At 38.1% G+C, this 288,358-nt stretch overlaps 1 pseudogene; it reads right to left on the reverse strand.

The window, feature by feature from the left end:
* Nucleotides 1-7,173: 7,173 nt before the first annotated feature.
* LOC136713030 (uncharacterized) lies at nucleotides 7,174-8,341 on the reverse strand (annotated as a pseudogene).
* Between the last annotated feature and the right edge of the window lie 280,017 nt (nucleotides 8,342-288,358).

A 288,358-nucleotide genomic window follows, 5' to 3' on the forward strand; every position in this document is an offset into this window, starting at 1 on the left:
TTGTGAAAGAAAAGGCACAGATCGAGCAATTCTTTGAGGATCTGGGTCCTTTACAACATGACAAAGAGGGACCCCAAAAACACAATTTTGATTTTGTGGTAAATGTTGAGTGCCTCTTTTATTCTGCATCTGGTTGGTTGGTATTTGTGGATTTGCATTAGATAATTACATGAAATTAGTGCTTGATACAGCATGGGATTTGAAAGTTGCCATTAAGATAGAAGAACTTAACATGAAAAATAGGCAATAAATTGAAGTCAAATTTTGGTGCTTAATTTTGAAACCTCAGAGCAAACAGCTGAGCAACACTCCCGGTCTGATCAGGAGAGAACTCACCCTTGAGCTTTAATAATTTAAATGTATTATTAATTAACAGGAGATAAATAGCACTGTATTAATAATGGAAAACACAAAAAGACGAATACTTAGTGATACAAATGTGTTATGCATCCTTATTCGTTGTATTCATTGCAGTGCATCGAAACACTCAATTTAGCAATTATTTACAATGAAGATGATCATCTTTCAGTTTAAAATCCCCTCAGATCTCAAAGTGTTCCGGTGAACATGAAGCATATGGTCACCTTAGTAATACATTTAAAACACAGTCATATATAAAATAACTATAATACATTTGTGTACAGTATGTGTGTGTATTTATGTATAGATTTGTTAAAGAACAGTAGCTATGGATGGGAACCACAGGGAGCATGTATCAGAAGATGTTCACTTGCTTTACCTGCATATTTATAATGTTTATTTGCAAAGCAATCAGGAAACAATACACACAGTAGGAACTTGCGTGATTTCATAAAAGTAGAATAGTAATAGGGGAACAAGGCGGACACCGAGGTACTGCATGAACTAAAATACATATTTCTTCAATGCTTCATACATTTTATAGCTTAAAATATTATTGGTCAATAAGGCAAGGCTAAAGATCACCATACAACAATTTAGTTTTTTGTCGGTGAAAAACCTATTGTGTGTAATTTTTAAGTGTGTAAGTGTGTTACTGTGTGTACATTTTATTATGGTTATTGTATGTAGATATATTTTTGAAGTGTAAATCGCAGTTGATAGTCAAAAGATCGCCAATGGGCCATTAGTAGAAGCTTATACTAAATACGCTTGTTCAAATGATTCAGTGATTGATTTTACTGAAGTACAATATTATTTAAGCGCATGATATATATATATATATATATATATATATATATATATATATATATATATATATATATATATATATATTATTATATAACTATATAATACCAAAGCCTATGACAGGAAGTCAAACTGTTCAATTGTTTAAACATGGACTAGCAATTCCTAGTCCCAAATGTTAGTTATATTGTTTGTCACCTATATTGAATTGTCTTCTTATGTGCAAACCATGTGCATCTTTTATCCTCATCTCAAATATCTGATATCAATAACTGTACCCAAAACATTTCATTCTTCTTCTCAACTAAGCAGGGAGAGGTGTAATGATAATCTTTTAAAAACAACATAGTTATTATTTGATTCAGTATGCTTTATTTATTGGTTGTCCTTCAAATATATGATATAAATGCAAAATGTTTAATATTTTTTATTAAGTCATAAAACCAATATTTAAAAATATACATTGTTTTTGTATGTGTTACCTTTCTTCAACACCTTCTGACAATCAGGAGTCCATACGTGGTTTAACAAATCCAGGCTATGTTGACATATCCTGGAATATGCTTAACATGCAAACTAACATGTTCTTCCAACACTCGGATATCTCGGATTTAATTAGTTCGTTAGCTAAAGTCAGACTTCGCTCATCGAGGATAAGTGTACTTTCCCATTTGGATACGAAAGGACGCTCAGTGGCTCGTAATTTACCACAGGATTATGTAGATATTATGTATGTATTTCTATACAGTATACTGTATAGAAATATATATTCATAGCCGTCTATATTATTTCTAGGCTGTTGGAACATGTACTGGGTTTGATCTTGCTTACAGCCTATTTGAATTATGGTTCTTTAAAGATGAGGAAGGTGGAAAAGGAAAATAAATTGTTGGGTGAGAAGCTGGCTGTGAGTGTGAACTTGGATATTTACTTGTCATGTCTAGACTTGAATATCAAGGTTTCAAGCATATAGCGCTAAACTGGATCTGATCATCTTTCTATTCACAGACTGATCCCAGATGCATTTGGTGCAATAAACTTATTTTTGAAAGGAAAATATCCCCCTGACAGTGTTTTAACAATAACACTCTAAAATGACACCCTATTCCCACAACAACACTTATCGTCAAAGACTAAAAGGGGATATAATAGAGTTGCACACTGCAAATTTGCTCAGATATTCCATGTTGCCTACAGTGTAGAGGATCATACCTCTGGCTAAGAAGTGCAGTCCTACACAGAGGATCTGCGGCATTGTGTCAATGCATGACTGCGTAGGGTGGCATTAGTGATGTTCGATCCCAATAAATCAATTAGATAAATTGACCCTTTCCGACCAAATCTGTAATGCTCAAATAAATAATCATCTGAATGATTTAAAGCATCTAGGCAATATCTAAAAATAATTTCTCACCAAAAAGCTTGCCTTATTTAGATCGCTCCTACATCTACTGGATCTGCTAGGAACACGCATCATTGTTGGGGGTGTGTCCGCTGTCATTTTATTGGGCAGGATTAAATACATTCAGATTCTTAGCCAGCTCATTTTAAGTTAACCTGCCAGGGAGCAGGTTTGAGATGCTGGACATGTTGCTCTGGTAACACAGCTGGCTGAACTTCAAATTCGATTTGGAGTACAGAAAATACAGAGTATATGACAAATTATCCTGAAACTTAGCTGGCTAACCTGGTTATCCAAGTACAAAGAACAGGCCCCAGGAAAATGAATATTTATTTATTAATTTCTCTGCCTCATAATTGTAAAAATAGATCTAAACAGTAAAACTAAACTTTACTCCGTGTTTGACACCAGTAACACTTTTCTTAAAGTTACATAGTTAGAGCTGCATGTTTACCAAGATATATAACTTTTTGAAGAATGTCATTCATCGATTTATTTTCTCTTAAATGTTAAATTTAACAGTTTACTATGTTCATGGTGGCATTTCAGATATTCCGCTAATTACATAGTAGTTTTAACATTAGTAAATCAAGGAAATAACTTAGAGGTAGTATTGCTCTTTGATGCATTTTAAAATCTATTATGTGAAACGACGTCCTATTCTTTATTGGGGACATTCATTGGACAGAAATGAGTCAGTGAATAAATAAGCTGAATATCACACAATTTCAGTAAAATATGACATCATATGAAATCAAAAAAAGAATCATGCATATTTAACAATTGGATAATAACTATCTGAACTATTGACATAAAGTTGTATTTTAATATACAATTGTTCAGAGATGTGCATTTGGATTTGAAGATGTACACCAGAGAATATGGATTATAAGATCTTCCTTTTTGTGAATCCAGTGGAATCCATACCTCAACATCTTCCTCATTCATCTTTATTAATTTCGAGTTTTGGTGAAAACAGATTAGTGGGAGATACTAAATAAAGTAGATCTAAGCAAAAACCAAAATACAGAAGTTTTAACATTTCATTTAGAACCCTACCCTAATGTTGTAGTCAAACTGCCTGTAATTACTGTTCTCAGTGTCACAAGTGAAAAGGGCAGACATGCATAATGGGTTTAGTGCCATAGTTCTTATAATGATCTGTTTGATGTTAGAATATGCTGGACTGCTGCTGAGATGAAAAAGACGTAGGAATCAATGGGGAGCAGATTATGTGAAAAATGTATGAGGAGCTTATTCCAAATCACCTTAACTCACCAAAAGGGAAATTCAAAAAACCTAACACGATTTCTAAATATTCATTTGGAAATCATGTTAACCGTGTGTACAATGAATCTGAAACAGGCCTGAGAAAAATTGCATTACTCCACGTAGAAAGAGATAAAGTAATGGAAATCTACGATACTTAATATTGTTAATATTGTATATATATATATATATATATAATTCTGATGGAAATGGTTCAAAAGTAGCATTCATAGCTAATAGTTTGAAAAAATAATTACAAGGGACTGTTGGTTATTTGCATATCTTTACTGCTGTTAAAAGTATAATGTTTTGGGATTATATGTCTTTATCAGATACATTCATCCTAGAGCTTATATGTTCCACAAATCGGTAACACTTTACATTAAGTGTCTTTAATTACTTAGTATTTACACTCTAATTACTTGTTACTGTGCAAATATAGGTATAATTATACTTGTAGTTACCAAGTAAATACACAGTAATTAGGAACACTAAATGTAAAGTGTTACCCAAAAATCAATCTGTAATATCTAGTTTTTTGTGAGGTTATAATTGTGTTGATGAATGACAGCTAAATTTAGTAAGTTAAAGCATGCAATACAAAACTTAACTTTTCTCACAGGGTATTCTTAAACATTATACTGGAGGTAACTGCTACTCTGCACTATTAAAGGGAAAAAAGTTTTTATTGTGAAAAAAATGAAATTAAAACTAAAAAACTGAAATATCATTATTGAAAAGGTCTACACCCTGCTGAGTTGGAAGCAGCTATGGCAGCTATTATAGCTGTGAGTCTATTAGGATTGGTCTCTACCAACTTTGCACACCAAGATTTGGCAATATTTGATCGTTCTTCTTCATAAGACTCTTCAAGCTCTTTCAAGTTCCTTGGGGAGCATTGATGGACAGTAAACTCATGCCACAAATTTTGATTAGATTTAGGTTGCAGTTTTGCCTGGGCCACTCGAGGACATTTACCTTTTTGTTCCTTAGCCACTGTAGTGCTGGCTGTGTGCTTCGGGTCATTGTCATGTTGAAAGGTGAACTTCCGTCCCAGTTTCAGCTTTCTTACAGAGGGCAGAAGTTTTTTCTCAAGAACCTTTCTGTATTTTGCAACATTTTCCCTTCCCTTTCCCTAACAAGTGCCCCAGTTCATGCCAATGAGAAATATCCCAATAGCATGATGCTGCCATCACCATGCTTCACAGTAGGGATGGTCTTCTTTGGGTGATGCAATGTGTTGGGTTATCACCAAACATAACGGTTTGCATTTAAGCCATAAAGTTCCATTTTAGTTTCATCAGACCACAAAACAGTTTACTACATGGTGTTCCAGGTGGCTTTCTTTAGTAATGGTTTAATTCTTGCCACCCTACCAGACAGACCAGATTTGCTGAGTGCTTGAGATATTGTTGTCACATGCACACTTTGACCAGTCTTAGTCATAAAAACCTGTAGCTCTTGAAAAATTGCCAATGGCCTCTTTTAGTGCTTTTCCACTGACATGGAGCCCTTGCTGGAGCCGGAGCCGGTGCTCGGCCTGGGAACCAGCTAATCTTTTTGGGAACCGGCCCGCTTTTCCACCGGATTGGGAACCGAACGCTGATGTCACTGGATGTGGGCGTTCCCATGGTGGACTACGTACTTTGTTGGCAAGCTTTACTACTGGCTTTGAAAACACATCTTACCATGCAAGAAAGCTAAGTTTAAAATATTTTTCTGCTCCATGTTTGCTAAAAAGACACACTAGAGCGGTATAGTTAAGACAAAGTGTATTTACAGAAAGAGTACTTGTGATGGAGAATAAACAAAGAAAGAAGCGTGTTTTTAATAAAACCCATTGTCTTTAACCAGTCTGCATCCAGCCAAATAATTATTATAACTTTAAAGAAGGATACTTTCAGCACCTCCGGGTCCCAACATTACATTGGCATTAGAAGAACGTATTTCTCTCATTACAGATAACTACTATTTATAAAATGACCAATACACTGAATTTCTCTCTTTTCAGATACTCTTCAGGCCCCTTAGAAGACGGAAGACTCCTGTTGTGTGGGCACATCCACGGGCCTACCACTGGTGGGATACGATTGTTCCTGAATTCAACTCGGAGCAGTTTCTTCAAAATTTTAGAGTCTCGTGGGAGTCTTTTGATTACATCTGTCGTCGTCTCAGACATGTACTGGAAAGAAACACCAATTACCGTTTATGTGTATCTGTACAAAAATGTATCGCCACTGCCCTTTGGAAGCTGGCCACCAACAGTGAATACAGGAGCATCAGTCACCTTTTTGGGGTAGGCTTAAGCACGGTATTCAACTGTGTGCAGGAGTTTGCAACGCAGTAATTAAAGTGCTTCTCCCTGTACACATAATTTTCCCTGATTGTAGAGGGAGGAAATGGCACAGTTTTTAACAATCGCTGGAGAGTACCACAATGTGTTGGTGCAATAGATGGAAGCCACATACCAATAATAGCACCAGAAGAGTATGCCCGTGACTATTTTAACCAAAAAGGATGGCATTCAATTGTATTGCAAGCAGCTGTGGATGGAAAAGGTCTTTTCTGGGATGTGTGTGTTGGCTATCCTGAGAGTGTACATGATGCAAGGTTACTTAGACAGTCGTATTTGTGGGAAATGTTATGTGATGGACAGTTGTTAATCCAAAACAAAGTAAACCTCTCTGGCCATGAGGTTGGACAATACCTGATCGGAGACCCAGCTTACCTGCTGCAAAACTGGCTCATGAAACAATTTGCAGATACTGGCAGACTGACCCCACAGCAACAAACATACAACTTCAGGTTAAGTAGTGTGAGGGCAATTGTGGAGACAACCTTTGGGAGGCTAAACAGAAGATGGAGGTGTCTCTTAAAAAGGAATGACTGCAATCTAGAGCTGACAAAGAGGATGGTGATGACCTGCTGTGTGCTGCACAACATCTGTGAGGAGCATGGAGATCACTTTGGGGACCCTCCAGTCATACATATGAACATGCAACCCCCTGTACAGGTGTTGCCTGAGCATGGGCAGCTGGAAGGAGCTGATGTAAGAGCTGCGTTAATGGACTACTTCAATGGGGAGGAAGACTAATAAACTTTGTTAAAAACCTGTACATTGTTTCCTAGTTCGTGACTTTTCATTTTCTGTACCTAAACTTGGTTTGTAGTCTTTTTAACAGTTATGTTTCATGTTGTTGTGGTTTCTATATAAAATGACTGATCAAAATGTTAGACAATGTTTTATTGACAATAAATACAAAGTGACAATAAGTGTAAAATGAACATAAGTGCAAACTGCAAAAACTGCAATAAATAAACTGAAAACAAAGTGTTCAAGACTTGTTTCCCTGTTGCTGTCCCTCCATAACAGCCACCAAGCACCCCAAAAGACCCAACAGAGCGTTTGAGGACTCTTCCATTTTATTAATAATTGTAGTGTTCAGCTCTCTGCTGTTCTAGAAATCGCTCATCTGCTCTCTCCAGATAATCCAGCATGTCCTGGTGATGGTGTAGCTTCCCTTTTCCTGTATAAAAGGATAATAGTATTTATTACAATGCAAAATCTTCTTTTGAATTGAGTCAATTGCAAACTAGTTGAGTGGCTGCAAGACACAAAAGGTGTGGGAAGACAATGCTTGTATATTCAGGTCATACACTGTTAGAACAAATATATTCCATGACTTTTCCAAAACTATTATAAACAATTACACGGTTTTAAATTTCATTAGAAAGGTCAGAACAGAAATTACAAGACAAAGTTGTTGTTGTAGGCATCTTTGTCTTGCTCTGGAATTTCTAATCAAATCACTCTATGAATGCTCCACATATATACACATTTCCTCAACTTTGTAGTTATACTGCCTCATGCACCACGTTTACTTGCCCCTTCTGATCCCGCATGGTTGTCCTTGAGAGGCCGATGGTGCTGGAGAGACAGGACTGCTGCAGGATGGTCTCGTTTCCTCTACTTCTTCGCCAACGTCGGCAGATGAATCTGAAGCCGAAGGTTAACAAACATCTTTAGATAACAACACCTATGTAAACATGTAAGAAAATTATCACAAAAGCATTTCAGCAAATAACAACAAACTTAGACAAAGGCAACAACTTACCAACATCAGCTGTGGTGGTTGCCGGCGATTCGCACATCGCCTCAAACATCGCACTCGCCGAGTTTAATGCCCTGGTGATTTGATTTGAGGGTCTATGTCCCAGCACCGAATCCAGCAGGTCGAAATTCACGGCATTTTTAATTTTGCCACGTCCAGTGCCACTTTTTGAAAGATCTTTTTTGTTGTCTCTGTAGTCCTTTTTCAACTTGTTAATAATCTGATCGCTTGTTCTGTTGAACCCGGATTTCTGCATCTCCTCCCATATGTCGACATACACCTTTGCTTTCCTTTGTGAACTTTCAAGTTTGTCTTGGACTTCCCTTGAGCACCATATTGCTAACAAAAATTTGCACTCGTCGTCGGACCACTGCTGTTTGGTTTCACTCATTTTCCTCACTGCTCGCGTCTTCTGCTTTTTAAAAAATGGCGGCTGCACTCCAGCAAATAACTTTTGGTGGAGATGACTTTACCCCACCCCCTGGCTCTTGACGTCACTGGTTCTTAGGTTCCAGACCAGCAAGTTTTTGGTGACAGAAAAAGTGGCTTCGTGCCAGCATGGAGCCAGTTCTTTTGTGGTGGAAAAGCAAAAAATGGTTCCAAATTAGGCACCGTCTCCGAACTAGCACTGGCTCCTTGTCAGTGTAAAAGCGATATTGGTAGCCTCTCTCCTTCTCACCTGGTCATCATGTAGGGATGGTGTGATCTAGGCAAGGTCTTGGTGGTGCCATACACCTTCCACTTCTTAATAATTGTTTTGACTATGTTCCAAGGGGTATTCAAGGCCTTTGATATTTTTTATATCCTTCCCTTCCCTGATCTTTGCCTTTCAACAACTTTGTCCCGGAGTTCTTTTGACGGCTACTTGGTGCTCATGCTTTGAAATGCACTACCCAGCAGATGGAACCTACAGGAACTGTTGAATTTATCCTGAAAGTGAATCATTACACTAAAACATGTGGAGGCCACTTAACTTGGTGTGTGAATGCAATGGGTTACACCTGAGCTATTTTAAGATTGTTTTTACAATGGGGGTGGGCTCTTATCCAACCAAGTTACTTCAGTTTTTATCTATAATAAAAAAAAAAAAATCCACTTGTAATTCGTGGGGTAGGATGTGTAGATAAATGAAAACATTTTTAATATTTGAAAAGGCAAGAAAAGGTTTTAAAAAATGAGTATAGACTTTCTACATTGATTGGAATGTGTGCCTACATATAAATACACTGACTACCTGCTTCCTCTCAGAGGACGTGTAGAATGTCCGATTTACAGGCAGCAGCATGTGAGTGTGTATTTCCCAAGCTCAACAAGGAATATTTTTAATCTTACTACTGGCACCTGTAGTGTAAGGTACACTTATAAATTTCTGTTAAAGAAGTGAATTTAAGTATCACCTTATCAAGAATCCTAGAATCTTGTAGAACTCAATTTCTGTAATAATTGGACGCAGACACCAATTTCAAAGATATACATTCAAAAACAAAGATAAAATGTAGCACTACACTAGTTATACAAAAAGGGAAAAACACTCATTTATATTTAAGAAAATACTAAATGATATTACACATTCTAAAGTTTATGACTCACAGAATAACACTTCTAATTGATTTCTCAAATGTCATGAATAATAAACTCCAAACTGTTAAACTTATCTGAACTTTGTCGCAGAGAGGCCTCTCTGCCTTCGGGATCAGATAAAAACACACGGCAGGAGGTCCGTGTGGTTTGGAACAAAGGCAATCTGGTTCGGCTTTGTCCAATAACTTCCACTTCAGTCGATGCTCCTGGAAGTTGGGGTATCGCGAAAATAGAGTCAAACAGAGTCTGTTTTCCAAACAGATTTTCCACTTTTTTTAAGGCTCCAAGGTTGTGCACAGGATTCTTCTTTGCAAGCAGGGTTTTCCACCATAGTTACATGAAGTCTTTGAGGAAAGCAGGGCCCTGTTCGTTTCCAAGGGTCAAGTTTCTTAAGACTCAATAGCTATTTAAATGACTGAACACTTCTGTATTACAGTTGACTTAGTCAATTGTCCAGCTGCATACACTCCACTGATCAGGTGGGTACAGGCGGGCAGTCGCAGGTTATAAAGTTCTTTACTTAATAAAGTTATTTAAAAGAATTCTTCGTACAGCTCAATCTCCTTCTCCCAGTTAAACTCTTCTGTTGCAGGCAAAGACTTAGTTGGTTTCCGGTTCCAGTTCTGGCAACAGAGCTACAAGTTGAGTTGTGGCAGCGAGTTACTGGTTCAGGTGAGAGAGAGAGAGAAAGTGCTGTGCGTTACCTTTTTATGCCTGATAGATCATAGGTGATTGGTTCTGGAGTTTGCAAGATTGGATTTTGGTGCCAGCCCCTCAGTCTCCTATTGGAGGAGGCTCGATTCATGCCTGATGTCAATCCATGCCATCTTTTGGAAATGCCGGTTGGCCTGGGTTCGTAGCTCTGTTTCGGGATTTCGGCTCTCGCCCGCTTCAAAGGGTTTTATTACCTCCAGGCCCTATTCCCCAGACATTTTCACAGCAGGGATTCCAAGCCATTTGGACCATTCTATGTGAGCCATACTCCCAAAACTGTCACTTTGACGTAGAACAGTTCATGGGCCGATGAGTTCAGGAATTCTGGTAACTTTGCGGGAGAAGTCTTCTTTAGATCAGAGCTTCAGCTCATGGCTAGAATGCTCTTATCACAATACACCCCCCCTCTTAACGCTACACACCTAACACACAGTGTCATCTCACTACTGATATAGCCTCATGATATTGCAGCACCTTACCACCCCAAGAAGAAAGGAATTCAAACAAAATCTGTTGTGCAGGTCAGGGGTGTTCTTTACCTTTGTGATATAGATTGTAATAAAAAGCCTGATCGACAGAAAGATGTTATATACTGTATTAAGACCCTGTCTAGCAACCTGCTATCAAGGGACTCCCTCAGTCATAGAGGGACATTTGTAGACTTGAAACATAACTAACTGGAAAGCAGGTTTTGAGATTCGATCCCCAGCCCAACATTGCTAATTCGCTATTGTGAATTTATGTCAAGGAAGGCTGAGAGTTCAAACGTTATTGGAAGGATTAACGTATTACAGCGTATGTGTAATATGCTGTAGAATTTCTAGTTGAATAAAACATTTTCGATAGAGCAAAGTCCTCAGCAACTATGTATACAGTGTAATTCTGCTGCTGTAAGATACTTCTTTAGAAGATGTTACATTGCCCAGTTATACATGCTTATCCTAACAAACACTAAAAATACATATGAAACTGTGACAGCTACATTTGAAACGGGTTACTTAAGGCATACATCTACATGGAAACATCCTTAATTGTATCTGAAAGAAAAATGGAAATAAAATATATAATATAGTAAGAGCTATTTTCTGTTATATAATATGTTTATTACTAGTTTACTACTACTGAGTAAACTAGTAATCGTATCACATAATAGAAAACAAATAAAGCAGTATTAAGCATTAATAACAGTATTCTGTTAGTTAAGAGGTTTGTTTGTTATTTGTTCTAGACCAGACACATACATCCACAACTTACAATGTGTTAAATTAACTTTTACCTATTTAAACTAATTTTTAATAGAATAGGAATGCATGTATTAATATGCTTACCAAGACTTTGTCTAAAAAATATGTGATCCTTAAAAAAGTGTGAATGAACATTGTTTTGTGGTCTTGTGAATAGGGGTTATATTATTATTAATTTATTTTTGTAATCAACACACCCACTAATAGAAAACTACATATCTCTATATCATAACAGTTACATTTATGAGTAGAAGAAAGTAGTATCTTATGAACAATTAAGGTTTGTTTATTATATTAGTGTGTGGATCAAAGTTTCAATTTAATCACAGTTGAGATCTGTCAATTACAAATACTTTATTTCTCTATTAGTCTCAATTATGTCAAGATATTATCTGTAATGATATGACCATGTTTTATAGCAAACTGAAAGAAAACACAAAATGCACCACACAAAAATAGACAAATAAATAAACATGTTTTATTAGTGAGTGCAAATTAATACTACATATAGTTAATTATATGGGCTTTAACAGATTATAATTTAGAAAATTAATTGTTAAATAAAATGTATTGTCTAGAAATTAAAAATACATACCCCTACACTGCGATGTGAATAAGGGCATATTGTTTTGATGAGTTTCTCTAAAAATGCAGTTGATTTGTTTTGAGGGGAATAAAGCTAGATGATATATATATATATATATATATATATATATATATATATATATACTGGTAAATAGATTTTTAGGTATGTAACTGCAGTGAATAAGTTAAAATAAATAAGACACTAAAATATATGTCTTCAGCTGACCTTATCTGTGCAGAGAGAGACTGTGTTCTTCACCTTTAACCAAGGCTTTTAGTTCTTCCAAGCTCAGTCAACTGTAAAAAGGATGCACATTCAGTGTTCAAAACAGTAACAGGCTACACATTCAGAAGGACCGGCATTTATAAATGTAGAATTCTCTTAAAATCTCAATGGAATAGAAATATAGAACAACTTATTGTTGCAGTTGTTGAAATGAACTGTATGAACTGTATGAACATATATAAGTCTACGGGATATCAATGCTTTCTTGAATCAACACAAAAAGGTATATTGAGGTACACAGGATATTAGATCAATTAATTGCTTTTCTGTATTCATCCTGCTTTAAATGGGACAACTCTTGCTGTTAAAAAGCAGCATGCTCAACTCAAAGTAAAACATTCAACCTAGGGTTACAATATATTCCATGCAGAGTTACTCTTAAGAATTATTTATTTTTGTTGATTTAAACTTTTAAAAATGTATTAGGCTTTACATGAATATATCCTTTGCTGAATAATATGCTGATTTTGATTATGTAGGCTAGAGATGTAAATGTAGAATAAGAGGTGTATGATGCTTTTGTCGGTCCAGCTAAATAGAACCATTCATTTTGATTTTTAAAGCTGACTTTCTTCCAGTTTCAAACCCAGAACACTCTAAGAGCTCTTCACGTTATAAGAACTTGCAATTGAATTCAATCCATTTCAAGGGCATAGAGTTAGAAAAGAAAACACAACAAAAACCAAACCAAAAACAGGTGCTTATATTGCTTAAGTTTACTCTTTGGATGTGCACAACATCCTTTTTGGGGGGGATTTATGTCCTCTCTACATGGCAAGCTCTTCGCAATTTAAACATGACTCGTGCCAATTAAAAATATATAGGTTTTCAGATTCCTCAAATAATACAATGGTCTGTCATTGAAGACTTCAATTGATTGGCCTGTGCAACACAATCTCCAGCAGATTATTTATTTCTTTAGGGATACTGGTTGCTATCAACAACAGAGCCTCAGTAGCTAAATGACATTTAGCTGTAGTGATGTTTTAAAATAAGAAGGGACTACTTTATGGTAATATATTAATAGAATAGAATTAATAGTATGCTCCAAAAATGGATCCCAATGGAGTTGGTGAAAAGATGCCAACTCCCTTTTAACAAATTAAAGCATTTAACTTAAGTTTAAACTGGATACTACACAAAAATTACTTTTTGCATCCAGAGAAGCCCTAGATAATGAGAGATACTTAAGATAATATGGTGTATAACAGAAAATAAAGATGCTGCAACACAAATTATGTGTAGCTGCTAAGTGTAATATGCTTTGAAATGTTGCAAGTCATGTCAGGGCACTGTGTATTTGACTTAGGCTGTGCTTAAATCAAAACTTTGACCCATCTGCTAATAGAAAACTACAGTACAAACCTTCTCAGTGGCTGCTTTATTTATTCTCAGTTGCTTGTTTATTCTATTTGTAAATGTAACCGCAGGTTTAAGCACAGGTTTGAATTTTGCTGTTAGCAGGAGGGTCACAATTTCGATTTAATCTGGCCCTGTGAGAGTCACAGCTTTGAATAACGCAGCACCGTTTCTGGCTGTATTAAATCTAACATATCAGGGAGGAATCTGCAAGAGGGCTTCAAGAGAGGCTACACAAAACATAAATACAAATAATTTACTAACCCGCTAAGAGCAAACTACAAACCTGAATTTGAAAGCAGTTATATTTATAAGTAGAAGAAAGTAGCGTCTATCAATAAATAAAGCCGCCTGAGTACAGGTTTGGAGTTTTATATTTGTGGGTGGATTAATCCCAGCCGGGATCTCCTTTTTGCATGTGTTTTTTTGTGTGTGTATTTTTATGTTAGGGTGGAATCTTTTGTTTACAGTGAACATGTGAATGCATATCATGGTCTAGCTTTTGTTTTAATGAGGTAGCAAATAATAAAATACACAATAATACAAACAATAATAAAAAGTCATGTTATTAAAGGAAGAGTAAAGCATATCTATATAATGCAAATACAGGTTGTTATGGCTTAGAAGAGAACATTACATTGTTTGCACTGGTATAAGTTTGGGGGGCATGATAAGATGGCTGCCACCCCAGATCAGAAAAATATATGAATGCAAGTATTAATTAATATTATAATTTCTTCATCCCCCCTGGAGGAAAGGCCATCATGTTTCCACAGAAAGAGCAATTGGCCTATTTAGTTTTTCTTCACTCCACAGGGCATTGCACATACAATTCATCCAGTGTATTACAAAACAATTAAACTCCTTAATTCACTCAGAGTGCTAAAATTACAACAGAGTCTCAAACTCAGTCTAATTAATACAAACTACATCCCAAATACCCAAACAAAAGATAAATGGAAAATTATGCAAAATAAATTATACCCATTGGTGTACAGAACAACAGGTGGATATTGTTGGGTGTGTTCGCTCAATTAAACGCTTTTTGATTGTGATGTATTTTATTCCCTAGGACCAGGATTAAGAACCACTGCTCTAAGGCAGGCATATATTAGGCAGTTTCCAATAACTTTTGAATCCTCAGCAACCCACGGACCTGCCCAGTGGTGCTGATTACTGTACTTGTGTTGTCTTAAGTGAACCTGCCTCCATACCAGTTAAGCAATGTGTGCTGGAAAGCCTAAGAGTGCGGTGGTGGCCTTACTTTCTTGGGATTGTCAGTTCTCGCATCCACTTAAAAAAATTGTTTAGCATATATATATATATATATATATATATATATATATATATATATAAAATATGGTGTTGTGCTAAAGAGAAAGAAAGAACTTGCAGGGTTTGCCATTTACAATGTATGAAATTTCTTAATAGAATGGATTAAATATCATCACGTAGTCACTCTACTTTAGCTATTTGCCATGTCAACAGAAGTTTGAAGAATATTCAATACAAAAAAATCTTCTCAAGCATAGGATCAAGCCCCTGTACTGCCGAAACCCAGAAACACACACACACATATATGTGGAAACGCCGTGACATGTATTTATTGTCAACAAAAACAAACAAACAAAAACCTAACCCGTCTCTGGGTCCTCAAATACACACAAAATGAAATAAACTGATCAGGGACAGCTACATCTGTTTACCCTGAAAAAACCCTTAGTTTTCTCCACAAATCCACAGTGTTTTTCTTTTCCCTCAGATTCTCCTTTGTTCTCCGTTCTCTTTTTTCCCTTTGTTTCCTATGTGCTTTAACATAATTCTAACCAATTGCATTCAATTATCCCATTAAACCCATCAGACAACAACCAATTACATCCTAAAGAGGCTCTGTCAAGATGGCCACCTTGGCTTCAGCCTCCTTTCCCAAGATGGAGTGCACCTTCCTCAACACCCCCGGGTCCCAGAGCCTCCCAATTCACCTTTGGGAATGTACACTCAATCAAAATATATATATTTGCACCCACACATTGCCATTTCCCCTCATCTAACCAAACCACAATATTCATATGACTCCACATCCCATTACTATCCTTCAGCCCCAACACCATATATGCCCCCCGTTTTCCATACTACAACCCCCACCTCCTTTTCCTTTGTTACTGTCCTAAAGCACCCACAGCCCCTTCCAGCTGTCATATAGGTGCACACCTGTCCACAATAGTCACCTAAAGTCTTTCAACTACCCCCTTCCCATCTCACAAGCCCAATATCCACATTCCCCACTGTCTCCCATCATCAGTATGTCACACAGTCACAAGAAAATAAGCTACTTGTTCTAGTCACTCACCTCACTGTCCAGGATTGGCAGCGACCACCTGAGGTCATCTCAAGACCTCTCTCCACTCCCCCAGCCAGTAACATCAGGACAGCAAGAGGTAGCGGCAGGGGCTACAGGGCATGAAAGGGGGGCTGTATATAAGGATGTTGTTGGGGCCCACTCTGCTGATTCAGAGAATGTCAGTGGGACATTTTCAGGGAACATCACTGTGAATCAATTTCAAATAAATGCACATACCTATGTGAAATATTGTTGAATTATGTGTCATCTTTTTTTTCCTGGCTAAGCCGGAACATTTGCAGTCTTGCATTCTCCCCAGACAAATCAAGTCACTTTCAGACCCCTCGCCTTCATCTCCCTCAACACTGGCATCCCAATCCTCATCACCAGCCTGTTCTTTTAATGCAATAAACAATTATCAACAATTTCTCTTCATATTAACTATCGTGTCCATAGTATGTAACTTTTAATGCATTAAACTGACCATAGTATTTAAAATTCCACTACAACATAATCTGAATTTACATACTTTCAGCTAATTCTGTGTTAAAATATAATTATTTGAGAAGAGATTATGAAAAAATGCAAATAGCATCGTTCCCCATGTGATATATTATCCCAAAGTCAATATCCAATTGCAAAACTTCACTTGGAAAAAACACAAACTAATACAATATTTCTCAAACATAAAAATACATTCTAATGTGTTTTTGAAGACAGAAAATTATTTTAAGCTCAAGAGCTCCAACAACAAAATGTAATGTTTCGCCTTTGTCCAATGAAGTCTGCATGGAATGAAAACCTGTTGAATTTTGAATCTGTCCTTGGAGGCAAACCACATTTTGTTAAGCCTGAACTAGTTTCCATGGAAACTAGGTACCACATAGGTAAGGGGGATCTTGTTTGCATTGGGACATATTGTTCTCCCCTGAACATTTCTGCACAGCTTTGAAATATGCACAGAATTAATAGCAATTGCATTTTTCTAGGATACACAACAAAAATATGCAATTATGTTAATGTAAAGCATAAAGACTGAAGAATATATTATAATTATTTCACAACCCTGGGGACCCATTCTGCAATTTACTTGAAGTAAGAAAGCTAAAAACATAGTTTTCAATAAAATAACTTTGACAGTTTTGATTATAACTACTTGTATGCTGGAGATTAGATCACATAGGGGTACTAAAGCGTTTAACAGAACATAGCTTAAATGCATTTTCCATCTCATAAGTGGATTAGAAAATGAGAGACTTTCTTTCAAATAAACTTTCTTTGTTTAAGCTCACATACTTGTGCTCTTTTATTGAAGACAATTCTTATTTTGTATATTTTCATTTGCTATAGTGTTCTTTACCTTCAGAAATTGAGTGATAGTACACAGCTTAATATTTTAAATTTATTTTAAGTATAGATTCTAGTCTGCCAGCAATAGAAAAGGCATAAGGAATAAACAAAGGATATTAATTGTAGCATGGCTTAATCCAAGGACAACAGGGCTAGTATCATGCACAATGCACTAAAGTGCTGTGGAAAAACAAGTATTTTTCAGTCATATTTGCTTTACTTTGGTGTGATTTATGAGTAGAATTATTTGTGTATTTAAAGTTTATTGAAGTGCATTATATACACTTTACTAAGCAGCACCTTTTTAACAATCCAAACAGATCTCAAAAGTTGAGGGCTGGCAAAAGAACCATAATTATGCTTTCTCTTTAATTGTTACACATTAACATTAGACAGGTGTGTAATTGATGCACCTGGTTTTTCAGAGAATGCTATATTCTCTTATCTTCAAATTGACCACTTTTTGGTCAATTACAATTCTCCTGTTATATGCTGCAGTTGAAAGTCTCAGAGTATTGTCATTTTGTATTTATTGATGTGGTGTCATGTTTTTTGTATTGTTATGTGAGAAGTCCTCTGGATTTTATTGGGGATAACTAGTTTGATTTGTGGATTTTTTTGTGTGGCTTCTGAAATAAAAACATGTTTTATGCCAACAACTTTAAAAGGGAGCTATGTCATATATGCAGTATATACACTCACCTAAAGGATTATTAGGAACACCATACTAATACTGTGTTTGACCCCCTTTCGCCTTCAGAACTGCCTTAATTCTACGTGGCATTGATTCAACAAGGTGCTGAAAGCATTCTTTAGAAATGTTGGCCCATATTGATAGGATAGCATCTTGCAGTTGATGGAGATTTGTGGGATGCACATCCAGGGCACGAAGCTCCCGTTCAACCACATCCCAAAGATGCTCTATTGGGTTGAGATCTGGTGACTGTGGGGGCCAGTTTAGTACAGTGAACTCATTGTCATGTTCAAGAAACCAATTTGAAATGATTCGACCTTTGTGACATGGTGCATTATCCTGCTGGAAGTAGCCATCAGAGGATGGGTACATGGTGGTCATAAAGGGATGGACATGGTCAGAAACAATGCTCAGGTAGGCCGTGGCATTTAAACGATGCCCAATTGGCACTAAGGGGCCTAAAGTGTGCCAAGAAAACATCCCCCACACCATTACACCACCACCACCAGCCTGCACAGTGGTAACAAGGCATGATGGATCCATGTTCTCATTCTGTTTACGCCAAATTCTGACTCTACCATCTGAATGTCTCAACAGAAATCGAGACTCATCAGACCAGGCAACATTTTTCCAGTCTTCAACTGTCCAATTTTGGTGAGCTTGTGCAAATTGTAGCCTCTTTTTCCTATTTGTAGTGGAGATGAGTGGTACCCGGTGGGGTCTTCTGCTGTTGTAGCCCATCCGCCTCAAGGTTGTACGTGTTGTGGCTTCACAAATGCTTTCCTGCATACCTCGGTTGTAACGAGTGGTTATTTCAGTCAAAGTTGCTCTTCTATTAGCTTGAATCAGTCGGCCCATTCTCCTCTGACCTCTAGCATCAACAAGGCATTTTCGCCCACAGGACTGCCGCATACTGGATGTTTTTCCCTTTTCACACCATTCTTTGTAAACCCTAGAAATGGTTGTGCGTGAAAATCCCAGTAACTGAGCAGTGAAATACTCAGACCGGCCCGTCTGGCACCAACAACCATGCCACGCTCAAAATTGCTTAAATCACCTTTCTTTCCCATTCAGACATTTAGTTTGGAGTTCAGGAGATTGTCTTGACCAGGACCACACCCCTAAATACATTGAAGCAACTGCCATGTGATTGGTTGGTTAGATAATTGCATTAATGAGAAATTGAACAGGTGTTCCTAATAATCCTTTAGGTGAGTGTATACATGACATTACTTTTTCAGAAAAATGAATCACGAAAATTCATTTTATGACAAGGACATTTTCCTCTGCTTACATTACCAGCAAGTTTAATTTGTAATGGAGCTCATTTTAAAAAATGTGGGGCACTCACACAGACATCTTAACAACTATAATAAGCCTGCTAGTATATATCTGAAGCAATATTAGGCCTCTTAACTAAAATTGGTATTTTGAATTAAATGAAAACATAGCATGTGAAACATACTGGGTCAATTGCAATGGATTGAATCCAGCATTCTAACTGGGGATGCTGCTGTGGTTAGTACAGAACTCTGTACTAAACTAAATTCAAAATAAACTTACTAGTTTATTTGAAGACAACGAATTTGGTATAGTATAATATTGTCAATGTGCCACCGTATACAGTTTGTTTGGCATACATGTATGCTTAATCCTTAGTACTGTACTGAGAATGGGATTATTTAGTCTCCATCTTAATTCCATGTGTTTTTTCATTGCAGTTATGCATGCAACCAAAGATAATCTTGAGATAGTACAGTATTTTGACGATCATTTCAAAAACAATTGATCATCATTTCCTTATCTACTGGTCAGCTTTAAGGGAAGTGAATGGATTTTTCAATGCTTTACCAAATCAAACCAAAACAAACTTCAGTGATACATCTTTTGCAAAGTCCACCTTTTAAAGAAACCAACTTTGAAGCTTCATAACTTCAAAAACATAGCAATAACCAAATGGTGATGTTTGCAATCCATATCTATTGCTAGAACAGAAAGCATATTCTGTGGTCAAGGATATGAAAACAGGAGTCGGAACACGCTAAGTAAACAAGGAATAATGCTCAGAAATGTTTCTAGAGAGAATACAAGGGTTTATATACTGTGTTAAAATGGAATGACTGGTTAAAGGGTGAAAGACCAATGGGGAGAGGGGAAAGACATAACAAGTGCACGTGAAATGAAAGGAACGTAATGTGACTGATTGATCCGGGAACTGAAAGAGAGAAGCACAGGGATTAATACTCGGGAGAGAGAGACCTCTGGTGATGAGCTGAAGCAATAGCAGGTGAGACCGTGACAGTACCCACCTCCCTAGAATCGGCCCAGGCCAGACTAGAGTGACGAAGACGGCGGCGGGGATGGCCATGGTGCCGAGGAGCAGGAGCAGAAGGATGAGTTCTGTGGAAGTTGTCAATCAAGGATGGATCCAAGATATCAGGAGCAGCAACCCAAGAGTGTTCTTCCGGACCGTAACCCTCCCAATCAACAAAGTACTGTAAGCATCCCCTATGACGATGAGAACTTATCAGGGACCAGACTGCAAACGCAGGACCATTTTTGAGATCCAAAGGAGGAGGAGGAGGAGCATCAGCCCTGGATGGAGCAGAATCATAGGCAGGAGCTGGATGCACGGGTTTCAATAAATAGACGTGGAAAGAAGAGGTAATTCTGTAATGAGGGGTAACTGGAGGCGATAAGTAACAAGATTAATCTGGCGGAGTATGGGAAAAGGTCCAATGAAATGCGGACTTAACTTTCTAGATGGGAGTTTCAGCTTGACATCTCATGTTGATAACCAAACCATCTGTCCAGGATGATATTGTGGAGTGGGACGTCTGTGACGGTCAGCCAAGATCTTTTGTCGATGAACCACTCTGTGGAGACGGACATGGGCTGCATTCCAGACAGTATCACTGCGGCGGAACCAATCGTCGACGGCTGGAACATTAGTGGTTTCTTCGTCCCATGGAAACAGGGGTGGCTGGTATCCTAGCACACGCTGAAAGGGAGTAAGACCTGAAGAATAACTGGTTAAGGAATTTTGTGCATACTCTGCCCAAGGTAAGAATCGGCTCCATTCAGTTTGGTTGGTACTGCAATATGATCTAAGGAAGCAAGTAATTTCTTGATTCAAACGTTCAGTTTGTCCATTAAACTGAGGGTGATAACCAGAGGTTAAACTGACATTTACATTTAATGCTAAAGAGAATGCAGACCATACACGGGAGGTGAATTAAGGACCCCGATCTGAAACTATGTCTTCGGGTAAACCATAGATGCGAAAAACATATTGAAATAGAACCTCAGCAGTCTCGAGTGCAGTAGGAAGTCCTTTCAGAGGTATAAGCTGGCATGTTTTGGAAAACCGATCGATTGCCACTAAGACAGTGGTAAAGCCTTGGGAACTGAGAAGATCAGTTACAAAGTCAATGGCGATGTGAGACCAGGGGTGCTGAGGTATAGGCAGGGGTTCCAGGAAACCTGTTGGGAGGTGCCGGGAAGATTTGGATTGGGCACAAGTGGAGCAGTACTTACAGATTTCTCTAGGGAAGCCGAGGAGGATCCAGCATGTTTAGGACAGGAATCACGATAATGTCCCGACTGTCCTCAGTAAAGACAGAGACGTTGTTGAAATCTTCTTAGTTTTTCTTCAGCAGAAAGTCGAGTTCTTCCTAGCTGCATAGGTTCAGATTCAGGGACATGGCTGGCCTGGAGAAATGTGTCTGGTAACTGATTTAGGTGTGGAGGACATGGTACGTTTCCCTCTTTTTTTAATAAGGATATCTAAACGAATGGCAAGCTGGATCAGGGGTTCCAAGGTGAGTGCTTCGCCCTTACAGGCTAATTCGGATTGTAGATCATCATTCAAACCGAGACGGAAAACAGTATTTATCTGGTGTTTCCATCTGAATAGAACCATCTGAAACAGCGGGAGTGGATGGAACTGGAGCGGCTTCTGTGGTTACATCTGCGGAGAGATTGGAAGATCAATTACTTAGCTTCTTAAGGACTTGATCCAAGGTTGCTTCTATTTGTTTCAGCATTTGATCGTGTTGACCCAATAAGGTTCCTTGAGCTGACAGAGCTGCAGCTACGTCTGATAGAGCCGCTGGATCCGTTGTAATGGCTAAGTCTTCTGTAACAAACTCGAAGGCAAGGTGGATAGATCCAAGTGCAGGCTCTTTAGTAGCAACGCAGAAAGGCAAACAATCCAAGAGGGGAAATCCAGAAGGGTAAACAGGAACAGTTCAGGGTCGATCGATCAGGCAAACGGGTTAAACTGGGAGATCCAAAAGAGGTGGTCAAGGATAGGAAAACAGGAGTCGGAACACGGTAAGTAAACAAGGGATAATGCTTAGAAATGTTTCTAGAGAGAATACAAGACTTAGACATTAGACTATGGAACAAAAGGGTTTATATACTGTTAAAATGGAATGACTGGTTAAAGGGTGAAAGACCAATGGGGAGAGGGGAAAGACATAACAAGTGCACGTGAAATGAAAGGAATGTAATGTGACTGATTGATCCGGGAACTGAAAGAGAGAAGCACAGGGATTAATACTCGGGAGAGAGAGACCTCTGGTGATGAGCTGAAGCAATAGCAGGTGAGACCGTGACAATATACAGTTAGGTCCATACATATTTGGACAGTGACACAATTGTTATCTTTTTGGCTCTGTATGCCACCACAATGGATTTTAAAGGAGACAATCAAGATGTGCTCTAAGTGTAGACTTTCATCTTTAATTTAATTTGAGGGTAATTACATCCAAATTGGGTGAACAGTTTAGGAATTACATCAAATTTAATTTGTGGTCCCCCCAATTTTAGTGGCTCAAAAGTATTTGGACAAACTAACATAATCATGAATTCAATTGTGAGTTTCAATACTTGGTTGCAAATCCATTGCAGTCAATGACTGTCTGAAGTCTGGAACCCATAGACATCACCAGATGCTGGGTTTCTTCCCTGGTGACACTCTGCCAGGCCTGCACTGCAGCTGTCTTTAGTTCCTGCTTGTTCTTGGGGCGTTTTGCCTTCAGTTTTGCCTTAGAAATCAAAACAAATCAATCAGAGAGATAGCAAACACATTAGGTGTAGCCAAATCAACTATTTGGTACATTCATAAAAAGAAAGAATGGTGAGCTCATGAACAACTAAAAGGCCCAGAAGATCATGGAAAACAACTGTGGTGCATGACAGAAGAAGACCTTCCTCCTTCCTCTTCCTCCTGCTCCCACAGCACCGCACAGCAGCATAAACATCATAACATTAAGATAGCATTCGTGCAGCGCAGATTTCCGCAGTTCTGTGCAGATCTGAGCTGCTCCACCAATGGAATTGGTAAGACTCTGCAGATCTGCACAGAACTGTGGAAATCTGCACAGCAAGATATCGACCTTAAACACGAATATTCAGAAAATAACATGAGCGCTGCTCAATTATTTGGGGGGCGCTGCCGTTGTTGGCAAATATATTGACTGTTTTTCTAAAGTGCCAATCAGTTCAAACAATTGAGGGGCAGGCTGGCAACATTTTTTAATAATAATAATAATAATAATTTAAAAAAAAAAAGCAGATGGCGCACTGTGCCAACCTATACAGCTCTGCGTGCCTCTCTACCTGAATAGTTTGTTAAACCTACTGCATGTTTGCCGGATTGGAGAAACATACTTTTTTCTGTAGTCCCACCAACAACAGTGATACCTGAACATATTTTATGTAATAATACTCAGGCTACATGTGAGCCTGTACTGTACCTCTTGATGATCACTATTCAAAATTAATGTTGAAAATGTATATGAAAACCACAATGGAAATGCAATAAACATGGCTTTTATACTATGCAAAATGTAAAATATATATTTTACTTATATTTCATGGTTTCACGATTAAGATCTTACAGCTGATCTTCTGCTTGTATAATGTTTCCAGTAACTGCATGTTTACTTCCTCCTGGTTGTCAGTCTGCTTAGTCCCGCCTTCAAGCGGAAGTAAATGACCCAATCAGTGAAGCAAGGTTTTTGGAAACCAACCCTGTTACGACAGAACTGCTCTGGGGGCCAAACGTATCTGATATATCTGATTTGTTAGGAGGCAGGACATACATGACAAGTTTTGAAAGGTTTGTACACATCGAGACCCCACATCTTACTGTCCTGTGTGGTTGCACACATTTCCTCAATGGGCAAGCCGCTCCTGGGTCTGGAAGAAATGGATCTGCCAGTTGGGAACCCCTGCCCTAGTACAACAGAGGGGAGCTTAGGGGAAAAAATAAAACTAATGTCTGGAGTCCCTGGAAGAGCAATCACCCCAGTGTTTAAGTAGAAGTACAAAGAAAAAGAGCAGCAAGAAAACACTAAATCTTCACTGGGTGTTGAAAAGCATCCTCTACTGCTGGAGTTACTGCATAAATCAAAGCTACAGGTAAAGAAATATGTTTGACTGTAAAATGACAGATATATATTGAGAGAGAGGTAACTTTCTAATTGTTTGAATATTTTGTAACTGTATTTACATGTTTTGTATGATTATTGTGCTCAATAAAATGTTTAATTTTATAAATCAATAATATATTTTTATCTGTTTATTAACCCTGTGAGACCCCATGTAGCACATCTGCAAGCATGCTTTTTACCCAACCCCAAGCCCACCCTTATCACATGTGCGGCACATTTGTTGTGTCCTAAGGCCTGTTGTTGTTGACTGGCCACATTTGGTTAAGCCACTTATTGGTGAAGTGAGGTATATCCCATCATATGGTAACTAATTTCCTCTGAAGGTTTGGCTTCAAATTGTGCAATTTCAGGTAAGCAAATATACCAAAAATAAAATACAGCTGTCTTGAGTATGGTCTGTAGAGGTTCTGTGCTTAGGACAAATCTAACATTTTAAGATATCTGGGCAGCATTTTGTGTTTGTTGTAAAATTACATCAGGCCATAAGGACATAAACTCTGAGCATGATGGCTGCGGTATTTTGATTTGGTTTCTAATAATATAGTTGTTGACAGGTGCTATATAGTTGTTGATAGGTGAGATATAGTTATTAACATGTGCTATATTTTTTAGGATGTCAGAATGGAGAAAAAAGGCAGTGTACTGTTTATGATGTGCTTAAAACAATTACTGGCGAGGACGGTGATTTAGATGTGGATGAGGAAACTGATGATGAAGATGAGTATGGTCCAAGGCCTTCAGATGATGATGCTGATTAGAATGAGGAGGTAGTGCATGTATCTGAAGAAGATGCTAATGTAGAGGTAGAATGTGATACAGTAGATGGTTGAGGAACAGGCCATTGCAGATAAAAGCTTAAGGAAAAGCATATATCGATGGCAAAACAGGAATTACATCACACCTGAAGTGATTTTTACTGTTGCACCTCTTGATGGTTATACAGACACTCTTCTTCAGTATTTTCAGAGGTTTATATCTTGAGAAATGTTGGATCTTTTGGCACAGAATTCCAATTAATACAGTTTTTTTAAATGTGGCACTGTTGTCAATACACCAGTGAAAGAAAATGAGCAAATCATTGGAATGTATCTGATGATGGGCATAGTCCACATGCCAGGAAACCGTGCATACTGGAAACAGATACTCGATATGCTCAAGTGGCCGACATCATGAGTCAAAATCATTTTCAGCAGCTACTAACTGCTTGCATTTTGTGAACAACCTCACTGTTTCTGAAAATGATAATAAAGACAAACCTATAAAATCCAGCCTTGGCTTAAAAGCTTTTGAGCAAATTTCCTGACATTTGTTCCTGAAGAATACAATTGTGTAGATGAAATGATGGAACCTTTCAAAGGTTAATTCAGCAGCATCAGGCAGTACATGCATGTCAAGCTCCACCTGTTGGGTTTCAAATTTGGGTTTCGAATTTCAGGAATTTTGTGTGCCTTTGATGTTTATCAAGGAATTGTTGACTGCAAGATCTGAATTAGGACTGTGTGCAGATGGTGTGATGAAACTCACCTCCAGGAAATAAAAACTACAAGTTTCCCACTAATTGAAAAACTTTCAGAGAGAGGGATTCAGTTTGTTGGGACTGTTCGCTCCTCACATCTTCCAAACTGCAATCTTGCAGATGAAAAGGAATTGAGGGAAAGAGGACGTGGAAGTTTGGATTTGAAAGTGGAGCAGGATCACAATTTTGATGCAGTCAGATAGTTTCATAACAGAACAGTCACATTTCTGTCATATATCATTGGAGCAAAACCAGCTGATACTGGAAATTCAGTGAACCATGATTGTAAGCCAGCATAACCAATTCATGCGGTCATTGCTTTGTTAAACTCATTTGCTACCAAGTACATGTACAAGATTAATCAAACTGCTGGTATATTTACATCTTCTGACACACCATTATCCTTGCCATTGCAAATGCATGGCTGCTGTACCGTTGTGATTGCGAGTCACTGATTACTCTAAAGTGGGAAATTTTAAAAGGCACCAGTTTCATAGTTTGTGATGATTAACACTGCAAAAAACTGTGGCAGACCCTCTACTGAAAACACATAGCCATCCCCATCACAACCATGCAAGAAGACTAGAAAACGCCCACTGGGCCTGGCCTATCAAGGTGGAAAAACAAGGATATTGCAGAAACGGTACTGGAGGATTCACAGCTACTTTCTGTGAAAAGTGTAATGTCTGTCTTAATTTTACTGATAAAAACAATGACTTGGGTCTCAGTAAACAAACAAACAAACAAAAAAAGAAAACAATATTACACTCTGCTTTCCTGTGTAGTTTTTTGGTATTCCACATAAATTACATTGCCTTACTATTACTATTATTTTGTAAGTGGATACCTGTTTAACAAAAATGGTCTCTTATCAGTTTCATCCATCCATCCATCCATCCATTTTCGAAACCGCTAGGCTTGGCGGGAGGAAACCGGAGTTCCCGAAGAACACCCACACGGACACGGGGAGAACATGCAAACTCCACACAGACAGGCACCTCAAACCGGGACTCGAACCCGGGACCCTGGAGCTTATCAGTTTCAATTCTAAATAAACCTTGTAATTTTGCTTTAAAATGATAAATTACAACGGCATTTGAATGTTACAAGATTAAGTGCCTTAATGTCGGAATTTCCATGCATGGTTTGAATTTACTCAAGACATTTATTTCAAAGATAAATAAAAAATTACTCTTAATATTGGGTTTACATTGTATCACTTGCCATCCCTGGAGAGGCATTTTTTTTCACCTGAGGGTACATTAAAACTGGGAATGGTGATGTTTAATAAGCAAATTAGCCAAGCATGTTGGTCCCAAGCTGTTTTTCCAAAAATGTTTGGGATCTTAGGTTTCCATGCACAACCATGGCTGCACACCTAGACATAATTGATTAATAGGTTACATCCTTGATTTAACTGTGTGTGTCCTGGTAATTTAATTATTTATTGATTAACATTTAGTTTTGGTAATTTGTCTTCATTATGGTTTGTACTACTATATATATACACTCACCTAAAGGATTATTAGGAACACCTGTTCAATTTCTCATTAATGCAATTATCTAAACAACCAATTACATGGCAGTTGCTTCAATGCATTTAGGGGTGTGGTCCTGGTCAAGACAATCTCCTGAACTCCAAACTGAATGTCTGAATGGGAAAGAAAGGTGAATTAAGCAATTTTGAGCGTGGCATGGTTGTTGGTGCCACACGGGCCGGTCTGAGTATTTCACAATCTGCTCAGTTACTGGGATTTTCACGCACAACCATTTCTAGGGTTTACAAAGAATGGTGTGAAAAGGGAAAAACATCCAGTATGCGGCAGTCCTGTGGGCGAAAATGCCTTGTCGATGCTAGAGGTCAGAGGAGAATGGGCCGACTGATTCAAGCTGATAGAAGAGCAACTTTGACTGAAATAACCACTCGTTACAACCGAGGTATGCAGCAAAGCATTTGTGAAGCCACAACACGTACAACCTTGAGGCGGATGGGCTACAACAGCAGAAGACCCCACCGGGTACCACTCATCTCCACTACAAATAGGAAAAAGAGGCTACAATTTGCACAAGCTCACCAAAATTAAACAGTTGAAGACTGGAAAAATGTTGCCTGGTCTGATGAGTCTCGATTTCTGTTGAGACATTCAGATGGTAGAGTCAAAATTTGGCGTAAACAGAATGAGAACATGGATCCATCATGCCTTGTTACCACTGTGCAGGCTGGTGGTGGTGGTGTGGGGGATGTTTTCTTGGTACACTTTAGGCCCCTTAGTGCCAATTGGGCATCGTTTAAACGCCACGGCCTACCTGAGCATTGTTTCTGACCATGTCCATCCCTTTATGACCACCATGTACCCATCCTCTGATGGCTACTTCCAGCAGGATAATGCACTATGTCACAAAGGTCGAATCATTTCAATTTGTTTTCTTGAACATGACAATGAGTTCACTGTACTAAACTGGCCCCCACAGTCACCAGATCTCAACCCAATAGAGCATCTTTGGGATGTGGTGGAACGGGAGCTTTGTGCCCTGGATGTGCATCCCACAAATCTCCATCAACTGCAAGATGCTATCCTATCAATATGGGCCAACATTTCTAAAGAATGCTTTCAGCACCTTGTTGAATCAATGCCACGTAGAATTAAGGCAGTTCTGAAGGCGAAAGGGGGTCAAACACAGTATTAGTATGGTGTTCCTAATAATCCTTTAGGTGAGTGTATATATATATATTAGTTTTTAACAGTATAGCTTTTCAATCTCATCTGTAATGTATGGTAGGCCTGGAGGTCCACAAAGAGAATGCATTTCACCTTGTGTTAACACAATAGCAGTCCTTAGAAGATTTGATATTTTACCTTTTTCATCCCACTCTTCTTTTCACGAATAGGATGAGTTGTATTTTACAACTCAATTTTCTTGTCTTATATTCTAGTGAATATGGTACTTGATATTGACCCTATCCATTTCTCTGGCCCTTTTTTTTCAGCCAGAAACTATTTTTTTGTCAAGCTGCTTTCCTAAATGTGAACACATCAGTACTTCTCAAGCAGAAAACTGGGGAAACGTGGTCCTCTTGGGAGGTGATCAGACTTTTATGTCTAATAAAGTGATTTTTCTATTTAAAGCTCAAAGTGAATATTGAGAGTGATAAATTAAGACAAGGCTTACAAGGTTCTCTCGAGTTGTGTTCTCCCCTCTACAATATTCAAAACACATTGAAAACATATCAACACTAGTTCCAGTATTTTACTCAAGTAATGTGAGTAATTTGAGTGAAATACTGCTGGTATGCTTCTCAGACTCATACTCTCTCACCTCGAGTTCAAAGCAATTCCCCCACCAGTATTACAGCTGCAGGGTACAGACCCATCGGAAGGAGTCAAGGTTCAGGTTTGGATGCTTGACATGGAATTTTACAGCTTGCACATTTAATAAAATATGGTTTTCCCCTCAGCCATTGATCCTCTGAGTTTACAAATGTAAAATTGCTCTCTTCTGATTGTGTATTAAAATAAAATGCATATGCTTCTTAATGTAATGTCCCACAGCTGGAGGTAAAATAAATGTTTATAGATTTACTTAATTGAAATGTGATTTTGGTATAAAATTCCAGACAATAATGTAATAATGTAATATGTAAAAATAATGTAAATAACACATTTTTAAAGAAAAACATGCCTCACTCCAGCCATGCATTAACATATTTATGTTAAAAAATAAATTAGGTTAAAATAAACCTCATGGCTTAAAGTATTTTGTGATTTATATGTATCTAAACATATGGTTTGTAATTTTAATACACCACTGAAGCACAATTTTACCTACAAATCTGTACATAGTAGCAGTTATTTTTTTCCGTAAAGAAAGTGGCATCTTAATAACAATGAAGCCACAACTGAGTACAGTTTTGTAGTTTTCTATTAGCAGGTGGGTCAAAGTTCTGATTTAATCTGGCCCAGTATCTTATTCTTTGCCCTACAGACTTTAATCTCAATATACAAAATATAATATAATTGTTTCTGAATGTTTCATTTTATAATTTTAATGATTTTATTATTGTTATTAAGCACTTATGCAATAATAACTAATAAAAATGTCATCAATTCCAAAAGATAATGAGATAATTCTTATTAATTTAAATTGGTTTTCAGAGTAATAATAAACAAAAACCTTTTACAGATTTATGTTATTGGGAGTAGCATTCATCAGTATTTTACTGTGACATTTAAAAAAAAATTGCATTTTGAATTACAAGAGAAACAAATAAAAAGTGTCATTTTAAATAACTGGACAACTCTTTCTAGCCTATTTTGATTAACATTTAATTTTGCCTGTATTTTTCTACTTGACAGTTTGTTAGTGTGAGTGTCATATCAACCATGACCCTTATATATAAAATTACTGAGCATTAAAGTTTAACAGACCTTCTGCGTCATAGATTTGGACAATGATAGATGGGCTCTAAAATGAGCAATGCCTTATAGCCTGTCTTTTGCTTCAGGATTCAAAATCCAACTCTTATTATTAAACCACTTTTAATACAACATGTATGCACCAAACAGGAAATGTTATTTTGTCAAAATAAAAAATGTAAATGCTGATATCTAAAACAATGGAAAAATATGGTAATTATAGTTGAATTCTACATAGTTTTCTCATTTAAATAAAGAAAATGAATTGGTGGCTATAATTAATTACTTCATAGTTACACCCTGAAATTTCCCATGTTTTGTAAAGTGTTACTGAAAAGCAAGTATTTTTATCTCTCTGGAACAAGTTAAAAGGTAGATTTAATAGTTTTTCATAGTGCTGATAAGATAGGATTTATTTTTTCAATAGTATGTTTTAAAGTGATTATACATTGGATATAATGATACTTTGCATTAGTATCTACTGCCTTTTACTGTTTTTCTACAGATTTAGACATACTAATCACTGCGAAACACTCCAATTGCAGTCCAGGGCCCTGGGCACTAGGGGGTTCCGGGGAGCACAGGTGACAATGTAAAATATGTTAATGTGATAGAATGTGTGTGTGTGTGTGTGGCCTCTCCTTTATGCTTTTCCATAGTAATGTAACGCGTTGGGGGGCCCGTCACAAGAAAGGGCTTGTATGTAGGCGGGGTCTGGTCTTGAAACACACAGTAGGGAGGCAGGCAGAGGGTACAGAACAGGCTCGCCGTTTTATTTGCTCCCCTCAATGGCAAAACTAACAAAACAAAACCTAGCTCTGTTTGAGCACTAACTAAACATAAATGATCCCTAACTACAAACCAAAAACTCCTAACAATAATAACAGTAAATGCCCAGGTCGGCAGAGCCGAACACCGGGCAGACAGAAGTACGACAGGGGCAAGGCAGGTTCCTAATCAAAGTCTGTAATCAAAGTTCGTTACCGGTGGGAGGTTGTAAGACAGTCCGGGGTTTAAGAGGGAGAATGGCCCAGGTCCAGAAAAAGGGTCGCAAGCCAGTGAATCCATCAACTGTGAACTTCTCCCTTCTTTCTCCTGCTCTTCCACTCTCTCGCCTCTCGCCTCTCGCCTCTCGCCTCTCGCCTCTCGCCTCTCGCCTCTCGCCTCTCGCCTCTCGCCTCTCGCCTCTCGCCTCTCGCCCTCCTGTGTACCTTGCTACCCCAGCCAAGCATGCCCACACTGGTTCGCTTCCTGCTTCCTTTTATAGTGGAAGTGGTGGGCGGGGCTATGGCCATCGGGAGCCCTGCTGACTTCTGGGATTTGGAGTCTTGGAAGGAGAGGTTTTGTAGTCTCCTCCACTGAAAGACCCACCCTGACCCCAGCCTTGCCTCTCACACTGCCACAGTAGTCATTATGCATTTTGAACTTTGTCTCGGGTTCACCTCGCCACTAGAAAATCCAAATGGATGGGCTTGCCCTGTATGAGAACAAATGTATAGAGACGTTGAAAGGACTGTCAGACACAAAATGGTCAGCACATGCACAGGCCACAAAGGCGCTCATATTAACTATGCAAATATTGTTAAAGCTCTAATGGATATAGCAGAGGATGACACTCTTGCACGTGAGTCAAAACACTCTTGCACGTGATGAAGCATACTCACTGTTCAATAAAATAAATTGATTGGAATCGGCATTCCTATGTGTCTTCTCGAATGCAAAGATACTGCCAAGATTTCAGTCTATGATCATATTCCTCCAGAAAGTAGATTTGGACCTGGTTACAGCTGTGAACTTGATTCATAGCATTATAGACTTTGTATCGGATTTGAGTCACCAGTTTGAGAGCGTGAATGTTGAGCAAAGGAGCTTTCCATGGCACAAGAGTATAGAACTGCAACAACTCACCAGGTTAAGAGAAAGCCCAGAAAGGATGACTCAAAGGTACCTGAGAACATTCTTTCTGGAGACATTAAGTTTCGTTGGGAAGTAATTAATGTCATCATAGACAGACTGATCAGTGCATTGCAACAGAGACATGAGGCCTACAAAGAGACAATGCACATATTTTGACTTTCTTACCCAACTTGGGACTCTCTACAACAATGAAATACGCGAGAACTGATTTACAGGATGATTTCCCAGAAGAACTCATTCAATTTGACTTTTTCGGCTAGTGTAGTAAGTGAACCATCACCACACAATCTTCTACTGCTGTTAAGAGAAACAGCTCCAACATGTTTTCCCCATTCAGGACATACTTCACTTTGCTTGTCAGCAATGCCAGTGGGCAAAGATCCTTTTCAAAGTTGGGAATTATTAAACATAGACTGAGGACCTCAATGGTAGAGGACAGATTGAATAATTTGACACTGATGTCAATTGAATATTACCTGCTGTGTCTGATGGATTTCATTAGCCTTATTAATGATTTTGCCTGCAAGAAAAGCAGGAGAAAGCCTCTCTAACATGATACATCATCGGTGAGTCAGATATTGTTATTCATGCTTATGAATTGTCATTGTGTATTTGACAATTATCTGTGGTCAAATAGGTCATTTTGTTGTTTAATGTAAGATTATGCCTTAGTAGAGCTGACTACTACTGGAACAGCAACTAAACAGTGAGGGAAAAAAGTATTTGATCCCCTGCTGATTTTGTACATTTGCCCACTGACAAAGAAATGATCAGTCTATAATTTTAATGGTAGGTGTATTTTAACAGTGAGAGACAGAATAACAACAAAAAAATCCAGAAAAACGCATTTCAAAAAAGTTATAAATTGATTTGCATGTTAAAGAGGGAAATACGTATTTGATCCCCTATCAACCAGCAAGATTTCTGGCTCCCAGGTGTCTTTTATACAGGTAACGAGCTGAGATTAGGAGCACTCTCTTAAAGGGAGTGCTCCTAATCTCAGCTCGTTACCTGTATAAAAGACACCTGTCCACAGAAGGAATCAAACAATCAGATTCCAAACTCTCCACCATGGCCAAGACCAAAGAGCTGTCCAGGGATGTCAGGGACAAGATTGTAGACCTACACAAGGCTGGAATGGGCTACAAGACCATTGCCAATCAGCTTGGTGAGAAGGTGACAACAGTTGGTGCGATTATTCGCAAATGGAAGAAATACAAAATAACTGTCAGTCTCCCTCGGTCTGGGTTTCCATGCAAGATCTCACCTCGTGGAGTTTCAATGATCATGAGAACGGTGAGGAATCAGCCTAGAACTACACGGGAGGATCTTGTTAATGATCTCAAGGCAGCTGGGACCATAGTCACCAAGAAAACAATTGGTAACACACTATGCCGTGAAGGACTGAAATCCTGCAGCGCCCGCAAGGTCCCCCTGCTCAAGAAAGCACATGTACAGGCCCGTCTGAAGTTCGCCAATGAACATCTGAATGATTCAGAGGAGAACTGGGTGAAAGTGTTGTGGTCAGATGAGACCAAAATCGAGCTCTTTGGCATCAACTCAACTCGCAGTGTTTGGAGGAGGAGGAATGACCCCAAGAACACCATCCCCACCGTCAAACATGGAGGTGGAAACATTATGCTTTGGGGGTGTTTTTCTGCTAAGGGGACAGGACAACTGCACTGCATCAAAGGGACGATGAATGGGGCCATGTACCGTCAAATCTTGGGTGAGAACCTCCTTCCCTCAGCCAGGGCATTGAAAATGGGTCGTGGATGGGTATTCCAGCATGACAATGACCCAAAACACACAGCCAAGGCAACAAAGGAGTGGCTCAAGAAGAAGCACATTAAGGTCCTGGAGTGGCCTAGCCAGTCTCCAGACCTTAATCCCATAGAAAATCTGTGGAGGGAGCTGAAGGTTCGAGTTGCCAAACGTCAGCCTCGAAACCTTAATGACTTGGAGAGGATCTGCAAAGAGGAGTGGGACAAAATCCCTCCTGAGATGTGTGCATGCCTGGTGGCCAACTACAAGAAACGTCTGACCTCTGTGATTGCCAACAAGGGTTGCCAACCAAGTACTAAGTCCAAGGGGTCAAATACTTATTTCCCTCATTAACATGCAAATCAATTTATAACTTTTTTAAATGTGTTTTTCTGTTTGTTTTTTTGTTATTCTGTCTCTCACTGTTAAAATACACCTACCATTAAAATTATAGACTGATCATTTCTTTGTCAGTGGGCAAACGTACAAAATCAGCAGGGGATCAAATACTTTTTTCCCACTCTGTAGGTCTAGCCGCCTAGGCAATGTGTTGCATAATGTCTCACTGTTATTAGCGCTGACTACTATAAGAGCAATGAAACTGATGTTGCCTATATCTCTGGAATTGTGTCATGTGTGAGATCTGTGTTGTTATGGAATAGGATGTGACTGGACCTCTAGCAACTCCCATTTTTCTGTTGTGAGGTGGGTGCAGAGATGTGTATATACAGTACATACTATATTTTGGTGTGTCCTGCTAAAAAGGCACCATGTTTGATATTTTGATCTTTTTTTTATTAAATCCGCCATCTTGGATTTTCTTTAAAAATATGTTTTGGAACTTAATAAAAGTAAACATATACACATATACACACATATAAACTACCACATTTATCATAGTACAAGACCCTTGTCTAACAATTGGATGGGATAGTTGATACGTTTTTATAGATTTGTATGAACTACACCCCAAAACATTGTCAGTGTTCAGACTGGAATGTAGAGGCAGAGCGGAGACACTGATCCTCCTGCATTCCACTGCCAGAGCCGCCCGCCACTTCACTGTTTACTTCGCTATATACAAATCCAGGTGATAAGATTTGTAATACTAAGAAAAATATATACTGCAATTTAGAAACACCAGGGATCATTTTATGTGAAGCTCATGTAAGAAAATAATATATCAGACTATGTATATCCATACTATTTAGATTATAATTGCATGAAAGGAATAGAGGAGCAGAGTTGTAACCTGATCGGGTGTTTTTTCAGCTTCTGTGTCCCTGTGCCAATTTGGAAAACACTTGTTTTAGTTTTTTCGTATGCAAATGCAAAAACAGGATTGCTTATACGATTTCTACTATCATATTACCTAAAATAAAATGTTTAATTCATGATATATCCAGGATTCTTGATTAATGCATATACAATGTATGTAAAGTGGTATATTGCATTAGAAACCCCCTCCCCTGTCAGATCGACAATAAATGGGAACTTTTCTTATTTTGAATTATAGGCTTATTTAGATGTTTTAATGGAGTACAGTCTGGTATTATTTACCATTTGTAATTGTTGATGCATAAGTTATTCCTTTTTGTGTAGGCATTGTCACACTTACTTAAATAATCAATTTTGAAGTAAATCAACCCACTACAGTCAAACTCGTTTGCAGTTATTATTATGGTGAGCGTTAAACAAGTGTCTCTCTCACTCAAAGATAAACTACATTATCAGTGAAATCAAAAAGATATGAAAGCAGCCACAATTATGTAGTGAACTGGGGTTTCCTGTAAGCAAAGAGCTTGGTGTTATAACATGTTTTGTGATTAGCAAACCAAGTGCAGATCAATTCATGGTAAAACCTGAAGAACTAAAGTTTAAACAGCAGGAGTCCTGCAGTGGACATCCATGAACGATGTCCTAAACAAGTAACGTAGAACATGTATTTTGTATGTTAAAGTGATTAAATAACTTAAATAGTTTTAAACTTGATTACTCGTAAAAGCCTCGCCTGTTTGTAATGTCTAGAGAACTTGAGCTGATTATTTTTTTAAATAAATAAATGTAATGGTAATTTGTGATGATTTTGCACTCTCTTTTGCATGCAGTGTGCAGACAGGATCTATCCTCATAATTAAATTACCTTTTAACACACCTTTCCTAGCACATATTTTGTAAAGTATTATTTATATTACAAATATGACATTTCTAAATGCATTCCTTGTTGTAATATACAGCGACATAAGTAATAATATTAACTGAAGAGCAGAACAATAACAGTGGTTTACCCCATTATAAATAACTGCAGTCATTGACCTTGTAAATGGAATTCTGGGCTTCGCGCGCCTTCCACTGCTGAGGGGAAATGGCGGTTCGTATTCAAAAACATACTTTTCCAGGAATATACTGCGTATGTTGTATTTCAAAGCTTGTGAAAAAAGAGAGACAAAGTTTGGCTTAGGTCTATATAAAAATTGAAAGTAGAGAGGTACGGTCACCTCTCATATCAGTGGCAACACAGGTCTTTTTATGTTCAGACTAGCAGCGCTCGTGTTAAAGTAAACAAACCTATTTTTTTGTAACTTCCTGACTTCAGGTACAAAACACCTATTAACCTGCTATTGGTGGGGAAGTAACCTATCAAATGACACCTTCATTAGAGGTGTGCGTGAAATCACTATTTGGGCTTGAGCTTTTAGAGAATGGGAGGGACCAAAAATCGCTGTGAGGCCCTGAGAGGCGCTGCTCCCTGTCACTCAATAAGAAAAGATGGGTTTTCACACTGGTGTGCAAAGAAAAAGCCTTTAGTTTAGACACACGGGTTTATGTTCATTGTATGCAATGTGTTTTTTATTACTATTCTATGTAGTATTTGGATCAGATGTTTCTTTTAATTTTTCTTAATAGTAATAGTAATTTGAAAACAGTGCACGTAAATGCTTGTAACCTCTTCACGGAGAGCTTCTACACTCTGTGATGAATGCTGTTAGGGAACGTTCGACCTCCCTACCTCTATTAAAAAATGTCTGAACCTGCAGTTAGCAGTCAGCCTACAAAACAAAACTCGGGAGAAAACATCAAATGTGTGGGAGTATTTTAATGAGAAACATAATGATAAAAGTCTACCCATGCTTCCCAACACTCCATGTGAAGTCTTGATTACGTAATTGTGTCATTTCTGAGCCTTGTATCTTTGTTTTGCCCTAATAGTGTTTTGACCAGTGCCTGTTTCTCCAACCCTCAATATCTGGTCGATCGAAGGACCTCATACCTGTTCTCCTGACTACGATCTTCCTTTTAACTACTTCGCCAGCTCCCTGTTCCTGCTCCTATATTCCCTTCCTTCCTTATTAGTCCTGCACCTGGATCTGCACTACTGTTCCTCTCCACCATGACGGACGTGACATTAGCACTTTATCAGGTTCTGTGAAAAATCTATGAAATTCATTTGCAATTGTCTAAATTGCTTTTTGCAATCAGTTGAACAACAACTGGACAATAGAATATGATCTGTTATGCATGCTTTTCATATGAGCAATAGCTTCATTCTTCCTCTTTCTTTTCTTTATCCTAGCAAAAAGCAAAGCCAAATGGAGGATTTCATGCAAAGGAGGGGTACCACATGCACACCCCAGTTTGTAGCTGTCCTCTCCGGGAGTGTTTTGCAAATGTCGGTTAAAGATATGAGCTCAATGCCCATGGTTGAAGATGAAGGGTTCCATGCCATGATCCAAACAATTCATCCTGGATACTAGTTACCTTCCAGAACCTACTTCACAAATCAAATGTAGAGGAAATATGAGGAAACATTCCAGAAGGAATGTATCAGGATATGATAAATGACAACAGGAGCAAGATTACACTCACTACAGATGCTTGGACAAGCATTGCAACTGAGGCCTACCTGGGAGGTCTACCACCAGGCGCCAGGTACAATCTTTTCTTTATTTCATCAGGTACTACCGACACTTTATCCCTAACTTTTCCAGCATTGCTGCCCTGCTCCATGGTCTGCTGGTGGATGCAGCTCCCACCAAGAAGAATGCCTCAGTTTCCATTTGTGAAAAGAGGGCTCTGTGTACCAAATAGGGCCAGAGGGGTGCTTTTACTTTCACTTGTTTTGTGTTGTATTAATCACAATGTTGAGCTATTCACTAAACAGACACACCTGACCAGAATAAAGGAATCGTTGTACCCTGATTACAGACCCCCTTACACCTGTGCTCCTGACTCCAGTTAGGTGGTGCTTTTTCGCTCTAAAAGCCAGCTACGGACTGCAACAGTGGGAACACACAAGAACAATGAACAGGGAGCACAGCAGGAGGGGAATTCCCGGCAGAGACTGGCAATTCTTCTTTACAGATGCAAAGCCATTGAACTGGAGATTTTCTGTCCTCGAAGACTGTGAGAGTGAACCGGAGTGTGGGACAGACAGCCGGTGGAGACAGATTGAGACCAGGAACGAGCAGAAGCAGAGGACTCATTCTGAGATGCAGTATACCAAAGCTAAGTATAAATTGTGATTTATTTAGCTGGTTTTATTTCCCTTAATAATTAAGTCATTTTAGTTATCTTCCCTTATTTTGTACTCTTAGAGCACACAGACTTCTTGCCCTGTGTGAGAGAAATTCAATAAATGAAAACTTACTGAACTCTCCCTGTGTCCGAGGTGTGTGTCCTGAGGTCCGGGCAGTGCCTGTGTGGGAGATGTATGGGTGGTGTTGATGTTCCCCTCCTCGGAACCATTTGGGTGGCGTAGTTGAGTATAAGTGTCACACGACCACCTGTGAAATAGATTTTTTTCTTCAGGGAAAGAATCAGGGGCTTGCTGACTGTTTCAAATGTGGTTTATTTGGGTGACATCTTCAAGCACCTGAATGAGCTTATTGTGGATATGCAGGGACGGAATCAAACAATGGTCAACATCATGGAAAAGTCACGTTGCCTTGATAAAAAACTTGCCCTTTTCCCTAGACCCAAGCACTTTTCTAGACAATTCCAAGGATTGAAGGATTCCAAGAAGAACTTTTGGATCTCCAGGAAAGTCAACAGCAACAACAATATTTTGATAGCCTTCCACATACAAAAGTTTGGGCTCAGCTCAAGGACATGCCAGTTATTCCAACAACTTAGTGAATACTGTTTTTTAGGTCTTGTGGCAAATAATACCAAAGCACAGAATCATTTGGATCTGTGTGCAACATTGACTTGCATTGTGCTCTGTCAATCAACATAATGCCCTAATTTGATGAGCTGATAAAAAAAAATTGTAGGGTAGTAAAAACTTACATTATACATTATAATTTGTATGAGTGAGGTTTAACAACTGACAATTCTGCTAGAACCACCTACCACCTCACAAAAGAACAACTTAAGTAAATGTAGATAAAATAAAGCACAAAAACCATACAATGATTAGAATAAAGCAAAAGTGTAAAATATGCAAATTAATCTGTAAGATTAACAAATACATAAATCCAGATTAAAAATAAGTAAAATTAAAAAGTAAACAAATTAATGCTCTGCAATATCACAATGAGACATCTACCTACCCATTTATCTAGGATATCTTAAAAAGGATTTTTAAAAAGGCAGAAAGACCATTAGCTGCTTGTTTCTGGCAGGTTTACAAACAGTGACAGTGTGACCACTCCCACAGCATTGTTGCGTGAAATGAACTGCGAGAAGCTCATTCCACACTTAAATGTTTTGTTTGTTTTAATGCCATAAAAGTTTAGCAGCGTGGGAACGATTTGATTTAAAACTACTAATGCTTCTGTGAAAGATTCACAGCATGAACCTTTTTTAAATTGTATCCAGCTCCTAGCCTGCCTAGTAGAAATAATATTTCTCTATGTAGAACTGGTTGTGTTAGCTTATTATTGTGATATCACTCCCCTAGACTTTGAAGAACCACATGTTCCTGGGCACTAGTCTTATTAGTGGTTTTGTTGTTTGTTTGGGTAGTGTGATTTGAATGCTCAAGCTGTGCCTGTGAAGGCAGTTCTGATAATGTATTATCTGAATGTAACATTTAACTGCCAATTTAATAGTCAGATTAGGGCTCCTTAGAAATCATTTTACATTTTCATATACATTTTATAAATATGTATAATCTTTAATATAACTTCAGGTTAATTAATTCATTAATTCAGGTCAGTTTAATCATAATTAAAATAGATACTGCATCAGTCTGGTACATGGTAATTTTAAACTTGAGGCCTGTTAGTGTCCTTATATAGTTTCTGTGTCACAAATTCTAGATGTGTATTAACTGTATTTCTACCTAATGTGTATGTACATCATATACTTAGTAAAAGCAGAGTTTGAGGGATGTCAAACCTTTGTAAAAGTGAAAACATCCTCATTAGAAATGTCATACTGTGATTGAACTTAATATTATGTCTGTGTGTCTACATATTTAAAAACAAACAAACAAGGCTATAGTTGCAATTTCAACATACAATTTTGAACACTATTTTCAAGCATGCAGCAATATTTACCTACACTCAAAGACAAGATTTTGATTAAAGGATATTTCTGGTAAATTACCTCACAATACCTCATAATAGATAATGATTAACTGGGTGCTGGTCAATAATAATTTACCCTGATAAAAGGTGATTAACTTCACTCACAAACTAACGACAATACATTTCTTTCTAACAAAGCAATATAGACTTATGGACAATATTCCTGCAATGAGAAGCCACCAGCATGGGTAGTTTGGTAGCTTGTTTACTTGAAGTTTCATTAAAATTTGATATGGATCAAAAGAGTAGATTCATTTAACACCTCCTTGGAGGGACAATCATTTCAAAAGCATAAACAGACTGATCCATTTCACTGATTGCAGCTTTACAGATAATTTGAAACTAACTCCCTCAACAAAGATTTACAGTCCTAGCTCAATAATTTACTGCCGAAATGGATAATATGCAAAGCTCTTGACATTTTATTGTATGTTTCTTATTAAAACTCTCAAAAGCACAAGAAAATGAACAATAAAAAAAAAGTTATGTAATATTGATAATCTTTTCAAGAACAGAGAAAAGAGTAGGCTGTAGCTGTAGGAATAAGGTCAGATCATAATTGAAGGGTGGAAGTATACATTGTCAGGAGGTAATGAATTACAAGTAATGACAATAATTAACAAACCTTTTAGACTAAAGAATGGTGTTTTCTCTAATCACAATTTTTAAAGGTAACTAGGGAAGGGAGAAAGTACAGAGGCTGGTGTGAAGGTCAAAGTTGAGATTCAGTATTGAGCAATACAAATATGGGGACTGTGGTTAATACACGAGTCTTCTGTTTGGAGACTGCATTTTTCTTTGCTAATATTCTGTAACTCACTGGAAAAATGCATCTGCTAAATAACTTAATAATATTCATATAAATATTTGTTTAACTATGTTATACTAACAGTATAGGAATTGCAATTATTAGTTCCTGTATATGAATTTTGTTTTTGCCTTTTTTGTTTTACCAATTTGTCTATTTTACTGATTTGTTTGAATATATAACTTATTTGTTTAATCATGCTTTTGCTAAGTTCACTCTGTTTTCCTTTGTTCATTGTTTTTTTCCCTACATTTCTCCCTACATTCCTTCTTTATAAATAAAATATTCAATACAGTATTGAGTAAAATACACTAAAATACAAGCACACAAAAAACAGATCACTTCTGTGTTGTTCTGGTTTTCTTGCTGCCTCCCCATTTTGTAAGCTACACCAGCTAACCGTGAAGCCTCCCTTTTCACAGCTTGATATATTTTTGATTTAATACAGCAACCATGCAAACATTTTTGTTTTATAAAACAACCCAAAATAAGTATGAAACAGCACTTAGCACAGAGGTAGTATATTTGTTATGGTAGGCATGTCTGTACTCCCTGTAGACATTGTTAGTTCCTGTATTTTTTGTGGGGATATTTTGTTGTTAATACAAAAAAAGTCTGATGAAACTCTGATGTGATGTTATATAGTTCTGTTTTTCAAGTCATTGTAAAATGCAAAATATGCAGCAAAATAAAGGAAGAAGAGGAGGAGATTTGTATATTACTTTGAAAATGTATTTGCATTACTGTATTACATTTAAGTTATTTTTCACAGTTCTATACACATCTTTGTGCAGGAAAGATTAATTCTGGCGTTTTTTGTATCCGTCTTTTCCCGTTTCACAATTTGATTCAGACTATGTACTCACAATCACAGCAGCAGATATGATCAAGTTTAATTAAGTCCACTAGTATAATACAAATGTTTGACAATAGTATTGACGATGTGGTTCACATTCAACTTCTAATGTGCTACAGATGGTTTCATTGGACATTTGGAGATTTCATTCCGGTTTGTATACGTTTTGGGGTATTTGTATATATTCAACACCGAGTCTGGGTTGCCACAAATACTCCCTATATAGTATTGCTCCCATTGTCACCCTATACAATTGTTATTTTTAATAACATAACACATCATTTGGTTATCTTATACTTGCTGAAATGAATACGGACTTGCATAGACAGAGAGGACCGATGGCAACAGATAAATCAATGAGTGCACATACAGACGTCTTTAGTATGTCTTGTTGTTTCCTGTTCCCCTCATTTTAACCTATAATGTATGCTTATTTTGCATATTATTATGCTTATAATATTTTATGCTTTTAATTACATCTCATTTATAGTTTACACTTTAAGCAGATATTTTAGGTCAATAGAAATGGAAATGATGATTTATTGGAGCATTTGGGGTGCAAAACTGATTCATTAAAACATTCCTTATTTAATGGAATTGAGAAAAGATTCACTGCATCTTTTGCATGTTTTTTTATTAGAACAACACTGCAGAGTCATTTTTGCATTTTGGTTATTATGTCAACAATCACTTGTTTCAGTTGGGACAAAATAAATCGAGGCTGTTTAGGGTACTGCATTTTGTGATATCAGTATTACAGTTTTATGCATCTTTATGTAACTGCCAGACTGGGTTTAACTGTATGTCTGGGTCAGAGTTTACCACAGTGCCAAATATTAAATGTCCCACTTTGCAGTCCTTACAAAACAAATAATATTTTGGAGATTCCTGGTGTTCTCCTGAGACTTGTTTGCAAGAGAAGGTAGCGTGTAATGAAAGCTGTGTAAGAATTTGTTGCAGGTCAAGGCACAATGAGATTGCCTCAACCTTTAAACAAGAGCCTTGAATCCTATCTACAGCTGCGTGTCCTTCCAGTCCTTCAGATCGGTTACAGCAGGTGTGCAAAAGTCCAAGGTAAGTCAATAAATATCAGAGATGAAAATTCTTTGGGGGTGGCATGCATTTGGTAAGGGTCAGAAAACATAATCTAGATTAATTATCAAGTCCAGACAATGTATCTCCTCTTGGATAAAGCCAATCAATCTCTCTCTCATAAGCCATCAGCTGCAGACAAACAGAATGGGAAGTACAGACTGTAAGGGCATATTAATTATTTAGACCTCAACAGCATTCTTCACAAACACCCTAACTCATCTCTATATACTCACTAGGCAGTAATAAAAAGGTCACTCTACAACACTCTATTCACGGTAACCTGGGATCTACTTAAGAAAGCTTATAATTGCTTTTGCTGTACAAAGACATTATCTCCATTGACAACAAAACAAGAAGCATGTGTATACATCTTCTAAAGCACCTCTAAGTGGTTCGAATCAAAGGTTTTGTTAGCATTAATTATGATTTACTATGTATATATTTATATACTATTATATGTTTAATATAGATATGATAGTTTGTTTGACTATTAATAGTAAGCAAACACTACTTTAAAATAATGTTATGGTAGTTTTTAGTCAACTGTAACAATTTTAAAAAATGATACCATTTATCTTTTTGAAACTGATTCAATTTATCAATGCAGAAGATGTTAATATAAACTGAATGAAGCTACATGTGTAGATAGTTTGATATTAACTTCTAGTTTACCATTGTCGTTTCTAAAAGTGATATTTATGTCTTGCATTGTACAATATTTAAATAGGATAACAATCTATGAAGTACACAACTTAGTATAATCCAGTTCTTACCTTGAGGCTATTAGTCACAATTCTAAAACCACCAGGCTTTTTGTAAGATTACACACAATTTGTCAGGACACTGAGGGTTTAAACAATCACATAATCTATTTAATGTAATTATTAACATTTAGACCAATTTGTACAAGTGTCCATGTTGTCTAAATTAACAGATACATACCTGTACATTGACAAAGTAGTCTGACTGGTTAAGGTCAATATTCCACATGAAAGTATACTTACATTTTAATTGTATTTTTTAATTACTTTCATGATTAGACAATTCACACCTTTTTAATCTTTAAGACAACAACATTCAGTATTACTTTGAAAATCAAACCTTTGAAAAACTACTCTAGACACCTATCAGACTGGTTTCTTCCCTGATGTTTCATATCCATTACTCAGTAGTATAACCTTTGAACAAACACAGTTGTCTCTAGCTGTGAGCAACAGAACAAAAGTATCCCTTTACCATTAGGCTAGATCCCAGCTGTTTGATTTGTAAAAAACACATATTTATAGAAACAAATCCTAACAGTAACATTTTCAATAAAGCAAAGTTTCAGTCCTCATCATTGATAGAAAACCGGAAAAACCTATAATTAGTTATAAAAGGTATATATATATATATATATATATATATATATATATATATATATATACACTCACCTAAAGGATTATTAGGAACGCCATACTAATACTGTGTTTGACCCCCTTTCGCCTTCAGAACTGCCTTAATTCTACGTGGCATTGATTCAACAAGGTGCTGCAAGCATTCTTTAGAAATGTTGGCCCATATTGATAGGATAGCATCTTGCAGTTGATGGAGATTTGTGGGATGCACATCCAGGGCATGAAGCTCCCGTTCCACCACATCCCAAAGATGCTCTATTGGGTTGAGATCTGGTGACTGTGGGGGCCAGTTTAGTACAGTGAACTCATTGTCATGTTCAAGAAACCAATTTGAAATGATTCGACCTTTGTGACATGGTGCATTATCCTGCTGGAAGTAGCCATCAGAGGATGGGTACATGGTGGTCATAAAGGGATGGACATGGTCAGAAACAATGCTCAGGTAGGCCGTGGCATTTAAACGATGCCCAATTGGCACTAAGGGGCCTAAAGTGTGCCAAGAAAACATCCCCCACACCATTACACCACCACCACCAGCCTGCACAGTGGTAACAAGGCATGATGGATCCATGTTCTCATTCTGTTTACGCCAAATTCTGACTCTACCATCTGAATGTCTCAACAGAAATCGAGACTCATCAGACCAGGCAACATTTTTCCAGTCTTCAACTGTCCAATTTTGGTGAGCTTGTGCAAATTGTAGCCTCTTTTTCCTATTTGTAGTGGAGATGAGTGGTACCCGGTGGGGTCTTCTGCTGTTGTAGCCCATCCGCCTCAAGGTTGTATGTGTTGTGGCTTCACAAATGCTTTGCTGCATACCTCGGTTGTAACGAGTGGTTATTTCAGTCAAAGTTGCTCTTCTATCAGCTTGAATCAGTCGGCCCATTCTCCTCTGACCTCTAGAATCAACAAGGCATTTTCGCCCACAGGACTGCCGCATACTGGATGTTTTTCCCTTTTCACACCATTCTTTGTAAACCCTAGAAATGGTTGTGCGTGAAAATCCCAGTAACTGAGCAGATTGTGAAATACTCAGACCGGCCCGTCTGGCACCAACAACCATGCCACGCTCAAAATTGCTTAAATCACCTTTCTTTCCCATTCAGACATTCAGTTTGGAGTTCAGGAGATTGTCTTGACCAGGACCACACCCCTAAATGCATTGAAGCAACTGCCATGTGATTGGTTGATTAGATAATTGCATTAATGAGAAATTGAACAGGTGTTCCTAATAATCCTTTAGGTGAGTGTATATCTGCAACAATAACAACAGAACAAACATTCTAATAAAGCAATACAACTTCCTATACTACTGCTTGTAGCATCATCAATAATGAAGGCATACACCGATCAGCCATAACATTATGACCACCTGCCTAATATTGTGTAGGTCCCCCTTTTGCCACCAAAACAGCCCTGACCCGTCGAGGCATGGACTCCACTAGACCTCTGAAGGTGTGCTGTGGTATCTGGCACCAAGACGTTAGCAGCAGATCCTTTAAGTCCTGTAAGTTGCGAGGTGGGGCCTCCATGGATTGGACTTGTTTGGCCAGCACATCCCACAGATGCTCGATTGGATTGAGATCTGGGGAATTTGGAGGCCAAGTCAACACCTTGAACTCATGACTCATCAGACCAGGCCACCTTCTTCCATTGCTCCGTGGTCCAGTTCTGATGCTCACGTGCCCATTGTAGGTGCTTTCGGCAGTGGACAGGGGTAAGCATGGGCACCCTGACTGGTCTGCGGCTGCGCAGCCCCATACGCAACAAACTGCGATGCACTGTGTGTTCTGACACCTTTCTATCAGAACCAGCATTCACTTCTTCAGCAATTTGAGCTACAGTAGCTCGTCTGTTGGATCGGACCACACGGGCCAGCCTTCGCTCCCCACGTGCATCAGTGAGCCTTGGCCGCCCATGACCCTGTCGCCGGTTCACTGCTTTTCCTTCCTTGGATTACAAGAGCTGCAGTTTTGGAGATGCTCTTACCCCGTCATCTAGCCATCACAATTTGGCCCTTGTCAAAGTCGCTCAGATCCTTACGCTTGCCCATTTGTCCTCTGCTTCTAACACATCAACTTTGAGGACAAAATGTTCACTTGCTGCCTAATATATCCCACCCACTTACAGGTGCCATGATAATGAGATTATCAGTGTTATTCACTTCACCTGTCAGTGGTCATAATGTTATGGCTGATCGGTGTATATAGGCTTAGATCTGTATTATCTTAATGTTTTTGGCATGGAGATAAACATGTGAAACTAAATACCTCACCAGTCAATGCTTATTCGTATGCTGACCTAAATTTAAATCTGGCTCAAAATTTTGAAATGTATTTAACCAGCAAAGATATTGTTTGGCAGTGCCTTAGAAAATCATTTATCAAGGACACAACTCAGCATTTGTGCAGCATAAGAAAGGGTGCAATAACCCAAAAAAAAAAGCTGACGATTAGGAGTGAAGTTACACATGGGTGTGTAGCAGGTCACAGGACATGTAAACATATGTGCATATAATTTGTAACCATAGTACACTGTGTAACTACTAGCATATTACAAGTGTAATACCACTACTGTTATGAAATGAGATAAAGTCTGGGAGGGAATTTAAGCCGAATTCCTCTCTCTGTCTTTGTCTTTGTTTACTGAATGAAGCCACCCATTCTGCCAGGCTAGGGGATAAAAAAAACAAAAACCTGCAATCAAACAGCATGAAGTCATAAAGTACATACAGCATGTATAATATTAGTTTATCTAAATTATTACACTTGTAGTACTAGTTTTAGTTGTTGTTATTTTGTTATTGTTATTGTTTTGTTAATGTTATTTTGTATTTATTTGAACTTGTGTCTGTGTCCCCACAGAAATCTGCAAACATTTTGCTTAAATTCTGCGATTTAAAAAAAGTGTTTCCTGCAGAATTCTGTAGCAGTAATTAAGATTTAAAAAGTGTTTCATGTAATGAAATGAACAATTAAAAGGCATAAACTGAACAATGATAGCTGCTTAAACTTGTATACAATTTGCATGTCTCAAAATTAACATGCAACACTATGAATGACAATTTGACAAATCAATATGAAAATCACATCTGATCTGATTTAAAAAATCATACAATTACATGAACTATAAATGCATAAACATACATTACTTTTAGATGGCATTACTATAAATGAAAATATTTAAATATAATTGTCTATTAAAAAAAGTTTTTTTATATTAAATGTCTATTATGAAATATACTATTGTGACTGCATAATAAAACAAACAAAAAACATAAGCTACAGTTTTAATCTTTCTCTGATACTTGTATTGTGAACATTATGAGGCAAGTTTTATACATGTACACAGCGATGCTTAGAATCCGAAATACATAGCATCAACTGTAACATGTAACACACTGATATTGATTTAGCTAAGTTAAGCAATTGGTTTGCATTTGTTAACATACTTAATGTTAGGTAACTGTGTGTGTGCACGTACACACGGCTCATTATCTACCATTGTCTTCAGAAGCCACTGTTTTATGTATAGTTGTCACCAAGGACAGCATTTTAAAATTAGTTCAGGTTGGGGGGAACATCACTAGAGGACTTTTGCTTTGTGTGCTGATTTAATTTGAGATGATCATCAATTGTTGATTTCCTTGTGTGGTCAAGGACTTTGTTACACATTGTACAATATAACTTACTGCCATCCTTGTTAAGATCTGTGTACTCCTGTGCCCCCTGTCCCCCTGTGCCCTCTGTTTAGCTGATTACATTTCCAACTTTACTTTTTGATCTAACTCTATTTGGTCTAAAATAATCTCTAAATTTTAAACCTGCCTCTATGGGTAACTGATCGTGTTGGCAAAATTAAGCGATTTCGTTTTATCCCTCCTATGACAGTAATAAGAGATCAAACAATACAAAATTACATGATGGAGATTACAAGTTACAAGTGAATGAAATGCAAAATAGGTGCTACTTACTTAATGTAACGAGTGGTTATATATGGTACCATTGTTTTTTTTTTGGAAATTACATTTTCTCTGGCTATCGCTCAAGAAGTGGCTTATTCTGAAGAATTCTGTGGAAGAAGGTAAATTCTGCAATCGTGGAATCCCGGATTTCTGAACGGACTAATATTATTCCAATGAACTATGCTCTACTGACCAAATAATACCCTGTTTGTATAATTTGTAATATATAGATAATATTTAATACACTTCCATAAAGACTAACTACAATATAAAATTAAATAAATTGTAGGGCTGTGTCAAGTTCAAAGGATCAATCACTACCCAGGCTTTCAAAGACTGCCACTGCAAAAACAACAAATTAAAACTTCAAGTTCAAGTTCAAACGAAAGTACTTAAGTTCCTTTCATTGTTAACAGATATTGCATTAATCTAATGGATGAGAACTGGTTAAGCTGAACTATAACAAAAACATACATGTAACTTTCATCTAAAGTGGAGATATCAAACCCATAGGGCTAGTTACAAAAAACTACACATTTCCCCAGCATAAAGAAATCAAACCCATTACTCAAGTTACATGAAAATATTGGAGTAAACTGTGCCAGCATGAAAATATCAAAGCTATTAGTCAAGTTACTTGACAAAATTCATATAATGTTAAAAGAATTATAGTTCAATAACATTTTTTTATTTTGAACTATATTACAAAAATATTGGATGAACATTAGGGCTCGTAGGTACCTATATAAATTTGATATCACAAGCTCTTATCCATTTCTGGGCATGTATGGTTTACAGTAAATAGGAGGATGCCATTAGAGAACCAGTAATACTTCATGACCAATGTCTCCATTAAGTGAGAAATTTTTTTCCAATTACACTATTTTCTGGTTATTTTATAGTGGCTGCATTGCGGACAAGCAGACATCCCCGAATCTGCAGACTCTGTAGTAAACCTGTCCAAGTTCAAAGTCTGTGTGAACTTGCTACTGACACCTAGTCTAGGGGTGTAAATTACACCATCACCTTCAAGTCTTATAATTTTTCCTGTTAACGTAATAAACTGAAAATATTTGTATATTTTATTTGACATTGTTAAGGGAGGATTTTATATTAATACACAAAGCAATGCAATACATTTCTATGCATGTTGCTTTGATGTTTTTTAAGTGTTTTTGAGGGTAGCCATTGGAATTTCTCTCAACGATGTCTCCATATTTGATTAGCTGTCCACGGCATCTGCAGACCTTGACGTTGGGCACAAAATCCTGTCTGCCATCTAGCCGGTAAAAGTGTGTCATGAATGCAGTAGAATTTAATGAAATTCCCACCCATAGATGCTTACACTATCCATGTGATTTTACATGCTGTTTGAAGTATGAGAGGTAGTGCTATTATCTAAAAGGATTAACATTCAATGAATCAATCAATTTTTATTTGAATAGCGCCCTTCGCAAGGTAGCCACAGAGTGCTTTACAGACTGGTAAACATACAACAAACGTACAGCAAAATAAAATAATACATAAATACAATAAAATAAAATATAGACCTGTAAACATTTTACATGATCTAGAATAAAGTGAGTGTACATTTAAGTAAATAAACCATTTAAGCAAGGAGGAGAGAAAAACAAAAAAACTCCTATGGATGGGAAAAAATTAATCTCTGGGGGTCCACGGCTTAGGGCTTAGGCCTAATGGTTGCCTCCCCTCCAGGCAGTATAGTTATTACAGGATCAAGGAGATCAGAAAGTTCTTTATCGGTGCTGCTGGCTGTGGTCTTCCCTCTGGAGGAGGCCTCACGCTGGCCATCGGGGGTGGGGGGGTTGGACCATCAACAGACTTTGGGTTGCGTGGTTCGTCAGACCTTGGGTGTGGATGCCCCGTTGACCCTCCATGGTGAGGTGCCTCTGGGGTGGGTTGTGCCTCATCAGACTTCCATGGTGGGGGACGAGGTGCCTCGTTGGACCCTCAGAGGGGGCTGTTGCTGGAAGACAAGAAGGCAGTCGTGCTCAGATACTGGTCATGCAGTGCAGGACATTTCCAAAGACAGTTGTGCAATTGCATGTCCATGGCACACCAGCGGCACTATGGGCTAGAAAAACAGAGACTGAACAGATGAGTCTTCAGATGTGATTAATTGGCGAAGACAGAGGGGGCATCTCTTACATTGGCTGGAAGATCATTCCACAGCTTCGGGGCCCTATAACTGAATGCGCTACCACCTGCGGTTTTCTTGTGTATTTTAGGGAGCACTACAGTGCATGCAGAAAGTATTCACAACGCTTCACTTTTTCCACATTTTGTTATGTTACAGCCTTATTCCAAAATTGATTAAATTAATTATTTTCCTCAAAATTCTACAAACAATACCCCATAATGACAACGTGAAAGAAGTTTGTTTGAAATCTTTTCAAATGTATTAAAAATAAAAAACAAAAAAAGCACGTACATAAGTATTCACAGCCTTTGCCGTGACACTCAAAATTGATCTCAGGTGCATCCTGTTTCCACTGATCATCCTTGAGATGTTTCTACAACTTGATTGGAGTCCACCTGTGGTAAATTCAGTTGATTGGACATGATTTGGAAAGGCACACACCTGTCTATATAAGGTCCCACAGTTAACAGTGCATGTCAGAGCACAAACCAAGCCATGCAGTCCAAGGAATTGTCTGTAGATCTCCGAGACAGGATTGAATCGAGGCACAGATCTGGGGAAGGGTACAGAAAAAATTCTGCAGCATTGAAGGTCCCAATGAGCACAGTGGCCTCCATCATCCGTAAATGGAAGAAGTTTGGAATCACCAGGACTCTTCCTAGAGCTGGCCGCCCGGCCAAACTGAGTGATCGGGGAGAAGGGCCTTAGTCAGGGAGGTGACCAAGAACCCGATGGTCACTCTGACAGAGCTCCAGCGTGTCTCTGTTGAGAGAGGAGAACCTTCCAGAAGAACAACCATCTCTGCAGCACTCCACCAATCAGGCCTGTATGGTAGAGTGGCCAGACGGAAGCCACTCCTCAGTAAAAGGCACATGACAGCCCGCCTGGAGTTTGTCAAAAGGCACCTGAAGGACTCTCAGACCATGAGAAACAAAATTCTCTGGTCTGATGAAACAGAGATTGAACTCATGTTTGGTGGAAACCAGGCACCACTCATCACCTGGCCAATACCATCCCTACAGTGAAGCATGGTGGTGGCAGCATCATGCTGTGGGCATGTTTTTCAGCGGCAGGAACTGGGAGACTAGTCAGGATCAAGGGAAAGATGAATGCAGCAATGTACAGAGACGTCCTTGATGAAAACCTGCTCCAGAGCGCTCTGGACCTCAGACTGGGGCGAAGGTTCATCTTCCAACAGGACAACGACCCTAAGCACACAGCCAAGATAACAAAGGAGTGGCTACAGGACAACTCTGTGAATGTCTTTGAGTGGCCCAGCCAGAGCCCAGACTTGAACCCGATTGAACATCTCTGGAGAGATCTGAAACTGGCTGTGCACCGACACTCCCCATCCAAACTGATGGAGCTTGAGAGGTCCTGCAAAGAAGAATTTGAGAAACTGGCCAAAAATAGGTGTGCCAAGCTTGTAGCATCATACTCAAAAAGACTTCAGGCTGTAATTGGTGCCAAAGGTGCTTCAACAAAGTATTGAGCAAAGGCTGTGAATACTTATGTACATGTGCTTTTTTTGTTTTTTATTTTTAATAAATTTGCGAAGATTTCAAACAAACTTCTTTCACGTTGTCATTATGGGGTATTGTTTGTAGAATTTTAAAGGAAAGAATGAATTTAGGCTGGAACATAAGAAAATGTGGAAAAAGTGAAGCTCTGTGAATACTTTCCGGATGTACTGTATGTAACCGGCTTCCTGTGATCTCAATGGCCGACCTGGAGTGTATTCGATAAGGAGATCTTTTAGGTAGGGAGGTGCCAGTTCCTTAAGTGCTTTAAATCTTAATTAGAGAATTTTAAAGTCTATCCTTTAGCGCACGGGCAGCCAGTGAAGAGAAGCCAATACTGGAGTGATGTGTTCATGTTTTTTTGTTTTAGTTAGAATTCTTGCAGCAGCATTTTGGACTAACTGAAGTGCAGAAATAGCTCTGTTTGTTCTGCCTGACAGAATGGCATTACAGTAATCCAATCTAGATGTAACAAATGTGTGTATCAATTTCTCAGTGTCCTGTAACGAGAGGAATTGTCTTAGTCTAGCAATGTTTCTAAGCTGGAGGAAGGAAGATCTCGACACATTCTGAATGTGTGATTCAAAGGATAGATTATGATCACAGATGACACCCAGGTTTCATGCCATCTCCTTAGGGGAGAAGTTACCATTACTCAGTTTTGTTAGTGCATGATGAACAGTTTGATTTTTGTCTCCTAAAATTAGGACTTCTGTTTTGTCAGAATTAAGCATAAGACATTTTTTTGTCATCCATGACAGACAGCAAATTCGTTTTTCTAGGTCTATGGTATTGTTAGGATTTACTGACAGATATGATTGTGTGTCGTCTACGTAACTGTGAAAGTTAATATGATGTCGTCGAATGATATCACCTAAAGGGAGCATGTACAATGAAAAAAGTATAGGTCCAAGGACTGAACCCTGTGGGACTCTGTACTTAACCTCAGTTAAATTTGAGTGGTTCTCATTAATCTGTACATATTGGAGTCTGTTTGACAGATATGATTTAAACCATGACAGCACATTGTGAGACAGGCCAATATGGTTTTCTAAGCGGTATATCAAGATTTTGTGGTCGATTGTGTCAAAAGCCGCACTTAAATCTAATAAAATAATAACACTGGCGTGCTCTAAGTCGGAGGACTGAAACACATCATTCAATACTTTTAACAGGGCCGTTTCTGTACTATGGCCGGAACGGAAGCCTGATTGGAATTTTTCATAAAGATAATTATCGGTTAAAAAAGCTTGCAACTGGTTTGCGACTACTTTCTCTAGAACCTTAGAAAGGAAGGGCAGGTTTGAATTGTCAATAGACCAGTTGCTGAGAACAATGCTAATCATTAACTCCTTAACTGGACTTGAAAAGGAAATCAGCTGACTAGAATTTCTTCTCTGAAGAACAATTCACATGAAGATGAAACTGATATCTATTTTTTGTTATACAGACCTACAATTTATATGTGATAATTGATGCTGATTGAAGTGATGAAAGTACCAATCTAAACATCAATTACCTCTAATTTAAGAGGTTAAATAATTGTTCTATTCAGTACACTTAATTTTGTAATAAAGATGTTTTGTACGTTCTTCAAAACTTTACAAGCTCTTGCTCACTAGAAACGTGTGGAACAAATCTTTGAAAGAGAATAATCTAATACATTAATAGATTAATAGGGCCCTGCCCAATTCATGTGGAAAACATGATTGGTTTTCAGATGGAAATGTGAATATATTAATCAAACTACATGAATGGTACTGATATAAAGGATAAAGATCTCAACATGTCGGCTTGTTATAATGTTCGGTAATAAGAAGGTGCAATTGTGATCATTATACATTTGTTGTGATATAAAGATGAAGCTTAACCACAAGATCAACTCTACTCAAACAAAACATTTGCATTAGGGGTGTGCAGAAATTCCATAACTACTGTTCATAATCATACTTGGTGATATTTGCAACATACTTGGCAGAGGCAAAACAGGAATTGGGAGGACCAAAACCAGACCAACCATCAAAATTGATGATGATTTTCAATGATAAGTCTGTTATGTAATAGCCTATTTTGGGGCAGTATATAATTTATTGTTTCCTCTAGTAAATATCATCCAGACCTCTCCATAATGCTTTTTGTAAATTACATGTATAGCACTGCCCCTTAATGACACAATTTAATTTTAAACGACACCACCTCTTTTTTTTTCTATAAGAGAAGAGGACTTCTGAATACACCTTTTGTCTTCCCACTACAGCATTCCAAAGACACCTGTCAGTAACCTTAAACCATGTATTTCCTTTCCACAGGATATACACAAGCAACGACAAATATCTATAAGACAGGGCAAAGTAACTAATAATAAAAATCCTTAAGTCTATAGCCCTAGAAAGCTGATTACATTTCCTTTAATTGGCAAGGCAATATAAAAGGCACTTAGTTAAAAGAGAAACAAAACAAATAAAAAGAGAACGAACATAAAAACATGAATTAAAAATATATAAAAGCAAAATGCAACGGTATAAAATCATCTCAATTATAATAAAAGACATAGACATAGTGCAGCAGCTGGGGAAAAAGCAGGAAAACCTATTGATGCAGAGATTTGTAATCCAATCACAGTCCTAGTTGTCTGATTCACTGAATCCTGGTGGACCATGTACTGGCTCCTGGTATCTTGTCTTCATCAGGGATGGATTAGCATTATCTGCAGCTCCAATCACCAGCTCCCCATCACCAGGCTCAGCTCACTTAATGCTCTGTTAAGTTTAATTACTTTAACAGGGTACCTCCTTTAATGCAGTCTTGTACTCATGGTTAACCTCCACAGGTTCTCCCAGGATCATGGGACTCAGGAGCAGCAGGCTCTGGCTGAAAGATATAAATCTTGGGCACAAGCACAGCTTGTTTTAGCAACAGGTTACACTTGAGAGCAAACACACTCATGCTAGAATTTATGTAACTCAGATGTACATTCCTCTCATGCAATATGTCTTTGCTTTTCTTTCTAATGATGTGACTGGACCGGACCAGACTCTGCCACTGCCCAGGGATTCTCTCTACCGAACAGCATATTTGTTTTCTTGTTTACAGGTTTAAGTGGTTAGTCAGGTGCAGCTAACAAGTCGAGAGAATGACAAAAGCTAAATAAAAACGGTAACAGCAACAATAAAAAATGAAGGAAGGAATGCTCTCTATACGTTTCTTCTACTATATCAATAAAGAATATTTTCCTAACAGTATATCTATGTAATTTCTCTACTTGAACTTCAGGGAGCAGCAAATAAATGGGAGTTATTTCCATAAAAGATGTCAACAAGAAAGCAAAATCACAAATTACTATTCTTGTTTTGTAACCTCTGCAATCCTTTCAGTTTTTAATTTTTCCAACCTAGGCAAAGTCTCTGTCTTGCACCAATCACAGCAGTCCTCTGCTGCTATGCTCTGCTCTGCTCCCTAAGATTCTTGCACCTATTCTTGCTACTTGCTGTTTCCCAGGGCTTTCAAAGGTCCTTAACCAATGAGAGGGTAGGAAACTCAAGTGAGGGTAGTCGGGATAGGTGTTCCTTTTTTTTGTGGAGGTAATGCATCAACTATGCATCAAATAAAACAATTAAAGGGAAACTAGCACTGCTCCTAAAATTAAAAGGCTATGGTTATATACTGATAGGTTTTATGTGTATATAAGTAACATATATGTGATTTTTTTGATTGAACCGTATAAGCAAATTTTTGTTTTAACATGTATGTATCGCCAAATGGTGGACTGCCAAATGCTAGTGTTCTGTTTCAGGGTTTCAGGTTGTGTTGTGTCATAACTTCCTGTATAGCAGAAACACAGCAGAAAAAACTACAGAATCTGTCTGCCAGATCTGTCTTCCTCATGGCAACTCAAGTAATTACAATCTGTGGTGTTTTGGGGTTAATGTCTCACCCATCAATAGTAATAATAATAAGGTGATTTTTCATTTTCCTTCAAAATGTAGTCACCTAAACTCAGCACTATTTGAAAAGAACATTTTGATTAAAAGCAAAAAGAAAGCTAATAATGTCACAAAAACTAATTAGTTTATTATATAGTAAACTATCATAATCCATAACGGATGTAATTGTCGTGACTCAGATTTCTTATTAATTATACCATTTACCCAACACATAATTTGAATCAGATTAATCGTTGCCATGTCTGTGACTGATTTACATACAGAAAGCAAATAATTAGGAATGTTTCCACACATAATGTTTGGCAAAAAGGGGAGAGCTGTTGTACAGTGGGTTGCATAAATACTTAACTTAAAGTTACACTAACTTAACTTTTTGGCCTAAATGCAAATGGCTATGTGTGGCACAAAGCCAACACTGATCATCTCCCTGGGAACACCATCCCCACGGTAAAGCATGGTGGTGCAGCATCATGTTATGGTGATGCTTTTCATCAGCAGGGACTTGGAAACTTGTCAGGATTGAGGGCAAGATGGATCCAAATATAGGAAAATGTTAGATGAATACCTGCTTCAGTCAACAAGAGATCTTGGGCAGTCCACAGAAGCCCTGAGATAGCAATGCTCTTTGCTCTTGTCCTTTTCTTTCTGACAGGAGCTTTTTCCCATTATCTGAGCCGTCGCCACCACCCATACCCCCAATCTTTTCTTCTCTTGCCCCAACCTGCTCAGGTACAGTGAGGGAAAAAAGTATTTGATCCCCTGCTGATTTTGTACATTTGCCCACTGACAAAGAAATGATCAGTCTATAATTTTAATGGTAGGTGTATTTTAACAGTGAGAGACAGAATAACAACAAAAAAAATTCAAAAAAGTTATAAATTGATTGTCATGTTAATGAGGGAAATAAGTATTTGACCCCTTCGACTTAGTACTTGGTGGCAAAACCCTTGTTGGCAATCACAGAGGTCAGACGTTTCTTGTAGTTGGCCACCAGGTTTGCACACATCTCAGGAGGGATTTTGTCCCACTCCTCTTTGCAGATCCTCTCCAAGTCATTAAGGTTTCGAGGCTGACGTTTGACAACTCGAACCTTCAGCTCCCTCCACAGATTTTCTATGGGATTAAGGTCTGGAGACTGGCTAGGCCACTCCAGGACCTTAATGTGCTTCTTCTTGAGCCACTCCTTTGTTGCCTTGGCTGTGTGTTTTGGGTCATTGTCATGCTGGAATACACATCCATGACCCATTTTCAATGCCCTGGCTGAGGGAAGGAGGTTCTCACCCAAGATTTGATGGTACATGGCCCCGTCCATCGTCCCTTTAATGCGGTGCAGTTGTCCTGTCCCCTTAGCAGAAAAACACCCCCAAAGCATAATGTTTCCACCTCCATGTTTGACGGTGGGGATGGTGTTCTTGGGGTCATTCCTCCTCCTCCAAACACTGCGAGTTGAGTTGATGCCAAAGAGCTCGATTTTGGTCTCATCTGACCACAACACTTTCACCCAGTTCTCCTCTGAATAATTCAGATGTTCATTGGCAAACTTCAGACGGGCCTGTACATGTGCTTTCTTGAGCAGGGGGGCCTTGCGGGCGCTGCAGGATTTCAGTCCTTCACGGCGTAGTGTGTTACCAATTGTTTTCTTTGTGACTATGGTCCCAGCTGCCTAGAGATCATTAACAAGATCCTCCTGTGTAGTTCTGGGCTGATTCCTCACCATTCTCATGATCATTGAAACTCCACGAGGTGAGATCTTGCATGGAGCCCCAAACCGAGGGAGCTCGTTACCTGTATAAAAGACACCTGGGAACCAGAAATCTTGCTGATTGATAGGGGATCAAATACGTATTTCCCTCATTAACATGCAAATCAATTTATAACTTTTTTGAAATGCGTTTTTCTGGATTTTTTATGTTGTTATTCTGTCTCTCACTGTTAAAATACACCTACCATTAAAATTATAGACTGATCATTTCTTTGTCAGTGGGCAAATGTACAAAATCAGCAGGGGATCAAATACTTTTTTCCCTCACTGTAGCTATTTAGGCTGAATAGAACCAATGGGATCACATGGGTAATCAGGTAATATTCCATGATGCTTCTATCCCAAACCTCTAGGATAGAACCTAAAAACACAATTTAGGATCCTTTATGATAATAGATATATACCAGGCAAATCTAATGAAAGTGTAGTCCTGACATTTCCATTTATACTCAAGATTCCTGATGCTAAATTTTTAGGATTGTATCACTGTGATAGGAACCAAATTAGGATCATATTCATGGCAGGGTTGTGGCCATAATCGTGTTGCTGTATGGGATATTGATCAGGATCCTGTTTCTAGACAGTCCTTTAAATAAGATCCTTTTCTATTAGCACACAATTTGATCTTAATTATAATCAACAACTCTCAGAGCTAGGTACTACAAATTACTTACACATTACTATAAATATATCTTTACAAAGTAAAATCAAATGGATGCTATAAATACTTTTGGGTATGACATGTAAAACACTAATAAATTCCTTTCGCAGAATTAATTTACCAGATTGGGGGATCATTTCACAGACCCAGATTCGCACTTATTTATGGGCTACCCAATTTTTTATTTTTTTTTGGCAGTGAAAATCAATATCTGTGAAACCAGCTGTGGGATTAGTTATTATTATTCTGAGATTCTGGAAACATTTAAATAAACTTTATTTCTTACATGTGTATGTTCAATTACCAAAGTAGACTATTAGCTTTTAAACGCAAAGTAAAAGTTACATTTACAAAGAAAATAAGTACTTTTGGTCAAGTACATTTTGAAACACTTTCATATTATTATTTTATCTAATTGTATTCTTCATTCATTTGTTCCATTTTATGTTGTATAGCTGCAAGTGTAGAAGTGAATTAGTTTACTAAATATAAATACATAAATAAATATAATAATAATAATAATAATAATAATAATAATAATAATAATAATAATAATAATAATTGTTTTCCTTTTCTTAGTTTAAGAATGTGAACATCCATGTCTTTCTGATAAGTCCGGCTTTTGTCTCAAATTGGGGTTTGATTCATTTTTGCAAGATGTTTTTCTTTATCTAATAACTGTTTCTTTGTCTGTACATGTGTATTGAATCCCTGCACAGAGGAACTGAGTCAGAGAGGAATGTCACACTGGTAGGGTACTGTTTCTCTCTCCATACTGCATGAATAAAGAATTCATTTGATAAACACAACCTGAATGAAGAGTTCACAGTCAACTTTAAAAAACATTTAGCTCCACAGTAAACTTTACTCAGTTTTTTCTAAGTCTTAATAAATCATAGCAAACATTCATGAAAATTGTTTATGTTAAATAACAACAATACAAATCATAGTACGACATTCTAGGTTAACATTGTCTCTCGCTTGATCTGAAGCCATAAAGCTGTAATTGTTTTGGGAAGCAAACTTGGCTTTAGAGGAATAAGCTTTTTCTTGTGTGTTTGTGGAAGTAAGAGGTTCTGAAAGATGTAGTCACAGTTAAGAAACAAAAAGTGTTTCAATGGGTTTTTACTTTATACCAGATTTCTCTAACTTGCACTTAACAGATTTCTCCTGGCACACAAGTCCTCTGATGTATTTAAAGAATATTATGCTCTTCTTTCAAGTATTTTTCTATTGTATGGGGATTCAATTAAACAGCTCCTGTGAGCAATGCTTTGAGATTTGAATACCTCATCATAAGATAAAGGGCAAACTGTATTCTCCATGTCAGACTGAATCTCACTTTATCTCATCTTTGGTGTGTGAAACACCCTGTTCTTGCAGAAGCCTACTGTGAGGTAAAAGGGGGAGCATTAAATCAAGGTCTAATACCTAAGTATTTGTCACTTTTCACATTTCTCAGAGACAGAAACATTTGAACTAATTTTAGAAATAGGTATCTTTTGTAAATGTGGAGCAAAAGAGAGAAACACCCAATGCAGAGAGCTTATTTTTGCTTATTTTCACAAACATGAAAAAGAACAGGAGTATTATCTTTGCACTTATTTTAATCAATAAAATCTTAGAACATATTGCTAATAAAATACATATTTACTAATACAATGTCTCAATAGGTTGCTGTACAATCATTTTAAGGTCTTTTACCTTTTCATAGTTTGTAAATCTCATTATCAGCATTATTTTCAAAAGGGTCAATATAAGAAGTCAGTCAAAATGATTATCAAGCCTGGTTTATTTACATAGGCTGCAGGCAGTAGATACATGATAGATTTTTATAAACCCCTTGAAAGCAGTTATTATCTGACAAGAATGAGGTTTTGGTATTTTTTGTATGCTACTTCTCATGTTGAATACATCTCTGTTTCAGTATTTACAGTGAGGGAAAAAAGTATTTGATCCCCTGCTGATTTTGTACGTTTGCCCACAGAAAAATAAATGATCAGTCTATAATTTTAATGGTAGGTGTATTTTAACAGTGAGAGACAGAATAACAACAAAAAAATCCAGAAAAACGCATTTGAAAAAAGTTATAAATTGATTGTCATGTTAATGAGTGAAATAAGTATTTGACCCCTTCGACTTAGTACTTGGTACAAATTGGTACAAGTACATATTTCCCTCATTAACATGCAAATCAATTTATAACTTTTTTGAAATGCGTTTTTCTGGATTTTTTTTGGTTGTTATTCTGTCTCTCACTGTTAAAATACACCTACCATTAAAATTATAGACTGATCATTTCTTTGTCAGTGGGCAAACGTACAAAATCAGCAGGGGATCAAATACTTTTTTCCCTCACTGTATATATAAATAACATATTATACATTCTTCTGGACGTTATGTTTTTTTTTTTCTGCCCAAATCAGCCACATCTTAAAATGGAAGCATAACTGCCAATAAACTTGAATAAGATCAAATACAATAAAAAGAAAGAAAGAATACATTTCAGAATAAGGTATTATTTGTATGACACAGTGTAACACCATATACAGTAATTATGCCTTCAGTAATTCTGCAGACTCCATGTCACCCCATGTGTATGTATCTACAGCTAACGTACAGTGTATCTAAAGGTTTAGAGTATATAGAAATAAAACCATCAGCCAGTATCAGTCCACTGCTGGATGAAGGTCTCCCCAAGATGTTTCCACTTGCTTCAATCCACAGCTTTTCTTTTCCATGTCATGCCTGCAAAGTTTATTATTTCATCTTCCCATCTTTTATGTATACTTTGAATCTTGATATTTATACAATGAAAGTCAATATATAGGGATCAAAGTTTGATATTTATACACTGAAGTTTGATATTTACACAATGAAACTCCATATATTTAGGCTCAGGCACATTCTTAGACAGCCTAATTTGGCTTTTGCCATGTACTACAGAAAAAAAAAAAATAATATATATATATATATATATATATATATATATATATATATATATATATATATAATTTATATATATAATTTATTTTTTCTCAAGGATCTTGGCTAATTTAGATGAGCTCAAATGTAAAATATTACATTAAAATAAATGTAAAATATTATTTTGAAAAAATATTGTATTACTTAACATTATATAATAGAGTGATTAAATAAATATATATTTATATATATATTTTATATATTTATATATATATATAAAATCAGATTATAGATTAAAGATTATATATTTAATCACACTTTTTTCTGTTGTAAATTGCAACAGCCATAATTCATTAAGACCCATTAGCCTATCTATGAATGTACCTAAAGCCCAGTCAATGCTCTTATTCAAACTTTGACCTATATATATCAGGTTTCATTTGTAGAAAATTAAAACTACTATATATATATATATATATATATATATATATATATATCTTTGATCAATATATATATTGATCAAATATCAATATAAATAAAATTACAACTACAATATATATATATATATATATATATATATATATATATATATATATATATATATATATAGTAGTTTTAATTTTCTACAAATGAAACCTGATATATATAGGTCAAAGTTTGAATAAGAGCATTGACTGGGCTTTAGGTACATTCATAGATAGCCTAATGGGTCTTAATGAATTATGGCTGTTGCAATTTACAACAGAAAAAAGTGTGATTAAATATATAATCTTTAATCTATAATCAATCTTTGATCAATATATATATTGAGTTTCTTTGTATCAATATCAATGTGCACCTGCTCTTTCCACATAATAGACTGACAAGGTGAATCCAGGTGAAAGCTATGATTCCTTATTGATGTAACTTGTTAAATCCACTTCAATCAGTGTAGATGATGGGGAGGAGACATGGGGAGGATTTTTAAACTTTGACACAATTGAGACATGGATTGTGTAGACCAATCAGCCATAACATTATGACCACCTGCCTAATATTGTGTAGGTCCCAAAACAGCCCTGACCCGTCGAGGCATGGACTCCACTAGACCTCTGAAGGTGTGCTGTGGTATCTGGCACCAAGACATTAGCAGCAGATCCTTTAAGTCCTGTAAGTTGCGAGGTGGGGCCTCCATGGATTGGACTTGTTTGGCCAGCACATCCCACAGATGCTCGATTGGATTGAGATCTGGGGAATTTGGAGGCCAAGTCAACACCTTGAATTCGTGATTCATCAGACCAGGCCACCTTCTTCCATTGCTCCGTGGTCCAGTTCTGATGCTCACGTGCCCATTGTAGGTGCTTTCGGCAGTGGACAGGGGTCAGCATGGGCACCCTGACTGGTCTGCGGCTGCGCAGCCCCATACGTAACAAACTGCGATGCACTGTGTGTTCTGACACCTTTCTATCAGAACCAGCATTCACTTCTTCAGCAATTTGAGCTACAGTAGCTCGTCTGTTGGCCCACACGGGCCAGCCTTCGCTCCCCACGTGCATCAGTGAGCCTTGGCCGCCCATGACCCTGTCGCCGGTTCACTGCTTTTCCTTCCTTGGACCACTTTTGATAGGTACTGACCACTGCAGACCGCGAACATCCCACAAGAGCTGCAGTTTTGGAGATACTCTGACCCAGTCGTCTAGCCATCACAATTTGGCCCTTGTCAAAGTCACTCAGATCCTTACGCATGCCCATTTTTCCTGCTTCTAACACATCGACTTTGAGGACAAAATGTTCACTTGCTGCCTAATATATCCCACCCACTGACAGATGCCATGTTAACGAGATTATCAGTGTTATTCACTTCACCTTCAGTGGTCATAATGTTATGGCTGATCGGTGTATATGTGACATTCAGAGGGTAAATGGGTAAGACAAAAGATTTTAGTGTCTTTGAATGGGATATGGTAGTAGGTGCCAGACGCGCTGGTTTAAGTGTGTCAGGAACTGCAACGCTGCTGGGTTTTTCACACTTAACAGTTTCCCATGTGTATCATGAGTGCATGCATCCATCATGCTGCGTGTCAACATTGCAGGCTGATGGTGGCTGTGTGATGGTGTGGGGTGTGTCTTCATGGCACACATTGGGGCCCCTTGATAAAAGTGGAGCAACAATTGAATGCCACAGGATATCTGAACATCATTGCCAATCAGGTATATCTTTTCATGGCTGCAGTGTATCCATCTGTTAATGGATGCTTTCAGTAGGATAATGCTCAGGAATGGTTCCACGAACATGACAATGAATTTAGCTTACTGCAGTGGCCTGCCCAATCACCAGTGACTTAACATCTTGTCTGCACTGATCAGCTTTTACAATTTAGGATGTAAGACCATATATATTGTTTACTGTATATCTGGTATATACTTGTGTAAATTGGAATTTGTAAAATGTATTATGCCTTGAACTGCACTGTATTATTACACTTTGTATTTCTCTTATATTTTGTAAGTCGCCCTGGACAAGGGCATCTGCTAATAAATAAATAAATAAATAATAATAATAATAATAATAATAATAATAATAATAATAATAATAATAATGATCTGGGATGATCTATTCAGAGTAGAGATCCATTACCAGCTAACTTGGCACAACTGTGGGAGGCACTGGAGTCAACATGGGCAGAATCCCTGTGAAACGCTTTCAACACCTTGTAGAGCCCATGCCCCAATGAATTGAGGCTGTCTTGAGCGCAAAAGGCAATAGGAAGTTATTACCAATGTTTTGTATACTCAGTGTATATATATTGTGACGCCACTCCGGGTGGATGGTGTGGATCCGCCCTGAACTGCACTGTACCTCTGGGGATTTACCAGCAGAACAACTAACCTGCTGTTCCCAACGTGACTGAATCCCCAGCTCAATAAAATGGGGAAGTGCCGGTTTCCCGTGGTGGAGACGCAAGGAGGAGAGCCTGAGAGTGGAGCAGAGAGTGTATAGTGTGGGAGAAAAGAATTGACTGCAAAAACGTGACTTTGTTTATGAACTGGATTATGATCACGGATTATGTATTTGGATTGTTTGCTGTTTGTTGTGTTCATTTACTTATTAGTTTTATTTGTAGAGAGGGACTCACCAGTTTCGTAAGGTTTGAGAGGAGCTAGGGTTTTGTTTGGTTTTCTGCTTGTCTTTTTGGGTTGAGCACTGTTAAATAAAAACACACTTATTTCCCTGTATCCTGACTTGTTTCCTAAGAGCGCCTGCAGTGCTGGACTTACCTGTCACACTGTCACAATGTACACACATACAATAGCCATCTTTTGTAGATGTCAACATATGCATTGTCAAGATTAAAATACGTTTTTCTATTATAAATTCTTTATTTTGGTTCATCCCTTTAAACATACTAATATAGAATACCACTTACTTCTGAATCCATCGGCCTCAATACACTGAAGCCTGTCTTCAGTGACAGCAAGGAGCATCAAGAGACTCTGAGAACCTGTAGGCTGAAATAATACAGGGGACAAGAAGACAGATTATAGCTTAAAGCTGACAATCAAAATGTGTGGATTTCAAGTATGGTTAGCCTACAGGGGACGGGATAGTTATGGTTCCTGAACCAGTTACTGTGTTCAACCTCTTGAACAGGAAACCCAAGGGACCACTATTTTTAAGGGTACCACTATGACTGTTTCCCATTTTGGTTTTCCTTTTCCAAATTGGAAGTACTCTTGGTAAATTCTCGCATGTAAAACTAGTTTAACAAAAATGTAAATAGCCACATTAAGCAGACTAGAATATATTTTGAAAGCTAAATTGAACAAGGCAGCTTGTAACATTTCTAATCTGGAAACTATGATCAAAATCAAAAACACATAACTATATTAATATAATTGTTTTTGTTACTGTTATTATGATTATGAGTTTCTGTTTATGTTAAAGGGGTACCTTTTGAATTTCTGCAGGAGGGTTTTGAGCAATTCAACAAGTTCCTCTTGGTTACTTTTCATCTCCTTTTTCAGTGATTTTTGATGCCACATTGTCTTTCTGTTGCTCCTTCATTTCCTTTTCCACCATTGCCCCCTGGGTGAAGAACACTTCACCTGATGCACTTAATAGTATATGCAATTGATAGTGGAACAGTTCTGTCCATGCAGTCCTTGTCCTGGTTTGTGTGGTCCAGAACTTTCAACTGGTTCAGCTTCTTAGCTACAAAAGCTAGGTTTCCATGCAGCTTACACATGTATGTTTCCCATTTGGGGATGGGTGGATGCACAACCCAGAAAGAATGCAGGTGGCAAAACAAGTAGGAGAGTCTGGGTTTTCTGAAATAAACTTTCTGTGCAGGGTTATTGTGGTGTTCACCAAGAACCTCTTCTGCATTATTATTTTTGTATTGATTGTGATCTGTTGTAGCTCATTACAAATAGAGGACAATTTTTGTCCCTTGCATATTGTCTCCATTGGAGCTATAGCAAATTGCAGTCAACTATGTTGTTATACTTGACACTTAGTCTAACAGTTGTATTATTATTTAGAGTTCAGATCACAAACCAATAATTTAGATTTGAATATCATTAGGGCCCTGTGTTTTCTGGAGACTTGTTTATATTAATTGATACTAATATGCCCTAGATGTCCCTACAGCCACTCCAGTTATAGTAATTGAATTCATAATTGAAAAATTGGAAAGTTGGAAAAATAAAAACTGATAATGATGAGTACAAATCACATTGAGAGATCTAAACATGGAGTCAAAGGCATCGCAACCAAGAAGCATTTCATTAAGCAAATGTATTCAAAAATATACAACTGTTGTTCTGTACACCAATAGGTATAATTCATTTTGCAAGACTTACCATTTATCTTTGGACCACACTCAAAAGTTAACAGTAGATCAACATTCATCATCAGGAAAACACAGAAAACAAAAGGCTTAGATTGACAGCTGTAACGCAGCATCCTCCAGTAAAGCCAAAACTTAGAAAATTATGAATGCAGAAGAGATGTTATTTTAAAAGGCATGACAGAGGCATTTGTTTATTACTGCCAAATTCAGTACATTTGACTTGTAATGCCCACATAAAATCCCTTGCCAGCAATATCTATTTTCTTTACAAAAACAGTCAGGCTTGTTGAAACCATGAATAAATATGTCTCAACATTGCCCAAACAGAAATCTACATTTTAAAGACCACCTGACAGAAGCAATTCAACAAGAAGGCTGTATTGTACCCATAAAGTTGCCACCTGAGCCATGCATAATACAACAGGGCACTTGGTATTCTGCTGCTGAATGTTATTCCAAATACATCCCTTTACATGCAGTCTTTGTGGAAAAGAAATTGTACATTTCACCAAACACTGTAATGTTAAACAACCTCCAGCAATTGCTTACATATATTCAAAGTTTAAAATCTCAATTCTCCCTGATAGTGACACATGGCAAGGGACTGTTGGATCCAATTAATTGGTTTGAAAGCCGTGAAGTGAGAGTCCATCAATACAGATAATAAAGTTGCAGAATTAAATACATACTGAGCAATGGCACAAGAGGTACAGAGCACAAACACCTTCCATATGCTAAAGAAGGACGGCCTTGTTTTCAAGGTCAGGGGTTATAAACTTGGGTGTGCCTCATTCATTTCTCCATTTTGACCTGTAGATTTAAATGGTAAGCTGTCTACCTTGTAGAAAAATGAGTTGCAGAGCTTTTACCATGTGACTGAAAAGTAAAATGCTACAGCTGTGTATGTAAGCTGTTATATATTGTGTATGCTTTTATATAGTGTGATGTTTGCTGGGTTTTCCAAGGAGTAGCTGTCACAGTTCCCTAGCCCTGACCCTCTTTCCCCACTAGAGGCCGCCACTGTTCCCCTGCCTTTTCTTTCTCCCTTCACTGCTTTCATCAGTCACTCTTTCAATTTACATTCCTCCACACCCTTGTGCACTTCTGTTCCTTTCCTCTGCTCTCATTGGCCCTGCACCTGCCTTCCCAGTTTCTGCTTCCCTTCATAAACCCCTCACTGCCCTCACTCAGGGTGAAGTGTCGTCAGTGCAACCTGCGTCACCAAGCCTAGCTCCTTGTGCTCCTAGCTCCTTGTGCTCCTAGCTCCTTGTGCTCCTAGCTCCTTGTGCTCCTAGCTCCTTGTGCTCCTAGCTCCTTGTGCTCTCTCTCTCTCTCTCTCGCTCGCTCCCAGTCCTGTCTCTCTCTCTCGCTCTCTCGCGCTCCCAGTCCTGTCTCTCTCTCTCTCACTCACTCCCAGTCCTGTCTCTCTCACTCTCTCGCGCTCCGAGTCCTGTCTCTCTCTCTATCTCTCGCACTCCCAGTCCTGTCTCTCTCTCTCTCGCTCGCTCCCAGTCCTGTCTCTCTCTCTCTCGCTCGCTCGCTCCCAGTCCTGTCTCTCTCTCTCTCGCTCGCTCGCTCCCAGTCCTGTCTCTCTCTCTTGCTCGCTCCCAGTCCTGTCTCTCTCGCTCTCTCGCGCTCCCAGTCCTGTCTCTCTGTCTTACTCTCTCTCGCTCACTCCCAGTCCTGTCTCTCGCTCTCTCGTGCTCCCAGTCCTGTCTCTCTCTATCTCTCTCGTGCTCCCAGTCCTGTCTCTTGCTCAGCCTTCTTGATCTTGACCATTGCCAGTGACCTCGACTACATCCTTGTCTAGTCCTTTTGTCTTGTCTGCCAGCTTTTCGAGCATTGCACCTGGGTCCTTAACTCCCGTGTCCTGCGGTCCTCCCTAAGAGACCGTGACAGTAGCACCAGCTCATGGGTAACTAGAACTCAAACAAATTTACTAGTTATTATGCATACACACTGAGTCTAGAGAGACAGACTGGACAGACTTCCCCTTCCCCTTCCCTTCCTCCTAATATTTATACCCTCATTGTGCTCATTGTGCACCATCTTTCCCCTTTTAACCCTTCCCTAAGCCACCTTAGGTGCAGTGGCATGTTACAATTATATAGGAAGTTACGACAAGTTGTCATGTTTTTCAAGCACCGACATGAAGCAGTGTGCTACCATAATGTTTGGTAAGAATTATGCTTATCTATTAGTCGGTAACTGTAAAGTTTGTTTTATAATTGGTTTTAGCTGCTAACTCAAGCAATTACATTTTATTCATCATCTTTTTTTATTGTAATTTAATGCTAGCATAAATTATTGGTACATGCTGGAGACACACATTTCATTGTCTAAATGTAGACATAATACCATAAATAATGTGTTTAAATGACACATTGTACCACATTATACTTATTTCATTTGTACCGTATCACCCACATTGTATTAAGAGGACTGAAAATGAGTCTTCCAAATGTTTTAGTCTTCTACCTAATCCAAGAGGAATGTGTTTCAGCTGAAAAAGTTATCTAAAGCAGCGGGTCTTAACCTTTTTGCAGGCTCACACCCCTTACAGCAATCCAGCAACCCCATCAGGTGAAGGTGTCAACCCGCGGGGGGTTGCTGCTGAGTTGTCTACCGGGGGGGTGTTGCTGAGTTGTTGACCCGGGGGGGTGGTGCTGCTGCCGAACAGGTTGGGTACCCCAATTTCAAAAGCACTGTTCTTACAAAAATCCAGGGCACCACTGGTTAAGAACCCCTGCTTTAAAGCTTCTTTGGTGGAGTTTCAAAGTCTGGGTATTTTATATATGAAGTGATAATGCAAGTATTTGTTTGGGAGAAAAGCTTGAGAGAATAGTTTTTCTCGCCAAAACAAAGAATAGGGTACATTTTATTTACAAATGGGAATGATGCTAAAAACAGGAAAAACAAACTCACTTTCACATAGAAACTAGCATCTCATGGAAATGTTAATGAGACAATACATCTGACCTTGACTAGACAGTTTAATTAAATACACAACTGAGATCAATAGAGTGATGGTCAAAGGTTAATCATTTTCTTTTGTCTGAATCAGTATTCAACAAGTTCTGAAAAGATGTAATTAATAAATAAATATATTTTAACGATCAATATTCATTATGAACCTAATGAGCAGGGCCAGACAGAATTCACAAGCACAGATATGTGATGAAAATTATTTATAACTTAGAATTCCCGCAGAATTCAATTCATTCAAATGATACACAAAATGGAAGTATTACCATGTCTCACACAGCAACAATATCAAAAGTAATATCATAAACACACAATAAAATAAAATAAATATAATCACAATCAATTAATCTAATAAAAAAATGTATCCATAAAACAGTACAGATTCTACCTAGTTTTCACTTTTTTTGTGTACACCAATACATCTAGGTTCATAGAGGTTGTTGGTTTGACAGTTATATTTTGTTCCTATGACAATTGCATTTAATTTTTTTTTATTTGAGGTTTAGCAGTCATGTATCAGACAATCTCAGGCTGAGGCTTAAAATAAAAGAACCTTCTGACACAAAACTACCAAGTCAAATCGATTTGAAAAGAGTAAAGACGATGCCAGCAAAAAACACATATCTATCAAAATGCAAGCAATCACGCTCAATAATGTGCTTTCAATAAAGATGGGGATTGCGTGTTTGTACCTTCTGTCAGCACACCTTTGACCACTGTTGGAAGCAGATGCCGTATGAATACTTGACATCTCACTAGCAATCTCTATTGTATAGAAGAATATTAAATCCAATATATTCCTTTATGCATTGTTTTTCCTCAGATTTTAAGTAAAACTAAATGAGTATTTCACAGAGGTTTTTACAAAAGAAAAGACAGATAACATGCCACAGGTTAACATTCAGTCCAGGCAAATCCTAAGAGAGATCAGGATAAATGTGGAGGAGGTACTAAAGGGACCAGCAGAATTAAAAACAATCAAATCACCTGGGCCAGATGGTATATTCCAACAGTACTTAAAGAAATGACACCTAGAACAGGGGATGTGCCAACTGACTGGAAGACAGCAAATGTCATATCAATCCACAAGAAAGGGGACAAAACTGAACCAGGAAATTACAGACCAATCAGTCTCACCTGCATCACTTGTGAAATGTTGGAAAAAAATGATTAGACAAATAAAAGAAAGTAGAGGAGCATCTTAATTAAAACCATATTCTTGGAGATAGTCAACATGGGTTTAGATGAGGCAGATCATGTCTTACTAATTTATTGGAGTTTTTTTAACATGCAACTGCAGCTGTAGATCGTGTGAAAGCATATGATATGATATACTTAGATTTTCAGAAAGCTTTTGATAAGGTTCCACACCAAAGACTGATCCTAAAATTGGAAGCTGTAGGCATTCAGGGTAATGTAAGTAGATGGATTATGAACTGGTTGATGTATAGGAAACAGAGGGTGTCGATTAGAGGAGTTGCTTCTAACTGGAGTGAGGTTGTTAGTGGAGTTCCACAGGGATCAGTACTAGGGCCTTTGCTTTTTCTCATCTATATTAATGATCTGGACTTTGGGATAGTTAGCAAACTTGTCAAATTTGCCGATGACACTTATTTAGGTGGCTCAGCAGATACAATCTCGGCAGCACAGGCTATTCAAAGGGACTTAGATAATATTCAGTTGTGGGCCGACACCTGGCAGATGAAATTCAATGTGGACAAGTGCAAGGTATTACATGCAGGTAACAAAAATGTCCACTATAATTACACTATGGAAGGAACAGAACTAGATGAAGTATCGCATGAGAAAGACCTAGGAGTCTACGTGGACTCCTCACTTTTTCCATCCAAACAATGTGGGGAAGCAATAAAAAAGGCAAACAGAATGTTAGGTTATATTGTCAAAAGTGTAGAATTGAGAACAAGGGCAGTGATGTTCAGACTGTACAATGCGCTAGTTAGAGCTCATCTGGATACTGTGGACAGTTCTGGTCTCCACACTTGAAGAAAGATATCACTGCTCTAGAGGCAGTTCAGAGGAGAGCAACCAGACTTATTCCAGGTCTGAAGGGAATGTCCTACTGAGAGACTGAGGGAACTGAACCTGTTCACCCTGGAACAGAGGAGACTATGTAGGGACTTGACCCAAGTCTTCAAAATCATGTAGGGCATCGACCACTTCAAACCAGAGGAGCTTTTCCAGATCAGCAGGGACACACGCACCTGGGGACACAAATGGAAATTGTGCTACAAGGCTTTCAAAATGGAAAACAGGAGACACTTCTTTACACAGAGAGTCGTCACAATCTGGAACTAATTCCCCCGCGATGTGGTAGATGCTGAAAATGTGTAAACTTTCTTATGTTCTTATGTTCTTAAAACATTTAAAAAAAATTCCCATAGATTCAGTCTGGCCCAACAAATGAGTCAAAAAAAAGCATTGTTTGAAATGTAGTATGTGAAAAATGTTGCCTACATCATTACTTGCTATAGTAGTTGTTCAAACACTGACATATCACTTTGCTAAAAGGTGCATTCAGCATGCAAGGTGTAATCTGGGGCTACAGGGGCTGCTTGGACCCACTTCTAAACGCCATTCAAATTATAACCTATCTATCTATTGATCTATCTATCTATCTGGTAGATAGAGAGATCGGTAGATAGGTTGTAATGTGCATGGCTTTAGAATATATCTAAGTAGATATAGATAGAATTATATAAACTGTATTTATGTATTTAACTAAAACCTCAAACATCTCATATAGAAGCTTATACTGCAAGTATGAAATTCAACAACAGGAAAATACAGATGACATTAACATTATCATTCAAATTCAGTCCTCAAGGGTTCAATAATTCTGCAGCATCCGCTAATTAGGTTTGCCAGATGAAAATAACAGGATGTGGCTAGGCAGTAGAAAGGAATGACAGTCCTTAGCTTACATTTCTGCTTTGCTTTTGTTTGAAGGGCTGCATGGAGCTAACAATTTGGTTTGGGCATTCCAAATCAGAGAGGACATTAGGTAAGAATGGGTTAGAAAACAAAATGTTTAATACAGGTGAAGCACCGATATCATATTTTTAAAAATATAATGTTTCTCTAATGCTGCTTCTCCTGAGATTATAATTAAGCATGGCAAAAAAGTATATTTCCTTGAAACTGTAATATATTTTGAAAAGGATTGCATAACCAGTTACAGCCACAAAATGCTTTGAAACTGACTGATGGAATCATGAGCTTTTTTATCATCTTTAGCTAGTCAGTCAGTGATTGTGGTCATAGCCCCCTTTCAGATTTGAGCTAGTTGCATGCCCTTACATACGTACGTGCATGTAGGTGTACTTGCGTTGTGTTCTGTTATTGTACGCAGGTGTCTGGCTGCGATTGGCTCACATCCCCGTCACTGAAACTCAGCTGTCCCGTGTTCCTGTCCAATCTGACATCTTTGACTATTGTTTAAATGCCAACAGAGCAATGCCATTTTGTGTTGCTATACCCTGTTTGTTTGTGCTAAATGAGCTTTGTTATTGATTGTTTCCTTGTGTAAATTGCCTACTGTTTTCTTCTCTGTTTTGTTCATCACATTGCAAAACTGTTCAGGGGGAAACAAGTAATAGGTGAGATACCCATGAGTTTACTCATTTGCACGTAGGGTTATATATTTGTCTAGCACATTAGGTATTTAGGTAGGGGCGGTGATGTCCCCTTTGTATTAGTTGCCAGGGTTAGACAGTTTAGTTATTTTAGATAGTTAGGGTCTGCCAAGAACTACAAGTTAGGTAGAGGATCCCGTTCTAAACTAGCTTAGATCAGTTTTGTTTTGTTTCAGTGTTAGCTAACACTGTCCAAGTAGTTTCCCCCTGTGTGTGTTTGTTTAATATTATTATTGTCATGTCCGACTTGACTGTTGTACATAGTTGTATATACTCCCCTGCCATTTATAAATAAACCCTTTTTCTTTATTGTGGACTCTTAGTGTTGATTTGTCAGGCACGCCGATGATCGCCCCACTCTGCATAGCGTCAAATCATGTACGCCAAGAATCGGTCCCATAGCACAGGGGATTTGTACACTCTACTACATTCAGATAGGGATTACATTATTATAAACAGCACATGTGACCAATGTGATCCAGTGCATATTCCACAATTAGTCTGCACACAATATGGATCTTCTGGGAAGAATCAAAGTTTAAATGGTGTTGCCGGAATATTCTGTGCTGCATGCAACACAAATAGTGAGACTGATAAACTTTGCCTAGTTGGTACTATTGTCCAAAAGGTTTCAGGCAGTAAGGGAAGAAGGCAAGAAGTTAATAAATAACACCAGTAATGAGCTATATTTTATGGGGAAACTATATTATTTTATACTAATACAATTCCTCATATAAGAACATGTTGCTATCAAATTCTACTGTGATACAATGTATTAACTGATGTCTATAACGTGATTAGCCTGGCCTACAAATCTTTCACTCAAGTTGCCACCTCAACTTTGAAGTTCATCAAGAACTGATTGAGAAGCACTTCATCTCAGGAGCACTTGGAGTCTATCATGCTGATGGCAACAGAAAAAGACTTGACTTGAAATTAATGGATGGGGTAATCAACCGAGTTGCGGAAAGTGGAGTGAACTCCAGCAATGCCTGCTCATTCTGTAAGGTAAGATATAATTATTGTTTTATTAGAGTGTGGTTTGCTTTCCGGGATGAATGTTCTGTACATAGCTGTCATGGTCTCTCTGGGGAGGACCGCAGGGCACAGGAGTAAGGACCCAGGTGCAGCACTCATAGAGTTGGCAGACAGGACACAAGGACGTGGTCGAGGTCACAGGCTGTGGTCTAGATCATGGAGGCCGAGAGAGAGACAGGACAAGGACAGGGAGCGAGAGAGAGGGAGCGAGAGAGAGAGTGCGAGACAGGACTGGGAGCGAGCAAGAGAGAGAAAACGCAAGGAGCAAGGAGCAAGGAGCACTGGAAACAAGGCTTGGTGACACAGATGTTGTTTAAAGTACATTAGGCCTACTTAATTCTAGTAATGCGTAAAGGTTGAGCCCTGTTAAATTAAATGCTTTCATTTAGTTAAAAAAAATGTAAAAACATATACATGAAAAGTTACTATTAGACATAGACCTCAGTACTATAAAATAACTAAACTATGCGAATACAAATAAAGGTTTTTTTATTAAACTATTACATTAAGCACAGATAAATAATTTGACTCAGAGCCCACTGCTTGAACTTGGGCTGGTGTTCTTTAAATGCCAGGGCAGTAAAAAGGGTCAAGGAGTGACCTAATTTCTGATTTTAAATTTCACATTTAAATTATGCATTGCTTGGTTTACAATAAATGATTAAGGTCATTGAAGTCATACATCTCCCACTCCTTATGGTTAAAAAGTGTTATATATCATCCACAGTAAAAGTTTGTTCATACCTTCAGTCAAGCATCACAATACATACAAATTCTCTCACTTAACTGTCTACGCATCTTAATGAATGCAACTGAATAGCATTATTTGTCTTTTAGCCTTTCCCTTCAAGGTACCCTTGACCTCACTATTAACTATTGATGAGAGCTCTCCTGATCGGCAGCCATCTCTGGGCAGTGGGGCAGTGTAGCTGCCATTCCCCCATAAATTAAATCATATAGCATGTGGAGGCTGATCAATTTAAACACACACAAATGTGTAATATAAATGTAATGTTGTGATTTATTTTTATATTCAAATGGTGACAGGAGGTAAAACTAGGTAGTCCTGCATTTTGCTAAGTATCATAAACTAATTTGCTTGTTGTTTCTAGTATTTGTTGTGTGCTTGATTCTATGTCTGAATACTTGATTTCAAGATGAAGAAAATAAGGGTTTATTTTATCATCTCCCTGCCCTTATAATTACCTGTTGGTGTACAATCTCTTGACTACCACGCTGGATGGACAGGTAAGTGCAATGTTTAGTTTCCACAGGTTATCAAACAGAACAACAAATGAGTCTACAGTGGACCCCCCACCCCCCAACAAAATGGAATCCCTAAATGTCTGAGCTACAGGTTATATCAAAATAAAAAATGGAAAACCACCTATTAAAATTTGGCGAAAAAAAATAGAATACAAGTTACAAAAAAACACAAAAAGTGTCCCAGTTTAGAGTAAGCTCACAAGCACCACATGCACTCTGCAAAGTAAATCTCTATATCAAATGTATCCCCCTTTGGGGCAGTTCTTGCAGATGAGCCTCCAGACCCCTGGACCGCTGGACAATCAGTGTCCAATGAGGATTGCCCATGTGAGTCAACCCTCTGGAGCATCTACGCTGGCTCAGCGCTGCCCACCAGTGAACAAGTGAGTTTGTGTATTATATGTCCTTCACTGTGTTCCACCAACTTCTTTCTGTTTCACTTTCCCTCAGGTCTCCAGCAGAGCAGCATTAACACCAGGAAACACAGCAAAGAGACAGGAGAGATAGGGAGGGAAAAATAGTGCAGCAGTCTATTGATCTTTTTATGTACAAATCAATAGACCAATTCCTTTTCTAAAAAAAAAACTTCAATATTCTCCTTCTTACAGGCTCTTATACACGATGTCCAGTAGACACACAAAGTAGCAATTTGCAATCTCCCCAAAAAATATAAACACAAAAGGCACCACACAGCGAAAGGGGCGAGCAGAACCAGCCAAAAAGATATACATGGAAAAAGTCCCATAATAACAACTCATAAGTTCAATACTGTTAACTTCCGAGTGCTGTCCTTCCTCAATCTCAATATCTTATTTTTACTTTTGAAAGCTTGCAATGACTCCTATTTGGCTGGTTGCTCTCGATTCACCTTGCTCTGCTCATAATGAAAAGGCTGTGCTTTTTCAGTCTAGACCACAGTTGAGGGATTTGCAGACAGGTGTGGGTCTGAGGTGAACTGCCCCCCCTTCAATAAGTGCAGCAGGTACAATCAGTCAGTGCCAATCAGTGTGAAAGAAATTGTGCTCCAAACAATAAAGGCAATAATAATAATACAAAAATACCAAACTCCCATGGTGGAATTGTTGGAAACATGTTTAATTTAGGTCTGATTTATTCACATACACTGCTATATGAAAGACGAAAATAATAATAGACTAATAGGTGTAGGCTTTTGCTAGCCAAGAAAAATGAAAATGCATGTTATATAATTTAGAGTAAATGTTGGAAAGGGCACTGAATCCAATTTTGGCATCTGGCTCTGACATTATTCTGATTGCTTGGCCTGTCTTAATGTGATGTTCCCACAGACTGCCGATCAAAATTGTACCCAGACTGCTTTGAAATTTTACGAGTACCCAGTAAATAAATAAATAAATACAAATCATTGCTAAGCTCTAGGTTTCCTTGTATAGATGAAGATCCCTTGACAGTTTGCTTGACTTTTTATAGTCTTTAGCTAAATATTTAATGGTAGAAAAATGTGGAAATAACTACCATCTCGCAGTGCTGCTTTTAATGATGTCTGAACTGAGGCTAAGTAATTCACTCAGATTGCATTGATTTGACGAAGGACACATGGACTTTAAAAACAACCCCAGGCAAACAAACCATATTCAAAGTGGTTCTCTTGTAAAATGATGCACAATTTCTCATTTATGTTATTTTAGGGTGTCATTCTGAATTACACTAAATAAATACATTTCACTTTGTAGCTCTAAATGTTATGTTACTCAGTAACAAGTTTTGAGACATTTTGATTCTATAAAGATTATCATATTTCCTCACTGCCTTTCTCTCTCGACTATTTTATCTATGTTAATCTATGTGTCATGTAAGGTATTCATTCTCTCTCAATAAAAAATCCAATTGGTGACTATGCCACCTCAATTTAGGAGGATTGGGGACCTCAAAGAAGTCTCTAACTCTAAACACCACTCTGAGAGTCTTTCCTTTACCACACAGGTTCGGCAGATTTGTGGGCCACTCAATACAGACAGGCAGGTGAGACAACTTATCTTTATTCTTTTAAATATTGGGCAACCATTTTTCAGCTGGACAGTGGTGTAGGGCATGAAGTGCACACAGTGTAAAGTCTAAGACTAGCTATATGTAAAACAGTTGAAACAAAATTGCCTATAATTTCCTGGGTGAATAAAATACAGAATACAATATAACAATAAAAAAAAAATTAAAATTGATTGATCTGCAACTACCTACACAACACCTGTTACCATATCTGAAATTAACTAGCTCCAAAGGAGAATGTCAATATAAAAGTCACAATAAAAAAGATGAAAGCAAGTGTCCTTTTATCATGATCTTTCTTTGTCTAGTGTCCTGCAGTTCAAATATGCATCACCAGGAGCTCCAGCAATAGCCTATGAGTTCTTAAGGTTCAATATCACTCATGAACAGTCATCTGTCGAGACCTGTTCTCCTAATACCCAGGAGAGCCGTGCTGTGTGTCGCAGAAGATGGATGACCCATTGTTCAAAGCTGAAGGGAAGTACCTTTATTTTTCTCTCTTTAAATGTTTTTTTCTTTCCACATTCACATGGTTGAACTCAAATCACTATATGTACATCCCTTTCTCACTATATGGCAATGTGTTTCTCTCTAACCATGACTGTGGCGCTCCAGCAGGGAGAGAGAAGGCGTTCAATGTAAGGCTGCAAGTAAGTGGATCACTTCTTCAGCTATTCACCTGTGTTCTCTCTTAGACCAAGAAAGCAAGCCATGCAACAACCAACGACTTGTCAAAACTCCCCGAAAAATTACAAAAGGAAGGGAAAATGGTTCTTCGTTGCTTTTCCTAAGCACGCTCAACAGGGGCAGACAGGGATAGAAAAGCCAGGAGCCAGGAGTGTGTCCCAACCACTGGGAACGGTGGGAATGTGTAGAGGAGACAGCGCGGCCACATATGGGCTAGCGTGTTGATCCCCAGGGTCCCTGACTGATTCCGAATGGAGAACCATAGGAGACGATGTGTGGACTCCGCTAAAACAAAGAGATCCTCCTCGGCCCTGCCATAGTGGATCCAAAGCTGTTGAATCATTAACGGGTGGAATCGCCATTTCGACACCGGGGAGCCTCCCCAAGAGAGGAGGTCCGCCGCCGTGTTGGAGATGCCCGGGAGGTGGGCTGCTCTGATGGAGCGCAGCTACGTCCATAGAAGCAGACAGCGCACTAGTAGTAGTGTGTGCGAACAGAGACCTCCCTGCCTGTGTTGTCTGTCGGCAATAGAACATGACTGCAAGAAGACCAGAAGACCCAACTTGGAGAGGTGGTGGAGGATCAGGCATGTGTGGCTCTGAACCTGCTCAATACTGCATCCATGCACTTGGAGAAAGTGTGAGGGGCTAGAGACGGGCCGAATGGGTGAACAGCAAACTTGTACGCTCGGCCTTCGAAGGTGAAGCGGAGCAACTTCCTGTGCACCTGCGCAATGGGGATGTGAAAGTACATATCTTTCAAATCCACCAAGGCTTAGGCCGGGTGGCCGGCCTCGACTATTACAGCTGCTGTGCGCTCTCTTGCTGTGGAGGAAAAAGTCCTGTGGACAAAAAACCAACACAGCGAACCAGAATAATAAAAATAATATTAAACGACTAGTAGTCGTTTGTGAAAAGCTGAAATGAACTGAGGCGCCGACAGACTTCAGAGCCACAGAGGGAACAAACCAGCATGGCTAATTTAAATAAAATAGAAATGGCACACAACAAACACAGAGGCTCTCACCTGTCTTGACAAACCAAGGCGAAGGGCAAAAAGAGGAAGTCTTTGTGCAGACGTCACCTTTTATACAAACAGGAGGGAAGTGTCTTCGATATGTTCCAGCGAATGCGCACTGAAAACCCCTCCCTCTTGGGCAGTGCTTCTAACTAGAAAGAGATAAATATGATTTGAGAATGAGTGACTACGGTTGTGTAACAGTGTTTATATTGCATGGACAGGACAGTAAAATGGCGGTGTCAATTCATCCATCCCTGCATTTTGAAACCTGTTTATCCTGGTGAGATGTAGTTACTGAGTTCCTACTATGTAAATACAGCCATAACATTATGACCACTGACAGGTGAAGTGAATAACACTGATAATCTCGTTATCATGGGACCTGTCAATGGGTGTGTTATGGTGTCCATGCTGACCCCTGTCAGTGCCTACAATGGGCACGTGAGCATCAGAACTGGACCACGGAGCAATGGAAGAAGGTGGCCTGGTCTGATGAATCACGAGTTCAAGGTGTTGACTTGGCCTCCAAATTCTCAATCCAATCGAGCATCTGTGGGATGTGCTGGACAAACAAGTCCGATCCATAGAGGCCCCACCTCACAACTTACAGGACTTAAAGGATCTGCTGCTAACGTCTTGGTGCCAGATACCACAGCACACCTTCAGAGGTCTAGTGGAGTCCATGCCTCGACGGGTCAGGGTTGTTTTGGCGGCAAAAGGGGGACCTACACAATATTAGGCAGGTGGTCATAATGTTATGGCTGATCAGTGTACACTGTAACTGGGAGACACTGTAAAGTGTTATCAGACCATTTCTGGGATCTTTCATTTCAGCTCTTGGAACCAAACTTTACATTTTGCATTTATGTTTTTGTACAGTACAATTTTGGGGAGCGGAGGAAAATAATACAGATTTCCCAGAACAGTCACCTCAAAAAAGAACAATCCCACCAAAACCGGGACAGGTGGCAACCCTAGCTGGGAGCTGCATTCATCCACATTTTGATTGTTTATATATTTTTGTATTATTTTATTTTATTTATCTCAATTACAGATTATAGCATTATTATGAAACATAGAGTCCTAAGAATCTACAGGGGCTGCATACAGTAATATATTTAGAAAATTACTCTAGCATTTTATTGCAGAATTAGTCATTGATAGTTTAAAAATGTCATTCATTTTTCCCAGCAGTTAGCTGAGGCCTTTTTTCCTCATAAATGAAGATTCACTTTTCTAAAGCTGTCCCAGGTATGTCTGTTTCATGATGTGTACAATAAAAATTACCTTGATCACTTACATACATTAATCTTGTTCAATATGTACTGCTCTGTGACAGGATATATTGTGACAAATGTCTGTTAATATGCAAATTGAGTTTCTGTTGCCCAGGGCACAGTCCTGTAATAGTCCAGATGTTTCTTACGTGTGATTTATTGGCTTAGCAGTTTATGAAGACAGAGTGCAGCAGACTAATTCACCCATGTAGATTCATTAATGCTTGAGAGCTGGAAATATGCTTGCTGTCTATTTCAGGGTGGCAATCTAACCCAACAACAGGATATGCCTCATTTAATTTATCTGTATAAAGTCTATTGCAAAATTGTCCCATAAAGAGGCATTAGACAATCAAGTCAATAAATGTTTTACTGGCAAATGCACTGATGGGGAAAAGCAAGTAATAATTTAAAATAAAATGCACACAAATGTATTGTTTTATGATGAGTTACTCTGTGAAGTAAACCATGTATGCAAATAAATAAAGAATTTAAATGATTTACGGTGTTCTAAGCACTTATAATCCTGCGTTCCGATGCTTCATAAAGAATGCGACGTGGCTGACAGTTAATTAGCGGTGCATGAAGAAAGGGTGGTGCTGTGACATCTACATTGATGTTTAAGCAGCAGGACATCTAACAGACCTATTAGCAAAACTCCTTGGATGAACGGTGCCCATCTGATAAACCTGCAAAATCATTTCCAGGGTTTTTGAGGTCAGCATTTGAAAAGGGGAAGAAAGCAGTAGGCGACCATATGTATCCTTCTGATGTGCTGTGATACAGATGGCGCTGCGTGGGCCGGTTAAAAGAGAACCAGTGATAACACTTAAATATTCACCTTTCGACCCAAAGAGATCGAAAGAAGCAAGACATTACCGGGAAGACTGTGAAATGCTTGTTGATTGGCGTTATATTAAATTATATTTAGTACATCAAATAATGTAAATGCACATCCCACCCCCATATACAGAGTAAGTGTCTGTTTTATTTTTATCCTCTGGTCAGTGCCATGCTATCCATACTGTAATTGTGTTGGTGTTTCTTTTATTCAGAGTTCCACTAACTTCTCTTTTCAGTTGCCCTATTCACCTTTTTAATTACTGAAAATAAAAATTAAACACACATAGCTATCCAAGGCAGGGAGAAGGCTGGCTTTTAACAAGACATAATAGTACTGTTAGAAAGGCTGATGCTAAGGAATGAAAAAGATAACGATTAAATGTAAAAACAATAAAACAAAATCTCCATTTTAAAGTTGGCCTGAAGTAGTCAAATTGTGTATGTTTAATTGAGCAATTGGATAACCCAAAGCAGGAATTGTCCAATCACATGTGTTAATAGCTAGTCAAAAGATAAAATTAAGTGACTCGTTTATTGAATGGTATTGTTACTTTTCAAAGCAGAAGACCAGCTTTTTTCTGCCGGATGCTCTGGATGTCATCACACACGATTATAAAAAGTAATCACAGCAGCCAAGTAATGGACCACAAAAATAAATAATATATGAAAATCAAGCAATGAAAGTTTTAATCGGGGAAAGTCTGAGCAGCAGCTATAACTGGATGGTGAAAAAGCAGAGGGCACCGAATATACAATATAAAGTTCAAGTTTGACGAGGCAGGAGACCAAAAATAACAGAAAAATAGTCTCCTGATGAGATCTCTGTGAAATAGAATGATTTACAGTAGAGATCCTCACACTGACCTGTAACCACAGTTCCTATATGTCACAGCTACAGCAGTGCTTAACGAGGGCGGTTCATGGTGGATTTAAAGAATGTGTAGCAGTTATTAAATCAGTCCTGCTGAGAAGCCAGATTGCACAAGTGGTCACCTAAGAGTGATACATCTTATCATCCAGGAGATTCGCTGTATTTTGCTTTGTGACTTTGCAATTTTTTTGATGGAATGAGCCAGTGCACTGCTATGGGAAAAATAAGTTGAAGTCAATCAGTATTTACTGCTGTGACCACAAAGCTTGCCCAGGTTTAATATTATTTTGGTCCAAAAAACAAAGGAAAGACCACAAAGATTTATTTTCCCAATTCAAATTTAAATATCAGGAAACTCACCACATTTCCTCTCACAATAATTAATTTGCAATTAATTACAGGTTCCTACCTTAGACCGCAGTTTACATTCAGAGACAGAAAATACTTTCTTTATAAGGTTAATATAACAATTTTTTTTTCCAAGCTAAACAAACTATTCTGCCTTCCCTTTTTGGCGATTTATTCACTCTGTCAAGTATTGATCAGTGTAGAATTAAAACTTACCCTATAATATCATTGATTGGGCAACTTAATATTATATCAACAATAGGACTGCTTTTCCCCAAATAAAAACATATGGTAGGGAGTACTGATCACTCTCTTGGACCGTGAGAGCATCTGTACTTCATGCCACAGAAGGTGAAAAAGTGCTTTATTATCACTGTGTTTACTTATTATGTTATAAATCATTGTGTGCATGCATATTATGTATTATTATTTTTGTATTTTATCTATTTTGTTTATTTCACTTTTTTGTTGGATATTTTCACATGTTTTCCTCTACAGGATTAATTGCATATTTATTATAACTTTGTGCTGGTCAATGACTGACCACACCTGCACAAATCTGCACTATGATTCACGTCACAAAAAGTCTGGTGTCATTGCTTTGTTCCCTAGCATATACCAGTATGTGTTAAGAGTTTGCAAGTTAGAATGACAGGCAATTCCTCAATATACAATTAGTGAACAATAAAGAGTACACCTCAGAGATATAGGCCATTAGAAAACAATCCTTAATATGTTTTACTTCGGTATTGTATTCATGTTGTTATCAAAAATCCAAACTTTGTTTTTGATATTTTTTAGCCAGGCAGCTATAAATCCAGAGGACCTGTAGTTGTCTGTGTGTTTGTGTAGTGACAGGGAAGTATTCTCCTGATGCTATTTAAGAACAGAAAATTGCCTGAACTTGAAAAAGTTACATAGGGCATAGGTAGCGAGGGGGCGAGGGGGTTACTGTGCAAGAAAGAGAAAATACAAAGTAAGCATAAGCCTTTCAAGCATTTCTATATAACAAACTTCACTTACTTTAAATATTGTTTGGGATATTTTAAGTACATCAATTGCATTTGTAGACCCAACTTCAGATACATGAATTGATTATATGCAATTTAAAGTGTGATTTCTTTTCAGCCATTATTTCAACAAGGTTATGAACTGCAGGATGTAAAATGTGAGAATTTGACTTGAGGTATGATGTGTTTGCTCAAATGAAGGAGTGAAAAATTGGTATAAAGTAAAGTACCAACTCTGACAAGCACTTTTACTGTTTTATTTTTATATAAAAAATGGTCAACAAAGTATATAAAGTGGACAGCCAGACAAGCCAGCAGAGCAGTCGCCTAGCTCAGCTCAGCTAAGTATCGTTTTTTCACATGTTTAGTATTGTTTAGTTAAGAGATATTTTGGTTGTTAACATGTTAGTTAATTAGCGACTTACTTAGTGCACTTTGTCCATAGATCGATGCAGTTTCTATAAATCAGAAGCAGTTACATTGTAGGCTTTTATTATTTAGCATTGTTGCGAGCTTTTGATCAGTGTAACTGTGTGTGTCTGTATTCAGATCTAAAGGGGCCATCAATTGTGCTATTAGCAGTCCTCCCTGGAAGGGATTGCGCCATACTGACAGCCTTTTGTAATTCAATGCAATGCAGGTGGAGTATTTAACAGCCCCCAGTACCTCTGCGTCAGCAGCCTTCACTGCCTCCCTTCCCAAGGGCCCCATCTCCAAGGGGCAGGGACTCTAGCTGTGGGACTCACAAGGGCCCCATCTCCAAAGGGCAGGGACTCTAGCGAGGAGAAGACTGCGAGGAGACGCCGCACATCAACAGCAGGCAGTCATGACTATCTCTCTGATTCCAGTCCTGCTCTCTCCTTCCTCTCTGTGTGCACCTGCCTGCTATTGCCTCCCTAATCCCTCTAACCTCATTTCCCTGCCTATCCCCTCCTCCTCTCTCCCCTCTATTCCCCTCTCTGGAGGCCTGTGGAACTCCCACTCAGCTTCCAACAAGGCCCACTTCATCTCCACCTTCACCTCCCACCACTCTCTGGATTTCCTCGCTCTCACCGAGACATGGATCTCTCCTGAGAACTCAACCACCCCTGCCACCCTATCCTCTCTGTTTGTCCTGTCCCACTCCCCCCGTCTTACTAGGCGGGTAGGAGGAACAGGGCTCCTGCTCTCCCCCTCTCTCCTGTTCTCTGTTTCATGCTTTCCCTGTCATGACTAACAGCTTTGAATTCCAAGCAGTAGAACTCATGTCTCCCTCTCACCTCTTCCTTCTAGTTCTCTACCACCCTCCTGGTCCACTCACAGACATCTGCAAGATACACTTTCATGTCAGCTGTAGTGTCATCTTTGGAAATGTAAAATTGTTTTATAAAAAAAAAAAAAAGTTAAATACATATATACATTTGATTGTTGATATTGTATTTGCTTCACCAATTCCTTAATGAATATTGTGTGTGAATTGGAATTGATTGACACAAATCATCCAACCAATTGCATAATACTGTACATCAGTGAGAAAAGCAAGAGTCATTATCTTCTGTGTTATTATTCATTATGAAATATATAGTAAATAAAAGCATTAATGGTGAAAATACTGGAAAAATAACAGCCAAATATTGCAGGGCCATGAGAAAGAGGAAATCAGTGTTTTCGGTCTGTGGCATCTGGGAAAACATTTGTTTACAGTCAGAAATTATACAAACAAGCTAAGATGCAGTTAATATGATACTAACTGTCATGGAAAAAAACATATTTGTATGAAAAATAGAGTAAAATTATGATCGTGAGAGGGATTAAAAGAAATAGCCATGATTACTTCATCCACTGATGACATAATATAGAACTCATAATCCAATTACTTTGTCCTTAAGGAATTGGTGCCAACCATTTTTCATGAATATTGTATAGCCTTTTTTCTGGTAAATAATGTAATGTCTTGAGAGTGTTTGTGCTGCCTATTTGTTTAGGTTTAAAAGGTAAAATGTGATGTACATTGAAGTATATTGTATGTACTGCCATCTGCTGGCTAAAACGTTTCCTGCATTAATGTATTTTGTCACTGTAGTCTTGCCGTAGTTCAGGAAGTATTTGTAAGTGGCAGGAGTAAGCAAACTGCGGACGAGCAAGATGGAGTTTATATATATCAATATACACTCACCTAAAGGATTATTAGGAACACCATACTAATACTGTGTTTGACCCCCTTTCGCCTTCAGAACTGCCTTAATTCTACGTGGCATTGATTCAACAAGGTGCTGAAAGCATTCTTTAGAAATGTTGGCCCATATAGGATAGCATCTTGCAGTTGATGGAGATTTGTGGGATGCACATCCAGGGCACGAAGCTCCCGTTCCACCACATCCCAAAGATGCTCTATTGGGTTGAGATCTGGTGACTGTGGGGGCCAGTTTAGTACAGTGAACTCATTGTCATGTTCAAGAAACCAATTTGAAATGATTCGACCTTTGTGACATAGTGCATTATCCTGCTGGAAGTAGCCATCAGAGGATGGGTACATGGTGGTCATAAAGGGATGGACATGGTCAGAAACAATGCTCAGGTAGGCCGTGGCATTTAAACGATGCCCAATTGGCACTAAGGGGCCTAAAGTGTGCCAAGAAAACATCCCCCACACCATTACACCACCACCACCAGCCTGCACAGTGGTAACAAGGCATGATGGATTCATGTTCTCATTCTGTTTACGCCAAATTCTGACTCTACCATCTGAATGTCTCAACAGAAATCGAGACTCATCAGACCAGGCAACATTTTTCCAGTCTTCAACTGTCCAATTTTGGTGAGCTTGTGCAAATTGTAGCCTCTTTTTCCTATTTGTAGTGGAGATGAGTGGTACCCGGTGGGGTCTTCTGCTGTTGTAGCCCATCCGCCTCAAGGTTGTACGTGTTGTGGCTTCACAAATGCTTTGCTGCATACCTCGGTTGTAACGAGTGGTTATTTCAGTCAAAGTTGCTCTTCTATCAGCTTGAATCAGTCGGCCCATTCTCCTCTGACCTCTAGCATCAACAAGGCATTTTCGCCCACAGGACTGCCGCATACTGGACGTTTTTCCCTTTTCACACCATTCTTTGTAAACCCTAGAAATGGTTGTGCGTGAAAATCCCAGTAACTGAGCAGATTGTGAAATACTCAGACCGGCCCGTCTGGCACCAACAACCATGCCACGCTCAAAATTGCTTAAATCACCTTTCTTTCCCATTCAGACATTCAGTTTAGAGTTCAGGAGATTGTCTTGACCAGGACCACACCCCTAAATGCATTGAAGCAACTGCCATGTGATTGGTTGATTAGATAATTGCATTAATGAGAAATTGAACAGGTGTTCCTAATAATCCTTTAGGTGAGTGTATATCTACTTCTCTTTCTTCATTGATGCCGTGACAATTATATGTCTGTAAGTATGTTGCTAATTATTCATATTTGAAATGTATGTTTAGCGAGCTTCTTGACAGCTAATTAGTTAGTAAGGCTAGTTCAATCCATCACATTGTGTTAAGTTTATTAGTTAATAGCTGTACATGTTAACTATGTATGTGTTAATTAATAATATGTATAATTCATTCGCATTGTATCTGATTGCATTTTTATTTCTTTAATTGCAATTTTACAGTGATGTTTGTTGTGCATTTGCATACATTCAGTAAAGACCATTAACCCAGGATTTTTGGAATTTATTGAGTGGTTCCGTTCAGCTGTCTGCCTAGCTTGGCACTTCACCTTGTGAGGGCAGAATAGTGTTATTAAGACTATTTCAGCATTACATTACATTTTTTTATTAAGATTATGGATGAATTAAAGTTTTAATCACAGGGATCAGTCTCACAAACTGAAGGATTGCAGCTACAGTTTTGTACATTTTTGTTTCGTTTTTTTAAACATTTCTGTTATCACCCTTTGATCTTTTCATTTATTAATTCTACAACAATAGTATCTAACATTGACTGAATGTCTTTAGTGCCACAAACACTTTGTAACTGTTAACAAAACCACAATCCAACCATGTAACACTTGTCACTTAATTGTTTCACAAAAGTAATACTATTAAAGTTTTAAGAGTAAAATATGAATTTACTTGTAAAATAACAGTACACATTTGTGTGCATGTTTTTTTTGTGTGTGAAGTTTACTAAATCACGGGCACAAATTAGAAAACTGCACATAAACTACCTTATGAGTATCACTTAAGTATACATTTGCATGTTTAAAAAACACTAACAACGCACCCGATCCTTGTGATTCTACATGTATCGAAGTGCCTTGTAGAAGAAAATGTTATGCAATCAAGACAAGTCGAGGCCACTCCTGTAGCTCCCGGAAACAAAGGCATATGCATTGAGCCTTCATGATATAGCCCCCATTGTAGTCTATGGAACAACTACCGCAAATCCCCGTTGTGGCATGAGAACCCTGCTTTATCCTATGCATTCCCGGCCCCCCAGAAGCTGGCTTTCACTTGTTTCAGCCTTACATCTTACAGCTTCCAGGTGCTGCACAAGGCATGTGTTAACCCGCCTGCTCTGCATCTCCAGAAGATGATATGCCCTTGTTTAAAACTTTTCAAATCCAATTACAGGTAATATTGTATGATTTTTGTATTTTAATGGCATTCTTGGTTTTTGCAGAACAATCACAATAATGTTTGTTTTATACACACACACACACACACATGTCCACGTGGGTTTTCTCTGGGCACTCCGGTTTCCTCCCACTGTCCAAAGACATACAGGTTAGGTTAATTGGCCTATGTAAAAATTGCCCTGTGTGTGTGTGTGCGTGCATGCGTGTGTGTGTGTATGTGTGTGTTTTGCCCAGCGATGGACTGGCATCCCATCCTGGGTGTATTCCTGCCTTGCGCCCTATGCCTGCCGGGATCGGCTCCGGCATGCCCACAACCCTCACCAGGATAAGCAGTTTCGAAGATGGATGGATATATATATTCTTTGTTTGAAAACTGAAGCTGAATGAAAGACTACAACCCCCATAATGCCTCTATATCTCTCCTCTATAGGTTTCACTGAGCTGTGTCGCTCCAATGATCTATGGGAGCTGTAGTTCTTGAACCAAATTCAGACAGAAACATACAAACACACACAGTACAATGATTAATATCACCATCATCATAATTATCATAATAATAATAACAAAATATGTGCTGATCGTTCTACAAGCTATGTATAGATAGCTATGTATGTATAGATAGGCTATGTAGCAATTTAAATGGTAGCCCATATTTCAGACCATTTCACAAAGAAAGTCATTTTAAAAATTACACGAATGCATCATTAAAACATTAAAATCAGCCAATAATTACATTCATGAATAACTTTAACTAAGTAGTTCTCCCCTATTGTTAGAATAGCCCCTTACACCGTAGTAGAGGTACTATATATCTATATATCTATATAGCTATGTATTAATCTATATTATGTAGACTCAAACACCAGTTCGGGAGACACGCTCTTGGTGCCGCCCATAGGTTATCAACAGGAAATATTTCAGTTTATGATTGGACACAATTGCATTAAATAAAAGCTAGATATCAATCCACTGTACTTGTATGATAATATTGAATTTGGTCTCAAATAGCTAATGGTCAGGTTCCTCTGGTCTTTCAAATGTAGATCTGAAAGATGATTGCACAAATATGGATGCTTAGATATTCCACTGAAGCAATGGGGTTGTATATGGTCTCTGGCTGGAATCCAGATTCTCTGGGAAAGACTATTGTTCTGCTGGTGTAGCAAAGACAAACAGTCTTTAAGAGCAGAGTGAGTAGCGACTGGACTGAATTTTGATTTAGCTAGCCGGACAAAAATGTTTAAACTAGGCAGTATCCTGGTGATCAGGCAAGGATTCTAGCCTGAGGAGGAATACATTATACACAAAGATGTTCTCGCTCTCTGACTATAAACAGGGTGTGACATCAAATCTCTGACAGACACGGCCCAATCGAAACGTAAGGCTGTTCTGCGGTTCTGACCCAAAACCAGGCCGCTGTCCTGGCGCACATGGACAACGCAACTTGTTGTTGTCATGGAAACAATGTTTGATGCATCAGTTAGTGCAGAATATTCGACTTGCATAATTATAGTATTATTGATATACTCTTGAAAGACACAATAGGCCATCACTGGTAGAATTTGGATGGAAAACAGGGACATGCGGAGGGGGTGGGGGAGGGCAGGGGCCATTACTAGCCACTGTTGACTCGCCTGACAGGTCATCCACAGCCCCACACTATAGACTAACCCCCCCCTCCCCAGTTTGAAACTCATTACAGGGCAGTATTATTGCATGGTACTGGTTATTAAAATAAATATATACACATATAGGCTACTTAAAGGCACCTTCAAAACACAACACGTTTAAAATGTAGCCTATCAATTTTTCCCCTCAGAGGATCACATCAAATGCAAGAAATGGAGGCTGTAAGAGACAGAACTGAGACTAGTAAGGCTGAAGCAATATGGGCTTTCAGGATGTTAAAAACAACCCTGGGAGTTGAGTGAAATAAAACTGCAGCAGGTGTATTGCGGCTTCTGGAGGCGGCGTCTAGCTTCCATACAGAGTGCAATACAGACTGCATCAACCTGTCCTCATTCTATTACATTGTCTTAAATACACTACATATACATTAATAAATAAATAACCAAATGTATAAATAAAGGCTCCTTCAAGACATCACGTTTAAAATGTAGACTATCCATTTGCCTCTCCATGGGATTGAATGAAAAGCGACAAATGCAGAGCTGTATACGGAACTGAGAGAATAAGGCTAAAGCAAGTAAATAGCGGCTTCTGGAAACGCAGAGCCTGTGGGCTAAAACATGCCTTGTGCAGCACCTGGAAGCTGCGAGATGTAAGGCTGAAACAAGTGAAAGCCAGCTTCTGAGGGGCCGGTAATGCATAGGAAAAGGCATCGTTTTCATGCCACTATCGGGGATTTGCAGTAGTTGTTCCATAGACTACAATGGGGGCTATATCATGAAGGTTCAATGCAAATGCCTTTGTTTCCGGGAGCTACAGGGGCGGCCCCCACTTGCCTCAATTGCATAATATTTTCTTCTACTAGGCACTTCGATGCATGTAGAATCGCGAGAATCGGGAGAACAACTAAGCGTTATAATATCATAAGTATACGTACAAGCGGGTTATAAAACAATTTACATTTTTTTTTTTTTTATATTTACGCTTCTATTTTATTTTCATGGTTTGGACAGCCCCCAATAGAATTAAGTGGAAGATAGTAATAGCTGATGCAACTAAAGTTTTTGGCCTTAACCTGCTTGGCTGAGGGAACAGCCAGGCTATGAGGATGAGGCGATTGGAACCCCCTCCCCCCACTCAGGGTGGATGGATTCAAGGAGCTGCTGCAATGGTGGAGGCTGGGGTTGTGTACAGATGCTATTTATCAGTGCTGTTTTGCAAGATGGGGAGCATGGTTGTGTGATAAAATGTAAAGTTATGCTACTGACGCAGGGGAAGGAAAGCTTGTTACGTGATTTTTATGATTGTGTGTGTGTGTGTGTACGTGAGGGAGTACCTGATTGGATGTGCTTAGGAGCAAGACAGATGTGAGAGCGGGGATCGTCCTCCTCCAAAACTTTACTTTTAAACTCCATTAAAGTAGCAATGAGACATTCAATGTGGCTGTGTCTTTTTTCCAATACATTTTTTTATTTACAAATCCCCTTTAACTAGATACTTTGAAAGGAAGAAGTATTCCGCTTTGCTTGACATGTAAGAGTGAATTACATGAAGAAACCAAAATACTAAACACAGCAATGACTACACACCATATCTTGTGTATGAAAAAACAGAATCTATCTTTAAAATGTCTTTGTTTCATTAATAATTAAATCTGTAGCAGTCCATGACTTATATATCACAACAGATGGATTTGCTTTTGCATTTCAAATGAAATAGGGCAGGTAATTCTAAAATCTTTTCACCATTTAAGTGTAATAGTGTAAATGCACAGAAATGGAAATATGTTTAACATTATGTTGTGTTTTATGCAAACTGATAAAATAACAATAGCCAGTTCACTAGATTGATTTAGCTTATGTTTTTGTTGTCATGCTTAGTTATTCTTTTTCTTGTTTCTGCCATTAACAGATACAGTACTGCTCATCCTACCTTTCACCTTAAGTGGATAGTTTCTGCAAAATATAAGTGAGTACATACAACAACTAAATTTATCAATGTGAATTATGTGATAATAGCTTTTACATTATTTAAAAAGCCATTTAGGTCACCCATAGCATATTGAACAGCTATTCATAGTCAGAGGTGTATAAATAGCATGTCTTGTCTTGGCACTCCTCTGCACGAATCTCAGTACCTGACGCATGGAACAAATTGTGGCAGACAAGAAGGAATGTGCTTGTAATTACTGCACTATTAGTTTTACCTCACTGAGTTAATTTGAGGATGCAAATATTTTTAAATGAACACATTCCTCATATTGTCATGTGTAAATATACCAATACACTTATATTAAGTTCATTTTTCATTGTTTTACACATTTTTAAACAAGTTGCAGAGTTGCAGATTTATGTAAAATCCCTTAATCATAGGAAGGTGTTTCTTTAACAAAAAGTTATATAAACACTAGAAGTGTAACTATTGTTGCTTGTGAATTTGGCTATATGTACAGATGTAAAAACACACTGTATTTGCAGGTGTAGTGCTTTTTATAAACGAGTTTGTATTCCCAATTAAGAATCTCTTGTAAGATGTTTACAGCAAGAATAATTAGAATTGATCAGACAAAAACACAAGTTTGAAAGGTACAAACAACTCTTTATTAGGTTACACTTAATATCCAATATTGTTACTCCAACCCTAATCTCATATGTTAGTATTGGTTAGTTATTTCAAAGTTTGTTTTATCGGACTCAAACACCAGTTCGGGAGACACGCTCTTGGTGCCGCCCATAGGTTATCAACAGGAAACATTTCAGTTTATGATTGGACACAATTGCATTAAATAAAAGCTAGATATCAATCCACTGTACTTGTATGCTAATATTGAATTTGGTCTCAAATAGCTAATGGTCAGGTTCCTCTGGACTTTCAAATATAGATCTGAAAGATGATTGCACAAATATGGATGCTTAGATATTCAACTGAAGCAATGGGGTTGTATATGGTCTCTGGCTGGAATCCGGATTCTCTGGGAAAGACTATTGTTCTGCTGGTGTAGCGACTGGACTGAATTTCGATTTAGCTAGCTGGACAAAAATGTTTAAACTAGGCAGTATCCTGGTGATCAGGCAAGGATTCTAGCCTGAGGAGGAATACATTATACACAAAGATTACTTTGAGAAGAATTCTTAATACAGTCTCCATGGCTGAGGCTGAGCTTCTGGGTTCAGAGTTTGTTCTGAAATTCAAGCAGCATGAAACATAGACTTGAGTTGAATCTCAAAGGGAGCTGAGTACCTGGCATGATATTTCTAAATCTCAGGTGTTTGTGTAGAGCACTCAGAGTTCTTGTTTAAAACTGGGCACTGCATTTTTGAAGAGCATGCACTGATTGGCTTACTTCTAGTATTGGGATGTGGTCCAGCCCCTCATGGTATTTTCCCCATTGGTGGGCCCCCTGTGGCATAGATACATAGTCTGCTGATTGTCTATCTTCAGGTAGCATCACATCGGTGCCGAGGTGTCAGAGTTCCCATCTGCTGAATGATGGCTTTCTATCAGGATGTCTGTACTTCCCTAAACTGTGGGTTTTTAGAAACAACACAGAAAATCCTAATGCATTTTATTGCCTGCAAGCAGTGACCAGAGTCTGAAGGTTCAGAGATCAGGAGAGGGGGAAACAGTAAAATAATTCACAACTTTATATATATTCTTGTTAATTAAACAAACACAGTATGGTGGTTGCTACAGAGAAAATGTAATTCGATTGCTTGGAAGTCATACAATTAAAAATGTACATTGTATGTTCCACATTCAAACAAAACAATATTTTCCAACTCAGTGTGCTACCTATTTGAATGAACAGTGTATGTAATTAACTGTCACCAAAGTCAAAAAACAAAGGGGTGAATAGCAAACAGTATAGCAGCTGTAAAAGACAACTACTTAAACCTTAATCAACATTGGACAGATACTTGGGAAATTACATTTAAAGTACAGCATGCATGCAGCAGGAATTTTCATATCAAATGTCTTTTAATTCACTTGACAAATCAATTTATTAAAAAGATTAAGGTGTTTATATTGATTCCTCAGATTCATGTGGAAAAGTGATTATAATCCTAAAAGAATACTTAGGTAAATGTTGAATAGCAAAGTAACTGATGTTATATACACCGATCAGCCATAACATTATGACCACCTGCCTAATATTGTGTAGGTCCCCCTTTTGCCGCCAAAACAGCCCTGACCCGTCGAGGCATGGACTCCACTAGACCTCTGAAGGTGTGTTGTGGTATCTGGCACCAAGATGTTAGCAGCAGATCCTTTAAGTCCTGTGAGTTGCGAGGTGGAGCCTCCATGGATCGGACTTGTTTGGCCAGCACATCCCACAGATGTTTGATTGGATTGAGATCTGGGGAATTTGGAGGCCAAGTCAACACCTTGAACTCGTGATTCATCAGACCAGGCCACCTTCTTCCATTGCTCTGTGGTCCAGTTCTGATGCTCACGTGCCCATTGTAGGCGCTTTGGGCAGTGGACAGGGGTCAGCATGGGCTACGCAGCCCCATACGCAACAAACTGCGATGCACTGTGTGTTCTGACACCTTTCTATCAGAACCAGCATGAACTTTTTCAGCAATTTGAGCTACAGTAGCTCGTCTGTTGGATCGGACCACACGGGCCAGCCTTCGCTCCCCACGTGCTTCAATGAGCCTTGGCCGCCCATGACCCTGTCGCTGGTTCACCGCTTTTCCTTCCTTGGACCACTTTTGACTGACCACTGACCACTGAAGACCGGGAACACCCCACAAGAGCTGCAGTTTTGGAGATGCTCTGACCCAGTCGTCTAGCCATCACAATTTGGCCCTTATCAAAATCGCTCAGATCCTTACGCTTGCCCATTTTTCCTGCTTCTAACACATCGACTTTGAGGACAAAATGTTCACCTAATATATCCCACCCACTGACAGGTGCCATGATAACGAGATTATCAGTGTTTTTCACTTCACCTGTCAATGGTCATAATCTTATGGCTGAACGGTGTGTGTATATATATATATATATATATATATATATATATATATATATATATATATATAGGGGTTAAATTGGGCCGGGGCCGCCCGGGGCTGAGCCCCGGCACATAGGCTTATGACTTTCCTCATACATTTTCAACAATATATATATATATATATATATATATATATATATATAAATTATTTCTTTTATTTTATTTTTTTCACACCTTTCTCGTTCTTACTAATTCAAGCAATGATTCAAAAGCGTTGCCTTTATAGCACATAATAAATGAAGTCCGCCCCTAAAGTTTAAAAGATTACATCAGAGCTTCAAAAAATCTTGGACAGCATAATTCACAGGGCAATCAGACTGATGGTTTATGCTCCAGCCACTTTGGCATGAAGTGTACGTAAGCTTTCATTTAATTTATCTTTTTTTTCACTCGTATTATACAAGACTGTAAGTCGCAAGTTCGTTTTCTACCGATGATCCAATGTCAAAGTTTCAGAGGTAAAAGATATGAGTGAGGCAAAGAGGAGGAAGCTTACAGACTACTTCAAAAGGTAGGCTAGGTCTGCATTAGTCACTACTGAGTCACTACTTAACATGTACAGTAGGCTACCTGTTTGTTGCCACAGGGTGAGATTTGTGAAGCAAAAGCCTATGCTTTTGAAACGTTTTTATTCGTGAAAATAAATCACGAAATTTGGAACTAGACCCCTAGGTCTTCTGAACACTTAATTTGTTCTCAGGTACTCTAGCTTCTCGAGTCCATTTCATATAATATGGTGTAGGGGCGGGCTGTTTGGTGTGTTGCGGACCGGGTACCGTGGGCCGCTCTGTGCTAGAAAGTCCATGACCACTTTTCAGTCCCAGTCCTCCCCTGTATGGTGTATTCAAATGATTTAATCAATTCCAGTTTAATTTTCCCAATAAAAAGACTGTTCTACTCTTAATATTTTGTATTTATATTCTCTCCTTTAATGGTTACATCATTCCTATATTTGATACTGACACAAAGGAGAGAGCACAGGCCTACAGAAAGATCTTATTGTCATCAGATGTGTCAATTTGTTATATTTTACAGTTTGTCAATTGATAAGATTTTGTAGGCTTTGTATACACATGTGCACCCCTCAAAAGCCTGAAAACCACAGAGCCCCCCCACATAACAAATCCCAATTTAACCCCTGTATATATATATAACTAGTGAAACCTAATTAAAAAATTGCCCAATTATATGCAACACATTGCATAAAGGGTGATTATCATTATTCCTATACAGACAGGTTAAATGATCTAATCTAAATCCTAAACACCCAACTCAAAAATTGAATTCAAGTTCAGCAATGCAACTAGGACACACAGACAGTTAGAGCGGGTGCATATAAAAGTGGAAACTGGGAATCACAATCGAGCACACAACTGGGCCATGTAGTTGTTGCTGACTCATAAGACTCCTTCAAGAAAGAAGAGATTCTGGGATTGATTATCTACTGAACAACCAAATGAGCAAGACCAGCTGAGTGGTTTACTCTAATTTGTCACCTCTATGATGTGAGGATTATGAGAGGATTTAAAACCTGGTGAAGAGATACATAGATAAATAGAGATAAACTAGTGTTGTGGAAATGTGTTCAGAACAGGAAAACCAAACAAACAAACCCCCCAAAATGCAAAAACATTTTGAGGGCAAACGACTTAAATAAATCATATGCTTTTACTACAGAGAGAGGGCTCTGGGTAGAAGATAAGGTACCAACTGAGTGTAGAGAGAAAGCAAATAACAAAAAAAGTACTAAGACACACAGAGAAGAGGGTGCAAAGTGTGATTTATATAAAGCACAAGAGTACAGGTGGCTGATGGTTTGTATTAGCGAAGAAGGCATTATGACCAAAGCAGATAATGCTATTTACAAGCCTAGGAGTCATTTGTTCATGACTTCGCTTCTAATATCCTTTCCCACAATAAAGCATATGGTATGTCAACCACTTAGAGGAAGACCAATAAATACCTCTTAAAGATTTGTCAGGTCAGATTTTCGGAAAGATTATTCACTGCGTTAAAAGTGCTTTCTGTAAAAGCGTGACAGTGAAGGAGAAACTTGCATAGCTTAAAAAATCTGCTTTTGGCAATTACAAGATTCCCTTTACCATCTTGGAAATATGTTTGTGAAAATTAGTATAACAATTAAAAGGGATTTGCAAATCCCTTACATTGCTATGGGTTGTATACTTTGCATCAAACAAATGAATTCTGAAAACGCTTGGGGAAGTATGTCATATTTCCTCTGATCACAGTGCCATGACGACTGTCAGTGGATTTAATATCTCAAAATCTGTTAATGATGTACACTCAGGTTATGTGATGAAATAATGCTTCATTGATGCACAAACTGCCACATAGGATAGCAATGTTTAAAAATGCAGTTTTCATATGTGTGACTATACAATTTAAACAATAGTAAAAAGAAAAGAAGAAAGAACATACATTTTAACTTGTTCAACATCCAATATATGTAAATATAAAATGTTACCATTTTTAAGATTTAAACCTTGATTATGCCTTATAAAATTGAGGTGGGAAACCATCATTTGGGACATACTCTTAAATTGCAATCATTGCAAGATACACATTATGAATGTGTACTGTAGAAAAATGTATTAAAGTAAAAATGTATTAGAAAGACAGATACAAATACATACTTAGTCACATGCTGCATTCTTATTACGAAGTAATTTAATATACTTTGGGTTTTGTGTGTATATATATATATATATATATATATATATATATATATATATATAATGTAATATGCCTTAATGTTCATTAAACAAAAAACACAAAAGTGTTTAAGTCCTGCATTCAGAAAAAAAAAACAGAGCAGAGCATTCTAAAAGTCCCCATCTTCCAGGGATTGAATTTACAGAATTCATCAATAGTTTGTAACAAATGAAATATCACCTTGCTCATCTCTGCTGGCTTGAAATAAAATTGTCACTTGAAAGCTAAAAAGATCTAGCATTGCTGGCTTCTTCAAAATGTCCCTATTTCAAAAATTAGCATATTTATAGATCATTCTGGATTTTATCACCAGAAGGTGGAAAAGTACCCAAGCAGAACAGAAAAAGAAATGTACAGAGATAGCTGAGACATACATATTGATGTTTATTTTTTATTTGGTTTTGGTTAGTACTTAATCAATTTTTAATAAAGAGCAATTATTTCCTCTATAGTGCCTTGCGAAAGTATTCACCCCTCTTGGCGTTTTTTCCTATTTTGTTGCATTACAACCTGTAATTTAAATTGATTTTTACTTGGATTTCATGTAATGGACATACACAAAATACTCCAAATTGGTGAAGTGAAATGAAAAAACAAACTTGTTTTTAAAAATTCTAAAAAATAAAAAACAGAAAAGTGGTGCGTGCATATGTATTCATCCCTTTGCTATGAAACCCCTAAATAAGATCTGGTGCAACCAATTACCTTCAGAAGTCACATCATTAGTTAAATAAAGTCCACCTGTGTGCAATCTAAGTGTCACATGATCTCAGTATATATACACCTGTTCTGAAAGGCCCCAGAGTCTGCAACACCACTGAGCAAGGGGCACCACCAAGCAAGCGACACCATGAAGACCAAGGAGCTCTCCAAACAGGTCAGGGATAAAGTTGTGGCGAAGTACAGATCAGGGTTGGGTTATAAAAAAATATCCGAAACTTTGAACATTCCACGGAGCACCTGGAGTATCTGTCCTAGGGCCACTTTAAGCCGTACACTCCACAGAGCTGGGCTTTATGGAAGAATTGCCAGAAAAAAGCCATTGCTTAAAGAAAAAAATAAGCAAACACATTTGCTGTTCGCCAAAAGGTATGTGGGAGACTCCCCAAACATATGGAAGAAGGTACTCTGGTCAGATGAGACTAAAATTGAGCTTTTTGGCCATCAAGGAAAACGCTATCTCTGTCGCAAACCCAACACCTCTCATCATCCGAGAACACCATCTCCACAGTGAAGCATGGTGGTGGCAGCATCATGCTGTGGGGATGTTTTTCATCGGCAGGGACTGGGAAACTGGTCAAAATTGAAGGAATGATGGATGGTGCTAAATACAGGGAAATTCTTAAGCGAGACCTGTTTCAGTCTTCCAGAGTTTTGAGACTGGAATGGAGGTTTACCTTCCAGCAGGACAATGACCCTAAGCATCCTGCTAAAGCAACACTCAAGTGGTTTAAGGGGAAACATTTAAATGTCTTGGAATGGCCTAGTCAAAGCCCAGACCTCAATCCAATTGAGAATCTGTGGTATGGCTTAAAGATTGCTGTACATCAGCAGAACCCATCCAACTTGAAGGAGCTGGAGCAGTTTTGCCTTGAAGAATGGACAAAAATCCCAGTGGCCAGATGTGCCAAGCTTATTGAGACGTACCCCAAGAGACTTGCAGCTGTAATTACTGCAAAAGGTGGCTCTACAAAGTATTGACTTTGGGTGGGTGGTGAATACTTTCGTAAAGGCACTGTATTTGGAACAATGGCAAATATCCTTAGCAAAAACAAACACAGAGTCAAAGAGAATCACAGAAAACACAACAACATGATATGAAGTTAGACATCACATAACAGAACAAAGCAGGATACACATTTTCTGTGAATGGGACCATGGCCCGAGGAAATAGGGTATTATGATTCTCAGTCTTTAAAATGAATGTATATACACCTAATATCAGAGCAAGGGAATCCAGTGGGATACTACACTTTTTTTTTTATAGTGTAGCAGAATATTGTCAAAGCTGGAACAGCATGCCAGCACCTTTAACATTGATGTTCTCCTGACACAAGTGCTTGTGGGATTACTTATAAATAATAATATTCCTTCAGGCACCAACCATGGACTCTGGCAACAGATCTGACTGCTTTACTGCAAGATCAGAGACTGTTGTTGAGCAAGATGCCATGCAACTAAAATTTTAACTGTCAGTTCCTTCAAGGGTCATTGGATATACTGTTTATATGGCTGTCTTTAGTTTGTCACTTCTAAACATTCATCCTAGGAAAAAGAGTATTATATTATACAAAGCCAAGAGCTAGCAGCACCACTATTTCAATTATATCTACCTAATATTTTTAGTAACACAATGCTCCTTTGGGTGATTTTCTGTATAATTGTTGTTTTGTGGTCAGGATGGCCAAGAATAAATACCACCGAGTGTATCTGAACAGATAATTCTGTTATGCAGTCATAGGAGAAGTTACATTGTTGAAATGTCAAATCAACTGTGGTAAAACTTTTTTGTTGTTTATCTCTTCCATGTCTTCTTCTGTGGTTCTCCTAATTCTGAGTCATTCCCTCTAAAACCCAGAAGCTGCACAACAATTAATCAGCAGTGTTTCTTGATGCGGCAAAAGTGCAGTGCTATGCTTCCATAGTAGCTATATTTAGGCAGAATGAGTCACAAATCATTAGCATTTCAAATTCCAATACATTACTTATGCTGTTCTTTTCTCTGGTTTTCTATTCTTACTTCATGAATTGAAAAATAGCTTTTACTGTGGCCTGTCTTAATTTACCCCTTTACTTTTAGTTTACCTTTTTCATTAGTTTCTCCTTTTGTCTCTAGTTAATCTCAGGGCTTTCAACAGATGATTACAAAAAAAAGGAAAAACACTTTTAACTGCACATAATTTTAAATTGGGGTGCCTATAACTATAATGCCAAATAATACATTTTCCTTTGTTGCAGACAGGGTGTGATATAACAATTATAATAGTATTACACTGAGCCTAATAACAGCCACTGAATTAAAATTAAATGGATGCTGACATTATATTTTACATAACAAGGCACAAAACATGATTTTAAAGTTATATATAATATGAGTTACAAAAAACAACCTAAAACTAAAACATTACTCATTATAAGAAACCATGTGAATGTCTTCAATAATAATATCATTAGGACTTTGTGTTATGTGTGTTCTTAACCAATTTCAGTTCTCCAGCCCCAAGAGGCTGGTATAGCTCCTCATTAAGCAGCCTATTGACCAGTCATTAACAATCATTAACGATCAACCCATTGTGTTACTTTAATATTCTCAATTGGTAAGCACATTAGCACATTCAATAATAGCACAGTGTATATGGCTTACATTAATTGTTTCATGTTTTTTCCCACTACACCTGCGATTGTGACAACATGCGCCAGGTCCCAGTTAAACATTAGCTCTGCTCTGCTCATGTTAAATAAATCAATAAATCATATTCTGTATTATATTTACATTTCTTGGATGTTGAACAGGTTGAAATGTTATTTCTTCTCTTTCTTTTCACTATTGTATAATGTTATAGTCACATTAATAAATAATGTCATGTCTGTTGAAATTTTGATATTTCTCTTAAATGCCGTCACCCACAGCTGATTATATATATATATATATATATATATATATATGAGGGAGAGAGAGATGCAATCGTTATTTACATTATTGAAAATCTGTCCTTACATGTCTGAACATTGATTACAAAACTGCATCAAATTAGAATAAACATTACATTTTTGAGTGTGGCGAGTGCTTTACTTTACATGAATTGCAAGAATGTATGCTTACACAAATTCCTCTGTGGTACCTGGATGTAATACAACAGTCAAAATAACTCAAAATGTTATGTTGATATTTTTTACAAGAATATGTAGGCTGTCTAACATAAATGGATACACAGTGGCCTGTATTAAAATTGTCCTTCTGTTGGATATACCCCGTCTAGAATAAAATGAGTTTGTTCTGCATTTTTTCCTTTTAAAATTCTAAAACAATTTAAAAAACAAATAAGTAAAATGAAGAGACATAAGTAAAATCAGAAGCAACATAATACATTAATAATTTAAATTGGAAAAACATAATTTATATAAAATGCCATGCAATATCAACATTATTTTCTCTCTGCAGGAATGATAGATTACAATTGAATGGATGTTGGTCACAACATCTCATGTGTTACGCACAGTGTACACCTGTACTGCAGTCACTGTAAGCAATCTATATTGCCAATATACTCACAAGGAGCCAATGAGCTATGGATAAATGCAACACTTATGTTTATTTTATATTTGTCGAACGTGCTTTGTTTACATGTTGGCATAACTTTGAAATAGTCTAAAACAAGAGGAGCTGTGAGAGCATTTGTAAGAAATATTTTCTTGACTTAATACCACTATAATGTTACCACTCCCATGGCATTGTTGTGGGAAACAAGATCTGTGGTCATTTGGCACCGCAAATGATTTTAGATTTGATACCACGGAAGTTTAGGAGAGCAAAATCCATTTGCAATAATGCTTCTGTGAGTGATTTGCAGCCTAAACATTTTTTATTAAATCGGGCCTCTAGTCTGAAAAACTGAAAAAGATAGTGAAGTCTGAATGCCCTGTGTTGCCAGCAGACACCCATGATGGCGGAAAAAATAAACAATTACAAAGGTGACTAAAGCCTACGTGACTAAAGCCACTGCTTAAAAGGTTATTTTAACACATTCAGTGTCGGAAATATATTGGTGACCATGGTGAATCATAACACTGATTCATCACAATTATTATTATGATCATATAATTATCATACCTTATAAACTGTATTATTATATTATTTTCTGTTATTGAAATAGTTGTGGGTAAAATGTAAAAACGTTTAAGAAACCATCTAAAAAAATCTTGCTTTATTTGCTATATAACATTTTATTTTATACTTACATATGAAGTGTGTAAAAAAAAAATATATATAGTGCTTAAAGTTGCTTTTCTGATACATATGCAGGGACAGCAGTAGCTCTCATAATACTAGATGGGCCAATGATCAGCCAAAGACCATTTGCTCTAAAGAAGTTCTTATTGGTCTGTTTTACATAACAACAAACTGTGCTGACCAATAGCAGAGAGTTTTAGTGTTAATATCATCCAGTAAAATTGTTGTAAAACTAACAGATTTATTTAATGCTTTAAATAATATATAATGTATGGTGAACTGATAAAGCCTGGCCTTGAAAGGGTGAACAAATACACAGCAGTTAGTAGTCTGAGATTTATTCCACGCCACAGATTCCAACCTGTTGATTTCTTTAAGCTGTTGTTTTCATCAATGTATCAAATTATCAAATGGCCACAATCACTAATCATAAATATGTTCTCTTTTTCTAATTAGTCTGACCTTAATGTGGTCAGACTTGGTTTCCTTACTTTCCTTATTATTATGTTTTTGTTTTAGTTGAAATGGAGTGGCTACAGAGACACCTGGAGGATAACAAATTAATTACCATTGAAGAAATTAAGTTGTGCAAAATGTAGGGCCTTATATATAATCTTTGGGAGAGGTAAAGATCACAGATATAGCAGTTTCAATTCGATTCATTCTGATGTATTCTAACTTCTAAGTTAAATTCTATCTAATTCATCCAAACTTAATCTGAATTCACTGATGTGACTTAAAAATGGAGAACAGTACACAACTGCTAATCCTGAGCTGAAAAGGATCAAACACATTAAATATTTAATTCACTGGGAAAAAAACAAACAAAAAAAACTAAATAAATGTACATTTATCTCTCTCAAATTCCATGCAGCATACCTCCCAACATTCAGCAGCCTACATTAGAATTAAATTCTCATTATTTGAATCATTGACAAATAGGTCATAATAGGTTATATAGTAATTTAAGACTTTTGTTTTTAAAATGACCAGTCCAGCCAATCAGCACCTGATACTGAAATGCTGCCAATATTTATGGATGCCTCCTATACTTTTCAATTTGTCTTATGTCCCTGTGCTCTAATTATTTTCTCTGAAGGAGGGTCGTGTCTAGTGAGCTTCCTGTCCCTCCTTATTCATTCAGCACTGTGCTTCCTAAAGACTGAATCTATTTCTGCAATTTTCTCTGCATTTTTAATAGCATTCACATTCACATCCTGACTGCATGTCTGTGTATATTTTTTTAAACAGATTAAAGCTACGTCACAGAGCCAGACTGACATTCAATTGTTAAAATTGAATTTTAGATTTTGACTTAATTTATATGAAAAGTAAATTTAGTAACAAAACATGTATTTATTTATATTTTTTTAGCACAGTGCACATTGTGCTTCAGTGGCTAGTTTATGGAATTTACCTTGGTAGTTGCATATCATTTACCACTTCTTAACCACGGAAAGACAGATATGCCAAGAAGATAGGCCCTGTCCACTTCAGTCATTTAAACCATCTGAGTTATTAAAACTAAGATAAACAGCAGACATAAAAATGCTTTAAATTACCTTGATCTTTAAATGATAGGAGTCCAAATCATGCATTTTGTGTATGTCAAAACATCTCCAACATGGTAATATCAATATTACAAAATACAGTACTTCAATACAGTAGATAATTCAAAACTCAGTGTTCTTCAGGCTATAATGTCCCGATAGGAAAAATATATATATTGTTGTTATTGTAGTGTGAATGACATATGCAAGTTTTCAGATGAAATCATATGTATTAATTTGTAAGCTAGCGATCACCTTGTAAGAAGTAAAGGTGTAAATAATATTATATAGGGTACGTAATATATTGTATTATAATCTGTAAACTGCATATCACAAATTGCAGTCCCCCATCTATGATCCCTATCCCTCATTTTCTCTATTCCCATCTTTGACCACACCCCTCTCTTTCACCCCACTTTCCTTCTCCATGATCTGTGATCTGTCTCTCCATCTCCACATATCCGATTGCATCCATGATCCTTCCACAATCTTTACCAGTCTCAGTACAACTTCCCCTCTCTCTACACCCCACAAGTCCTACCATCACTTTCTAACAGAATCTCAGCTCTCGCTTCCCCTCCACCCTGGTCTCCACTGCTCTCACTCTCCTACCTCCTATTGACTTGTTTTCTCATCTCTCTGTCAACTTCCATAGTTTTCTCCTCGTCCCTTGATTCTTTGCCCTCTCACATCTTGTAAAGCCTGTCCCTCCCTCCTCAGCCCAGGATCACCTCTGTATCTCTGCTCAGCTAGATCCAATCTGCGTTCTGCTGAAAAGAAATAGAAGAGGACCAAACTCCCTGCCTCATTTGACTTCTACCATTGTCTTGTCTTGATTCTCCTCTTCACTCACTTCAGCTAAGAAGTGTTGCTTTAAATCGCTCTTTGAATCTGCTCTCAGGCCACAAACCTACTATGTGTGCTCTAGATTCCTTCCCCACTAGTTTCCTCCAGGCAACTGCTCCTGCTCTACTCCCCTTCAACACCTCCCTCCGCACCTCATAATCATTTGTCCTCTTCTTTCAAACAAGCTTCAATGATTCCACTTGTTACTGATTCACTTAACTCTGCTTGTGCTGCCTCCCTCTCTTTCTGCCCTGATCCTCCTTGATCTCTATACAGCCTTTGACACTGTCAATCACTCCATTCTCCTCTCATCTCTTGTTGACCTCTAGAATGTCCAGCACTGCGCTTGCGTGGTTCTCCACCAACCTCAATGGCCACCTCCTATCAGGTAACTCGGTGCAGATCATCAGCCACACCGCAATCTCTCTTAAAATATGTGGCCCAGGGATCTGTCCTGGGACCCCTCCTGTTCTCTGGACACTCTCATCGTGTCCCATTCAGTAGCATGTGCAGAACATTTTAAATGGGGTGGCCAGACAGGTCCAGTAGTTATTTTGGGGTGTTCCATTCCAAGTTCCATTCCCCCCAGCCATTTTAAACATCTCATCTAAATCTGCACCCCAATGTGTCACCTAATTACTATTCCCTACACCCTCAGTTCATCATCAGAACAGGTAAACAATTGGTGGCAAATGGCTGATGGAACTAGATGGATGTTTAGTAGAAAACATAACCTCTACTGCTCACAGGTCACTTAACACTCAGTTGTAGCATAACCTCCTCCTCTTATCCCATCTTAAAAAGATAATAAGTGATAATAAGTAGAGGGCACTTTCATCAGGAAGTCAACCAGAATTTCAAATGTATGAAATTAGTCAATCTCACATCTCAAAGTAGATAAAACATTGTAAAGTTGACCATAGTATCCCTTATAAAGATCTACTGCAGAGACAAACAAATGTGCACATTACATTCAAATTTGAATGTTGTATTTTGGGATATTAAAGTGCAAAAATACCTAACAATAGTAACACAATGTATCCCTTAAATTAAAATATTACCAACAAAACTCTTGAGCACAATAATCGCAGCAGGTAGATTAACACATTGTTTCATGAGAGATGTATCCAGTGAGTGGGCAGTCAAAGAATGCAAGACAGTAATTTTACATCAGCTGTATTTTATAATTGTTATGTTTTGTAGAAAAAATATTCACAAATTCATCCAAATTCAAGGCATTTGACCTTCTAGACTCTACACTCGCTAAGCTTACACATTCAAATAACATTAGACAAACTTGTTTTGAGACTTTACTCACCTGTAACAGTTTGGTTGTTTAAAAAAAAAAAGTACTGTAGCTCCCCATCCCCCCCAAACCCCCCCCAAAATTGCAAGAAGAAGCAAGCCATTTAGTGATGATGAGTTCATTAAATACTGTATAGTTAAGGTGGCTGAGACTGTATGTCCAGAGCAAAAGACTGCATTTCAAGATATGACAAAACCACACACCGTATTGAAGACACTGGCAGCAATCTAAAAAGGCAATTGATTGAGCAATTTGAGAAGCTGGGTGCCTTTTCCATAGCACTGGACCACAGCACAGACATTGGCGACACAGCACAATTACAAATTTTCATTTGGCGAGTCACAGAAAACTTTGAAATATCAGAAGACCTACTCAGTCTTGAGTGCCTCAAGGATCAAACAAGAGGGGGTTGACATATGTGATGCTGTGTGTCGCACTCTCAATTCATACAACTAAAAGTTGTCATCCCTGGTTGGTGTCACAACAGATGGAGCAATGATTGCGGGTAAGGCGAGTGCTGTGGTGCTGATAAGCAAGAAGGTTATGGAAGATGGGGGTGTACACATCAATCACTATCATTGTATAATTCACCAAAAAGCTCTTGCTGCACACATACTCGGATGGGGCATGTAATGGATATTGTTATCAAGAGAGTTAATTAAATTAAATCCAGAGGTCTGATTCATTGCCAATTTAAAGCATTTTTGGAACATTCAGAGGCTGAATTTGGCCACATGGTCCACAGCTGTCAGGTGGCTAAGCACTGGGGCCACTCTGAAGCGATTGTTTCTGCTGAGAACAAAAAAAGCAGATTTCATGTAACAGAAACGGCAAGATTTGCCACAACTACGTGACATTTAATGGATTTGTGACCTTGCTTTCCTAGCAGATCTACCTCTTTACACAATGATCTGAACCCGAAGCTGCAAGGGCATGGGAAGCTAATTTCTGATCTACATTATCTGACAGCATCAAGCATTCAACTCCAACTGCTGAAGGTGCATTTGAAGGAATGAAATTTAGCCCATATCCCAGCTTGCAAAATGGAAGAGGAAGGAAAAGTTTTGAATCCCCTGTGCTCAGACAAAAACCATCAGATCATGGAAGGAAAAATGACCGAATTCCACCGCTGCTTCTCAGACTTCAGGAGACATCTGATATCCTTTCAGATGTGCCCCTGAAGAAGCTCCATCAGACATGCAACTCAAACTAATTGATTTGCAGGAGAGGTCAGTGGCAAAAACAGTATTTTGGGAGCAAAACCTGATACAGTTATACCAAAATCTCTTGCCAATGAGTTACACTGCACTTCGCTAACATGCCTTACAAATGGCTTCTCAATTTAGAAGCACGTACACTTGTGAGAAAACATTCTCAACCATGAACATCAACAAATCCAAATTGAGACCCAGACTGACCGATGACCACCTACATTCAGTCCTTTGCATTGTGATAACAGGAATCAAGCCCAGGCTGAGTATGTCAACATAATTGTATGTAATTAGGAAAGGCCTTTTTTGTTACAATACCGGAAATGGAATTAGTTGTGTATCAGAAACGATCCAATCAACACAAGGATACTAGGTTGTTGGAATACTTGTGTGTTTGCTTTTTAATAAATACAGTATTTAATTGATACAATAGATTTAATAGATACAGTTACTATAATATAAAATGATTTATTAATGACATGAGCTATACAAATGATATTTCTTAAATGTTGTCATATGTTGTTTATAGAATATAGTTCTCAACATAGAGACCAAAAATGTAATGTATTAAAATATTCTGTCCTTAAAATGTACCACTGAAATTAACACATTTAATTATAGTTTGTATAGCACCTAGAACTCAGAAGTGTTGGTAATGCATGCCCTAACATCATAAGAAATAAGGAATTTAAGCCTTACTGCAGTTTGGTATGAAGCAAAAGTTTAAAAGGAGGATATGATGCAATGCACCATCAGGAAACTAGGGTTATGCAGGTGTTATTCTGGAGTCATTAAGTATTTTTCTCTTAGTTCTCACTAATTTACATACCAGTATCTTTATAACTTTCTTAGAAACACATTATGAGATCAGATATGCTTATGTTTTGTCAACACTTAAAGATAGAGGCACCAGATCATTTGGACATTAGTGCAACTGATCTGTAAGGATTAGCTGCTATTTTACTACTCTTAGAATTGATTACAAGTGCTCTTCAAATTCCGGCAGTAGAGCTGCCCTTCTGTGCTTCCTTGCATACAAATCAATAACAGTGGTTTAAGTATGAAAGAAAACACATCCTTCAAAAATGGAGAAGCAATGTATTGCAATGCTGTGCTATATACCCATTTTAGGTGGTATGCACATTGGTTTCTTACACAGGATAGGTGTATATAGAAACCAAAAAACTTGTATTATACTTCCTGACTAAAATGAAGGTGCTGCTATCATTCTAGCTGCTTCTAGATGGTTTTGTTGATTCAGAATACCATGACACATCCTCTTCGGTGTTACAGAATGGGTTGTTACCGATAAAACATTCACATCCTTGTTACACTCATCACCTTCACTGTACCTCCAAAAGCACTACACTGCTCAGTGGTATAGAAACTATTAGTACTTACTGTATAGTAGCAGCCCTTTGTTTTCACCCCAGTACTAATAGTCCATATTACAGAAATGTCACTGATAAGGTTATCAAAATAAGGTTCACAACAGCATTTTGTATGTGACTGGCCAGTTGGTCTGCAGATAACCTTATAATTTCCCATTTCTACTGGCATAATTTGTTTAAAGATCTACAGGGTAATTGTCGTACATGTCCTCATGAGACAGGAGGCAGATTACCATCCTCAACCAGAATAATTCTAGTATAGTGGCAAGGATCTTACAAAGTACTGTGGGATATTGGAACCTATTTCACAAAAGGTTCAATTCGAGATATTTGATTGTGGATAATCGGTGCCAAGAAGTCCATCAGTAGTGTTAGCCTGTAACTTATAGTTAATTTGACGAGGCACACCCCTACCAATCAACAGGTGACTGACTCAATAAAAGTTGCTTCGCTTTGATTGCAGACAGACAGACAGACAGACATACATCTCTACTGTGCAGGAACATCCTTTTCTTACTGTCTACCCGCATTCATTCAGCTCTCATTTAGCGATTGAAGAAGAATGCAGCTCTGACGTCTTGCTGATGATTACCTCTTCAGCAGAAAACCGTCGAATCATCCTCTGGTTCTTCCTTACCAGTGTACCCAAAATAATATGTTACTTCTCTTCTGAACTCGAACTGACCCTCTGAAAATAGCACAAATCTGAAAAGTACACTTTCTTTCTGTAACAGTTCCACCTTGGCGCACAATGTTTGACCTGGAACTGAGTGGAACTGTTACAAGCCATAGATGTGTATCTTTCAGGAATCTGTGAGGAAGAAGAGAAGAGCATCAAATGGGTGACTTATCTGCTGAGCATCTGCAAACAGAACCTCCCTTCTAATATGTGGAACTCTATGTTTTCGGGCCATGGGAAGTCACTGCAAGACATACAAGAGGTGGTCAAGCAAATAGCAAAAGGTGGGCAGTACTTTTCACCAGCATGTGCCCCAGGGCTATCCACAGTAAACACATTACAAAGATTCTTCTCCATCAGAGGTCCCGCTAAACAGCTACGATCAGACTGCAGAACCAATTTCGTCGGTGCATGTAAAGAGATGAAGTTGGATTTTCCAGGCCCTGGCCAGACAAGTGTGGGGGAGTATCTCTGCGATGAGAGATGTACGTGGGTGTTCAATCCCCCACATTAATCGCATATAGGTTACACATGGGAACGGATGATAGGGATGGCATGGTGCATCCTGGATTCCACGCTCCTTCAGGTTGGACGTCCACAGCTAACACACAAGGTACTTATCATGTTTATGGCCACTGCCATCGTAAATGCAAGACCATTAGTTCCTGTGTCATCAGACCCAGAGGCACCTCTCATCTTCACTCCATCTATGCTTCTGTCACAGAAGATTGGTGTACCACCTCCTTTTCAGGTTCACTTTGTTAAAGTAGAGTCGTTCAAGAATCAATGGAAATCGGTACAATACCTGGTCAATAACTATTGGGATAGATGGCAGAGGGAATACCTAAGGACACTGCAAGGCTGCAGGAAATGGCAGTTTAAAAGACCCAACCTTAAGGAAGGTGATGTTTTCCTGATGAAGGAAAGTCAGGTGAGGAATGAATGGCCAATGGGAAAGGAAAGGAAAGATCAAGGTTGTCAGGCAAGGGACAATGAAGACCTTCTCAAGACCCATCTCCAAAGTAGTTCTTCTCTTGTCTCCAGAAGATAACTGAGATATGTATGTTTTAGTATTGTGGAATAGTGGACAATTCCAGATGGGGAGTGTTCTGGACCTGCTTTAACTTTCTAGTGTCGCCTAATGGTAAATCACATTATTTTAAAGTAAAGCAACTTCCTGTGTTATGTTAGCTTATAGGAAATGGGAAATGATCATACATTTACAGTTTATGCATGAGGCTAGTGTTGTGTTATGCCTGGCAGCAATACTGTGTCATCCTCACTGTATAGTTCTTAAGAGGTCAATATCTGTAGTATGTTTACTTTTTAAATCCAGACAGCACTGATATTAACATATTATTACTTAATTAAGTCATTGTGTCAACATGTGTTTATCATTGATGTTATCTAACGTGTAAGCTGCATCTGTTAAGCAGGTAGTAGTAGCTATTCATAGTTACCACAATACTTACCTTACACTCACCTGTTGTATGAGTAGTTTCATGCTGTTATTTTACTGCATTTAGGAAGCTTCACGTGAATATTACTTTAATTGTTGTGACTATAAATACTTATGTGAATATGCATTTGTGATTTGTATTTGCTGTATTCCCACTTTTATCCAAGTAAAGCCTCTAAAGATACACCCTGTCTCTTGGAGAATCTTCAGGATGAGTGTTTAACCAACTGGATAGTTGCATAAGTGTTACATTCAATGAGGCCAGTACAATAGCAATTCAAACACTAATCTGCTGTCTATCTGAGAATAAAACTTTAATGACAAGTAATTTCCTTATACTTAACTCTGATAAAACAGAATTAGTAATTTTAGAGGCCCAAAATCTAAATGTTCATAATGCACCGACCGCTTATCTGTGGGTGGGCCTGGGTGGATCCAGGACCACCCACTTGCCACTCAGGTCCACCCAATCACACTGCTTTATTTTACAAATAATGAAACATAAATCAGGTGTCAACATGGGGTCAAAAGCTTGCCACCCAATGAGATTCACGTGCTGATATATTACGCTAAAAATGTGACCAATAAAAAACAAATTAACATTTTCTGAGTCCCCTTCTCCCACTCAAGTCGGGTATCCACATCACATTATACAGCAGCAGCTCAGCATCTGCCGTCAGTTAACCCCATCGTATTCAGGCCACTAGATGAGGCTGCTCCAGCCTCTCCTCCCGGCACCAGCATGCGCCAGCTATCGAGCAAACAGCAGTCAAGCATGCTAATCCTTCTCCAGGCTCAGCTCCCCTCCTGCACCTGCAGGGCCAAGTTCTAATACATCTACCCCAAACTAAACCCATTCCCGGCAACAAAAACTGTAACAGGTAAAATCAGGAATTGTACTGCATAGTGATACAGTAAGTTTAATTGGCTCAAGTACAACATAATAATGCAGAATGCAGTGTTTTCCAAGGCCTGTTGCCATTTCCCCATAGCAGGCAGGGAGGATAGATTCACTGTACTGGAAACATATTTCTCAGTTTTGTTCCAAATATGAGGCTAGTAAACAACATGTCGCAGCACTGTGCCGAGCTGAAACATTCAAGGAGAGCCACAAGCCAGGGGGAAATATTATTAATCAGTTAAACATGGATGTTCCCATCAGTCTTTCCTTAAAAGGAACCAAGAGCACATTAAAGTAGTTATAGACCTTGTTTTATTTTACGTCTAAGTGGGCATAGAAAAAAGAGGAAGCATTGAATAGAGGACATTTTTTGGAACAGTTTGCATTGATTTGTAACTATGACCCCGACATAAAAAGACATTTGGAACAACTACCAAATAATGGGAAACTCATGAGCCCTGCCATTCAAATTTAATTATTATAGATAGCTGCATCTTTACTCATCCGCTAAATAATAGCATAATTTCATGATCAGCCTGACACATACTATGCTGTACTAGCAGATTAATGCAAAGACTTGTCCAAGAGAGAACTAGTGGCTGTCTGCATACAATACCTACTCAAAGGTGTTTTGAAGGAGAGGGCTGCGGGTTTTGTAGAGACTGGGGACCTGACTGCAAAAGTTATACACGTTATCTACAAAGATTTTACATGTACTGGAGCCACTGGAGCTTGACCCCGCATTATGAGTTGGAATTAGTTTTGATGGAGCATCGCTCTGAACAAAGGTGGAATTCAAGTCACTTTGAAGCAAACATTTCCCAACACAGTATATGTGCATTACAATTCGCATCGCCTAAACCTTGTGCTATGCAGTGCATCTAGGTGTCTGCTACTGTGTCAACCTTTTTTAATAATTTAAATAGTTTGCATGGTTTAATGAGTGGGGCACACATACATGCATGATTTCTTGAAGTGCAGAAACGGCTATATCCGGACAAGCCAACATTGGAATTGGAGTGATCCTATGATGTCCGATGGAGCTCCAAGTCAGAGATAGTAAATCAAGTTTTGACTCTCTTTGGTCCTTTATTGGAGATTCTGGCTGAATTATCAAAAGGCACTGTCCAGACAAAACTTGAGGCCAACTCTTTCCTTCAGCAATGGCAAACAAAAAAGTTTGTGTTTCTTCATGTCACACTCAACAAGTTATTTCAAACTAGTGACTTCATAATGCCAAAGAATGACATACAAGGATGGGACATAACTGTAAAGGACATCTTCTGGTATTATTAAATGAAATCCTAGATAATTGAACTCAATACATGTTTTCAGAAGGACTCATATGGGCTGATGCTTGCCAATATGGGTTTGGCACACGGCTGCCTGACTTTGTCATATTCATATGTTTGAATGCAAGCTATAGCCTATTGATGCCATGGGGCACTGTGCCAGCTATGCTTAATGTTATGTTGACTTGCTTGCTGCTAAATGATAGGCCTGAGAATTACCCGCCATGGTACATAGGCTCTACTGTAGTTAGATCTATTTTCTGTGAGCATGTACTTACGGTATTGGTAGCATACAATGCGTGACATAAGATAGGCTTGTTTATTGTTTCTAGGTGCCTCGGATGCTGTCCACAGTCCTGAAGTCTCCTGATTGCTGCTGGATGGACTTTTTTAAGTTGCCTGCTTGATTAAGCTATCAGAAGCAAAGCTTTTTCATTGCAATTGCCAGAAGTTATACTGGTGTGGTGTGGTGTCTTGTGGTCAAAGCCTGTGTAGCCTATATTGCAAAAATGATCACAGAACTAGAAACTAGAAGTATGCTATTTTCTGCTGCATTGGAATGTGATATGAAGCTAATAGAAAGGACATTATTAGCCAAAAAAACATTTAATTTGTGACTTTTGATTGTCTATGTCAGAGTAGCCTGTCTGTATGTATTACAATAATAATTACGTTACATTTACGTAGGCTAATCAATTTATTTGATAATAACTTTAATTTTAGCTTCTCTTTACTGACTCTCAGTGTGCTACTGGATCGATTTCAAAGTTATCCTATTAGCATTTAAAGCAATAAAGGGACTGGCACCTCCCTATTTAAAATATCTTCTTAGCAAATACACCCCAGGTCAACCATTGTGATCCCAGTTATTTAGTGGTCCCAAAAGATAAACAAAAGAGGGTGCCAGGGGTTCTGTGTAACTCCCTTTTTTTCATGTGCACTTATATTATTCTTTATTGTTTCTTTGATTTATGTCAAGTATTCACTAATTACTTTATTATCACTAATTGATTGATTGATTGGTTTCACTTACTTTCACTTCTGTTTGAACACACGGGACACTGACAGCTGATGCGGTGCACCTGTTTCACTAAACAGCGCCCCACCCTTCACTCACAGCTACCTCACCTGTTAGCACTCAGCGTGGATAAAAGCTGCCCTGACCTGAGGAAGGGAGAGCAGCGGGGAGGCAGCAAGAGAAGGTAGCTTGGAGTATCAGCAGCAACAGTGACCGCAGGGCCGCAACAAAGACAGCACGATTGGCTGTGGAGTAGCATATACCGGCTGTGAGGGTGGCAGCCAGTGGGAACTGAGCCTCCGTGGGTTGAAGTGGGTCCTTGCGGCGAATGGCTGGTTGGAGAAACATCGGCTGCTGAACTCTGTGCGCCTAGTGTGTTAAAGGGAAACAAGTCGAATGCATGATTGGACTTACCTTGCAGGTGTGGCTATCAAGTTCTGCAGTGGTAGACCGCACCTCAGGCTGTGGCTCAAGCAGCACAGAGGGAGAGAAGCAAAGTAAAGGGTGAGAGGACGTATTCAATACCATCTGCAAGTGTGATTGCAGCACTTACCTGCGAGCATGTCCTTTCTCTGAGCCTGTCCATTCCTTCTCTCTCCCTCTTTCTTTGGTCGGCGCTGGCTGCGCGGACGAGCGGGTCTGCTCAGGGAGGAGTGCTGTCGAGGGGGAAGATCTTCATCCTCAGCCTGGGACAGGAGCTGCGTTCTGGGCTGACTTGGAACTTGTGATCATCATATATTGGACTGTGCAATGGGACTATCTATTCTCTTTTCCTTTTCCTTTCAAATATTGCTTCTGATTGAACTTGGTTATTGGGGTATATGGTTTTTGGGCTTAGATTTAGTTAGGGTTAGTATAGTTATTTTAGTTTTTAGCTTTTGAATTGATTTTAGTATTGTATTGTCCAGACCATTAAAGGCAATTAACTGTTTAATTAGTATTGTAGCATTATGTTGGGTGTATTTGGATAAGAGCATTTTAGCTCTGAGCTGAAGCACTGATCTAAAGAAGACCTCCCCCCCCAAAGTTATCAGATTTCCTTAACTCATCAGCTGGGAACTAGCTTACATCAAAAGTGACAGTCTTGGGTGGATGGCACCGAGAATAGGCCAAATAGTTTGGAATCCTGCTGTGAGATGTCTGGGGAAGGGGGCCTGTAGGTAATAAAAAAAAAAAAAAAAAAAAAACTTCCAGGTGCATCGACTGAGTGGACGTTCTTGGACAAAGCCGAACCGGACTGCCTTTGTTCCAAACCACACGGACCTCGTGCCTCTCTGTGACGAAGTTCAGATAAGTTTAACAGTTTGGAGTTCATGATTCATGACATTTGAGAAATCAATTAGAAATGTTAATCTGTGATTCATAACTCTAGAATGTGTAATATTTAGTTTTCTTAAAAATAATTGTGTGTTGCATTAAACTGTTTTGTTGATCATTTTAGAAATAAAATCTGTCAACGCCGAGAAATATCTTCTCATTCCTGTTTAACTGTTTAGTCTGAAATTGACACAAGTTAATAGACACCAGATTATAGGTGGCCCTGCCTATCCTTAATCATTGAATAATAATCAGTTAAGGTAAATTGTGGTAACAAATAATGATAGGATCTTTCTCGGCACCTAAACGTAAATGAGACATTGTATATATATACAATCAATCAATCAAACGAGAAGTTACCTGACATAAATACTAACCTGCGTAGTTATTTAATGTCTGACTAACAATACTAATGAGACTCGTCTTCGTCTTCCTAACCGGTATTGTAGTCAATGTGTTTATAACCTTTTTTTGTTTAACGATTTGTGTTATCCTATGCGATCCCATGGTCTTTGATTTGGTCATGGAAGTGATTTGTCTTTGATTTGTTGATCTAGAGTTGAATTTTAATTAGTTTTTCCCTTTTGTATAATTAGTGTAGTGCTACATTTTTAGTCTTTTGTCAAATTTATTCAAAAACAAATTATATCTTTGGAATTAGTGTCTGCGTCCAATTATTACAGAAATTAAGTTCTACAAGATTCCAGGATTTGTGATAAGGTGATACTTTGTTGCTTGAGACGCTCATTTTCAACTTCAGTTGATTTGAGTTCTCCCCTAAGCACCTGATTTACTCTCCTCATTTCTTCACTGTCCCTTTTTAAATGTATGACCTCGCCTTCGAGTATCTCCATTTTTACAGTGCCCAAATCTTTCTCCCTGACTGTTTTGCAAAGACGCATTTCCAAAACCTCCCAGTCCTTCAAAACTATCCTTTCATTTTCAACCACTTTACATGTGTCATTTTGCAGACCTTTTACTTGGATCAGAGTTGTTTCCAATTAGTCTTGACATTGTCTTAAATTTCCTAATTGCTCTCTCTGTTCAATTAAGTCTTCTTTTTCAGCATTCAACACAATGACTTGTTTTTCACAAGTATCTAGCTTTCCTTCAAATTCTAAAACCATTCCATGCCGTTTGGCTCTTTCTTCTTTCGCTTTCACATACGTTTCTCCTAGCTTTTTCAGTTTTTCAAACTTGCTTATGCTCCAGTTCACTAACCTTGAGCTCGCAAGTGCTAAGCTAGCCATAACTTTCACCACCTCTATCGACTTCTCTTTTGCGAGTTGCGTCATAGTGTCGTTTGACACAACTCTACTTCAAAGTCCAAACTGCCTAGGCGTCCAAGGAATTCAGGAATCTCTGTTCCTGATACCTTTACAATCAATGCTTCACATGGGGACATTGGGGTAATCATTGTTTTGGCTATTCAGTAACAACCCAACATAATGCTACAGTATTAACCTTTGGAACTAACAGACTTTGTGTCATGCTAGTTGCCCCTGCTGTTATTGTTTGTATTTTGGATAACATTTTATTTAATAGACAAAAATATATTTTCTATTGACCTTCTTGTGCCTGAGGTGTATGTCCTGAGATTTTGCTGAACCTGCACAGGCAAATATTTGGGTGGGAGCAAGTCCTCATCTCGTGTAACTAAACTGGGGTGGCGTAGTGGGACTAGGTTGGGGTTCAGTGGTCACTGCCACCCGTGACACTAGCCCCCTCTGAGGGGCTGAGGAGGCACTATGTGTCCCACCCTGGAAGGCTGACAAAGGCACTTCCCACCTCAGAGGGCTGATGAGTCATTGCTACCCAAGGGCTGTTGATGTTCCATCCCCCACCTCCATAGGGCCAGCAAGGTCCCCTTCAGAGGGAAGCCCACAGCCAGCAGCACTGTTTAAAAATGTTCTGAAATTCTTGCTGATGTAACATAGAGCTATATTGCCTGGAGGGGAGGCAACCATTAGGCCTAGGCCCTAAGCCATGGTACCCCAGAGATTCAATTTCTCCTTTAACAATCTGCAAATTGCTAGTGGAATTTTTGTGTTAATCTCCTCGATGCCTAATGGTTTATTTTTATGTATTTGTTTATTTTGTATTTATGTATTTTGTTTATCACGGTGTAAAGCGTACTGTGGCTACCCTGTGATGGCTGCTATACAACATAAAATTGAAATACTACCTTATTCATAACAGTCCATTCCAATACATTATCCACTTCTATTCAGGGTTCTTGCACCATTTGTAAAGTCAAATTTAATGGTTTTTAAGACCTCAACAAATATAATTTAAGACCCAAAAAATGTCTAAACAACGAAAAGATGACACGCAGCCAGATGTTAACGTCTGTAGCTAGCTACCATAATGTAAACGTAAAACTTATATTAATGGCGGAGTCTCTCATTGTCTAGTTAAGCAAATTTTTCCCGTTTTTACCACTTTTACATTTTAGCTGATAAACAATATGCATTTGCTTATAAACCACAAAGTGTTTTATATCTATTTTTTCAGAACAACCTCTGCTTAATGCATTTTCCATGTATAATGTACTTATAAGACAGTATTTGAGTGAACAATGTGCAATAAAAAAAATCACATAACTCTTTGATTATTATTATTGATTTGACACCCCACACAGTAATAGTGAACAGTTTTGACACTTAGAACATACTCTTCAAAGCCTTAGGTATTGAAATATGCATTGTATTTCAATAAACTATATACATAACACTGAAATAATGCACCTTTTTTGCAAAACTGACCCAGGAGAACATTGAGATTCTATTTTCCCCGAGTTATTCAGGTCTCTCAGACATGCCACTGAGCAAAGCTGGGCCTCTCCAGGAAGTGGCAGAGGGGCACCTGGCATGCCAGGGAGTCTTGTTATATATTCTGCTGACCTCACAATCTTGATCAGCTTCTGTTTTACATTAAAAAACATGTTTTACTTTATTGCACATTGTCCACATATATATAATATATACTGTATTATAAGTACATAATACATGCATACATACATAGCTGAAGCTGTTCTGAATCCACAGATACCACATCAGTAGCATCTATAATAGCTGAGATATTAACTGAATTGTATAGGCCCCTCTCTCGCTCTCACTCTGCCGGCTTTCCCCCTCCTCCCCCCTCTCTGCTCGGTCTGTAACCCGACACTTATCAGCTGCCTGAGACAGGTTTTTTTTTTTGATTGGTTAGTAAAAGCAGATCTCCATGGCACATGACACACACAGTGACATCCTCTCCATTGGGCAACTCCAGCCCCATGTGCTGCATTGCGCATTGCATTTCTAAAACGAGGATGTAAACAAACCACACATGGCTCTTTTCAGCAGAATGTCAGCTACGAAGCTAAAAACCCGCATGTCTTTAACTCAAATCATTTCTCAGACAATTAATACTTTGTAATCGATGCCCGAATTTTGGGCGGATCTGCCTAAGTCGTCCTTTAATCAAACAAATACACGTTAATTAGATGTTTTACCTACCGTGCCACTGTGCGTGACAATTTTCCCATCAGCCTTAAACGCACCATCTGCAAATTTACGGTAAATTTAAGACAATGTATGACCTTAATTTCACAGATTTTATTTTAAGACCTTTTAAGACTTTTTAAGGAGCCGCAGGAACCCTGATATTGTAATATTGAGGGCAAAATTGCTATTAGGCCAGGAACAAGACAATTTTTCTGGCCATGTGGTGAGTCAGAATCCTATTTTTTATTGGAAATCAGAATACTTATGTAACCTGAGTAACCATAACATAATACAGATACAATTTTTGTAATTTGGATATGTAATGGGAATACTTGTATTTCTCCACTACCCAATACTGTGAATTATATTTTGAAATGAAGCTGTGCAAAACAATTGAGCCCTATAAATAATATATGAAATCACATATTTCAGTGTTCAATTTCAATATTGTTTAACACCAAATACAGACCAGAGTAAAATAAATAAACTGTGTGGTATTGCAGAATAAACAGTTACAAGAAGCCCAATACTCACCAAAGCTCTCATTACCTTCCATGGTAAGCAGTTTGCTGAGTGTTGGTCCTGTAACGCAGTACTAAATAAACAGCACAAAGTGTCAAAAAAGTAGGCTACCCAGTGAGCTGATGCAATTATTCTTGAATGAGGCTGGCATTACAATGTAAATACATGGACTAATTGTTGTGACTAATGGCTGCTGGGTTCTCAGCAGGACATTTGTGTAAATGAAGAGTACTACTGAGAAGAAGTTACAAATGAATACCTTTAAGCACATGCATTGACAGCTACAAGAGTATTATTGCAAACCCACTTCTGTAATTCCACTCAGGTCCACTAAAGGCAATATTATTAAAGTGAAAGTAAGCAATTTGGCATTTGATTGAATGTATCCCTGGTGTAGTCCTCTGTTTGACACCACTGATTTTTTTTTTAACATCAACAAAAATATTAAACAGAAAGCCGGTTGTGACTTTCACTTATAACGATAGGTTGTGAATGCAACCCCAGTTATCTGAAAAAGGAAGCACTGCCCAAGGGGGAGGGGTTTCTGTGCAATTCCATAGGAACCCGATTGAAACTCTATCACTCTATCAAAGAGTTGGCCATTGGCTCCTGCGCTCGTCACTCAAAACAGGTCCCTTCCCACTTCCTGTTCTATAAAACATGACGTCAGCGCAGGTTTGTCGTCTTTTGCCGGGAGCTAGGACTAGGACTTCCTTTTTCAGATAACCAGGGATGCATTCACAACCTATCGTTATCTTTCGAGTCGGATGCACTGCCCAAGGGGGAGGGGTTACTGTATAACAAAATTGTCGCATGGGAGTAGGCAGCGAGCTGATAATGGAGCCTGCCCCAAGGCCATCAGCTGGGAACAGCGGCAGTGAGCTCCATTCTGCACCAGTCAGAACGGAGCCACAGTCCTGCTGTTTAACACATATTATCCAGAGTGGGGTACAGACCAGACGCCTGCAACACACAATGCAATAATGAACGAACTACATACAGGGTGGCCTCATAAGGCAACTTACCTGGAGGTCGCATGACAGACATGGGAAAGACATGGTTCAAATAGCTCCATCAGGATGCGCTTAACAGGGGCAGACTGGGAGAGGAATTCAGGAGCCAGAGCCTGTGGGCTACTGGAGCTCAACTGCAGCCAACACCGGATTCCCAATGGAAGGGACCGGTCCCGTCACGTCCAACCTGTAGAACCAGACAAATGTAAGCGGTGAAGCCCAAACTGCAGCTGCACAAATGTCTGCTAAGGGGGCGCCTTGAAAAAGAGCCCAAGATGTGGCAACGCCTCAAGTCAAGTAGCCCACCAGGTGTTCAGGCACCGGGGTCCCAGTGGATTCGTAGGCCATGGTAATAGTGTCCACAATCCAATGTGAGAGGCACTGCTTTGAAAGCGCCTGGCCCTTTGTCCACGCTCCATAAGACACAGTTGGTCTGAGCACCTAATGTCCTTAGTGCGTTCCAAATAGCACCTGAGGGCCTGCACAAGGCAGTACAGTGTCCATTTTAGGACATCCTCACGCATCAGTCGTCCTCGAGTCAAGTATCAAGCATCACCCTCTCAAGTCTCCGGTATCAGGATCGTTACTCACCCCTCCCTCAGTCAATCGTCATTGCTCCTTCTCACACCTCAGTGCTCCGACGTCAAGTCTCCTGCTCAGGTATCAGGTGTCAGGTATCAGGTACCACGTATCACGTATCGGGCATCAGGTTTCAAGTATCATGCATCAGGTATCAGGTGTCAGGTGTCAGGTGTTAGGTGTTAGGTGTTATGTATCAGGAATCAGGTATCGGTCTGCTCCTCACGCCTCACTGCTGTTATTATTATTATTTTTTTTAATGTTACGAAATCACAGTTCCCTGCTGATCTAGTCAATCTTCACTTAAAAAAGGTGTGGGTCTTAGACGTGTGGTTGGGTCACTGCACTGTGGTGTGAGAGACCCGGGTTCGAATCATTGATATAATACTTTGATTTTTATCTTTCTTAATTAATAGAAACACATATTTATGCAATGAAATGTACCTATTTAATATTAAATGCATGGTTAAATTAGGCTTTCTGTTTATCATGTATAAGATTTCAGTTTTTTAAATAACTGTGTGTATTGGATAATACTAATTTTAGAAACACTCTGTTAACTCGACCAGGCAGAGAGAAAACAAAGCATTGAAAAGTGTGATCGTAGTTCCTTGTCTGCAATATATTTTTACAACATCAAGACCGGGCTCTGAAAACACTGAGGCTGCAGGATGAGGACAGCGAAGCAATGAGCAACACTGGATACAGAAGACAATGAAGGGGGATACACGTATACATATATACGTATGGCATATAATGTTATTTCTGTTAAATGAGCAATTACTATTTGTCTTTAAAGAATAGTCTTGGATTTCCATCCCATATTCTTATTTAAAGGCATGATTAATAGAGTAATTTAAATGGATCACAAGGTTGTTACATAAACACAGCACATTTCATTGCGTAAAGATGCGTTTCTATTAATTAAGAAAGGTAAAAATCTAAGTATTGTATCAATGATTCCCAGCACAGGATTCGAACCCGAGTCTCTAACACCGAAGTGCAGTGACCCAACCGCACATCTAAGAGCCATGCCTTATTTAAGTGAAGATTGACTGGATCAGCAGGGAGCTGTGATTTCGTAACATAAAAAAAAAACAGCAGTGAGGCGTGAGGAGCAGACCTGACACCTGATACCTGATACCTGATGCCTGATGCCTGACACCTGACGCCTGACACTTGATACCTGATGCTCGATACCTGACACCTGATGCCCGATACGTGATACGTGATACGTGATACCTGACACCTGATGCGTGATACGTGATTCCTGACACCTTAGCAGGAGACTTGATGTGGGAGCACTGAGGCTGAGGCAGAGGAGGTGTGAGGAGGAGCAATGACGATACTTGATACTTGACTCGAGGATGACTGTAGCGTGAGGATATCCTAAAATGGACACTGTAGGGCAGAGCAGATGAAGCCAACTGTCTTGCTCCAAAGAGAAGGGAGGAGGATGAAAAGCCATCAACTTAATAGGTCGGCGGTGGAGACTCAAGATGTGGGCCTGGGCTGCTGTTTGCGCTGCCTGCGCAAACAGGAGGGCACAGATGTGGTCCATCCTGCTATTCGAGGCAAGGATGGCCTCATCTTGCTTGCTCACACCAGGGGGCACACAACAACTGAAACACTGCCACAACAAGTGGAGCGCCTAGTGGGACTCGCCGCTGTAAGCTGGAGCTCCAGTGTGCGGATGGACAGGATCGAAATTAGCTATAAACATAACTAATAAGACACAGAGACAGAGATGTAGCGGAACTGTGGTGAACAACACTATTAGTGAAGCCAGCCAGCCGATGTAGTTTCTTGCAGTTTTTTTGTCTAATGCAACACAGACACAGAGGGCTCACGTTCTCGGGTCCAGCGAAATGGTAAAAGAGGATGAACCTGTGCAGACGTCACATTTTATAGAACAGGAAGTTGGAAGGGACCTATTTTGAGTGACATGCGCAGGGGCCAATGGCAGCTTTGATAGAGTGACGTTTTCAATTGGGTTCCTACGGAAGTGTGCAGAAACCCCTCCCCCTGGGCAGTGCTTCCGACTTGAAAGATAATATATTATGCCAATGGAGAATATTTAGGAATAAAAACATTATGTGTTTCTTATTATAAACAGCAATTGCACAATGTTTACATGGTTGGTAGATTACATTTAAAAAATATGTCACAGTTTGTCACTCTAGCAATCAGGTAACCCTATTGAGATGTGGAAGTCGAAGAAAGCCATAAAACAAGAAGGTGATGCTATGCATATTGCTGAAATAATATCAGTGCTTAATTAAAGACATTTAAAACAAATTATATGAAATGTAATTAATGAAAGCAAATTTAAAATTATGTTATATTATTCTGTTTTTTCTGCAATTTGATTTATATTATCCCTCGATCATCACACAAAATAGAACAGTAAAACTGATTAGGTAGTAATATGGTGTTTAATCAGAAATTTGCTAAAATTTGTATTAAATAATATAGAGTGATTAAATATTAAGATACTGTAACCATTCCAAATGTTTGAATTATGTTCAATGTCTTAATCTAACATGAATTGGTGAACTGGTACTCATTTTGCACAATATATGATTCATTATTAAACAGTAATAAAAGTATTAATTAAATAAGTTATGATTAGCGTTCCGACATCAAAGTAGGTTTCTGAGATACCAGCCATATACCTGCACATTTGAAGTGATGAATTATGACATTAGTGATAACAGCAGAAGTTGTATTAATAGTAGAATAGTAGTTGGCCCATAGAAAACATCGATACAACAACCATTAATATGGTTAGGGGAAATACAGACTAAACTGTAAAATTGAAGGTGACAGAGATACCAGTGTGTTCTACAGGAAAACAATGACAAGATACATATCTGTACCTGCAGGAGATCAGTCTGACATTAGCACTGAGGCAGATAAGGACAGGGAAAAGACAAATCCAGATTACGAAAGATGGAGTGAATGTTCATTTCAGCATATTGGTCTTAAAGGTGAAAGTGTGTGAAAGGGAAGAGATTGATATTGAGGGTGCTGAGTATATATTTCAGCCAGACGTCTACAGTGCAGTTCTGCTGAAGAACAGTTAATCGACACTGCAATTGATAGGGTAGTCCAAAGCCAGAAAATAAATGTGAAGAGAAGCAGAGACCTACCGTGGAGAATGTTTGAATTAGAGACTCAACCAGCTGGTGAAGAAATGGCTCTTGACCAGTTCAAAATAATGTTTTTGATCAACTGTTTAATGATGAAGCGATCACAAGAGGACCACCACCTTTCCCCTATATCAAATTGCTTAGCAACTATGTCACCTACTGTTTCATGAAGGCAGGTCCTCATTAGTCTAACAACAAGCAATTTTAAGTGATTATATATCATCTGTAGGGGACCAGATTAGTGACAGTGTGCACTATTGTGATAGGTAGATGACAGGACATGAAGAGAGCAAATCAGACTATATTATATATGAGGGAACTGAACCTTTTCACCCTGGAACAGAGAAGACTATGTGGGGACTTGATTCAAGTTTTCAAAATCATGAAAGGCATCGACCACATCAAACCAGAGGAGCTTTTCCAGATCAGCAGGGACACATGCACCCGGGGACACAAATGGAAATTGGGCTTCAAGGCATTGAAGACGGAAAACAGGACACACTTCTTCACACAGAGAGTCGTCATAATCTGGAACAAACTCCCCAGTTATGTGGTTGAAGCCGAAAATTTGGGAACATTTTAAAATACACTGACTTGGATCATGTTGTTATTAATTAACATTAGTTATCTTATGTTAGAATGCTGGCGGCCATCTTGCTTGGGCAGCCTGGAGATACAGTGTTCCAAAGCAGTTGGGCTGTGAAGGAGTTAAGGGTTGGTGCAGAGATCCAGGGTCTCCTACAGAACAGTGGATGTCATAAGACTCGTTGGATTTGATCAATGGCTTCAACACTTGGAGGAAAAGCACAGATGTAAATTCTATAAAATCCTACTCCCGCATCCCATGTGACTTATATGTCTAATTCAATGATCACACACACTCGTATAAAGTTTGCAAGACAGGGCACATCCCATCCTACCATCTTTTGTTTTGCCTCCCTAACTCCACAGGAATGCCATTGCTGGGCCCAGGACTTGGGACTGTGTCTGCTTTGGATTCTTTATAATTAGTTGGGTTGCATCATTTGTCTTACTTTTTAATTAACTTCTGCTCCTAAAGTGTGATTCCTTGAGGATCTTGCAATCTGTGCTGGGGAAATAGGGGGCGATAGAATTTGGCAGCCAGTAGCCCACTCAAGCCACAAGGGCAGTACAGTTACATTTGCCTTTAGCATGTAACATCATGAAACAAGGTAATTTATAATTATAGAATAATTTTATGTCTCTTTCCTAGGTCACTGAAAAAGGCATGGTAGTGTTTTGTAAGATTTACAAAATATTGTGGCAGTGTCTGATTTGTTATTGCTATATGTACTCTTTTACCTATTTTCAATTGCATTACCCGAGTTAATGCATTCAATGTAATTACAAGTCTTCAGATTGTCTATTCATTGCTGTATTTATTTACTTCTTTTAAAGTGTGTCTTACGCGGTATTATAACAGTTGATTAATATCAAACTGGAGCTGAAGCACAAGTTGATGAATGTAATCAAACACTTAATTACATAATTGAAGTGATGTTTAATCTTTCTCAGATTGCTGCATAGCTGTTTTTACTAAATACTGCATTGTGGAACCAGTAATAATATTATCAAAGGAACTGTTAGAACACACACACACTTATTATATATACACCAATCAGCCATAACATTATGACCACCTGCCTAATATTGTGTAGGTCCCCCTTTTGCTGCCAAAACAGCCCTGACCCGTCGAGGCATGGACTCCACTAGACCTCTGAAGGTGTGCTGTGGTATCTGGCACCAAGATGTCAGCAGCAGATCCTTTAAGTCCTGTAAGTTGCGAGGTGGAGCCTCCATGGATCAGACTTGTTTGTCCAGCACATCCAACAGATGCTCGATTGGATTGAGATCTGGGGAATTTAGATACCAAGTCAACACCTTGAACTCGTGATTCATCAAACCAGGCAACCTTCTTCCACTGCTCCGTGGTCCAGTTCTGATGCTCACGTGCCCATTGTAGGCGCTTTCGGCAGTGGACAGGGGTCAGCATGGGCACCCTGACTGGTCTGTGGCTGCGCAGCCCCATACGCAACAAACTGCGATGCACTGTGTGTTCTGACACCTTTCTATCAGAACCAGCATTAACTTTTTCAGCAATTTGAGTTACAGTAGCTTGTCTGTTGGATCAGACCACACGGGCCAGCCTTCGCTCCCCACGTGCATCAATGAGCCTTGGGCGCCTATGACCCTGTTGCCTGTACTGACCACTGCAGACCGGGAACACCCCCCAGAACTGCAGTTTTGGAGATACTCTGACCCTGTCGTCTAGCCATCACAATTTGGCCCTTGTCAAAGTCGCTCAGATCCTTACGCTTGCCATTTTTCCTGCTTCTAACACATCGACTTTGAGGACAAAATGTTCACTTGCTGCCTAATATATCCCACCCACTGACAGATGCCATGTTAACGAGATTATCAGTGTTATTCACTTCACCTTCAGTGGTCAAAATGTTATGGCTGATCAGTGTATGTATATTAGATAAGTGGAAAAAGTATCCAAACAAAACAAAATGTCAACAAAATTTGAACTTTTTCAAATTTTGCTGTGTCAGTGCTTCAGAGTTTCATGCATTTAAATTAAGATATTTTTTTCCACTTATCTACACACCATACTCCACACTGTTAAGGGGGAAAATGTATTACATGTACATATATATTACAAATACAAAACTGAAATATCATTATTGTATAAGTCTCCACGCGCCTGAGTTAATATGTGTTGAATCAAACAACTTTGGCACACCTAGATTTGGCAATATTTGACCATTCTTCTTTACAAAACTGTTCAAACTCTGTCAAGTTCCTTGGGTAGGGTTGATTGATAGCAATCTTCAAGTCATGCCACACATTTTCAATTGGATTTAGTTTGGGCCCTGACTGGGACATCCAGTCATCATTGTCATCCTAAAACGTGAACTTCTGTCCCATTTTCAGCTTTCTTGCAGGTTTTCCTAAAGGACTTTGCTGTTCTTTGCTCCATTCATTTAAATATGTCATTTGCAGCCTCTGATCTAATGTGTTAACTATATATTTAAAATAAACGTGGAATGAATAGATTCTTGAATTGCTTTTGGGATGATGGAAAATATTGTGTCAGATTAGAAAGTGTTGTACATTTACCATAGAAGGACATGTAAAAGCAGCTTAATTCTGCATTTTTTATGGATGTTTAGAATACATATCTCAACTTAGGCTATACATTAACTTAAGTGTTTTATAAAGCTTATTTAGTAGTTTATATCTATTACAAATATGAATAATACAGTTAATTATAGTGGATTGTAAGCAATACCTTACTCATTAAATAAAAGTGCAGGGAGATCCTTTCATACATCAGAAAGAAATCCTCAATCAACTACACTGTAACACCACCCTGTAAGCTGCCCTGAAAGACACTATAAGCAGTCTTGTAACATCCTACTAATAAGGTTTGCTCCTCAAACACAAAGCAGCATGTATACGAATGCTTACATTTAGTCTGGCCAACCTGTATTCCCACACCCTGATTCTGTGGGTTTCCACACAACCAACCTCCTGCATTTGTAATTTTACCCTCCCTGACCTCAGATGTAGTTCAAGCTATGTTCTAGCTGCACATGTAGAGGAACCAGGCAGTGAGGGTGTTAATTTGTACAGGTATCAATTAATGGTTTACAGTTCATCTTGATCAAAACCAGACATACAAAGTTGCCAGACAGTTCTTAAGTGCCTCTTTTGTCACAATACTGGGGTGCTGATTGTGTGCTATAACACAGCAAAGTGTGCCCCCTGCTGAATCTAGGCTCCACATAATATCAGCTACTGTCTCCCCAGGGTTTTGTTCTGTTATATCTATGTTTACACCAATCCCAGCCTATCTTCTATGAAGACAGGCCCTTTGATTTTCATTCATACAAATCATTCATATTTAAATATCCAGTTTAGACCAGCAGGCAATTATAGGTAAGGAAAGTAAGGAAAAGGCAGCGAGTTCCCAGTTAATTTCCCATTCATTCAGCTAAAGTATCCACAGATCACCTGGGTCCTAGTGTTATGCTGAATTTCTTTCTTCTTACTATGCCTGATGGACAGAAAAATGTGTTTGGATCAGCTGACTGTTCCCGACCAGGAATAATAAATCAAAGGTCCACAAGGCATATTTTGAAACTGAAAGAAGAAAAATAAAGTAATTTACAATAGAATATAGTCGACATGGTCATTATGAAGAAGGATTCTCCTCTGAGAAATACTCAAATTAACCAAAAGAATTATGACACAATTAGCAATGCACTCAGCTGCAGATTTCCCATTTGTACCAGGAAATCATAAAAGTAGAAGAGGTTGAAAAAGTTAATCTTACATTCTGTGGCTTATACCATATTCAAAAACACATCTAGCACAGAAGCTTCACTCAGCTTCTCCACAGAAATCTAAAAACCATAACAAGCAATGTTGATGTAGAGTGCCAATAGTCCCAGTCTCCTGTACATTTATGTTAACATACATGCATACATGCATGTACTTTTATGTTGATGTCACAGGTTTACATGTATTTATTATCTCTATTATGCACTTATTTGTATGTTGGATACACTTTATTTGTTATTCCATGTATGTATGTATTTATTTATACATATTGGTTTATTCACTGTATTGTTAGATTTTTTAATTGCCTGTTTAATTTGTATGCACTGTCACCTGCCACAGGCTGAAGCAAACTTGCTGCCAATCGGAGAATCACTCCACCTTCCCGCATACCACCATCTAATTTCCCCTCCTCCTATTGGTTATGCTAGAGTGAAGGAACTTCTGATAAGATATTTCTCATGGGTGAACAATGACACTGTTCCAATGACTGACTACGCCACCCCTGATTATATTATAGAGCTTAGGGAACCCCTCAAACACTCCACTCTCTGCATAGAAAGAAATGCGCAAACACAGGGCAAGAAGTCTGTGTGATAATGAAAAAAGGTGTACTCTACTACTGAAACAAATCTAAAAAGCCTTTAATAAAACACTAGGCACAAATATAAAACCTAAAATTCCCTATTCTAATAAATAATAACAAAATAAATCAAACAAATGTAAAAACCCTACTCTACCTAAAAATATTCTTAAACCCCCAGAAAATACAAAAAGATATTCAGCAGCACATGACTATAGTAGCAGCACATCCATAACAAAAGAAAAGGTTCAAAGTCCTTAATTCAGAGTCCAAGATCTCACAACTTTTTTTTCCAGAGTTCATGTCCCGGTGGACTGGGTTTCTCCCTTTATTACCCTTTTCTGGCAGCAGCTCTTTACTCCCCCTCTCTCTTTCTGCTCTGCACTTGGTAACAGATGTCCAATTTCACAAAGCCCGGACTTATCCACACCAGGAACCATCAGAGGGAGTCTTCATCACCGCCAGCATAATCCTTCTCTTAACTATAGCAAACACAAAGATCATAAGCGTGTTTTTCTAAAAAGTGCGGTGCTTCCATTCTGTCTCTATCCTGTCAGAATTGCAGATGCTGTTTCAAGTATGGGGAGTACGGGAGCAAGCATAACACTAGCCAAGGACATACAGCACCAGTCTTCCTGCCCACAGCCTGTCCAGATGCCAGTTACTTACAGGAATATCCCTGCCAGTTGACTGTCCCTCTCACGGAGCTTCTGTATTCAATCTCCTGATCCAAGTGACCTTGTTGCCAACTATCCCAGACAGTCCAGACATCCACGCCATCCAAGTGCCTATTTACGCTGTGGGCCTGGGCTACTTCTCCCCTTCTACTGGGAGTCAGGTGCAGGTATAAAGCATTGAAACCTAGCAGCATGGGCAACACCCCAGTCAGTGCTGGTGTGCGTCTGCAGGTGTTTTCAGCTTGAGTGAAAGAATAAGTTAAACAATATATCAAGAAACCCACACCTAGAAATAAATCTTTACTCATAAAAATAAACAAGAATTAACTTAAGTAATTCAAAATAAACTGCACAAACAAGGGGAAAAAATATAATAGTGATAAAAAGTAAAGAGCGTGTCACGTGAAACCAGAAATATCTGTTAAAATACTGTGTTTAGTTATAATGCTCAATTTCAATATATTGAATGTTAAATGTGAAAGATAAGTTAACCATTGAAAATATAACATTACAGGATTACTGACAGTTCTGAAATGAACTATTTTGGTAAATTGTTCAGACTAGGAGTCAAACTGGAATTAAATATAAAGGTCACAACCATGAAAATGACTACAGGGTTGCCTGGCAACCACAGTCTCAAGGACCTTTGCCATAAAAGGCTCATGGAATATTTACATGAAAGCCTTGAGTGCAAACGAGTGTATGTGAGGAATGCGTATTTATAAAGGTTTCCTCAATGTTTTGAATTCTTAGAGCTCCGATCACTGAGTTTGTATATATTGAATCAAATGCTTTCTCGTAGTCAACAAAGCCCAGGCACAGAGGAAGCTCATATTCTCTGCATCTTTCAAATACTTCTTGGACAACTTGTAGATGATCCATCGTGTTATATCCACTTCTGAATCCTCCTTGTTCTCTTGGTTGGGCGAAGTCCAGTGTGTCTTGAAGGTGATGTGTCAGTATCTTTGTAAATACTAATGGGCCTATATATCATCTTTGTCTCCTTTCTTGTGAAGGAAAATGACAGTTGTATTATTCAATTTATCTGGTATGTGTTTATTTCTGAGACACATTTAACCAGCATCTTCTCCATTTCTTCTCCAGCTTCTTTTCGGATCTCCACTGTGATTACATCACATCTAGGTGCTTTTCTATTTTTCATCTTCTATATGGGATAACCTAGTTCTTCTGGTATTTCACTTGTGTTCATTGAGACCTTTTCTTTTTCTTCTTTACTCCTATCATCTCTACTATATAGGTATTTTTCACTCTTCTGATAATTGCATCTCTGTTTTTGATTGTTGTGCCATCATTATTTTTCAGGGCAATTAGTTGATTCTTTAGTATTAGGAGGCATTGTTTTGCACTGATGATGTTTCCATTATTTTCAAAGGTTTCGTTAATTAGGTTGTTGTTAAACTTCATTACATCTTATCAAATATATCTAAAACAATGCTACATCAACAATCCAACTCCACCAAGACACTGACAATTTCAAGATTTGTAAATGCACAATCTCTCCAAAACTCTTCACAGCAATTCTTGAAGAAGTGTTCAAAACTTTGGACTGGGAAGAAAAAGGAATCAAGTTAAACAGCTAATTTGAACAACTTAAGGTTGTCATATTGGCAGAAACACTGGCAGACTCTCAGATGCAATGTGAAAAAAAATGTCACGTTTAACAGCTTTGTTAAATTAAGAAAGTTGGAGTCAATGGATACTCAATGAAGTCAAAAGTTATGTCAAACTTGGACAAGAAATCAGCACAGACAGATATTATGGAAGAAATCAAAAGAAGAGTAAAAGTTGGATGGAGTTCATTTGGAAGAAACAGCACACTATTAAAAGGCATTCTACCCACTTGCCAGAAGAGACAAGTATTTGATCAAACTACCAGTGCTTAATCATGGCTGTTGAAACCTGGTCACTTAATGCAAAAATTATACAGAAACTGCAGGTGACACAAGGGAGCATGGAAAGATGTATCCTTGGAATAACAAGAAGAGATACAAAAATAAATTACTGGATCAGAGAACAATCCAAAATATGTGATATCACTGAAAGAGTGAAAATGTTATTGTAGTTATTGGAGAGAACAGCACCCCAAACTGGAGTGGAGTGCCCCCAGTGTGTTTGGACTTGATTCCCTGTGCCACTGTGTATAGTATTGTCATGGTTCCCTAGCCCTAACCCTCTATCCCCACTAGAGGCCGCCATTGTTCCCCTGCCTTTCCTTTCTCTTCTCACTGCTTTCATCTGTCACTCTTCCAATTAACATTCCACCACAACCATGTGCACTCTTGTTCCTTTCCTCTGCTCCCATTGGCCCTGCACCTTCCATCCTGGTTTCTGGTTTCCTTCTTAAACCCCTCACTGCCCTCACTTGGCCTGACGCCTGACGCCTGACGCCTGACGCCTGACGCCTGACGCCTGACGCCTGACGCCTGACGCCTGACGCCTGACGCCTGACGCCTGACGCCTGACGCCTGACGCCTGACGCCTGACGCCTGACGCCTGACGCCTGACGCCTGACGCCTGACGCCTGACGCCTGACGCCTGACGCCTGACGCCTGACGCCTGACGCCTGACGCCTGACGCCTGACGCCTGACGCCTGACGCCTGACGCCTTGTCTAGCCCTTTTGTCCTGTCAGCCGCCTCTACGAGCACTGCACCTGGGTCCTTAACTCCCGTGCCCTGCAGTCCTCCTTGAGAGACCGTGACAAGTATTTACATTTACCTGTGGCTTAATAAGACTGTGTCCGAGAGCCTTGATTTGTCTGACTTCTTACTAGATATAGTGCTATCTGTGCAGCATGGTTTGAATCTCCAGTGGAGAGCTCTGACCGCATCTGCTACACACACAAATATATACAACATATTTATGTATGGAATTGCCTGTGTAATAGATAGTGACATTAGTTGACAACCCTTTTAATTTATTTATTAAAACCAAAACATTAATTATATAAAAAATATGATTGTTTATAATTTTATTATCAAATACATAATTTAACATTTTTGCATATGATGTAGTGTAATGGTTGTGATTTGATATATATAGCTTTAGAAAATTTTAGATCACTCCAAACATTTTATAAAAACGTAAAAATATAATGTCTGTCATTTATTAAAACGTCCTTGAAAAAAAAAAAAGTTAAAACACAGAGTAGATGAGACAAAGGCATTCTCTTCAGAAATATTTGTTTAGTGGCTAATCCATTTTACACAGACTAAAAGAGGTTTGAATAATCGATAGTGCAAAAGCAGATGCACGGATTTGTGAGACATTTACATTGAGGTGTACATTTACACATGTAATGGTAAAGCAACTTGATTGTACCACATCACTTTCTTCAATTAAGGCAAACCAGTCTGGGCTACCACTTTATGGGTTAAATGAGTCTGATAACTTGTTTTTCTATTTCCTTCTGCACACAGAGTAGTCATTTTCAGGGACTGAATTGCCATAGTGAACCCCTCTCCCCCTGCCCAGTCTATAGAGACAGGCTGTGCTGGAGTCAAAGAAGGACAGGCGAGTGATTAATTTGCTGGAGTTCAGACGGGGCATGGGGGAATACATGACAGCTGATCTGGACGTTATGTGTGCTTTAGTCATTCAAGTGTTCAAATTAAGAGATAGAAGGGCTGTACTATATGAGATATTGAATATTTATTTCTCAAATTGGATGAAGAATCAAATATTATATAGAAACTATACTTTGTTCCTCCTTTCAAATAAATACAATATATGATCACAAAATATTTATCTGAATGTATTACAATAACTGAGTAATTAAATATGTGAAAAACAGTTGGGATTTTAAATTGTTACCGTTTAATGCAAAAATAATTAGTGCACATTTTACTCTGAAACCTCTTGTTAAAGATCATTATATTTAGCAGACTTGATTGTAATACATTACTGGTAACTTCTGAATTTGGTTTGTGGTCTTTTCCATTCGCTTTTCAGAGTTGGAAAAATGTAATATATTCTGTGTTTTCATTAACAACCATTGCTCCTGAGTAGAAGTAAGTATTATTTGGCATTATTTGTCATCACACAGACCTATTTGAAGTATGACTTGTCAGAAGGTGGAGGGTCTCCTGAATATAAAAAAGCTTTTTTCAAGATACAAGTACTGGGAGTATGAATAAAATATCCAGGCCCTTGAGTTATCTGACATGTGTCCATTTAAGTCCATTCATTCAGAGGGGTTTATGAATGGAAAATGACAAGACTTTGGAATACACAAAATAAGCTGCAGTATACTAATGATGCATATTTTTCAATTTGATTGTCACAGAAAAATAAGTGTACCTCAATCAAATATATTGGAGATATTCAAAGAGGAGCAAAATAATAGGTCTGAATCTTTTTTAACTCCAATGGGAAAATGGAAGGCAACCAGCTCCATTGACTGATTCAAGTTGAAAGTGTAAATCAGGAAGGCCGTGTTAGGCCTCAAGGAGACTCTAGAGCTATCCTTAGCAAAATTAATACAAGAGTGTTGCACTGCTCCTAACCAACAGAAAGGCCATCTTCATTGATAAAATCTTTAGCACAACAATATTGACAGGCTGAAAATTGTATTTTTGTGAGTGCTTCCAAGAACACTGCAAGATCCCATTAAGGGAGGCTCAGTGCTTTAGACTGACAGAGAGTCTCGTGACCTGAAGAAGCTGTGAAACCAGGAATTTTCACAGCACTGCGCAATAGCTAGGTACTAGGTTTTGATAGCAAGGGATTGAAAAGAAAGGTGCTGGACAGGCAACAACACAGTCTTAAGCTATACACTCACCTAAAGGATTATTAGGAACACCATACTAATACTGTGTTTGACCCCCTTTCGCCTTCAGAACTGCCTTAATTCTACGTGGCATTGATTCAACAAGGTGCTGAAAGCATTCTTTAGAAATGTTGGCCCATATTGATAGGATAGCATCTTGCAGTTGATGGAGATTTGTGGGATGCACATCCAGGGCACGAAGCTCCCGTTCCACCACATCCCAAAGATGCTCTATTGGGTTGAGATCTGGTGACTGTGGGGGCCAGTTTAGTACAGTGAACTCATTGTCATGTTCAAGAAACCAATTTGAAATGATTGGACCTTTGTGACATGGTGCATTATCCTGCTGGAAGTAGCCATCAGAGGATGGGTACATGGTGGTCATAAAGGGATGGACATGGTCAGAAACAATGCTCAGGTAGGCCGTGGCATTTAAACGATGCCCAATTGGCACTAAGGGGCCTAAAGTGTGCCAAGAAAACATCCCCCACACCATTACACCACCACCAGCAGCCTGCACAGTGGTAACAAGGCATGATGGATCCATGTTCTCATTCTGTTTACGCCAAATTCTGACTCTACCATCTGAATGTCTCAACAGAAATCGAGACTCATCAGACCAGGCAACATTTTTCCAGTCTTCAACTGTCCAATTTTGGTGAGCTTGTGCAAATTGTAGCCTCTTTTTCCTATTTGTAGTGGAGATGAGTGGTACCCGGTGGGGTCTTCTGCTGTTGTAGCCCATCCGCCTCAAGGTTGTACGTGTTGTGGCTTCACAAATGCTTTGCTGCATACCTCGGTTGTAACGAGTGGTTATTTCAGTCAAAGTTGCTCTTCTATCAGCTTGAATCAGTCGGCCCATTCTCCTCTGACCTCTAGCATCAACAAGGCATTTTCGCCCACAGGACTGCCGCATACTGGATGTTTTTCCCTTTTCACACCATTCTTTGTAAACCCTAGAAATGGTTGTGCGTGAAAATCCCAGTAACTGAGCAGATTGTGAAATACTCAGACCGGCCCGTCTGGCACCAACAACCATGCCACGGTCAAAATTGCTTAAATCACCTTTCTTTCCCATTCAGACATTCAGTTTGGAGTTCAGGAGATTGTCTTGACCAGGACCACACCCCTAAATGCATTGAAGCAACTGCCATGTGATTGGTTGGTTAGATAATTGCATTCATGAGAAATTGAACAGGTGTTCCTAATAATCCTTTAGGTGAGTGTATCTTGTAAGTGCTGTACACCATTGAGTCCACACTCAATATTGATTGAACTGATTAATTATATAAAGTATTCTGTTCAACGATTGTTATTTTTCTTTTCAAACATCTTTATTATAGCCTATAAAAGCCTCAATAACACACAGACTTTTAGACCAGCAGTTGTAGTTGTTTTTTGAAAGTGCATATTCAATTCAGTAAATAAATATGGAGGGTAATTTGTGCCAAAATAAAATACATAGTCCTACATGAATACATTATTTTGATTTATTTCCTTTTTTAATAATCTATTTATTTATTTGTTTGTTTTGTATTTTATGTATTTATTTTAAAATGTTGGCACAACAATGTTGTATATAACAGAAATAGAGTATTTAACAAATACTGAAACCAGCCCACACAGCTCCCCTTCATTTAAAGGAAGAATATTGATGCCCCAAAGAACAGTTTATTCACACAATATAATACAATTAATAGGTCAGATAAAAGGAGCAGACAACATTAAAAACAGTTTAACACTAGACTTGCCATAACGGCTTTTTGTGCGTCTTTTGCAATTTGTAAGTAAATATCTCTGCATATCTGAATTTCTCCCGCATATCTGTTCTTATATGTTACTAAATAGTTTAATAAAATACTTATATGATGTTTCAGCTGTAAACTCCTGAAAATTACTAAGTTTACTTTCTCCTCCAACCATTTATGCGGTAACCTATACTGAATATAATATAGCTGACAATCTGGGCTTTGTAATAACATTAGTCATTGTGAAAGAGTTATAATCATGTTGATTCCTGAAATACACATCATCCACATACACATACACATGATCTCCTACACATCTTTCATATATTATTATTATTATTATTATTATTATTATTATTATTATTATTATTATTATTATTATCATAATTTATTGTATTATCAGATTTGCACCTGATACAGCTCTAGTCTGCCTGTCTTGAAATTGAGCATTATATTATTATTATTATTATTATTATTATTATTATTATTATTTCTTGGCAGATGCCCTTATCCAGGGCGATTTACAACATAAGTGCAAAAAAGTGCAGTAATACAGTGAAGTACAAGGCATCAATCATTACCAATTCAATTTAGATTATAACTAAACACAGTATTTTAACAAACAAAAAAATTCTGCATTGATGTATGCAGCTGTAATAGACAGACTCAGCCATTTCAAAGTGCTTTCACATTGTATAAAATAAAAAAAATAAAAGATGTATTTTACATTTAGAGTTGAATAAAATAAAATGTATGAACTATTTTACATTGTAAACTATAATGTGTCAATAATTATGCTATAGCCATATTTTAAACACCCCCCTTCCTCCCCGTCTCTCTCACAAATAGTTATATTATTTTCCCCCCTCCTCCCTGTCTCTCACGACTAGTTTTTATTATGAATTAATGTATGTATTAATGTATTAGCAGATGCCCTTTTCCAGAGTGACTTACAAAATTAGATTAAGAAGTTAAAATAAATGCTACACATACAACAACAACAAAAAAAAGTTAAAAACAAACAAATCACCTGGGCCAGATGGTATATTCCCAACGGTACTTAAAGAAATTAGGGAAATTATTTTTTAGGCCGCTAACTCAAATATTCCAAATGACACTTAGAACAGGGGATGTGCCAACTGACTGGAAGACAGCAAATGTCATACCAATCCACAAGAAAGGGGACAAAACTGAGCCAGGAAATTACAGACCAATCAGTCTCATCTGCATCACCTGTAAAATGTTGGAAAAAATGATTAGACCATATTCTTGGAAATAGTCAACATGGGTTTAGATGAGGCAGATCATGGGCAGGATTAAATCAAAAATGTTCGCAAAGTGCGAGCGCGAAAAGTCGCGGAAGAGTCGCAGGAGGGGACCTCAGCTCAGCTCCGAGAATGAAATCTACACTGCGCGCAGCTGCGAGGGGGAGGAGCCTGAGAGAAGCCGCGAGCCAATCACAGAGTCTGACATGTGAGTGACAGCGGAGCGCGAGAGCAGGACGCGCCGCGAGAAGAGCGTCAATAAAGCAGAGAAACCGGAACTGCGACGCCGCGCATTCAAACTGCGCAACTGCACTCAGCTGCGCTGCATCCTCAGTACGATGACACTTTCTTCTGATCACAGCTCTAAGCGCTGTGATGGACAGGTGTGTAGTTTGCTATTAGCGGGTGGGTCAGTTTTGATTTAACCGGCCCCACGATGGCGCATGAAGGAACAGAAATCTTACCTCCGCTGTAAATCGACACAATTACACACCTGTACTGTGTAGCGGCTACAAATATGAGTAGCAGAAAAAATAATACAATAAAATCAAAAGCCGCCATTGATAACAGCTGTGTATTTTCATTTTTGTATGTCTTCGCAGACAACCTTATCCAGGCGTTTTCTATTATCCGGGGCATCAATGCTGGTATCTTCAGGTAGATGTGAACCAGAACAACGCAAGTCTCTTATTCAGGGCCGCTTTACATCAGCGTTTTGTATTGCTCTGTTTTGTAAGACTGCCAATAAATAAATAAACAAATATAATAATAATAATAATAATAATAATAATAATAATAATAATAATATGTGTAGCGCGGTGCATTCAATAAAAAACTGACCCACTGGCTAATACAAAACTACTAAATGAACATCATAGTGGTTACATTAATTATTAGAATAAACGATAGTGGTTTGGCGCTCCCACAACGTCCCCTACTGATTGACTGATGCTACATTATTACAGGTTTCGTTATGCTGTTGCGTAAATGTTCTATATTATATATATATATATATATATATATATATATATATATATATATATTGTGTGTGTGGGGGGGGGTTGCACCCAATGTGCAGTGCACAAACATCATACACTTGTATGTGTACTGGCTTGCAAGTTATACAACCATATGTGCCTGTAATAATATTCTATAAATGTCATCCAGAGTCTCCAGATGCTTTACCTTTTTGTGTACATATTCATAATAGCAATTATACAGCTACTGACAGCAGTGCAATTCGATTTAGTGTTCGTGTCTTAAAAGCCGCCTTCACTCTCAAAGCCCACAGGACCTTATTCAGTGGGGCTTCAGCCCCCCTACATTTTCTGTCAGCCCCTCTAAAAATATTACGATCATAGACGTACGAAGCGACGGAAACAGCGTCCAAACCCCCCATTGCGCGTCTGCAGAAACACCGTGTCCAAGGTATGCAGCAAAGCATTTGTGAAGCCACAACACGTACAACCTTGAGGCGGATGGGCTACAACAGCAGAAGACCCCACCGGGTACCACTCATCTCCACTACAAATAGGAAAAAGAGGCTACAATTTGCACAAGCTCACCAAAATTGGACAGTTGAAGACTGGAAAAATGTTGCCTGGTCTGATGAGTCTCGATTTCTGTTGAGACATTCAGATGGTAGAGTCAGAATTTGGCGTAAACAGAATGAGAACATGGATCCATCATGCCTTGTTACCACTGTGCAGGCTGGTGGTGGTGGTGTAATGGTGTGGGGGATGATTTCTTGGCAAACTTTAGGCCCCTTAGTGCCAATTGGGCATCGTTTAAATGCCACGGCCTACCTGAGCATTGTTTCTGACCATGTCCATCCCTTTATGACCACCATGTACCCATCCTCTGATGGCTACTTCCAGCAAGATAATGCACCATGTCACAAAGGTCGAATCATTTCAAATTGGTTTCTTGAACATGACAATGAGTTCACTGTACTAAACTGGCCCCCACAGTCAACAGATCTCAACCCAATAGAGCATCTTTGGGATGTGGTGGAACGGGAGCTTCGTGCCCTGGATGTGCATCCCACAAATCTCCATCAACTGCAAGATGCTATCCTATCAATATGGGCCAACATTTCTAAAGAATGCTTTCAGCACCTTGTTGAATCAATGCCACGTAGAATTAAGGCAGTTCTGAAGGCGAAAGGGGGTCAAACACAGTATTAGTATGGTGTTCCTAATAATCCTTTAGGTGAGTGTATGTCAGTGTAGTGACACGAGTGACGTGCAATAATATACACTCGATAGTAGCACTTTTCCCACGAAAGATCTCGTAAGGATTCAATTGTTAAGACATGAAAGGAAGAAAGCAAGAGCAGAATAAACTAGTTAAACAAGTCATGAAACCAAAACGAAACGAACACTGACACATTGCTGAACAAAACACAATATAAAATGACATTCAATATCAACATATTTTCTCTCTGTGCACGAATAATAATCGTTTATGTGGATGTTGGCCGCAACATCTAATGTATTATTAGCGCACTGTACACAGTTATTTCACTGACACATTGTAACCACTCCCACTGTATTGTTGGGCGGGATTAACTACAACTTTAACCAGCCGCTAATAGCAAACTACACAACTGTACATCATGGGATTTACTTTAAAAATTAGTAGAGAGTAGCATCTAACTAAAAATTAGTACTGAGTACAGTGGTGTAGTGTTGTAGTAGCGGCTGTGAAAGCTGTGTTTTTTTCTCGCACGTTGTGACAGAAAGGATCAGCAAGAAGGTCGTTTTCGGCGCAAATCAGGTGATTTAATACCGCGATAGTTTAGCAGCGTGATTTCCATTCGCAGACATGCGCTAATGCTTCTGCGTGCGACTCGCAGTGCCAACATTTTTTATTTAATCCTGCCCCATGTTTTACTAATCTATTAAGAGTTCTTTGAACATGCAACTGCAGCTGTGGATCATGTGAAAGCATATGATATGATATACTTCAAAAAGATTTTCAAAAAGGTTTTTATGAGTCCACACCAAAGACTGATCCTCAAATTGGAAGCTGTAGGCATTCAGGGTAATGTAAGTAGATGGATTATGAACTGGATGATGTATAGGAAACAGAGGGTGTCGATTAGAGGAGTCGCTTCTAACTGGAGTGAGGTTGTTAGTGGCGTTCCACAGGGATCAGTACTAGGGCCTGTGCTTTTTATAATCTATATTAATGATCTGGACTCTGGGATAGTTTGCAAACTTGTCAAAATTGCAGATGATACTAAAATAGGTGGCTCAGCAGATACAATCTCGGCAGCACAGGTTTTTCAAAGGGACTTGGATAATATTCAGTTGTGGGCCGACACCTGACAGATGAAATTCAATGTGGACAAGTGCAAGGTATTACATGCAGGTAACAAAAATGTCCACTATAATTACACTATGGGAGGAATAGAACTAGATGAAGTAACGCATGAGAAAGACCTAGGAGTCTATGTGGACTCCTCACTTTCTCCATCCAAACAATGTGGGGAAGCAATATAAATGCAAACAGAATGTTAGGGTATATTGTAAAAAGTGTAGAATTGAGAACAAGGGCAGTGATGTTCAGACTGTACAATGCACTAGTTAGAGCTCATCTGGATACTGTGGACAGTTCTGGGCTCCACACTTGAAGAAAGATATCGCTGCTCTAGAGGCAGTTCAGAGGAGAGCAACCAGACTTATTCCGGGTCTGAAGGGAATGTCCTACTGAGAGACTGAGGAACTGAACCTGTTCACCCTGGAACAGAGGAGACTACGTGGGGACTTGACCCAAGTCTTCAAAATCATGGAAGGCATTGACCACATCAAACCAGAGGAGCTTTTCCAGATCAGCAGGGACACACGCACCCGGGGACACAAACAGAAATTGGGCTTCAAGGCATTCAAGACAGATAACAGGAGACACTTTTTCACACAGAGTTGTCACAATCTGGAACAAACTCCCCAGTGATGTGGTTGAAGCTGACAATTTGGGAACATTTAAAAATAGACTGGATAGGATCCTTGGATCACTTAGTTATTAATGGACACCAAACGAGCACAATGGGTCTAATGGCCACCTCTCGTTTGTAAACTATCTTATGTTCTTATGTTCTTATGAGTGACCACAAACAACAAATATTCTCCTGGTGTACTGCATATTGTTCATATCTAAGTATTTCTCCAAATGTATTACTGGAATATTGGATCATGTAAATAGTTTTCCTTCACACTTACTGTGGAAAGTCTGAGCCTTCATGGAATAAATGGTCATATTCTGTGATTCATCAATAAAAAGAGGAAAATGGAGAGTTTAAAAAACAGACTAAAACTGCCAAGGGTATCTAGGATTTGATAAAAGTCTATTTTGGAATTGTAGGACATTAAGGAATATTTGATCTAAAGCAAATTGGTAATGAACTGACTCTGGTGATGAAATGTACCCCGTGATGAAAAGTCGTAGACCCGAAATTAGCGAGGTTCTTTAAATTTAGGATGAGCAGGTTGAAACCATACAGATAAGATTTTGTATATATATGAAACTATTACAAATTGCAAATTGCATGTATTGTTAGGTGGAAGCTTCAGTCTCCACTGGGACAGATGTGTGAAAAACAGATGAAATAGCAAGAGAATGCTCTGGTAAAAACAACAAGAGGAACTTTTATTAACTAATTAAGTAAAAGTTCAAATTTCCCATTGATGTATAATGCAGTTTCATTTTAACATGTAACATGTTTGTGTACATTTACAAATCCTCCATTTTGTTTGTTTTCAATCTGTAAAGCGATCTGTGACAACCCTGCAAATGATTTATACATTGTGTATAAAAATAGACAGATTATTGGATATAATTTCACACTTTTAGGCATATCCTTCTTAATAAAATATCTCAGAAAATCTCAAGGTGTACTCTTCAATAATCTGAGTTAGAGATTCCCAGTTTTGCACGGCAAAAACCTATAGACCACTTTTTATTAGTCAGCAACTGAACTTTGGTAGCCATAGAAACAGGTATTTCAGATTTACCTTGATGTACTCTGCATAATCTCAGAGGATTGCAGCTTCTGGAATGGCTTTGTCTTTTATTCAGGCTATGTTCCTATGAAGTCTAAGTCTAAAACTTGATCCACACATTATCATATCTATAGTAGTAAAAGGGCATCAACCAAAGCTTTTGGCTTTTCACTGCTCTTATATGACAATACAATTATGTGTATAATTAAAATTAATGCATTTTGCTGGGATAAGGCACACCAAATATATAATGTACCCAGGCCATGGAACAAGGATGTACATAATTTTACTCCTCAGATATTAAGTACTAATACCAAAGTGTTAACATGGTATATGCATTTGTTATGTACAATGAAACCATTCCCAATTAAAACTCACCCATAAATGCTGTATTTGTTGAAACATTGCATACTGAGCTATAAATAGTTTAAGCTAGAAGATTATACCTAGTTGAATCTGGTCCTAATGGCTTCTGTAGTCAATGCTATTTCTGCAAACTGTAAACATAGGGGATGAGGTAGCTATGATACTTTAATCACTCTCAGTACTGTATAAAAAAAAAGTTTTTTATTGTATCAGGTTTGACCATTCTTTAGTTATTGACATAAGCTTCTCTAAAGAAAACACAGACATTACAGAAACTTTTCACGTTTGTTTTAATACTTCTGAACCATATAATTTCAAGACACAAGATGAATTTCATGTTAGAGTAATGAGAACTATATATGTATATATGAATTAAAACATAGAATCCTTATATTTGTGATTTAGAATAATAACTTTATGTGTGAAGCATGTTGAAGTCTTGAGAAAGGTCAGTTGTCTGAAACATGTTTTTTATTTTCAGAGAGAAATTACAGTGTATCTGACATTAGATATTTATATAGTTAGTTTCTTATAAAATGTTTTGTTCTCTGCACCATTCAATAACTGTCAAGAGAGTGTGTTTGGACATTTTTCCCAAGGGTGTTTCTTACCATAAAGTATAAGAGACATTTTTAACAGGTAGTGAAGCAAACTGAGTTGTCTCTTATGCTGGGCATGTTTTCATTTATCATCAATCTCTGAAAGAAAGGCTGTATTATTAGTTAAAGTATGTTATGCTTAATATATTGTGTAAGTGTAAGATTTGTTTCTTTAAAAAAATGCATAAAATAGGAATAACTTTGTGATCTGTATCCTAGTTTAACAGTGCCTCAGGAAATCTCAGAGCTTCTGAAACAGGAACTGTATGGACTGTGCGCTCCCTCCTAGCTGCAGAACGTCTGTTGAGCTTTGCTTCACCTAACCTTTGCCAATTGCAGATATCTTGATTATTTCTGGATTTTGGCTGACATCCATTGTTGAACCCTTTTTTGAAAATTAATGGAAAAGTTTGTTGAGATTAAGCAAATAGAAACTTTATTAACAAGCTAGCTTGGAAGCATCACACCAGGGACATTCCCTCAGTGAGACTTAATTCTTAACAGAAATGAGTACAGTTTTATTTTACAGGAAAAATTACGTAGGGTACTGCCACTCTTTATCCAATCAAAAGCTTCAAAAGGTGTAAGTTCTGCAAAGTTTGTAGGCTGTTCTTCTGGTGGGAGGGGGGGTAATCATGGAATCAGATTTCTTCCTGTTACAGCATACAAACTGCCTGATCTCACGTTTTTCTTTAACGGTTTTCTTTAACGATGGACAATGAGGTAACATCTTCAGCTTTGAGAGAAGAACAGGAAATCCACAAATGGACACTAAGCAAACTGGCAGAAACCTGTGGGCTGTACATCCATGGGTTGTTCTCTTATCATAGAAAAAACAAGTGGAAGCTGAGTGGGGAACTTCGAGAGGATGTACCTTAGCTTTGCTAGCTTCATAAATCCAATTTGCTAGGTCTGTATTCATGCTATTAATTAATTATAATGCTAATATTAATATAAAACATTATATAGTTTATATAAAACATTATATAATTACTACAAAACACTTTCTTCAACTTTCCAATACAGGGTCTTCATCCATTTAAAAAGGTTTTGTGCCAGTTGTGCTTTAAAGGGACACAAATTGGTACCAGTCATAATTGTAATGATATTATTTTTTAATCTTATATTTGTTATAGTATTCTATTGCTGAATGTCTTAATTCAATATGCCTTTGTATAATATGCATATGCTTTAAATTGTGTTAAGTAATTTGAAACATTGCTTTCTTTCTATTGAGTAATTTTAAATCCGCAAGACAGAAATGGAAACCAGTATCTGGTTAACTGAACCAAACACAAGTTAGAGATTTTGTTTCATACTTTAAACTTTTAATAAATGAAACTAAAAAATGTATCTGAAGAACATCAAATAGCAGAAGATTTAAGGTGGGATACAGCAATCTTTATGAACCAGGATCCCATTACTTTTTAAAGGGCATGTTTCAAGAAAGTTATGGTATGTTGAATGATTTTGGGGGGGATTTTATTATATTATATTGTATATGAAATTACATTGACAGGATTAATGTTAAAGTTGCTAGTAATCAGCACAAATCTTAAAACAATAACATCCAACTTGTTTTATATTTCTTTCATTATTGCATTTGCTGCAGTATTTGGGCATTTAATGTGTTCCATCAAAGCTCCCAGTGTAATTCATGTAACTCTCTTCTGAACAAATCGTGAGGTTGTTCTAATGCCATCTCCAGCTCTTAATGCTACTGTATTATCAAAATCGATTCCAGTCAGATTTGCTCAAAGCAACGGCACCGTTTTTTTTCTCTTGCAGCTTCATATACACTACTGCTGACTTTCAGTAAGAAATGGCATGTTCTACCCCTTTGTACTTATACTGGAGGGAATAATGCATTTCAGTGAGGTTTAGTAAAAAGAAACAGACACACACTCAATAAGGATGACCTTAGCAATAAATGTGATAAAGATAAAAAGGGATGTATGCAATTACAGCGCAACAAAGACCGTGACGACATCACTGCACATCTTCATTTCTTCAATGTCGTATTTTGTTTTGTTTTAACAGCAGTTGCCTGTCATACAATAAAAACTTTATTTTTTTTTAAAGAGCAGTATGTGAATGTTTGCATACATTACATAACCCTTCTCTTCTTCAGGAAATGCATCTTCTCCATTCAATGTTTCAATAAAGAACAGCTAGCTACTGTAACAATATAGATTAAACAAACTAGCACATAGATGAGTAATATTATATAAATGTGATCTAAAGAAATAAGAAATAGAGCTGTGAAAAAGTAGAGTTCTACTCCATTGATAATTTCTTTCACACAGTATAGTTAGTTAACCTAATTGTATAAAGTGGCGGTTCTAGGATTTTTCTGTAACAGGGGCCATTAAGGGGCCACATGTTACATTCAGGGGCCAAGTACAGGGTACATTCAAGCACACAAAGTAATGTATTCAGTACGGTGCAAATACACTTCGGCAGTCATTCCTTTTTCAAATGCTCTAATAAATAAATATGTGCCAGTAAAGTTCTTAATGATTTTTTTTTCATTTATTTATACTGTGCATAAAGGACACAATGCATAAATCACACAATAAGGTAAAGTGCAGCAGAGCACAGCAAATTCAGAACAGAAAAAGAGTTATTTTAACATGTACGTATGTTACCATAACACGGTTTCCAAATACAATTCACAGTGTGGATATATTTACCTAAACATTTGTTTGTTATTTCTCATCTTTTTCACATTGTCAGAAAAACAAATTTCAATTTAAGCCCTTTTTTGATGAGATAAACAATTTTGAACATGCAAAGCAGCATTAACATACTGTAGTAGGAGCAACAACTTGCACCTCCCAGCTTAAACATCTCTCTCTCTTTATCTTTCTCTCACTCAATTTCTTTCACTTGCTCATTCACAAATACTCACACCTCAAAAAATAAGAATTCTCTGATTGCTATGCTTGGAGCTAAATAAAACAGAAATATGTGTCACAAAAATAATCCATGCTTCTTTTCAACATGCCATCTGATAACTATAAATTGAGTTCTGTTTAAGAAATAAAATAATAAAATGCAATCCATACAACATTAATCATGTTAACCTAGAAAGGGTAACAATGATAGCTAAAGTTGAACTGTATACGTTACTTGACACCAGCGAGACATCAGCATGCATTCTTCTGAAAATTAGGTTAATATGAGCAGTTATTGTTAACTTTTCTGGTACTAGCTGAGTAGCTGCTAGCAGAAACATCCATTTTGGCGTCATTATTTTCAGACCCTCAGCAAGCAGTACATTTCTCCTCGTTGCAATTTCAATGAATACCATTTAATACATTGCATTGTGTCTATCATCTGACTTTGCCTACATCATGTTTTCTCTGACCTGGTGAAGAGGGGTTTGGGCTACCCTGGTCCTAAGCTGCCTTTTGGTTGATTCTGTCCTCTGACCTCTCCTTGCTTAAACCCTCACTTCAGTGGTATCATCGGTTAATTTTGTAAAAAACCTCTGAATGGCTCCCTGTGTCTGTCCTTTTTTTCATGCTCACTATATCTGCCAAACACGATAATTAACATTATCACAAAGGTATAATTACATACAAGGCGGTTAGTGCATGCAAAAACCCTAAAGTTAGCGCCACAGACGTTTGATAAAGTTAACTATAGAATCTTTGCTAGCGCTATCTTAGCAAAAACATTTCTAACAAGTTTAGTGGCTTACAAGTTTATTGGTTTACTTCGACAGTGCTTCTTCCACAATTTAGTTAACAAACCTAAAATAAGTAAGAGCAGTAGCTAAATATCCTTTCATATTTTAATGACAACCAACACGAGGATTTGTGACTCACCAAGAATTGTTTTCAAGTTGGATAACTGTTCTCCCGCGTACTGGCATAACGTCAGAGAAGAATGTTCTGGTATCGCTCAAGCCAAAGCATTTCTTCTTCTTCCTTTTTTTGGCGATTCCCATCGATTTCGCGCATTAGTTCAAGCACTGCTTCTTCTCCCAAGTTACATCGACACATTACTGCCGCAGTGTCGCCAATTGTTTGGGGGTGGAATTGCATCTATGATCGTTGTGAAGAATTCTCCGGTTGCTCTTCTCGTCGACGATTGATGGAACTGGGGCCAATCAGGGGCCAATCAGATTTCAGCAGGGGCCAGGGCCCCCGTGGCCCCGCCTCTAGAACCGCCCCTGATTGTATATATATAATATTTTGTTTTAATGTTACGTATCTCAGTTTGTCTTGCTTGATTGATTTTATTTCTTTAAAAATGCAGTTTATCATTTAATTGTTTGTGGTTCAAAACAGTTACTCATAGTGTAAATGAATGTTCCAATGCATGGGTGCAGCAGTACTCCATAGGGACCAGTTATAGAACAGACACACCAGTAAGGCATTAAATCAAAGGGTTAAATGTGAAATTCTTTACCATTTGATTTTCAACTAGTTCTGGTAGAGTTGGGAAGAGTGAACTAGTTGAAAATTAAAGTGAGTGATGAAACAACTAGATCAGTCTTTTTATTTACATGTTAACATCTACACACAGGATGACAGAATAATTATTTCCTTGGTGAAGAAAAACCCCTTCACAACAGGTGGTCAGATCAAGAACACCCTCCAGGAGGTAGGCGTATCTGTGTCAAAGTCAACAATCAAGAGAATACTTCACCAGAGTAAATACAGAGGGTTTACCACAAGATGTAAACCATTGGTAAGCCCCAAAAACAGGAAGACCAGACCAGAGTTTGCCAAAAAACACTGAAAGAACCCTGTACAGTTCTGGAACAACATCCTATGGACATATGAGACAAAGATCAAGATCCCAGAATGATGGGAAGAGAAGATTATGGAGAAGAGAAGGAACTGCTTATGATCCGAAGCATACCACCTCATCTGTGAAGCATGTTATGGCATGGGCATGTATGACTGCCAAGGGAACTGGTTCACTGAAGTGTTGCAGAAATCCAGAGAGAGATGTACCTCCAATCAAAAGCAGCTGCAAGGAAGTGGTTCAAGAGACAATCTCGAGAACAGTCTTAGAGAAGTTACAAACTACAGGCACTTTTATGCATACCAGAGAGGAGAGAAAGATAACAGGCCCACATGTCTTTCCTGTGATGAGTGTAAGTTTGGTTTCTGCCTGACAACTGCCCAGGAAGACACATATATAATCAAACCGGGAAGAATTAAGGCAAACGTAATGTTTAATATAAGGGGGGTTTGTATGATGTATCAAGCCCAAATTGCTGGTGAAAACTGGTTCTTATCAGACTCTGTTCTTCTAGGTATCAGGGTTGAACTATAGCACAGTACCGTAGCATAGTGAGACAGTGAGACAGTGACCTTGTTTACACAGACACACAGGGAAAGAAATGCAGTTCTTAAACTTGTATTTATTGATGATGTGACTGCTGACAAAAGCAGCAGGATGAATTCTGAAGTGTTAAGGGCTATATTATCTGTTCAGATTCAGCCAAATGCTTCAAAACTCATTGGACGTCGCTTCACAGTGCAGACAGGCAATGACCCGAGGCATACTGTGAAAGCAACCCAAGACTTTTTTAAGGTGAAGAAGTGGAATGTTCTGCAATGGTCAAGTCAATCACCTGACCTGAATCCAATTGAGCAGCATTTCACTTGCTGAAGGCAAAACTGAAGGCAAAACGCCCCAAGAACAAGCAGGCACTAAAGACAGTTCAGGCCTGGCAGAGCATCACCAGGGAAGAAACCCAGCATCTGGAGATGTCTATGGGTTCCAGACTTCCAAATACTTTTGAGCCCCTAAAATTGGGGGGACCACATATAAAAATGGGTGTAATTCCTACACCGTTCTCCCAATTTGGATGTAACTACCCTCAGATTAAAGATGAAGATGAAAGATGAAAGTCTACACTTAAAGCACATCTTGTTGTTTTGTTGTCTTGTTGTTTCCTTTCAAATCCATTTTGGTGGTGTACAGAGCCAAAATGATGACAATTGTGTCACTGTCCAAATATTTATGGACCTAACTGTGTATTGTTTTGAGACAACACCAGAACTGCAAAGCTTTATAACAATTAAAAAAATCTTCATCCCTTTCATATCCTTGATGAAAGTGGTCAACTTGATTTTGGAGCTTCAAAGACCTCAGTCACAACTTGTCTGTGTTCACGAAGAAACGTCTCACGAAATTAAGTATTCTCCTTCTACCCTTCATGAACTGTTCTAGGTGACACTTTATTACTACATTTTCGAGCTAAATGCAATGGTACAATAGCTGTGCAAAGTGCCCTTGGGTCACATCTACTCACCAGTAACATTAAATTAGATAGCACTTAAAAGTGCTTTCAATTGTGATTGTTTTTTTGTTCAGTTCTTTGTGTCAGTTTCAAATTGATTGATGGTGTTGTAGGTTGACTATTGATCAAGACTGATGCTGATTAAGTGGTTAACTGTGATAAGGGTGGTAAAGTGGGGCATGACAGGTCCCCGTTGTTTTTTTCTTATGCCATTAGAGTCTGTAAACTATGAAATACCTTGCAATTACATTTCCTAGAAACAATGAACATGTCTGGGAGTGTTATAATTCAGTGAGACAATTTTTCAATAAACTGTAGAAAAGTATTTTGAAACTATCATATTTTGTGTGTGTCCCTGAATATGTTCAAAAATCCCATGCAACCTTTCACAGCACTGCACTTCTATAAACTTTACAAATTTAGATACAAAACACTGAAGCCCCTGTTCTCTCACTGAGGCTTGACAGCTGAAAACAATAACATATTAACATAAAGTAAAAATCCATTAAATGTAGTTGTGTAAGCTGGAGAAAGCACAACAAGTCTTTGTAATACAGAGTTTCAGGACTATATTGCATAGTACTCACTACATCAATGACCTAATGAGTATCAACCAATGCATGAAAAGTATATGAGACGATCAGAAATAACAAATCCAGGTATTTTTTTAAAAGGTCTTTTTTTATTCAAAGCCAAGTGAAAATTCACCTCACACAGAATTTGTATTTGTTCAGTTATTATGTGAGCATATTGCATTTACTTTTTTTATTTGTATTGGCTGTTCATATTGAATTTTGATGCTGTTATGTCTTTCCTCTTGTATAATGAGACTATCATTGTTTTTCAGTTGAAAACAGATCACAAGTATTAACGCTGTAGCGCTTGCAACAGTAAAAACTACTCTTTTTAAAAAGATAATAGAAAGTGAAATAAATTCAGGAAAAAAATAATGAAATAGTTCAGGATGTATATTATGGCATACTATGACATTTATGTCACACAAGTCTGTGGGACATGGAAAGCGACTGTCTAAAAACATTTACTAGAAACACAATCCTGCTGTTACACCTCACACAAAATGAATGGTTTTCAGTTAATCTTTTTTATGGTCTATTTTATGTTCAAAGCATTCTATATATTAGATTAAATACACCTCATAAATTCTGTTAAACTAGTTAAACTATGGCTTAGTCCAAATTAAAACCTTGATGTACTCATAAAATTACGCAAATTACAATCCAATAGTTAAAGGCATCTTATAATGGCACTGCTGGTGTCAAATGGAATACTTATAATGGCTTAATTTTTAAAAAGTTGTGTGGGAATATTTTAAACAATCACAATGTAACACTCTTTAGACGGCAGAAGGAAAAAAACAAAAAACACACACCCCCATTTGAACTGCCATTTCTGATGCCAGCACTTGATCCACACAGACTTAACAGACCAAGCCAAAAGATGTAGGTGGTTTAAAATGTATTACAAAATCTACAGTAATATCTAAATGATTTTACTGTAACTAACTTACTATTTTTATCATCCACAATTGTCCAGTGATTTTAATAAGAATGACATTTCTTTTTTACTGAAGTAAGACATTATTGTAGGATGTCATTATTTCATACCTGCTTCTTAAATAAATGTCACGGGTGAAAGTGACACTTGCCCAGACAAAATTACTACACCTCCCCAGAATATGTAAAGAGGCAGGGGAACCTCAGACTTCACCCTACTGGTCCCCATGCACAAGTTCATAAGGATCTCAGAGGCACTCAAAGACAGACACAGGCAAGTACAGTTAAGATTATTTTTATTACAACTCTCAAATTCCAGGCAGGGCCTCAGGGCCTTTGTGCTCAGGGTACAAAGTCTACAGCCAACATTGCATCAAAAGGGGAAATACCGCTAAAGCCAAAATTAATGATTCTAAAATTAAAATTCCCTTTATTAAAAAAGGGGGGTTTCAAAATCCTCTTTTCTCATAAACTATAATCATTCATTCGTTCAGCCGTATATTTCCCTTTCTCACTGCACTGATCAATGTTTTCTCCCTTGCAGGTGCCCTCAGAAGCAAACGGGAGCTGGACCCGAGACCAACGCTGCAAACAGAGGAGCCAATGCCACTTAGGAGCTACAAGTAAGTGAGTGAGTATTACATTGCATTATGAAAGCCCAATCTTAGTGCATATGCCCCATTTGTATTCTATTTCCTTCTATAACTTTGTCCTTTCCATTGCACATTTTTGATTGAACACTCATCACACTTGAAACTTGCTTGGTGCATAAGACAGACCGTGTCCCTGGTACAGCTTTCTGATATGCCCCAGCCCTGCCCCCTTATTTATTTAAAGTCCTGCATTTCCATATTAATAAATCATCCAAAACTGACAAATCTTGTAATGTGACTGATGGTGTATTTTTTGGTAAGTAGCCATAAGACCTTTAATAATGTAATTGAAAAATCTATTGCAGACTCAATACCATGGGCACCTGAATTTTCAGATATTTAGAGAAATGCTTTTGTTCACTTGGTAGCTTCTTATGCTGCTTATGTTCTGAATGTATTTAAAACATTTCGAGATTGAACTATGCAGCTACTTATACATGGTACTTTTAATTCCCAAATCCCATTCAATTGATATATAAAGTTTTAATGCAAATGCAATGACTACATGTTTTATCTTTTGCCGGGTATGCAAACATGGACTCTTTCTTCTATTATTAATGTGTGTTAGTTATGTTCTCTTTTAAATAGTTTTATTCTATTCTGCTACTATTGCAAAATCCAGCAAACCACAAGGAAATCATGCATAATTAAAATAACTCAGTTAGAGGGACTTTCACAGTTTAATTTTGAATCATTATAGTATAAAGTATAACTCCCAGGTTCACAGTGTACACATTGGATTACAAGGCAATTTTCACATAATATATTTTCATCCACTCCTGACATCTCTGGTCTACTCTGCAAAGCAGCATCTGAGCAATTTAGAATCACTTGATTCAGAAAGTAGCAATATTGGATTATGTGATGATGCTTGAAACTGTTGAAGATGTCTGCCTAGGATGCCAAAACATTCTCTATGGAATATAGGTCTGGGGACAGTGTACTGTAAGGATCTCTCTCCTCTGGGGGACTAGACAAGTATATGATGAGCTTGGATATAACAAATATAACAAAAGGGAACAATGTGATGGAATAATTTTGTTCCAGTGTTATGTAGACATGGCAGGAACGTGATCGTTTCTGCCCCTTATTGTGTTATCAAGCTCTTAGATTACAGTACAGGAAATTGCACAATACATGGTCTGTATTTGAGAGACAAAGCCAGCTGAGACTGAAGTCACAGGTCCCTGCCAGAAACTGGGCCTCTCAGTTTGTGTATCTCAGACATCTGCTTAGGGAAAATAAATGCATTCTCTCAAAGCTGGTTTGTTGGCTGCACCAAACACTCAGAGCGACTGGACCTGTCAATGCACTATGTTATGGAAATCCCTGCCTAAGTCATTTAGAGTTTTGTACATCTTTTTAAATCTTCTTTAAATACATACTGTAACAATATTCCATAAATATCATCCAGACGTCTCCATGCTTTATCTATTTGTGTAAATATTAATAATTGCAATTATTTGGTATGTTTACGCTACATCCGCTTTGACAGCAGTGTCACTCGATGCAGTGTTCATCTCTTAAAAGTTGCGTTCAGTCCTTCAAGAGAGAGATGCATGAATGACTGAAAACTTGATATATCCGAACTTCAATTACAAAATGAATACATTAGATACACATTCAATCTGAGATAAGTGCATTCCTGCACATGCTTCTATGGTACAGATACACTGTTAGAAATGATACTTATACGTTTGGGGTCCATTAATAACTAAGTGATCCAAGGATATTATCCAGTCTATTTTTAAATGTTCCCAAATTTTCAGCTTCTACCACATCACTGGGGAGTTTGTTCCAGCCCCTAGTTTGCCGGTATAATGTTGGTTGATGTGTGATTGTTCACTGGATGTGTCCCATTGTGATATGTGTTTGTGAAGCAAATATATATTTCATGGAGATATTGATATAAGTTGTTCGACTCCGATATGACAGGTGTTTAATTTTCTACATTTTCTGGTGGAGGACCCCCAGACCCCCGCCGTGAATCCCTCATTATGCCTCCCCTCATACTTTACAGTACACGTTGTAATATAATTGTGTATATGTCAGTTGTATATATATATAATGTACATCACTGCTTGTCCACAGTGCCAGCTGTGACAGCGGTGCTGACAGTGGCTTGGCGCTCCCACAGCGTCCCCTCCTGTAGTTTGAAAGGAGCCGGTATCATTATAGACCAACGCACACATAATTGTCTCCACGGTGAGGATGGTTGCGTGCAAATCTCTTATTCAATGTATCCTTCAGCAGGTGACACAATAACGCTGTGCTGTGTCTATCAACCCGATAACATCTTATTAAAAGGTGATCGGAAGGTCTAGAAAGTTCCGATGGATCTGAAACTGTAGAGCTGGCATCGATGTCTGCCATTATAATTTTAATTGTCATTATAGTCCACTTTCTCTTGTATAGATGGCGAGATGGTGCGCATTCAAGCCAATTGCGTCATGCGTGTGTGATCTGTGATTAGTAATGAATGATTGACTGCTGCTACATTATTACAGGTTTCGTTATGCTGTTGCGTAAATGTTATATATATGTATATAGACTTACTTATATATGAAATTGGCCATATCTCCCATTCGAACACCTAGGAAACATTACATTCAATAGTTTTACGTGTTGTTGTGGCAATTAAATCGACCAATTAGTGGCAATTGCTATTAACATTGCAACTGTCTTTGTGTGTGTGCCAATGTAACGGTGCAGAGCAGTACAGTAGTTTATCATTATCATTTCCGTGGTATATAGGCTACTGTGTCTAGGATAAAGGCATACCGTTAGCCACCTGCTACTAGTTCAGATTCAGATTATTCCATATTTTTCTAGAATATATATATATATATATATATATATATATATATATATATATATATATATATATTTTTTTTTTTTTTTTTGGGGGGGGGGGGCTGCACCCAACATACAGTGCCTAAACGTCACACACTTGTATGTGTACTGGCTTGCAAGTTATACAACCATGTACACTCACCTAAAGGATTATTAGGAACACCATACTAATACTGTGTTTGACCCCCTTTCGCCTTCAGAACTGCCTTAATTCTACGTGGCATTGATTCAACAAGGTGCTGAAAGCATTCTTTAGAAATGTTGGCCCATATTGATAGGATAGCATCTTGCAGTTGATGGAGATTTGTGGGATGCACATCCAGGGCACGAAGCTCCCGTTCCACCACATCCCAAAGATGCTCTATTGGGTTGAGATCTGGTGACTGTGGGGGCCAGTTTAGTACAGTGAACTCATTGTCATGTTTAAGAAACCAATTTGAAATGATTCGACCTTTGTGACATGGTGCATTATCCTGCTGGAAGTAGCCATCAGAGGATGGGTACATGGTGGTCATAAAGGGATGGACATGGTCAGAAACAATGCTCAGGTAGGCCGTGGCATTTAAACGATGCCCAATTGGCACTAAGGGGCCTAAAGTGTGCCAAGAAAACATCCCCCACACCATTACACCACCACCAGCAGCCTGCACAGTGGTAACAAGGCATGATGGATCCATGTTCTCATTCTGTTTACGCCAAATTCTGACTCTACCATCTGAATGTCTCAACAGAAATCGAGACTCATCAGACCAGGCAACATTTTTCCAGTCTTCAACTGTCCAATTTTGGTGAGCTTGTGCAAATTGTAGCCTCTTTTTCCTATTTGTAGTGGAGATGAGTGGTACCCGGTGGGGTCTTCTGCTGTTGTAGCCCATCCGCCTCAAGGTTGTACGTGTTGTGGCTTCACAAATGCTTTGCTGCATACCTCAGTTGTAACGAGTGGTTATTTCAGTCAAAGTTGCTCTTCTATCAGCTTGAATCAGTCGGCCCATTCTCCTCTGACCTCTAGCATCAACAAGGCATTTTCGCCCACAGGACTGCCGCATACTGGATGTTTTTCCCTTTTCACACCATTCTTTGTAAACCCTAGAAATGGTTGTGCGTGAAAATCCCAGTAACTGAGCAGATTGTGAAATACTCAGACCAGCCCGTCTGGCACCAACAACCATGCCACGCTCAAAATTGCTTAAATCACCTTTCTTTCCCATTCAGACATTCAGTTTGGAGTTCAGGAGATTGTCTTGACCAGGACCACACCCCTAAATGCATTGAAGCAACTGCCATGTGATTGGTTGGTTAGATAATTGCATTCATGAGAAATTGAACAGGTGTTCCTAATAATCTTTTAGGTGAGTGTAAATTATATTTTGCTAAAAAGTCAGTAATTGCATGGAGTGGAAATGAACATTTTTGGTGGTATTGGGCCGTTTTGCGAGTGCTAATCAATCAACCATCACTAACGTTAGCTCTCATAGCTAAATTACCTGGAAAGTTAATTAGCCACACATTCACCCAGCAACCAACAATGGTGCTCACGGGTGTATGCAACTAACGTTAATGTCTCCCACTTTTGTAATGTTTATGTTGCGCTGCATGTGTAATTGATGTAGATAGCAGTAGCTTTCATTTATTGCATATTCATATAGTATATTGTATAGCTGTACTTGCTTATGATAAATAGCATTATTAGTGCTTAATTAAAGTGCACGCAGTTTTATTAAAGTCAGTTTTAATCATGAGCAAGAGGAAAGGTGGCAGTGGCATTGGTCAGTTTTTGGGCAGCCTCAGAAAAGTAAGTTGAGAGCAGTGAGAAAATGAGTACCAGTCAGATGATAGAAGTATACAGTAGTACAAGAGATTTAATAATCATTGCCATTCAGATCGGAAATGGTTAGTAATCCATTCCTGAACATCATGGCAAGAAACATCACTTGTTTACTGATCATATTTCTTTCATGTTCACTCTGGTGCGTTCAGAGTAAACAGAGAGAGGGAGAGAGATCATGAGGATGCCGACAGGGCAGTGAGAGCAGGTGACATGAGGTGAGTGAGAAAAGGAGCAAATATTTATGACTGATCTGATATCGCTGTGTTGGTGTTGTTCATGTGACATCATAATTAATGTTGCTCCTGGACCATCATTGCACTAGACATTATTGTGAAAAATAAATAAAAAGTTCATCCCATCTGTTAGTGAATTTTTAAAATATTTTAAACAAATTAGAATTTTTTAGGGGGGTGGGGGACACCAGACAGATTTGGTCCCCCCCCCCAATGTTGACTCCATGGCTACGGCCTTGAGTGAAACAATAGTAATGGTCTATATGACGCTTTAAAGTTTTTCAGAGAAAAATTCAGGCGTGTTGAAAATTCTCCATTATATCAGTGTAATTTAGTTTAGTTTATGGTACACATAAATGCATTCACAATTCCTAAAAGAATCACTGCTGAAGTTCTTCCTGCACAGAACTCATGTATTATTGAAAGTATTTCATTTTTTGTGTATGTTATTTTCATCCAAAGAAGAAAACACCAAAGCAACTATATATTACCAAAAGAATAATCAAAGTAGCTAAAGGATGCTGAACAGATGTAAAATTAATTGTTTTATAAACAAAACACATCAAGGCCAATCCCATTAATTAAACATTTAAGCCCTTGTTTTCTGTGTTTGTCTTGTCTATTGACTTTGCGTAGGTTCAGATTTCTGGTTCAAGTGATATATTTGACAATGCACTAAATCTCCTTTCAAGCATTAAGTCACTGATGTATTTCATTTAGTCTGGATATGGCTGCATGCCATTAGAGATTTGTTATGCTTTGTTTTCTTGCTGTTGTTGTTGTCAATTGTGTGTGAACTTCTTTAGAAATCCCACCATCAAAAAAAAGAAAGAAAACCATTCAGCAAAAAGTAAGAAAACCATTAGACATGAAGGACAGTAAAACAAAACCTCCTGTAGAATATCAGGGACTGTTATAGTACAATACATCTCAGGGTCTACAGCTTGAAGGTCAGGTTGGATAGCTAGCGGATATAAAATTGCTTTACATTACTATGATCTTCTGATAGTTAAGAGTCCAAATAGTCCCTTTTGATTATGTCAGATCCTCTCAAAATCTGTAATATTTATATTATGTGATGTAGCCTCCACGTAAACTAGAATGCATATCAAAAGTGTATTCAAATCTATTTAGTACTACAGCCTGTGATAAGAGCACAAAAAAGAATTGTGAACATCAACAACAGTTATCTTTCGAGTCGAGGATACTACCCAAGGGGGGAGGGGCCTGTGTTGTTACCATGGGTCCTAGGTGACTGCATTTTGTATTACAAAGGTGCCTATTGGCCACTCCACTCTACCTGTCACTCAAGCAGCCCTGCTCTGCTTGTATAAAAACCCTTGTGTGCAGTGGAACAGCCTATTTTTGCTGTTCATTTTGAAAATCCTCAAATCCTTCATTCGTTAGCCAAAAAGCCATGTTGAAGGTTGTGTTTCATATTCAATTATTATAATGTGTAATTCCTTAAACAAAGTAGAGAGGGCCTAAGATCCTAATGCAAAGTGTTTATAGTATCCCATGGTAATAATATAGCTTCACCAAGAACTGTACAGGCTCACTAATTAAAGTTCAAAGTTCAAGACATACCGGTACATCAATCTACACTGCGCGGAGCTGCGAGGGGGAGGGGCCTGTTCGGAGGGGAGGGCGGGGCTTCCAGGATTGGCAGGCAGCGCGATAGAAGCCGCGAGCCAATCACAGAGTCTGACATGTGAGTGACAGCGGAGCGCGAGAGCAGGACGCGCCGCGAGAAGAGCGTCAATAAAGCAGAGAAACCGGAACTGCGACGCCGCGCATTCAAACTGCGCAACTGCACTCAGCTGCGCTGCATCCTCAGTACGATGACACTTTCTTCTGATCACAGCTCTAAGCGCTGTGATGGACAGGTGTGTAGTTTGCTATTAGCGGGTGGGTCAGTTTTGATTTAACCGGCCCCACGATGGCGCATGAAGGAACAGAAATCTTACCTCCGCTGTAAATCGACACAATTACACACCTGTACTGTGTAGCGGCTACAAATATGAGTAGCAGAAAAAATAATACAATAAAATCAAAAGCCGCCATTGATAACAGCTGTGTATTTTCATTTTTGTATGTCTTCGCAGACAACCTTATCCAGGCGTTTTCTATTATCCGGGGCATCAATGCTGGTATCTTCAGGTAGATGTGAACCAGAACAACGCAAGTCTCTTATTCAGGGCCGCTTTACATCAGCGTTTTGTATTGCTCTGTTTTGTAAGACTGCCAATAAATAAATAAACAAATATAATAATAATAATAATAATAATATGTGTAGCGCGGTGCATTCAATAAAAAACTGACCCACTGGCTAATACAAAACTACTAAATGAACATCATAGTGGTTACATTAATTATTAGAATAAACGATCAACTGAAGAATGAAGCCGCACTGAGTCCAGTTCTGTAGTTTTGTATTTGCGGGGGTCAAAGATTGGATTCAATGCGGCCCCTAGTTTGCCGGTATAATGTCGGCTGATGTGTGATTGTTCACTGGATGTGTCCCATTGTGATATGTGTTTGTGAAGCAAATATACATTTCATGGAGATATTGATATAAGTTGTTCGACTCCGATATGACAGGTGTTTAATTTTCTACATTTTCTGGTGGAGGACCCCCAGACCCCCGCCGTGAATCCCTCATTATGCCTCCCCTCATACTTTACAGTACACGTTGTAATATAATTGTGTATATGTCAGTTGTATATATATATATAATGTACATCACTGCTTGTCCACAGTGCCAGCTGTGACAGCGGTGCTGACAGTGGCTTGGCGCTCCCACAGCGTCCCCTCCTGTAGTTTGAAAGGAGCCGGTATCATTATAGACCAACGCACACATAATTGTCTCCACGGTGAGGATGGTTGCGTGCAAATCTATTATATATATATATATATATATATATATATATATATATATATATATATGAAATTGGCCATATCTGCCATTCGAAAACCTAGGAAACATTACATTGAATAGTTTAACAGGTTCTTGTGGCAATTAAATCGACCAATTAGCGGCAATTGCTATTAACATTGTAACCTTCTTTCTATATTGTGTGTGTGTCAATGTAACGGTGCAGAGCAGTACAGTAGTGTATCATTATCATTTCCATTTTTATAGGCTACTGTGTCTAGGATAAAGGCATAATGTTGGCCACCTGCTACTAGATAATTGTTCAGATTATTCCATACTTTTCTAGAATATATTTATTTATTTTTATTTGTGTGTGTGTGTGTGTGTGTGTGTGTAACCAGATGCTTTACCTTTTTGTGTACATATTCATAATAGTAATTATACAGCTACTGACAGCAGTGCAATTCGATGTAGTGTTCGTGTCTTAAAAGTCGCCTTCATTCCCAAATATACATACAGCCCACGGGCGTCGCTAGACCCTATTCAGTGGGGCTTTGAATGAAGCCGGAGCTGCGCTTTCTCTCACTGCGCCTCAACCGCAGGGGCTTCAGACATTTCCGCAGTGTGAGACACTAGAGCAGCTGCGAGAGCATTTTCAGGGGGTTTTCTCGTATATATGTTGTTGATTTAATGCAGCGAAAATGTAACCACTCCCACTGTATTGTTGGGCGGGATTAACTACAACTTTGAACAGCCGCTAATAGCAAACTACACAACTGTACATCACGGGATTTACTTTAAAAATCAGAAGAGAGTAGCATCTAACTAAACATGAAAGCGCTGAGTACAGTGTGTAGTGCTGTAGTAGCGGCTGTGAAAGCTGTGTTTTATTCTCTCGCGTTGTGCCAGAAAGGAGCTGCGAGAAGGTCATTTTGCGGCGCAAATGGGCTGATTTAATATCGCGATAGTTTAGCAGCGCGATTTCCATTCGCAGACATGCGCTACTGCTTCTGCGAGCGACTCGCAGCGCCAACATTTTTGATTTAATCCTGCCCTTGGTATGGAGTACACACAAAATATTATACATCCCAAACATATAAGTATATGACCCAAAACGTGTAGCATATTTGAGGTACAGTGCTAATGAAACAGTAAATAGTTAGTACTTAGTAGTATACAAGGAAATACTTAATTTTACTCAAGAATTATAATATAAAGGTGCTATTGTTCCTGCTGCTTTGATAGTTGTGTTGATCCGTTAAAACAAAGTTTGTCTGAAAATGATTCAGAATAAACAGCACAATTCCACTTCTCTTCACAAGTAAACAGCCAGAAACAGGAAAAAAAAACGTATACTATGTATCATCAGCTCTATCTTCAAAAGCCACACATTACTATAATTACAGGTAAGTCTTACAACAACAACAGAAACATGTATTTAGCAATAATAATAATGAACTCAATTATCTGCTTATTTTATACAGTTATAAGTATATATGGTTTACTTTTGGATACAGATTAATATGTGGTCTATAACACAAAGTGCTTCAACATGTCCCTGATCATGTGTCACAATATTATTATCAGGTTGTGTTTGCATTGTGATACCACATAATTAGGCATATGTTAGGTGGGTTGGGCCCATCTGGCAGCCATGATGATGATAGTGAGACACAATAAATCTTAGCGGAAGTTAGAAGTGTTAATGGGGAAATATATTAATAGGTTCCCCTCTTGACAGATTTGTAACATAGTAATGTAAGGGAAAAGAAGTCATGGATATGAGGCATAGGTTTAAGAAAGCTACTCATTATCATACATGCTATTTCTGTGCACTTTTTTTTTTAAGGCAGATGAATCTGTAGTTTGTGTGTAGTTTTGTTGTATTATTTAAAAGCCCAAAGGAACCATTTGAAAGCTCAAGAACCACCTTCAGCCCATGATAAATGTGTTTCTGAGTGATATTACTACTACCAGTAAGAATACTTTTCCACACTAGAGAATGGCAGTGTGTCAGAGAGTGCTAATAAGCTGAATGATCTGTGAAACCAACATCATTACCCCCTTTTCAGGAGATGCCAAGTAAATTCTTGATGTCTTGACAAATGTAAGAAAAAAAACATATCCATAACCTTTTGAAACATCTCTTTTAAAACATCCATCCAAAGCAAAGCTCAATAAAACTTAAAATACCACCTTATCTGTTATCATCATGTGCAGTTCTTGTACTTAAAATTCTGTTTGAAATTATTGACTTCTCCATATTCTTGCTCTTCCAATCTTTGAAATATTAAAAAAACAGTTGTCCCCTATGATGCAACACATTGGTTCTAAGCCATTAAAAGGTCATTGATATAATAATTTCCTTATATTGCTCAGACAGAAACAGGTGTAATACAGTAAACCATGGGCCGGATTAAATCAAAACTTTGACCCACCCGCTAAAGCAAACTACAAACCTGTAGGTCATAGCAGTTACATTTATGATTAGAAGAAAGTGGCATCTTATTAAAAATTCAGCTGCAACTGAGTATAGTTCTGTAGTTTTCTATTAGTGGGTGGGTCAAAGTTGTGATTTAATCCGGCCCCATGTAACTCAGATGTTGTGAACCTGTCAGTTCAATATAAAAAAGCATCTGTATTTCTGCTATAAAGCATAGTATTTTAAAAAACATTTGGTGTTACCACAGAACAACAGTTTACCAGATTGTGATTGTACACATCAGCTTGTTAAGTAAAATGATGACTAAAGATAATTCTACTTCATAAACAGATTCTATTGGTGTTTTGGGGGATTTGAGGACTTGAGATTTGAGATAATTTAAATAATTGAACTCTCTTAGGGTGTTGCCATAGTATTTCTAAATCCATCTATTGTATAACTGTTTTCAAAGTGATTTGATAGTTTAGCAGTCAGTCAGAAAGGTTTGACATTACATGTGGTGTTTTCTGTATTTTTTTTAATTATATATTGCTTTCTTAATAATCAGAGTATCTTTATTGTGAAGAGAAAAAACCTGTTGCTTTTATACATTGTGTTCACTATGAATTACAATTTGTGCTGCTATGAGTAATTGTAGCAGTAAATTACAGTTTGTCTCTTTGCTCTACCCAGCACTGTTCCCACTCACCCAAATTGTACTACAGATGTGTTGAACACAAAATTAACTATTTCTGTCGATTAAAGTTATTCTTTGGTGTTTTACCTAAGATGTTTTGATATTCAAATACCTTATTGTTGAAGCTGAGCAGTCTTCCACTCAGTACCTTTTATCTTGTAGCTCTAGTTTTATTGGCACTTTTTTGTTGTCATCCAATTAATTTAGGTTAAATGAACAATAAATCTCATGTATAATATATTTTGCTAAACGAGTGAAATATTCAAAGCTAAATTGGATGCTGTCTCATTTCTAGACAACATAACTTTAAGAAACATATTGCAGTTGTCTCAGGAATCATTCACCAGTTCAAAAATTGCTGGCAGTCTACGATTACATTTTTTAAACAAGCACGATGTTTCACAGTATTTTTATTATTTTGTTTAGCTTTTGGTTTAAAAGATACATTTCTAATTAATCATTCAATTAATATATAAATATGGATTTTCCTCCATTAAGTCATAGAAAATGGGTAGAGAAAGTAGAAATAGGGGTTCTCAAATATGAAAATAAAATGTACTGATCATAGCAACACACATCCAATTGCATGATTTTGTTAACAAAACAGCTTTAAGAGCATGTTGTAAAATGTCACAATTTGAAAACCATTAAAAGGCACTAGGAACACATTTTCATTGCCTGTGACAGTACCATGGAAACATTGTCCATAGCAAGAACAAGCGATTGTATATTTTGTAGCTACACTAACCTTTTCTGTTTAAATGAAGCACACATTATTCACAGCTGAGTGACCACATTTAATTTAAAGTATTTTTTTTTTATATATGGGCTAATAGAAACATGTAGTTATTGTGAATTAAAGTATTGCTATACACTCACCTAAAGGATTATTAGGAACACCATACTAATACTGTGTTTGACCCCCTTTCGCCTTCAGAACTGCCTTAATTCTACGTGGCATTGATTCAACAAGGTGCTGAAAGCATTCTTTAGAAATGTTGGCCCGTATTGATAGGATAGCATCTTGCAGTTGATGGAGATTTGTGGGATGCACATCCAGGGCACGAAGCTCCCGTTCCACCACATCCCAAAGATGCTCTATTGGGTTGAGATCTGGTGACTGGGGGCTAGTTTAGTACAGTGAACTCATTGTCATGTTCAAGAAACCAATTTGAAATGATTCGACCTTTGTGACATGGTGCATTATCCTGCTGGAAGTAGCCATCAGAGGATGGGTACATGGTGGTCATAAAGGGATGGACATGGTCAGAAACAATGCTCAGGTAGGCCGTGGCACGATGCCCAATTGGCACTAAGGGGCCTAAAGTGTGCCAAGAAAACATCCCCCACACCATTACACCACCACCACCAGCCTGCACAGTGGTAACAAGGCATGATGGATCCATGTTCTCATTCTGTTTACGCCAAATTCTGACTCTACCATCTGAATGTCTCAACAGAAATCGAGACTCATCAGACCAGGCAACATTTTTCCAGTCTTCAACTGTCCAATTTTGGTGAGCTTGTGCAAATTGTAGCCTCTTTTTCCTATTTGTAGTGGAGATGAGTGGTACCCGGTGGGGTCTTCTGCTGTTGTAGCCCATCCGCCTCAAGGTTGTACGTGTTGTGGCTTCACAAATGCTTTGCTGCATACCTCGGTTGTAACGAGTGGTTATTTCAGTCAAAGTTGCTCTTCTATCAGCTTGAATCAGTCGGCCCATTCTCCTCTGACCTCTAGCATCAACAAGGCATTTTCGCCCACAGGACTGCCGCATACTGGATGTTTTTCCCTTATCACACCATTCTTTGTAAACCCTAGAAATGGTTGTGCGTGAAAATCCCAGTAACTGAGCAGATTGTGAAATACTCAGACCGGCCCGTCTGGCACCAACAACCATGCCACGCTCAAAATTGCTTAAATCACCTTTCTTTCCCATTCAGACATTCAGTTTGGAGTTCAGGAGATTGTCTTGACCAGGACCACACCCCTAAATGCATTGAAGCAACTGCCATGTGATTGGTTGGTTAGATAATTGCATTAATGAGAAATTGAACAGGTGTTGCTAATAATCCTTTAGGTGAGTGTATATGTGACCTACAAACATTTATTTAGACTACAAGGGATCCCTGGGTAGCTAATAATAATAATAATAATATAAAACAAACAAACAAAATATACACAGAGCTGGGCAAGCATACACATATACAGACCTTGTGTAATTATTGAGCTTGTATCTGATCACCCAGAGATGCCATTCTGTCTCCAAACACATAATATTGTTCACATTGTTTTTTTGTTTTGATGGTGGATATACCTTAACCTTTCTGCATTTATTTGACAAAATGTTTCTGAAATCTTGCGATGTCACATAAACTATTAAAATTAGTATACATTGTGGATCAATTAATTTGATACAATGTAAACCGATATTGCGCAAATTCGGATTTAATGTGGTAAAGCAAAAAATATTTTGAAAGTTGAACACAATAACACAACCAGAGTGCATTTACAGCATTTTTAAACTTTCACTTTTGATCTTCATTGCATACAAAAAAAAAACAAGGAAGCATCTTGGACACCAAAAAAAGGTTTTTACCATTTTATCATGTAACATTTTACCAACTCCCATCTCCAAAATGTTTTTAATAGTTAACAGTTCACATTACTTAATCTACGTTTAACATAGTTGGCTAAGTGACTGTAGTGCCATTTTAGTGCCTGATGCCAAGGCAGTACAAGGAGACACAGAGGCAGAGATAGGAGTAACCAAGCAGGGTGTGCTTATTTAGAGAGGGGCAGCTCGAGGTCGGTCGGGGGCGGTCGGTGTCGACAGATGGTGATGAGATGCCAGACCCAAGACTGGTGTGGCGCGCTGGAATGATTGCAGGTCCGGGTTTGTGAGGCGGTCAGTGGTTTCGCAGCCTTCAGGTTTCCCTCTCAGTTCCTTTTAAATAAGGTCAGAGAGACCAGAAAACAGGTTTGTATACCAGGCCTTGGTAAAATGTCTCTCTGCCCTGTTAGGAGGAGTCCTTTTATACTGCTGCTGATTGGCAGTGAGCATCTGCAGCTGGTCCTCCTTATCCTTCTCAGATGAGGCTGCAGCCAGAGCCCAGATTTCTCCCGACAAAGGCCAGCTCCCAGCAAGCAAACAACAGAAGACCACCAGAGGTGGAAGCAGCTCCCCAGCCAGGTGGATCTTGCCCCAGTGTGCAGATTGAGAGCCTCCGGACCCTTTCTCAAGTAGGAACGCAGCATGTCCCAGCGGACGGCCAGGGTGAGGTGCCATAATGCGGCCTGTTTCAGTCACCATCACGAAAACGAGGCCACAGCCCTTACCCAGCTGGAATTCAGCAGGTCAGTCCTTCAGAGTGGACTGCGCTTCGCCCCTTCAGACTTGAACTGTTTGGTGAAACTGTCTGGACCTAGAGATGTGTTTGAGGTGAGTTTTAAAAACTCTCAAGTGCTGGAAAGCTTCTGAAGCATTTTTAGAGAAAAGAAAAACTGCATGCCCCTGAATGACTTTGTAGTCGAGGCTTTCAATGACAGAGAACTTAAGATTATAACTATACAGCTTTTTAATGAAGCCGTGGCAGAGTATGACATAAAGGTATGGCTGAGGTGACACTGTGAGATCCTGTCTAAGAATAAGAGAGTCACGGATGAGGATGGGATTTGGACCGGTGCTCGGCGGTGGCAGGTACGCCTGCAGGTGGAAGTGGCCTCCGTCCACGGGGTGCGCCACCTGCCGAGCACCATAGTTTTAGGAGCAAACAAAGGGCTAGTCTTCTACCATGGCATGCCCAAGCTTTGCAGGAACTGCGGGGCCCTGGGTCAACTGCCTGCACCTTGCATAGTTATGAAGTGCAAGATCTGCGTCCAAGACCATCTGACCAGGGCCTTCAAGCAGGATAGGGTCTGCAACCTGTACGGTGGAGGAGGGCACCTTTTTAGGAATTGTCCCTCCTCCTATGCAAATATGCAAATAGGAGGAGGGGAGTGGAGTGAAAGTGAAACAAACTGAGACTCCTATAAGTGCAATGCCCCAGGACGAGGGCAGGGAGGAAACGGTCCTCAGGAGTCTCATAGGCTCCCTCTCGGATGTCAGAGTCAGAGGCAGAGGGGGAGTGGATTGTAAAAGCAGGAAAGAGAAGGAGAAGGGCAGATAGGAGGAGAGTGAGCATGGGGGGGACGGAGAGTAAAAGAGTGAATACTGCTAGCCCCCGAGCTAGCCTATCTGAGAGGTGGGAACCAAGATTCCCCCCTCATGGGCTTCCTAGAGGATCATGAGGATAGGCAAATGGTTGAAGTCATGGGTGTGAGCGTTAAGCTAGGTGAGGGAGAAGAGAGAAGAGGAAGGTTTCTTTGCGTGATTGTTATGGAGTGGATATTAGCGCTCACTGCACTTATGGCTTTAACAATTAACCCTGGGCGAGTCTTTCTGGTCCGGGTTCAACATGTTCCGAGTGTATGGGATTGCCGTACTCCTGAAGAACCCATTTATCAAGATCTTAAAATGTAACATCATAGAGGTGTGCAGGTTGGCCAGCCTCGCCATAAAATACAAGGGGGCTGTATTGAGGCTGGTCAATGAGAGAGAGAGTCCTCTTTTTCCCTCAGCTGCTCCCGCTCCCGTACATTCAGCTAGGGAAACGGAAAGCTCGCAAGAGGCTGGCTAGATATTCCCATCTAAACGCCTCCCTCCAGCACCTGAGTCTGTTACAGCTCAGAGGCTTCAATCTGGCTGATGAGGAAACCCAGGTGAAACATAGCCTCTCCACCCTAGAGGTCTTCACGGGTCCAAAAATGTGTGCCGGAACCCGAAGAGACCCGGAAATGTGCTATCCAGAACCAACCCAGACCCATCTATTATTTGAAAGTTTGGACCTGGACCCATGCAGAACCAAGAAGTGCCGTAAATGTACTACCCGGAACCGACTCGGACCCATCTATTATTTTAAATCTGGACTCGGACCCGGCCGGGACACACAGACCGGATTGAACCCGATCGGCACAGATCCCACAGGTAATTGCTATTAACAAGTTAATTTACAAGTTGTGAAAATAAAACTTTGTGTTTTACCTAATGTAACTTTAGTAGCCTTCTCTCTTGTACCTGACCGTGACGCATACAATCCATCCTTGCCAAGAAAGTTGGTAAAATAACATCCATGTTGTTCCTCTCTTGCTGATTGAAAGAGCATGTATAATCCACTCATTATTTCAACTTCAAAAGTCCACTTGCTGTCACGGTGGTGAATGACAAACGCAACTTTGCAGCTTTGCAGTTTTTTTGTATCTCGCGTAATACAATAACTTCCACTGTTCGCCCTTTTGAACTATAATAACGATTGCTCGTTCAGTGCCACGGCCACTGACATTAGCATTACTAATTTGATGTCATCTGTGTTCTCTGAGACGTGTCTGCCATAGATTTTAGATATTCAAAGCAAATGAACTCCAACCACGATATCTCAAAAATCGTGCCGACGCCAATAATGCACTTCGGTTTATGTCATCTGTCAAACACCGATATGGTGGAATAAGTCCCGCCTTCTAAATAAAAGAGCCAATCATCAATTGGTAAAGTCATCACGTCACACGGGTATTACACACAATGTTAAACAGACCCGGGACCCGTAGTACAAGAACGGGACCCGACCCGGACCCAGCTGACCCGGTCGGGTCCCGGGTCCTCAGGTTCGGGTGGACCCGTGAAGACCTCTACTCCACCCTCTATTGGGAGGAACAGCAAAAGATCAAGGTCCTTTCCAGGGTCCGAATCATGGAGGACGATGAGAAACGTAGCCGCTTCTTCTTCAAGAAGATGAAGGAGAAGCGGCCTACAATGTCCTCCATGATGGACTCCTCGGGGCAGGAGGTGAGACAGTGGTGCAAGACTTCTAAAGGGAGTTATACGACCAGAAGGTGGTGGATTAAAATGTGATCCATCAATTTCTGTCCCTAATGGGGACAGGGACGAGGAGTAGGAGGATCCAGAGATCAACACCACTGAACTCTGCCAGGTGATGAAGAGCCTTGACTCTGGTAGGACACCGTATCCCGATGGGATCCCTGCTGAATTCTATAAGATCTTTTGGAAGGTGTTGAAGGAAGATCTGGCACAGGTCTCGGGGTCGTGTACAGAAAGGGTAGATTGGCCCCTTCTATGGAGAAGAGAATACTTAGGCTTCCCCTGGTCCTGATTAGCCTGGACCAGGAGAAGGCCTGGTTTCCATCTCCCAGCTGCCGACAGAGAGCAACTGAAAGCCCTGGCCTACATGGATGACGTGGCTTTGGTCTGCAGGGACGTGCCATCTGTGTATGGATGATATTTCACCCAGACAGGCATACAAGTAAACTAATTAGAAGAAGAATAAGAAGGTGAGTTTCATGAACCCCTTTTACTTTGCCAGCAGCCTGAGACCATTCAGCCTCTGTGCCATGGATAACACCAAGCCGCACTAATGGGATCCCCCACTGTTCTACAGGGCGCTTCGAGCCTTCGCACTTGAAGTAGGCCTCGACAAAACCAGCAAAATAGAAGATTTTCCTCCCAAAACCTGCAGAAAAATCTGGGCTAATGCTACACATTTGTCTCATGAATATGCAGAAAGATGTCTCCTGGAAGGCTGTGTGTCTTCCACACTCGAGTGATCATGTACAGAAGGGATTTGGCTCTGGTGGACATCTGCCCCTACAAAGATTGCCTGAGAAAGGAGATGGAGGCTCATATTTTTAAGGAATGCCCCTTCGCGTGCAGGGTCTGGCACGGAGTGGCATGATCCTAGTAAGAGATCACGTCAATCTGGAGATCCATCAGAGGGGCAAGGAGGAAGCATTCAAGAACTGGAATATCCAAGATCTGGGGGAACTCGGAATCCCATGAAGGGATACCACGTCCGGGAACAGATACTCCCCCTGCTGGAGCCTGAGTCCAAGTGCTTTTAATTTTGAAAATGAATGTTTTTACTTGGGTTTTAACATTGTTTTTAATGAAATAATTTGTTTTAAAAGGCACTTGTTTTCTTATGTTTTGATTGTTTGGTGTTTTTTTTTTTTTGTCTAATGCATTGACCATTTTTATTCTTTTAAATGCATCAGATTGTTTTGTTTCTGTTCCTTTGATGTTTTGTTTGTTTTTTTATTTATCTGATGCATTTTTCGTAAAAATTTCAATGCATTTGAATTTTGTTGTTTTGGCAGTTTGCTATTTATACACAAATTGAATTGTTTTCACACTTTAGGATTTTGAAGTTTTGAAATTATTTTAAAATTTTAATCAAAAGTATTAACATTTGTATGTTTTTAAATTTAAATACAACAGTGATATAGTATTCTCAGGTGAGGCTGATTAACGGCACCACACTGGTGCTGAACTGCACGGGCTGCAGTGTCGCTGTCCTGGGTCCTGCAATGGCTCTGGCCCTCTCTATATAAATAAGAACATTGTCCAACCTGTGTATATGATGAACACGTGTTTCTGTATTTTTGTTTCAGTTTAAGTTAGTCACAAAATCGTATAGGCCTGCATACTCTAACTGTTCTGCCATCACCACTTAATACTCCCATGAAAGATCTGTTAAGAAGGAAAATAAAATATTTTAAAGACATAAAAAGGTACATTGAATAAAAGCAAGAGTGGAATAAATAGCCAAATATACAAATCAATTGACAAATACTTAAAAACTGAAGCAAAATAATACAAAGAATTAATTAAATGCAAAAACAATCTATATAAAATGCCATGCAATATCAACATATTTTCTCTCTATACACGAAAGATACATTTAATTTGTAGTGATGTTGGGCACAACATCTTATTAGTTACTTGCAGTGTATACCTTTAACGAAGTTACTGTAAGCATTCTATATTTTCATTGTATATACAAGAAGCCATGGAAGTGTGTGAATATGCATATTTAACACTCATTAACTATGTTTATATTTATTTTATGTTTGCCGAATGTGCTTTGTTTACATTTTGGCAAAACCACAAGAGGCTTTTAAACAACTTCAAAGTTGTCTAAAACAAGAGGAGCTGTGAGAGCTTTTGCAGGTTGTTTTCTTGGAAGTATTTTCTTGATGTGACCACTCCCACGGCAATTCTTGTGCAAAACAAGATCTGCAAGATGTTTTTTTTTTTCAACATTTGGTCCAGGTGGACCCATTTGAAGATGAAAACTCTTGAGCAAAAACAAGTATTCAGCAGTCTATATCAAAATGACTGGATCCTTCAGGCTTGGTTAGATCCAGAATGTGTGGGCAGCATAATGAGAACTGTAGCATCCTGTGGCGATTATGTTAAGTATTAAAAATGTAACACTATTTGAGATGCACTGAATTTCTTTTTTTGTATTTTGACTCTAGTCCTAAAGGGAATAACAGTCACTTTTTCCTGGATCCACCTTCCCCACATGGAAACAGGAAGGAGGTCAACAAAGCTGGGATTTGAGAGTGGGTGTGAGACAGTAAACAAACATTTTAAACCAGCACTCAATTGGAAGGAAAATATGCCTTGTTAGAAGATATTTTAGTCTGGAAAATGTACTGTTTAGTTTAATGCACATATTAGCATAGCTTCTTCACATAAGATTTCAATATATTTAGTGATTCAGTTGCTTTTAATTACAGCTGTTTAATCAATTCCTTGATCTTGTATATAGTCACCATCAGATAAGGGTTGTCCAGTCAAGATGAATAATGAGTGTTAAGTTGCTGATGATGCTAGTCAGGAACTGTTGATGGTTGAAGGCAATGATTTTGTTGTAAACAGTCAGAGATACAGCTTCCCTCTCCCTAACTGCCTTAAGAGTTATGGTTCCATTACAATGGGATGGACTTGTTATGGTCATGGATTTACAATAATGCACTTTTCGTTTATATGTAAGTTTTCTGATGATATTATTTGACTTGCTACAAAATTTTGCCTTTTTTTCTTTTCTTCATCTGTGCAATAAACTCAATTACAAAATCTGCAAGGCTGATTATTTATCATTATTATTATTATTATTATTATTATTATATTTTGTAGCAGATACCCTAATCCAGCTTGATTTACACTTGGCATCTTATTTATTTATTTTACATACAATTATCTGTTTATACATCTAGGCAATGTAATACCCATGGCATAATCTAGGTAAGATACCTTGCTCAAGGGTACTTCTTTACTGTCCAACTGAATTACAGTGGCTATAGGAAGTATACAACCCCCTTGAGTTTTCTCATATTTGTTGTATTAAAACTAGACATTTTGATGCATTTACATTGGATTTTTCCCATTTGATTTACACAACCTACTCAACACTATGAATAGTCAAGAGATTTTTTTTTCACAGTGTGCTAGTCACTGTCATTGTCCTGCTGAAAGGTGAACCCTATCCCAGTCTTATGAGACTTTTGCAGACTGTAGCAGGTCTTCCTCAAGGATTTGCCATCCATTTTACCCTGTACCCTGACAAGCTTCCCAGTCTCTGACACTGCAAATAATCCTGCCACCACCATGCTTCACAGTAATTGGTTGCACCTGAGCTTAGGAGTTTCATAGCAATGGGGGTAAATACTTCATAATTCAGGTTTTTATTTTAATTGATTTTGTTGCAACCCAACAGGTGCTCCCTCAGCTAATTCACCTCCCCTGGGATCTGGGGAAGGTTACTGCCTCCTGGGGAAGTCCCCACATGTCTAGCCCAGCATGGCATCACATATATATTTTAAATATACTCTACACCTGCTACTTTCATGGGGATTTATTTGTGCCCTATAACCTGTAATAAAAGAAAACATGTTACTTTCTTAACTGTTACAAGTGAGTACCCTGGGGATCCTGCATTTCCTCATATGGAGATTATTGGGTGGCAAATTTAGATGTCCCCATCTCTTAAAAGTGGGATAATGTAGTTTGAGCATCTGTATCAGTTCCACCTGTCACTAAAGAAAATCAGTACTTCTGCATTGATAAAATTACAAATTGATTTCATACAAAATAACATAATTACTCATACCATAAGTGAAGTCTAAATACATAAATCTGCATGAACCTGAATTTGTGTTCAAAATATGTAATTGCAAGGACTCTAAATAAAAGATCCATTTAAATTTACACTCGACAACATCAGCGAATGACATACAATTGGCATATATCATGTTAAGTATCAGCATGGATCAAGATACATTTCAAGTTTTGAGCCTTATAATAATAATGAAAAAACATATTGGAAATCTTTCCCCAAATATTGTCAGTGGATAATATAGTACTGCCTGCTCTGTTCTGTGACTCAAGAAATGCCAAACGATAAGGGGATTGTTTTGTAATTCTCTTGTTTGTAAGACACTTGCCCCACTTGTAAATGCCACAAGGTGTTTGTTTCCGATCCATATTTATCCACAAACTTCAAAAGTTGCTCAAACAGTGTCAGCTTCTTGATCTGGTAATTCAATGAGGCTGTTAGTTTTTGTCATGTTTGCACTTTAGATAAACAATACGTGTTGACTTACTGCTAAAACTTGTAGATTAGTCAGTCACAGATATTATGCTATTGCTATTGACAAGATGATGACAGATTATATATTTTTTAGTGTTTTTTGCATTTCAGAACCTACATGGTCAGTAATAGCTGCACTGTTATTAGATTGAAATTCCCCTATTAACAGTGTTAATATACAGTAACTGTAATAAACTGAAACTATCTTAGAATGCCCTATGAGTTTTGCATGGTAATATGAGTTGCATGGCCTATGAGTTTTGCATTTGGGATGTGTGAGTGGTCTGAGCACTATTCACTTAAATGTTGACACCCTAAACATTATTGTTATTTAATTCCATCCAATCATTATCATTAATCACTTTATCCAATATAGGGTCACATTGATCCACAGCCTATAACAGGGAGAAAACACACACAGACAAGGGAAGAGTATGCAAACTGCCAATTCAACACTGGCAGACACCCAAAGCCGGAAACCAACCTGGGTCCCAGGAGCTGTGAGGCAGCAGTGCTAACCACTGTGTCACCGTTGTCGCCCATTCTTCTTCTTTTTCTTTTTACATTTCTTCTATTAATTATATACATGTAGAATCTACAATTATTTGTACCCTCCAATGTGGAGTGACTAATTACTAAAATTAGAAGACAAAATACACATCCTCCAGCCCATATGCCATCAAAGTAATCCGCAATTTTTGTACTGCAAGCCTACAATACTTAATGCCCATCTGTAATCCACTGGGAACTCAAAGCCAAAACTGGGCCTTCTATAATATTAAGTAATTTTTTTTTAATTAATACAAATAATAACAACAAAAATAATTGTGACACACAGAAAGGTACAAAGATACTGTGGGGGGCATTGGCTCAAAACCAAATAAAGGTGCTGCTGTATTGTCGAGCGGGGGGTTGGAGGGGGGCGGACGAATAGGTAATATAGCAGGCTCTGGTGGATGGAGAGGGCAGTTGCGGAGGGCAGATAGTGTATTTAGGGCTCTGCGGACAAAAGGGGCAGTGCCTTGCCTTTTCATTTTATCCCACGCCTTTTGAATGCGTTACTGAAAGTTACCGAAAATGGTGACAAAGACGATCAAAAAAAGTGTTTATGCTACCAGCCCCTGGTTACACGACATTACAGTGAAACAAAGACCACAATGACATCACTGCGCATTCTTTGACTTATTCTATAATACTACTACTACTACTACTACTACTACTACTACTACTACTAGTACTACTACTAGTACTACTACTACTACTACTAATAATAATAATATGACAACAACAGCAAATGGCTTTTACAGCATAGTGACATCACCAAGCCAACCATTAACCTCATTGAGACTCAACAAGTGTATTTACACTTAATTATTAAACTACTACTAATTAGTAATTAGTAACTAATTAGGATTATTAGGAACACCATACTAATACTGTGTTTGACCCCCTTTCACCTTCAGAACTGCCTTAATTCTACGTGGCATTGATTCAACAAGGTACTCAAAGCATTCTTTAGAAATGTTGGCCCATATTGATAGGATAGCATCTTGCAGTTGATGGATATTTGTGGGATGCACATCCAGGGCACGAAGCTCCCGTTCCACCACATCCCAAAGATGCTCTATTGAGTTGAGATCTGGTGACTGTGGGGGCCAGTTTAGTACAGTGAACTCATTGTCATGTTCAAGAAACAAATTTGAAATGATTCGACCTTTGTGACATGGTGCATTATCCTGCTGGAAGTAGCCATCAGAGGATGGGTACATGGTGGTCATAAAGGGATGGACATGGTCAGAAACAATGCTCAGGTAGGCCGTGGCATTTAAACGATGCCCAATTGGCACTAAGGGGCCTAAAGTGTGCCAAGAAAACATCCCCCACACCATTACACCACCACCACCAGCCTGCACAGTGGTAACAAGGCATGATGGAACCATGTTCTCATTCTGTTTACGCCAAATTCTGACTCTACCATCTGAATGTCTCAACAGAAATCGAGACTCATCAGACCAGGCAACATTTTTCCAGTCTTCAACTGTCCAATTTTGGTGAGCTTGTGCAAATTGTAGCCTCTTTTTCCTATTTGTAGTGGAGATGAGTGGTACCCGGTGGGGTCTTCTGCTGTTGTAGCCCATCCGCCTCAAGGCTGTACGTGTTGTGGCTTCACAAATGCTTTGCTGCATACCTCGGTTGTAACGAGTGGTTATTTCAGTCAAAGTTGCTCTTCTATCAGCTTGAATCAGTCGGCCCATTCTCCTCTGACCTCTAGCATCAACAAGGCATTTTCGCCCACAGGACTGCCGCATACTGGATGTTTTTCCCTTTTCACACCATTCTTTGTAAACCCTAGAAATGGTTGTGCGTGACATTCAGTTTGGAGTTCAGGAGATTGTCCTGACCAGGACCACACCCCTAAATGCATTGAAGCAACTGCCATGTGATTGGTTGGTTAGATAATTGCATTAATGAGAAATTGAACAGGTGTTCCTAATAATCCTTTAGGTGAGTGTATAGTTTCTCTACATATGCAAGCTATGTAGAGCGGTAGGGAAAGGCCTCCTTTCCCTGCAATGTTTCAATGCACACTTCAGACAAAATGAGTGTTCATTGCCATTATTAAAAATAATAATAATGGGGATGAAAATAAATTGTTACTTAACATAAGTTCGATTTTATTAATATACATGCCTGTTAATATGCATTACTGCTAACAAGTGACACACTCTTTCATTTTCTTTTTAATCTTTATAAGGAAAACATGAAAGAATTATGGAAGGACACTTATCTGAGGCTTGAAGGGTGTTTGGACACAACAAAGATTAATGTACACAAGTACTGTGTTATTAAAATAAAACACTTGATATATTTTGGAGGAATAATAATACAGAATACGCTATATTGTTTTCTGTTGCTTAATACACTTGTCACAAGTAATTTGATCGTAACATACAACTTAAGCTGGAAATGTTCAATTAAAATGTTATCAAATCAAGTCATGTTTGATACTAATATTGCTGATACCAATAAGAACCCTGGCAAAAGTGAAGTGAAGGGCAAAAAAATAGGGCCTTTTACTTTACATGGATCACTTAGATTCTCATTCAGTTTTGTATTGTACTTGTACTCTGAAACTGAGATTTTTAATTAACTGCTTCAGACGAACAGTAAATCAGGGTGTCATGGAATTCATCCAACTTTTTATCATTAGCCTCCCATATTATCTCGCTGCCAGCGTCTTATTCATTAATCTCCTTACTAAACACAGACATTTGCTAGGAATAGAATTCTGGACATCATACACATTTGTTAATAGCTTTTTAGTGCTTATTTCAATCAGTGTCTTTGTGTGTTTGTTAAAGATCATAACATTTTTATGACTTGTTTACTTCATATTACTTATTTCTTTGAATTAAATGTAGCTATAACTGAAAGCTATGTAATTGTACTGATAGTGCCTGAGAGCTGTGTGCCCCAGAAATTGCACAAAGGAAAGAAAAACAGATATATTGAATGACAGTTTAATTCTTTATTAGCTGTGCCATGAGTTTGTACTGGCTTCTGCTGTGTCCATCTGTTACCATTGAACAGAGCTGAAAGGAGAGAAGAGGCATAAGGGTTAACATTGAACTTCTTGAAATTAATCGAAATAAGTGTTTATGTTATTTATTTATTCTTTGATTAAATGTTTTAAATGTTCAAGAAAGCCAAACATAGAAAATACAATAAAACAGTATTGTTTTTAGTTCCCCCCCAACCCCAGTTTCCCTTCTTCACTTTCCTGCTCCCTCTCCCCCTCTCACCCGTCCACCCACCCACCCCTCCCTCAAGAGGACCCAATACCCTGCTTAAAATGGAGAACATCGGATACAGGTTTAAAATAGATTTAATACATTCCACAGCAGCTCTTTGGGCCCCCAGAGGCCCCTCCCTGACACCATGGGTCCGAGCTGTGAAGAGCTCCAAATAAACAATATCAAAAAAGAAAGGATCCATTGCCTCCAGGAAAGGGATCGCGGAGGCTGCCGTTTTAATTTCCTTAGCTGCTGATGGGCCAGCTAATCAAATATGCATCTGCTGCAGTGATAGGTCATGAGATTAATCAATGTTTAGAAAAAAACATCAAAGAAGAATAAGGAATATTATTGTGGTGGAAGAATATCCGATTCCAGACTAAAGACGCATCCAGTTACTCCAAAACCATATGTAAAAAGGTTCCCAGAGTGTACACAGTGGACTGGGAACACTTTTCATTCGGTGATATTAAACGAAGGGTTAAATATATTCTAAGGTGTGGGTGAATAATCTGATTCCTGGCAGCAATTATTTTATTGTTCCAAATAGTGTCGCAGTATTGTTCTAAAAATTTGGTCCCTGTTCCAAATAGTAATAACTGGAAGAGGTTGATACAAAGCCTTAAAGAGGTAAACATAGACAGTAGAAACAACTCCTTTTATCTTACCCTCTGTGTTCAGCATATCATACAAAGCTTGAAATGAAAGTTGTGTCTCCCAGGGAACACCACAGACATGGATGGCAGACTGAAGACTATAAATAAAAAAGAGTGCCTGGTAAATTATAACCCAATTGTAGGTCCTGGAATGTGCAAATGCTTAGTTGTCTTTAGTAACATCACCCTATCTCTCCACTGAGGAAAAACAAAGAGACAGACGCACATTATTGTGAAAAATAGCTGAATGTTCCATTTTGTTTGACGTTTTGTGTGTTTTTCCACCAATTGCCAAACTGTAATTAAATAGATTATAGATGTAGTTGAACTGCTTAAGGGAAACACCAGTATACACCACATTTTGCAACCTTTGTGAAGAGACTAAATCTTCTTGCTGTCTCCATGGAACAGGAGTCTTTCTAGCAATGCATACCATAATTGGTCAAAGACCGTTGTCCAAGACCGATTCCAGCACAGACACCTCTCGGAGAGAAAGCTATGTAGAGCAGTGAGAAAGGGAGGTAGATGAGCTAGATATGCCATTGTGTTAATGGTAATAAAGATCTTTTGATTACATTTTACTTGTAGAGCTGTCTGTTCAGACCTCCTGCACTCTCAAGGTTGAGTTAATTTGATCTTCACAAGCAGCCATCTTGGACAATTGAAGAGAAACTTTGTGTTTTTTGCTGGGCAACTCCAGTGTAAACTGATAAACTCAGATCTTTCTTTTACTTTTCTTGTAAATTGTTGTGTTGACTGCATGCACCCTTCTGTGATGGGGGGTACAGATAACTAGTTTTAGGAGGGTTATTATGGTTTCCCATGTTTCTTTTCCTTTTCGTTATTTTATCAGTAGAACTTTTGATATTTTTTATCAGCTGTAATTTCAAGCTAATTTTATGTTTCAGAATTATTTTAGATTGAGTTTGTTTTTCTCTCCCTGATATAGTTGTGTAAGTACAGACTCCTGTGACTTTCTCCTTGTGTCCATGTGTGAGTCTTCCAAGATCTTGCCGAACCCACGGGGGGAAAGTAGTGGGGTAGTAGTGAGGCTCCCCATCCTTGAGAAATATTTGTTGTCAGCAAATGACAAATGGATCCCAAGAAACAGCAAACACCAAGAAGAAGACCACAAAGAAGATAGAATGTTGAAATCAGAAGCTTTGTGCTGTGACCTGGAAGAGAGACTCAGTACATAAAAATAAGTAGAAAGATCTAGAGGAGGCCTTCATTCAGCAGTGGATCGATAAAGGCTGATGATAATGTATCCAAGAATGTGTCTGTTCTTTATTCTTGACAAGAGACCATATTTAGTTTTTAAAGCAAACTGCAAATACTGTAAGATATGATAGGCAAGCTTGTGCTTCCATCTAAGAGATGTGTTAAAAGCCTTTCATAAGGTTTGATGTTTCTGAAAAGGTTCTGTAATGTTGAAGCCCTGGCATGGCCTCAGAATAATCTCTACCACCAACTGCAAAATGTGTAACATCTGAGGGTTTTTTATCTTTCTATCACAGAAGGAGGGTCTCAATGCTTTATGCGAGGGACGCTTCTTTTCTTGTATTTGTAATATTAATGTTATCCCAGCAGCAGGAAGCTCTTTATTAATATATGTTTGAAAGGTACAATTTTGTTTTCTTGTTCTCTACATTAGTTTAATCTGGACATTTATTCTAACATTATTTTAGTATCAAATATAGCAAATGTATCAAACAGAGAAAAAAAAACATTCTGGAATAAAATCATAAAAACATTTGTTTTAATGTGGCTATATTTTTACACTAAATAACTTTAACACCAGCACCACCATAGGCACATTTTGAGCGTCTTTTGCAATTCAAATATAAATATCTTTCCATATGTGAATTATTATTTGTTACTAAATATTTTAATTAAATACGTATGGCGTTTCAACTGTAAACTCATCAAAATGAATAAGTTATAAATACTTTCTTCTTCAGCTGCCGGACCCACAGTTTATGCGGTAGGCTATATTGAATATAACAAAGCAATCAATCTGGGCTTTGTAATAAAATCAGTAATTGTGAAAGAATTATAATCATGTTGATTGCTGAAACATGTGAATTTCTACAAATCATATATTCATATATTATTAGGGGCCCAAGCTATAAAGTGGCTGGACCACCTCTTGTAATTGGGATTATTATTATAATTTTTCCGCCATATATTTCAAATTACCATAACATGAAAACTACTGAAGAGAAACTCATGAAAATTGGTATGGTGGTAGGTACCTATAGAAAGTTGTTCCTTAGGAAAAATGATATGGTCATACCTTATATGGTGTGGTGCCAATACTGGATTAAGTGACAATTATTAGACAATACTGAAACATCTTCTCTGAAACCGCATATGGAACAGATGTGAAACCTGGTGCATAAAGTTATGATATGACCTGTATTCAGATTTGTTCAAGACAAGTCTATCAGTCTCATGGTTTGGTAGGCATATTGGATGGATCAAAAATAATAAATTATCTTCTTCTCTGAAACCGTAGAGCAGAGTGAAGTGAAATTTTGCACCTAAGACCTTTGCTAGGTCCAATAACAAGGCAAGCTGATTTATAAAACAAAGATGGCCACCATGAGCAAATCTAATTACACCTTTTGTCACTTTGCATATATTTAGACTCATCATAATGACGCACATCATTTATGTTTATTAATTTGTGTTTATTAGACTGCTTTTGGCACTACAAATCAGTAGGACCTATCTACACAGGAATGAGAAGATACCCCTCACCCTTCAGCCAGCGCTGCGTTCACTGGAATAAAGACACTGACTAGGTTGCTAAATGGAACACAAACAGCCCTGTTGCTGTAAGACAGACAGAGCCATTTCAAAGCATTCATGCATTTCTTTGACCAGGTGGCACTGAGTTTTGGCCAGGTGGACTGCCTGGCTTGAATATGGCTGTGGTAATCCCTGAATATGAGATCACAATTTTTTTTTATCAAAAATATGCATGAGAGAGTTCAAGGTTCTTAAACTTAAGTAATTTAAGTGAATGTTTTCAGTTATGTACTTCTTAATTATGTAATGCAACTTTCATTTAAAAGAGTTTCTCTGTTCTTGAATAATTTTTGCAAATTTAGATTACTATGGTATCCTTCTATACATTCAAAGAGTACACTGAAGCAGACTGATATCTAGACATAATTGCTGCTTAAAATAATTTTAAACATTTTTTTAAACGTCTTATATCTATAGGTTTAAGGACTTCATTTTCATGGCATTTGCATAAGTGATGTGTATGTGTAATCGAATGGCATTTGCTAGTATAATCATTAGGAGTGTAGAATTTATTTTGCATATTTATTTTTTTCATATTAATTGCAGTGAATGTCATGGAGAAAGTTCAAATTCCTCTCCTGGCATGGTTCAAGTTTCTTTATGTATATTACCATTTAATGATTCAGTACTAGCTGAAATAATGGCCTTTTTCACTTAGATCTTTGCAAGTGCAGACTGTTGTCAGCACCCCCTCTGTAGGAGAAAATGAGGAGACAGTCTTAATCATCAAATGTCTACTTAATTAGTACGCTGCTGAGGATGAGCTGATCTGAAGTTCGTTGCAATTGGAACTAATTTAATCCATGGCTGAGGATGATTCTCAAGAAAGTACTGTACCAGCTTTACTCAAATTAGTCCGCTAGGTGCATACTGAATCAGAATGCTTGTTGTAACTGACCCAATATTTCTAAACTAAAATACTATTAAGTTATTCTCAAGTACTTTGTGCTGCAGTTTCCACAAGAGCTACATACATCTTGCAGCATCACATTTATTTCCCAACCAGAAAGCCTTTCACATCCCATTTCACTATAACTGAATATTTATAAAACTGAGTGTCACAGCATTTTGATTGAACATAATATTTTGTTTAAGATAAAAAAAGATTCTGCTAGTTTCAGAATACATTTATTATTAAGCCGAACATTCCACAGGCTTGCAATATAACATGATATGTGGCCTCAAAGTGTAGAAGTTCCCAGGTGTTATGTGATTACCTTGGGAATACTCCAGTCAAACCAGTGAGTGTGGTACCATGTAAATGCATTCATGCATTGCAGACAAAACACGGAATTAATTTACTGCTTTACAATGCTAAAGATACATTTTACCACCATGGTGTGGAAACATAACTTCCTTGTGATTTCTGACAAGGCTAAATGGACCTACACTAAGTTTTCCACCTTGTCGTTGGACAGATGTGCTACTGAGAAGGCAAAACATCATGAATAGGAAGGTTTTTATTTTCCCCAGTGATTAAATCAGAGTCTAACCCAGGCAGAATTTTATTACAATTATGCAGGTTTGTAACTGTAATTGTAGTTGAACAGTGGAACACAACTATAATTGGAATTGCAAGTATACTATGAAATTAATACACCAGTTGAGCCTTATTTGCTTACAAATGTATGTACATACATTTCTATTACTGTAGGTAGTGGGACATAAAAACAAAATCAAAACAAAATTTATTTTGAACATATACAAGTATTTACATTTGTAATTACTGATACATTAGGAGAGACATATTGATGACTGTGGGTTAGTGCAACTGCAATTATAAATGCATACACATATGCAATAAGAGAGAGGGCATTCTCAGGCATTATATTAAAGTCAATAATGGATTGAGAAGGATTTTATTATTTTCAAAATTAAATATTAAATCATGAAACTCTTATTTGTATTATTTTCTATTCAATTTAATTCTTCCACCAAGCTCTCTAAAATGAGCATTCTACTAAATATAGTGCCAATTTATAACCGATGTATAAAACATGATGTTACTAATGTAACCCTGGTTCCAGGAAAAAGGAAGTCGTCATCAAGGATATGAGCAGTTGCTGCTAATGACACAGGTACTGAGCATCTTATTACAAAGCTACCAGGATTACCCCAGCAGGAGGTGGTGTAGCTGAACCCTTTTAATTAGTCTCTTTTGCTACACACCTTTGTAGGTAAGGTATCAACTTCAGGATGTCGGTGGCTACTTAGCAAACAATTTAACTGTGTGACTTCATCATTTGGGAAATGTGCATTTGTAGACTCCTAGATACGACATTGTTGCTGTCAACACCGTGAAAATAAAAACTGGATATTGTCGCAGCATAATCACAACATTTCTGCATTAACATGACCAGTGCTCAAGTTGAAGAGGACCAGAAGGGGACAATGGTAAATAATCGGTAAAATATTTTGCCTTTCAAAATAATTTGTATTTATATATATTTAACCAAACTAATTGACAGTTAAGTAACTAACGGACAAGATAATAAACCATTTTGCAAGTTCTTAGATTGGTAAATCCAATGTAATATTTTTTTAAATGTTTTTTATTTTTATTTAAAGTTTTAAATTTAAATACTAGCTTTGTATTTGAAAAATCCAAATCAGTTTATTACTGACAATAAATGAAAGAAAAATGGTCTGCATCCATTAGATCCATTAGTATGGCAGACTTAAGAGACAAGATGAGAACCAAGTGATTTAGGAGACAATTATGGCCAAAAAAAGGGAAATTATAGTAGTCAAATAAATCCAGGGAAAGTGTCGCCAACAGAAAAAACTAACAGGAGATACAAAACTCACAAACAAACAGGCTACCATAGTACTTATCCAGTAACCTGTGAAAATATTTAAGAGACTACCATTTCATGTATAAAGCATATAATCCCTCACAAATAACATAAGTGTAATTTTTATAAAGATGCAACACATGGGAGCATATCATACATAACTTGTGGTCACACTAGCTTACACGGTATTACAACAGCATGCAATAATGTCTACAATGCTGAAAACATTGAGCTGCTTGATAGATAATTTCTTGTTTTTCAAGTAAATTCAGATAATGGTGATCAGCCAAAGTTACAGAAGAAAACTTGATTCAATAACATTGGTGTGTGTACCTGGTGAGACAAATATATGGATTACCATCTGACCTGGACACTAAATCCTTGAAGCTATTTAGTATGGGTGATGCTTTAATATGATTTGTTAGGGCTATTTTATATACACTGTACAGTTTTGTAATTAATGTGGTAACACCATAATAGATTAAAAAATATTAAAATAAGAAAGGAAAATAAAAGTTGGTTTTGGAGACTGCATTCATGTTTTTGTCAGCTATGAATGATAATTGCTGAGAATATAATGTTGTGCAGCATCCTCGGAAATACGAGAGATGCATTGATGATCATACATTTCTTTGAAGAAAGCGTACACACATTAACAAAATTATAATAAAAAAAACATCTGTCAGGATACAGGATATTAATAATAATAATAATAATAATAATAATAATAATAATAATAATAATAATAAAACACTCTGTCAGATTGTGTGCATTCCCAACCATGCCATGCAGGCTTTAACAGTTGCAAGAGGAGGGGAAATTTAAAGTGGAAAAATTAGGAAATAGAATTTAGTATGCATTACCCCAGAGCATGAAAGATTACTACCTCTAGGTCTGAGATCTCTAGAGACAGCATCCCTGTGAGTTTCTTCCAGCATTTCACAAATGAATCAGTGAGCTGAAAATAATCATGCCCCCCCACCCCCCCAATTATTTAAATAACTTGGTAAAAACAAAAACAGAAATACACAGAGCAACAGCAAACAACATGAACATGATTTTAATATATCTGTTGAAGCAACTATACAGCATTGGTTTTGAGACAGCCAATGGTTCTTTCTATGTGTATGCAGTTACATGTGTCTGTTAAACTGTGATCTTTGTATTTACAAGCTGTAGCATCACTGAATCAATACTGAAAGGAGCTTACATGAAGCAGTGGCATGAATTACAGAGTCTCAGGAGACGTCTTGTTTAGAGGATGAATTAACCACTTCACTGCTGGCATCGGTCTTCAGGACCACTCATTAAAAACTACTTCTTGGTACATTTCTTAAAAAAAGTGTCCTAATTGAACATTTTGAAATTTGTTACGCTGTTAAATATATTGAAAATAGCATTTTAATAATAAAAAAGGCCAGTATAGCATGTTTTTATTAAATTCTGTTATTTAATTCAAGTAAGCTGAGAAGCGTGTTTTATAGAATATGCTGTTTACACTCAAAAGTCTTTTTCACGTTAACCAATTCAGACTGGGTGTTTTTTTCTGATTATACTTAAACAAATAGTTGTATTATGAGGTTAGACCAAATCAAAACTTTGACCTTACAATAAACCTTAAAGTACAAACCTTTACATATGTTATTGTTGGAATCCACAGTGAAGTGATAAGGGTTCCAGATTTTACTTTCCAATACACAGGTCTCAGCCTTAGTTGGGAAATTACATTTTTTCACTAGAACCCAACATAAAAATTGGAGCACCAATATGATCGGCGATATTGGCCTTATATGCACCTTTCCCACTGGCACATCCGACCCGAGCCAGAACCAACCCGAGCTCGCATGGCACGGTCTGGGTGTGTATTCCCGGCAATACCCGAGCCGGGTGAATGACATCAGACGCTGAAAGGTAGGCAGGTTTTTTAGGTAACAATAATGCAGGACCTTGAGAGTGTGGCTGTACTCATACTTTTGGCCTTTTATTTTTAATTAAATGGAAGTGAAAAACAACTGTCCTGGCAACCAAACTGTAATAGTGAAGCTGCAAAGACATCAATTAAAACATTCTGAAATACAACAAAAAGAACGTGAAAGACCGTAACGATTTAATTGTATTTCTATTTGTTAGTCTATAGTATTGTTTAGTCATTGAACCCTGATAATATGGAGTATTCCAGCATGCACTGAAACAGTCAGTTTTTATAATAATGATGTATAGATTTATATATAACAATGTGAAAAAATATTAGCTTTCAACGGGAGAGTCTAAATTGCTTAATGTAGAAATTGCTTAATGTGGCTTACTGTACATAAAATGTAACCATTACTTCACAAATTACAAGACTGACACTATCAAGACTAATACACTAAAGATTTATGTTATAAGATTTATTATAAAAAATAAATAAAATCATAACAATCTTGTTTAGCCAAGCGTGTGATGCGCTTAAGGTTGAATGCGCTTATGTGGTTTACTATATTGGGCTTAACGTGAAGTTTATATTGATTGTTAAGTCAAATTGGTTATTAACAATAATAATTATCTTGTAAATACAATAAACCATATAAGCATGGATTATATGCAGAATAATATGCTTCACGTCATTATTGTATTGTTAATGTTACTTAATTGTCTCAATTTTTTATTGGTAAGGATTACAAACTTTGACCAGTAATGGTTATGTTTAAAGTGCAGGTACATTACGTGATACATTAAGCATTTCAGACTCTCTCGCTTTTGACGTTGTAAAATAAAATACTGGTTGAATCTCGTTAAAATAAAAATCTCACAATAAGGAAACTTTATAAATATGTCCAAGTCCTAGCCCATTGTCAATAGTATCACATACTATTTTGTTACAATGACATTTCAGTACAATTAGATATTCTGATCTTCTCTTGTAGGTAGACATAATTTACAGATGTAGAAGGGCTATTGCATGAAAAGGTAACACTATTTCATTTACCCATTGTGTAGATCAATCCAATGATTTTTTTACCAGTATATAAATTGCAGTAGTAGTTTTTGTATTTTATTTATGTATGTAGTATTTGTAATGGATTTAGACCCAGTAATCAGGTAGACTGAGGCTACCTGAAGACGAGTTCAGTTAACTCCTCCAACGGCATGACTCAGCCCGGGCCAGCACTAGGTAAGGAGCAGGGCCAAAAATGTGCCGGGTCGGCTCGACAAAATTGTCAGTGGGGAACATGCCGAGCTATATTCCTCCAAATAATGCACCAATAAAGTTTCTCAGAAAACTATTGGCTAAATTGGTCAACATCTGCACAGAATAGCATTGAGAGACATGTAATGTTTGGATTATATTAACTGTCATTGCCTGATTATTCTTTACCAGCAGTCCCTATTGGTTTCCCTGGCTGGCTGGTGCGGGTGCCAGTCCAGGTTGTCTGGCAGGAAAGGCTACCAGCTCCAGAGGTACCACACATAAAACAACGTTATGTTGGCACGCATCCCACTTACATGCTGTGATTCGTGGCTTTATGAGACAACACGAAAGTTATTGTTTGATTATTGCTACTATACTGTGTTGTTGATCATTGACAAAAGTAGTATTTATTATTGACAAAAATAGTTTTTATATAGTTTTATTAGAGTAGGGTTTTCTATAATTTCTTTATGTTTCATTTTAACAATTTATTCGCCCCAGATATAAAAGGCAGGTTTAAGCATAGGTTTTAGCATGTATAATTATTTCCCCCAGTAACTGTTTTTTCATTCCCTGTTTGACTGACCACAGCCTTCCTGCCCTTCGTACTGAACTTGTTAATAAACCTCCTGTCCATACTTACCCATTCATGTTGTGGTGTCTTGGGGTCCCATTGAGCCTGTCCAGGGAGAGAGAGTGAAGAGGTGTAGCGACTGTAGCGTGCTCAGATCACGGTGAAACATCTAAGGAAAACTAGAATGAAAAAATACACAGGCAATATTGGATAAAACTAGAAACAACATTTATATAATTATTTTAAATCCTACATTGTGTTTTGGTTATGATTCATATTGCAATACTTTAAACTTACTTTGACCCAGTGATGGGGCTGTTTGCTAGAATTGAGAAAGTGATTGGAGACAGAGATTGGTCTTCAAAAGCAAGACTCTCAATGTATTATTTTTCCATCTTGGAAGTAAACAAAACACAGGGCCTTCTTGCCATCCAAAAACAAAATAAATAATAAAAAATAAAAGCTTAGCTCTGTAACGAGTGCTGACTACACCCCGGTTCCCCTAGCTACAGTTGGGATGGCTAACCTGCTTGTCCAACAAACAAAACCATAATTAGGTAAACAAAACAAAAGACGGTTATTTTTCCTCTACCACCAGTTACCCCCTCTTCCACAGTCTATGTAAGCTTTTACTTCGCTACAGACTCCTAACCTCACTCCCCACTCACACACACGCAGCAAAAATAAAGAGACACCTTATATCCCTGTGTGATTAAGCTAATTAGTAGATGCAGCTGTTGTCAGTTAGCTAATCAGGCCCTGGAGAGAACTGGTTAATAAGTAGGAACTTTCTATAAACAGCGCCCTCTGATGTTTTACGCTAACATACTGTTTTCAGCAGTCTCATGTGTATGAGAAACACCTGACTTCCCACTCATCCAGTGTCTGATTAATGACCTCTGCAAGTTTCTCGCCCATGTGTGGTCCATCAATATCTGGACTCTCCAAATTATAAGACTTCATTTCCCACTCTATTGTTATATAATGTTGTAATGACCCATAACAGAAAATAAGTCCATCATTTGTGAGTTTGTCCAGCTGTCTACAGCTATGCTTCCTTTAGTTCCATGAGAGCTTGTTTTTTCACAAGAGGTGTAATTTCATGGTCTTGTGTATTGGTGGCTGTAATTTGGCTCCATGAAGAGCATCATGGTTCTCATGCTAGAGTCCTCAAAAAGGATAGGGGTTGTAGATCCTTTACAAAACAGCTGACAGCCATTTTAGTGAATTCTGCAGCTCGTGCTGGGTACATGGTCTAGTTGTAGTCACCCACTGTGTGATAGCAGTTTGCCCTTGTGCAGCAATACTTTATGTTTCACACTACTGTCACTGACAAGACGCTCCGACACATCTCAATATAATACATCTACATCAATTTCAACATCAGAATCATCAATATTACTTGTTGCAGAACTTGACATCAACATTGCACATACTGGAAGCGTTACCTTATATTCTTTCAGTCCATGTCTCTTTTCTATGTGATATTCCAGCGTTGTATGTCCACCAGTAACATTCTGTTTTTTATTTCACTGCCTGCATCAAACTATCCTGTGTTCAACCTTGATAAAATGCTGCAAATCCAAGATTTCTGAGCCATTTTGGCAAAACAAATCCAAGATTACAAACAAATTCAGTGGGTGATGCAAATGCATAACCTTGACATTGTCTCATTCATTGGAATGCCAAAAGGTTTTGCTGTAATCTCTACAGTCTGCTCTGAAGCAGTGTTGCCTTTTGGAAATAAAATTAGTATTTTACAGCAACAAGAGCCCATCAAAATGTTTATTTATTTTCAACCTGTTAAACTGATTTTTAAAAGATATAATATTTAAACTAGTTAACAAGTTAACCCATTATTTCCTCCCAGCCCTACATTAGAACTTCTAATGTACAGAACATACATTTATTCTAGTTTATATATTGTTTTTGCAATGTTTAAATTGTGGTTATTTATGATGAAAAGTGCATATCTTTGTCACCATTTCTCTTTAAGAGACAAATTTGAGGGATCCATGCTAGAACATTTCTCTTTTGTCAGTATTGGCAGATATATTTGCTACCCAATTATCAGTATCAGTCCCAAATAACCTGTATCAGTCGGGCTCTAGTTTTAACATCACTAAATCTTTACTGATAATTTCAATGAAAAAATGTGGTATTTTTTCATGTTCAATGCACAAGTATTGATGCCAATTACATCCCTACTTTATCATGAGTGTCTATGGATTATCCTACATTAATTATCCGCTTAATTGTGCTAGTAGTATGTCTGATGGCGGGTGGGGTCCTTGGGGATGCGGTTTCCCCCAACACCCTCAGTAAAACCCCGACTATGCCACCTCTTATTTTTGTAAAGGCTGGGGAACTTCTTAATAACCCTTCTATACTGACATCCCACACAGGTTCGCTGATTTTGGACACTAATGATGGATGACAGGTTAGTTCAATACATTTTTATTATTTTTATTTCAAAGAGTCTCACACAGCACACAGGCAAGAAGTCTGTGCTTTCAAAAACACAAGGGGAATTTCCTAAACACTAAAACTAATCCTATAATAACTTTTGATAAACCCTCTGGGAGAAACTTTATAAAACCTACATTTCCCTAACCTAATAATGAAGAAAACAATTCAACCAAAATAAATCCTTATCCTACCTGAAACCTATACAAAAGCTAAAATGAATACAGCCACAAGCTCCCCCACTAATATAAATAAGACAATAGCAGCACAATACATTTTACAGCAATATGAACAACACATATCAGCAAGAAAAAGTCCTAGAGTTATGACCATAAGTTATAAGTACACCCAGTGTCTCTCTCAATCAGCTCCCCTCCTCTGGCGGCAAGTCTTCACCCTCTCTTCTGTCCAAGCTGTCATCCCTGCTTGTGGTTACTCTCTCTATTCTCAGGCTGTTTGGGATCTTAAACTGCAGTGGCACCTTGGAGGAGGGGAACACTGGACAGCGGAGGCAGGACTTGTTGGCGACATGGGGTGCCCAACTCCACCCATTCCTGGGCCCTTTCATGGGTTGTCAGGTGCAATATTCAGAAACATGTTGCATTGTACAATGTAATCAGGACTGCATGTACCAAGGATGTGGCTGTTCCAATGGGGGATTTCAATTTCCCAAACATAGACTAGGAAAGATCAGTTGGGACTACAGAAGCAGAAATAGAGATGATTGAGATGGTAAATGACTGCTTTCTAACTCAATTTGTCAGGGAACCAACCAGAGAGAGTGCATGCATTGACTTGATCTTTTCAAATGACCATGATCAAGTCAGAGGGACACTAGTTAGAGAACCAATGGCAAACTGTGATCACAATATGGTTAGCTTTGAGGCATTATTTAAAAAAACAAGGACCAAGTCTAAAAAAATTGTCTACAATTTTAGAAACGCAAACCTTGAAGGTATGAGGCGGCACTTAGAAGAGTTAGACTGAAAATGGATGGTTATATTTTAAGAATATAGTACTTGAGGCTCAGGAGAAATTTGTACCAAAATTTAGCAAATTGAGGACCAAAAAACATTGGCCAAAATGGTTTAATAGAGGTATGCAAAAAAACAAGAGAAAGAAAATGTTTTATAGCGCATACAAAAGGGACAGAGATTAAACAAAATACAAAGAATATGTTGAACTACAAAGAGATTTTAAGAAAGGGATCAGGAAAGCAAAGAGGGAAATAGAAAGAGACATAGCTCTTGGAGCTAAAACTAATGCTACAACAGCAAGAGGTCAATAAAGGAGGAAGTGAAACAGATAAAGGGCAAAAATGGCTCAGCAGATACAATCTCAGCAGCACAGGTTATTCAAAGGGACTTAGATAATATTCAGTTGTGGGCCGACACCTGGCAGATGAAATTCAATGTGGACAAGTGCAAGGTAATACATGCAGGTAACAAAAATGTCCACTATAATTACACTATGGAAGGAATAGAACTAGATGAAGTAACGCATGAGAAAGACCTAGGAGTCTACGTGGACTCCTCACTCTCCCTGTCCAAACAATGTGGGGAAGCAATAAAAAAGGCAAACAGAATGTTAGGGTATATTGTCAAACGTGTAGAATTGAGAACAAGGGCAGTAATGTTCAGACTGTACAATGCACTAGTTAGACCTCATCTGGATACTGTGTACAGTTCTGGTCAACAGGGCCGGTTCTAGACATTTGGAGGCCCTAGGCAAAATGTATGTTGGAGGCCCCCCTCTTGATTGGTGGACTGGTGTAGCCGATGCGGGTCAGGGCTCCCCACCCAGTATTCAAGCCGCGCACCACCGGCACTCCGCTCCGCACCGCAGCAGCTCCAGTGCAGTGGAGTGTTAAGCTCTCTACGCTAACAGGCTTGGACTCCTACCACAGGAGGATTAACAATATATTACATTTAACAAGGGGCTACGTCACTTTTTAACGATCTCATTATGAAACGAATGACCCCCGTTATACTCGCGTATAGGGATGTTACGGTTATGGAGGCCCCGCCTCCAAGCCCGAGGCCCTAGGAAATTGCCTACTCTGCCTATAGATAGCGCCAGCCCTGCTGGTCACCACACTTCAAGAAAGATATCGCTGCTCTAGAGGCAGTTCAGGGGAGAGCAACCAGACTTATTCCAGGTCTGAAGGGAATGTCCTACTGAGAGACTGAGGGAACTGAACCTTTTCACCCTGGAACAGAGGAGACTACATGGGGACTTGATTCAAGTCTCAAAATCATGAAGGGCATCGACCACATCAAACCAGAGGAGCTTTTCCAGATCAGTAGGGACACACGCACCCGGGGACACAAATGGAAATTGTGCTTCAAGGCATTCAAGAGGGAAAACAGGACACAATTCTTCAAACAGAGTTGTCATAATCAGGAACAAACTCCCCAGCGATGTGGTAGATGCTGAAAATTTGGGAACATTTGAAAATAGACTGGATAGTATCCTTGGATCACTTAGTTATTAATGGACACCAAATGAGCACGATGGGTCAAATGGCCTCCTCTCGTTTGTAAACTTTCTTATGTTCTTAATGTACCAGTCATGCTCTCCCTACTTCCACCCATCTGTCCCTGGGTGCAGAGCTGGGCCTCCCTCCCCATCTTTGCTCCAACTACTGGCTTCTCACTGCCCTCTCTCCAACCCACTGCTCAGCCACACACTCACCCCGCATTTCTCACCTTTCTAGCTCCCTCACAGCCCTTGTCTGCGATGCATCTCCCTTTTCTGCACTGTGACCCTGCTCTTATACATAAAGCAGATCTCCAGGTGGTCATTTCAGCCAGCAGCATGGCCGATACCCAAATTAGGGTTGGGCTGCATCTTTCAGGTGTGTCAACTCACGTTAAAGAAATACATAATTAAACAATGAAGAAACCGCACCAACGAAACAAACCAATTAATATGGAAATAAGTGACAAAGTAATAAATGGAAAACATAAGTGATTAAAATAAACTGGGAAGTGCAATTAAGAATAAAATAAGTGTTATAATGAGCTATTGTCACTGTCTGCAATTGAACAAACATTTGGAATAATCAAAATGCAATTCCAGTCCTTGTATTTCTCTAGAGCAATATCATTACAGTACACTCCTCCAAAGATTAGCAATATAAATCTGGCTTATTGTTTCTTTATACAACATACCTCTAGTTCTATGCTAGAAATACATAGGAAGCAGGACTAATAAAAAATGTTTGAGGCAAGGAGATGCCGGAATTCAAGCCTGAGATAAATATGAATAATGTAATAACTTGTTTTAAGTTTTAACTCTTGCCCTTAATATCTCTTTGTTTAATGTATCTATGAAGGCATCCAAGTGCATAAATAATAACCATCATCATCACTGTCAACTATAAAATTGTGTCACAAGTTGAGCTTTGATTATTATCTACATTTTATACTTTTCAGAATCATTCACCATACATTTTTGTCTCCTTTTTTATTTGTTGTGGTGTCAAAAAGATTAAAAGACATTCCCTGGCACAAACACATCTACTCTTGCAGGAAATGTTGAATCTTGATTGGTTGTAACCTTATTCTACTCACTGTGGATGCATAGATACTTGATAACTAGTGCTCAATATCATCAGGTTTCCATGCAGGCCAATGTACACAAGAAATTGTGATGCATGTTTGGAAGAACCATTAATAACTGCATTTATAAATCATGAATTAACCTTTATAATATATAATATTATTTATCATTAATCAAAACATAAAAACATAAAATAGTGTTTTGGGAGCTGCTAAAACACTTTTTTGTTTGAAATCATAATTATAAATGATCATTCATATCTTATAAAGTTTTATTAATAATGTATCAATTGAATAATTAATGGTTCCTAACTGTTTTATAAAGGATATACCAATAATTTATTGCTTAGACCATAATATGAAGTGTCACTCGATTTCCGACTGTGATTTTTATGTGTACCAGCTTTTTCTGTATGGACACTGCTCATTCCTCACCTGTTTGCAATAACTCCAGCAATTACCATTAATTTACACAATGCTGCACAATACTCTCTTACAAAGGAAACCCTTTTGCTCAATGTCTTGAGTAAAATTCAAAACACATGGAAACCCCCTTATGAAAACTCACTTAAATGCACTTTGACCCAGATCATTCACATAAAGAAACAAAATAGTGCTATTATTATTGCATAAATTTGTGAAGAACTATAAAAAAAAAACAACAACAACAAGAAAAACCTTCCGGCTTCATTTTCATTTTTGAAAACTTCTAATGGAATCACACAATTCGGGGAGACTTATCACGTAGCAAACAATGGAAATGTGACATTATGTTTTACTTTGACACCATACTTTATACACCTCTATTACACTTAAGGTAACAAAATGAAAGATTTTTAAGTGTGTACTTGATTTATACAGTTACAATATCATGTTCAGGGAATATTAATTAATTAATTCAATCCAGATCAAGTGCACTCAATCACAGTGCTCTGAAATTATGGCCATTATGTAGAATATAGTCATTAAAATTAAAATAGTTACCCTAACCTTATCACACATTATATGAACTGTTTGCTCATTATCGCTTGTAGGCTGAATTTCTGTATAGGCTACAGACCTATCTGATTAAATGCAGATCACCATACCACACTTGCATGTGAATTATATATTTCTTGCAATTATACATGTAGAATAAGGACAAAATCATACTACATAGGCTAATGCTTGAAATTAAACACCACACGAACATCGTGTCATTATCTTGATGACTAGTCCACTTTCCAAGTCTGCTAACTAAATAACATAAATAAGACACCACTCCATAAACTTAAATGAATATTATGTATTGTGAATCACAGTGGAGTCCAGCACATTGTTTATCTTTTCTTATAGTCTGCTAACTACTCACTTTTCGTCAACTAAAACAGCATATGATAACAACATAATATGCAAATAATATAATCTACCATGCAACAGTGTCATCTGACTATTAATTGCAATGAATTTCAAACTTTTAGTGCATTAACTTGAACAGCATTTTCCCTTTTCAACATGTACAGGAGTGCTCACAAGCAGGCTCTACTTTATTGGCTACTCTGACATTCTTACGTATTACAACATTTTGTGCTTCCATAGCATTTGCTGTTACAGAAGCCCTCTTCTCTTACAACTGCAAAACTTATTGTTAGATCAAGTGGAGTTTTTGCAGTTTCAACGTTGGAACCCTTGCCCATTTCCATTTGACAATACTGTGGTGGTCTGGTGTAATGAAATCTACTTGTCTGTTTTCAACTTGGCGATGCTCAGATCTGGATCACAACTGTGAGTGGTAAGCGCACCTGACCTACCACTGTTCAAATGTGAGTCTCTGTCCACATCAACCGGGAGATGTACAGATTACCTGTGGGAAATACAAATTTCCCTTCACCCCAGTAAATGTATATATGTACCACCTAGTTGGTAAATGTATACATTTACAGTTTTCACTTTCATTTTTTTTTAAGTATGCAGTGCATGGATAGACAAGTAATCTAATTAATGCGACTACAGAAAGTAACGCATCTTAAACCATCAGAAAATCTTTTTAAGTATTGATGAACACAATTTTTTTTTATATCCTATTATTTAGAACAGACTATTAAAATATATGATTGGGCTTAATTAAGCAAACAACAGTTGGAACTACAACTCTGCAGAAATTAGTTTTAGTTGTGTTGTTTTCCAAAATTTAAATATTGCAATAACAGGAATGATTAATAGATACTTCTATTAATTTCATTCATTTAAATACTGACATTAAGTTCTGAAAATCACTAGTTAAAGATTGTTTGTTTGATTTTTAAGTTGTCATTTTTAAACATTAGCCTTTGAGTTGAAGCCAACTGCAAATCCAGTTAAATAAGAACGAGATACATTCAGATAAAGGGACATAGGCATGCTTGCCAAAGTAAACACTTAACAGATTTTGAGTTTTGTCTTGAAACATAACTAAAAAAACAAGGTCTGGGATCCAAAAAACAGAACAAATCAAAACAACAACAACACATGTGTAGGTGAAAGAATTCTAGACTTAGAAAATTATTCAATTTTGTTCAAATTCTTCACCATGTTAAGCACACACACACATACACTGTATATTCAGATCACTGCCTTCTGTTTTTGATAAGGTAATATATATTTTAGCTCAAGAAATTCATTGAGGGAGGTGCAATTTAGACCAACGACTTCTGACATCTCATGTTTCTGGTTGTATTACTAGCTGCAGTTAATGTGGTATATTCTAAGCCATGAATTTCTGCCTTAAGGAAGAAAAATATCAATATCTGTCAGTGTAGTTTTCTCTCAAAATTTCTGCAGAGACATGTGATATGTAGTTTTTCAGAAAGCAGGCCTATTTCTATTCTGGGTGACTAATGCATTAACTAATCTGTCAGTAAATCATAATGTACTGTATAGATCTGATATACAGTTTTATAACAGAATCAGAAGAATCAACACTGAATATCATTAAATGTGTTTGCCAGCTAATCTCTTTATAAACATTCAATATGATTTTGTTTAAAGAAAACACTTTTTTGTGATCAAATGGTTGACTGAGAACATGGTTTCTGAGACGTTCATTATCCACTGGGTGCTGGATAGCAGCCCCTTCACTTGCTTGCACCTATAAGTATTGATACCTTTAAGACAGGATCTGATTACCTGGGTATTTTGTAATTCCATTGTAGTATTTCTGTCCTAGAAGAACAACTTGAGTATTTACATTTTAAAAATTGGACATGTTTTAATTACAAAACATTACAGAAGAAAACATATCATGTCACAATTAGAAAGCTATTAAGACACTTTCTGGAACAGATCTATCTGTTAATTAATTCATATTGATTTGACAATCATTGATGCTATCCCATGTCATTCATGATGGCCTGAGTTACATGTGACGCCTGGACCATGCTCCATCATGTCATTTTCATTTTGGTAGACAGTGTCTGGTCAACAGGCCAATTTTAAATATTTTCTGGTGATCCTAGAACCATATAAATTCAGTTCTAATACCATTGTGTGTGTGTGTGCGTGTGCAATATAATTCAAACTCTATATATTTAGCATACATACATACATGTCCCCAGATGTATAGGTGAATACTTTTTATATGCTCTACATTTTTCTTATTGATTATATATATATTCTTTGAATGTCACTTTTAAGTGCTCCTAAGAATCATGAAAACAACAATTAACGGCTTTAAGACTCAGAGAAGATATTTATAAAAATGTATCTGTCAGTGCATACTTTGGAATGAGAGACCAGTGTAACATTGCTTGTGTATCATGTACTGACTGACTACTGACTACTTTCAACATGCAAAACTGGCATAGGGCAATAGTCAAACACAATTTCATAATTAATTAGTTATTTTAAGTTATTAGTGAATCATTGATGCTTTTGGCTCATATGTTAGAGAAGTGTGGCCTGATCATAACATTGAGGAATGCGTAACACAAAGCACTGTCAATCTTCAGCTGTGTAGTAGCAAGCTTTACTTACTTCAAAGTTAAACTTTCAAACTTTGAATAGGTTCTAACATTTCCAGGAAAGGAAAGTCATGCCGAATCAGCTGACTAATCTCACTTTTCTGACACCTTCTAAACATCTTTGGATTGTTTTCATATAATCCTGCCAAAACTGCCTACACATTCACACAAATAGATACTCCACGAAGTGCTTAATCTTATATTTTATTTGGTTTTCTGTTTGACATACTATATGAAAAATACATGTAATTAATGTAGAGAGTTCTAGCTGTAGCAGGGGGCATTCCTTTAATAATATAATAATTTACATCAATATCTTATACAACACTGGAAACAAAACGTATTTTGGCCTAAATAAAAGAAATACAATACAAAAAAAAAAAAAAAAAACAGCCACCTACTGAAAAATACAATTCACTGTAGCCTATATTAAGTTCTTGCACAGCATGCCTGCTTTTTTTAAATACATAGTGGTATAATATATCAAGTGATACTATATAATTCAACTTTTGGTTTCTGATCAAATCAGAAACACCAACTCAGTCTCAGGGAAACTAAACCAATGATTGGAGTACCTAGTTTGTTTTAATATTCTTTAATTTATATTGGCAGATTTCAAAATAAAATAAATAAAAACATAAATAATGATAACTAAAAGCTAGAGAGAAGTTTTTTTGGAAGAAACAAAATGTCAGTTTCCTACTGAGATGTGTCTACAAGTAATCAGCATTCAGAAGAATTACTGGGGAATTGATCTTGTAAGAAAAGAAAATGTGAAAAGGAAATCATTACTCTTGGTGGAAGTGACAGCGCTCTCCTGGACCATAATGAGAGAGGTCAGAACAGTGGCAATAACTTTCTGCATATGTCTCTTGTTAGGGATTAAACCATGTGTTTTTGTGTAAATGTCATTTTTCCAAATACCACTACTAAAAAGTACTTTTTTAACTGGCACAGCTAGAAATAAATTATTTGTGATGAAATCATCTTGGGAAAAATATTAGTTTGATCTTTAAACATTGAGTCCACATCATGCATTTTAAAGCCTCTCCGACATGATAATTGATATTACAAAATTACTTACATTGAACTGCCTAAAGTAATTATGTTTTGGTGAAAGAATAATGCAAAATTGTTTCCCAAGATACAATGTCCCCAGAGAAAAAAGTAATGGTTGACATTGATGGTTGACAAAACAATTGAATGTCAAACTGAATCTTTTCTGAATTAAATAGGATAGCTAGCCTTTTGAACATAATGAATATGGATATCATAATATACATTTCACAATCATTGTAATGATTAATGTTAAAATATAAAATTTTGCAAAGTGGGAACAGGAGCAATAATACATAGGGGGTATCCAGGGCAACTGACTCCATATTTAGTACATACAAAATATAAGAAAACCCAAACAAAAATAGTACAACCTCAAATCTTACTGATCAACAGAAACCAAGTGTTACATATTAAAGGTACAATGTGAATTATATGCTAAATACTAGCTATAGTTACTAAAACAAAGGTGCTATTGTTCCTGCTGCTTTGATTATTGTGATATCCATTATGACATGGTGTCTGGCCCAAAGAATATCCAATTTCCAATTCCCCATTTTTTGGGTATTCCCTACATACCAGGTGTGTATAGGCTGGACAAAATGAGACCCTTCAGTGTATTTATATTGTGTGTAATAATAATAATAGTTGTGTATGTGTACACTGTGTCATCATCCTGGATATGTCTCGCTATTTCACGATAATGAAAGCTTGGAAAAGGTATAGGGACATCTCCAAAGGGAAACGACAGTACAGAATGCTGTGAGACTATCAGTGTCTTATGTATTTAAATTGTTGACAGCAGTTTTCAATTTGTATTTCGCAGTCATGTAAGTTCTATCCACTTTTTTGTTTGTTTGTTTGTTTGTTTGTTGTAAATCTGTGTTTGCTTGTATCCAAAATTATTGCTTCTGTCATTATATAGTTTTTTACTATTGCCGCTAACTACTGCGCTGTTCATGAAACAGTCGTTGTACTGCAAAAAATAGATACATTCGTACACAAGCCGCTTTTTTCCAGTTGGTTGTTTTTTTTCACACAAAAAAAGTAGATGGCATCATGGATTATTTAATTGCTTATTTTCTGTGGATTGGTTCTTTTTATAAGGAAAAACAATGTAAGTGTAATCTGAATATGTAGCAGTGGGTATGTTTAGATTTAATTCAGTGTTCTCACTTTAGAAAACCTTAAAGGCTTCTAATATAATTTGAAAGATAATTATGAAAGATATAGGAATATAAATTACCCCAGCATCAGAATGGGAAATATACTTAGCGATGATTCACATTGGAATGACAAAGAGGACAAAGAATGTGTCTGTCTCTGCAGGGTGAAAGGATCAGGTTTTTATTTCTCTGGGACACAGGCCAGCAGTGTCATAAAGAATGAAGGTCTGACAATACCCAGGTCTAAAATGCACATCCAAACCATGTTTTTTTAGAATGTAGCAAGTTGAATTTATACAGAGTCTAGAATTAATGTAAAAAAAGACAAATTGTGTTTATATCTCACACAATCTTTTTATTGAACCTTCTTGCACCTGCAGACAAACAGCATTGCTTTTCTAGAAAAATCATTCATACAAATGTCATCTTCACACATTTTTTTAAAGTTAGGAAACACATAGTGGACATTTTATTTGGTATTATTTGTGAATATAAATGTCTTCATTGTATTTTTATCCTTTATGTTTTATAGCCGGTAATTTTTGTTCAAAAATTGCTTACTCTCTTCCTAAACCATATACCTGGTTAAAAATGTAATTCAAGTGTCACATTGTTACAGCAGCTTTCAGGGAAATATCACAAAGAAAGAGAAGAAATGAGCATTGCAGGGTGCGATGTTTAGATTAAGTGGTGTGAAAAGGAAGATCAAGAATGAATGCTTTTTAAAGTCTACCTGTCCAAGACATTAATCTAGTGGATTAATGAGGTCTTATTTTTGGAACACCAAAGGATATAGATATCTGACACTGGAGCTCAAACATGGCCCAAATAGTTATTAATGGCAGCTGTCAGAGATGGATCAGCCAAGGATGAGTCACACAAGCTATGCTCAGTTAGCTAGTAAGCTCAGTTTTATTAGCTAAGTCTCTGGTGGCTAAATAGCATCAGGAAGTTTATTTTACTTTTGATTAAATTTAAATATGCTGTTCCAATAATATGCAAACTCTCAGGCAAGGATACAAATAGCACAACTGTTGGCAGAAGCTTGAAAACAGGAGTCACTGGGTCAAACAATCAGAAAAGATTTGATCTGAATAATTACCCAATAGCTAGTTTTCACTATGAAATTTAAATAAGACACTTTTAAGATAAAACTAAAACATATCTTTCACATTGTATGGTAAGCCAAATTATCATTTAGAGATATCTCTAAATGCATTTAAAGATATCTCTAAATGCATTTAAAGATATCTTCAAATATTTAAAGATATCTCTAAATCATTTAAAGATATCTATAAATGATTTAGAGATATCTGCAAATGATTTAGAGATATCTAAATAAGGTGCTTTTTAAAGATATCTAAATGATTTGCAGATATCTAAATGATTTGAAGATATATCTAAATCATTTAAAGATATCTGCAAATAATTTAGAGATATCTTCAAATAACATCCTGTTCATTTAGAGATATTTGCAACTCATTTAGAGATATCTTCAAATGACTTCCTGTATTTTGGCTGAGATTATCACTTCCTGTTTCCTTATTCAGTTACATAGAAATGAATGAACAAGTTAACAGGAAGTGATACTCTTGGGCTACATACAGGAAGTCATTTGAAGATATCTCTAAATGATTTGAAGATATCTCTAAATGATTTGCAGATATCTCTAAATGATTTACAGATATATTTAAATGATTTAGAGATATCTGCAAATCATTTAGAGATATCTTCAAATCATTTAGAGATATCTCTAAATGTTCTTTTAAATGAGATATCTTGACATGATTTGCAGATATCTAATTGATTTGCAGATATCTTTAAATGATTTAGAGATGTCTTTAAATATTTGAAGATATATGGAATTATTTGAAGATATCTTTAAATGATTTAGAGATATCTCTAAATGATAATTTGGCTTGCCATACACATTGAGAATACTACCCAAAGGGATATGGGAAATCATGAATGCATCGCCCAACACAGCTACTCAGGATGACTAGTTTTAACTAGTCCAACACACAGAGACACAGCCTCTTTTAGCCATTCAGCCAGAGGACTTCTGTCTGACCCGTGAGCAAAAAAAGCTTTTCTGTTTAATGTAACTTGTTAAGTGAAGCACTGAACTGTTCATTATATATAACTATCAATATATATATATATATATATATATATATATATATATATATTAAATCCTTTGGCCTGGCTTTGCAACACTTCGCTACCCGGTGCAAGTAGCATTGTGATCCATCCCTCTTGTTGATGGCATTGCAGGAGACTTCTCTTCAGAGGAAGAGATCCATCTGCACTTGCTTTGCCCTGTGTGGGCATTGCAGTGCCACGTGAATCGTACTAGGGGGGTCTATCACAAAGATCAGTTCTTTGTGTCTTATGGACACTGAGTCAGGCCCTGTTTGGATATCTTCACTCTGCAGACTGGTAATTCATTAAAGTTACACACATTGGATATTTACAATGATTAATAACCTCACACATGAAATGAATGGGGATAATACCTTAACAGATTATATTGCTCATGGGCAAACTTATGTGCATTTAGTTGAAGCTTAATTCTCGAGTTTGTAAAATGACAAATGTTGAGAATTCAAAACGTATCAATTTACTCCTGGAAAGAAGTTGTGATTTATCAACAGGAAAAAACTCCAGAGGTCTTCAGCTTCTTTCAAGGGTGGTGAAAGTTTGAGGGTTTCAAACTGTTAGGTCTCCACTGATCAGACAAAACTCAGTTTGAAGAATGTGTTGCAATGAAAGTTCTTTGTTAAAAAGGACTTTATACAAATTATTTGTATGTTTGCTGTAACTCGAGTTTAGCTGTAGGCTTGTCTGTGTTTCTGTATTAGGATGATTCTATTAGCTACGAGGTGGTTTGGCTTCATTGGGACCACTCTATTATAATTATGATTTTACAAGTAGTAGTAATAGTAGTGTTATACTTTTTCTACTTTAAGTGTGCACTTCACTGGTACAGTGAGGGAAAAAAGTATTTGATCCCCTGCTGATTTTGCACGTTTGCCCACTGACAAAGAAATGATCAGTCTATAATTTTAATGGTAGGTGTATTTTAACAGTGAGAGATAGAATAACAACAAAAAAATCCAGAAAAATGTATTTCAAAAAAGTTATACATTGATATGCATGTTAATGAGGGAAATAAGTATTTGATCCCCTATCAATCAGCAAGATTTCTGGCTCCCAGGTGTCTTTTATACAGGTAACGAGCTGAGATTAGGAGCACTCTCTTAAAGGGAGTGCTCCTAATCTCAGCTCGTTAGCTGTGTAAAAGACACCTGTCCACAGAAGCAATCAATCAATCAGATTCCAAACTCTCCACCATGACCAAGACCAAAGAGCTGTCCAAGGATGTCAGGGACAAGATTGTAGACCTACACAAGGCTGGAATGGGCTATAAGACCATCACCAAGCAGCTTGGTGAGAAGGTGACAACAGTTGGTGCGATTATTCGTAAATGGAAGAAACACAAAATAACTGTCAGTCTCCCTCGGTCTGGGGCTCCATGCAAGATCTCACCTCGTGGAGTTACAATGATCATGAGAACGATGAGGAATCAGCCCAGAACTACACGGGAGGATCTTGTTAATGATCTCAAGACAGCTGGGACCATAGTCACCAAGAAAACAATTGGTAACACACTACGCCATGAAGGACTGAAATCCTGCAGTGCCCGCAAGGTCCCCCTGCTCAAGAAAGCACATGTACAGGCCCGTCTGAGGTTTGCCAATGAACATCTGAATGATTCAGTGGAGAACTGGGTGAAAGTGTTGTGGTCAGATGAGACCAAAATCGAGCTCTTTGGCATCAACTCAACTCGCTGTGTTTGGAGTAGGAGGAATGACCCCAAGAACACCATCCCCACCGTCAAACATGGAGGTGGAAACATTATGCTTTGGGGGTGTTTTTCTGCTAAGGGGACAGGACAACTGCACCGCATCAAAGGGACGATGGACGGGGCCATGTACCGTCAAATCTTGGGTGAGAACCTCCTTCCCTCAGCCAGGGCATTGAAAATGGGTTGTGGATGGGTATTCCAGCATGACAATGACCCAAGACACACAGCCAAGGCAACAAAGGAGTGGCTCAAGAAGAAGCACATTAAGGTCCTGGAGTGGCCTAGCCAATCTCCAGATCTTAATCTCATAGAAAATCTGTGGAGGGAGCTGAAGGTTCGAGTTGCCAAACGTCAGCCTCGAAACCTTAATGACTTGGAGAGGATCTGCAAAGAGGAGTGGGACAAAATCCCTCCTGAGATGTGTGCAAACCTGGTGGCCAACTACAAGAAACATCTGACCTCTGTGATTGCCAACAAGGCTTTTGCCACCAAGTACTAAGTCGAAGGGGTCAAATACTTATTTCCCTCATTAACATGCAAATCAATTTATAACTTTTTTTTTAATGCGTTTTTCTGGATTTTTTTTTTTGTTATTCTGTCTCTCACTGTTAAAATACACCTACCATTAAAATTATAGACTGATCATTTCTTTGTCAGTTGGCAAACGTACAAAATCAGCAGGGGATCAAATACTTTTTTTCCCCCACTGTATATGATATGTATACATTTACAAGGCTTTTTCCAACTACCAGTATGGTAATGTATGACAGAAGTGACATTTTAAAAATATATTAAATTATCAACACTCCTTCAAAGAAACAACTTAAAACAACAGAATGGCAGTATGGAAGCCTAAAAATAGCTATATGTAAACTTCAAGCTATCTATGAAAGATTATAACTGACTCCCACATTGTTAAAAATAATACATAATCCCACTATGGGCAAGATCAAATAAAAAATTTGATCTACTGCTGAATTTATTGTTACAAACCACTTTATACTATTTATAAATCAAAACATGATAGGGTACAACTTCGTAATTTATGATTTGTGGGTAGGCCAAAGTTTTTATTCAGTCTAGTCGAGGTTTATATATTTTCATCTAGAAAAGTTTATAAAGTTTTAATATCTGTACTTCAGATATTAAAGTCAATCTCTACTTCAGAGTCAAAGATATATACATTTTTTTCCTAAGTAACTTTGATCTGAGACAGCAAAAATTAACCTAGAAATGTATAACCTACACACTAAATATTTTCTGTCTGAATGTGGCAGCACTGTGGAGTAGTGGTTAGGGCTCTTGACTCATAACCGGAAGGTGAATTGATGCTATTTTGAAGGCAAAGGGTGGTTATCCCAAGTATTGATTTGATGTAGATTTTTCTTCTGTTCACTCACTTTGCATTTTGTTAATTGATAAATATAAACTATTAACATGTCTGTTTTTGAAAGCATTCTTATTTTACAGCATTTTTTCACACCTGCCTTAAACTTTTGCACAGTTTTTCAGTGAATATGTTCACTGAATATATTTATTTCATACATAGGCACATATAAACAATGCTTAAAATGCTTAGAATCTTTTGTGTATGTCACATTTTCACATGCAATTAAATTGACTTTCCAAATGTAAGCCCACTTTTTGTGTTCTGAATTGGCAACCTTAGTTCTAAGCCATCCATGTTAATAGTGGTGTTTTCTGGGATTTTAGATTAATTCCTCCAAACATAGGCTGTGTTCTTATAACCCTGAACCAGCTGTTCTTGCTGTATGTGGCTGCTGGCAGTCTGACATCACATACAGCTACTCGAGAAACAACTTGCTTGTATTCTTGCATAACAGAGTACACTCACTTGCTGCTCTCTGTTTTACATTATTCAACTTTCCCAGAGTGCAGTTTACAAGTGTTTTTAAAACAACAGTTGAACAATGGCATTAGCTGATGCTGAGGATATTGATGCAATTGAACTACTAGATTGTGACGTACATTGGACATCCTGGGAGCTGGCATGATGCTTGGGCATTATAGAGAACTCACTGTTCCTTCTGCCACACAATTGGAAATGCAGCTTATCTACTTTCCAAGTGTTTAATGAAAATCTTCAATGATAATGAAAATTTAATAAGTTAAAATATGAACATTATCACCCAAAGAATTGCAATTTAAAGAGAATTTTCTAAATCTGAAATGATGGCAGAAATCCTCCATCCACTACATCAGCAATAAAATACAGCACTTACTGCATCCTTTATATCTTCTAAATTTCCTATGCCTACCATAGCCCTTGGCACATACCAGGGACAGAACACCATTATGTTTGCACTTATTGTGTTTTGCATGGATTGTATTTTATGTAAGTTGCCCTGGGTATTGGTGTCTGTTAATAAATCAATCATAATAATAACAATATCTCTATTAAGACAATGGCAATATAAAGATGGGAAAAACCATCATAAAGTGTCTCAGTAAGGTGTTGGGCCACCAGGAGCTGCCAGAACAGCTTCAATGTTCTTGGCACAGATTCTATGAGTCTCTGAGCTCTACTGGAGGAATGAACACCATTCTTCCAAAAGATATTCCCTCATTTAGTGTTTTGATGATGATGGTGGAGAGCGCTGTCTAACACGTCAATCCAAAATCTCCCATAGGTGTTCAATTGGGTTGAGATCTGGTGACTGCGAAGGCCATAGCATATGATTCACATCATTTTAATACTCATCAAACCATTCAGTGAGCCCTCGTGCCCTGTGGATGGGACATTGTCATCTTGGAAGAGACCACTCCCATCAGGAGAGAAATGTTTCACCATAGGATAAAGGTGATCATTTTGTAATGATTTGCAGTGACCCTTCCCTCAAAGGGGACAAGAGCAAAGAGCTTTTTTTTAATAATACAACCGCAAGAGGTCAATAAAGGAGGCAGTGAAACAGATAAAGGGCAAAAATTGAAGTATCTTGGAAAACAAACAAGATGTGGCAAATTTTCTAAATGAGTATTTCACAGAGGTTTTTACAAAAGAAAAAACAGATAACATGCCACAGGTTAACAGCCAGTCCAGTCAAACCCTAAGAGAGGTCAGGATAAATGAGGAGGAGGTACTAAAGGGACTAGCAGAATTAAAAACAAAAAAATCACCTGAACCAGATGGTATATTTCCAACAGTACTTAAAGAAATTAGGGAAATTATTTTTAGTCGGCTAACTCAAATATTCCAAATGACACTTAGAACAGGGGATGTGCCAACTGACTGGAAGACAGCAAATGTCAAACCAATCCACAAGAAAGGGGACAAAACTGAGCCAGGAAATTACAGACCAATCAGTCTCACCTGCATCACCTGTAAAATGTTGGAAAAAAATATTAGACAGAAAATAGAGGAGCATCTTAATGAAAACCATATTCTTGGAGATAGTCAACATGGGTTTAGAAGAGGCAGATCATGTCTTACTAATTTATTGGAGTTTTTTGAACATGCAACTGCAGCTGTAGATCGTGTGAAAGCATATGATATGATATACTTAGATTTTCAGAAAGCTTTTGATAAGGTTCCACACCAAAGACTGATCCTCAAATTGGAAGCTGTAGGCATTCAGGGTAATGTAAGTAGATGGATTATGAACTGGTTGATGTATAGGAAACAGAGGGTGTCGATTAGAGGTGTTGCTTCTAACTGGAGTGAGGTTGTTAGTGGAGTTCCACAGGGATCAGTACTAGGGCCTTTGCTTTTTCAAATTTATATTAATGATCTGGACTCTGGGATAGTTAGAAAACTTGTCAAATTTGCAGATGATACTAAAATATTTGGCTCAGTAGATACAATCTCAGCAGCACAGGCTATTCAAAGGGACTTAGATAATATTCAGTTGTGGGCTGATACCTGGCAGATGAAATTCAATGTGGACAAGTGCAAGGTATTACATGCAGGTAACAAAAATGTCCACTATAATTACACTATGGGAGGAATATAACTAGATGAAGTAACACATGAGAAAGACCTAGGAGTCTACGTGGATTCCTCACTCTCCCCATCCAAACAATGTGGGGAAGCAATAAAAAAGGCAAACCGAATGTTAGGGTATATTGTCAAAAGTGCAGAATTTAAAACAAGGGCAGTAATGTTCAGACTGTACAATGCACTAGTTAGAGCTCATCTGGATACTGTGGACAGTTCTGGGCTCCACTCTTCAAGAAAGATATCGCTGCTCTACAGGCAGTTCAGAGGAGAGCATCCAGACTTATTCCAGGTCTGAAGGGAATGTCCTACTGAGAGACTGAGGGAACTGAACCTTTTCACCCTGGAACAGAGGAGACTACATGGGGACTTGATTCAAGTCTTCAAAATCATGAAAGGTATCAACCACATCAAACCAGAGGAGCTTTTCCAGATCAGCAGTGACACACGCACCCGGGGACACAAATGGAAATTGGGCATCAAGGCATTCAAAACGGAAAACAGGAGACAGTTCTTCACACAGAGAGTTGTCACAATCTGGAACAAATTCCCCAGCAATGTGGTAGAAGCTGAAAATTTGGGAACATTTATAGTCAGACTGGATAGGATCCTTGGATCACTCAGTTATTAATGGACACCAAACAAGCACGATGGGTCGAATGGCGTCCTCTCATTTGTAAACTTTCTTATGTTGATATGTTCTTAAGTGCACCCAAACCATGCCAGGAAAATGCCCCCTAACAGAGCCTCCAGTCCCCCTCACTGTAGGGGTCAAACAGTCATGCCTGTACCGTTCTCATGGTGTTGTCACACATGCACTCGCCCACTCGCCCACTGTCGAGAACACTAGCCAGTTGAGCGTCTTTGTGACTGAAGCTCATGCCATGTAGCATTGTTCAAATTCAATTAGCAATATAAGCAATTAGGTTCTTAGCAATAGCTTCCAGGAAGAGAGATATTGAGAAAAGAGCTTTAAGAGCAAATACAGAAAGAAATATGTATATTGATGGATAACCATGTCCTCTCTCTAAACCACAAATATGTGGATTTCAGTATGACTTTCAATTAAATGTAGTTTATGCTTTCCACAAGTGCATATTGATGTTCAAGCTTTAGTAAACAAATATTAGGAGGGTGATAGTTATTTTAAATGCATTTATTCAAATGTAATTATTCAGTTTTTGCAATTGTTTTAAATCATAATAATCAGACCACCAATTAGTTCAAGAGATTTAATTCAACCATTTATAACTATATTACCTATTTGTTCTTGTGGTTTGCTAGATCGCAGCCTCCACAATTATAGAAGGCTTTCTACATTCAATAAAGGAAAATGAATTAAGTTAGCAACCCAGATCCCCAGCATATTTAATTGAAATAATGCAATACTTTATTTACATAATACACCTCCTGTTTACATAATAAAAAAAAACAATAAACATAAATGCTTAATACTTATTCCTCCCACAGGACCACAAATATAAAGCACCGCACTACCACACTACATCCTTTACGAAACTATAAATCATTAAGTACAACATTATGGCTGAACATTCTTTTCACAAAACATAATATATAATTGAATGATTTAAAAATGATTATAGGAAACTAGATCTAAGGAGTCAGAACAACAACAGAAAACTCCACTTGCTGATACTATCAGGGTTTAGGTAACTTTAAGAAAAGCTGATCAATCCAGGCCAGCAATTCCATTCAGTCTTCCGAAGATATAAAGGTTTATTTGTTTACATCCAATAGACTACCTGTATGATTAATCTGTGCCGCTTCCTTTCTCATCTAATTATCAGTTTATACAGAAAATAATAATGACGAAAGACAACAATAACCATAAAGAAGATTAATAAGAACCACAAAAATAATGGTCAATAAATTGTATTTGCTCCCCTGCAGCTCACTCAAACTGTGTCAAATATCTGTGCCAAAAGCAATACAATACAAGGGAAAAAGACTTCAACTAACACCTCGGGGGAACATTGCATAATAGAGGAGCAAGCACAACTTTAAACGTATCAATAACGATTATATTTCTACAGAGAGTTAAACTAATAACAAGCTATTTATTCCTTATAACAAAAAATAAAATACATTGACTGCAATTTGGTTCCTACAAGATGTTCTAATTAACTGTTGCATGATCAATGGGAAATACAAACCATACCAGTTTAAACAAATATAGAAATAGATTTTGTGAACATAGACATTTTGGTAACTATTATTGTCTTTGAATTACTTAAATTATACTATAGAATGTGTCCTAAAATTTTAAATTCAAAACATCAATTCCATGCATTGTGACCTTTCTCTTGGACGAACGACTCATCATTGAGTTTAAAGTCACTACATAACTCCTTTGTTTCTTGTTGAGCCTGAAAAAAATGTCCGGCCAGCATCACATTTGTTTCGTAAATCCTTTTTTGATACATTTATATGACCCAAACCAATTTATATATACATATACTACGTTTAGATTATTCACAACATATTACAAATGTGGGTTGTATTTTGCAGTAAAATCTGAATGCATTACGACATAAAAGATCTGACATTGTTTTTACATACTGAACAGCTTGGGAGACATTGAAGTAGTTTGAACTAATGCATGTTCAGTCAGACACACATTTACAATTAATTAAATACATAAACTATACTCCAAATGTATACTTAAACATTATGGTTCTTCTCAAATCCACAAACACTTTGTATCCTTATATCACTGTATTCTTCAGTACAGTAAGCTGCCATATTATATAAGACTGCTGTTTAGGTTTACACTGAAAAAAATATTGGTTTAGAACAACTAATGCAACAAAATGTATGCCACTTCTATATGAATAGTATATTATCATACCATTTTGAATTTAAAGTTTAAGTTTAAAATCAGAATAAATGAAGGAACAAATAAAACCACCTATCAGTTCATTTTACTGTTTAGCTGTCTTGCCCAATTTCCTTTATTAACTGTAAGATGTTTCTAGAGATAATTTTTTTGAATGTCCCAGCATATATTAACTGTAGTAAATGTAAAACTTTCTCACACCTATCCCTTTAATCAAGTTGAGCAGCATGTTCACCCTTTTCCAATCACTTAGTAATTTGGTTCACAGCCACAGCCACCCTCCTGCAACAACTTATTAATGCTGCTGAGATTTTTTGAAACTGCAGATGTACAGAAATCTGTGCTGCAAGAATACAATAATACTAGCCAGTGCATCTACACCTGAATATCATTTTGGTGCAAAGAAAATAAACATGCAGTAAACAGTCTGATTACATATCCCTGTAATAGAAACTAGGTAATTTACTACAGCTGTCACCAAACAATATTTGGAAAATAAGTACTGTAGGGTTGCTTATTTAATGTCAACTGAATGACAAGACAAAGTATAGATAGTTAATACAGAATGTTTTCTTTCATCTGAGAAAATTGCTTACAGTGTGATTAACTAACACTGAAACTACTTAATGATGTCAATAATAAAGTGTGTTCTTCAGCATACAATACATTAATACATCTTAATTTTATCAGAAAAAAAGAATCCTGTATCTGTTTTTGCTGCTTTTAGAAGAGATTTAGCACTGGAAACTCAAATAAAGTATTTCCTTACTTCTGATAAAACCTTAACTGTTGTATTAGTATTTTGTTGCACATAATATACAGACGGGTGACAAATTAAAGGAAAAACCTGAATAAATCAGTGCAGGAATATAACAAATTATTGGAGCACGAATGGCAGGTTCGTGTTCTGGACAAGTGGGCGAGTGCATATGTGGTGACACCAAGAGAACGGTACAGGCTTGATTGCTGGACCCCTACAGTGAGGGGGTCCGGAGGCTCTGTTATGCTGTGGGGGGCATTTTCCTGGTATGGTTTGGGTGCACTTGTGCCCTTAGAGGGAAGGGTGACTGCAAATCATTACAAAGTTATTCTGAGTGATCACCTTTATCCTATGGTGACACATTTCTATCCTGATGGGAGTGGTCTCTTCCAAGATGACAATACCTCCATCCACAGGGCATGAGGGCTCACTGAATGGTTTGATGAGTATGAAAATGATGTGAATCATATGCTATGACCTTCGCAGTCACCAGATCTCAACCCAATTGAACACCTATGGGAGATTTTGTACCGAGGTGCCCAACACCTTACTGAAACACTTTATGTTGGTTTTTCCTTTAATTTGTCACCCGTCTGTATATTGCCATTGTCTTAATAGAGATATTGTTATTATTATAATGATTGATTTATTAACAGACACCAATACCCAGGGCGATTTACAGTTTTCACAAAATTCTCAAAATAATAAAAAATGCAGAAAATACAATCCATGCAAAATACAATAAGCAAGTGCTTATAGAGTTCGGTCCCTGGTATGTGCCAAGGACTATGGCAGGCATAGGAACTGCAGAAGATATAGAGAATGCAGTAAGTGCTGAGCTTTTACACAATGTTGTTTTTTCCTTTAATTTGTCACCCGTCTGTATATTTAATTTATAGGCAATTATAAACAAACTTGTCAATTTTTTTTGTTGTGTTTATTTTCTCAAAGGTTAACTAAACAGAGAATCAAACAACAATATAGACCTTGGAACAAGAACATTTGGTTGACACATGGTAATATAGGGAACATGTCACCTATCATTTTAATCCTTTGAACAGCTTTGCATACCAGTTCTTTACACACATACAAGCCATCAATTTTGTTTGTTAGTTTTTTTTAGCAAATTGAAGTGTATATATATATATATATATATATATATATATATATATATATATATATTTTTTTTTTAACTAGGAAAACAAAATCAGTTGAGATTACTAGCAACGACAAGTGTTTTTAAGGCCCTGTAAGCTTTAAACTGCTCTACATCAGTAAGGTAAGCCTTCAAGATAACATGATTGAAGTTGACTGAACTGTGAATAGAATCAAGATGCTTACAAACAAGAAGAGCTCAAAAATATTAGATTAGGGACACATGATGGGTTTGGTAGCATTAAAATGGAATATTAAATTCTGTACATATCATTGTAAACTTAAATCTACTTGATTTGCATATGTCAGTCAGACATCTGTACAAATTGCTTCTGGTTTTAAAGTAGCAGCAAATTATATTCCATTCTGAGTAATTTGGGCAAACACCTGTTCATCCACAGTCTGCAAGAAAAGGACATTTATGTCAAGCAATTGTTATTCAGTTATGCTTTTCCTAATTTGATTTAGGGCTCATCAAAGGAATATGGTCTAAACCTGACTGATGATTCCGAATCCCTTAACATATAAAAGTGTCTAACTTAGGTAAAATGTGAAAAATATTCACAATTGTACATTATACGTTTGATGCATCCAACTATTCAGAATGGTCACTTTTTTAAATTTGACTGATTATAATAGTTATCCTAATAAGCCCTTTAAACAATTCAATGCTATTATTATTATTATTATTATTATTATTATTATTATTATTATTATTATTATTATTATTATTATTATTATCATAAGATCAGTAGCAGCTTGTGAGTAGGGAATATCGTGTTTTTGGTTTCACAAATTCAACAGCGTAGATTTTTCTAAAAGGATTGAGAGACATATATCAAATTCTGGTTTTCTTTGTATGGCATGGTCATACATTACAGATACTTTGATTCTCTGGAACTTAATAAAAATAATACAATTGAAAAAAAAAATCTAATGAAGACTGGCCATGGTATAAATATTTATGGAAAATAAATCTTAAGTTTTATACAGGTCAAACTGTCGCTTACATGACTTTAGAAGCAAACCTGATTTTACATGATTCAGCTGCCTTGACTTTACAAATAGATAGAAGGATGAGTGTAGGGCTCTGTATGGCTTGTGCCTGTGCATATTATTTTGCACAATAATAAATATTGTATAAATTATATTAGCCAGGGAACAATAAAATGAAGAAAGTGGAAATATTTCGCAGCAGTAATAGGGCTATTTTACAGTATAATTTACACTTTACATTGCCTTTTTTATTTGAGAAGAAAGTGCAAAGCATTCCCATAAACAATGCTAACAAGCTTTAAAACTGCCTGGCAGCACAGAAAAAAAAAAAAAGTTCCACAGACAAATGGCTTTAAACATTAAATAGCACATAAAAAAAAGTGCCCCCCGCTAGTGAGTTACGCAATGTGCTTCTGAACTTTACTAATTCTTTGATGTTTTGAATGCTATTAAACATTTACTGATTTCCTTAAAGGTTTGCCTGCTGGATACTAAATGTGAATGCTGTCCATGAGGAAAACTGTAAATAACAAATCTGCATTGCAGGGCTGCTGTTTTATAAGCAGTTTAAAAAATTTAACAGTTAAGTGTATCGCACTGGGCTATCATTTGGATTTTATCCTGATAAATATTTTACAAAAGTAATAATGAAAACAAATTAAAAACACAGTTGTTTAAAACTATGCTACAAAAGGCCACTGTTATTAACCTGTTTCCTTTGAGTAGAGCATTACCAAGTTTCCCTCTAGCTAACTGTAAAACTAATTGCCGCCTGATAGATGGTGCTGTCAGCTTCTATACTTATGTTGTAAAACTAAAATAGATTTATTCCAATGCCTCAGCCAATAATGGGAAATGGGGGTTCCTAAACTAGTTAAATAGGAATATTTTTTGACAAAAGTGAAAATGCTGCCATCTAAATTCCAACTGCCAATCTCTCAAAAGAAAGCATGCTGTTTTAAATGTTATTGATGGGGCAGTTAAACAATCTTAACAGGGAAAGATCAAAATAATGGTAATTTAAATGTTTTGTATTTTTATCTAATGTAATCCCACCATGCATGGGCATTATATATATATATATATATATATATATATAAAAAAAGTCTTATAATTGAATAGTACTTGTCTGTCATTTACCAACATTTTACAATATGGAGATATGCATACGAAGACACATTAACACTAGTTGGTAAGCTATAGTTCAGGGATAACCATTTCAATTAGAGCATCAGTCCTTAGTGTAGCCAAATTGTTGTGCACTTTCTAATAGGGAAAATGTGACTTTAAAGCTGTTAATCCATGCCCATTTCTTAATTCAATTGCCAAGACCTGCTGAAGAATCATGCATTTGTTCAATATTGTTTTCCATTATAAGGATGCTCTATAAACTGTAATCGGAATACAGAGCAATGCTCCTGTTAGGGTATTTTAACAAGTCAACTTTATATTGCATAATTCTTCATGAGAAAAGATAGTTAGGGTTTTTTAATATGGAAGAAATACACAAAGACACTGACAAACTACATAATTACTCTGTTGAACCTGATGTCAGTTGAGAATTTGTAATTTTGATTGGAAGCAATTATTTAAAAATATGCAATTCCTTATAACATCTCTGTGAATTAATTGAGCAAAGGACATTGATTAACAATGGATTAACCTTTATAGGCAGGTTGAAAATAGGTATCATGTTTGGCAGTGGTGTAGTTTGACTTGTTTCTAAGATGGTAAGTCAAATTCAGTTCCAAATTCACACAATTTACCAGAAACAGCATCATCCCTTGGGAGCAAGGAGTGAGATCTCAGATGGGGAACATGGGGGCATGGTAGTTTGTGTAAGAGTATCAAATTGGATTATCAAATTATTATGCAGGTTCTGTCAAAGGGCTGGATCTGAATTTCCAACTGGAATTTATATATTTCTGACTGGTAGTGCCCACCGCCCAATGTATGTCACTACCTGTTTATATATTTGTTTCCTTGTATTGTTACATTAATCAGTAACATTTGTTCCTGGTTTTCTGGAAATTAGTCACAAATGTTAAATCCACAACCTTTTTTGAGGGGGGAAAATATCTAATTAATTCCTGCTGTAAGACAAAAGTTGGATAATGTGCACAATATGTGCACCCAAACTGTCCTTTGGCTGCACAGTTCCTTTCAATACAAAGGTACTGTGTTCACAGAGCATGTTTGGTGGATTAAAGTCTCAAACTAAAGGCTTAACATCCACAGAGAATGTCCCTGCCAATTACTTCTTGTAACTGTGAAATGTATTTAATTTAACAAAGTAACACTTCTGCATTAAATTAGATAACAATGAACAACCACTCATATATCCTTTTTAAGTTTTGGAGATCAACTCAATGTAGAAGACAGATCTGATATCTGAGTAACACAAAGCCTGGATTTTTAACTGGTTTCAGGTGCCTCCCCTGGTGAAGGTAACCCCACTGATTTATATTATACTATTATTAAAAAGTAGCTGTGGATCACGTGAGAAGAACATTCTTGAGGCGCTTCAAGGGAGAGCTAGTATAAGTGACTATGTCCCCTCTTTGAACTAAGTAGCTTGGTGGCAAGAAGGGATTTAAGTTGCAGGAAGCACACCACTGATTGTGGATAAGTGTGAATAAGATAATATACATAAGGTACTGGCTTGGGAACAGAAAAGTGGGAACTAATTCCCCCGCTGTTTAAATAGCTTGGGCACCAGCCAGTCACTGATATTAGTTGTAGTTGATTTCTATGTAACAGATGATAGTACTGTTCAAGGGCGAACAGGAGCAATACATGGATTTTGTTTTTAGATCAGTTATAATCAGTTTGCCTTACTCACTCCACCAAGACAGCCTGCATGTTTGGCTCATGGATGTCTCATAAATTATTTTTACTTTTGTATTATTGGATTGGGTCACTAGTGCACTGGCATGTTAAAGCATATGAATAGAATTCTCATTGGCTAACATCCTAAGATCTGTAGCAATTATTGAATTAGTATTTTTCTATTTAAAAAAAAAAGATTTTGTGATTTGAGATGTGAGATAGATGTATTGCTAAGACTAATGTTTACTACTGTAACATAATAATAAATAGTGAGCATTTATATTGTAAACTGGAATAACATTTTATTAACATACATAGAAAATGTAAAGCATATATAATTGATATATTTAACTTGGATAACTACTTAAAATGTAAGTTTATACATTGTCCAAAACTCAAACACAGAAATAATTATGTAAAACAATTCAAACACAATCTAATGGTGTTTCTGTACAACACACGTAATGTAGTAACCAAGCTCTATTATCCAATTATGTCAGTAAGGCATGGACCAAAGCAAAGCTATTATGCTGCCAAGGTTTTCCTCATACCTAAGCAAAGGAAAAACTGATAAACATCAGTAAACAAGGTAAACAAACCTGCCCTATTCATGCTGAAAAAACTGCAGTTTTTACAATAAATATTTTTAAAATAGCTTTTATTTTGTATTGTATAGTCATTACACAAATAATAGGACTTTTCAAAAAGGCATAATACATAGAGGAAAGATTAAGAAAATAATATTACAGTTACTACTTCTGAACACTTCTGAGTTTAGGTAGTGGGGATATTATTATTTTATCTAGGCTGGTTATTTTGTATTTGTTATTTGTTTTCTTCTCTAGTCACTGGGTCGTGGTGACATTCTTCAGCATAAATTAAAGTCACACTGTTTTGAAAGGAGGTTCAAAGACAAGGAGTAGGCAGCTTTGAGAATTGTCACATTACATTTTAACACAAGCTTCTCGGTAGATTTCCATCACGTCCAGGGTTTTGATAAAGAGGTGTTGCCAGAAGCACACTTTACATCAGATGAAGGGAAAAAAGATCTAATCCAATATCCTTAGACTATATGAAAACCCACTTCCGTAATAAAACTCAGATTGTAGTAATGGGTTGATTAGTAACACAAAAGGGTAATTTGTCAGAATCGGGAGACGAGAAGATGAGAAGAATGTAATGAAAAGGAGGATGAAAGAGTGTTATTAAAGTATTACTCCTCCCCCAATGAAAGAGTAGAAACAATGTGAAATGTGATAAAAGAGATATTTAACTAATTATAATGGCTAAATATCAGTCATTATATGCTGCAATTGCAAGAGAGGTATTGGAGTAGGGATAGGGAGATGGTAAGGTATAGGCAGAAATTGATGAGATTGCTGATTCAGTTAGCTACTACCTCTTTTTGTTTATAGTTTAATATCTTATTTCTACATTGTGCTCTTTTAAACTGAAGGCTTCTGCATGTGTATGTGTATTTTCCTTGAGTTTTGAGTTCGTTGAGTTCCTTGAGTACATTTTATGATGTGTGCCTGTGGTTATCAGTATTATAACTTCTTTTTACATTATTTTAAGCAATAGTAGACATTAGAAACCATACTCCCAGAGTTCATACTTCCAGATACAGAAGACAGCAGATCATATTAAGCATACCAATATGGTTAATCTCTCTTTAGCACATGTATGTTGGTTTTCAGAATCAATTTGAATCCATGGCTTCTTACAATGATTCAAGAATTTCCTTTTGAATATGATAAACCTTTTGAAAACTAAAAAGGGGCTTTTTCAGTGTCTATACTTTGGCTATTTAATATATTTTATTATGTTTTGGTATGATTAGAACATTATACTATATATACTCTCTTCCTGCTTTTTTTTATGGGTAGTTCACAATGCGGATTAAATCCAAATGTGAGTGGCAAAATCCAACAACTTGTCTCTTGTTTCTTCTCCTCACAGCAGATATTGTGGTATTTTCAAAGAGTGATGCAACAATATGCAACTGCATCCTTGAATTAAATACTGCCTGTTTGTAAACACTAATATAAAAGGTTGAAATTAAACTTCATGCAACATAAAACTAGTGGCCCGATCTCAAGCTAAAATGAACATTTTCTGGGAAAGAGAATGATTCACAGCAGGATTTTAAAACACCTCCAGGCCTGGGCCTACAACTGCCTGCATTAGCTCTGGACGACACCCGATCATCACAAGTACAGCAGGAGGATCTTGAATCGTTTGATGTAGTGAGTAGGAGTTCTCTCAGCACAGATAGCACCGAATGAGATGTGAGAAGCGTAACTGCACCTACAGACCCTGAAGAGAAAAAAAAAGACAATACTAAATTTGCCTAGATCATCTCTGAGCATGATCAAGACATACTGCCCAGTTACCTGCCTGATTTTCCAAAGAGAATGAATGACATAGTTAAATTGTATTCATGACTCCAAGTACTCTGTAATTTAGGTACCAATAACTATTGTCAAAATCAGAATATAGACCTATACTCGTTTAAAGTATGATGCCCCCTGCCCCGTCAAATACAGAAGTCAAACTCCAACTATTGATGGCTGCTCTTCCTTAACCCTGGATTTGAAACAAACCTTAAGGTGCATGCTCAAGTCACATGCTGATGACATATCCCAGCAAAGATAAGATGACACAAAATATCCTTTTAGCAAATTCATGAATAAAGGGCACATTTTTTAAATTAGCACCTCGTGGGTCACAGGCCAGAGTTATAAATGCCATTACTTCTGATCATTTATTGTAGAAGCACTAAAATTAAAGGATAGTATAATTTGCAAGTGTCAAATACGTTTAAATTGGATTGAGATTTGCTGTCAGCTAACCTTGACACATGAACTCAGAGATTACATTTATTAGTGAGGTAAAACAAAGGTGGATGGTATTTGGCGATACAAAAAGCACGATCTTTCAAGGCTACCCAGGTCTTCCTCTATGCAGTATGTTGTCAATTGCTAACATATAACTGAAAAAAAATATTGAAACCTCTTATTATTTCAGTTCCAACAATTCACAAATGCATTGTTCTTTCCAAAGAATGTTTTCAGGTTTTCCAAAAATCATTTGCTGCCTTTGACAGACTGTATCTATTGTCAAGACACCCCTTTGATATTTAGAGTTCTTTAAATCTGCTGTGGACTTAAAAGCAATATAGAAACACAAAGTGCAGGGTTGTGATGCATTACTTTATATTGTGGAATGTAGGATTACATTTATTTTTTCCAACCATGTTTAAAGTGATTTCAAGCTTGTAAGATGTCATTGGAAACATTGAAAATAACCCAACCCTTTGTAATTTGGACCCAGTGCCCAATAGATTTCGTTTTTTTTTTTATCATTTTACAAATGCGTATACCACTGATAAAGTCATACATATAGGATTAAAAACAATATATATATATATATACATATATATATATATACACTCACCTAAAGGATTATTAGGAACACCATACTAATACTGTGTTTGACCCCCTTTCGCCTTCAGAACTGCCTTAATTCTACGTGGCATTGATTCAACAAGGTGCTGAAAGCATTCTATAGAAATGTTGTCCCATATTGATAGGATAGCATCTTGCAATTGATGGAGATTTGTGGGATGCACATCCAGGGCACGAAGCTCCCGTTCCACCACATCCCAAAGATGCTCTATTGGGTTGAGATCTGGTGACTGTAGGGGCCAGTTTAGTACAGTGAACTCATTGTCATGTTCAAGAAACCAATTTGAAATGATTCGACCTTTGTGACATAGTGCATTATCCTGCTGGAAGTAGCCATCAGAGGATGGATACATGGTGGTCATAAAGGGATGGACATGGTCAGAAACAATGCTCAGGTAGGCCGTGGCATTTAAACGATGCCCAATTGGCACTAAGGGGCCTAAAGTGTGCCAAGAAAACATCCCCCACACCATTACACCACCACCACCAGCCTGCACAGTGGTAACAAGGCATGATGGAACCATGTTCTCATTCTGTTTACGCCAAATTCTGACTCTACCATCTGAATGTCTCAACAGAAATCGAGACTCATCAGACCAGGCAACATTTTTCCAGTCTTCAACTGTCCAATTTTGGTGAGCTTGTGCAAATTGTAGCCTCTTTTTCCTATTTGTAGTGGAGATGAGTGGTACCCGGTGGGGTCTTCTGCTGTTGTAGCCCATCCGCCTCAAGGTTGTACGTGTTGTGGCTTCACAAATGCTTTGCTGCATACCTCGGTTGTAACGAGTGGTTATTTCAGTCAAAGTTGCTCTTCTATCAGCTTGAATCAGTCGGCCCATTCTCCTCTGACCTCTAGCATCAACAAGGCATTTTCGCCCACAGGACTGCCGCATACTGGATGTTTTTCCCTTTTCACACCATTCTTTGTAAACCCTAGAAATGGTTGTGTGTGAAAATCCCAGTAACTGAGCAGATTGTGAAATACTCAGACCACACCCCTAAATGCATTGAAGCAACTGCCATGTGATTGGTTGGTTAGATAATTGCATTAATGAGAAATTGAACAGGTGTTCCTAATAATCCTTTAGGTGAGTGTATATATATAATTTTTATTTTTTTATTTTTGCTATGAGGTGGGGAGTGGGGGCCCTTGGGGTTTGGATCTTAAAGGGTATAACATAGCCTACTTACATGCTATTTTACAGTTTACAGTCTAGAGGCCTAAATATGATAATGTATAAGTTATAATAAATAAATAATTTTACCAAAAAAAGAGGTCAACAGTTTTTCAATGGTCAATCTTTTTTTAATAATATTCAATTATTTAATCTATTTAATGACTCCTCACTTCCAGGTAACGGCTGCAGAGCTGACTCAGGTTTACCACACTGTGAAGCACATCCTGAGCTACAATAGTAGCGATTGTGCACAGAAGCTCGCCCAGAAAATGTTGCCGGACTCAAAGGTTGCCAAAAAAATCTCTTGTGGGAGAACAAAGGTGGAGTCCTTGGTTAAGGATGTGCTAGCACCAAAGGCCATGGAAGATGTGGTCGGGATGTTGAAGAAAGATGAAACACCTCTACCTTTCTCCATATAGACGGATGCCTGCAACAAAGGCAACAGAAAGATGTTCCCCGTGGTGGTCCAATTCTTCACACCAGAATGTGGTGTGGTGAATAAAATGATTGACTTTGTCGAAAATCCCGATGAATCAGCAGAGGGGATCGTAGGGTGCCTACTGCACTTGCTGGAAACACTTGGCCTGAAAATACAGCACATTTCAGCTTTCAGTGCCGACAATGCAAATGTGAACTTTGGGGTCCACAACTTTGGGGAAAACAAATCAACTTACTTCAGGGTAATTGCCATGCAGACATTGTGCATAATACCCTCATGCATGCTCTTGACAACCTGAGTGTAGATGTGGAGAATGTGGTCCTGAAAGTGTACAGCTTCTTCTCCATATCGGCAGAAAGGAGACACACTCTGAAGGAGTTTTGTGAGTTCTGTGACATTGAGTTCAGAGAAGTCCTGTGGCATGTCACTACCAGATGGCTTTCTCTCAACCCTGCCATCTCACGACTCCTGCAAAGCTGGTCAGCAATGAAGTCCTACTTCATCAGCCTTGGAGATGAGTGGCCCAAACAAATCACGACTTTGTTGAAGCTCACCACTCATTCCGGAGTACAGGAGAATGATGGCGATGTTGTGGAGGTTTACCTCCTCTTCTGCAACAACATTCTCTCCCTCTTTGTAGAGGTTATCAAGAAGCTTGAGGCCAGTGCTACTACATGTGTAGAGCTGTATCCCATCATGTCTTCAGTGCCAAACTAAAACAGAAGCGAGATGACCAGTTCTATGGTTACCTCACAAAAACAAAGCTGCAACATCTCTCTCCAGTTGATGCAGGCAAGGCAAGGGAGGAGTTCACTGCGTTCATCGACACTGCCCTCAGGTACATCGAGAAATGGTTTGACTTCTCTGAAAACCATTGGCTTCACTGTCTTCCATCCTCTCTCTGCATGGCAAACTCACCTTCAATGACCTGGAGAAGATTTCTGAGAAGCTTCACCTCATGGCCAGAGTGAACATGGACAATCTCTATGATGAGTGCACCACACTGAACATCGTTGTGGAGTTGCTTCAGGAGGGGGATCTATGGAACAATAAAGATGTGGCAGCCAAGTGGATGGCTGTATTTCAGGCAGCTGATCTGCCAAATATGCTCTCCATCATCTCCTACATTCTGAGTATACCAGCCTCAACAGGGTTTGTGGAGAGAATCTTCTCCAGGATGAACAGCAAGTGGCATGAGGTCTGGAACCCGTGCTCTGTGGAACTCATGAAGGGTGAGCTACTTGTCTCTGTGAACTTTGACCTGTCCTGTACCAAGTTCCACGCACTGGTTTTGAAGGATAAGGCATTGCTTCAGGCAGCAAGGAGCAACAAAAAGTACACGTGGAAGAAAAAGTAGAGAGGGTGGGGGTGGGGGGTGGGTTGGGTAGAGAGAGAATTCACATTCACATACCCTAGATAAATTAGTAATTATTTTGTTTCTCCATATTTCCCTCACTCTGGAATAGGTTGATCTTTATTTCAATGCCTACATCCAGGAGAGTTGTTCTGATCAGTTTGACAGTAATGTATTGTATTGTATTTTCACAAATAAATGTATTGTTCAGTCATCCACCATAGTGGTCTCTGTGGTCTATTGGGTCATTTGTTATTTCCGAGTTTATCAATGGGTTCTTGCTTCCTCCAAATATACCAAATAGTTTATTTTGACAGACCAAACATTTTGCCCATTTCTGACACTCAAAATCTCAGTGCGTCAGCTAACTGCCGTAACCAATCAGAATAGGGGCGCATTTTTGCGACTGCAACACAACCAGGTTAAGCCACCTTTGAACAAGAATTTGTGACCGTAACGAAAAAGGGACCGGGTTGTTAGAAATGATGGAGGTTGAAAATAATATAGTTGCAGCAATTCTGAGTGTTATTGATGAACCAGCAGGTTGGCATATGTAATGCTAGCTATTGTCACACTTTATATACTAATAAGTCATACAACTATAATATCTCTGTACAGGCAAACACGTTACCCCCTCACACTGCGTTCGTTTCAAACAAAATCGGTTTGGTTCGTTTGCTTTGAAACTATGTATCAGTCAGCGCTGCTGTTCACGTCTTGTGTACAAATGTGTTGAGTTCATTTGGAAACTAACTCGGCTTCGTTTTCGTGGTTCACTTCCGTGTTTTCTCAGGACTCAGATTCTAATAATCAAGTGAGTTTGTTTTGTTTTGTTTTAATAAAACACTGGATATTTACATTTTACATGATTAGTGCAAATAAGAAATGGCAGCATAATGCATACAATAACAAATACATATGACGGCAATAAAGTTACTACTAACACATTTGACTAATTCTGATACAATCAAATAATACAGGGTGTGTTCACGTTGTGCACAATGTGCGCAGATCTGACCAGGAAAGCAATTCATTTTCATAATCGTATGACAACAATCTGAATAGTGACACATCCAGCTGTCTATTTAAACACACTGTATGCAGTTATTGAACACAATAATAGGCTACTATATCTGTGAATATTATAATCAGCGTTGCGCTGCTGAATGGTGATTGTTTTGCCTATATAAAAATATACAATAACACAGTAGTGTGATGTCCCCTAAATATCCATCTAGGAGTAGTTTACTGCAACCATATCTTTAAACATTCAATTACATACAAACAAACACATGAAAAAGAATGTAGGCTGTCAGAGTAACTTGTCGGCTTAAAATGGCTTGACCAAGCCACCTTTCTGGTTGTGCTTAAGTTGCTTGACTAGTATACTAGTTTTTCCTATTTCTTTCATTTAGCAACATAGGTGCTTTTGAGTGTTGCTCTATAGCCTGCAGGGTGTGACTCCAGTATCTCTAGGAAGGACAGTGTTTTAGGCAGACTCCTTTTTGTGTTGTTTCGAGATATGCAGGGTGAGAGTGAGGTGGGTTTTTGTTATGGCCTGTTTTTGAGTACACTAGATCCCTACATTAACAACAGGCTCCTTCTTTGAAGCATAGGTATTTATTTCTGCCTGTGATTCTTTGAACTTTGTTTTTTCTTGTTTCTTGGATTTGTCCTGTTTGGTGCGTAAAAAGTAAGTTCCCAGATATGTTGTTTCAACGTTGCAATACAACTTTGCCACAACATAAAAATGACGTTGTTGCAACATTGTGGCAACGAAGCTTTAAGTTGTGGGGTGACGTTGTGACCACGAACTTTTATAATGTTGTGGCAATGTAAAAATGAAGTTCCCAGATATGTTGTTACAACGTTGTGGTATAACTTAATTAATATTCTCAAATCTACTTACACAACAAAATGCATTATGCAAACAACCATCAAAATACCATCAATATAATTATGTATAGCTTCTGTGATGAAGAAGCAAATGGAAATACCTTTAGAAATAACACATTAGCAATACCTTCACTTAAATAAAGCAAGTAAAATGTTTTTAAATTAAGACAAACCTATTTAATATTGAATAAACAATGTTCAAGGAACGAATAAATAACTTGCATATCCTACATACATAAATATAAACAATAAGGAACGTGAAACCACAAGGGAGAAGAGCTTAGTGGTTCGGCAATGGTGTGCCATGCTCATCAACACGGTATACTATGAGTTTTAAAAATGCATTTCATTCAATGTACAGTTGGGATCAGTCTCCTGCTCCTCCTCCTCTCGTGGCTGTGGCTGTGGCGTGGTAGGTATCTGAAAGGTATAGAAATAAAGAAAGGTTAAAACGCTAAGCAGCAATAGTAGTGATTCCAGTAAATGTGAAACGGGGTGGCCAGGGGGGTCCAGTACTTGGGGTGGCACAGCGTTGGGGAGGTTGGGGAAGGGGGTGATGACGAAGTGCCGGCTGAGCGAATGGGTGTACATATATTTTTTCTAAATACTTCCTGAATGTTTCATTCACATCCATTGCTTATAAGATGGGGAAAAAAGCTCATTTTTTGTTAGACCGTTTAAAAGAAATAATACTTGGACTCCTCACATCAGGACATTCAAACAATGGTATAATTAGATTAATAATAATAGATACAATATATTGCTTTACATGTATTGCATTATTATTAACCATAATAATAATTCCTTTGTTTGTTTTGGGTTATTGATATAAGTGTAAATAATATAAAATAACCATAATTATGGTCTAAAACATTATATTTGAGAATAGTTAATCATTATGAATAAACTCCCCTTCCCTCCAGTTGCTAAACCCTTTCACCCCCAAAAAATATAATTTCGTAGACTTAACTCACTTTGTAAAACATGACAGATGGTCATTTCCTGAAAAGGTTTCTTTCTCTTTTTTCCTTTGAGGCTAAATTGGGCCCAGACTGTGTTTGTTGCCACTCTGCTCATTGCCCTCCTCACTGTTTCCCCCAGGTTGTGACCTCCCAAAGCACTTAGATGACTGAACTGGAAGATATACACTCACCTAAAGGATTATTAGGAACACCATACTAATACTGTGTTTGACCCCCTTTCGCCTTCAGAACTGCCTTAATTCTACGTGGCATTGATTCAACAAGGTGCTGAAAGCATTCTTTAGAAATGTTGGCCCATATTGATAGGATAGCATCTTGCAGTTGATGGAGATTTGTGGGATGCACATCCAGGGCACGAAGCTCCCGTTCCACCACATCCCAAAGATGCTCTATTGGGTTGAGATCTGGTGACTGTGGGGGCCAGTTTAGTACAGTGAACTCATTGTCATGTTCAAGAAACCAATTTGAAATGATTCGACCTTTGTGACATGGTGCATTATCCTGCTGGAAGTAGCCATCAGAGGATGGGTACATGGTGGTCATAAAGGGATGGACATGGTCAGAAACAATGCTCAGGTAGGCCGTGGCATTTAAACGATGCCCAATTGGCACTAAGGGGCCTAAAGTGTGCCAAGAAAACATCCCCCACACCATTACACCACCACCACCAGCCTGCACAGTGGTAACAAGGCATGATGGAACCATGTTCTCATTCTGTTTACGCCAAATTCTGACTCTACCATCTGAATGTCTCAACAGAAATCGAGACTCATCAGACCAGGCAACATTTTTCCAGTCTTCAACTGTCCAATTTTGGTGAGCTTGTGCAAATTGTAGCCTCTTTTTCCTATTTGTAGTGGAGATGAGTGGTACCCGGTGGGGTCTTTTGCTGTTGTAGCCCATCCGCCTCAAGGTTGTACGTGTTGTGGCTTCACAAATGCTTTGCTGCATACCTCGGTTGTAACGAGTGGTTATTTCAGTCAAAGTTGCTCTTCTATCAGCTTGAATCAGTCGGCCCATTCTCCTCTGACCTCTAGCATCAACAAGGCATTTTCGCCCACAGGACTGCCGCATACTGGATGTTTTTCCCTTTTCACACCATTCTTTGTAAACCCTAGAAATGGTTGTGCGTGAAAATCCCAGTAACTGAGCAGATTGTGAAATACTCAGACCGGCCCGTCTGGCACCAACAACCATGCCACGCTCAAAATTGCTTAAATCACCTTTCTTTCCCATTCAGACATTCAGTTTGGAGTTCAGGAGATTGTCTTGACCAGGACCACACCCCTAAATGCATTGAAGCAACTGCCATGTGATTGGTTGGTTAGATAATTGCATTAATGAGAAATTGAACAGGTGTTCCTAATAATCCTTTAGGTGAGTGTAGAAAACTGCACTGAGTACTACTAGATTTAAATTGCTAACCATTTGATTAACTGATTAACAATAAGGAAAATGTTTTCTCAATGGAAATTATTTGAAGGCAAATAAATTATTAATAAGAAGAAATTTTCTTACAAAATGCAGTTGGTGGGTTATGTGTATATATGTAATGAAAATACAGATAAATTACCATCTGCTTCAGGTTTTCTTCAATTATGTTGAATTCTTCAACTGCTGCTGGGTTGAGAAGCACATCGTCACTGTCCGCCACTGTTTGTTTCCCTGCCAGCAACTTCCTCAAGAGGAATACATAAACATAGAATATAATACATTGAAAAGAATGATTGATTGAATAATATTAGCTAATTGCATAACTTCACAACTTTAACATAACTTTACAATACTTACATATTAATGAAATGCATGAGCCACATAGATATTTGTTAATACACATAAATTAACAATACAAAGCTTACCCTTTTGTATTTGACTCTTCCCTGCCCAATGGCAAACCTCCCCTCATCCGTCCCCAAGAAGGACAACCAAGAACAAATCCAGACAGTATTCCAAAGCAAAACAGACAAATCAATGCTTTCACAGAGTTTGCGTCTGACTTCCAGGCCTCCATGGCCCCAAAGTTCTGTGCAGTAGTAGTTCCATATTAATAATATCAAGAAAAGAGCAGTACCAATGAGGCTAGGGAAGAGACTGTAGATGTTGCCAATGAAGTGCTAACAATTTTGGGCCACTGTAAGGCCCACCAGCCAGATCTGATTCTGTTGCAATGTTGAGTAAAATGCTTACTTTCATTTACAGCCCTCTCTGGGTGCATCCTTCTTGCCTCAGGTGGGTTTGGTAGAGTGTATTCAGTGTAGGTTGTTTTCTTTTTTTGGGGGGGCAATGTATTCATCGAGAAAACAATAATTAAATCCATGGGTAAATTATTATATTATTTGAATATGCCAACTGATAGTTTTGAAGGTTATCCATGCGAAAAATATTATATATAAATATATAAAAGTATTGGTTGCTGTGTACATACATAGTTTTTAATTAAGCTGGTGATATCTTCCTCAAAGATTAAAAATATGTTAGGTTGTGTTACAAAAGGTTGTCGTTTGCTGCTGTTCATTTGCCACCTTACATTGACATATAGAAACTGCATCTATAGAACCCTTTGTTAATGTTGGCTTGCATTGTAATTATTTTTGACATACCATCTCCACTGTCACTATCGGTGACAAGGTGCTTTGGTGCCCTTATTTGGCATTAGGGCCTCTGTATGTCCTCATTTGGCTCCAACAAACTACAGTCCACACTGGATTGTCCCAATTCTTTCCTTTCTCATAATCCACTGAAAGATTATAAGTTATATAAATTAGTAAAAAAAAAGTGGTATTGGAGTATTGGAATTTTAAAATAATTACATAAAAAGATACCTGGACTTTGTGGATGGACCACAGTTCTATATCGGGCAGTTTTTAACCCTCTTTGTGGTGTTGTTGGGGGGGTAGCTGTCTTGCACCTAACATCCAAATAACATTGATATTAAAATAACACAAACCTTTATGTGATATACACTCACCTAAAGGATTATTAGGAACACCAGACTAATACTGTGTTTGACCCCCTTTCGCCTTCAGAACTGCCTTAATTCTACGTGGCATTGATTCAACAAGGTGCTGAAAGCATTCTTTAGAAATGTTGGCCCATATTGATAGGATAGCATCTTGCAGTTGATGGAGATTTGTGGGATGCACATCCAGGGCACGAAGCTCCCGTTCCACCACATCCCAAAGATGCTCTATTGGGTTGAGATCTGGTGACTGTGGGGGCCAGTTTAGTACAGTGAACTCATTGTCATGTTCAAGAAACCAATTTGAAATGATTCGACCTTTGTGACATGGTGCATTATCCTGCTGGAAGTAGCCATCAGAGGATGGGTACATGGTGGTCATAAAGGGATGGACATGGTCAGAAACAATGCTCAGGTAGGCCGTGGCATTTAAACGATGCCCAATTGGCACTAAGGGGCCTAAAGTGTGCCAAGAAAACATCCCCCACACCATTACACCACCACCACCAGCCTGCACAGTGGTAACAAGGCATGATGGATCCATGTTCTCATTCTGTTTACGCCAAATTCTGACTCTACCATCTGAATGTCTCAACAGAAATCGAGACTCATCAGACCAGGCAACATTTTTCCAGTCTTCAACTGTCCAATTTTGGTGAGCTTGTGCAAATTGTAGCCTCTTTTTCCTATTTGTAGTGGAGATGAGTGGTACCCGGTGGGGTCTTCTGCTGTTGTAGCCCATCCGCCTCAAGGTTGTACGTGTTGTGGCTTCACAAATGCTTTGCTGCGCACCTCGGTTGTAACGAGTGGTTATTTCAGTCAAAGTTGCTCTTCTATCAGCTTGAATCAGTCGGCCCATTCTCCTCTGACCTCTAGCATCAACAAGGCATTTTCGCCTACATGACTGCCGCATACTGGATGTTTTTCCCTTTTCACACCATTCTTTGTAAACCCTAGAAATGGTTGTGCGTGAAAATCCCAGTAACTGAGCAGATTGTGAAATACTCAGACCGGCCCGTCTGGCACCAACAACCATGCCACGCTCAAAATTGCTTAAATCACCTTTCTTTCCCATTCAGACATTCAGTTTGTAGTTCAGGAGATTGTCTTGACCAGGACCACACCCCTAAATGCATTGAAGCAACTGCCATGTGATTGGTTGGTTAGATAATTGCATTAATGAGAAATTGAACAGGTGTTCCTAATAATCCTTTAGGTGAGTGTATAGCAAATTGTGTGTAATGTGTATTGAATGCAAAAAATACACTCATAAGAATAATAGTTGATAAAACCAGTGCCTAATTTATTGTCATGAGCCATGTATCAGGGACCAGTGCCACTGCTTTCTTCGCAAGAAATTCTATGACTGCATACATCCTGTAAACAGCAAAGCAACAACAAAAAGATGGACCACAGTCCACACACACTGACTTACTGAGAAACAGTTTGTAGAACCATTCATATCTCCGTAGTGGTAAGTCACTAAAATAAGTCATGTAGAATGGCCATGAAAAAAAGTGCTTGCTCCACCTTAATGTCCTTTCCCTTGATCAAGTGTTTTGAGATAATTTTCATGGCATAATTTCTGGTCTGATATGTATACACACCTACCAACAAAGAATTACATGGATCCAAAAAAAGGGGTGTAGGTTGCTCATATACCCTACAGAGGAGTCCATCTCCAATTCCTCTGCCATCAACCACCTCACAGCACAAGCCGTCCTCCAAAAGGAATGCATTGTTGGGTTGCCTTGTTGAAATCCTCATTGCCCTCTGCACATTGATTTTGTTTGAATGGTGGATTTCTCCCAGTGTTTTTGCCACTTGAGCTAGAGGATTTTTGCCGGATCATACTATCCTTTTGAGGTTGTGTAGATAGTTTTCAAAAGGAAAGGCACTGCAATTGTCAAGGCTTTTGAATTTCACGGCATCTGCTGCAATATGGAGCATAGAATGTACATTATATATTAGGAATTCTTCTCTGTACAATCTACGTCCCTTTGCCAAAATGTATCTTGAGCATAAGTTGCTTGTTGACTAAACAGGGAAGGGGAAACCAGGAAGCACATTGCAACACTGAAAACAAGAAAGTGCTGGTAAAGGTCCTTGCTAAGGATTCCCAACGAAATCAGTTTCCCTGTGTAAAGCAGGAACTGTCTAAATTCTGTCAACTTACATCTCTCCAGCTGATCCAGACCTCTTGGTTTTCTTGCAAAGCAAGATGGTATGCTGTTTTGCAGGTCAACCAGTCTACGGCTCACCTCCTGTAGACATTTTCATCCTTTCTCCTTTGAGCCAGATCAGATCAGCAATCTTTTCATTACTCCCAGGCAAGCTTAGTACATATAATCAATTGGGAATGTGTGGATTCCTATTGTTGGACAATTCGCACAGTGGTATATTGTCATGCTGATGCTCCTCTTGTGTTTGATTCCTGAATCGTCAGTATTCAGAACTAGGTCATCAACTTCTTGATAGGTTACCCTTTTCAACCAAACACCCTTTTGTTCACACTTCTCACAACCATAGTAACCTGAGTACTGTTTGGAGTTCTTGACAAAAGCCTGGGCTCGAGCATCGCAGATAATGCTTCTCAATATGACCTTGACGTTCCTGCCTTTAAACTCCAATCCTTTGTCAATATATGATATAAATCTTTGATTGTGTCATTCAGAAAGTTAAGATCACTGGGTTTTTTGTTTCCAGATGTGAGCACAACAGGGAAGATATTAATAGGTTCGATCAGGACAGCACAAAGAACCGGCCACATGCATTTTTCAGAACTTTTAAAAAGGGGTAGCCCATCAATATTCAGGAATAACTCCAGTGTGTCCAGGTCAGCAGTTTTTTCAGCTGGGTACTTCATGAGTGTTTTCAGGATTTCTTCTTGAATTGGAAAATAAAGGTAGTGCATTCCAGATTTTTCCTCTGTCTTAAAATCTCGTGTTGTTTTTGCAGTGTGTGTGCTGTGGAAGGTAATTTTGTATGCCCAACACTCTGCAAGAGTTTCAGTAACTCATTCACTGCATTGTGTTTAACCAATTATCTAGTCTAAAACAGGGTAGCACTCATTTAGGTTGTTGATTATTTCCCAGGTATCACTGAAAGTTTTTATCATGTCTGTTTCACAGGCTACACTTTCAGAACCACTCTCTGTGTCAGAACAATCTTGGGTGTCCCAAGTACAGGCTTCTTCAATTAAATCAATTCTATCATCAATACTTGCAGAATTCTCATCCATGTCCGAGAGACCTTGGTTGCTTTCAACTTGTTGTATGTTTTGCAGAGCCTTTGTGGCTGATCTCCAGTGTTAAGGTAATTCTTTTTTATTTTCCTTTTAGTAGGTTCCATCCTGAAAACTTTATACAGACTATGTTTTTTTAAGTAAATGCATTGAAAGTAAGTTAAAGTTCTGATAATGAAGAATATTAATAGTTAAGATTACTTAAACATATTTAACATATAACCTCTTATTTCACAATAACATTGTACCTTTGTCTCAGAAGAACTCAAACAGTCCAATAGTCTACAGTTCTACAAGAAAAAACATTTAACATGAAAATACATCAGACAACAGTTGTATTGCAGTAAATGTGATATTTTAAAATGCAGAATGCAGACTTTGTTATTAATAAATCATTACATTATAAATCTGATTAACTTACAGAGAACTCAAAGGCTGCCTGCTACTGAAAACTTAAAGGGAATCTAAATGTGTTTTATTTTATGTATGTGCTTACATGTTCCTGTGTGCTGCAACTGCATAGGCCTGTTTAAGTATTTTTAAGTAAGGTATTTTTAAATTGTTTAAGTAAGTATTGCAATTGGCTTTATTTTTACATCTTGATCCTCCTGCTCACATATGTGACTGGGATGTACCAGTGATTGGCAGGATGATGGGAAACAGTTCTGAAAAATATACGGCCCCCCAATGGTTTTAATCTGGCCCCCATAAGGTGGTGTATCATTGAGTAATTAAGCCTGTGACAGCTTGTGAATGAGGAAATTGCGTGTGAAAACTACAATTCCCACTAGCCATTGCGAATGTCATTGGCATGAGACATAGGGTTTTCAATCATAGGCTGAGTTACTTTCCATGTGTTGTTCTTTCAGTAATTTGCAATAAACTCAACTCAAAATGTCCAAGGAAGAGTGTTTCAGGAAAGGTGGGAGTGGGAATATCTGTTTGTGGAGCATAGTTTAAAACCTGTATGCCTCATTTGTAAAGAGAGTTTAGAGAGTTTAGTGATGAAATAATTCAATATACGGTGGCACTACGAGACTAAACACAAAGAGAAGTATGGGTGTTTGGAGAGAGAGCAAAGGCTGCACGAAGTGGCTGAATTTAAAAAAGTCTGAACTACAGCAAACCATGTTCAAAAGGGTAGAAACAGAGAGCGATGCTGCCATTAAAGCGAGTTACATCATATCCCAAGAAACTGCCAAAACGTCAAGGTCTTTCACTGACGGTGCTTTTTTTAAACAACTGTATGCTTAAAATCAGCGATGTAGTGTGTCCAAAAAAGCATTTGTTTGCAAATGTCAGTCTCAAATGAAATTCCATTGCAGAGAGAGTAGATGATTTAGCTGCTAATCTCAAAGACCAGCAAACCAAAAAAGCAAGTCATTTCATTGCATACTCACCTGCTGTTGATGAGAGCACTGACTTAATGGACACAGTCCAATTATCTATTTTTATCTGGGGGGTAAATTCAGATCTAAATGTTACTGGAGATCTTTTGGATGTTGCAGCAATGCATGGCACCACCGCAAATTACATCAGCATGGTGAGATATGCATGAACCGATTGGGTGGGTCTAAGCACAGATGGAGCACCTGCGCTGTGGTGTGCAAAAACAGGTCTGGTTGCTAGAATTGCAAAAAAAGTTACGGGAGAAAAATTGTCCTGGGACATTGACAACTTTCATTGCATTCTACACTAGGAAATGTTGTGTGTGAATATGGATCATGTAATGCACATGATAACCAAAACTGTAAATTTGATCAGGGCTAGAGGTTTAAATCAGCACCGATTCCAGGCATCCCTTGAGGAGCTTAACGTTAAATGTGGCGATTTGGCTGAAGAGTCGGGGCGTAGTACACAAAACGTTTTTTGAGCAATGGGGAGAAACAAAGGGAGACATATCTGAGCTCTCGGATGAAAGCTGGCTGTGTGATCTTGCATTTCTATGTGATGTTACTGAGCATCCTATCACCTTAAACTTGAAGCTACAGGGCAGTAAACAGGTCAGTAGAATGGTGGGCTCCATGGGCATTGCCAAATATTTCATGGCATGTGACGTCACCTGATTAATTATTCCTACGTCATATCCGGACGGAAGTGTACACCCATATCGCCCTAATCCCCCACGACGACCCCCCCTCCTTCTATCCTTCTCTCACCCCTAGACCTCCCCCCCCCCCCGGAAAATCTCCTCTCTATTTAAGATTCAGCGCTACACAACACAGCTTTATTTCTCATTGCTTGAAACAATCCAACCTTTTCAAAATGTCCAACAACGTCAACGAGAAACCCCGTGATAAGAAAACCCACGCTAGGGTTCCTTCACTCACCAATTAGAAGATTGACCAGTCTTGGCAACTGACCAGTGGTGAGCGACGAGGTTTACAGAAGACTATACAAACCGTGGCTGAAGCCGGCGATAATCTTACTCTTACTCTTAATCTTAATTTTACTCCCACCTGCGGGCCACCCGCGGGCAAGTCCAGAAAATCATAGATGAGATTTTGCTGGAGCTGAAAAATGAGCCATATATAAAAGAGAAACTTGATCAGCTGTTCAACAACCTGGATAATCCGAGTAGAAAAACCGCCAGCAAGCTAAAATAGTATTTCTTCTGTAAAGAAGTTAAAGCTGAGACCTGCAAAGAATTTGAGCTCTACGCCACTGATTCAGACTCTGACCTGAACTGAGGGACCTGGAAGATGGGAAATGTTCTGGACTGCTTCTGCAACTGGCTCTGCCATCAACGCTCGGTGGATAGCCTGAGAGCTCTATTACACCATGTGCTTGACAAAAAAGTAGCCAACGCGAGCCTTTTTTTCTACACCTGTAAGGCAACACCGGCAAGAACAGACCTCAGGGCGGGTATACGGTCAATTTGATCAAACCAAAGTAATGACTGATGTCGAGAAAGTCGCGATAAATAATGTTTGGATGTCCCAAGAGATAAATTTTGGTCTTGTTGACAAACTGGTACAAGCTAGTGAAGTCATAGTAATCTACTCTCTCCCCCACCTTTACCTCATAATGTAAACAGATGGCGTTGGTCCGGCCCCCCAAATAATGTCTCCCGGGGTTCGAGACGTTCTGGAAAGTCAAAGGCTTCCATGAAGCCCCGCACCCCCTCATCCTGCTGCTTCAGGGCTGTCCACTCATGTTCCCAACCACCACGTTCAAACCATAGGTGCTTTTTAAAGTTTCAATTAGTTCCTGGAAATCATATTACATTTCACCACAGAGTTTTTGAGTTACAGGATTAAATGTGTTTGGATCGAAACATTGTGGGCACCCGTGGAAAATTGGCTCGATACATTTTCATACAGAGAGATGCTATAGTCACCCATTGTAAAGGGTCAAGCCCAGAGGTCTTGATAACCTCGGCTCAAAAACGTACATGTGCTTCTTTAAGGATCACCACATCATTTTTGCAATAGGCAGCGATCTCTTCTCTGAAGTCAAAAACACCACCCTTAACAGTATTGTGCCATTTAAAGAATTCTACCCGTTCATGAGGCATGATAGTGTCAACCCCATAATAATAGGCTGGCGGATAGGGCCCCTGATAATTTTGAGTGGCCTGAGTGTTGAAAAAATGACAGGACCAGCCTTTCTTCTGAGACTCGAAACCCAGAGCTTTAGGCAAAGGTCTCAATTTCATGGGGTAGAAATTCAGCAAATCTATGTACCTTTGGTTGAAAGTTTAATCGGTGAAACACATTATCTTGCTCCCCTGAGCAATAATTTTAGGGGTCACCCCATTCTCCACCAGATACCTCATCAAAAGGTAAGAATCATAACCCTTAGCATTTTGCACAATAAACATGTAATTGAGGTATTTCGGACTATGGTAGTTTATAAAAAAAGCACTGACACGCTGGCCAACCACTCGCGATCCATCATGTCTATACAGTGTATATAATTGGCCACATGGACCCCGTTTTCCTGGCAACATTTAAAATCAAAAAAGACATACAGTTTATGTAGTGGCTCCTTTTTAACAGACTGAATAAAACATTGGTGTTCGGCCTCTAGGGTTAGGTTGGCTTTACATAGCTGACACCGCTGTTTTGAACATTTGTGGGTCTTGCCCTTATGAAACCAGTATTGGAAACAACATTTGGGGCAATATCTTGTTTGATCGCAGGCGCTCAGTTCAACACCCTCGCTGCTAACCCTCGGCACCTTATGCTCAGAAAAACAGAATGCTGAGAAACAAATCCTTAAACAATCTTTACAGCAGATGTTGGGAGACAAACCCTTACAACACTGAGGGCTGAAACAGACATTGCAGTAGCCGGCACATTGGTGTTTAAGCTTATCGTTGAACACCGCATAACAGAAAGGACAAATGTACGTACAACCCAAAAAAGCCCTCAAACTCTTTATTCCAAAGTAATGACTATCATTAAGGAAGAGAAAAAGCGTCTGTTCGAGGGGGGCAGAATGTGTCCGAAATTTCACAAACACGTCATTAATCGCACACCGGTACCACACCACAATTTTTAAAGACAACTTCTCCTCAAACTTGACGATGTCTGAAAAGGTGACCATCTGTTGGTCGGTCAAATTGACACTCTGATGAAGCATTAAGGCCTCTTGCACAGCTTGGGGTTCCGGGCTGTCGGGCTTGAGCAGTTTTATTAAGCTGTACACAAAACAGGTTTTGTTGTCCCCATCGGAGCTCTCCACTAACTGCCTGATCTTATTCCGGATTATGTCATTCTTCAAACATTTTGACAACTGTCTTCTACAAGCCCCTCCCTCAGGGTCATGCACCACATTTAGAACCAGGGTCAAACTTTCATCGGCTAAGATGGAGGTGTTACTCTGTAACAAGGCTTCAATTTTAGCCTAAAATTCCTCCAACATCTAAGTTGGAACCCCTCAGCATTACAAACAGGTTGCTAAACAAATCATCACCCCTCAGTTATAACAGGACAACATCTCGAGGTCTAACCCTTTCAGCCACCCGCTCAATCATGCTTTGCAGCATAATTGTCACAATTGAAAAGTTCTGCAAAATTAAAACGCTACATAATTTCAAAATTGTTATAGACTGGTCTATCTATAATCACTGGTTCAACGACCCTCTTAGGCTTGTCAACATTTTGCCCAAAACCCTCACCACCCATATTCTCACCGAGCCTGCCCTCTACAATCTTATCAGTAACATAACCCTCCACATCACCCCCACAACCCGCAAAGCCACCCTTTTGATTAGTCTCATTTAAAGCCTCTAAAAGACCTTCAAAGATATCAAACCGGTTAATGTCAAGATCCTGCTCTATAGAACAGGCTGCTTCAGCAGAACCCCGGTGTTCTAATTGACACAAATCATTTATAACAGGGACAGAATTTGGACAGGGTATCACATTCAAAGCATCAACCATTTCAAGTAAATCAGGATGTACTGGGGGCCGGGGCTCTATAGGAGACATTCGCGGGGGTAGGTTATTTATATAATTGACAATTTGCAACAGGTCGGGATTCAGCGGCAATTCGACCAAATCAGGGTTTATTGGATTGCCAGATTCTCAACAGGAATGGGTCCATTCTCTCTGGAAGGTCTTTTTGGGGACCGAACTTGGTCATAATCATTCAGGCTGTGAGCTCTTTTACCATGTCCATACATTTTTGTTTATTCATTAATTTATTTATTTTACACAACATCCCACACTTTCGAGTCGTTTTGCAGCTAATAAAACATTAAATACAATTTATGGCATTATTAACAGTATTAATAATAATGTTTTGGCCCTCTATAGCCAGGTTTTGCGCATGTACCAAATTTTTTTGATTTTCTAGTACACCCAACAGCAACTCACACGCCACTTATGGGATTATCTCCGGGAGGTCTTCTACCGGCGCGGGGATATAGGGTTGGTGATTCAGTAGATCTCTCCCGATCGCCGCATACCGTCCGGGGTTTGAAGGGGTCGAATGTAGACTCTGGAGTGGAGACCCAAAATAACTTGGTTGTACTCTGGCATAGACGGGGGTACTGCTCCCGTATCTTGGATACAGGATCACGGGGGGCTAGAGCGACGTTGAAATTGGACTGGCGTTGACGGGTGAATCAGCTTCGGCTACCGGTGATCCACGCTGGTGCGAAGGTGTCTCCAGGAGCACCAGTGGGGTTCCTCTCAATGATCTAGTTGGCGTCTGGGTTTGGTCCCAGTTAGACGGGGTAATCGCCCGCAAAAGATCATCGACTGAATGACTGTCCCACGAGTCTTGGGATGAAAAACATTCTTTAAACATTAAGCCAACAGAAACCGCCAAACTCTTAATTTAAATCAAAGGATTTAAACGCTATGCTAGGTTCATTTTAGACCTTTGAAAATTTGCCTTAGGAACACACAAAACACATTGCTTCTATTAATTGCAGACAATAGACTTATAACAACTTTAAAAAATACAGATCGCTATATAAAACTTATGACACATGTAAAACCGCATAAAATACAAACGTAAATAAGTCATAATAAACGATTCTTTAAAAACTGTAATATTAATATTATCAAAACACAGGCTTATAGACAACTAACAACATTTCGCTTTTAAACGAACCTTCCAAGTTCAAACGGCGTCTGACCCCGGAGCTTCCTGGTTCAGGACCGTTTTCACCATCTAAAAAAATAAATGAACACATGTAGTCCTTTACAAACAACCTAAACACTTTAAAATACAAACCCAAACATCTCTATAGATTTTAAACCATCAAAATAACAGTAGATATTACAAACAATTTACTAAAACATCTCTGACGGTAAGCTTAACTTCATAACCAACATAAACATTTCTAAAAATTGCCGTGCTACATGTCCCAGCATGCCTTGTACAAGCCTCTCCCAGAACCCCCCAGCATTCCACGAAACAGACTCACACACACCCGCCCCGCCAAAAAAAAATTACCCATCAACCCTCAGCGATACAAACAAACAAACCCCTTTTAAGACTTAAAGTTTGAAAGACATTACTTACCTTCAGCGAATAGTCTTTTCTTATGTTTTTCAGCCTCTTGAAAGGCACTTGCTCTTCATGGTAAAACAAAACATGTTCTGGAAGTGGATGGTCTCTCGTTGTCTAGGACCACATTTCTTACAGCTGTTAAAAAAAGATATGTTTTTAAAATTACGGTTGTACCCTCGAGCAAGGTACTCCACATAGATTGCACCAGTGAAAGACCCCGCTGTATAAATGGGTACAAATAATTACCGATAATGCGATGTAAGATAATTTAGTTCTTACATGGTCTGCCAATCTCTCGTATAGGCACGGTAGCTTCTCTCAGCTCCTCGATAACAGCAATCCTTTCGGCAGCCTCTGTGTAATTAAAACATAAAACATAAACACGTTGTACAACTACCTTAAAGCACACCTTAAAGCACATGCACACATGCACAGCAACACACAGCAATGCGCGCACACACACACACAAACCTATACAGACAATCTACACCAGACTTCTAGCTAACAGGTTTATTTCTGATCACTGTTTTAGGGAATCTGTTTTAGCGTTAAAGTCTAAAGACAGAGCCTAGGATATTTAGCACTTTAAAATAATTATTTCAACGACAGCTTTATCTAAGCCTAGGGATGTTTTAAAATGACTTCTTGGTCCAGCCCAGGTTATTGATAGGACACAGGCGTGTTTGGTATCAAAATGTGTAGCAACTAATCAGAAAGCATTTAGACCATGCAACATAGTTACTTGGACTTTTGATACACGTTTGATAAATTATATCTGTTAAAAGGATTAGACTATTTTGATTTCACCAAGCAGACACACACCGGTCTGTCTATAGGGAACTATTAGCATAAAGCCCCCACCCCCTCATTGTGCTACATAACATTGAGGGACATTACCCAGCCCTCAACCCGAAGCATTCATTTTAAACGCAGACTTCGCGTTATGCGTTTCGCGAGAGAGAGCTAAAATAAAATTAAAAAAAACATTCACCCTAAGCACTTTACTTAGATTGCTAGAGTAATTGAATGAGGTCTAAAGGTTAAGCATGTAAGAAAATAATGTGGTATATTGTATTAGGCAACGCCTATGGGGCCCACCATTCTACTCAGGTCATAACAGAGATTTATGGCAGTGTGAAAGCATTTCAGCTTAAATTACGTTTATGGGAGAAGCAAAATGCAGCAAGGAAACCTTTTCCATTTCCCGACATGCCAAGCCATCTCTAACTCTTTCACAAATGTCACTATTCCAAGCACTGGATTCGCTGCAAAACTGAACTTGTTGTGTAAAGAATTTGAGCACCGCTTCTCGGATTTAAACAAACAGCAAATCAGTTTCCAGCTTTTCACCAGCCCATTTGGTGTTGATGTGAACAATGTGAACAATTCCATCCAGATGGAATTGATGGAATTGCAATGCAATGACACACTTAAGGCGTAGTTCAATTCCGTTGGCACTACAGAGTTTGATGACTGAATGACATCTACACTCCATACTGAAGATCGCTTCAGCACAAGATGTTACACTGGACATTGACAAGGTAGTCTCACAAAAAAGGTGTCAGGTCTCCTCAACAATTGAACCTCCTCAGAGCAGCAATTAGGTCAGATGTGTGTTTTGAATAATTGTCAGTGTTAAAGATAAAGTATAATTCTAACTAATACATTTAAATTTAGAGTGTTGCAAATTTTGTTGAAACGACAGTGAATTATAAATAGGGATCAGCAAATATTTATGTGGCCCCTCGAATTAAACTTGAAATTATCATATGGCCCTTAGTAAAATTGAGTTTGACACCCTTGATGTAACACACACACAAATAACCCCCCTTTCGTTGTCCAATTTACAAACACAAGAATGCAGTTTTAATATATATATATTAATTATAGCCTGTGCAGTATAATCTATTGTAGTACCGTAACATTTTGTATGGCATTCTGTTGATTTGATCATGTTAGTTTGCACAAATATTTTGCATATACCTTTTCCTCCATACTTTACTGACATATTATCATGTATAACTTTATTATTATTACTATATGTTTTTAGAAACACACGTAAACAATTTATTTGTTTATGATGTTGATAGAGTTATATTAGATGCAGGGATTTAGGCTGATACAGTGAGAAAACTGTTGTGAGTGGGCAGGGACTCATGAAGACAAGACATGGGGGGCAGTGCCGTTTGAGGTTGCGACAAGTATGTCCCACTTCATGAAGGCAAGTATCCAATCGGAGCAGTTCTGTCCTAACAGAGTGATTTCCAGAACCTCACTTTACTGATTGGATAATTTACTTCTGCTTGAAGGCGGGACTAAGCAGAGAATGTAAGACAATCCAGAGAATTTTTGCAAGTTAGAAAGTAATACTGGAGTTTGGAAACAGTCGGTTATTAGATCTTCATCTTGAAACCATGACATATTTGTAAAACAAACCATTTTATATAGTTACATTTTGCATAGAATATATAATTAGCAACAATACTTATTGCATTCCATCGGGTGCACCGTTTAAAATGTCTCGTGCAGCTTTTTCAAGCTGATTAAGAACTGCCTTCGCTGAACGAACGACTGAATGGATTGGCGACAATATCTTGCTCAACAATTGGATTTAATGGAGACTGTACGTGCCTTTGCAAGAGAAAAGTCAGGCGGGTCAACTTTCATTAGTGGTAAGAATATACTGTTGCTTTCTTGCTGTCCTGTGAATGTTCTAGGTGGAGTTAGGTGAAAATTTGAATTATTATTATTATTATTATTTCTGGGCAGACGCCCTGTCTATATTTTGCCTAATCAGATATAGATAAAATCCAGCTAAGTTGCACAGGGCACAAATATGGTGAGGGCCTGGGCTACTGCTTTTGCTGTGGGAGTAAAATGAGTTAAGTTTAGACACGAGGGGAGTAGTGATATAGAGTGCTTTAGGGAAAGGGGGGTTGTGGGGGATTTGACCATTGACCTTGAACTTGAGTTGAACTGGAGGGCCCTTTCCTAGGGGGGCGTATCCCGTGTTGTGGAATAATTTGCATATTAGAGGGTGGAGTTGACAGGGCACTGTAGGAATGTACAGGGTGTTGGGGGTCTTCAACTGTTTTTCAAACCCTCCAAAAGAGTTCTATTTAAGCCAGACTGATTCTTTAGTAAAATAGTAAAATAGATATTTTCCCAATGTGAGTACTGCGAGGGTGTCTCTTCAACAGGGCCAAAGGGATTACCGCTTTCAAATGGACAAGGGCTTGAAGAAATGGCGTACCGGATGGGTATAGAGTTTCAGGACATTTATTGATGTTAAATTTGACAGGGGTCACAGCTGGACAGGCCTGTTTACAATTTGAGAACAAGGGTCTATTTACAATTTGAGGTGATGTCCCCATGGCCCCTTTAGAGCGTGATGTGCCGAGAGATTTCTGTCTGTAGAAGCGGTGGGGGCTGTGGTTAGTTTAAAAGTAAACAAATGGTTTTCTCCAAACAGAATGTATTAGGAACATCCAAAGACCCCAGATCTCAACTGGCCAAGTATAAAATGTTATAATAATAAACAATAACAACATATATAAAGAAATGAAAAATAAGTAAGGGAGAAAAAATAAATAAATAAAAAGAAACTCTATTAATTAACTCTTAACAGAGAGCTCCTTAGTAACGTCTAATAATGAGAAAGGTCTACAGATCTCGACTGTTTTAGAAGGGTGCCAAGAGGTGGTGTAAAACATATGTGTCCAGGTACCCCGAACATAGATGAAATTAATTGAAATGGGATACCAAATAAACAATATAAAGCATTATAATCTACTACTACACAATACAATGAATTTCCAGAGTTGCAGACAAAAGCGTTGATGTAAACCTTATGCAAACCTTAGATGACTTATCCTTGACCGACACATGCGGATTGTCAATGAATTTTGAAGGTCGTGAACGAAAAGGTGAAGTACTTATGTTCACAAAGTGCGTTATTTAAATGCGGGTCCGTAGGAGAAATGAAGTCCATTTGATCATACATATTGTCTCGAACGGATCCAGATAACACAAGCGCTTATGAAGATGTCGTGCCCTGCAGAAATGAGATCAGCCTTCTCAAACTTTGATGGTATATTTAAAGTAATCAAGAAATATAATTTCAAAGTGTTTAGATAGTCGCACACTCATTCAGAAAGGGTGTGATACAATGTGTTACATTAAATTGGATATTTAAGAAATGCACCATTTGAAATGTTTTTTTTTTTTTGAGAATTTAAAGAGGGCTACAACCAATGTGCTTGAATTTTACCCAAACGAATCCGTGAATACAGGTAAGAATCATTTAATCATGTACACGATTCGATGCGTATCGAACATAATAATTTAACATGTTACGAATGTTATTATAATAATTATTTTCTCATATTACCATATATACTTTCAGATTTGTTCCCAACATTAGATGACGAAAGACCCAGCACTTCAAATGCTGAGCCGAGTAGGTTATACTTTTCATTTATTCATCTAATATCTCGCCAAAGTTTTGTAGGGTCACCCCAGAGGCATGCTGTGATCTGTAGTGCTTTAAAGGGCTGTGGTTACAGAATGCTGGGAGATGTAGTACCCTACATTTGAAAATGAAAGAAACCCGGAGTGCCCAGACCAATCTATCGTATTAACACGTAGTTATTTCATGTTTTGAATTAAGGTGAAGAAAGTGCTGACGGGCTTGAATCAGGAATGCAAGCTCTAAGAAGACCTCTCCACTTAAACAGTCTGTCTGCAATGTTTATATGGTTTTACAACGGGACTTTTAAAACGATTATTTATAAAACAGTAATAATCAAAGTGATTGCCGTTTTAAATTGTACTTTGACTGTAGCCTACATGTTTAATATTGAATCGTTTTCATAGCTTCCATTTTTATTGAGGTATTTATTAATGTTGTTGTTGTTTATTATTTTAATATAGACATCTAGATGTAGTTATAAACATTTTTATATATTTTATTGTGATTAGTCTGTAATTTTTTGTTTTAATAATAAACATATAAGGATAATTAATATAAACACTATAGGTCTACATAAATCTAATAATATATTGTTTGATTACAGTTAATATTATAATGTTATTATAATAATATTTATGTATTTATTTATTTATTTTTAATTGGGTTGACTAATTGTATCTGATCTCATGCATTTCAGGTTAATCAGAATCTATTTCAGACAGTTCATTACTGCGTCTGATTACACTGCAAGGCAGTCCTGCCAGTTATTCGCCAACAAGACCTCAAGAAATCGCCTCTCCTGTGGCTTGGGTGAAGCCACAAGTTAGAATCGAGGATTCCCCACCGCATATCCAAACACCACCTGCACCGCCCGCGTCGCCGACCAGCATCGTATCCAGTGAAGAAGAAGAAGAAGAGCTGACTACAAACTTGCAGGAGACTATCAATCTACAGGTTGAGTTGGCATCTACGGACCTGCGTGAATTGCTACATATAGTGTTGAATAATCATAGACAGGTCATAGAAGGTCAAACAACCTTAATTAATGCCTTAGCACACTACATAAACAGCAACGGGGATTAATTATGTTGAAAGCAATAAAAGGCCAAATGATGCAGACATCCATGAGCAGGAGACCAAAAGACCTAGAGAGAATGGTCCTGATACGGATGATGCTGCGGTCTTAGCAAATGTACCAATTAATCCCAAACTATTAGAAATGGTGGATGAAATAAACAACCATAGGAGCTCGTAGGAGATTGTCAAGTTGTCTCAAGATTTAAATAATTCATAAGAAACTCAGCCAAATAGTGGCTGAAGCTAATACGGATAACAAAATATGCTTTGCGTGTAGTATAATATGCCTGCTCAAACCTAATATAGCTGCAGAGCAGGCTCTGCATGAAGCTTTGCAAATGCATCAGGCTGCAGGCCTAACTGAACATGAAATGGTAGCTTTTTCAGATATCTACAAATTTGAGGAGGTGACGGATCTTAAGACCATAGTCTGGTACCGTTGTGAGACAAAATATGTGTTTGTCATTTCAAACTCATTCAGAGTTTCAACTCCAGATGTTGTTTGACGAACACCAATGTTTCATCCAGTCTGTTAAACCAGCACCCCTACATAATAAGTATGTCTTTTATGACTTTGAGTGTAGGCAGGAAGGAGGTGTTCATATAGCAAATTATATTCACTGTATAGACATGTGTGATCGTGAGTAGGCTGCAGCCGGTGAGTCATGTGTTGAGGGTTTCTTTAAAAAATATCGCTGTCCAAACTATCAGGTTACACATTCATAGCTCATAATGCTAGGGGGTATGACTCTTACATCTTGATTAAATATTTGGTGGAAAACCGTGTAACCCCACACATCATAGCTCAGGAATGTAAAATAATGTTTTTCACAGACAACGATTTCAACCAGTATTACATAGACTTGCTCAACTTCTTACCCTAGAAATTGAGCGCTTTACCTAAAGTGCTGGGTTTTGAAATGCGAGAAAAGTTTGCTTCTGCCACTTTTTTAACACGGTCGAAACACAGAATTATAGAGGCCCCTATCCAGCACCCAGCAATTACATGGTTGAAACCATGATGACTAGACTTCTTCAGTTGGTATGACACAGTTAAAGAAAGAATTTTTGATTTCAGAAACGAAATGGCTGCCTATTGTAAAAACAATGTGGTAATCCTTAGAGAAGCCTGTGTCAGGTTCAGGCATGACGTCATTAAGACGGCGGGTCTTGACCCTTTGCAGTGTACAACTCCAGACAATTACAGGAGCAGACAAAAGAGTTTTTCTACAGCCTCCATCCAGTGGTTGGAATATCCGACAATCATAACATCTTGATCAGACACGCTTTGAATTATGGCGAGGTTAGAATGGGGCTGTATTTTGTGGATGGATTTTCAGACGTGAATGGTGTGCATATGAGTTTGCCGTCTGTATTTACCATGTGTGTCCTCTGTGCTTTGATGCAAACACTATTAATCTTGTCACTCGTGAAATCTGTGGAGATATGCACTTAACCTACGGGTTAACTGTGAAAGTGATGTGGGAACATGAGGCTATGAAAAAGCAGAACGGTAGTGTTCGGACGTTCATTAATTCCTTTGATTTTCCTGAACATCGCGAACCGGGTACGCTTTAATCACAGGGCACACTAACGCGATCTGTTTACATTACGAGACGAAGGCTGATGAGAGAATAGATTACTATGATTTCACTAGCCTGTACCCCTTTTTCAAAAAGATGAAAATTTAGAATTGTATAGTTTAATGGATAATCTGCAGGAGCAAACTTTATATCACGATACAGACTTTGTAGTCTTTGTCAGCAGATCGGGTGATTGGATGCCGCCGCTTGGTGATTATCTGGGTTAACTGAGTTAACAAATGAGCTAGACCCCCAAGATCACATCGTAGAGTTCGTTTCAGGGGGTCCAAAGACTAATGCTTATAGAACAGCTTCAGAAAATAGCTGTATGAAGGTGAAAGGTATAACTTTGAATCACACTAACAAGAAACTGATCAATATAATGACTTTGGTTCGACATTTTGTTGTAGATCAAGGAGCTCCACCTCAAGAGGTGATTACTTCCGGAAATTAGATCATCTGAAATAAATAGCTCTACACTCTCGAAAACAGGTCACTACAGAAAAGGTTTCGGTTAGTGTACAACAAAAGAGTTATTTTGCTGGGCTATAATACATTACCTTATGGATATTGATGTGGGTTACGATAACAGACTGCAACACCCCTTTTCATGTATTATATTGGGACCCTCCAATTCCGGTAAAAGCTTTTATCTTAAAAGGCTTTTAGAGAATTCGGCAACGGCTATAAGCCAAACTCTTGATAACATAGTTTGGTGTTACTCATGTTGGCAGCCTCTATACGATGATCTAATGGTTAAAATTAAAAATCTTAAATTTGTGGAAGGTGTCCCCGCGTCGCTTTGCGACAATGATTTGTTGCCCAGCGACAAATGTAATTTAATAGTGATCGACGATCTCATGAAGATGGCTAGCGACAATAGCATGGTGAAGAAAGTTTTTACAAAATATACACAAAACAGAAATTAGTTCAATTTTTTTTTTAAGTTAAAAAGAGTCAAACTATCAATTTCAATGCTAATTATATAATTATTTTCAGAAATCCTAGCAATAAGCTGCAGGTGGACACGTTGGCCTGGCAAATGTACCCCAGACAATCTAAATTATTTTTGGAATCGTTCAAAGACACGACTAAAAAACCTTACGGTTACTTGCTAGTGGATTTAAAAGCGCAAACTCCCGAAGACTATTCCCAGATAGCACAGGACGTTAGGCTGATGTCGGCATATGGTTGGACAGCAGTTGCGGTCGGGGGGGTGACGTATAGCCGATGTTGGATTATGGTTGGCATGGTCCGATTGTAGTTACGGTTGGCGAGATGGATCATGTCCGACTAAATGCCAGTGCAACTTGTTTTAATGCATTGACCTATATAACTTTAAAATATCATATGTATGAATAATAATCATAGTAAATATGTTTGACACTGTGAATAATAATCACAGTAAATATGTCTGACACTGTCAGAATGTGCAGCTTCAGTATTGAAAGCACTTGAGCGCTCTTCCTCGAGCCCACAGGCGTCTCCTCAGATGACGTCAGAGCGGAGAACCGCTTTAAAGTAAGTTCACTTCATGACTATTATTAAAATATTTAAATGTACTGTTAAAATGTACTGAAAATTAGAATATGTAATTGTATGAAGTACCAGGTTGTATGTATGACTGTGGTTGTTTTCAGAATATCAGTTTTAAAATATTAAATGATAGGCTTCTTATTTTCATGTGTTGTGGAATGGTTTAAAGTGAATGTAAATGACAATATACAGCCAGTTGGGTAATTAATTATGTAGCGAATATATTTAAATTTGTAACAAATTTGTCAGAAGTGAAAAACAGAAGTGTCCACATTTTCTTTGCATTGTATTTTTCTTCAGTAAGTTGGTTTCATTAAGTATAGGCGTAGTGTGTGAAGATGCCACAGAAAATAGTTGTTTGTATTTCTAAGAGACACCGAATTAACCACAAATGTAACTTCATGGCTACAGGACAGAAGGGAACTTTCACATAACTATTTAAAAAGTGTTCAAAACTGACAATTAAAATTACAGTTATAAGAATGAATACGTCTTATTGAATGCCTTGTAGTTTCGTTATTTTTTGTTTATCTGTTTATCAAGAATTGAGCCAGACGTGTCCAGAGGATTCAGGAACTCGGTCACTGAGAAGCAAGATCAGACATTTGTAATTTATTCTTTTAAATGTTTAATCTACTATTTGTGAATAAAATTGGTGCTTATTATTCCTTAATGCCTCTGCTGAGAGATTTGAATATACGATCTTACGTCTTTCTGTTGTGTTTTGATCTGGGGATCTGTAAGTGGCTACTGCACATTTACTTATTTTATATTAAATGTGTTATTTAATCGGGCTTGGTTCTGTTGAGCCTGTATAAGATGTCAGTTTTTTAAATAACTGAGTGTATTGGATAATACACATTTTAGAAATACTCTCTCAAGCTTCCCGCATCCGTACCTCACAGGGAGAGAGAAAACGAAGCACTGACACAGTGACTGTAGTTCTGCTCTTCTGCAATATATTTCTACAAGATCAAGAACGGGTTCTGAAAACACTGAGGGTTACAGCAGGATGAGCACACCGAAGCAACGAGCAACACTGGATACAGAATAAGAGCAAAGGATACTTTTGGGGATGAACATTTGCAGGTTAAAACACAGAGTACTGACCGACGTTGGACCGACGTCAGGCAGTCGCCATTTTGCTCATCGGGCCAACATAGGCACTATGGCGTCGGGCCAACGTCGGCCTGATGAGCAAAAAGACGACGGCCTGATGTCATTTTCCAACATCGGTCCGACCACTCATGATCCGTCGGGCCAACGTTGGCCCAACGCTGCTGTGCTTTCTGAGTTGACTCAGAGCGGGTTTGCTGCCCTCTGATTGGCCTGTAGTCTACGTGATAAAGAGAATAAATAAATAGAATGTCTGCTAGGATAAGAAGAAACCTACCACTTTTAAAGATGTTATTCGAGGGTAGTCCTCATCAGAGGAAAGCTGTGCTGTTGGCCGCCCTTTCTGATCTGATAGAAACTTTATGTGAAAATGCCTTAAACGTTCTGCAGGGGAACATAACCTTAACAGCTTTTCAACTGGGTAACTAAAAAAACTGTTATTAAGGTCCTCACTAACAAGAAGTTATCCATTAAAAAGAAAAGAAAGACTATTAATCAGAAAGGTGGTTTTATGGGACCCCTCTTGAGCATAGTTGTGCCTTTCATAACTAGCTTTGTAGCATCCAGATCTGTATAGTAACTATGGAATACACCCCAAACATGTTTTTGGTACCTCAAGAACAACTTGACAAACTAAGAAAACCCCCGCTGCCTCCAGAATCCCTATGACAGACTGTGGAAAATAATCTAGAAATCTAGAAATCTAGATCTAGAAATGAAGTCTCTATTGGCACAAAGCGATTTAAATCCTTATGAAAAAGTATGGCTTTATATAGCCACCTTACAAAGATATCTGAGTCTCATTAAACAGAGTGCTCTAACTTTAATGTTGCCTTCGGAGAAAGAGCAGCTTTCTGAAAGTAGTGAAGCTATTGAAAGAAGAAGAAGAGCCTGTACAGACTGATGTGGTTTTATCAGATGTATTGAAAAGCATGCCTGAAAGAAGTCAAAGAAATGCAGCATATATTCTACATAAAATGATTAACACCCCTCGGATGACCTCCTGGAACAACCAAGGTGAATTTATTTTTAAAGGACGCGTGATTAAAGGATCACACGTTTGATTTGATCAAGAATGTAACAAGTTCTAATAAGATTCTGGATAGTAGGAGGCCTATGGGGTGGAGAGATTTCCTCCAAGCTTTGGCGTGTCTGAACATGCCTCAATCAACAATCCTGAACCAGACTACCCGTCACAAAATCCGTCTCTGGATGAAGACCCCGCTTCTCATTACTCCGCCAGCATCAAAAGAATGACCCCCGCATCAAATCATAGTTGGGTGTCTTATTAATGGGACATAAACGAGGCCTTATATTTGTAAAGGATATTGTAAAGTCTTTGTATGACACAGGGTTTGAACAAACCAGGACACCATTTTATATTTTTTTTCTGAATCAGAGCCGTACCGCACCATAATATCTGTGTAGGGGAGACCTTTAGCTCTATGATATAAGAAACACACATAGTGCTGACCGCAGGTTGTAGTCTGTAGACTTTGCACTTGGCGACAGTTATAAACCGGTTCTTTACAATTGTTTATTAATAAGTTGTTTATTGTTGCTGGAAAATGAATACAATCTGGAGGGTTTCCGTAGGAATAAAAAAAATCCATCAGGTATACAGCCAGCCAGTGTTCTCTGGGTTTTAGGGTGAGTGTTAATTATAAACATGGTGGGTAAGTTCTTTTAGCTTCAATTAAGGTAATTGATAGCAGGCATAGACTCCGTGAAACAGCTTCTTAATGTAGGGGTTACAGTTCATGAGAGCTGTGAGCTCTATGGTATTCATGGTTAATATTAATCGTAGAGAACATTCCTTCTCTGATTCACTTCTATAATGTTGTCAAACAGAATGTACACAACCATATTTACAGTACCGGCAAGGGGTTGTTTAAAACATATTTCCAGCCTCATGTTTCCTGTTTTCACCAGCGAGAAACGCTGGTCGCATTCTTCATCAGCAATTAGGTTGAAAGCGTACAAAGTGTAACTGCTGATGTATTCAGCACGGTTTATTAGCAGCGGCTGGTCCTTGAAATATCTCCCTGTAGTGAGAACTAGACTGTAATATTCGCGGACTGCGCAACTATTTTCAGTCAGGTTGAAAAGGTTTGGTGGCGACCTGCGTGCCGTCAACATACATAGCTATAAATTCCATACTATAATGTTTAAAATTAAAGGGATTTTTGGCATAATACCCTGTAAATGCATCATTGTCCAGTAGCCCAATAACGATGTGTTTTGGGAGCTGGCCAAGGAAGAGGTTTTCCTGATTCATAAGCAAGATCCTGCGGCGATGCTATGCACTTTCATACTGACTCTTTCAATGGGGTACTTGGCGTTAACCGTCGTTAGAGCCTGCGAGTGTCCTAGTTTTACCACCGGTGAAACGGACAGTTTTTTAATAAACAGCAAGGCTGATAAAATAATGAGTTTATATTTTTCATCATCATCGCTCAAATGACAAAAATCATTTTTGTTCCGAATCATTTTTATCTTAATATCAACCCTGTTGAACATACATTTTTCTTGAAAAAATATGTCAGAATGAACATGTCCAAAAAGCTCAATTATTTTACTTCCTGTAGAAAATGCTGCTTTTTTTCAGTCCCTCATTGGTGCCCCCTGGATCCTTGACATCCATGGCGGACAGCCCTGGGCTGAACTGTTTGTTTAGAGTCTTCTCGCTATAATTAAGTATACACTCCTTCAGCGCTCTATAGGGGTATGTATTACAGCTTTGACTTATCAGTCTATCCCCCAGGGTTACGTCCAATTGTGAGAAGATGGTAGCCACCGGGTAATTGATAACCCCCACTTTGGCATCCCTCTCGATAGCCCAGCCTTCTTCATTCACAATTTAACAAGTGAGTAAAATAAGGGTGTTATTCAAATCTAAATAATCTTCACCATTACCAGCTATGAAAAATTACAGAGGGGCGGCTTCTGAAATGGCTGAAAGAGTCAGAATCTCTACATAAATACTTTTATCAATACTCATTTGCGTGTAAGGGACCGTAAACAGATCCTGTTCTGATTTCACACATTCTTCTGACATGCTGTGTGCAAAAACCATGATTAAAACATATATCCCAAACAAGTTCTTGACTTTCTTTTAGATTTTCTTTTAACAGCCTTCTTCTTCTTCTTCTTCTTCTTCTTCTTCTTCTTCTTCTTCTTCTTCTTCTTCTTCTGCTGCCTACTCTTCTGAGTTCTGCTATGGTCTGCCGCTGAATAAGTAAATATTTTTATTTTGTTAGCTACCACTCTCCGCCCTCCAGGACCATTAGACCCGAACCCTACTGATTATCATTGTTGGCAGATCTAGTCATAGCGCTGCTAAAGACCACATCACTAAAGATATGTTTGGCAGCTGCTATATCAAAGCCTCTCCTGAGAAGAGGCATAGCCATCCTGAAAAGACAGTGAAAGAGTCCACCTATTCCGCTCCCATACATCACATTAGCTCCCGTTACCAGCCTGCATTTTGTAATAGTTCACATAGTCTTTAGGATCGACATACCCCTTCATGACATTTTTCAATATTTTCATAATAGCTGTCTTGTAATATGAAATATGAATATAAAAGTCCACTGTTTTTTAGCTCTGACATCCAAAATTGAAAAGACTGAGTCTTCATTGTGTACTACAGCCCAAGTGTGGGGATACTGTATTTCCTACAACCCCACCTCCCAGGGTCCCCGCAGGTCTATAGGTTTTACAAACTTGACGGTAAAACTAGAAATGGTGTTGTTAGGATAAATGTTGAGGGACGCGTTACTAGGCAGCGTCACATAGAATTCTCCCTCTTCCATCTTCATGAAACATAATGAAAGGGCCTCCATGTGCTTTCACATGTATACCAGTTGTACATCCCGCACCGCGCTAGCCAAAACCCAGCTATTGAACTTTTCAGGCCACCCCACCCATTTTACCAGCACATATTTTTTTCCTGTTTTCATTTTTTTCCCTAAAATCTTTTCGACTCTGAATACTCCTCTGTAACTCCTCCTCATAAAAAGTACCTTCTATGGACTCCCTGCGTAGTCTTATAACAAAAGGCCTTTGTAACTTTGAAACTCTAACAACGTCACCTACTTTTAACATTTATCTGTTTCTTTGAGACATTAAAAGGGCCATAGACATTTTTAAAGACCTTCAAATAATTACTCTTATCTACATCTACAGGTCTCATTTTAATACTTCTATGATAACTGTGGTTGTATGTGTTCACAAACTCTTGAACTCTATCAAGATATTCAAGTATTGTTAGCTGTAAAGTATCTCCACATTTTTGTCTTTATAGTCCTGTTAAACCTTTCCATAACCGAGGCCTTAAGCTCTTTTCCGGTGGTGAAATTATGTATTTTATGTCTTTTCAAAAGTTTCTGGAATTCTCTGTTGAGAAACTCTTTACCTTTATCAGACTGCAGTTTTTTAGTACTGCACCCCTTTATTCCTCAATACTCGCACCCACACATTTTTGATAATACATCTATACATGTCAACATGAATGTGTTACCATTATTATGTTTTGATAAATTTGATATATCCACTAGATCCACCTGCCATTGTGAATCTATGTCTGAAACATACACACGATTTATTTTAAAGTTAATTCTAGCCGGTTTATGTAGGGTTTAAGCATCTTGCACAGACAACCACTAGACCACTAATCTTAACTGCGTTAATACCCTGCTCTGACAGCCCTCTCCGGAATCCCTTCCAACGCCCCAAACTCCCTACTTTGGTGGGGTTGTAGTACAACTCCTTCATCCTAGGAGCTTGCTGAGACATTCTGTAAGAGCACACATAAACAATGACCAAAGTATTTATAAAAAGGAACGTTTATTCATTTTCGGAGTACAAACCCATTTTTAAGCAATTGAGAAAAGTATAACACATACAGTAATTTTTCCACTATTCAAACAAAAATAAATCATTGCTTACTTGCTCTATATCCACTACTTACACTGGGTTTTATTTAATAAGCACACACATCGATTACATACATGTATAAAACAATAATATGTGCTATTTTAAAAATAAACCGTTCATTAAACATGGTTTGTAAAAGATTATATAAATGTTGATGAAATGGTCTAACATCGTTCTTTGCAGCCACGATCATAGCAGCCCAGTTTTCATCCATTGAATGCTCCAGGTTTGAAAGTTGAGCATCGTCGACAGTCAATTCTGAAGAGAAAAGGCAATTGTCGGCCACTTTCTTCTCCAACACTTTGTACAATAGGGCCCTCAGATTTGCTGCGGATTGTTGGCGACAAATCCGGTTACAGAAACAATCCAGAACATTCCCCATCTTCAGGTGCTGTCAGTTGCTTTCAGCTTCTGAGTCGGTTTCATACAGATCAAATTCCTTCTCCTTGTACTCTGCTTTGCATTCTTTATGGAAGAAATATTCCTTTAGCTTGCCAGCAGTTTTTCTGCTCCCCTCATCCAACTCGTTGAACAGCTGTTCAAGTTTCTCTCTGATGTACGGCTCCTTTTTCAGCTCCAACAAAATTGAATCTATAATTTTCTGGACCTGCACGGGACAGACATGCAGATGAGAATAAGATAACACCTTGACTAGCGCTGGTTTCAACCAAGGTTTGTTCAGTTTTTTGTAAAAATCCTTGAAATAGAAATGGAAATAATAGGTATCTGGTTCAAACAGACAGCTGTGTCTCATCTGGCTAGGATGATTCACTTCAGGGCTTGATTGATGAGAGCATTCAGAATATACAAAAGGGCGTTTTTAATAATTCTACTTACTTCAGCGTGGACCTCAGGCCTAAAACCATCGCCTTTGTCATGCCCCCTGGCAGGTTTGACAATCATTGGGTTGCTCAGCGTGGGTTGAGGTGTTTCTAGAGCCATGGGAGAGTTCTGAGACGCAGCTGCAAAAGCAGAGATGTTCGGGGTCTCTTGAGCCAGGGGGCGGTGGTGTTGGTCCGTACTTCCATTGAACAGTGGGCTGTTTCGTCTTGAGGTAGCAGCGGGCAGCCACGGTAAAAGCGCTCAGGCAGGTATAAAATGTCCGAATTGTAGGACCAGGGGAGGTCATTTCATTTCATGTCATTTCATTTTCGCCCAATCCCAGGCGTAGAAATAAATTTCGGTAACATATTCATTTTCATCCTCAGGATCAATAAAAAAATGTTTAGCATCATGAAAAAAGTTAATTTGTGTAGCATAACGTGTTTTCCTAAACATCATTCTGCTGTACCCCATCATAGTCAGAGTCATTACAGTTCTACTATGCTTCACCGATAGAGCGCTGTCCCAGTCGTGACTTACAAACATCAGAGGCAGCGGAGCAGTTTCACAATCTCTATTGCACTGTTTCAACGCTTCTAGTGCTTTATTCTCATCACCATCCCTTGTCCAATCCATTACATGCCTCCAATCCTTGTAAGTGTACTCAATTCTGGTTACAGAAGGTGTAGACAATGGTCTTGGGTAACCAATCTCATTCTCTTGTCCCTCCCACTTGTAGTGTGCCCAATCACGACTTTGAAACATTTGATTGACTAGAGTGGTCCTACAATCCGGACATTTTATACCTGCCTGAGCGCCCTTACCGTGGCTGCCCGCCGCTACCTCAAGACTAAACAGCCCGCTTTTCAATGGAAGTAGCCCAATGTAGCCTACTGACTTACCATAGCTATCGGTGTGTGAGAAGGATTTCACTGTAGATAATATTACAACAGTAAATCAAATGACAATACAAATTACTTAATTTAACATGACTTCACTAACATGTACAGCTTTAACTTAAACCTTGCTACATTTTTTAACAAGTCATAGACATTAATATACGATAATAATTAACGTTAATTAACTGCCCCCTTTGAGTGAGACCTAATTGAAAGTAAATTTGGTACAATAACACTATTTAACCATGACAAAATGCTTTATTTAAATAAGATTTATGGATAACAAATCACATCCTTAAAAAAAAAAAAAGCTTACCTCAGGATCTCAATGAAATACTGCTATGCATTATTTTCACCAACTGCAAACACCAAAATTAACTAATCTAATATATACAAATGTAACAAACAAATTAAAAACTAAAATATATACATATATAAACAATACCTATAGAAATTAAATATAATTTAAGAAATAAATTATACAAATATATCTATACAAATAGGCTACAAGTTCCTCTCTGACAACTGCTCTCTTCTCTCTTCTTCTCACACTCACTATGCGAACTAACAGGCACGCAAACATCTTCAGTTGATGCTCCTTGAGGTGTGTGCAATAGAACATTTTAGGACCAATTAGAATAAGCCAGTAAAGCAAATTGTTCTGTATTTTTTCAAGAGGTGCTGGGTCTACGTTGAATGTTCAATTCAATTCCATTCAAAATTGCTTTTTTGGCCTGACAAGTATACTTAGACAAGTACTGCCAAAGCATTGTAACATAGATTAAGTACAAACAAATAATACAGGATACAGATTGTACATTTACAGGAATAATCATTTAAAAGAAAGAACATATATTTTAAAATAAATACATAAATAACCATTTATAATAAAAGTATATTGAGCTGTAATGAGTACAATTTGGAGACTTAGACATGTGTGGCTGTTATATATTCTGCTGCAAGTTCATCTCCTTGTGTTCCCCTAGAACTATTTTTAACTTGTTCTGTTTGTTTAGCTGGGGTAATTTAGGAACCCTGCTGGTATATTTGGGGAGAAGGTGTCTCAGGCCGGTTTGTATTTGACACAGTCCAGAGCAAAACGTGTCTTCCCAGATCCACACTGGTGACACGGTTGCATGTCTCTGGGTCTCCAGGTTTGTCTGTGTCGTCCAGTCTCCATCCCTACGTGGTGCTCACTTAGTCTGTATTTTGAGGAATGGATGTGTTGCCCTGGCTGTTGTAAAGGTCAGTGCTGTCAGTGGGGATCCCTTTTTTGGGTTGACCTCCAGCTGTTTTAGGGGATCATGTTTTAACAAGGTATATGTTTTACAATAAACAAAGATTTAGAGTAGTTATTGTATTGTTTACTGCTGTGCGGTCTCCATTTATATACACACAATGCTGATCAATAAGCATCATTATAAAGACTGATTAAGGAAGGGGGACAAGTTTCTCCTTCACAGTCCAGAAGGACCTGTTCTGTGGGGGATAGTAGAAGCAGGTCATCAGCATAGAGGCAGGCATTTTATTTATGTGCCACTGGAGGACTGTACATACATATTATATATAGTTTACGTTTTTTGCAGTCAGCTTTTTACTGCTATACTAGTCACGCAATCATGGGTCTAGTGCATATTTGCAGGGAGTAGGTGGCGGATGTCACTCAGCTCTGAGCTGGTGGTGTTACGTCCTACTTATGGCCCTGGCATAGCTCTGTGGCTGAGGTTCTACTGTGCCCACCATGTTGACAGGCTGCTGTCTGGGCGGCTATGCTGTGGGGGTCTGTGCACTCGCTGGTTGGGTGTTGTGATCACGGGGTGTCTGGTGCGTGGATGTGGCGTAGCTCTTCTCTGCTGGTCTGTGTTTGTGGTGATCCAGTCTGGCAGCTCTCTCCTCTCCATGGTGTGGGTGTGTGTGGGTGTGGGTGTGGGTGTGTGTGCGTGGGCAGTGTCCTGTGTCCATGTTGCTCTCAGTCCTCACTGTTTGGCTGCTCTACCCCCATGTTACGGGTCCTGGCTAGGTTTAATGAAGTATTGTCCATGCCATGTTCCTCTTGTGTTTCCTTTGTGTACTGTGGGGGGTTCTCTGGCAAGCAGTTCTTTATTCTATGCAGCTCTGCTTGCAGGCCTTTCATTTCATAGTAGGTAACTTTGTTTTGAAGTTCTGTTGAGTTTATAATTAACATATACATGTAATAAATGTTGACACAACTTTTATTAATACCAAGTAATGTATCTAACGTTGTCACAACAATGTCACAACGTAGTGGTTTTCACAACCATACCATAACCTTACCACAACATTGTGTGTAAGTTGATAAAAATAATTTCTACAGTGTTATTAAGTGTGGTTGTAGCAACACTGCCACAACGTTTATTTGAGTCAAGTAACATTTCTAACATTGTCACAATGTTGTAGCAACGTTGTGTTGACCCCAACCAATCCACAACATTACTACAATGTTGGAAGGACGTTGTGTGTTAGCTGGGATACTCCCTAAGTACAAGGAGATTATTACAACAATAGTGCTACTTTACATAATACATTAAATGAAGGGTTTTTATAGCAATGTGTTATTTCTGACACTTATTTTCTCACACAAACAAAAGTACAAATAAGCTACAAAATGATTGAAAAATGACTTGTTCACAGTTGTCTTGACTTGTCCCTCCTGACTAGTTCTTGGTAGGGGGGCTTCAGTCCCCCTGTGTATTCTCTCAGCCCCCCTAAAAATAATACAACAAAATAATCCAGGAATGAAGAAGTAACTCTTTCAGCAACCCCCAACCCCCCTGATCCTGGATACCATTTCGAAGCCCCCCATATAACTTGTCTAGAAAGTCTAGAAATGCCCCTGGTTAGAACCAATAGCCCAGAAAACACAATGGAAGGAAACTGGCAAAATGGGGAAATGATCGCACTTGTACAAACACATCCAGAGTGTCGGACCGTGTCTCCTCTTCCAAATCCACATGCTTCTGTAGCACCTTGTTCTCATGGCTACAGCGCTCCTGCCGGCAATATCTGTTTTCTTTGTGAATGGATCCTTGCCGGCCATTTTCTGGCATTCAAAGCTAGTGTGAATGGGGTGCAATAGGAAAAAAGCAGGCAAATGTTTCCGGCATTTCAGTGCGAATAGTGCTTAATGTTGATCTAAAGTGCTACATTTCATTTGGAGTTTTTTCCACTATAACTGTGCAGAGAATGTAGAGAAGCTTTTAAACACTATTGTTAGGGCTAATTATATATATATATATATATATATATTGTATTTTTTTAACCTGTTGCGTGTTCTATGAGATTCTCTTAGACTCTTAATTTCCTTAGGAACTATTCAATTAAAAATAGCTCCCAATAAGACTTAGCAAAAACAGATTTTCCAGGAAGTGTGCAAGAAACAAAAACTGGTACGCAAACTGAAATAAGCTTCAAAAGGAAAACTTTTCAAAACTTAAAGAGAGAAATGAGCTAGGGGAAAAACACATCTCTCAGTACAATATTTAGTAACACTAATTACCTCAGTCTGGAAGTATGCTTTGGGAAATGTTTTCATAAGCAGTTTCTGCAGTCTTTTATATGTACATTTTTGTATTTCAAAAATGACAATTATTAAAATTATTCGGTGAACTCAATATACATTTAGTAGTTGGTTGGGGACACCAATTTACAAATTCAAGATCTCTGGGAACTGCAAACAGCAGACATTTTCTACAAATAACACAACAAACACACAATTGAAACATATTTTGCTTCAATTAAATAAGAATGCATTAAAACATTTGTAATGATAAAACAGAAACGTGTGCTTACTTTGTTTTGTGCTTACATAACAGGATGGATTATTAATTAATAAGGATGGAAGTTTAAAGTGACAACTATGTGAATCTTGAAAGCTGTTCAAATGCTTAAAATATTAACATACCCTTACTGCTAGTGCCAGACAGCAACTGTAACATTTTGTTCTACATGAAGAAGTTAGTTTAGCAGAATTTCTCTAAAATTAATTATTTCAAATAATACATTATTATAAATACATATATAGTGCATCTCTTGTCATGTGAGGAAAGTCTCTCGAAATGAATGGAATAAAAAATAAAAATAAAAAAGCTACGTGGCCCTTTGCCCTGATGATTGATCTTCTAATCCAAATGTTCAATCTGACCTTTACAATCAGTAATTCATATGATGTCAGGGTGCCTGTGATACAGCAAACATCACGCAACTAAAGGTCATGGTCCATGGATGTACTTTACGAATTTTAAAGATGTTTGGATGTATTTAGTTGAATTGCAGAATATGTTTATATTTGTGCAGTTTTTACAAGATATGCTTCTCATTATTTTAGGCAAGATAGCTATTTACTTTGAGGAACAGGTTCAGTCATTTTAGCTGCAGGCTCAGTAATTAAATGCAATACTAGATTTGCCTAGATCGGCTCTGGGCATGATCAAGACATACTGCACCATCATTGCCTTGGCAGAAAGTATAATATGTTTTGAATAATCAGAATTGGTAAAATTGTTTTCCTTAAGTTGTGTACTAACAGCTTTAAAATATTCTCCTCACATGTTTATGATACATTTTTTTTAAATACACATAAGAAACTCTCATGAAATGTACCTTCTGTCTTCTGAAACACTCTATTTTGCTTGCCACTTTCAATTTCTCAAACCAGTACATGCAACATTTTGTAAAGCATATTATTTTTCCGCTATAGTGTCTTCTCCTGTAACACCTATGGAACTTGACAGAGACATTTTCAGAATGTAAAGCTAGGTAAGACCATTATAGAGTTTCTCAGTGTGCGACTAGAGAATGTAAGCTAGCATCTGTCAGCACAGAAGACTTTCTCCAGTGTACGTGTGGTCATATAAAAAGACACAGACGGCCTCATTTAAATTCTTATATCTCCGGGGATTTTAAATTCATTATATGTTAGATCATTTTAATGGATCCTTCATCTTTGACATCTCACTATGGTATTTCCATCAAGTCACATGCTGAAGCCTTTTTCAGCAGGGTTTATGTCTTTTCATTCTGAAAGCAAAGGTCCTCAAGGATTTGTAGGCAGAAACAAACAGCATCGATCCAGATATTGAAGTTTATTACGTGAAGGAAAAAAAAAGGACAGCTTGCATCTGTGGCTTGCTATGATTTTGTTAATGCATTAGCAGTTAAACAGCTATTTTATTTTTTTAATATGGAAGCTTCAAGTATAGATAGTCACATGCACCAAGGGTTATCAAATACAATGATACTGTGCATCTGGATCTTATGGCGTGCACACATTATATGTATAGGTGTATTATATATACGTTTTTAAAATCAATACAGTGTTGTCTTTTTCTGTTACTTGTATTATACAGCAATATTTTTGCAGTTAATCTCCCCATCTGTTATTTGCTATTTGTCTTTGACACTAAACCTCATTTTGTTTTGACAGAGGGATGACATTCTCTGCTGCACTATTGCCCCCCTTTCCTCAACAGGCAGTTGCATTTCTGTGGCATGATAATGCAGGATCCCCCTAGCTCACTATGCAGCATAACAATGTCAATATCCTCCTATGGCTAGGGTTTTCATTTGATCTCTTGGCCATAAAGCATGTGACACCACTACTGGCATTTGAAAACATTTCTGTGCTTGGAATACTGTCTGCCTTCATACACTGTCATGTGATCCATTAGATAGCATTGTCCAATCTGTTTCTCTGCTATACAAAGTTTCAATTCCTCTTGAATGTGTACACTTCCTTGTACTTCAAATTCAATTTTCTACATTACTGTAAAAGATATTCCACTTTACATGCATGCAATCTTTCTGAGTTGTGACAGGAAGGCAAATAAATTATTGTGTGCAAAGCAATTGCCTTTAATTAGTGTGTGTGCTGTATACTGGTTTCAGCAGACAACAAAATAACTGTCACAGCTGAGGGAGTTCAGTGTGAAACATGTAACCACATCAATTAATGAGCGAGAGAGGAACTCACAACCCCCTTCAAATTCTCTCCCCGGGCAGGCTTGATCGGACCCCATGACACAACAGCAGGTGGTAAGTAAATTTTATTTAAACAAGTTTGGTTTGACATGCACAGGGCACAAAGGCTGTGCAAAACAAATAAAATAATCAGTGAAGATCACAAAGGCAATAAATACACTAGATAAAAAAAAACACCTTTAACATTCGTGGCACATAAAAGACTAAAATACCCTAACCTAAAGGAATAATGGATCTATGGAAATATAAAACTAATCTTCCTGTAATGTAAACAGTCACGCTAAGCAGTAACAGATTCAGAGGCATCTCTCCCAGAGATGCTCAAATATAGTGAGAGAAAAGCGTAACCAGGGATACTGTTAATTAACGGTCTCGTCAGGTAGCAGCCACCCCACGAACCACCTACAGGTAAGCGAGATGCCTGCTCTGGGATGCAGTTTCTCGTCAGTGCCTCCAGGGCTGGTAGCTGTTTCGGGCCAGGCAGAAGCTCAGACCGGCACCGATTCTCCGGATTCTAGGGGATACGGGTCAGTTGTATTTGTACAAAAACAGTCTCTTCCCTTTTCTATATCAGATTGTAAATTCTGGGACAGCCACCAGAGGAGAGTGAGGGAAGACAGCAGCAGTTAAACAACGCAATTGCAATTTCAGTCCTGGTTCCAGAAGGACTCTGACCGTCCTTTACCACTTTCCGTGGTATTTGAAATAAAGTGCGCCAAGTGCCGTGTTTTAAATCTATTATTGTCTTAATCACTTTTCCATCGACAGGGAGACAAGTACTGTCACACTGGGCAGGCCCGTCTTTCTCCCACGGCCTCTGAACATCACGTCTCTAGTTCACTCTGTTGGTTGGCTCTCCCTCCAGTCCAGGTCCCCGGCATCTGTTGCTTCACTGTCCAATACCCAAATAAAGAAAAATAAAAGGCAAAACTACAACTCAGGTGGAAAACAGGAGAGATTAAATAAGAAGAGGAAACGTTGTGGTCAGTGCACTGATTGCAATCCGGTTTAGCGCCATCAGTCGTGGACAGCAATCCCACGCCCAGCATTAGCTGAACCCTATGACAGGGCTGTCATAGCTGAATATATAAAGGGTTCATATAAATATATAGATAGCCAAATAGGTAAAGTAGAATTATTTATTTTCAAACCAGTCAAATCTGAATGTGCTTCCTATTTTTGGAGGACTCTCTTTGCTGTGTGTAAAGCAGAAATGTGTATACAAACTGGGGGAATATCAGCAGCCCATTGTGAATATGGAATCTGTCTTGAAAAGGCTCAAAAAGGGGGCTTACTAGTTCAGATAATTATTGAATAGCCCACATGTGCAAGTAGTAATTTCCCTAACATTTCGCTAGGGCTATGACTGATTCCAGAATAAACAGGGGCTCTTTACAATCTTGAGCATCTATTTATCCTATGCCAATGGCTTTGTAACTGTGGATAACTAATGCCTCTAGAGGTATATAGAACAAACAGAGAGAATTTTATTAAGCTAGCAAATTTAATTGCAAATGGAAAATAGATATTTAAAGTATTATCACAGGGATACTGTGCTGATCTGCATGAATGTACAAATCTATAAATAGCAGGGCCACTTTAAAGTCACTGCCAGTGAGGAAAAAGAAAAATAGATGTAAAAATAACAGAAGAGGAGCAATATCTTCCTGCTCTTGGTATGTGATAAAGTAATAATAATAATACATGTTTCCATATTGTGGAGGAAGGAACAAAGCAAACAATAATAATAAGATCCAACTTGAATAAAATCCATCACGTCATATCCATTTCTGAATCCTGCTGGTTTGCTTCATTTTGTAAATTCCAAGGTGTCTTGAAGTTGATGTGTTAGTACTTACTTTGCATGTGATGGGAAGTAAACTTCTGAGCCTATAGTTTCTCAGATCTTTGTCTTCTTTCTTCTAAAGGAGGATGACAGACTTGTTCCATTTATCTGGGATTTATCTTATTATTTCATACTTTATGAATGGTTTTGCAAGTTCTCCAGTTTCTTTCAGCGCCTACATTGTGATTTCATCACCAGGTGTTTTTCCATCTTTAATCTTCTTCCTGGCATTAGCTACTTCTTCTGAAATCACAGTTGGTATTTCACATGTTCATTGTACTTGCATGCCCACTGCTGTTATCATTTCTATACAGGTTTCTGTGGACTTCTCTCATGATAATTGCATCTTGGTTTTTGATTCTTCTGCCATCATTATTTTACAGGTTAATGATTTGATTTCCTATTAGTAAATGTCCCTTAGTGTTTTTGATGTCCCGACTAGTTTAAATGGTTAACAGTATTAAGATATTGTTTAACTGTCTTACATCTTCAGTGATATGTTTTGACAGTGCTTTATTTCTCTTCTATCCTTCAGAAGTTAACTTTTTTCCATTTTTTGTGATGTATAGTTTGCTACAGTTATATATATATATATATATATATATATATATATATATATATATATATATATATATATATATATCTGAATTTGTATGTGTATATATATATTGTGTATATATATATATATATACACATACAAATTCAGAGATTACTGATGAAAGTAAGGATTTAAATTAATAATGATATTCTGTTATTTCAAAATGCTTATATACACTAACCTAAAGGATTATTAGGAACACCATACTAATACTGTGTTTGACCCCCTTTTGCACTTATCATAGTGTTCGAAAATGTATGTTACAGTAAATAGTAATGAAGTTGTAAAAATGCTAACAATAACTAAAGCACAGTCATGAACATTTATTTAAAGGGAATATTACAAAAATAATCTGTGTCTAAATCAAATCTGGTACATTGGTTTCACTGTAATTGAAAGACGCATCGCAAATGTACTGGACACCCCACTAACACCAGAGAAGTGGTAAGTTAATTTGTTAAGAAGCAACCACAGTATGGATGTACTAAATGCAACGGTATAAAATGGTTTAAAACTACAAGCATTTCCTTCAAAACAGAACAGGTGACAGGAAATGGCTTGCACATTCCTCTTCAGCAATGCAGTCTTCTGTTGATGCTGTAAATAGTTTTTCGCATATATCAAACATCACCTGCTTTGGATTAAGAGACTGGAAAAATGTATACTTGCTCAGTCTACATGAGTGCTCCTCCCATCATTGACTCCAATATAAAAGTGGACAGAATACGAATTATGCCTGACTTGTTGGAAAACTGTGGCCAAAGGCTGATTTGCCAAGTAGAAGTAAAACTTGAATGTGTTTGAAATACTTTCAGCCATTATTAAGTTCCTGGCAGAATAGTCTTGATTTTCATGGTTCGAGTGACAAACTTAACCAACGATGGCAATGGCATCTTTCTACATTTAGTTAAGAGACTGGTTGAACTGGCCAACTGTCCAGTGAGAATGACACTACAGGAGAAATGAGCCACTAGAACCTAATTGCTGATTTTGCAATCAATTTTTTTTTAATGCAATGTGATCCCGTGTAAAACATTCCCCACATTGTCTGAGTTTTTTGTTTTTTTGTTTTTTGTAATTGTTATCTCTTGCTAGTTTTGACCCTTTAAACTTTCATAATAACTTTCAGAAAACAGGGAGAAAATGTTTCTCTTGAATACAAAACATGTTGCATGCTGAGGTGTTAATTTGGAAATATTAAGAAAAGGCTGGAACCATACACTCACCTAAAGGATTATTAGGAACACCATACTAATACTGTGTTTGACCCCCTTTCGCCTTCAGAACTGCCTTAATTCTACGTGGCATTGATTCAACAAGGTGCTGAAAGCATTCTTTAGAAATGTTGCCCCATATTGATAGGATAGCATCTTGCAGTTGATGGAGATTTGTGGGATGCACATCCAGGGCAGGAAGCTCCCGTTCCACCACATCCCAAAGATGCTCTATTGGGTTGAGATCTGGTGACTGTGGGGGCCAGTTTAGTACAGTGAACTCATTGTCATGTTCAAGAAACCAATTTGAAATGATTCGACCTTTGTGACATGGTGCATTATCCTGCTGGAAGTAGCCATCAGAGGATGAGTACATGGTGGTCATAAAGGGATGGACATGGTCAGAAACAATGCTCAGGTAGGCCATGGCATTTAAACGATGCCCAATTGGCACTAAGGGGCCTAAAGTGTGCCAAGAAAACATCCCCCACACCATTACACCACCACCACCAGCCTGCACAGTGGTAACAAGGCATGATGGATCCATGTTCTCATTCTGTTTACGCCAAATTCTGACTCTACCATCTGAATGTCTCAACGGAAATCGAGACTCATCAGACCAGGCAACATTTTTCCAGTCTTCAACTGTCCAATTTTGGTGAGCTTGTGCAAATTGTAGCCTCTTTTTCCTATTTGTAGTGGAGATGAGTGGTACCCGGTGGGGTCTTCTGCTGTTGTAGCCCATCCGCCTCAAGGTTGTACGTGTTGTGGCTTCACAAATGCTTTGCTGCATACCTCGGTTGTAACGAGTGGTTATTTCAGTCAAAGTTGCTCTTCTATCAGCTTGAATCAGTCGGCCCATTCTCCTCTGATCTCTAGCATCAACAAGGCATTTTCGCCCACAGGACTGCCGCATACTGGATGTTTTTCCCTTTTCACACCATTCTTTGTAAACCCTAGAAATGGTTGTGCGTGAAAATCCCAGTAACTGAGCAGATTGTGAAATACTCAGACTGGCCCGTCTGGCACCAACAACCATGCCACGCTCAAAATTGCTTAAATCACCTTTCTTTCCCATTCAGACATTCAGTTTGGAGTTCAGGAGATTGTCTTGACCAGGACCACACCCCTAAATGCATTGAAGCAACTGCCATGTGATTGGTTGGTTAGATAATTGCATTAATGAGAAATTGAACAGGTGTTCCTAATAATCCTTTAGGTGAGTGTATATGACACTGTACAATATTCTAGCATGTAAGAATCTATGGTCCTGCACTAATTTTAGTTTTTTGATAGATTAAGCAATACAAATAGACTTAAAGTTTATTTTATAACAAATGATTGAATAATTAAATGGGAAGAAATGCAATCCATTACTGAAATTCAGAAACAACCTGGTTATGTTTCCTTAATTCAGTGTGAATTATGAACAAAATAAAGTTTCATTTTCATACAATTTTATTTCATTGTGACTTATATTTCAATGCTTTTAATTATTTAAAAAATTAAGCTCATGATATTTTGGAGTAAAGATTTAAGTGGATTAGTCACTCCTCTAGAAACTAGATGGGTAATTTCTGCCATCCCCAAGAATAATTGAACAAAACAACATTCGTTTTAAGGACTTGGGGTGTCTACTTTGATAAGTACCAAAGGCATAGAATTGAATTAAGAGAAAATATTATATTATTCTTAATGATGTGTGTGTGGGTGTGTGAAATATGACTGTCAGATTGAAGCCCAAAAGTACTGTAACCTACAGTTTGTCTACATTGAGAACTCATTATCTCCTGATTCCAGCACAGGAGCTCTGAAAATACAGAAACCTGAAAGACAGAGTTGTCTGCAGAGCAGAAAGCCTGAACTTCAGCTAATTGGAGTTACATACATAGAGTGTGCATAGTGAAAGACTGATGCAGCAGTTACATATTGGTCTAAACTAGCTCGTTATGTTATAATGTACCTTAAAGAAGTGGAAAACTGGAAGGCTTTTGCACTTATCTGATATTTTATCTGCTGCAATATAACTGTTATAAATTATTTCCTCTTAAAGTCATTGGCAATTCTGTCTGCTTTACCTTGGGTATTTAAACTGTTTGAGCACAGTAGCATTCTTTATAACAGGAACTATTGGTTAATCTACATACTATTCAACGTTGGATTTCAACAGGCCTAAATGTGCAGTCCCGTTTTCCCCAAAAGTGTTATTTTAAACAATGTTTAATTTATTAAATAGAATGTACTTCCTGTGTACTATATATTTACCCCTCAATTTATTGATATATGATTTTCTTTGTTGTCTTTGGCCAGTATGTATGTAATATACACTCACCTAAAGGATTATTAGGAACACCTGTTCAATTTCTCATTAATGCAATTATCTAACCAACCAATCACATGGCAGTTGCTTCAATGCATTTAGGGGTGTGGTCCTGGTCAAGACAATCTCCTGAACTCCAAACTGAATGTCTGAATGGGAAAGAAAGGTGATTTAAGCAATTTTGAGCGTGGCATGGTTGTTGGTGCCAGACGGGCCAGTCTGAGTATTTCACAATCTGCTCAGTTACTGGGATTTTCACGCACAACCATTTCTAGGGTTTACAAAGAATGGTGTGAAAAGGGAAAAACATCCAGTATGCGGCAGTCCTGTGGGCGAAAATGCCTTGTTGATGCTAGAGATCAGAGGAGAATGGGCCGACTGATTCAAGCTGATAGAAGAGCAACTTTGACTGAAATAACCACTCGTTACAACCGAGGTATGCAGCAAAGCATTTGTGAAGCCACAACACGTACAACCTTGAGGCGGATGGGCTACAACAGCAGAAGACCCCACCGGGTACCACTCATCTCCACTACAAATAGGAAAAAGAGGCTACAATTTGCACAAGCTCACCAAAATTGGACAGTTGAAGACTGGAAAAATGTTGCCTGGTCTGATGAGTCTCGATTTCCGTTGAGACATTCAGATGGTAGAGTCAGAATTTGGCGTAAACAGAATGAGAACATGGATCCATCATGCCTTGTTACCACTGTGCAGGCTGGTGGTGGTGGTGTAATGGTGTGGGGGATGTTTTCTTGGCACACTTTAGGCCCCTTAGTGCCAATTGGGCATCGTTTAAATGCCATGGCCTACCTGAGCATTGTTTCTGACCATGTCCATCCCTTTATGACCACCATGTACTCATCCTCTGATGGCTACTTCCAGCAGGATAATGCACCATGTCACAAAGGTCGAATCATTTCAAATTGGTTTCTTGAACATGACAATGAGTTCACTGTACTAAACTGGCCCCCACAGTCACCAGATCTCAACCCAATAGAGCATCTTTGGGATGTGGTGGAACGGGAGCTTCCTGCCCTGGATGTGCATCCCACAAATCTCCATCAACTGCAAGATGCTATCCTATCAATATGGGGCAACATTTCTAAAGAATGCTTTCAGCACCTTGTTGAATCAATGCCACGTAGAATTAAGGCAGTTCTGAAGGCGAAAGGGGGTCAAACACAGTATTAGTATGGTGTTCCTAATAATCCTTTAGGTGAGTGTATGGTTCCAGCCTTTTCTTAATATTTCCAAATTAACACCTCAGCATGCAACATGTTTTGTATTCAAGAGAAACATTTTCTCCCTGTTTTCTGAAAGTTATTATGAAAGTTTAAAGGGTCAAAACTAGCAAGAGATAACAATTACAAAAAACAAAAAAACAAAAAACTCAGACAATGTGGGGAATGTTTTACACGGGATCACATTGCATTAAAAAAAAATTGATTGCAAAATCAGCAATTAGGTTCTAGTGGCTCATTTCTCCTGTAGTGTCATTCTCACTGGACAGTTGGCCAGTTCAACCAGTCTCTTAACTAAATGTAGAAAGATGCCATTGCCATCGTTGGTTAAGTTTGTCACTCGAACCATGAAAATCAAGACTATTCTGCCAGGAACTTAATAATGGCTGAAAGTATTTCAAACACATTCAAGTTTTACTTCTACTTGGCAAATCAGCCTTTGGCCACAGTTTTCCAACAAGTCAGGCATAATTCGTATTCTGTCCACTTTTATATTGGAGTCAATGATGGGAGGAGCACTCATGTAGACTGAGCAAGTATACATTTTTCCAGTCTCTTAATCCAAAGCAGGTGATGTTTGATATATGCGAAAAACTATTTACAGCATCAACAGAAGACTGCATTGCTGAAGAGGAATGTGCAAGCCATTTCCTGTCACCTGTTCTGTTTTGAAGGAAATGCTTGTAGTTTTAAACCATTTTATACCGTTGCATTTAGTACATCCATACTGTGGTTGCTTCTTAACAAATTAACTTACCACTTCTCTGGTGTTAGTGGGGTGTCCAGTACATTTGCGATGCGTCTTTCAATTACAGTGAAACCAATGTACCAGATTTGATTTAGACACAGATTATTTTTGTAATATTCCCTTTAAATAAATGTTCATGACTGTGCTTTAGTTATTGTTAGCATTTTTACAACTTCATTACTATTTACTGTAACATACATTTTCGAACACTATGATAAGTGCATGCAAGAAAACTTTTAGGCCCAGTCTTTATTTGTGGGGGATTCATGCATACCGCAAGAGATTGTTTATTTGTCATTTACTTAACACCTTTAGGCTATTTTCCTTTCTGTCCTTTATTAAGGTGAATTTTGGTCGTTGAAGAGGAAATTAGTGGAGCTATGGAACCAATCAAAGCTTATAACATGATAATCAATGGGAATTTAATTTCCGTTATATAAGATTTTTGCCTAATGATCAATTTTTACAGATCAAATTACGCTGGAATAATGAGGGATTTAAACTATTATAGCTAAACTAATATGAGGCTGTTATTAATAGAAATACATACATTGCAAATTTGGCTCCTACTCATACAATTAAAAACACATTTTTTTAAAAAGGGAAATAATATGAATATTCACTATAACTGATTGAACATGCTCCTCTGAAAAAACTCAGTACAATGTTACATCCATATGTTATTGATATAATTTAAGAATATTTGTTAGAATAAGAGTTTATTCTGGAGCCCCATTCTTCACTGACCACCATAAGGAAACAGATGAGGCAGACTTTCAATCAAATGACTGACAATCTAGATTACACAGCCCATACTTTTCACCTTTTATTATCTTATTCTTGGAAGAAGATTGATACTTTCATTGGATGTGGGCAATGTCTGGCCATCAAATTGTCACTCCAGATTTCCAATTTACAATGTTCTGACACAAAGTAAAATAAAATGAACAAAATGTTTTGTGTTTTGGTGTTTCACTGTGAACTCACTCTTCTCAGATTTGAATAAGTCAAACTAAACAGGACAATTGCACCTTGCATATATAAGATAGAATATATATATTTCTGAAAATATTCTCATACATCACATATATTGAGAGTGTAGTTTTGAGGTCATTAATAAAAGGAAAAGTTCACCACATACATATGTCCCAAACTGTCTGACTTTTTTAAGTGTTAAGTGTATAAGTATAAGTATCATAGCAAGGCAAGGCATTGCAGATCACAAATTCAGTACATTCTGTATTTAACCTTTTGTTATTGTAAGACACAGGTCCAGATTGTTTGTAATGTATCCTGTAAGGGCATCTTCCAAAAAATAAGTAATAATAATAAGTGTATTAAGAAAAGCAAAAGTCTTCAATACATGTCACAAGCTTTAACGTACTATTTGTGTTGAGCTACATTGAAAGAATTATGACCGAATCTTTTGATCTCCTTCTGAGTCTGTCTCAGTCTGTGTACAGAGACCACCTCTCCTCCACGTTTGTAAAATAGATGACTACGCCACCACTTTTATTAAAGGACCTCTCCACACCTGAGCTCTTCCCATGGCAGATTAGTTTAAAATCCTGAGGACACCATGCTGGACAGGTATGTACCAAAAAAATAAAATAATAATAGTGTCACGGATGGTGTTAATGAGCTCTTTAATCACTATCACATTTCTTTTTCACTTTCACTTAATTCAATACGGTTGTGTGTATTTTGTTTTGTTAATTATATTGCCTTTATTTTGTGTTTCGATTTATCCTTCACCTTATTGTTAAATTTCTTATTCACTATTATTATGAGTGTTTGCACGTGTCCCCAAACAAAGCATTATTCTAGTGCTTGGCTGAATACTTACCCTCATTGTATATCTGTGTTTCTTTTCCCTATGGAAAAATATTGAGATTCTTATTAGTACTGAGGAACAGTATGGTATAGGGTTGGCAGCGCTCCAGGTTTGCTGGCTCTGGCTCCAGAGTGGCTCCAGCAGCCCCAGCTCCAGCTCCAGAGCGGCTCCGGTGCAGCTCCACACTGCTGCTCCAGCTCTGGCTGCTTTTAACCAGCTCCAGCTCTGGAGCCACAAAAAACAGTGCAAACTATCATGCAAACATTATAAATAATGATTCCTTTTTTACTTATTTTATGTAAATAACTGTTTAACAAAAACTAAATATTAATAACAAACATTTAACCATTCAAACATGAGAAAGTAGAAAATTGCTCAGCTGCTAAATGGTCAGCCACACAAGCTCACAGAACGGGAGTTTTGAGTGCTGAAGTATGTAGCGCATAAAAATAGTCTTTCATTGGTTGCAACAATCACTTCTGAGTGCCAAACTGCCTCTGGAATCAACGTCAGCAGAAGAACTGTTTGTCAGGAGCTTCATGAAATTGGTTTCCATGACCGAGCAGCCGCACAAGACTAAGATCTCCATGCATAATGCCAAGTGTTGGCTGGAGTGGTGTTAAGCTAGCCACCATTTAACCTGGGAGCAGTGAAAATGCGATCTCTTGGGTGAGAAATCACGCTTCACCATCTGGCAGTCTGATGGAGGAATCTGGGTCTGGCAGATGTCAGGAGAACGCTACCTGCACGAATGCATAGACCAACTGTAAAGCTTGGAGGAGGAATAATGGTGTCAGGGCTCGGCCCGTTTGTCCCAAATCTTAACGCTACAGCCTACAATGACATTCTAGGTGATTTTGCACTACCAAATTTGTGGCAACAGTTTGGGGAAGGCCCTTTCCTGTTTCGGCATGACAACCCATGCACAAAGTGAGCTCCATACAGAAATAGTTTGTCGAGATTGGTGTGGAAGAACTTGACTGGCTTGCACAGAGCCCTGACCTCAACCCCATCCCACCTTTGGGATGAATGGGAAAGCCGAATGTGAGCCAGGCTTGATTGCCCAACATCAGTGCCCAACCTCACTAATGCTCTTGTGGCTGAAATCCCCTCAACAATGTTCCAACATCTAGTGGAAAGCCTTCCCAGAAGAGTAGAGGCTGTTATTGCATCAAAGGGGTGACCAACTCCATATTAAAGCCCATGATTTTGGAATTAGATGTTTGACGAGCAGGTGTCCACATACTTTTGGCCATGTAGTGTATGTACTTTGACCTCCTGTCCAGTATTTTTGTAAGATGTCCGGTTATTTTAAGTACTGTAATCTATTGAATATGTTGTTAAATATGTTATCAGTGTACAATTTGCCCTCAATACCCCCCCATCGTTGTCTAATTGCCAGAACCCCCTCTAGGTTGATATTTCGCAACCCCCCCCCCCCCCACTAGGGGTCCGGTATTTTCATATCTTGACTCCAATGACTTTTGCAAGTGGTTTGTGAGAGATGCCCTGAGACTATAGAATCACTTCTAGAAAGTGAAGGTGTCATATAATTACAATTAATAAAAATAATGTATTATGTACTAATAGCTGGAGTGAGAACTGATCTTATTTTATAACCCCCAACACACAACAATATCTATGAAGTTACATATTTTGTTAATTTAAGAAAACTGGCTCCGGCTCCAGCAATGCCAGCTCCAGCAATGCCAGCTCCAGCTCTGCTCCGGCTCTGGAGCACAACTAACAAAAACTGGGCTGAGCCCAGAGCCAGTGTGTGGCAAACCCTAGTATGGTGTTTAGCTATTTTTATTGTATATTTTTACTAGCATTTGGTTTTCTTTTATGTATTTATTTTTCATTAGGTTAGAGTTTTAGCTTCTTTTATCGCCCCTTTTAATCAAAGGTGATTTTAGTTTGTTAATTTGCACAATGTTTTAAGATTGCAGACTTCATGCCCTGCTTTCATTTCTGTTTATTGGAAAAATATAACTTACTTACTTGGGTCTACTGTGGTTTTCTGGGGTCCTGGTCCGAACCTGCGTGAGGGGTGTGGTTGGTGGCAATAATTTATTCGTATTTGCTTCCACAGGTAGCAGCCAACAGCAATCCAAATAAAACAAGCTAACTAACCTAATTAAAACAATGATTCAGGCTGTAGCCTAAAAAGTTCATACAAAAAAAAGTCAACTCTGGTCAGGATGTAATGCATCTCACTCACTGCTTGCTTCCCCCTCAGGCCCTCCTGGGACTAAGATCAGCCGTAACAATCCTGACAGTGAACTATGACTGAAATCACACGGGCATCAGCACCAGGTCAGAATCAGCCACGACACACTCACTCCATTACTCATCAACACACACACATACTCATCCAACCTGGCTCTTGGCTCTCTTCCTGTCTTTCCACAGACACAGCGAACAGAATGCACCAGGCATCAGTAGGTGTGTATGCAGCTGACCTGTAGTCTCCTGCCCTCGAGTCCCCATAGAGCAGTTGGCACAAGCCAGGCAGATAAATAACGTAGGGAGAAACAAACATGTTTCCAGACTTACAAGCCTTAAAAAAACAAAAGACCATGCCTATAATGTCTAAAGCTGGAGATCTCAATTAAACAAGTATTTTGCCTAGCAACTCAGTTTCTGTCCATCTATTTCCTATAAACTGGGAGCAGCAAGCAGGGGGGGCACTTATCTTCATTCAGTTAAGCACTGTCACTCAATCAGCACCATGTTTGCACTGTGCTCCTTGCAGTATAACAGTCTCTCAGCCTCACTTCAATTGATAAAGCAAAAAGTGAATATAACAAGCTTTAAAAAAATCCAACAATATATGCAAAAGAAAAAATACAAAGTACAATACAAAAAAAGACAATAAATAAACCCTTAATCAACACATAGTGAATCATATACTAATAAGTGTAAAAATAACTTCATCAAAAAATAAGAACACCATCAGTCACCTCTTGTGACTCCCTCCTGCATGATATACTATATCTCCCTCCAATCTTCCCCTCTCTCTATAATAGAGGGGAACCACACAGGCCACTCACACACCCTGAGATGTTCCTTTGTATAATTGTTTCTGGTTCTTTCTTCCTCTTGGGACATACCCAATATACTGGGTCCCTGTCAATCACTGGGGCCACCATAACAATCGAGATGGGCAGCCAATGAGGGGCTAACTTACCCTGAGTGTGACATTGGAAATTATTAATATAAACCCACTTCCCTGGCAATAGTCAAGGGGCCCAGCTTCCTAGCTTCCTTTGTCACTGTCACCTGTATTGATGAATCCAAAATATGAAATAGGACTCTCACATGCATGTATAAAATGTGCATTATACACAATTATCACATATATTATCAAAATTATTATAATTATTATATTATCACACTAATCAGATAAGGATCTATATGCCAACATGGATGAATGTTCCCTCAGCACATGGGATGTACATGTCTGTAACCAACAGCATCTCATTTCACATTTTTTTTTTCCTGAAATGTACATCTCCAAGCCTCCCCATTTCTATTCTTGTAAGCCTTTGAAACAAGCAATGCTCAGTCCAGAAATTATCATTATCTTTGTTCCAAACTAAATGTTCTGCTCCAACAACAGCTCTCAAAATATTGAACAATATAAAGGAACATCAAACAACCATTTCATTCTCAAGAGCTCACACTATTAATTACATTTACTTAGGATTTGTCCCTTCAAGGCAGTGGTATGATGTTGTTAAGCAATACCAATGACATGCCCCTTCTTAAGCTCATAAATTATTTAACTAAATGAGTAAATTATCTAGCAAAAAATAAATAAATAAATCTAAATTCAAAAGCACAAATATTTTCAGACATTCTGCTGGTGGAAATTGTAAAGTCTTCTTATTTCACTGTGAATTTCTTAGAATACTATATAATTTCCAAACCCCTCCCTCAACAGGGGAAGCAGTACATTACATCTCTTCTCTTTGTTGAAGAATGAATATATTATTTTGTTCTTGTCCAATTAACTGCAAAAATTGCTTCTGAAAAAAACACCTCTAAACCAAATGAGTTGCTTAATGATTGTTGGTTTTACTGTTATTGCTGGTGCCCCTTATCACCATTCTAATGAATGACAGAGAACAAAGAAATTATATCTAATGAGATGAGTTTCATATCGAAGATGATTTAAATAGGATATAAGATAGCACACAGAAAGACAGAACCTTACATCAGAGGTTTCAGAAACAATTTGATTATACGGATAAAAGGTATATATATTCATAAAACTTAGTTGCTCCAACAAGCAACATGCTCATGAAATACTCTCAAAATTACATGCACACACAGACAAATAAACCACTTTCTAATGTATACTGTTTAAATTCAAACAAGTACTTTAGATTTAAATCCCATTCTGTTACATTCTTATAATGTTTTGCAATCTAAGACTTAACTTCTTTTGATTTTATTTCCGATAACATTGTATATTAAGTATAATCTTCTACACTTCTACAATATTTTCTTTTAAATACAATGAGGGGATTTGTATTTAATTTCCTGTCAGTATTCTGTATAGCTCTGCATATTGATGATAGCATGTTTAATATTCCAGTTAACCCAACCCAACAATATTTCACAACCATTTGATGTTTGATCTTTCATTCATTCGTTCATTCATACAATTAAATGTGTTTGGACTATTAATGAAAATAGCATATTAAATTCCATGTCATTGATCATGTTGAAATTAAAGCTAGATTTGTTTAATTTTCCAGGTTTTCACCCAGTTCCATTGTTTTTTGTTATCTTTTCTTTGTTAACCTTATTTAATAATTTCAGTCGACATTTAAAAAATGTCTCACTGAGAACTATGGTGCTTTAATTTTAGTTTAGCATTAACAGTGCAGTGCAGTTATTTTTCTTAAAGCTGTACATGTGTCCGACTAATCCTGCAATCCTGTTTATGAAAATACCGTTTTTAAATGTATCTAACACAACAAAATGTGAAAATGTCCACATGACGTGAATACTGCCTATAGCATCAGAACTGGACCACGGAGCAATGGAAGAAGGTGGCCTGGTCTGATGAATCACGAGTTCAAGGTGTTGACTTGGCCTCCAAATTCCCCAGATCTCAATCCAATCGAGCATCTGTGGGATGTGCTGGACAAACAAGTCCGATCCATGGAGGCCCCACCTCGCAACTTACAGGACTTAAAGGATCTGCTGCTAACGTCTTGGTGCCAGATACCACAGCACACCTTCAGAGGTCTAGTGGAGTCCATGCCTCGACGGGTCAGGGCTGTTTTGGGACCTACACAATATTAGGCAGGTGGTCATAATGTTATGGCTGATCGGTGTATACAAATCAATGGAGCCAAACCAAATTTCTGAATATATTGTTGTTGAAGCATCTATTTATCAAATGTATTAGATTACAAAGAAAACCCATATAGAAACTTTGATAAATAACAATCTAGAACTTTCTAGAATGTCATAAAGCAATGCAATTTATATAAAGACACATTTCTAGAACTTTCTAAAACTGAGAACTACAAAAATACACATATTCACCACAACATTAGCAGGGGGCTAGCGAAGTGCCGACCGGGGGGTGGGGAGGGGGTGCATAGGTCGGATCGACCCTGGGGGATAGGAGGGACGCTTAGCCAAGAGGGCATTTTTCAGCATTTATCTCTTAGTTTTTCCTTAACAGTCATATCAAATGAAGTGAACCGAGTTACAATATGCTGAAAATCCATACTTTGTAGCTGTGTATTGACTGACTGAATACACTAATATAAGATACATTAATTCCTTGCTTACCTTTCTTTTAGAAAGATGGATGTTGTTTACAAAGCTTTTCTGGTTTTGGTACTTCACAAAAATAGAAAAGTAATGGAAAGAGGAATGAAAATCAAATACAAATGAGGGAGGTGATGATGGGAACCCAGTGCATATGGAGTAATTAAAGAAAGCTGCATCTATATAATGAATTGAATAAACTTTTATATGATTGTTAACAATGAAAAAAAAAGTATGTAACATGCTGGCATAATATTCTCTGGGCTTTGATAATTGAAAGATTGAAAGTGGATGGATTGAGCTGCACTTGAGCTTTAACAAAGTCTTGCATTGTGACTGGACCAAGCCATATGACATTGTAACACAATCCATTTGCATGGCATGTGCATTTTAACATGGTAATACCACACAATTATGTTACTTTACCATACGTCTCCATGGTTTGTATCATGGTTTACTATACGTCTCCATGGTTTAACATTAACCAATGAGGAAGCACAATAGGCAAGGCAGGCAGAGCCCCAGGACCACAGACAATACAGAGCAATAAACACATGAAAATTATCAAGCAATAATATACAAAAGAAAAATATGAAATCAACATGGATGGAATAAACCAAACACTAAAATTAAGAGTGAAAAAGAAAACAAATGGTGAAATAAGACTTCACTGGCACCTTTCATGACATTTACCTTCCTAAATTTAATATCAAATTAATTAATGAAACTCAGTTGTGCGACGGCACAGAGACAGGATAGGAAGAACTCCAATTAAAACATTAATTGCAAAAATGTCATACAATAAATATATAATGCAATGTGTGTGGGTATTTTGCTAGTTTTCAATCTTGAAAAGTTCAAGAGGTTATTTCTTGGATGAATGGCAGTGTTTCTCAGCAGTGGAATGGTCTATGCTGTTCTTTAGGTCTTTTCTCTATGGGTTTTCATTGTTTTCTATTACTTTCAATAATAAAAGCTTCCAGAGTTCATGTCATGTGAAGTCCCAGCATTCACCTTATTCACTTGTGGATGATTTAATTTGTTTTGGTTAATATGTTGTGTGGTTTATTTGAAGTATTTTCTTTCTTTGGATTTTGTTATTTGATTGATTTTGCTTCTTTTTGAAACTCACGTGTTTTTTCGCAGCCGTTTTTTTTGTCAGCAAATTCTGACACTAATGAGACACACTTGCATCGCCTCGGGCATCTTACAGCCCATTACACACCTGTTTACCCTCCTTTGTACAGAAACGCTGGGATGCATAAAAGCAGGGCTGAAGCTGTAAGTAGAGATCGCACTACGGGTTAAGCAGCAGCTCTTCTTAGATGCTGGAGGATATAGGGTGACGGGACTGTCTACAGAGCTACAGACTTCTTGGGCTCTTGGTATTGAGTGGATTTGATTTGCCTCCAAAAAATATATAAGAAAACCATTGTTACTTACCTGAGCTTGGAGTGTGTATTGGGGTCTCTGCCAAACCTGCACAGGGAGGAGGTAGTAATGAGGTCCCCCTCCCTCACCAGATCAAATTTGGGGTGGTAGTTTGTTATTGGCTTTGTGTTATTGACCACCTGTGACATTCATACATATTCAGCAAGTGGGTGTGGCTTCAGTGTATATAGGAAAAGCTAGAATCCTCTTGATATTGACATATGACTGGGATTTAGTTGAAGGGCTATAGCTCTGCAAGTAGACAGGTAACCCTGTGACTAGAGAGAGTTGAAGTGAATGGACTTGAAGAAAAGTAGAACTTCGCTACATGAAGGAACAAAAGGAACTGCACAGATGGCAGTTGATCAAAGCAGTAGTAATATCTGGGCTAACAGTGAAATGTAATATTCCTACAGCTAATATTGACATATTGTGTGATGTTGTGCTGGGTAAGGCACGTAAGGACCACTCCTTCAGGCGCAGCCCTTGCCCAGATCCAGGGAGCACCTGACTGGCTCCATCCGCCGTGAGTGGCACCCTACCTTTAATAAAGTAGGAAGTGGAGAGCTTGCTTGGTAAGGAGAGGCAGGGAGAAATGTCAGAGAGAGAGCGAGAGAGACAGAGTGGAAGAATCACAGTAACAGACCTTGCTTTATGACTACGGATTATAAATACTTGGATCTGCATTGTTTGCTGTTTGTCTATGTTTGTTGTTAATTCATATATGTGTAGAGAGGGAGCCATTAAAAGTATAGTTAGGCTCCACAGTTAGGTTAAACAAAGGTATATTTTGGATTTAGTTTGAACCATGCAGCATCAATACAACTGTAATCACTGTTTCCTTGCCTTTGTGTAAGCCTGTTTCTAGACCCCACATATTTAAAGAGCCCATTTTTTTTTGAATGAATGAAGTGTCCCCTTGTTTGATTTTAGAGGAGACCATTCTGCCTATTCCATCTGTTTGTCTCATTCCACTTCCTATCTAGCCCCGAAGCATCCATATAACATTGCAGTATACTGTATATCAAACATGCAAATGAAACATGGGCTAAGGGCCACTATAAATGTCATTACTGTGACTTTTGTGTTTGGAACTACTTGCAAACGATAATGCGGATGTGACATCATACTAAAGAAGAGCACGGGGGCCCTTTGAGTAAGATTTACCCCCCTGGCATACAACACTACTGTCACATCGGGGGGAGTCATTAGTATTTGAAATCACCTGTAATTCTTAAATATTCTTCCTGGCAGCTCTGATTATCTGAACCAATCTGTATTACCTTGCAGAAAACTTTTCTTCCTTTAGTTCATTATTAACTTGTGCTACATAAGCAATAATACTTTGGCTTAGACTAATCTCCATAAAATAGTGTAACTCATTTTTTAACTTTCACACCCAATTTTACTAATATATTTGGTGTAGGCGTTCATTTAGAGAAGTTATTGATACAGCCTGGTATTCTCTAAGGATTAATCTTGGGTGGTTTGTTATTCATTTTTGTTATTATTAATGATATGTCAAAACTCTGAACCCACTCAACTATGATATATAACAATACTATACATAGGTGATGCATTGGTATTGATGTTTATATCCTCACTATGTCAATAATGGAATTGTTAACTGAATATTATCTGAACAAAATGTTAAATTACAAAGTAAACTTTTTAAAAAGAGAAAAGTAAATAGTTGGTTGCAAACCTTTTTTTTAATCATTGAGGTTATTTAAACTCATTTAAAAAAGGCTTATATACAATGTGCCATGAATCAATTTTCTGCACCAAAATATACATATTATATGATTCTGTTGCATCTTCTAAAATCTCTTTGGGACCAACTTCTTATCTTGCCCCATTTGAAAAATATGATATAAGTGTAGGTTTTAGTATTGGTGGTCGCTTGTACAGTTACATATGTCGAAAACATTAAGCTGCATTTTCAGCATAGTTTAAGTTATAATTGATTTGTGCTCATTAAGGCAAAAATCTGACAAAGGAATCTGCATGACACTTTCTAGGGCTGGACTGATGACTCTAACAATAGACATGGATGGTTGTTATGTTCTCAGTAATGGTAATGGCTATGGTAATGATCAGATTTTGCAGTATAAATGTTGAATGTTTTATGTAAAATTAGAGAAAAATAAAGAACTTCTTATTCTTTCTGACATTACATAGTGGAGAAGATATGCTCACAGGAGGTGCCTAAAAGCTTGCATTATCACTAAAGTTATTATTTTTCACGTGTGTTGCTTTTATATTATTGTTCATGAATGTTTTCCCCTTTCAGTTTTAGTTCACATTCTGGTTGAATTATTGTTAAGTGTGTAGTATCTAAGGATTTATCTATTAATTAGTTCATTAATTGCATGTTTGTTTGTTGTTTTTGCTACACAGAGCTTTTGATCACTAATTAGGCACAACAGAAGCTGAGCCAGGTGGCACCCTGACACACCGACACACACCTGTTCTCTCTTCCCTTAAATGAGCCGCAGGGATTCAAAACGGACACAGCCTACTACCTGAGAGTCTGAGAAAGAGTCAGAGCGCATTGTAGACACAGGCAGGCAATGGAGAAGTGCTGTTAAACAGACCCAGCAGGGGTGCTTGAGACCACAAGGAGTGTGCTTCATGCAGAAAGCTAAGAAGAGCTGATGATGGCTTTTAATCAAAGTATTGAGTTTCTTTCTGTTAAATGACCTGCCTCGCTCTGTGATGCTGTGTATTGTTGAGTAATGAATGAAAGAGACATGGAAAAGTTGAATGAATGCTTATTAGTGCAGATAACAGACTGAGTTTAATGAAGCTTAGTCTCTGCTTATGTGTTTCTAATTGAGGCACCATATATGATGATGATGATGGTGATTAGTGGCAAATTTGCTGGAATAGAAGTGCCTAAAACTGCTATTCTATCACCATATCTGTGCTGAGAGTAGTCACTGCCTTTTAATCCAGTTTTAAGGACACATTAAGCATACCATAGAAATTCACATTTGATGTTGACTGACTTCGACTTCTTTGAAGGAAACTAAAATGGGGTTATAAACCTCTTAAATAAAAAATCTAAATTTTAATAACAATGCTCCCACCCCTTCTCTTCCACTTCTTTCTCTGCTGATCACTTTGTCTCCTTCTCCTCTACAATCTCTGATTCACAGACTCTTTAACCCTCCCTGCTGTAGCTCCAGCACCCTCTGTGTCCCCCACCAACCTACCTTCCTTCTTGATTTCTCATGCTCTGATTCTAAGCTTTCTTCAAATTTTGACCCTCCCTTTGCAATATGTCACTGAAACTGCTCTCCTATCTGTCACTCAGTCACTTAACTCTGCTTGTGCCATCTCCTTTTCTGTCCTTCTGTGGGCTTTGATACTGTGGGACACTCCATTTCCTCCTTTGCCAACCTTGGAATCTCTGCCTGGTTCCCCTAAATCTTTCTGGTGTACCTCAACGACATGTCCTGGGCCACTTTTTGTTCTCTCTCAATACCTACTCTCTGGGCCCCCTCATAACATCCCATGGGGTTCTCTCCCACTTCTATGCAGATTCTGCCCAGATATTCCTGACCCTCTCATCCCCTCTCTACCTCTACCTGTCTGTCTGCTATCTGGATGAACCACAAATTTAACCTTTCAAAATTTGAATCATCAATTTTCTTCTCCTCCTCCTTCTACCATTCTTCTGATCTCTCTATCTCAATTCCATTGGATCTTCCAGTCTTTTCCTGCTAAGAATCTTGGTGTCCCTCTTCACCCTGCTCTTCCCTGTTCCCAACCCATCTCTACTCTTACACACGTACCTGCTGCTTCTTTCCAGCTTATCCAGAACTCTACTTCTCACCTGATGTTCTCTTTGCTGGAGTCTGCCCCTGCTGCTCCGGTACTTCTCTCTCTCCACTGGTCGCCCATCTCAGTTCACATCCCGTTCAATACCTTGGTTCTGGCTTACCATTATCTTTATCAGCCACATCGAGCTACCTCCAGACTCTTCTTGCACTCCCTGAGCCAGAAGACCCAGTGGATTTCCCTTTATAAGCTGCCACCAGGAAAAAACACACTGACAGCCTGCGGGGCACACAGCCAGATACTGAACGCAGTGACTGACGCAACAGTGACGGGCTGCAGGGCGGATGACACAGACAGCTGCCAGTACCGGCAGACTATAAAGCGACCCTGCCTCCCTTCAGAGATTTCAGAGTACCTGAGGGGAAAGCAAGGAAGGTGTTTGGAGTATTATAGAGCAAGAAAGAAAGAAGGAAGCAATAGCGAACTGACGTACTGAATTTTTGACTGCCTGTGTGAGACCCCGATTTGGAAACCCAAACTGGACAAGCTAACGTCAACGATTACTGCATTTGAACCCCACTTCGCTATCACGACTATGAGACTGTCTCTACCTTAATTTGTTTGTTTTGAAATGGGAAACCAAGTAGTGGCCCAGGAGTAGTTAAGGATGCCACAACAGTGTCAGCTCATGCCCTAAACCAGGTTAGGTGTTTTTTCTTTACACAGCCTTTGTAAAGGCTTCCCTGTGTTATATCACTTAAATGCTGCGACCTTTAACCTAGATTCCCACACGTCAACGGTTGACACCTCGCAATGTGTCGTATACTATATAATCATCATGACTTCAGAGATAATGTATGCAATATTTGCTAAACTAAATTGCGGTTATTTCTCATTGAGTTTAACTTGGGTTCTATAAAATTTAACTCAATAGCACAATTCTCAACTGTCAATTTCTTGTGTTGCAAATTAGAGCTCAATACATGCCTAAAAACTTTGAAACTTAAATTTTAAATTAAATATACCCATTTCTGCACAACTGTTTTAATTGTGTAGTGCCAATGATGATTGCCGAAGGTGGTTTATAAATCCTATTCTATAATGTCAGTGATGTCAAAATGAAATGAATGCATTCCATATAGGATCTAGGGACATATCTCATGCAAACTATGCTTCTGATTTGACTATTTTTAAGCAGCTCAAAATCCCCTATAAACAATAAGAATTAATTCTTAAATGAATAACCATTGAACATCAGGGCCAAATGTAATTTAAGTCAATAGGCAAAACCTGACAGATCAGTGTTTGTTGAATGCAAAGTATCTGTAATCAAATGAAAGGGTTATAGAAAGAAACCAATCTACACAATTTTAATTGGTTATGACACCAAGCTAATTTATTTCCCAAATTAGATTAAATTGTAATATGTTTATTGGGCTAATGTGGAAACACGTTTCCTGTCAGTGTCAAACCAAATTATTTTCATAATTCATCAAAGGGAATTATATTTCAATGTAAAATAAATGGATACCAATCCCTTGTCAAAGTAAAATTCTTTCTTCTACAGCTTTCTTCTTATGTGTGATCTGACAGTCAGGAAACCTATTATGCACATGTGCCATCATTATATAGGGCTTTCCCAGGAAAGAAAAGCCACACAAGTGAGATCAAGATCACAAACTAAAATGGTAAGCTCAATTTTAGCCTTACAAGGCAGTAATGGAACTGAAATTGAGTTGTTGTTAATATAAATATCAAACATCTCATATCCTCTTTGTTTCCATGATCTTGAGAAATTTTGTGCAAAAGATTAATTGAATGGAAGTCATGCATCACCAATATATTGCTCCATGTGGTATGCAATAGGAAAGAAAAATGGACTTAGTGGTCCTAATGAGCACCAGACATCCAAGATTATTATGCTAAGAGCCGACAATGGACTACATCTGATGCAAGTCCCTGTTGGTCAGACTTAAATGATTACTCTCCTTTGTTAAACAGTAGCTGATTTAAGCTTTTTTTTGTGCAAAGTGATATTTGACCCATTTTAGTCACTCCATCACAAACTGTACTCTATGTAATGAGTATGTCAGATATTCATTCATATCCAACTACTATACAATAGGGAACTCTGGAGAATTAAATGATTAATGACCATTATTTGTATGTGGTTGTGTGGTATAGAATGCCATAGCTTGTTCACAACATGACTTTATTCCTCAAAGATAGGCAATGATGATTAGTTTTTGTTGTTGTTATTCATGTATATAACTGATTGTTTAAATTGAATGTTTTGCATGAGTTATACCTGATGAGGCATACCTGCACTAATTCGGGCATACCATTGCAACCCAGTCAAGTCAACCTGTTACTCACCTGTTTTCCCTTTCAGTGTGATTAGCAGCTTATAAGAACGAGTGGAACAGGCATGATAGGGTTCAACAACAACAAGCAGCCAGCAATCATGGAGGACGGGCAGCAGTAAGGAAATAGCTATATACATGCGCACATATGCACACATACACTACACAGAGACAATAAGGCCAACAGGCGCTGCGTCACTTAATATTTACTTGGAAACTTAATTTAACTTAACATTTAAAAAAAGTTAAAAACCCAAAATTGGAGTGAAGAAAAGTGAAGAAATATGTACTAAGATCAGTGGTGGCCAGTGAGTTTATGAACTGGTGGGGCACGAAAAGTCCTATGAACACATGTAACAATGTATATTTCCAACCCCAGTCATTACATTTCCCTTCAAGTTTAAAAGGTAGTGACCTCCGAGTGAAGATGACGTCACAGTGCGGTCAATGAATTCAGTTTTTGAGTTATTGCCATTTTTGAGCACCAGTAATCATGAGAAAGCATATTAAAACAATAACTATGCATTTTACTGTGTATGATGGTTAATTTATTTGCATCTGGAGTCATGTAGACATTGATTAAGATTGTATTATAATAAGATTAAATTGTGATTTGCCAGAATGTTGTTCTTAGTAAAATAAATACAAATGATGTTAAATTATCGAAAAAAAATGAAACCTGATCAACTGTAAATTATGTGCCAATGGGTCATATATATATATATATATATATATATATATATATACAAATACATTATGGTAGATTTAAGGTAACGTAATTAATAAAGCTGCAATGATATAAACAGTTATATCACAACCCATATAACACACAAATACCAATACGAATATAGCATAGAATACAAATAAATGTGTCAAAAACAAATATCTCCACAATTGTAATACAATCACATGGTCCCCTAATTCTTCTATAGCTAATACTGTAGCTGTATAATAAAATAACACTCATTGATAGCTCACTATACACGTCTGTTGTCTCATCTGCCTGCACAGCAACTAATGCCATTTGAGATGTCCTTATTAATGTCCTCCCTGTACATTTGACACATGCAATCTAACCGCTCATTCTGGATTGGTTTGGATGTCCCTTTAAATACTTTCATGTTTTCCTGGTCTCTGACATATGTTTTAAGTCCTTTTAGCTGGATTTTGTACACACAGTGGACAAAAGACAAATAAAAGACAAGGAAAATAAAAAAGCGATTTTCCAATAAACTTTGCGGTAATTAAGCCTATTTTTATTTTTGAACCATTCCTTATGAAAAGCTTTATTTAATTTATTTTCCCATTTGGGTGATTACAAGATCTGTCAGTTGATGGGGACCTAAACATTTGATTTCAATATTTTCTTCAAATAACAACAAAGAACAAATATTTTCTAACAAGAAATCGTCATCTTCAGGCAAGTTCATGAGCAGTAAGGCGAGGGGCCGAAGCTGATGTGCCCCTTCTCAACTCATTAAACCTCGTAAAGTGCATTCGACTGGTCATATTTGCTGTATTTCTGTACAGTACACTGAAATTGCTTCAGTGTGAATGACAGTGTTGGCCCCACCAGCTATTCTCACAATTGCTTGCCTGCATTCACTACTGTATGACCTTGGTGGCTTTGCCATACATGTGACATTACTAGTTTGTTTACGTCTTGTTATTAGCATCCACCTTAGTGAACTGTACATTGTTATCCGCGAAACTGACCATAAAATGCATTTTTTAAAGCAATGTACATGCACTGTTTTGTTTTATGTATTTATTTTTACTTTATTCTAAGTCGGGCCCAGCCCCACTGGCCCATAATGGCGGGCCGCCACTGACTGAGATTGTTATTGACAACAAATGTGTAGCCCTACATGTTTACTGGAGCTGCTGAAATAGTAGCACAGTCCACTACTAACAATCTTATTAAAAATTGTATGATATGAAGTTATATGGTGTATGTAAATGTTAAAATACAGCATTATTCAACTATTGACAATCATGTAACTAGATAGATTGCTAGGCCAGTGAAATGCCTTATCACTCATTATTCAGCGCCTTCCAACACGTTCTTCTTTCCTTCCAGACTGTTTTGTACCTCATTTGTGTAGTTCAGTGTTTTGCTCACAAATGATCATATCACCAACTGATGAGGATATCATTTGAAATTAACTTGATTATAAACAAATTCTAGCACAGAAGAAACAGTGTTGGAGTTTTGTTGCACCAGTATACTACTGAGACATCTAGCGGCAGTTGTGTAAATCGCTGCACAAAGCTTCTCATTGCAAAGTAGAGTATTATACAGATTACCATACCACTTTTTCATCTCAGACTGCCAGTCAAAGAGGGGCCTCTTCAACACTTCAGCTTAGTAACACCAAAGGAACTGTGAAATGAAAAAAGGTCTAGTAAAAGGACATTTTGCCAGTTTTCAAAGACTACATTGTAAAATCTTGACATCCAAATTCTTTTTATTTCTTTTTTATTTTAAGTCCTCATGCTAAGTGATTTCTATCTTGTATAAATGAATGGAAATTACAATAAGTTCAATGTAGCGTTCTCCCTAACACAAATTATAAATTACAAAATGTACTATAATTTCATTAAAGTAATCCTCAGCATTGTATCTGGGGGTGGGGGTGGAAGATGTTTAAATATGTCATTATGTCAGGTTGTTTTTAAATTGCTGTTTGTAGTGGATCACTTTATCACATTTAAACATATGTAATACACACATTTTACATGTCCTTATGTCATCTACTTTTACATTAATTCTAGTCACTGACAAGAAAAAACAACAACATATTGTACACATTGTTACCCAACCAGCACAGTAGGATGTAGAAGCTGTGACCATCCTAAGTTCAAACGCTTTAGCCAAGTTACAAGAAACAATTGGGGCAAACTTTGATATCTCCACTTTAGATGGCTGATCCATTTTGTCACTTTAAAAAAAATATATTTTTCATGTTTCACAACTAAGTAGCATTATTTGAACACTTAATGTTCAAAGATCAAAGTAATGTAAAGCATACACTTTCTAATATTTAACTTGAAAGACAAATATTAATATATTGAACCTTCACATTGGAATTATAAGGCATAACCTCCCATGAACTCTGTAATTCCTGATAGTATCCACTGGGCCAAGTCTTATTGCTTACTTAATTGGCTCTTGAATCCTGTCCTCTCGGGGTCATAAAAGATAGGGTGGGGTAGTTTGGCTACACTTAAATAGCTGTGTACCTATTACCAATTGTTATTTGTTTAATGTTTTTACCCTGCTTATATAACATTTTTTAGATATAAGCAGTTTGAAATAGAAGTACATTATCTCAGCCATTTTCTTAGTTTTTTTTCCATAATGAGTCATTTTCCTTTAGGAGATTTCGATTAATTAAACCTGTGGTTTATGATCATACCTCACCTTTGCCCAGCCAACCCTGTAAACAAATTTAAATGTCATTACAGCTGCAAATGTTAGTATGCACCCCCAAGTATTGTATTGACATCATTTTCCATTTTAACTTATGCAGCAAGAATGTAACTTTGTAGGAATACCAATTAGGTTTCTTGGGGAGCACTTCGCTCTGTGATGCCAATTACTGTACTAATCTGACATTTTGATAGATGCAATAGGATATGTAAGTTTTATTTTTGTATTTTGAATCATTTATGCTACAATGCTGTAAACAGTTTAAGTGTAACTTAATATATTGGGAAATACAATGTATTCTCTGTGGCACCCAGTACTTATTCTGTTAACTGTTAATCTCAGATATCTACCAATTTAAAAATAAAATTTCACATTATAATTCAATAATTTTTGGGATAGGTCTTAACAGCATAAAACTATACCTGTTAAGTCTACATACATGAATGTATACACATAACACAATTAATTAACATAGAGACAGTCAACAAGATTAATACACAAGATTTCATTAAAGGAATTATTTGTTTTTATTCTAAATGCAGAGTCTATAACAATAATTTTGGTAGTGCTACATTTTATTTTTTTCTCATAAATTGAACATAAAACAGGTAACTGCACAATCACCAAGAATCACCACAAACCATGAGCAGGGGCCAAAGGGTCAAGCTCCACTGGAAGATGAAAACATAAAAATTAATGGGACCAACAGGTGCCTGCACACCACCAATCAGACCAAATCAGGAGCAAGGGCAACCAGCTCCACTGAAATCTGCTCAAGATTAATAATATTTAGGCATGGGAGGGAGCACCCGAGGCCAATAGCCT

The sequence above is a fragment of the Amia ocellicauda genome, chromosome 2 (assembly GCF_036373705.1).
Source record: "Amia ocellicauda isolate fAmiCal2 chromosome 2, fAmiCal2.hap1, whole genome shotgun sequence".
Taxonomy (NCBI): Eukaryota; Metazoa; Chordata; class Actinopteri; order Amiiformes; family Amiidae; genus Amia; species Amia ocellicauda.